The following is a 230926-nucleotide window of genomic DNA, read 5'->3' on the forward strand; positions in this document are numbered from 1 at the left end:
GGCACAGCAGAATATTGAATGCAATAGGGGGTAGGCCTTTTCTTACGAGTTCCTGAGTAGTGAAGTGCTCTGTTAAACTGCAAGAGTGCCACTTTCTGCATGCAGGTGTGCACACCTGATAGGGAGAAGGCTGGCATGCCCAGCCACAGGGGTGTGCAGGCACATCCTCATCAGTAAACAGCATCAACACTCACCAACTAACAGAGGAACTGACTGGTGAACGCTGAAAAAAGATCTTTTACAATTTTTTTTTAAATCTGGTTGATTGACATTTTGCAATCTGTTCATTGAGAAAGACCTATTTTTGATAGATTTACTCTTATTGAAAACACTTTCTGTGAAAAGTTTTGAAAACTGTTGAAGCATTTTGTGCTGTCAATCTTTTAAGTCAAAACTACATTTTTAAGATCGGTGGTTTTTCATTTCCAGAGTTAAGGTACCTGAGAAAGAAGAATCAAGAATGGAAAAACATGAACAACAAAATAAAACATTGTACTTCACCCAAATAAAAGTATTTCTAAAACTGTTAACTTGCAAAATATTATACTCGACTTTTCATTTGGACCTGAGTATTTTTTGAGCTCAGACATTTTTCCTGAGACAGAAATAATTTTCCTTTCTATTCTATCCAGAGGGACTAGTCAGAAGAAAAGACTGTTTTCCATTACTACTTTTGTCCCTAAGCGTTTTTGCTTTCCATATTTCTTTTATTTTTTTTCTACTTTCCTTCCTTCCCTTTCTTAAAATGCCCTATCTATTAAAAAGCAGAAGAAAATTGAGTCTGGAACCCAAGGTTCTTTGCTCTTGCTTTCCTCTTTTCCTCTGTTTATTCAGAAGGAGTAAGAAAAGAGCTATATTAAGCTGAAATTTTATTCTGCTGTCCTCTGTTGAACAAAAGATAGTCCACTAAAGCCACTAAATCACAGATAACACTTCTCTGGGCAACATTATTAGGAACTGACAGCTGGAGATAGATGAAGATCTCATCTTTTAAAGAAAAAAGTACTTTTAATTTCCTTTGTACATAAAATAGAGAGCACAGCATTGTGTATCTGAAGATAAAAAGAGACCCCAGTGTATGCTGGGTGCCATCCTTACGGCGATATAATGCTGGGTCTGTGTTCTGAGCTTACATTGAGCTTGAATTCAAATTCATTTAGAAACAACTATTCTTCAATTCATGGAGACAGTGAACTTCAAAAAAAGAAGGTGACATTTTACAGCCAGTTCCATTAGAAAAGAGCAGCTCAGAGAATGAATTGTTACCTTTTGGGAGGAACACCGGAAGACAGGACAGAAAGAGGAGGGAGAATGGATCTGTAAGGGAGAGAGATGGGTTTGCCCCTGATCCTCAAGGGATCAGCCATACTCCTGGGAGCCACTAAGCCTCCTTGAGGTTGATACCATAATGGATTTGATACTGAACACACACAATGGAGTTCGTATTGAACATCAAGGATCTCATCAACTACCTTGAAACATACATGCTAAAAAAGCTGTGGTCATTTTCTCCACCAACTGAGGCACATCATGCCAGGCTCCAAATATGCCAGGTGAATGGGCATGAATTTCTTCTACAGAGGCACTGGCAATACACAGTAAACCCTTATTTCTGGAGGACTTTTGTGATGTGGTGTTTTTTTTCTTTCTCGAGGGACCTGTGACTATGACACGTTATACTATTCATATTCGCAATGTATATGCATATTTGACATATCCTTTCTGCAGCACTACCACCTGCTGCTTTGGTTGCATTTAATTTTAACACACGTCCCAAGCAGCATGGAAATGGTGAAGGTGAAACTTGGTTTGCCTGTGTTAAGCAAGACAGTTACACATGCAGTTAAAGCACATGTTTAACAAGAAAATATGGTCAGTCTGATTCCAGTGGCATGAAAGACTGCTTTTGGCTGCTGGGGAGAGTACATGTTTTAAGAAAAACATCTGTATGGAGTTTTTGTTTCTAAGTCTAGAGACTATTTGTGTGTTGGCTGAGTCTCATTGCAAGTCCTTGTAAGAAATGAAGGCCTAACACTAAGCAATTGCCTTCCTTCGAGTAAAGGCTTCTAGTTAGCTAGTCTAAAATAAGAGTGGAAATTTTTTTGTGAACCTTACTCCACTGAAGGATGAAAGGTGGTTTTCCACTGAAAACACTGGCAATAAGCAGCCCTTCTAACCATAAAAGCTTTAAGGAAAATGCTTTTACCATCTTCATGTAAAAATAGTTATTCTGCTTTCCTAAGACTTCAAATCATGCCCTTCTCTGTTTCTTCATTTAATTTTTTTTTTTTCAAGTGGACATAGTAGCAAAGGATAATATTAGGCTTTCCCAGTTCATGCAGAAATAAGTACCTCTGGAAAATACAGAATATAAAATGAAACTTGCCCTGGCTTCAAGCTGGAAATGCAAACACAGCAAGTCAGAGCAAATGCAAGATCATCAAGAATTACAAGGGTGTGTGTAGTTAATTCACAAGGTGAAAACTACTGTTTTGAGTTTCACCTATACACAGGCAAGCACAGTGAAACACGAAGTGTCCACGTAAAACATCCAATGAACACTGACCTTTAAATCTCCCTAAGTTACTGTTTCTCTGTGAAGAAATGGATTTCTTCCTCTGCTTTTTGGGACTGGTCCCCAGCTGATGATGCAATAGATTTAAATTGCTTTTCGTAAGTTTCTGCATTCTATATTCTGGTCTAAAACTCCCATCACTCATGTCTTATTACACCACAACCTATCTTTTTTGGGGTACTGGACCCTTTTTCAAGACCTTGGAAGATCACTATGAGCAATATTGCTCGTTGCATTCTGATTCTGTAAGTTTTTAACGTCCAACTACCCATCCAGATGTATTTAGGAACTTTGAAATTCAACTGCTGAGCTATTCAGTAGTTTTGAAAGCTTTTTTTGCAACACAGTAGTTACAGCTTTTGCTAAGGCTCTCCTTCATCTGCTACAGCTGAATTGAGGTATTGAGCATTTTGGGTCATCCATGTGTCTGCACATTCAAAGTGCTGTAGGAAAACCACACTCAATAAGCAGGATCCACAGGGCAGATCTCACACAGAGGTCTGGGCAGCATATTGAGCTGCAGACAGCTGCCACTGGAACCATCCAGGCAGACACCCACGTATCTGTGGTGCTGTGCTGACCTCTCCCTGACCCTGGAGACAGGTGCCCCAGATTTCCTCCAATTCTATGTCCTACTGCTTTTCTTGTTATGGAAGAGCCCAAAGGCCAACCTTGCTACAGTTCCTTTGAGAGATAAACACCTTCTCCTTTTCTGTCAGAACAGGGATTTTGAACTGATTTTTCAGCCCACATAGACACCTAGCCAGACTTCCTTCTTTTACTTCTAATTTCAGCAACACTGATTAGAAGATCTGGCTTCTTCAGTTCTCTCTTCTACCTTTGTAATACTGAACACCTCTCACTAAAGCCTTGCGTTCACTCCCCTCAGACCTGTGTATCCCAGTTACCAAAGAGGATGCAAAAATGTCAATCAGTGTCTCAGACTGACAATTGTATTTAATTACCTCTGACCCCTCCACTCACAGATGTTTAGAATTATGATTCAGGAGCTGAACAAAGTTGTCTTCAGGAGCCTTAGAGATAACTAGAAGTGCTCTAACTGGTTTTCAAAAGGATAGTTCAAATAAGCAGCCAAACTAAGCAAGAATTCTGAACTAATTAAAGTTTGCCTCTCCTGCTACTGTTATGAACTATAATTCTCCACATTTCAGGAGTGCCTTCTACTTCAGGTTGCATGACAACTTAAGAGACTTAATTGGCTCTCAACACACCTTTCAAAAGTATTATTTCCAATTCAATGGGTAAGAAAAGCACAGCATAAAACATCAAGCCATTGTTCAAGTGCATAGCAATAAAGATGAATTGCTGAAATGGCTCTTCCCATTTTATGAAAAGTACAGCTTCTGTATTAGCTATTGTTGGTTCGGGGGTTTTTTTAATTCATAAATGAGTCAACATTAAAAAAATTATTACAATAAGTCAGCAATAAAAAACATGGTGGGTTTTTATTTTAGTGGACATTCAGTAGATATAGCCTTCTAAGATGGAAATTGAAGAGAAGGGCAAGTTGGAAAGTTTTCCAACTGCACATAATTTTTTCTCAGAGATGCTAAGATAAATCCATTACTTTCCAGAGAGGCCACTTCAGAGGCAGTTACAAATATGCCCTCAGAAACAACAAGATTTAGTGCCTAAGAAAAAGGGAAGGGTGGGGGGACCCCACAACCAGCAAACAATCAACTAAGACTGGGTCCTAAGTTAGGACCCCAGTTATTGCTCCATATAAATAATTATTTACAACTACATTCCAAACCTGCTGAAATAAGATGACCATTCCCAAAACGGTCTTTGCAGAATATCAAATTATTAAAAATACACAGGCTATTTCAGTGAGTGTTTTGTTCATCAAGAAAACTGGTAAGCTTAAGGGCTTCACGCAAGAGAAATATCTTTGCTTCTTCCCCTGGGGGAAAGGGCTGCTTCTCCTACACACACTGTTCTTAGAAAGCCATGTGTTTATTTCAGGAGCACTGCTGGTCCATATTGTGAGCCATCGTGCAAGCCTGGCAGCTGAGCACGCCTCTCCATATGCAAAGCAATGGCAGCTTCCCATGTCCTTCAATCAAAGCAGGGAAAAGGAAGATGTGCATCCTCTCAAAAAGGCAGTGAATTTGCAGAGTCCACACCAGTGGGGAATGTAAAGATACATTTCCAATGCTCTCACTGTAACATCAGCCGTGATGCTGCAAGAGTCCCAACTGAGAGAACACTGTCAGTGTAGCCAAAGCTCTGATGTCCTTCAAGTGATCAATATTGCAGTCAGTGGAACTGCACCTGAACTCGAATTTAAGAGTTGAAAAGGTGCTTAACAAGTTATGCAGTACTACTTACTCCTTATTTGTCATGTTTATATTTTATTTGCCTAATGACAAAACAAACCAATTTCCTCCTTGTCTAGGTCTAGCACAGTTTAATGCCTCTGTATTCTACTTTTTCACTGGTTTCCCTACAGCATTTATTATTACCTACTCTTGTATTGCTCCTTTTATTTGTCTCCTGGATGGTTTAATTTGTTCATACTTTGATTTAGAAGCAGAGATATCTATGACATTGAACAGGGAAACACACAAACACACAGCTCCAACTTTGTTCCAGATTTCATCCACCACTTTCTGATGGTTTTCACAACTCGATCAAGAAGAAAACATGCACAAAACATGCCTAAGATATTTCATGCGATGCTTTATGAATTCCTTTATAAGTCCCTAAAAATCAGTGTTAATTCTTCTTCCTGAGTGAAAGACTGGGCCTCACCATTGAGATACTAAAGAAAATTAAGTGCTGAGAGAAGATTTACATGAGGGCAAGGAGGCCGCCCTAAAAAAGTGTCCAAAAGGACATTCAGATTGCATTTGACACATCCTGCAGAGGGAAGTAAGGCCACACCTTTTCCAAAGACAGTTCCAAATAGATTTTATAGGTGTCACTGAGAGTTTTGAAACTAGAATCTACTGTTAATGTGTGCTCTACTGCTCCATCCCTCTGATGAGGAGTTTCACAAGTCTGTCGAAACACTTTATCAAAAGCATCATTTCATTTGAAAAACTGACTAGATGCTTCTTCTTTGAACTCTCTCGGCAGAAGGGTCCTGAACGTTAGCACAATGTCCTCTAACAGCAAGTGTTTAGCACACAAAGATAAATATAAAAAGAGAAGCATTTCAGAAGAACTGATTGCAACATAAAAAATTTCTGTGCACATGCACAAATATACATGTAGTAATACATGTAAGATGAGCTTTGCCACTATATAGTGGTTCAAGAAGATTCTGCTACAATATTTACTCACAGAGAAGCAGCACAGCTCTTTGCAAGAAAGGTTCTTCCAATTTAAACTGAGAGGTTCCAGTGCAGAGGTCCTGCCTGCATGAAGGTATCCATAAACTAATTACAGAAATTTAAACACAGCTAAACAAATGTTATTTGACCAATTATCAGCTGACAGTACATGCCTTTATACAGTCCCTGGAAATGAAACACAAGAGTATTATTAAGCCAAAACTGGAGTCACTGTTCTGAACAGCTCATATGCCTGCGGAGTCCCTTCCAAGCTAAAGAGCCTGAAGTCATGCAGGGGCTCCCTGAAGCAGCATTTATCTGGTCACACACATCTAGATGACAGCACTGTTGTTCTCATTAGGATGACAACTTCTGGTACTGACAAGTGACTCTTAAAATGTTATTCCTTGCTAAAGCAGTTTTGAATGTTAGAGATTGAAAAATGATGGGATATTCTCAATAGAAGAATCAGCTTTTTTTAATTGAAAATTAACATATACAGCCTGTGGTACTCTACGCAAATGGATGCAAACAAAGAGCTTCATATAATGCAGCGCCTTCTGGGCTGATCTCACAGTTACTTATATATACAACAGCTGAATTGTTCAGTGCAACTGCTCCCATGTCTGTTCCTGACACTGGATTAAAAATTAAGACAGTCCAGCCTGAGACTTTTTTCCCAGATGCACCAAATTAGGCTTGCTCAGTCACTCTGTCTTGAGACGGAGAGCCTCCCGCCGTTGCTTCTGAACCGTCCTGGAATCTTCCCACAGACTGGGTCCTCTGATGTTCTCCCAATTATCCAAGTTAGATTTTTCCAGCTTCTGCAGACAAACAGCAAAAATAACAGTGTCACTTTGACAGATCCATGATTTAAAGTATGTATGATTCCAAACTGAATTCTTTTTTCACAACAAACTCAGTATCACCACTGAGTTCATGAACTTTCATCTACCCTGCATGAGAAATTCAACAAGAAGGAAAAAAACCCAGGAGTTACCCATATAGCTGCATAAATGACTAAGATAGGCATTACTGCATGTGCTTGTCAGCAGGTAAGTAACATTTAAGGACAGGAAGCACTGCAGCATCTGAACATGACTGAAGACACCTTGTATTCACTTTTTCTCCTCTCACCTTGTTTTCCAGATCTGTTCTTCAACTGCAAGCCTGCCAAGCACTGAAGTAGTAGGAGTGACAAGCATTGCTATAGCTCAAACAGAAGTATTAGTAATTAGTGACCTGAAGTATCCTGTCAGCACAAATACAAAGCATGTTGGATTCATTATCTAGCACAAGGAGAGACAGCAACGGTGCAAACCCCTTCAATCCATATGGTTTTAACTTGAGAGAGGTATGCAATGCTTCCTGCTGACTAGTTTCCCATGGCACCCAGCCACCACAGATAGGCCTCTTACTAAGTCATACATGAGATATGTTAACTGACTGAACTGTCAGGTAGTGAAAAACTAGATTTAATTACCTTCTTGCCTACTCCCATCATCCCCCCTCAGACCTACCAATGACTGAAATATTTATCTAGACTTAGAGGCAACAAATATGAAGCACAGACACCCTTCTGACCTCACCTACCATGTGCTGCCATCAAAGAACACAAACATGTATTGCATCTTCACCGTCCTGTTGGCAGAGGCATATCTGTCCCTCCCCAGAACATAGACAAGTCTCACATGCCAGCTGTGGAACAGCACATTGGATATGATGGGGAGACTGAGGAGAGGGTCTGCACCACTGCCAGAATCAGGTCACACTGACTATTCTAGTAGTCCTAGATGCTACTGAACAGGGCAACACTGCGTACCAGTAATGAATGATACGTACTGCAGTGGGACTTAAACCTGATCTGTGATCAGGGCCTCATCTCAGCAAATGCTGTAAAAATACACCAGAAAATACTTAACCCTGCCCTGAGTCTGTGGCCTAATTTGTCTACTATCAATCATTCAAATAAATGACAAACACCCAGGCACTTGAATAATAGTTCCAGAAAAATTCAACAGCTGTAACAGAATAGACCTGCTGCTATTAGTTCATGTTATGTAAAAGTTTCCTGACTCTTCTACAATTGAGGAAATTGCAATGAGGTTTGTCAGATATCAAAAGAAATTAGACAACACTCTACAGAAGATATATCAGAACACATGCACAAACACAGACTTTCACAAGGTAGGAGCAACTGAATTTTTTGTACAGTAGAGTTGGCATAGGTCTTTCTGAAGAATTGTCTTTACTACTGTATACGTCTTACGCTTAGCTGGTACTTCATTTCAAACAGAAGGGATCTGAGCTGACATGGAAGGAGAGAGAAGGAGGAAAGGTACTCATCATCCCACACAACACAGACTATCCCCTCTGATAGCAAATTCAGAATTTAACATCTGATTCTAATGGAAGCTTCAAGGAAACTACACTGAAAATAACCTTGTGCTTTAACAGAAAGGATGCGTGCTGATTTAATTAAACACAAAGGTATCACACAGCTGTGAGGATCTCAGCTATTCCCAAAGTTGTTTGGCTCCCAAAGTCTGAACATGAATCAACTTTTAAAATAAGTACAACAAAACTTGTGGTATTTAAAGATAGGCTACATAAAGAAGTCTATCAAAAGAGACATGCGTACTGAAGATCTTCACCAGAAAGTTCATATTAATTTGCCCCTGAAACTTCACAAAGGCTTTACAGAGAGGAGGTTTGTCAAAAACAGGAAGTATTTCAAAACTGTAATACCCAAACAAACCAGTACCACAAAGTATCTTGGCAGTTTCCAATAGAAATCATAAAGGTACCTAGAAAACACACTGTGATACACTGACAAAATAAAACAACCAAGGGTTACATGCAGTGAATGGCACTGCCCAAGATGACAGATAAGATCTGTTGATCAATTAAAATTTAAAGAAATAAGGATTCTAATGCATACATAGGAAGACTGTATTTTTATTTTTTATTGTCATTATATTTATAGAGATCATTAACATTTTGTGTCACGTATAAACACCGTGTAGTATCTTACTGCAATTCAAGAAGAAAGCAAATTCCTTACTACCATGGCACAGTATCTGCAAGATTTAGTTTATGGGATAGCAATCAGTCATCAGAAGGCAGAATGATTAAGCATTTCAACTTTCTGAACTGATACAATGCATTTTGGAATAAGAGAGCACTCCTGTTGCATGTGGATAGGCATAAAAAGGAGTACCACCACTGAAAGGGGATGTGAAAATCTGTTCTGCAATGCTTTGCTATTGTATAGCTATTTTCACATATATCTGTCCTGGTTCTGGGTGGGGTAGAGTTAAATTTTTTAATAGCAGCCAGTATAGGGCCATGTTTTGGATTTGTGTTAAAAACAGTGTTGGTAACACAGGGATGTTTTCATTACTCTTGAGCAGCTTACACAGTGCCAAGGCCTTCTCTGCTTCCCACACCACCCCACCTGCCAGTGAGCTGAGGGTGCACAGGAGGGGACACGGCTGGGGCAGGTGACCCCAGCTGACCACAGGGATATCCCACACCATATGGCACCATGCTCAGCATGTTAAGCTGGGGGAAGAAGGAGGAACAGGGGGACATTCAGAGAGATGGAGTTTTCTTTCAAACCACCTTTACACGTGATGGCACCCTGCTCTCCTGGGAATGGCTGAACACGTGCTGCCCATGGAAGTGGTGAATGAATTCTGTGTTTTGCTTTGCTTACACCAGCACCTTATGCTTTAGCTATTAAACAGTTTTTATCTTAATCTGAGTTTCCTCACTTCTACCGTTCCAATTCTCTCCCCCAACCCATCACGGGGTGGCGAGCGAGCGGCTGTGTGGGGCTTGGCTGCTGGGCTTAAGCCAGGACAGCACCTCACGTACAATTGAGTAAAACCCTACCCTTGTTGCTTGATCACTGACATGAAAATTCTTACAACAGTATCACCCCAGAATAAATGGCTACATTAGATGTAGGCTAAAGACATGCACATAGCTACATTTAAAATTCATCTTAGTGATGAGAATAAGACCAGACTGACAGTCCTTCTCTTAATTAGGTGCAGCACAAGCTGCAAAGTTACACATCTCCTTCAGATTGCCTGAGCTGTACAGTGCGAATTCAGGTAAGCATCTAGTTCTGCTCTCAGATCAAGTTGAAGTCAATATCTTTCATTCCATCTGGCTAGGTCTTCTTAATTTCTTATTTTTTTCATTTTAGCCACTTGGACTCTGCCTACCTAACTTTATGAAGACATCACATCACATGTTAAACTACTTCCAGCTTTTACTAAACTGAAATTCATATGAACTGGAAGGCTAAAAACCAAAAGACTTCTTCTCCCAATTCAAATGTGATAAACAGTCAATCATTGGAGACTACAATGAAATGTAATTAGATCAGATCAGCAGTACTTTTCCTGCTTGTCTAAAATAGCCCAAAGGATATTGAAAATTAGCTGTTTAAAGTAAGATCAGTATAGTCCATTAAATCTACTGATTCACTCCCTAAATCAGCTAAACTGCCTCTTAAGAGTACAGGACTGACAGAAGCTGTAAATTCAAGGAAAAAATTGCAGTTATTCAGACAGGCACAGTGAAAAAGAAAAATATGTTCAACTGTTTGCCACACTTGACTTTTAAGACTTGTTAAACAGCTTGGCTGGTGCAAAGGTACCCAAAAGGACATAAAAAGACCTTCTTAAGGTCTAAAAGACTTCTTAATTGCTGGTTCAAATGCCTGGCTTAAGCAGAACTCATAAGCCTCTGTCAGCCTTAAAATAAAATAAAATTTTGAGAAGAGTTTGAATTCTACTCTTGCAGGATAGTCTTCATGCCACAATACACAAACTGAAGTCTGCAGAAATTAATTTAGAGCTATTAATGTTCAGGCTGAGTGAATTCAAGGTGGCCGCTTGCAAAAAATGTTTGGCTTTAGTCTCAGTTTCTCACATGTGAAAGGAGGGATAAGGGAATCCTGTTTACTTTACAGCTTGATGAAATAAATTCTGTGAGGAGCACCACAGAAAGAAATAGCTCTGATACAGAGAGAAAATTATTTCCCATCATTATAGTAAGCAAATCCATTTGCAGACAAAAGATGAGCCAGGGAAAAATATCCTCATGGCTGCAAGAGGCAATGAAAGAATTAAACCAATTGAACAGTCTGTTTTTTAAAGGTGTCAAAAAAGCTTGAAGAGACAAAAGGTACATTGAGGAGCTCTGTAATGACATATAGATGAGGAGGTACAGAATTACAGCTAACACTGAATCTGCTGTCTTGTGCATGACTGAAAATCCTAACTTCATCATCACACTGATACGGCTTTAGCGGGGTTTTTTTATAACTCTTTCCCAGAGCCATCTTTTTGACATCTCATTTTCTTAATATAAACTGGGTGTTACTTTGCTTAGGAATTAGGAATTTAATATCTGCAATTAGTGATTTAATAATCCGGGATTTAATAGTCCATGATTAGTCATTTAATCCTCAGCTTAAAAAAAAGTATTTTTTCCAATTAGAGACTGTTTAGTTTTTATGATATTAGTAAACAAACAAGTTATCAAGCAGCAAACTATGGCCAGAATAAGATTTTTTTGTTGTTCATTAAGGGAAGAATTGGTGTGGGTGAAGGGCAGACTGGCATGTAAGCATCCAGATAGCTGCTTCTCCTTTTGGCTTTGCTGAAGACTGGCAAAAACCAATAGAGGCTTTGTTGCTTACTTCAGTGGCATCCAATAGCATTCATCTATGGCACAATTAATTAACCTATGGTGAACTGGTTTAAGACAGTCTTTCCCCATGTGTTATTTTCCCTTTAATTATGCCAATTCAACTACATGGGGCTGTGCTCTGACCAGAAAAAAAAAATAGTTTAGTAAAATAAACTCATACTGCTTATGAACAAATCCTATCTAAGCATAGGACTATGCAAACACTTGAACTAGCATAGCTGAAGAAAACATTGGGTGGAGAGAGAAGAGAAACATCTTTGAGTGACTATGTGTAAAAGATGTATATTGAGGAACTATACCATCAGTTTGTCTGTGCAACCTTTTCCTGATCCAAAGCATGCAAACAGAACTTGCCTCCACCTCAGAGGTGTCCCAGAGTTTAATTACTGTTCACAGAGTACTCTCATAGTTTTGTGTGAAGGTGTTACAGTGATACAAAGTGCTTAGTAAACTAAACAATTATATCTCTGAGTTAAAACTACATGATTACACAGCCTTGAATTTTTAACATAACAGAAAACAACACAAGACAGACTTGCATCAGGAATTAGGCCTTGCCACAATTTCCTCCTAATTTATAAACAGTTTTCCTTCTTAAAATTCAGAATCTCTTAAAAACCACATTAAATCTGAGAGGATAATGCAGTGCTATTTATGCATTACACCTGTAGCTCACCCAAGATGGACTTCTCAGTCCAAAAGATTTATGATAAAGTCAAGAGAACGCATGCATGGGTCATTTACTTTCAGCGAATCTTCTTTTCTTAAGCAAAAACGAAGCTCAGAAAGGTCCAACATAAATAATAGCATGAGTGCAGCAGTACAGCTTCAAGATCAAACATCCCAAATTCAGCAAATTCCACTTTTAATTAAGCAATTAAGTACATTTAGGATAGTTTTCATTTCTCTCGTACAGAAGCTATGGTTATTCTGCCCCAGAAAGAGAGGTGCTGCTTACTAAGATTTATCCCTACATTTACAACCTGGGAGACCTAGCCAAGTCAACAGGACCACGGAATTTCCCAAATCTGACTGCTTGATCTTGCTAACTTTATATCATACTAAACTTCGTAAAGGGATGTCCTAGTTACTGCAGCACAAGTCTCTAAAATAGGAGCAGCCTGGGAGAGACTTTTGGGATGTTTGCAGCAACTTTTTCAGCTAAATAAAGGTGAACTTGACTGAAGGCAGTATGTGATCTTTAACAGTGCAGGAGACCAGTAAGAGTAAAAAACGACAGTTCTGCTGCTGCTAAGAAGAGCAGACAGATTTCTACAGCACGTCCCTATCTGGAGCCCAGAAAGCCCTCCTGACACCACAGAAATGGGTTCTTTCAAACAACTTCCTAAGACTATGAATGCTTGGAAGTGTGGAATATTTTTTCACTTTCTGTATATAAAATCTGGCACAGTCTGTCCTTCTAATAAAGATAAAAAGATACTCTAATAAAAAAAGGATGAGGTGTACCAGGATAAAAAAATATGAGACCCATGAGTCACACATGGTGTTTTTCCTTCTGAAGAGATATGAAAAACAAGGTTTCTTACGTGAGAGGAAAAAGCTGCAATCAATACCACAGCAAAGGGCTACAAGATTACCACAACAAGAAGTGATCAGTTACCACTATGAAACTAACAGAAGTGTGTGGGCATAAGAAAAGAAACAACTAGAGAAGGTTTACAACAACAGTGTCAAATTAAACTTAAATCCAGGCCGTTAAGTAACTACTTTAAAGTAACCACACTCCTTCAAATCAGCGGTCAACTTTACCAAACAGTCGACTCTTCCGAACTGGTGGGCACAATCTTCTGCCTCTCACATGCTCCCTGTCTATCCTGGTCTCAGTTAGCTCAGGTAACATTCACACAGTTAGTGTAGTTTAGGACTTCTGCTTCTCATCTACAATGCCCTCCTGATTTTCCACTCACTTCTCTTCCAGAACTTGCTTATCAATTCATATGCTGAAACAGAATGCTTTTCTCCGTGGGGAAACTATGATTTGGGCTAAATGTTAACATGACAATTTCAAATCTTTCAGCCATAAATAGTTTTTCAGTAACATCAATAGCTACGGTTTGATTTGTGCTGTTGGTCAATTTCTCATAGGGAAAAAAAAATCCTCCTGTTCCTTCTCTGTGGCTAACACCCCCTGTCTAATTGATGTGGACAGTAATAGGAGTGTTATTCCCCCACTATACTGCCAGTGACAGTAAAGCTGCTTCTCAGCAATACTGCTGAGACACACAATGAAGTCATAGGTTAAACTTGGGAACTTTTCTATTCAATTTTTAGAAGTTTGATTATTTAGCTAAGAAATGTGCAAATTCCATGGTCAGCTTCCACCAGAATCTTGCATCTCATTTTTCTGTTTGATCAGTAAGCCTGTTAGGACAAGCTGTGACCCATTCCCTGACAGTAACTTGCTAAAGCAGACTACATTTTTATAGTATAGTTTGAACATTAAATAATAACAATAATTTGAGAAGCAAAGAACATGCAAGAATTGTCTAATAATCTTTTAAAGTATTTCACATTTAGACTTGATTGTCCATGTGGACATCATCTAGAAGTACACTGACAATCACAAAATATTCCAGATAATGTTTTTGAAATTGGCCAAAATAGGAGAAAAAAATCTTAGAAAAACAAACAGGAGGATATTCTTGCAAAAAGTCACTTTGCTGGTTGCTGAGACAGGAACTTCCTTCAAAATTATCTGTTTTGCTGTATCATCTTCAGAAGCAGACAATGAGAGAAACATACACGGCCTCAGCTGTGTAGCTAAATTCCCACACACTACACTAAAGTTACTTCAGAGATATTTCATACCAAAGATCCAACAATTCCCCACTGAGAGCCCATTATTATGGCAGAAGTGCTTAACATTTCCACCTAGCCAGCTGCACAAGAAAGTGTTCCCTATACTGGCTGCCTGGCAGAAGCTAGCAGCATTCCTTAACACAATAAATTAAAGAATTCAGCCATTATGTGTGGATACAACTTTCCCTACCCAAACTTTTGGGGTTTTTTTGTGACTGAGACAACACACAGTGTTGGCCCTAGCATGGTAAGAGTCGGTCAATTCACGTGGCATTAAAAACCAAGGAAACAAGCATGGAATGCAAGCTGGTACTAAGGATTCTATTTTGGAGAGAGGAGAAAGGGTGATGAGATTATTTATAACAGTCCCAACCATGTTTGCTGTCTGACTGTTAATCACTCACCCTGTTTTCCATCTATGAGACATCGGTGTCTTCTTATTGGATAAGGAAAGTGCAAATGCAACATAACTGAAAGAAACAGCTCTCAGTTAAGGAAAATCCTGTGCTAAGAGATGACCAGGAAAGAATTTACAGGACTATTAAATAGAGATGCATTCCAGAAATAACACCAGATAAAAGTGATACCCTATGAACTTTACTCTGGAGGCTGTCCTTCTTCCTGCAAGAGGCTTTTCTACTAGGATTCTTCCTGTGCCATACCCATCACCAAATTCCACCTTCTTGTGTTTCTCTGCGAAAAACTATGAACATAGTTTATAGTTTGAACACATTGAACTATGGTACAGGAAACTACTAAGATGTCAAGAAGAAAAGGTCAAAGCTATAGGTGGCTATGGACTGTACATCCACTCAGAATAAAATGCCTAACACAAACTATTTGAACTAAAATCCTTTCCCATGGCAGTTTCTATTGATGATAAAATAACACAACTTTGTACTTCTCTACAAAACATTGTGTTGAAGACTCATAATGAAATAAAAACGTAAAAGACCATTTCACATGTGAAAAAACTGAAATGCAAGAAACTCAACTCGTCCCAGACAACCTGGAGGGCAGTCAGAATCTAATGGCTAGGTTGGACAATGCACTAAGAAAGAAGAGAGCATGGAAGGAACACAGTGATTAAAGGGGTAAGAAAAGTATCTCAACCTCTTTATTTATCTCAACCTATTTACTGTCATAACAGTCACTAAGGGGGGATATTTTCCCAACATCTTTGTCAGCTCTCAAACAGCTCAAGGCATTTAGCCACTAGTATCTTCACAGACACTGAAGCGTATCAATTCAGCACACTAATCTGTTAATTCTTAAACAGCAACAAAATCAGTAATCCTCTGGTACTGATAATGACAGCAACAAGATACTTGCAGATTTCAATGACTGGCATCGTCCTGATGTCCACATACTTGGATGCAATTACCATGTTACTACACTGTCACTCCCTGAAAAAAAGTTTCATCCACTCTGCTGGCACCACAATCCCTGAAGTTACGTCTAATGAGCATTAAGTGGCCTGAATCTTTTTCAGAAGAGCTTATTCAAATTCTTCTTTTAAGACAGTAAATATATAGGTTATATTCCCAAAATGCCTCTCCATACACCTACTCTTAATTTTTGAACTGTCCTCAATATACATTTTAATACTGCAATTACCAGACTTCTGCCGTAATTGTTAGGGCAAACAATTAAAAAACTTCTGTCCAGAGCTGATGTTGACTTTTTGTGATTTATCAAATTATAAGGAACAAAACCTGCTCAATATTCATACTCTTTAAGTCAAGAAAACAGCATTTTCTACTCTGACCATTTGCAGACCAGCATATTACATCAACTATGCCATCCTTGAAAGCAGTTGAAGGAAAACTTTACAAAGTTTTACAGTTGTGATATTCTGAAACACAAAGGACTAATTTTTCTTGCTGTTGTGTTCAAATGATGTTCCCATCTCCTAATAATGGATCTTACTTCTAATTTTACTATATTTTCTGCAATGAAAAAATGTTCAATAGCTATCACTTTCTTCCTATGAAAGTATTTATATGGAAGTAACATTCTTCTCAGTACCTTTAATATTATTTAAATCTTCAAGTTTCTTTTAAGGCATTTTTAGAGCCCTAAGCCGGTATAGTCAGCCTGTTCTGCAACCTAATCCATTCTTAAAGGCCTGTTCAAAATGCAGTTACCAAAAGAAGAATCAGAATTTCAATCCCAGCCTCATCAGTGCCATACTCAGAAGTAAAATCACCTGGTCGTCTACCATTGCTGTTTATATTCATACACTGAATTAGCTCTTTGTGCCACAAGATCACACTAGAAGATTTAGCTGAATTATTTATTCACTGACTCCTAAATCTTTTCCAGAATGCAGTCCACTCTGGCCTGCATCTTCAGTTTTTTAAATAAATAACTGGCTACTCTAAAAGGTACTTTTCACTTTTAATGGGCCCATCTTCCCAAGTAATATGAACAGCTCTCTGTCCCTGCCTTGCCATGCTTTTACTACTGCAATAGTTTCATATCACTTGCACATTAGTAATTTCACAATTTCTTCACGTCACTGAAAAAAATACACAACATTGCCTATATGTCCCAAATCTCACAGAACTCTTTCAATAGCATCACCTTCCTGCCCAGTGATGATTCCCAGAGAACCATCAATCCCAGACTGACATTTTCAGCAGCCACTGAAGTCTTCAAAGCCCATTCTTAGAACATGGCTATAAACTACCAGAGTCTAGAAGGTATTAAAAAACATCTCGTTTGATTATTAAGGGGTTTGGAAGCACATCTGATTCTAATACAAAGGACTTTTTTCCCTAAAAAAAAATACAGATATGTTTTTCGAATGTTGCTACTTTGCCAACATGGTTAATCATGATTTTACATCCTCGTTATTTTATTCTTGGTTTGCTGCAACACCATCCTGTTACTGATATCCTTGTCAGCTTACTTATCAGACAGCTCTGATGCCCTTAGCATCTTTTATCAGTCTTCTCTGCTTTATAAATTACTCATTTACTGTTTCCATAGCAACCCTTCATGTTTTTATTTATTGTGATATTTTTTCCTCTACTTTCAATTGCTATTGATTCCCACTGAATATCACATATTTGATTCAAACTCCAGTGATTTTTTCCATTGCAAAACGTTAGTCAATTCTTAAGAAAGCTTTTATTTGCTAGAAAAACCCTTAACAACAATTCTATATTTTGGGGTCTGATGTAACTGAGGCCAGCTTTTTTAGTGTTTATTAGACCATTAATTTTGCAGAAGTATAGAAACCAAGTGCTAGAATAAGGAATGTTATTTTTAGACTGCATTAAACACATGAAGAGGAATGTACTATGATTGTTAAACAACCACAAGAATGTTTTTCACTCATCGTAAGAATGAGTTTTTTTATCTTCTTTTTTTAAACAGTATTTTTGTCCTTTCAAATAAAATATTCTAGGCTTTTCTCACAGGTCAAACACTTGACATTTTTTACAGTGTGTTCTACAAGGCCCAGCTCAGCAGCAGAACTACATTCACATTATTAGTACCAGCATCACTAGTGGACAGAGCTGTGATTTATTAGGCTAAGGGGAGCAGCAGGGACTAATTGGTCATATGAGGACAAAAAAGTGTGTGAGAGGAATGCATGAACAATGGAGAGTGTAGGCAAAGGTAGCTTGCTCCTTTGGCATGTCCCAAGGCACAAGATAAATGCCATTATTAACAGATCTGAGATACAAGAAATGCAGTATGAATTATACATGTAAATTCTTCCTTCCTCAAAATAGTATCCTGACCAGAAACACTCCTGTATGAAATAAACTTTTTATAGTTTGAGAAGATATAATTTAGTAAATTAGAAGGTAAGAAAAAGTCTTTATGTTAATTTCTTCACAATAAATCAGGTCTGTGATTATAACTTTTTACATCACCACCACCACCACCACATCAGAGACAAAATGCAGACTTCAACATGTTTGAAATATTGGAAATGTCTTTATTTTTTGCAATATGTCCATATGGGCATATATGTGTGCTTATAGGAGAAATTATGACATTCTAGAAGAATTCAGTATATATTCAATATGTACATTTCTGTAAGGACAGTAAGATATTTTTAAAAGTCTTGGGGAGGACCAAAGGACATTTGCATGTATCAGGCAGCCACGCTTCAAAAGAGCTGGCATGGTATCCTCAGTAACAGCTGCAGATATAATGCCAATAATATTGTAAAATAAGGCTTCACATATTAAAACAGTAACTTTTTTTTAACTGCCCTTGATCTCTTATCACACCATATTTAGTAACAGCCACCAGTGTAATCCTTCAATGTGACCTATATATTGAATTAGAAGGTGTTCCTAAGAGCTGTATTTTGGACAAGTCAAAAAATAAAGGAAGGAGAAAAATGTCCACCCAAACTCCTCTAGTCTGGAACAGCTGGGGTCCACAGAAAACTACTCTCCTAAATGTCAGCTGTAACTTGGTGATTGGTTAGATTTTGTCCACCAGAATACAGAGGTAACAGTGACTTAAAATTGTCACACACTCAGTGTGGAGCCTGCAAAGTATGTGCATGACTGCTGGTAGTTTCATAAGTTTCACTGAAGCAAGAAATTAATATGTGCTTTCAAGCTGGTGCCCATAGTAAAGTATATATTGATATTAGAGTTCAAAACAACAATCTAAATCTACTTTCATTATGCAAATCCATTTGTTTTGTTGAACTGATCTGCCCTCTATAACACCCAAGCACTACTCTGGAAAAATTTCAGTCTGGGAACTCTCTACAGTTTAGATTAAGAAAACAGTAAGATGGCTTCTGCCATTTCTGTCCATCAGAAAAGAGCCTCATTACCCAAGTAGGCTTGTAATATATTATTATACCAGATGTATTTTATTACCATTGACTTATCCATAAAGATAATGCAGTTATGGCTATTTAAATAATGTCCTTCAACTATTTACTCATCTTCTGAAGAAAAAGTAAGGCTGTCTGAATACAGATTGGTTGATATTGAGGTTTGGTATTGAGTTTGAGATGTGGTTCTTTTCACTGCTTGTGGCTCTTTTTACTTTTTCTTCCACATAAATAAATCAGAGCAGCCTTACAGTATATTGAATGGAAACGGAGAGACAGCAATCCCAGAGGCAATCAGAACTTAATGGATTTGTAAGTTTTGAGTCTCCATTGGAACTTCCCATCTTTTTATTCCCTGCACCAGAAATCACAATTCTTTATAGCAGGGGAGAGCCCAAAACTATTTGCAATAATGTTAAAAACTAGCAGATATTTTGTGAAATTAGGCCTGTGAAAATACAAAAGGTAAGTTTTATTTTTATTTCAAACAAATCACGAAAGAGTAATAGAATAGTAAAGTTTTATTATCAAGACCATGTACTGCCATTTGGACACCTATGAGAGTACGAGAGCAATGGGTGCAATCGAGATTCTTCAAAGGCACGTGAGAGAAATGTGCTATGGGAAGAAAACAAATACCTGTGTTCATTATAAAGGCTGCAAAGACAGATGAAGTATTAGTTGGACATTTGATTCAATTAATTTTAAAACATTAGGAACAATCTTAAATAGCTTTATTCTTTGTTTCTGGTCACAGAGAGACTTTTTCCAGTTTTTCTAACACGGTTTTTTGTAGGCCTGAAAATCTATGAAACTCTGGGTATTAAGCTGGTCAAAACACATTTTAGAGCTCACTAGTATTTGAAGAAAATGCAATGCTGAGGGAAGAGTGAACTATTTCTCTATAAAATTTTCTGAAACCATGTGAAAGGAATGACAGTTGTTTCATAAATTTCAGAAGCAAGAAATAACATAAAACCACATCATGCACATTGTTCTGTAATTTTGTCTGAAGATCATCAAAATTCATGCAGTAGAAGTGTTGACTTACATTCACACACACTCCATCCAAGGCCAACATCAGCTCTACATTTATAAACTAGGTTTAACCACAGAAATACTGAATTTATTTGTACCACTGTACTTAATGCCTGGACATCAAAGTAAAGCTGTGTTTAGAAAGAAGCACTGTGTGTTCAAAAACCTTTCTTTACATAAAACCTTGTTTTTATTGGACATCAGTGAGTCAAAGGCAGATGGTTGATCTAATTTTAGTTAGGGACAGATACAACCCACCAGCAGCCAGGGTAATCAAGGGTAGCCAAGGTTATGGGCCCCAAGCAACAAATTTATTTTACCTCATATTCAGATTCCAGTGTCACAGTGTTCTGTTTTAACTTTTCTTTCAAAGCTGGATCAACCTGAAAGACAAACAAAAATACAGCAAAAATGTTTGCTTTTAAGACGATTTTTTAATAGAAATCTTAACTTCAAATAAACTAAATATTGGTATATGCAAACCCTTCTTTCCTCTAAATGAGTTTATGTGCCATTTGTTCAGATACCAGGATGATGAACACAGCACGAGAATCAGGCTGAAATGAAACAGGTCAACTGCCAAATTATTAAACTCCAAAGGAAAACACATTTTTAACTATAGCCCTGCACTTGCATTACCTTAGATACTTAAATCTGTCCCTGTTTAGTTTAAAAGTGTTAAACTAAACAAAACTTAAATAAAGGAAACGAGCAAAAAAGGATAAAATTGTGATCATGTAACATATTATACTCCTGAATGCTGAGTTCAGTGAATAGTTATACAATATATCCTGGTTTTCAAAGTCTAAGCATGAGTTGAATTTCCAATTTTCTGGTGAACACATAGCTCTTTCCTAGTTTTGATTCTGTACTGACAGTGCTGGTGTTTCCTGTCACCTTTCAGAGATGCTTATTGAATGAAAAAATCTAAGAACAGACATGTCAATGAACCACAGCAGACACATTTCACGTTTTAACTTCTGAGCCCGGAAGAAGTGATGTTCATCCCTCCCTCTGCTAAATAACATCTGTCTCCCACAGGTCTAAGAGTAGAAGCAAAGGGGGAAAAGATAATTAGCATTCTTCACGCTTAGAGAAAGCATTTTACCTTCTTCTCAAACAGCCACATATGCAGTATTCAGACATAGTTCTTAGGCAAACTAATTAAAATACCAAATAAATCCACCATGACAGAACAATCTCATTTTTAGAGCTTAAAACCAAAATAGATGTGTAAGGAGACTGGTCGTGTGTGTAGTTACACCCCTGGTACACTAGTCCAACTACAACTAATTCAGTGAAGAAAAGTTGTTATTCTTAATTTGCTGCTTCTTGATCTGAACAAAAAGGGCTCAGTTACCCTCATCACAAGCAACATCAAGCATCTAAAAGTAGTCTAGAAAACAAAAAGGGAGAATACACGTAACACAATTTGCCTGGTCAATGCGAAGATCCACCTTCGGATCCTCTCCTAACCCAAGTTCCTACTCATCAGAGGTACTTTAAACACACATCTATTATCTGTATTGACGGGAATTGCTCTGAAGAATTTCCCTAGGCCATAATGCTCCCCTTGATTACAGACACTGTCGGTTACTTAGCATGCAGCCTGTGAGACCTCAGTTCCTAAGTACGGATTCTCAGACAGGCAAGTCTAACACCATCTGTGCATGGCCAGAGGTTTGATTTCCCTATCTCATCAGTGATCTGGGCATAGAAACACACACATTTGCAATCTCCAGACTCATTACACTTGGGGACTAAGCCAAAATAATTAAAATGGTTAATGTTTGTACTGGATACAGCTCCCACCTTCTTGGTAATTAAAAAAAAAAAAATCGTAAAACAAGATAGTGTCTCTGCACTGGCCCTCTACATCAAATAAAAAAATGAAATGCTCCATCTCTGTCTTGGCATTCAAGGCCTCTGTAGAACTGCCCCTCATTAAAGATGGATTGCCTCTCTCCCGTGACCACGACCTCCAACAACAGCCATGCTTCATTAGAACAACGAACCCATCCATCACATGTGCAGAAATCCAAAGTCTTTGGGCAGCCAGACAGGCTTTGAAGCTCGCTTTCACAGAGAGATGAGTGATTGTGGACCTCACTGTATTCAGAACTAAATGCAAACACTATTTGTTATGCTTTGTGTTCTCACAATACACATATAGACAAGGGGAAATAGAAGCTCCTGTAAGTAAGCAGCAACAGTTTTATTTCATCCTACATTTTCCCTTCATTTAATAATAAGGCAGACAAAGTATCATGGTTGAAACTCCATTTTTACCTAATTAACCACAGCCAGAATTTAACTTACAACGACAGTTCAATATCCCCATTATCAAGTTTTATTTTACCAATTTTTAGTGTGTTTGTTTAATGTGTGGTGTTTGCATGGCCACATTTGTGTAAGGCAATGGCAAATAATCAGTTAAGCTACTCCTGCTTCTCCTTCCTTCCAGCCCTTTCTGTCCTGTCTTTCTCCTGTCTTCATTCTCCTCTGCCTGCACAAAGACAGCTAAAACTGAGACACAGCATTCCAGTTTGATGCTGTAGCTTTAGTATAAAGAAAAATGCAGAAATGAAGCAGCCTAGTTGAAATTTATTTTTAAAAAATACCCTGCAAATGTAAAATGAACAGAGTGCTGCTTCTTAGGAAGCAGGAATTTTATTCGGCAAATTAACTTACCCAAAAAGAGTAGTTAAACCCTGTTTTGAGGGCAAACTATATACACATTTTAAGGTGACTCTGCAAGACATGTTCTTGTGCTCCAAGTTCCACCAAAAAAAAAAGTAAAAAAGAGGAGCAAGTATGCATTTCCTCTTCTCTTTATCTTTTTTGTTCCCTACATACACACTTACTCACATAGACTAATTTAAACATACTTGAGCCTGCACAGCAATTCAGTCACCTGCACATTCTAATGCCTTGACTGCAACCCCTGCTTTTCAGCTACCAAATGAGATGGATGGGCTACAAATTTTTTTAGGAACCCGTATAGGAGTTGAGAAAAAGTGTATTATAAAGTTTTGTTTCCACTGTGTTCGTACGATGCTGCACTATCTTTGAAACACCACAAGAACAACAACAACAAAAAAGGAAAACAGAATGATGCTATTTTCATTCTGAAAAGGCAGATAAACATCAATATGAGCCACAATCACAGATCATAACCAGGGAACACTTCGTATGGGGGCAGAGCCAGCAAAGTGCCCATGCCAAAGCAGTAGCTCCATTGTATTACACATCTGCCACAAGATCCAAATACAAACATACATTTTGCTTCCATGATGACTACTATGCCAACACATATTGCCAAATGAGCTAGAAGCATTCAGCTATGTACTGGCAAATAAATCTTCAGCTAAATTATGGATACAAATCTGTATTAGTAGATATGATGATGGCAGCAGACAAAGCCCAAATGCCGTAACAGCCAGACAGTATCCTCTCCACCATTATTTAGGAGGCAGGAAGGAACAGAAAAGCTATTCCTTTACACTAGAGGACTCTTCTTGTTTGGCAAAATGTCAGCCGCTCCTTTAAGAACCATTTAAATTCAAACTTTTGTCTCTAAATGTAGAATTCAAAGATGTGTGCATGTATAATTACAGCATAACTTCACATTAAATTCTTACTGAAAGACTACTGAAATACTTGATGTAAGTATTTAGACAACCTTCATGAAATGCTGTCTGCAAGGCTTTGAAACCAATACTATAAATACAATTTTCAAAGGCTTTACTTCTTTTCTTTTTCTGGCGTAGGTTTTTTTTTTCCTTTTTAGCACTTGCAGCAAAAATGAATGAAACATTTTCAGTATTCTGCATTATACAGGCTTATCTCATATTACATCAACTGAAAGGGCAAGGGCCAGTGCAATATAAAAAAATCTCAGAAAAGGTTTAAGAATCCAGGTTTCAAATTAGAATTTTGTCCCATTTCACACTCCTTCAGACTTACCCTTACTTAACTTCAAAAGGTTCCCAAAGAAACAGACTTGAAAAAGATTCTTAGATGGCTAAAAGTAATAGAGGTTAAGCACAGAAACATTCTTAGAAATCTTAGTCGGCAGCTACTTGAGGCTGTAAGTAACTAAAAACCTTTTAAAAGGTGGCTGATGCTTCTCATTTTAAGGCTGACATTTTGGTTTTTCAATTAGAACCTGGACAGCATGTCTAGGTGTTAAAAATGGTGCACCTCGGGGTGCAGACAAGGGGCTTCATGACATAGCAAAGCAGGAATACCTGGTGCTTGCAGCCCCTGCCAGAACAGGGACTCCTGCAGTGCCCTGTGAAAAATGTACACTCAGTAAAGGGAAATTGTTGTTTGTGACACAAGTATTTCAGGTACAGTTACAAACTTAAAAGTGCGGCTACTAAAATAATTCTTCAGCTAACAATTTTGTATTGATACTCAGTGACCACAGCTCATTTTGGCTCAGAAGCAAATCCTATGGGCAGAGAGTGAATGAGAAATTTGTGAATGTCACTAACTTTAGCTCCAGCATAAGGAAAAGATAGCTCTTCCACAAGGGAGCCCAAAGAACACCATCACTACCCCCTTTGAAGTTTAGAGGCGTGGAACACTTCTCCATATGGGCACAGGCTAAGAGCACTACGATTGTTCACTCTGGAGAAGAGAAGGCTTTGGGGAAACCTGATTGTGGCCTTTCAGTAAGGGGGGCTTACAAAAAAAACACAGACAAACGTTTTAGCAGCCTGTGGCAACAGGACAAGGGCTGACAGTTTTAAACTAAAAGAGGGTAGATTTAGACTAGGTATAAGAAAAGCTCTTTATAATGAGGGGGGTGACACACTGGCCCAAGTTGCCCAGAAAGCTGGTGGACGCCCCCATCCCTGGGAACATTCAAGGTCAGGTTGGATGGGGCTCTGAGCAATCAGATCTACTTGAAGATCTCCCTCCGCCTTGCAGGACTGTTGGACTAAAAGACCTTTGAAAGTCCCTTCCAACCCAAACTGTTACATGATTCTATGAAACACAGGAATACAAAGCAGATTATCAGTGTCACTCCTGTTCAGCATTCAGAGAGGAGGAGCAAGCTGACATTCCAAATTTCAGGGTAACATCCCAACTGTCCACAGTACACATATGCCTGGATCCATAACTCAAATAGCCCATTTTCACAAGCAGTCTTTCTAGGCTATAAACATTACTATTTATTTGTCCATTTACTATTTGTGGCCATGGGGTTTAGAGAAAACCAAGACTTGAATGTATCACATCTTCTAAAATGATGGGTTCAGTTAGTACACAAGGAAACTGTCAGGAGACAGCCATGTCATGAGAAGAGGATTGTGCTTTTAACAGTCTCCTCTCACATAAGTCAGTGCAGTACATTGCATAGTTGTGTCCTGGCATGTACTGACCAAATACTTGTATGCCAAAGTCTTACAGAACTTTCCCTCTAGCAAGCATTTCCAAAAAACAGTAGAAGATATTTCTATTCTAAAACTAGTTTGTTATTTTTACTAAAACATGAGCTTCTGTTCCTACCCTATCCTCCACAAAATAATATCCCACTGAGAAAGATTTCAGCTTTGGAAATGGGAGAAGACGGTGGCCTGAATCTAATGAACATGAATTAAAATTCAGATTTTTATTTTTCCATTGCCCCTCCCAGCATAAATGGATGGGACACAATTTTCCTGCAGTATCCACAATACAGATAGTCCACAAAATTACTGTTTAAATAAAATTTTTTAATTTGTTCTCCCCACCCATTTTTTAAACTTAAGAGTAAACCAGAATCACTAATTCTAGCTCTTCCATAGCATATCTTCTTTGAAAACATTTATCATATGGAAAATCAGCAATCTTGAGTAGATCAGTCAAGTTTAATATTCCTTGAGAAGACTCCCATAAATTGCTACAAAAGTCTGTGTCATAAATATTCTAAGTTGTGGTTTATGAGCAGAGTGAGAAGCTGTAGACAGGAGAGGATAAATACCAGGACTCAGGAAATGCAGTGTAAACTACAGCCAAGCTGAGTGCTGTTCTACTTAAGAAATTAAAGGAACAAAGCTTGTAGAGATTGTAAGGTACAACAAGGGTTGTACTTATGCCAAGCTCTTTGGCATACAGTCTTAGGTAACAGAGAAGGGCAAGGCAAAACATACCATTTTTGTGCAACTTCATTCACAACAATCCTTCAACTATATTACTTAAATATTTAATACGCAAAAAACCACTTACGTAAGGCTACTTTCTTCCCTGTGAGGGTGGTGAGGCACTGGAACAGGTTGCCAGAGAAGTTGTGGGTGCCCCATCCCTGTAATTGCTTAAAGCCAGGTTGGATGGAGCTTAGAGCAACCTGGTCTAGCAGAAAGTGCCCCTGCCTGTGGCAGGGGTCTGGAACTAGGTGATCTTTAAGTCCCTTCCAATCCAAACGACTCCATGACTCTGTGATTCTATACTGCATAGGATAGGATCCAAGCATATAGACTGGATAGGAATACTTATGAACAGGGGGGAGACAGCTGAGACTAGATGTAAACCCTAGCTTTGTGTCCTTTGACTTTTTCCTATGATCTGCATAGAATACAGACAGTTAAAAAAAAAAAAAACATTTCATCCAGCCTCTGACAGAAATCGATGCAGACATTTCCAAAGGAGCAATATAAATCGTTGTTACAGCAGCAGTTCCCAGAGTTACAGTACACGGTGCACCAGTGATCTCTCAAAATCCAAACCTTGTACTTGCTTCCAAGTGCCTTGTACTTCCTTGACCAAAAAGAGAGACCTACAATCCCAAAAAAAGACCTACAATCCCAAACTCTGGACCATACTTTTTCATGTGATAATGTCATGGGAAATGCAATTAAGTCAAATGATGACCAAACTATCCCATAATACAACAAACACTTAAGCATATCTAGATTTCTCCCATATAAGGTCAATAAAACTAACGAGGATTCTAGAATTTTCCGTTCTGAGAAGAAAGTACTCATCATTTAATTAATTTTGGTATGCTTTCACATCCAGTTCGATTTTCAGTTGCACATTTATTTATATGATTTATACCAAATTAGTGCTGTAAACCTTGGCTCTGAATATGCTAGCATAAATTTAATTTCACAGTAAAATTCAGTACAAATATGTTCTTTTTGGCATAAAAAAAAGGTGTAAATTTGTGGTGCCAGTATATAGGAAAAAAACCCACCCTTTTTGCCTCTAAATAGAAAATACTTAACAGCTAGAAACAATCCAAAATACAACTTTGGATGGAACTCCAGCAGAGTTAATTTATTTTGGTCATATTTTTTGAAGATTCCTTTTTAATGGCTATGTACCTACTACGCGAGTTAGAGCTGGAAAACATGTAAATATAGTTTACAGGGGTTTCTTTTTTCCCTTACGGCTTCCTTAGTCATATCCTACCTTTGCACAGAATCAACCACTTTGTGGTAGCTCTGAAAAACATGAAGGTCACTTAAGTTTCTGTTCAAAGCAAGTAACTTCAAGAGAGAAATCGTGACTTGGCAGCTGAAGGCAGCATGCAAGCAGTGTGCGCTCATCTCATCTGAATCTCTTCGCTGCTGTGCTATCAGACAGAAGAGGGTTGGAGAGGGTGTCCTCGTTAGCTCTGTACATCAGCAGGAATACCTGTGTTCAGGTGCTCACGGACTGTTCAAGTAGGCTCATCTGTACACTGTTCCTGGCAGCAGCTCACTTGAACAATATTGTGGAACCAAAGGCACTGTACAGTATCTAAACCACTATTTTTCGCTTGGTGTGTCAGTTCAGAAACACAAAGGAATTAATTTAAAGGGAAAAGTCTATCTCATAGGAGACTAAACCTTCAATAAAAGCACTGAAGCTTCAATAAAATAACACCAAAAAGTGCTCAAAAAACCCCAGCTCCCAAAAAACTCCAAACAACCAACCTTCTCATGCAGGAACAGAGTCTGATCCTTCAAATGTAATATAGGAACATAATACAGTTTAAAAAATGCACGAGCACACTTACAGATTAGGAATGCTTTCCTTAATCAGCATTAAACATCTAAAAACATATATGCATTTCTTTTCTTCTCTTAGTGTGTAAGTTAATGCCTAAGCCCTATCTTGAGGCATGTGAAAATACACTTGCTACCCCCATACAAACAACTCCAGTTTCCAGAAACCAACAGCAAGAAAATATACATTAACATTTTTTCTCACTGAAAATAATCAAGAATATAAAATGAAACAAAAAAGTCTGCAGTTTTTAACCCTAAAAATGGTCTAAATTATGTTTTAAAAATTCATTTTGATTTATACAGTACATATCTGGTTTTTACAGAAATTTATTAAGTACTGAAACAAATTTTGGCTTTTTCATGTCTTTTTGAACAGAAACAATTTTTAGGATCCAGTGTGAACTTATCAAAATTGTTTTCAGTGCTCTGAAAATGCATTTCTACAAATAAATTACCACCAAATTCTAATAACTGTCATCTTAAAATTTGCACATGTTGAAGGAATTAACACTTCTCATTCTACAGTTCCCATTGCATTTAAGTAAAAATACTTTCCACACTGACATCTAGTGAAGTTTTACAGTAAGAAGAAAAATCATATTCTAATACTTTGTACTTACAAAAGGCTTTAATATTCCAAATTACTTATACTTTAAATTACTAGAATTTGCAATGCACTTGTACATCACACAGTACTTTCTTTTGAAGGTATTTTGCCACTATTTTTAATAAATAACATGTTTATCTGTCAAAGGGTCAGACATTCTGATGGGTATATTAGAGAAAGTTACAATGGTAAAATCTGGTGTAATTAACATATGAATAGCAAAGTTATTGTTTTCCTTATAAGGGCTTAACATCCAACGTCAACAAAACAATTTAACTAAAATCAGTGGGAATTATGAATACAGAATATTTTAATTCATTCATTTTAAATATTAGTAAGGCAAGTCACCTGTCTTCTCTAAGCAGTATCCAAAAAGCCTGTATTCGTACATTTGCTCTGTAATCAATGAAGAAAGGAAGGTTCCTCTGGGAATATACAATTAGCCTGCTGCCCTGAATCATCCCAGAGCTTAGCCTTGGTAGGCTGTACAGACAGCACACAGAGTCTTTGAGGGTTCAGAAATGGAGGCACTGTTAAGGAGAGCACGTGAATTCCTTGAGCTCAGAGCTGCCCATCTACTCACAACAGGCACAAGATACAACCTCAGATACCTTCTACCCTCCTTGAGCTGTGCTCCAGAGATGCAAGAATGATGCTCTACCAGCTACTACATTAATTTCAGAACTTACTAAGGTTCTAAAGGCAAAGTCTCATTTTTATGCCTCATCAAAAAAAAAGGCAGTTAATCACTGCCTGACATAACATACAGGAGGCTCAGTGCTGACTCTGGGGAAAATGCATCACCTACTGAATGACAAGCAAACCAATAAATGCTTTCTGCAGTGACAGATACTTGAAGAGAGACAGATAATTCATTCCCCCCCTCTCATTAGTTGGTTTCACTCTAGATATGAATTTGGGCTCTGCTTGCTCAGACTGCCATATAGCTGCAGTTTGCAACAGCACCATTTGGCTTCAAATGAGGCTTCAAGCCTCAAAACACAAAGGAAAACAAAGGGAAGGTCCATTTAGACAGAAATTGCACTTAAAATGGAAGCATGTCTGGGCAAAAGGTTTTCAACATTTTCTTTGTAAAAACGATAGTGATCTAGAAGTCCAAAAAATCCTTGGGACTGAGAGCCCAGCACTTCCGTTTGAGCTTCAATCTGCTGACATCACGGCTATTGGCTTTTCAAGATGAGTCTGGAAAGCTAGATGTTTTCTGGGGCTTGAGGGAGGTGTTGGGAAAAACAGCTGGATATTAAATTATATTTTGGCTTAAAGCTGCCTGAAGCTATGTTACACACTTGTAATCACTTCAATTGCAAGGCAAAAATACCAGTAATTAATTGCGGCAATGTGACAGGATTTAAATAAACCAAACAGAATTCTTGGTAGTATATAAAATGTAAATATCTGAAAGCTATCAACATTTTATGCACTGAAATTAGTTCCACTTGCAATGGCATCAGAATGAGTTTCTCCAGTTAATAACCTTCTCTTCATCTGAATCTAATCTTGACAACAGAACCACCATCGAGAAGTAAAAAATGGAAAAATTGCTTCTGTTTAAAACAAGGAACTCTTAATACAATACACAGTGCAAGTATTTCATCACAAAGAGGCTCAATAATCTGAAGTAATATCTTAACTCCAAGTCATCCTACAGTGCTGTAAGCTGTCTGTGGTACAATAAGCACTGTGTCTAGGTGGATCCAAGCACTGGAAACCCTTCAGAAGTATACACAGCGTCAGCCTCAGAATGTGGCAACAAAAATCTTACTGAATCCCAGAGTTCACTCTGGTTTTGCTTTTTACAGAAAAATGGTGGTTTATACACTAAACTGAAAGGATGTCTGAAAAAAGAAAACATACATCTCTGTCTGGTATCACAGCAAATTCAGTAAGCAGCTCTTCACAGACAATGTAGAGAAGTCATCTGAGCTCAAGTAAAATGGATTAGCTTTTGCTGAAATCAGTGCAAAAACATGAACCGAACACTAGCAGCTGAACCTCAAATAATCTTCAAGAATAACATGGATAAAGAGTTCATTTCCATACAATCCCTCTGGACTGAACTGAAACGAGAAAAAAAACATCTGAACATCTGGTACCACCACAATACTGGGTATGAAAACCTCTTGCTACCCTGTCATTTTTGTGCCACGTTGCAGGACTGAAATTACTACCTTGGATAGTTCTGAACCATGGTCAAAAAATGCAAAAGTTCCAAATTCCGCCTGCAAACAGAAATGAAGTCACTGAAAGGGTACCTGCTTAGCCATCATTAAGGAGCCAATCTGCCTGACTAAATAAACAATTCGAAACCACTCCACTAAGCAGGCCACGCCTGAAAGCAGTCGGCTTTAATTCAGTAAAATATGCTTCATGATATAAAGGTAATTGACTGACAAAGACTTTTTTTTTCTCACCTATAAGCAATCCTAAATGTATGCCTCTCACATTCTCTATAGCATCAAACAACATTTCAGTGTATTATTTTCTTAATTTTTGGAGGACCTAGGGCCAAGCTCAGTAATGAATTTAGTCTTTGAAAATCAACTATACGTACTTACTCAAGGAAATTAGACAGTTTATCATTAGACTTGAGACCCAGGCCAACCTGACCTGCTGAAGGAAAAGAAAAAGAAGAAAAAAAAAATCACCAACGTCAATTCCTTGCCATGCAGTGCTTGTGTAATTAGCTTACTGAAACCAATTAAACACATGAAGATGCAGTTATAAATAAATAAATGCTAAAATGCTAGATGAGAAGACTTGATTATTCTGCCAAGTTCAGCGACAGATGCTAAAATGATTCCACATTCCTTGGCTGAGAGGTTTAGAAAGGATACCCATCCCATCCAAAATACCCCACCAGACACCAACTGAAGATACGATTTTGTTCACACTCAAATCAAGCAGGATGTTTTTAATACAAACTCCTATGGAATCAGATTCTCCAGAATACAGGAATACCTCAGGCACAAACAACTAAATAAGAGTTCCTCTACCTTCAAGCCATCTCCTAGTTTGTCAACAAAGCTCCAGCAAAAGAGTATCTAGGGTGAGCTTCATCTCACCTAATTTTATTCATCTGAACTTTTGACTTGAAGCATGAAGTCTCTATTTAGGCTCTTCCTCCCATCAGCTGTAGATGGGCATTCCTTGAGAAAGTCCCACTTAACGATATATATCCAAAACCTCTAAATTGTCGGCACCTTGAAGTTATGTAGAGGTTTATCTCACCTGTTATTCATATTCATACACTAAGGAAGGTAATTGTCTCACTGCAGTGGGGTAATAATAAAATCTCAAGCTCAATCTCTCGACTTTTCAATCCGTCAAAAGAGGAAAACATATTTCTCAAGTATCTATTTTAAAATTGAATTAAACCTCTGTTGGGGCATTTCCTCTCAAACCTCTTCTATGGACTGCCTGGATAGCTATCTCAAACCAGGCATTTCATTTAAGACAATGGAAAAATGAGCAAGATGAAACCCTGACTTAGTGCACAGCACCACAAACGTACATTTAGATTTAACTGAGCAAATACTGAAATTTCACTTCCCTATCTTTAATAATACAGATAACCCATTTAGAGTCTTTTGACTATTAACAATGGTAATTTAAATTGACCTTAACATTTGTAGGGGGTGTTTGCACACCAGAAAGCCTAGAGGATGAGTCTAAATTCATCTAAATCCATTTGGAATAAAATAAAGCAGAAAGCCTGCAGAACACACAAGGTAATTGAGTGCATAGGACAATCTGGGCTGAAAGCCTTAAGTTCATTAATTGTCATTAGAACACTGTGGACTTTGCCAGTCCAGTCTAATCACAATGACTTGGCCTATCCACATTACTCCTTGAAATGGTGAAGTCCATCAAGTTTTGGTCAGACTGAGGATCTTGGGGAACACCAAGGTGTAATAGGATTTCAAACACCGACGCTTATCCACTAAGAACTGCAATAAGTGTATCTTGCAGTTTTCAGTCAATAGAAGAGTTTGTGGAAGAAAATTAAAAACACACCTTTTCATCATGCTACCTAGTTCCGTTTAATTCTTAGTATCTTTGATTGCCTTTCAAATAGAGCAAATACTTGTTTTTAACACAGAAGCAGGTACTCAAGATAAACAAGTCAGCTTGCAGTAAACCAGCTTCAGCTAGTAGCTCACGGTATGTGCAGTGAAGGAGACAATCTGCTGACATTCCACAAATCTAAGTAAAAAAACCCATCACACAATTTGTGTAATTTTAAACACTACAGACATATTCAGAGGTTTAAGTGATTCTGTGTTAAAATTTTCACCTCATATGAAACACATTATTTAAAGAAAAAAATGATGCCACATATAGAAACATGACATTATTCATAAGCCATACTAAAATTACACTAAACACTGAAGTTACATTTTATTCTGTAATGCTTCTTTTTCTGAAAACAAACAACAGAACAAGCTAAAGAAACAAACCAAACTTCTGCTGGGGCACAGAAATCCTGTCCAGACGGACTTCATAGGCAGGTAAAATAGAAGCAGTGACCAACAGGCAATTTCCACTGCACTGCTTCAGGACATGCCCATACGTGCAACTCCCATAGACATACCTGAGGCAGTATACCTAAGGACAGCAATATGACAGCTAAGGCCAGCCAGCAACAAGGCCCGGCCTTGTCCAGTCACTTGCCGATGTATTCCCTTTTTGGGTGGATGTCGAACCTCATTTAAGCACTGTGCTGCTGCTGCAGTTGCAACCATCTCGAGTCAACAGTGTGAAACTCTTTGCACATAAGTGTGAAACTTATGTGTGTGAACAGAGCAATGTTTCGACAGCAACACAAAAGCATTCTAACAGGCAGATACCACCTCTCAACTATCCACTTATAACAATGAGAAAATGCTGGACTGACTTCCTACACCTGGTCTGAGGCAAATGTCAGGTGTGCTCCTGCTTGACATAAAGGTCTCATGGAAAGTGGTCAATTCTCTGCTGCTATCTCTTCCTAGCTATTTCACCCTGACCCAAACACTTGAATTAGTGGATCTCACCTGAGGAAATTTTTTAATACTAATATGAATTTAAATAATTCCATTTATTTGAATTAATTAACTTTCCTATTTCCTATGTAAAGTAGAGCAGCATTAATTACCTATATTCTACAGACTAAGAGAGTGAGATAGGCAGAGAGGAGCTCTGTGGTACGGGAGGTAACTGAAGAAAGAACCTGAACAAGACGGATACAAAACTTCCAGTGAGATCAGTGGGTGTCACTTAAATCACGTGCTGCTGTGGGTCACCTGGCACCCACTCATGAGATTAAAGACACAATGTTAAAGAACAGCACTAGGGACCAACCAGCAATATTCTAAACCCATAATACCAAGTATAACCAACCACACAGTTAATGCATTTACATCACTGTCAAGCCCCAGTATGAGAACTGCTGTAGACCAGAAAAGTCAGAGTGCCATAAGTGACCATGTTACCCTTCTTTTCTCTTCCACTCCTCATTCTTTCGCTTTTCAAAGGACAGCAAGGTTTCCAGAATAATTTGCACACCACATGTGCTCTTTTTCCCAATTCAAGGTCCAGGATCACAAAATGAAAGCTGAGCTACTCACAGTTACATAATTTCCTGAATTAGGACCTTAAGACAAAGCAAATGTACAATAAATGAAGATTAACAATGGCAACACTAACACTCTACATGTGTCAATAAGCAATGCCTTATGGGTAACTACATGCCAGTCAGCTGGCCAAAAACACTAGCTAAGAAATTTTAAAGGCAATCTTCAGTCTGCATAAAGCAGGCTTTACACTCCTAGTGTGCTTACTGAGTATGCTTCCAACCACCACCACCACTCCTTTAATACTCTTTCTGGGTTTACAGTGTTATTGCTCATAGAGAATGGTGAAAGAACAGGTCAGGAACTTTCATTTTCATCTGGATTTTAACTCCTGGAATGCGATGCAACAGTCATACATATTTAAATGCACAACTGATTCGAGGGTAAAACTCACGGAGGAGAAATTGAAATTCTGTCATTTTGGCTCTTTACTGCCTCTACTTTCTACCTCATTAAGACAGAAAACATTAGTATTATTTCTTAGCATTCTACTTTTGGGGTATGCTCACTTTGCACAGGACAAAGGAAAAGTGAACAGGATCTTCATAGTTTGTAAAGAGAGAAGTATGTAACACTATCGTACATAACCCACAGCAGGAAATACCTGCAGACTTCAAATGCTAATTTATGTTTTGTTTCCTAACAAAATCGTATAGAGATTTCAGCTTTCTTAGAAGTGCTTCTGCTACACATTACCCTGGAGGAACTCACCCAGTCCTCACCCATCCCGAAAGTCTGAGAACCTGCCTTGCAATGATACTTCAATAAAGTCATTTTGGAGCTTAAAAACTCTCTTACTCTAAAAGGTTTGCTGATGGGGGGAAAGCATAAACTTTTCCACGTAGTTAATATGTCGCTTCCCTTCAATTCTCTACTTAGCCAACACTACAGACTACATCCCATGTTCCAAGATTCCTATATCCAAAACTAAATCTGAATCAGCAAGCCTCTACAACACCTGGAATGACAACAATGAGTACACAGCAAATAAAAATGATTGTTATATAGTTGAAAAAACCATTTTCTGTATATTTAAAAGAAATAGAATTTTCTTTAAAAAACTATAAATAAGCATCGCCAATTACATACAGGGGAAGACAAAGAAAGGGCCTAGTCTTCCATTTATGAATAAAGGCATCTGGAACAATGCCTATACAAACCTACTAATTTCTTTGTTAATTCCACCTTGTTTTCCCATAAGCATACCTGGTTTTCTGTAACCAATTTTGATCTGCATAAATTCTTCCCAGAAAGTGAACAATTACCTAACCTGATGATTTCTCCATTAATGGACATTTTGGCAAGAACAGATAATGGAGAAATCCTTGATTAGTTTCAGGAGAATTCTGACTAGCATAAACAGACATTACATCAGCCAGAGCCTCAGAGCAAGCTTCCTTTAAATGCAGGACATTCATTGTGCTGAGGGAATATGACTGATCTAGGTATCCTGAGAAGATCAAAGTGTAGCCAAAATGTTTTTTTGCTTTTGCAAGAGATGGGCACATCTGAGGCCCTGATACCCAGAGATGTTATTCTAAATGGATGAAATACCTGCTCTTTAGATACTAATAGCCCCTCTTCAGCTGCAGCTCTAGGCTCTGTCTCTCTCTGTCCTATGCAGTGGCTGAGCTGCAGTCCTAGATCCCAAGACACAGCCCAAATGAACAAGAGGACACAATCCTTTTGCAGCCCCTTCTCAGCCCCACTCCATCTACAGCTCTAGGCTCCCTCTCCCAACCCTAACGCTAGCCCCAGCCCAACGCATCGCAACCAAATCATACTCCCTCAAAGGTCCAAACCACCATTTTCTCTTGAATTTTAATTCCTTTATCAGGGAATGTTCTTCAAAACTCAGTTTGACATCAATAACATAGTCATTATTACTAATGCAGCTTTTTTCATTAAGCCACAAGAATCCAAAGCGGCAGCTAGCCCCTCAGTCACTGAAACACAGACTACATAGCTGCAGTTCTACTGTAGTGCTGCCTTTGAATACCACTGTCCACTGAGCAGTTAATGTGGTTTCCCTCTAAGCACAGTGTGAAATTAAGAGTGAAAAAGGAAAAGAACAGGTACTTTTGAATGCAAAGGATCATGGTTTGGCACCTGAAATGTATTAGAGGATTTACCACAAAAGGATTAAGTTCTGTCTTTTTAGCAGTTGAGTTGGCAAGAAAACAAATTCAGGAATCATGCTTACAAAAGGTGACATACTAGAGTTTGCACATCCTTAAAATATAATCAAAAAAGATAGGCACTCAGGTGTTATGAATCCTAGCCTGCTTTAAGATAGGTTAAATTTGTGCAACCTCCATTTTTTCAGCAGTAAAATGTAAAAAATAATCCTACCTTTTCTGACAGTAGGACTATGAAGCTTAATTCATTTAAATTCTGTGAAAGCCTTTTGAGCTCCTTGTATTGAAATTGTTATTTAATTAAATATTCTCATTATTCTGAAGGAGCAGCTGTAACAAAAAAAAAATCTTATTTCTTTTATTGCACATTGCATTTTGCATGTAACTGTCCAACCCCCCCCCAAAGAGCACTAGTCCATCTGTCCCTGTTCTGATAAGGATTTACGATAGTCAAACTATGTTATATGAGAAAAGCATCAGGGTTTTAACAGCACTTTTAAATTCCTTATATTAATTTTCTTTTCCTGAGTTTCATGTACATTTTAAACTAGATTTGTTTATCCATTAAAATACATTCTAGTCTCCTTGACTGTCTTATTTAGTGAATTAGAATGGCTTTCAACTTTATTTTTATGGACATAGAAACAGAAATGAATGGAACACATTGCTTTAATTTCCCCGTCTACAAACAAGCCCAAAGTTGGTGTTGCTAGTTCTGAGACAATACTGCACTGTTCTTCACTTAAATGTCATCTACTTCTGAATAAAATCACAAGGAAAAGAAAAAGAAAACATAAAAGAGATGCTGCAGACTTAAGTAATACTGGTTAGAGCATAACTCTGAAGTTCTCTTTCAGCTTTCCAGAGTTTAAGAACTCCACAGTGAAGTAGCTTCCACTCACAGCTCTCGTGTACTACTGACTAGTTCAGTGATGCTTCCCTTGATTATAAATGCTGGGACAAAGAGCCTCATAGATCTGAATTAGTATAACCATTAACACTGTTTTTCCCTGGGTTGCGGTCACAGTGCAGATCACGGGGGTCAAATGCAATACACTGAGTATGAATCTGACCAAAGAACTAACAGAAACACAGCAAGCAAATTCTTGCCCCTGTTGTGATCCCCATCTGGTTGGAGAAAAACTTAAAAGGCTCCAAGTGGTCCTAAAAGACTAGAAACGATAGAAGAAAGCTACCCAGAAGACAGCACTGGAGAAAAAAATTGTAAGATTACTCTCCCTGGTCCACAGGTTCTGTCATATACACTTCTGAGCAGGAGTGGCCACATGATGCATGGAAGGCCATAGCCAGGTGTGCAACACAGAGAACAATGAGGAATGATTAAAGTAATTTACATGGTCCACAAGTGTCTAAGACAAAACAAGGGGGTCTCCAAACTCAACAGCTCAGGATCTCAAAGATGTTACCACAGTAGAAAGCCACAACACCCAGAGTCCTGCACAGTATTTTTCTTGTATATAAAGTGGTCTTTAAAAAAGCTTTGTGCAATCTGCAAGTCAGCAGCTCTGAGACCAGAAAGTCTCTCTGCATTGCAATAGCAGAGCTGCATATTACCAAACTAGGGAAAGCAAGCCAACATTACTTTCTGCTGAACTGACACGCTCCCTTCAGATCATTTCATATGCAATTTGGAATAAGTGCTACACTTGGAGGTGTAAGTAGCACTAGCAAACATGTTATTTCCCTCGGACAGAAGGTTTCAGGTCATTTAAAGAAAAGCTTCTTACATACAGTATATTCTGACACAATGGGTAGAGACTAGCTCCTGTTTCTTTCACAAGGCTTAAAGAACAGGATGTAGCACAATGTCAAAGGTATCTGCTTGTCTCAGTCAATGCAAAGCTGAGCCCCACAAACCATCTAACATTATATACTCACTGCCAGATATTGTTTGAAAACCAAACCTTTTAAAATATCAGTTTTCTTAGTCTAAATTGGACACACTACCCTTGTAGTAATCTCCTTCTAGATGTGCTACACTTCTTTCTCAGGATTCAGAATTGCCACTTACAATCAACCAAAGGAACAAAATGTTTCTATTATTTATGTTGATTTTTTCACGGATGGTAAAAGGATTCATCATCATGTCAGCCCCTTTATTGTTACCTACTCTGCCTACTGCCTATGAGACTCAGCTGTAGCTCAGGGCCAAGCAGTGAAAGGCAAACCCCCTACACCAAGTTTGCTTGTCCTATCAATTCTTTAGAAAGCAGCATGTAGGCATAATGAAATGAAAAGCAAAGAAAACCATTTAAACTACCTTGCCATGTAGTTTGTGAACATCATATCTTATCTGAGCAAATTCACGGAGTCCAAAAGATCCTCCAATGAGATAGAGCTGAAAACAAAATGAAAACAGATGTGTTAGGGAAAAGAATGCTTTGCACACATACAATACTGTGCATACTGACCCAATTCATTTACCGAGGGACTCTACTATTTTTCCAACAGAAACACCAGGAGCTGAAGAAAATAATACACTGGAAGATAAGTATGGGTGCTTTCTTCCACTCTCTGGGCCTGGATTTCACACATTTCCTCCTTCACACAAAGGCAGCTGCTACATGACTCAGACTTTCTAGGGACTTCCTCTCCTCTCCTCTTACCCCTTCTTTTCCCTCCCCATGTGGTTTCCTGACATAATGACAGAAAAGAACCTTTACCTCACTGCCACAGGTTTTATTCTCATAAATTTTCAAACTCTATGGGGAAGTAACAATGCCACACTGACTTACTCTGATGTCTGTGGGTAACAGATCTAATCAAGCTTCTGAACAGACGGTGAGTGTAGCTATAGTTCAATAATATATTATCACCCAGGCTAAGAAATTATATCCAGCACACCTACCCTTTTATTACTCCGTAGTTATCCTGCAATTTCCTCTATGCCTGTGAAGCTCAAGAATTATAAATGGAGAAATGGGGGGGGCTTCATATCCACATAAGAAATCATTATATTATTCTTTCTTATAACAGACTGATATCACAAAACTGTGTATGTATTTTTACCATTAGAAATGGACAGACTATCCAAAGATCAAGTATTGTTTAAAAAAAAATACTTGAAAATTAGCTTAGAAATCTAGCTACTTTGTGTAAGTCAGGTCCCTTGCTACTGCTCTGACCTGACAGAGTGTCTGCTGTTCTCTGTTAATGCAGATGCACAGGACGCCAAAAAGCGTCACATCTAGAGACGCACATCTAAGGAAGGTGGAAGCATGAGGAAGCTCTAAGGACCTGAGTGAAGGTAAAAAAAAAAAACAACCCAAACAAAACCCACCACCACCACCCTCTTTCATCATGCAACTTTGCTTTTACAGCCCTTCATTACAGGCTGTTGCTGAACTGCTGTTTTCTACACACTGCTGCCTGATTTCTTACTACATATTAGGTTTGCAGCAATGGCCTGTGTCCAAGAATTGTTATAATTATGCTGCACAGGTAGTCAAAGTGTGTGTTCTTTCCAAAAAGTAGAAGTTCATGTCACTGTGGCCACAAAGAATTAGAAATTAGAAACAAAACCCCGCCTTCTACAGTTATTCATTCTCAAAGTTGCAGGACTGCATAATTTCCCACCAGGCAGGTAAAACTACTCACAACCATGTGAACACTCTCTCCACACACACTTAGATGGTGGTAAGGTACAGACTGGTACCCCAGAACTGATGTACTCTGTCCAAAGAAGAAGAAACCCTTCACTAATAGCCAGGAGTTAAAAGTTCCAGAGCCTCTTTCTGGCCCTTTCAATAAGCCTTAAAATCTAGCTGATAATTAGAAACAAATAGACACAAATTTTGCAATATGAACACCCAGTTGCAAGGCCACATACCACTGATTTCAGAAAGCCAATCAGAAAATCATCATATGGTACCAAGTCCAGCGACTAGAAATATGAATGACCAAAAACTGGATGGCCTCATACTTGTGCCATAACCATTTCAAGGGATTAATGCAGATATTGAATCATCAAAATACTCAGTAGAAAAAAAAAGAGGAAAGAAAAGTCTTCCTTGTATCAGTATTTTGGTAAGAAAAAATAACAGAAAGCAGAACATAAAGTGTTCAAAATGGTTAAAAAGAACCTGAACATTAGTCAAGATTTATTCAATCAAATCAGAAGATTTTTCAGATGAAGATATGGTAGCACATAATGCTGAAAATCTCAACGATCAGACTGTAATTGAATTTTAACATGGTTGATGCCTCAGCATTAATTTTCATTAGCTGATCTTCTTTAATTCCTAACAAGTATTATGTTAATTAACAGCCACTGTGTTACTAAACTTTAAGTCCTAATAAACACAAATCTGAGATGCTATAGACAAGTTTATGGATGTTACAAACCAGAGTTTATTGCCTTTTTTTCATATTAGTATGTTGTCAAAGAATATCTACGGCAGGGCAAAAGCAACTGCACTAGAAACAGTTCAGTTGTTAAACCAGGCAGAAAGCAGCAATTACTTGTGACATCAATTAAAAATTAATTTGCCCAACAATCAACTTGCATGGAGTATATCCTGTTATGAGATGCAATATGAACAACTGGAAGACTTTGGCTTACAAAGTCATGCTGCAAGCTGAAAAAGAAATAGTACATTCTTTAGCTTTAAAACTCTGTAATGTGCACTGCAACAAAGGAAAATCAAGTTGAAGGTTGTTGCATGAATTAAGTCACGTGCTACTAATTTTGTCTTATCACATCCTATCACATGTTTGACAGTAACCATCCAAGACACGGTGCACTTTACATTTGCAGCTACACACAGTAAAGAAGTTGATACACACACACCCCTCTCATTTCCTGGTTTGGAATTCAGGTTTGGGCCTGACACTGCAGTTTTACTCACAATACCTTGGTACTACCAAGGGGAAAAAACCCACTTGGTTTGTGATGTACTTTTGCTCTTCATACAGCAGGAACAGCATAACAAGCCTGGCAAACTGGCACATTTGGCTTAGCAAGCATTACCAGTACAGTTGCCTTTACATTTACAATACTGAAATGGCTGACTTATCTTACCATGAAACATCAGTTAAGCTCCATCAGAGACAAAGCACATTGATGCTGTAAGAAAGTACAAATGCTGCTGAAATATTACACAGTGTAATGCTGGAAGGTTAGGACTAAGATTAAATAATTTTGCGAAGTACAGAATACACACAAAGAATATAAATAATATGTTTACAAGTCCACTTTACCAATGTTCTAAAGAACAAAACATGATGTCTGAATTCATTTCAAAACCAGACCAGAATCAGTCATATTCAGCACTTATTTAATCAACCAACAGCATGTCAATATAGTCAGCTGACAGCCCTGAGCATGAATTGCATTCATCTACACAAGCCAGAGCAGCAATGGACAGCTATTCAGTCAATTACCTTTTTGAAAACTGTGTTCAAAAGCCAATAAAAGAAGGTATAAATGAATTTATGCAACTATAATACCATTAAAGGTAGCACAGGACTCCGTGACTGACAGTGCATTGAGTAGAAATACTAGTCTTGGCTTTAACTGTTTCCTTTGTCTTCTGCTGCATTATGAGGGAAGATGTTCTCACTACCTTAATTTCAGTTAGCTGTATTTACAGACAACAGTGAACCAGCAAGAGTCACCAGTCAAAATAATTAGCAGCAGGGTAAGACTCAAAATTTCCAGCACCATTATCGGCTTGTTGGCTTTGCACAGTCTGTATGTCTCACATACTTTTCTAGTTCCCAAAGCTGTAAAACAGAGATAATCTCTACACTCCTTGCAAAATGCTCTTCAGTTAAAAAAGCACTACAATGGACAAATTTGTCCAGTGTAACCCAAAAGCAACAGTGAAGTCCAGTATGTTCCATCCACTAGTCTAGGCATAAAGAGACAGTAGAAGTTATTCAGGATGCCAAATAAATATAAGTTAGGTTGGCAACATTCTAATGAAGTCAGGATCAAGTTCACTCTCCTGTTAACTGAAGGGGGAAAAGTAATGTCACATATACTAAAAATTAAATTTTTTTTTTCATTACAATTTTAGAATCATACAGATACTTAATGTACATGATAAAATATTAAGGCACTGGCATTTGAAGGATACTCAAGCTGGAAAGTTCATATATACCTGCATTCTTTTATTGTGAGAGAACTATTCATTTTATTTGCTTCACAATGCAGAGAAAAAAACATTATGTAGTGAACATCATCTATCTAGTTACTTGAATGCTCTCAGCAGATTGATGAAATGATAGTAACTTCTCATTTCTTCCTTTACACCAGAAGTTTAACTTAGGGAGGCAAAAATCATTAACCATACTAGTTAGCCAGCACTTAACACCAAAGCAAACAGCTTAACAGCACTGCTAGCACAACCCCCATTAAAGATCCCACATTGGATTATTCCTTTATATTTCAGTGAGTACACAAAAAAATCCCTACAATGTTGTAATGCAATTATGCATGCATGGAAGACTTGCATGTTCCAAAACAAAATGAAAGATAGGATGTGACATAAGAGCACCATCTGTCACATACACTCAGCAACCTCAATAAACATTTTATGTAAAAAAATGACATAAAATTCTCTTTAATAACATTATTTTTAAAATTCTATTTGTTCACATCTCCATTGGGAAGTATGTTATGCAATCAGTTATAGATGGCATCAGACTGATCCCTTGAACTGCATCTTAGGATGGGAAATACTTGTATTTGTCACCAACTAGAGTGGGTGGTCACTGAGTGCTCGTAACAGCAGAACTTGCAGCAGATCCCTTTTTTAGCTTCCCACATAATCTAAAGCGGCCAACTTCACTTCATTGGGTTAACAAAAGAATAAGAAACTGTTTCTCTGGCAGCACCAGCAATTTGCCATATTATAAGGCATCCCTGTTGTTAGAGAAAGCCATTCCTACTACAGTAGCAGTTGTGAAAGAGATTATTACAAAGCCACAAATCCCTAAATTAACCAAATCACAATGTTTAGTGCTGGCAACACAGATCATGTGGTGGTAGATGATGTTATGATACATATACAAAGAAGGAACATGGTAATTTTCTAACCTCTTCTTCAAGACTGCTGCTGCAGAACTCTCCAGCTATTCATCATGAGCTTCAAAACTAGAGCAGTAGTGAATTATTTTAGTTCAGTTTGCAGTGATCACAGCAAAGAGAGTTTTGGGGTTTCTTTTTTAAAAAACTGTCAGATGTGCAGTGCACGACTGGTGAAAGATGGCAATTTGGCAGTCCAGAAGACTGAAATCTCTTTTCTTTTCTCTAAATAAAAGTAGCAGGGCAAATTGCCAGTCCCAGAAAAGACCAAGCAAGTCATCTTAACCTGAAGCGCCCCCCTCTGCCAGCTCTAACTCTGAGAAGTTTATTTCCTACAGCCATTCCTGCACTTGGCTCTAACACTGAAACTGTGGAGAAGAGAGAAAAACAGCGCAAAGTCTTCTCAGAAACTTACTAAATCCTCTCTTCACCTTCAATGGAAGCAAAAGAGAGCCTACCTTTACTTCTTGTCTGCAAAAAATGGAAATAACTCAGTTTGCACCAGAGGTCTCCTTTGGGGGAAAACAGAAACCAAACCCATGCATCCATCAGGAGTTATTTCATTCAAAGGCACATCAAGGAAGCGAATGGTCTGACTTAATGAATATGCTAGAATCACACATTGTAGAAGGCTGAACTGCATTACATTCAAAAATGGATGACATATAGCAGTAGATGACCACATGGATACCATGCTGGCATTCAGGAAGAGCAGCTGGTATAAACTGGAGCCAATTGTAACTGACTGATAAGCAGAGTGTAGTTTGCACAGCATGTAGAACATGTGCAGAATATTAAACTTGGCCCAAGGTATCAGGTTAATTGGTTCAGTGTAAGAGCATGTTCAAAGCAATGATTTTAAAGATTGCAAATATGAATGGCTACAGGCCAGAGAACAAAAAAAAATCCTGTCCATAACCTTTCAATCTTACTATTCAATGTCTACGAGAAAACAAAACCTTTGTTTGTTAAAATGTCCAGTTCATGATATGTTTTAAACCAAAGAAAATGCATGTAACAGAAACCAATCTAAGAATAATACAGAAGAGATAGAAAACCATATGTTCCTCAATGTGAGCATGAGCAAAAAAGGGCATTTTCAGCCACAGCATTGTCATTTTGCATTACACACATTGCTTGGGCTGGTCAGACAGCAAGGGAATTTCACTCTGCAGCTGCAGCTCTTCAAAATCCAAGTCTGCTATGGTGGTTAAGCTGCAGTTTCTGAACACCACCTTCATTTTCTCCAAAAGCTTCTAAAAACCAAAATTGCAATTCCTTATTAAAATTATAATTTCCACTACTCACAGATTCAAATCTATCCAAGGTAAACTACAATGAGAAAGTGTTTACATCTTGTGGCAAGCTGGTGTCCTTCTGATATGTTTATTGCTCAAAACTGCAATAAACTGAAACCTGCATGAAAGAACATAAAAAGAAACCACAATAAGTGTTATTTCCCTCTTGCTAATCCTGAACAGGGAATGAAGATTAAATGTTCTGTAGAATAAACATGAATCTTATACTTTTACCATCACAATCCCTTGAAGAAGTTGGAGGCCTAGAGCAGGACTAAACACACAGAGTGAAAACAGGCAAGTTTGTACTTATCTTTCTCTTCTGAGGCTCCACAGAGAACCTCAGTTCCCCCAAGTGCCAGATTAGTCCATTCTAACAGCATTAAACAAAGCAAATACACTCTTTATGTGTTGAAATGAAACAGAGGGGAAATCTGAAATATTAAAGAGTGCCTATTTCTTTGTCTCGCGTATCTGGAAAACTGTTCTCGAAGATTAAGAACAAAAAATTTAAGGCATTGATTCGAAAGGAAAACTCAGAAGTTTTAAGACCTAACAGTCAACTGAAAGATGGAAGTCAGCTAATTCAGACTGCACAAACTGGAGTCCACAGAAGCCCATTCAGCCTGAACACTCTGGCTTCCACACCAGCACAAGCAGTTCCAGGGGTGGTTTTGTCTGGAACAGCTCCACACTGTGGATTCAAACACACACAGATGAACAGGAGATGCAGAGCAGAAGCACAGCAGGAGCCAAAGATGTATCTCATCATAGGCCTAGGGACCCAACATGTATAATACAGGCTACTGAAGCATAAAAACAGCACTCTGTTATTCACTGATTGGGAGCAACAACTTTTAAATTCTAAAAACAGTTTTGTATTTATTGCTCTTCTAGGCTGCAAATGTAATACTTGTGACTTTTACAGGCAATCACAATTTATCTACAAATATTAGAAGTCAGAATTATCTTCTCATGGGTGAAAGTTAACTTCTATTCATCTCTCAAAAATGTATTAACATCTAAATCAACTGTTCTGCATATGTCAAATTTTATTGTAAAGTTACATGAAGTAATAGATACTAATAAAAGTCCTGCAATTCAGTATTATGAATTGTTCAAGGCAATAATGTGAAAGACGTTAGCAATAACACTGACATATCTAAAAGTGAAAAATGCTGATTGCAGTAATCCTTCTTCAAACAGTATCAGAAGATAATATAATAACAGTTTCTACTCATAGACACTGATAGCAACAATAAGATCTCAGAATCGTGATTACTCCCAAGAAAAATTTTCCATATTTCCAGTGTTCATAGCCTTTTTTTACAGGCAGGTCCTCCAGAATCTGTGGGGAAAAGCGTGCCTTGTATTTAGCATACCCCAGGACTCCAAATTCAGCAGTTTTTTATGAAATGAACTAGAAATGTTGAATTTAAAGAAATCTATGAAAATTTAACCCATTAATCCTGTAAACTTTCACTTTAAGTAACTCACAGGATAACAAAATATCATTTTATATATCTGCAAAACATTTCTGGGCATCAGTCCTTGCTCCCAGGTGACCCTGACTTCACACCGGTGAACAAAACTAAGCCATGGACATGTAATTTCATGTCCTGATGTCTGGAAAAGTTGTTTTGGTTTTGTTTGTCAAAACAACTGGCTCATTAATGAGAGCCTGAGATGCCACTGACCTTCTCTAATGGTGCCTGGAAGCACTGACCACATTGCTGCAGCATTGTTAGGGCCTTGTTCTAATCTGACCTTTTTTCTTGTCCTGTATATGACACACATTCTTGGTGCCCCCTGATGAAATGTTTATCAAAGTAAACTTGCACTGTTCAAGGCAGCAGCGTAGATGGCATTGTAGTACAGCCTGTGGTAATGATCACTGGTGGAAATAGATTTTAGGAGCGTATTTATTAATAGAAAAATCTTGCACTACTCCAAGCTACTTGTACCTTCTCCTTTGGCAACACTAGGCATGCCATGTAAAACACCAAAGACAAGATCCAGGAGAAGCAAAGTACGTGTAAAAGCAGTCATTACAGGATGAGGGGGGAAAAAACCCACAAAACTCCAGAAAAATGAAAGGAAGTCAAAATCTAGAGCAGTAGATATGGAGAATGTTGCAATATAGTGTAAATCTGAAAACCTGCGTTACTAGATACACAGCGCAATATACTTACGTTAGGAGTGCAATAAAAATCATCAAACGAACCATAAACTCTATTTTCTTTCTGCTATAATGTCACTTCAGATACTCAGAACATAATTTTTCCCCTGTAACATACTGACAGAACTGGAACTGCATCTATACATCCATTTTGCAGCTTAAAGAGTTAGAAAAATCCTTGCCTTGAATCAGATGGAAACACAACCACAGAGGCGAGTCTTGGAAAGTGGTGTGAGCATATGAAACAATACGGGGGTTTTTTACATGTGTTCTACATTTGTTACTACTTTGCGATTTTGAAATCCAAACTTGTTTCCTTAATGATATAGAGCCATTATTTAAACCTGCCAGAAAAAAAACTTCCAGCAGCCTTCAAACATTCCAAGTGTACCAGAGAAGTGACCTTACATGTTCAGTGTCCCATAAGGAAGGTCTGATGCTGGATGCACCAGCTGCAAGACCAAGGAGCCTTGCTCTCTCAGGATCTTACAGAAACATCACTTCAGCAATATGACATTGACAGACACATCCCTTTTGGTCAGGTAGAGTTGGTTGTGGAATACAAAGCAGCAGAGACTGAAGCTCTCCTTTTATAATAGAGCCACATATGCTGAAGACTTGTACATTATGCTCCATGTGATAAGGAAAGAGTTCCCATAATCAAAATAGGAAACAGATGTCAATATAGGTGACAAAGACTTTTAAGTTACCACAGAGGTAACTTAAAGCCCTCTACTGCAACAGCAATTTTTAGATAAACCTGTAAGGTTGCTGGAGTTCATCCCAGCATCTCCACAGATGTTACCATCTTCAGAAACGCTTTGGGACTACTCACTTGATCACACTCAAGCTGTTGAGACAATCCATACCAGGTTACATCACTGTCTCCTGCATGCTTACACAGAGATACTGTATCTGCAAAGTTTACAAAGTTACAGGAATTTTCACAAATCAAGGTCTCCTGCAGGTTTAAGTGCTACCCCCTGCAGTTTCGTTGGTGCTCACAAAGAAACACTTTTAGCTACTGAGAAAGTATGACTGAAAACTGTGATTTACACATCTTACTGACTTACACACTTACTGCTGTCAGTGTGAGGTTCAAAGATCAACGAAGAAAATTCCTTCTCCACTGAAATATTTTAACAGCCCAAGACCAAATGAACAAATAAAAAACTATCAAGATAATTTACACTAAAAAGTAATAAATATTGTAAAGATATATTTGCAGGGGGTGGAGGGGGGTGTGTAATGAGACATTCATCTTTCTTTGAATTAGGATCTCTTTAACCTTGGAGCCTTAGCAATTTTGGCACAGGGATTTTTCATTCAAATATGCAATATAAAAAGGCAAAATATGAAAGCCATTTGATTTCTTTTTCTGCCAAAAAGCAAATATGGTACTGATGAAAAGTTCAGCAGTACTGAAGAATAGGCCCGCATCAGTCTAGTGAGAAAAAAATTATGTACAAAATGTAATAATCTAACAGAAACCTTTGGTTTCAGTATTATTAACAAATCCAGCAGAACTTAAAGGACTGCAAAGGCAGGCTCCTTCTCATTCTTTACCTAGATCCACTGTCATTTTTGTTGTAATTGATCTTTTAGCACAATCTGTTCAGCTTCAGAGATGCCTTCAGAGTTCCATAGACAGCTGGGTAACTGACAATTGCATGAATTTTCCTTTTTCTTACTCCGTGGGAAGCCTTTGGGCAGCAAGACAGAAACATTCTGAAGTATTCACAAGGGAGAATAATTTTAAGGCAGGGAGACATGAAACCCTGGAAAGAAATATAATAGAGTGTTTCTCTATATAATATTGTGTCTGGAGGAAAGAGCTCTGTCGTAACAGGAAGAGAATGCAATTATGCAGTATAAAGTCAAAGAAACCAGTCTTAAAAATTCCGGCTATGACCTATATGGAAAATCCTGCAGAAACACTGGGGATGGCCAAAAGGCCCGTGACGCTGAAGTCCTGGCTCCAGCACTGAAGCAGAACTGAGACAACCTATGCCACTGCTGCCAGATGATTGTTCAAGCTCGTCTTAAAAACCCTAGTTACATATCAGAGTGCTCTTTCCTAAAAAAGAGCAGTATTTTCCTAACACATGATCATTTATTTTGGGGGTACTTTCCCAAGTGATGAAGAGAAACCACCACACTCAGTGTATGACATACAGAGCTTTGCAGACTTTTCTAAAATAAACGAAGTCAATCCCTTCAAGCATTCCTTAAAGGTGGAAGGTTGGCTTTACCTTTTATGTTGCTTTCCTCTAGACTTTACAGTTCATCATCTCCAGAATGGCACCACAGAGCTGAAAAATTACTCCAGCTGAGGACTGAGTACACTGGAAGAGTCCTGTTTCATGTTTTACTCTACTTTTGACAAGTTCCTCAGTCTTGTAATGACATTCATGTTTTTTCACAATATTACAGCCCACATTATTGCTGCAGGAGCCACCTTGCCTCCAAAGATACCTTTTAATTCGACAAGCACGTGGTAACTACATTTTATAGTATCTTTTTAATCCTTTTGAGAACATAAATGATAAGAAGTGTATCTTTACCATACTTCTCTGAAATGCAATTCTCACAAGGAAGATAATGTAGAAAGTTTTATCAAAATCAGAATCTTGTGTATCAGTTGAATCTCCTCACTTACTACACCAGTTAATCTCATATATTTATTATTTAAAAGCAGTGGTGATTTTTTTTCCTCCACTAGGTCACCACCTCTAAGTATCTATTATTTAATCACATAATATTTTCCTCAGGCCTTCCACAGAGTTAAAATTAAACTGAAAAATACTAAACTGTCTGGTCTTCCCTGCTTTTGGAAGAAAAAGAGCAAGCCTCAAATAATTACATAAATAAAAGCACTGTGAGCTAAAACTATATTCAACCTTTAACATCTAAGCACAATGTTAATTAACTGAAGAATACTGTCAGAGCACACAAAAAAAATTACATGAAAAATCCAAAACCAAAATAAATTTGGTCTGAGCATGAAAGCAGCACAGTTCTGGACAGCCTCTCAGGTATACATGCACGCAGCAGGATATCTAAAGAGCTGTAACACTGTGCTTGATCACTTTAAGAAAGGTGTTATAGGCACAGTTTGTGTGCAACAGCAGGGAGTGGAGCTGCTGATGCAAATGATTCGTGTAGTTGTGGTATTATCACACTGTTTTGTTGGTTTGTTTGGTTTAACTGTTTCCATTTCTTAAGAATGCCTTCATCAATATTTCGAGAAAAGATACTTCAATGTATTCAATTGCATGAATAACTTCCATGAAAGTCCTTACTCTAGAACCGCTGTAATATCCCTTTAAAACAATGGCCTTAAACTTTTTTAACTAACAAGCGTCAATGTCCTTCTTTGGGTCACTCCATTTTTCCAAGGCATGCTTGAGGAAGATGACACTGATTTCTCTAGTAGCATTATAAAAGTGTTGGAATTATCCTTTGCCTTATTTATCCACTTTGAAATTTGCTTACTTTTTGCAAACCAATTGTATATGTGGATAATGAGACATGAATTGCACAAACAGAAACTATGCTGGCTTTGATGCTGCTTTTGTCTTCCTTCCTGAGTTTTTATCCATAAGTGCATCTGAGTTTTTTTATTTTTCCCCTAATGAACACAGGTATTTAGGACAGGGAAGTGCAATCTAATGTGCACTATCTACAGATGTAAAGTGTGTAAGAGAGTCTTATAATTTTCTTTTATTCTTTCGACATTATTGATCTTTCCTAACCTCGACTACTCTAAAAAGTTATGCCTCACTCACCACTTTGAGCACAGCTGCTACCTATAACCCATCAACTCATTTCACTCAAAAACCTTCCACTTATTTAGATGTACAAATTATCACCAACAGTGCCACTACAGTTTAAAACCCATCGAAAAGCTAAAGAAAGTAAGACAAGAAACACAAGTGGTGCTTTACAGAAAGAAAAAAACAAAACAAAACAAAACAAACCACCGGCAAAATGCATTTTCCTAAGCTGCCAGTTAGGAATATCGTTAGGTGTATACTTTATAACAGCATCCCTTGAGCTCCCAAGGCCTCCGGGCAGAGCAGGCACACGGCTCCCGCGGCCCCGCACAGCTCCTGCCGAGGTGGGACCGGAGAGCGCCCACCCGCGAACACGCCTCTGCCTCCGCCTGCCCGCAGAGCTCCGCCCGCCGCTGTGCGGGCCCGCGCTGCCCCCGCCGCGCCGCTCACCAGCAGGGGCACCCCGAAGGTCATCGTGCGGCCCCTCCACAGCCTCCGCAGCTTCTCCATCCCCTGCTCCCGCCCCGCGGGCCCGGCCCCGGCGCTTCCGGCGGGACGCGGCTCCGCCGCCACGGCGGCAACGCGCGCGGCCCCGCTGGTTCCGCTGCGGCCCGGGCGGCGCAGCCGGGCATTCGCCGCGGCTCAGGCCTCTTCCTTCACACGCTTCGCTCCGACGCTCACATCCCCCACCCTCACACCCTCACGCTTTCCTTCACAGCTCGTTGACGAACGCAGTTGAGAAGGCTTAGCCACGAGCCGTATCTTTCATTCTGTAGCCTGCTTTCCTAAGGAAAGAAGATTGCCATCCGTGATCATCTGTTTTTCTGCATTGTTATTCTTTGTCCCAATCAAAATGAACCAAAAAAACCTTTTCAAAACAAAGTTGGCTACAACAGTGCTAGTGGACAGCCTTATTCTGATATTTAGAGCCAATAGTCCTTAATACCTTCTATGAATTAAGTGTGCTGTGTCATCCATCCCAACACGTCTCAGCTACAGCCACATGCATGGTGGTGGAGTGCTGACCTGCTACAGACAAGAGCACCCATTCTTCAGGCATAGGCTGCGATGTTTTTATATATTACTGTAGCCAGAGGTTCTGCCCTGTTCTGGTAGCCTGTGGCAATGGCAGAGTGGAGATAGGAGAATGTCAGGTCCTCTTTTACATACTTCTGAGTCACTTGACAGCCCTTTCACCTTCCAAGTCATTGCTGATGGCAAGCAGGGCAGGGACAAAGTGGAACAAGGCACTGCTGCCTCAACTCAAAGAGTAATTTAAAAACATTTGAAAATGGAATACTGATGATCCCTTCCCTTGGTCTTCTCCATTAATCGAGGAAGTGGTGGGGGTACTTAATAAAGTTTTCTGAATATGTTAGTAAGATAGCACATATATACAAACTAAAATGAGAAGAAAATCAAACACATATAAGAAGAAGATAAGCTAATATTATTGCAATCCAGTGTCCACTAACTTGTTCTGAGAGCCTTACCTGTCTAGAGATGCATAAACAGAACTGAAGAATAAAAAAAATAACATAGCAGGAAATGACTGCTTCTTGAGTACCTCAGTAACTCAAAGGCAACATGGGTCTGAATTCCAGAGATAAAAGCTCTCAGCTGGGAGCAGTGAGAGCACGAGAACAGGTCTGATGGGGATGGGATGAGCTGGGCTGAGCCTGAGGGATGAACTCGTCAGAGTCCAGGCTCAGTGCTGGGAAAGCAGCTCACCCAGGGTCTCTGAAAGTACAACTGTCCCTCCTAAAGAGTTTGAGAAAAATAGGCCTCAAATCACAGACTTGTGAAGAGGAAAGCAACTGACCAAAAAGAAATCAGTAAGAATAATGTCATGAAATTCAGGAAGTTGCTACTATAGATAAAGTCATGCTGAGCAAAGAGGTTATTACTTACTCCCCTCCTCTCATGCTTCCCCTGGAAACAGTTTGGTTTGTACCTCTAATATTCCAGTGTTAGGTTAACCTCACCTCCAGCCTTACTGCCCCACCTGAATACTATTAGGTCACTGCTAGAGACATAACTCACAGCTGCTGATGCCCATGTGCAGAATTGGTGCCCTCTCATCCCAACTTTTATAAGAACACCAAAAGTCTTGGCTGTAAGAAGAAGGGTTAAGAGTTTGTTCCACTGCTATGGGGTGCTCTTGTTAAGATTCGTAAGGTATTCTTTTGTTTTCATTGATAACTGCTGCTGTTGATATCTAAAATTTTCCACGTGGTCTTATGCAGAGAAAGCAGCAAGAGAAAGCAAATGTGTAACTAAATACAAATATAATCTAATTATATAATAACAATAATTTTGTAATAATTGGAAGGATAATAAAAACGCCTAAAATAAACACACTGTGCCAGAGGTGAACAGTAAATTAGGATTTTAAAATGTCTTCATGTTTAATAATCTAAAATGCTATTAAATTACAGAGGTAAAGCCATCATCAGTATATATTTTATTTCCACAGTGTCGCTTTGTTCTTTTCATTATTGGTTGATCAGTAACCTTGAACAGAGAAGGGTGAGGAGAAACCGTTTTGAAGATTGGAATATATTATGGGTTTGATTTACAGCAGAGGTTTGATGCCTCCTTGATGTGACCCCTACTGTGATAAACAGATAGACAAACATAAAAGTGGGCAAACAAACATCTGGGGGTTTTATGACATTCACAGCTTGCCCCAAATGTTGTTCCAAATACTTCAAACATATATTTATGTCCCCAAGTAGGCTAAATGTGGTTTTCTTGTCCAGGTTACTACACAGCCAGTTAAGCATTTTTTACTTCGTGAAGTACTGTGAGAGGGTTTTCTGTGTGAAATGTGCCTGTGGAGCCCTAGTATGTGAAATGTGCCTCTGAAGCCCATCTCCTAGATGTATACATGGTGCTTTATGTGGAGGTCAAGTGCAGAGCAGAAACAAAAGGATGATGGCTGGCTGCCTTTTGTCACAACAACGGGAACTAGGTGTTTCTGACTGCAGTTTCCCTGGCCTGGACAAAAGCTCTGAGAAAGCCTCTTCTCACTTTCCCCCTGAGAAGGACCTTTAAAATTCACTGCACATAATGTGCTGCTGGCTGTTGGCAGAAACCCTGGGAACTTCAGACAAATGAAGCTTGCAATGCTGCAATGGTTTAGGCTGCAATGACCACGACTGCAGGGGAATACAGAGTGAAACAGTACATTATGTAACATGGTTTCTGGGCAGTGGCATGGAGATCAGGATGGAAATCTTATTACACATCCCTGGACAAGCCAGACTAATCAAGATTGGTATTGGACTGGTTACCAGAAGCTGCAGGATTACTCACGATGCAGCATTGGCTGTGGGCAGCCGAGGTTAAGAAGGAACATGACTTTAGTTCAGTACAGAACTTGCAGCGGTTTGTACAGAGGATGAAAATGAGAGGCATATTGTAAAGGTTTTGTTGCCTAAACACACATCACTTCAGGAGGCAGTGGAGTGAGGCCGTCCTATGAGTTACATTTCCATCTAGTAGATCTCTCCAGAGCCTCCTGCTTCACTCAGGACATGCACATACAACAAACCATTAAACGTTGTCTATGCAGACATGATGTACATCATAGCCGAGACCCTCTGCTCTGACAGCACACTCTCCTGTATACCTGAGCTAAAGAAACAGCTGGTTGGACTTAGCACATGTTTATGACCCAAAAAAGGGAAACAACCACCATCTTAAGGGCTTGTAGTTCTCTCTGGGTGCAGGCTGGAAGTCCTGACTTGGTAGTAGCTGTGGAGAACAGCATTTCTGAAATGGCAACTCCCTCTCAACACAGTGCCTGTTCCTTTTTCATACTCCTTTGTGTAGCCAAGAGAAGTTGCAAGGGAGAGAGGGGGCCTGGATTTCCCCTTTGATTCGTTCCTACACCTTCTGACTAGAATTCCTAGTGAGGTGATTGACTGGAAGAGTGTACTTGTCCTTTCCTCATCCTGTGCTTTCTCATCAGCTGTCAGAATTAGCACAAATACATCCAAGGACCAGATTATTGTCAAGAGCCAGCTTGGAGAGGCCAGTGAGCCAGCTGTGCCCATTTTTCATTCAACTGAAATAGCGCACACAGCGGAAGGCACCATGGTGGCCCATGCATTGGAAGGGTCATCTGTGCTTTCCAGATGTGGCCCTAAGTTTCCCCCTTCCACCTCCAGAAAGGGAGGAGAAAGGAACAGGTTGACATTCTTTGGGTTCACCATTTGTTTTTTACCTTCTTGGGTTGGCTCGAAAATAGGCCAGGGAAGGATGGCTCTGAAGCCATATTTTATGTCTGCGAGTGGAGGAAAATCTGCAGGAAATACTGACCTTCCAAACAGATTCACTCTCCTCTTTCTTGTGCTCAGGAAGGCCATTTTCCCAAATACAGCCAGCAAATTCCAGCTAGGAGAGAGATTTCCCCAGGGAATCTGGGGGAAAAAAGGAAACCAGGAACACTGCCTAGAATTAGGAGAACTGAGAGGGGTCTGTGCCAAAAAGCACCAATAGGGTCAAGAGTCATCTCTGCATCTACTTAGTAGCTGCCTCTAATCACCATGGCCCCATCCTCTTTTTGACCCCAAAGAAAAGCCACTGTGACAACATTCATTTTCTAGGTTCTTTGTTATTATTTTCAAGAGCAGGACAATCATTCAAGCTCTTAAATTTGAGTACTGAAAACCAGTGGTTGTAGAACAGGAGCACCTTTCATTTGTCCTTCACATGAGTTAGAAACCTGATAATTACAAAAGGGATGGATCTGAGTAGAGTTTGTTGCTGGTCTAAGAGATGAGAAGGTTGAGTTCTGGCTCTGGTTCCTTCACTGGGTGTGGGCAGGTGATTTGTCATAGGGGATGGGAAAACCCAGCCAAAACAGCGAAGAGGCTGCTGGGCTTAAATGGGTAGAGGGAGAGATAAAAAGATAAAACAGTTCCAGAGAAGGAAGATCACAGTATGTGCACTCTGCCCATACACATGCTCTCATGCCTGAGAGAGTCAGCAGTTCTCCATAGATCAAGGATCATGAAGGCCCTGGGAAGAGAATGCAGTTTAGTCGCCACGATCCTCAGTTCCATGTTGGAACTCACAGTCATTTTGCCAAGCAAATGTAGTGGCAGTCCTTGGAAAACCGGCTGAAGTATAAAGGGTCTTCCCTCCCCTGTGTTGTCTGTTGAAGAGAGAAACCAGTGTGTGCAAAAGGGTGTGAGAAATAAACAGAACAAGAGAGCAGGGATATTTGGGGAAAACTGGGCAGTTTAGACCCGGGTATGTCTACAGGTTCGCGATGTGCCTGAGGCTGAGGGGGCTGCAGAGGTGGAGGGGGACTCCTCATCCATTGTGTCCCCTTGTTCCTCCTTGTGGAGGCCAAGGCTGATGTGGCTCTGCAGGGCTGCTGGGGTCAGCCATTCCTTGGGGAGGCAGCTCTGGAGGAAGGGGATGCACGAGCTGAAGTAGGCCAGGCGGTTCACCCAGCGGGGGATCTCTTTCCCACATAATATCTGTGGAGTAAACCAAAAAGGAGCATGGTTAATAGCACCAAAACATGTGTAGAGGCAATGTCATCCCCATCTGCACGACCACCTCAACAGGGTGAATTCCCTGTTGCTCAGAACAGAAAGGAGCATCTCCTACAGTCAGAAACAGCTGTAATTGCCAATGTCCACACAACTGCCCAACCTGCACAGGGACCCCTGCCAGCCAGAGCCCTTGTCAGCATCATAACAGAGACCAGGAAAGACAGCTCATGGCCCTCAATGGCATTGGTGACTCTGTTCTCCAGGCAGGCCATGGGTAAAAGGATAGGCCTGCTGGGGCTTCTCAACCAAAATAATGACATTCCTTTCCCAAGTAGCTCAAAAAGTTTGGAAAAATATTTAGGCTGTTGCTGGCCAGACCTTGAGGAGCCCAGAAGCTGAGTATGGCTAGGTAGATGGAGATGCCTGAGAAGCTGTTCTTGCTGCTCCTTGGGCTGACAACAGTGGATCAGTCAAATTACAGTAGCTGGGGGTCCTTTTCCTATCCTACTATACCACCCTTTAATTTCTCCTCATATGGTATTTCCTAATATGGGAAAAAAACCAACAAAAAACTCCCAACCTAGGTTCTCAGTAGCCCTGTTCCATTACAGATGCTCCTGGCACTGATTTGGATTACTCTCTGCTAGCACAGAGAGTTTGTTTTCCAAGGTCATATCAAATTCAGTGCAATGAAACAACTTGCTGCATACTGCAGACCCTTTCTTCTGTAGCATTTTACCACTCAGACATACAGGTGCCAGATTTTAGTAGCTGTATCTGGCTGAGACCACATAAAGAATGCTTCCCTTTACATTTTACTATATCCCTTACCAGATGCAGAAGAGACACACATGGAACTGACCAGCAGGCATGCCTTAAGAGCCTGTCTTTAGTAAATATACTGCCTGTGTGTAGGGCCCTACACCAGTATACTAGAGCCTAAAGTCCATAGCAGGTTCAGTAGTCATAATACCTGAATTCTCCTTCCCTACCTGTGTTGTTTCCCATGGAGCAAGAGAGACAGAGAGGAAACTCCATCCCGCAGACCTTGCCCCACAATTTACATGAATTAGTAGTTCCAGGGTTGTCCATACTGTACCTTTTGCCAATATTAAATTCCTCTGCTCTTCCTCCCACCTTCTTTCTGACTAAAACTACACTTAATTTAATACTAAGTACTGCAAAAACTAAAATGGTGTTTGTCTGGAGTCCACTAAGATGATTTGGTGAGAAGTCTTTTATTGGCAAGGTAATAAGAGGATTTAGAGGGCTTAGAGGTTTCGAGAAGTTTTCAGGGAGAATGGAACATTTTCTAGAGGACGGGCTGTGCCATGTTACAGCTGTTACAGCTGACGAGCAGCTGGTCCTTCATGCATATGGCCTGGGCAGAATGCTCTAAGCCCCAGTCCAACAGTCACCTTGAGCATAAGGGAATTAGCTTGCTCCAGCACTGTGGAGTTTCCAATGAGGTGTGGAGAAGGCAGCAAACCTGTGACTGTGCTAATTTGACTATGGAACTCACTTTATTTTGACACGCATTGTTTAAAAATCAATGTGTGAAATTGGAGACAGAATCATTAGGTATCAGAGAATGAGCAGAGCCATTTAGCTGCTAAAATTACTTGCAAGCATAGACTGTTCTTCACCTAATACACTCCAAGGACTTTTATTTCAGTTCTTACCAATGCTGTATTCCACTTAACCTTAGACACAGCTATATGAATCTGTATTTTTGAAATTTTTAATCTGGGGACAATTACTTTGTTAACAACTTTTTATCTCCATCCAGATTCCCTGGTTTCCATTGCTAGAGCTGTTGTCTGAGTCTATAAGTGGATAACCTCTCCACATATGCTTAAGACTCATTCATAGAAAATTTGCTGATCCATTTGGATTTTCTCACCAGACATATCAGACAATTTTCCCAAGAATGCTGTTGAAGTTTAAAACTGTATTCCATGTGTTCTACTCAAACATTTTGACCTACACTACACTACTTTGACCTGAGACAAAGTCACAAATTGCACTACAATTTCCCTCAGATTTTGTAGCATTCCTCTTTCTTCCTCTTCAGGAATTTAGGCAACATATTGCCGGTACAGAAGATGACTCAGTTTAGGCTCCTTGTGACATATGCATGCATGTGAGTTTAGTTCTCAAGCAGTTTAAAGTTTTAATAAAGTCTTCCTCCCAGATATTAATAGAACAACTAAACCAGGGTATGATTCTTTGGAAAATTAGCTGAAACAACAGAACAGCATACAGTAAGATGGCCTGAAATGGAAATGTTTTTAAGAGTTGGGTCTATTTTCTAAGCAGATCCCCTAGCAACTGAAATAGCATTTCCCAATGTGGAAGCAATGCTGAGATGTTTGCCTTTTTTTTATAGGAGCTTCTTCACCCAGAATGAATCAATAAGGCAAGGAAGAGCCAGAAAAAGAATGAAGATGTGTGGGCATCAGGCCATCAAGCTACAAAGAGCAGTTTGTGAAGCTCAAGGATAATGATGAAGGTTTCCCTTACCTTAGTCTTGCTTGTCATGTCACCTCTTGTCCATATAGCCTCGTTACTATTCCACAGCAGAACACAACGTTCAATAGGAGCAAAAGAGCAATGGCAGGGAATGCTACCAACACTACAGTCTGCTTCCGTGTTTTTTACTCCTTGCCATAAAGCATATTGTGCTGGAGCATCCAGCAGTGCTTAGCTAATGGAGAAACATCAAATAAACCTGGCTGCCCTGGGATTAAGCCAATTGAGTTTAAATAAAACAGCACAAGCAAGATGAAGTGGGTGTTTTCCAACTGCATATGAAGTCACAGAAAAATCCATATACTGCAGCTCTTAAGAGAAATTCTCCACTGAAAACCACTCACTGCAACGATAAACTCACTGAATGATGTTACCACCCATTGCTTCCATCAGCAGAACCCTTTTTCAGATGGTTTTAGAGTTCAAGATTTCACATGGGGTTCTTTTGCTTCCTTACCAAACAAGTGGGGTTTTCTCTTTTGAAGGAGATGAATTTTTCTATGCTAGGTCATGTGCTAACTCTGACAGGAGATGTAAATAAATAATAAACTGTTACAGGTCAGAAATTGCAGCAAGCACAACTTCTGATTGCCTGAGACCAGTTCTCGCTTCAGGCACTTGGGCGAAGGCTGCACATACTTGCAGCTTCCACTGAGCGGCACCTGCTGACAGAAAGCCAAATCTCCCATAGCTGCAGCTTCCTCTGGGGACTCTGAGTAAGAACTCTGAATGACCCGGCCGGCACCTGCAGAGTCAAGTGGAAACAGCCGTTCAGCCATCCATGGCTAAAGCCAAATGGGCAGGAGAAATGGGACCTGACAGTTTGGGTGCTTTTTCTAGGCAACTGTCAAATCCACACCAGGATTTCAACTCATCAAGAAACAACTAATTTGGGATACAAAAATATCTTCCCAGCATCTTAAGCTGTATCATTTTGCACTAAACAGTCACTGGTTAGAATGTACAAACTGCCCTGCACCTTCTCCCCTCCCCTAAGTGTCCTAGGAGCTACATGTCCCTGCTGGGCAAAGCTTCAACACTTCCCTGTAAAGCTTTGTGGTGGGCAGGGGAGCAGCCAGGCAGCTGGGAAACATGGGCTGAAATGCCATCCAACAATTGAAGATGCTGAGTCTCCTGCTTTCTAGAAGACAATGTTATAGATGTGCTGCGTTTTAAGAAGGCTTTGGTTCTATGGGCATATGCCAGACATTATCTGAGATAGTCCAACAGGCTGAGCCCCTTTCAAAAAGAAGACAAGGGCTGATCACTTGTCAATCCTAAGAGAAGGCTCTCAAATGTAATAGGTTCTGTGTTGTGCTGGATGATGCAATTGGGGCAATTCAAGCCATGCACAGAAGTATAACTCAAGGCACTGAAGATATTTTTTTTAAGTGAGCCCTCCCAGAGGCACCAATCCATGAAAATCAAGATGAGCAGAGACAACATAACATTCCTCAAACAATACAAGCTAATTACTTCAATTCTTATCTTCAACTGAGGCTTGGAGAGTTCAGCACTGAACATCTGCTGAACCACCCACTGCCTCTTCCACTTAGCAGCCTTGCTAAAGATGAGGTGGCATCCACATGGGACATGTATGATTTGAGCTACTGTATAGTATTTCCCTCGGTGTTTCTTAGAGAATGCAGAGGGTTTTTATTGGCACCTGAGGAGTCTAACACACACCTCAGAGCAATTTAACAGCAAAGGCCATAGAGCTCAAGGGGAATCATTACAGTATTTGTATAAGATGGTTCCTACAAGGCCTACATAATACAGCATAGATTATGTTTATCAGAATTTCAGAATAAGGCCATTAGATACAAACCAGCACATCTGCCCAGGCAAGAGCAGCCAAAACACATCCATAGAAAGAGAAAATGGCAATTCAATCTATGTAGTTCTTTGACACATCCAGAATAAAACAGTGACCCAATGCAAAGGGACATCTTTTTTGCCACCTCACAAAAACTAACCTGGTAGCATAATTACCCAGTGCTGGCAGAGCTAAGGGAGTTTGAGTGCATCAAGGAACATCCCTATAGCTCTGCACCCCTGATCAGCTGCTGCACATAGTGTGTACACTGAAAATAACATTTCTGAAAGAGAATGGACGTCACCACCTTCACAACATACCTGAAGGTACAGTCTCACCTTGGTGGAGTTGGCATGCTGGGATCAATTGCTTGAAACAGATTTATAGTATACTTACTGTGTAAAAATTACAGTTTCTACTCTGGGGAATTTAACTAGCCTGTGGGGATCAACAGAATAGATGAAGTGCCACTGGGCTGTGAAGCTGCATGCAGCACACGTTCAGCAGAGCCAGGAATGGCCTGTGACTTACAGAGGAAAGGGTATAGCTGAGAAACTGTAGATGAGGATAAATGAGCTCAGTAATGAGGCTGTGTTCTGGGAGGTAGGAACCTGAGTCAAAGGCAGGCAGGTAGCAGCCAAGTCAAAGGAATTCTAAATGATTTTAAGCAACTGCCTGAAATGCCCCCATTCTCCTATGCAATCCTTTTTTGTTCTGCAAGGGGCAAGACACTGCAACTCCTATGGGTCTTCTCCAGGATTGTGGGTGTTGTAAAGTAGAGGTAGCACCTGCACTGTCTGTCTGAGACTAGCCAGGAGTGAGGGAAAAAGGAAAGCATTGAACGAAGGGACTAATACCCATGGTTTTGCTCCCCTTATGATGCTAGTTGGAAATGTGTCAGTCACCTCTGTGGATGTGTGGCAGAAGGGCAGAGTTGCCTTTCTGTAGCAGTCTGCATGCAGAGATGGTGGGGTAGGCAGCTCTGGGTCAAATGAGACAGATGGCTCATGGCACCTCAGCACTCACAGGACTATTCCAGCTTCGCTGGCCCAGCCACCAGTGCAAATGTAACACCTTGTTGAACCACATTCAGAGTTGAATTCTGAGTGGCATCACTGATTAGTATGTACCAACACTGGAACATGGCAATGCCCTCTGAGCATGAAGGTCTTTGTAAGGAGCACTTATAAGCACAGCCAACAGCTGCGGGATGATAGGGTAGGTAGCAAGTGGCCTCATAATGGATGACCATTTGGGGAAAATTGAGTATAATTAAGTCTGGGCTTGTTAATGGCATTTAAAATAAAGAATATCCCACCAAATGAATGAACAACTGCAATTTATTCCTATTATCATGATGGCATGAAGAGGAATTGCCTTCTCCTAGCAGATGCTGTTTCAAGACCAGTGGCTGAGAACAGCTGTTGCTTAACAAGGTTGTCCTTTCAAGTGTTATGGACATGCTGAGCATGACCAGGCCAACCCATATGCATAGAGGAGAAGACATTCAGAGTGTCTATTTTTCCTGCATAGCTAACTAGAAAAATCTTGTGTTTCAGTCTCAAGCCTTGTTTCCTAACATTAGTGAGGAGCAGATTGCTGCAGATGGAGATACAATGAGAAGGGAGAATACAAGAACTCGTAGGAATGGGGAAAGACCTTCTGTCTGGCAGCATTGGCACAACTCCTAAGCAAAAGGTTCCAGTCTCAAAGCCTATCAACATAGTCAAACAGTTCATTACACTCGTCACACTTTTCATTTAGCATCAGGCAGTGGTGAAAAGGACAGGGATATTTTTTGCCATCTTCATTTGTGGAAAGGAGGCACTGTTCCCAGGCATTTGCACACACACAGACTCAAAAGGCTCCATGAGGGTGTGACCAGGAATGAACTCCCCAGACAGTGTGAACTAACTTAGCTCCAAGATATTATGCTCATTTATAACAGATAAGGAAACGGGGGTTTCAGTTTGGTAAGACAGATGCAAAAAGCAGATAAAATAAAATAGATGGATAAACGCACCACATTTACACCAGCCCCAGAGAGCTCAAGTTATTTTTCTTTTGTTAAATTTCCTCTAAAAATATCTTCACTTATAATCTTTTTTTTTTTTTTTTTTGCTATATAGATCACATTATAGTTAAAACCTAAAATAGCTGCAGACAAAATCAGCCCTTTTTCAAAAAATTGAAATGATGTGCTAAAAACTTGCCATTTAGGGGGGGTTGATTTCTGTTTCAAATTACCTGCCAACTCATATTATTCTCCTGCACAAGTAGATATGGGGAAAGAAGATGGACTGAGAGCTGAAAGGTGCATATAAAAAATTATCCCAGTAATAATTTTTGTTGGACTATTCAGGATAGCAAGGCTAGAGAGGTTAACAGTGGGGAAAAAATTATATTTTTATAGAAGCCTTCATTCTAAGGAATTCCCAAAGACTTCATAAATTTCAACTTATATGCAACCTACACCTAAAAACGTCATTTTACCACTGCAGAGACACCATATCAGGAATGCAATACAGCAGTTTATTAACTACATGCAGTCAAAATTGTGCATGCATACAGGCAGAAACAAGAGGTAAAACTACATCCATCTGAAACCATGAGGATAAATTTATGGGTGCAGGGCATCTTAATAAATAAGCTTCTTTTAAACATATGTGGCAGCTAGAAACCAGAAAACAAACACAGCCTGTTCTCCATGGAGCTAACAACATTCAAAGGCTGCTGCACTAAGCCAGTCTTTCTATCAGCTTCACTGAGGACTGGCTCAGGCACCAGGAAATAAAGCTTTACTAATGTTCTTTCATGTCCTGTGCCTGTTCATTTGTTTGTTTCTTCATTTCCTTCTGTCTTTGAGGTCTGTTGGGAGCATCGTCTCCCCTGCCATTAACAGAATTGCACGTAGGTTTTCACTCAACAAAACACCTACCTCCTCTGCAACAGAGGCAACTGAAAAGCAGTTGTTGACTAAGGAAGACGTCAGCATTATTTGCCTACTTAGGATTTGCTAAGGATTGGTTTATAAAAACTTCTGCTGCTTTTGACTGTGACTCAAATGCCACCTGAAGCTCCTTTCTCTGGTGTTTAATCCTTTCTCCGTGATAGCTTTCAGGCTAAGGAGAGCTTCCTAGATTTTAATAACTTGATGATAAGAAGTCACATGCGCCTGGGGATGGACCTGAAAAGCTTTAGTCTTGAATTGTTCACTGATGATTAAAAAACTGCCCTCATTTGATCCTTGATTCAGAAAACCTGCCTTATTTCAGAAAATCTGCTGAAAATCAAGCTTCTCTGAAGAAAGCAGGGTTCTGAGGTTTGTTATATGCTGTCAGTTTTGCTGTGGCTGAAAAAGGATGGGTGAATATTCAGAGAGAAAATAGGTACTGACTACCATCTCCTGCCGCTTCAGCACAGCTCCACACCCTCCATAAGTAAAACACAATCCCCCTGTTCTAGCAAAACTCCAACCACATTGACAAAGGGCAACTGGGACAGCCATACCATCAGGAAAGAATACACCAGACAGAGCTGTACAGCCAATAACAAAGGTATCTTCTGGTGCACTGCAGTCACAAGAGATGCGGATTTCCTGCTATCACACTGACATGCAATGACAGTGCCTCTCTCTGCTATTGTCAATAGGACAGATCTCGACTAATAATACCAAGGAAAGGGTAAATAAGCCCTAGCACCCATTCTAGACCCAGTGATCCACCTGCAAGCAAACTTGATTGCACCAAGATCATCCCCTGCCTCTCAAGGAGATTCAGATGTGTGGCTTTACCAAGTATTTCCATCTGGCATGCAGGTTTAATAATATCCCTGTGGTGTCAACATCAATTGTGGGTATGCTAGATGCCTGCTACAGCCCTCGGTAACCATCAGGATCCACTGTGCAGACTCCATCTGTTAATCTTCAGGGCATTTCCTGTTGGACACCATCCTTTTAGGCTGATTTGAGAGAGTCCTGGTGACTTAAGGAGACTGGAAGCTATTTACATCCCAGGTTGAATATTGCAGTGCTGCAGCTCTAGGATTCTGGCTGAAAAGTATTTGATTGTGACAGGGTCCAGAATCCTTGCCTTCTAGGAGCCAGCCTCATCTAGGGTGCTAAAGAATTTTCCAAGGCTGACATCAGCCACGTCAAATGCTTAGAAGACTCTCTTCCCCTCCTTCGTCAACAAAGAATAGGCCCAGCTCACTTTGTTACCTCCAGTTATTTTTTCCAAGGCCACTTTAGTACAAGAACAAGATCACCAGTTCTCCAAAATAATTTTCTCTCCCTAGAAACTTCTGAAAATTCTATAACTTCAAAATGAGCTTCTAAAACACGGACAATAATTCTGATTTAGGCCTCTCTTTTGTCCTGCTGAAATGTGTTATCTCCCTGTTTATGTAAATAATTAAGGTAGGACAGTTCCCACAGGAGAGGCTGAGGGATTCCCTGCTTCCGAACATTTTGTGGGTAATATTCAGGAGAACTTTTCCCGAAATATGGGACAAAAGGTAAATAAATCCTTAGTCCAACTTGCTCTTCTGCACCTCAGCAAGCTTCTCTCTTTCAGTTACTTGTGAATGAGTATGTCTCATCAGCTGGAAGTTTTGTTTGAACCCACAAAATATCCTAGCAATAGTTTTATTAAAACTATCACATCCTTCTAAAAGGCTCTGCTTTTGAATACCTGGTTTACTCCAAAAATCCTAGTTCAACTCTAATAATTAGTTCAAATTTTAACCATCTGTCCAGATGGCATCTTTGAGCCCTGTTCCCTAGATCCAATCATTTGCATCAAGAAATGCTGAGCAATAAGGAAACAGATCTTTTAATATTTAAAGCAATAAAGGGGTGAAAAGGATCAGTAGGCACAAAAGAAAGCTGGATAATGAGATACCAATCAGTTTTCCTTCAGAGTTTTTAACTCCTGAAATCCAAATTACCTTTAAAAGCCTTCTGAAGAATGATCAAATGTGGACACGTTGGGTCTGATATTTTTTAATAGGTTTAATAGGTATACGAGAAAGATGAGATAATTTGGGAAGCAAATAGGGATTTTTGACTGTGCTTCATCACCCTTCAGTGATGTAATGAGATTCTGCTTTTGAAGACTCTGAAGGGATTCATACAAGACCATTCAGGTGTTTCTCAGGGTATACAGAGGGTTTTGATCTTTTCCAGTACTTAAGATAAATTACTCACACAAATCAAAAAGAAATCATTCCTCTTTCAAGAAGATGAAGGAAAGATGTGATACAAGATTAAAATCTTCTGCCACTGCTGTCCTGAGGTAAAGCTCCAACATGAACAATTTCTTAGGCAAATCAAACCACTGCCTCTCAATTAATTTCTTAATTATAACTTCATATGTTATCAAAAGGTCCCATAAGACCCACTGAGTTCATTGCTTTCCCACCACTAGTAAGGCTATTGGGGATTAAAAGGGGCCACCTTCCCTGATGCTCAGAAGCCACACTTCTTTGATAATCATGTGCTGTATGTCCTGTAGCAAGGTGCTGGAGGGTTTCCTTAAATGGGGATAGTTGCTTGACGATAATCACATTAATGAAAGGAGAAGGAATGGTTTCCTTGAGTCATTTCACTTATCTTCCAGTTATGGTGCTGATTCAGAGGTGTTTTTCTCCCTCCCCATGGTGGTTTGTCCTTTTCTGAGATGTGCTGTAGCAACTGTCATCACTCTGGTAAGACCACAGCTCCACAGCTTATTTAGAAAACTTCAGAAGCATAGAAAATTGCTGGTGAGAAGTCAAATGAGTTGTCTTCTGTTTGTGAATGGGATAAGCAGCAAAAGCTTTTCCAGAGTCTTTAAGATCCAGTGACACTTGTGATCCTTACACTTAACACTGAGGAATATCACCAGAATGGAGAAGAACCTCAAAACTGTAAACCATCCTCCCTCTGATCCTCTAGTTGCTGCTATCTCCTGTGAAGAAGCTGTCCTCAGGCACTGTACACTCACCATATGCCCACCCATCAGCAGGGCTCATATTCTCATATGCCCAAACCTGTCAGTCAACCTTTCACCTTTACGTGTATTTGGAAGTACAAGCTGTGCCAAGTATGCTTTTGCCTCACCCTGGATCTGCCTTTCACCACTCCAAATTCTATTGTAGGCTTGCAGGGAAATCATGAGCCATGCTCTTGCACTGACAAGAGCCTTCTGACAGCAACTTCACAGTTCCCTGTGTCTGCATGCTCCGACCCTTACGCCCAAAGAACAGTCAAGCAAGTGTGTAACTGCAAGTCTTTCCTGGCACCTCACAGCACATTTTCTTGTGGCCCACAAGTGTTTCTGCAAAGCAGTGGCAAGGATAGAACCTAAGACCTTCAGGTCCTCACAGGGGGACTTAGAGTACAGGAATTTCTTTGAGTTTGGCTTTTCCCTGCCTTTCTGTCTTCTTAAGAGCAATTTGTAACTTCTGTCCTTTTTCTAACTCACATCTCCATGTTTTAAAAGAATCAGGAAATTCAACAGTTCACCTCATGGAAAGAACTAATTATTTTAGCCTTTCTTTTTTTGTTTTAAAATGTTTTTCTAATGTTCAAAAGCCAATATTTTTTACCATCTGGCAGAGTTTAAATAGCCTTTTCATCAGCCAGGACAACTCATAAAGAACATAAATATTTTGCAATTACTTGAAGGGCCCTTTGAACGTACTGCTGTAAGTATACATTGGAGAGGATTGTAGGGGATTGTTAGGAACAAAGTAACTTAAAACAGATAATCAAACAGAAGGGCTTTTTCCAATCTTGACATAGTCTTAACGGAATTCCCCACACATGCATAACTTCCTCAGAATGAAACCCCACTGGAGTACTAAAACACAGAATGGTACATGAACTCAGAACAGGATGGGAAGTTTGGGATCTGATGATGATGACTTCAGTGATTTTTCTTTGCACAAACTGTAAGCATAAGTCCTCTAAAGGGATTGCCCATCCTATTGGACATACTTCAGAGAGTATGGTAGACATACTACTTGATTTTGGGGACTGTCAGCATAAGCAACATGAAAGGAGAAAGCTTTTTGTAGGCAAGTTGCTAATCCCAGTTGATGGAGCTCTTCGTTTTAATCCACAAACAATTTGCTTAAGAGGTTTATAAATACAGGTATCATGACACCATGTTGCAGGAATCAAGTGGCTGAGGCAACCTTGACTAGATTTTCACTGCTAGAATCAAGGTCCTCTCACATTTCCACACTGACATAGATGGTGAGGGTAAAGGGAGGCTGCAAAGAGGTATTAAGTGGTGTGTATACAGTGAGCTTAAATTGAAGCTGGGCAAATGCACAGGGAATGCATCAGATTTCTTTCTTATGATTATCCATCAGGAAATTCTGCCCTGCTTTACATCAGAACTTCCTTCAAAGCTAATTAAAGTGCTGTGCAGACACTTATGCTTTCTGGTAGTTCTTCACTTCTTGAATAACCCAAAGATCCTGGTGAAGAAGAATCCACAGGAAGAGACTCCTGATCATGCAGCATGTTCACTTACAGAGAAAGCTGTCATAAAATGGCATTGGAGAAGATGAAATCTGAACTGCTGCAGCTGAAATGGCAGCATTCTTTGTTTTCTTTCCAGAGAAGCTGGAAAGCTTTGTGAGTAGACCAATGCCTCTTTGTTCCAATAGCTGCTCATTACATGTCCATAGGGAACTGGCAAAGCAGGGAGAGAACTAAGTCTTGAGCAAGTCAAATATGCTGGACAGTCTGCAGTAGGAAGAAAGGAAATTCAGAGCTAAGTGGCAATGGGAGAGTAAGAAATAAAGCCCCTCGCAGCTTACAAGTGATGTGGGCAGGAAGTTCAGAAGACTCAGAAGAGATGCATGGATTCAGGGAGAGGCTCAATGCCACAACAGCAAACAACAAGGCTGCAATTGCACTGCAAAGTGAGTTTTTTCAGAGGCAGATAGTAGATCAAAGGCATGCCCAGTGGTTAAGTACAGCTTAGCTGCCTGTGCTGGACTTCCTATAGTCCAGGGATTTTTCAAGATGCATGGCCAAAAGGCAGAGTCACAGTCATAGGTCCAGACATGCCTCTAACCATCAGCAGTCAGCCTGCACGTAACTCTTAAAGACTAAGTTACCAGTTATCATGGTGGGACCCAAGGCATCATCATCTTAAATGGGAATTTGACAGAAAAATATTTCCTAAAGAGATGTAGATGGAAGATTTCTGAATGGATGTTCTATTTGTTGAGAAAACACAGGTAAAGGAAAAGAAAACAAAAATATCTGAAAAAAACCTCTGGTTTCAGCAGTCCTTGTGAGGATGAGGAACTTGTCCTACAAGTCCTGGCAATTGGATATGTGACTGTTGTCTCACAGCATGCTCCTGAGGAAGCTGATCCAGGAAGGAGAGCCAATCTTACACCTCTTTTCCCTTCCCTCTGCAGAATTGTAACCCCAGCCAGCAGCACACACGGCTACACTTAACCCTCAGTCTATATGACCACCCACAGCCCTGCCAAAGGGACAACTTCTGCATGGATACTAATTAGCAAGCCCACAGCCAGCTGAGGAAATTAGGGTGTCTGAACACAGCTGCCTAGCACAGGGCCTACAACCAAACCTCAAGGCCTGCCAGACAGGTCTGTGTAAACACACATTAACTCAGACATCACCACTCGGCTATAAAGCTCTGTCTCTGGTTTCGCATGCTGAAACAGAACAATACAAGCCAAAAACCAGGAACTAACACTGGCAGATGAGAGAGCTGTCATCAAAAGATTTCAGAGCCCTTTTAGAAGGAAGCAAATAAACCCAGTATGCAAGGAGGGGGGACACTTTGGCGCAGCACAGGGATGTGACCCACCTGGTATTACCTGGGAGGCTCAGAACAACCATCTCCTTAACTGTGCACAATGGTTTATGCCTGTGAGCAGAAAAGCCTAAAGGGCTTTTGGAAGCAGAGCTGGTCATCCCCTCTTTCATGCTAAAAAGCATCCTCCACCCCAAGCCCTCTCTGGGGTGAAAGGGCATTGTGATATCTATAAGCATCACCTTTCAGATGGGCTACAGCAACAGAAAGATCAAGAATTTACACAAAAAATCCTTGGCTCTTTTTTTTTGTGGCTGGAATTAAATCCCAGTTCCAGTGTTTCATTCTGTTGAGCAAAATTTCTACATCTTTTCTTTTAATTCTTTGGATAATTTTTCCAGTTTACTGTCTTTAACTGTCACAGAACATGAGTGTACATAAATAGGTGCTAAATATTTTTGTTGTTGTTGTTATTATTATTACTTCTTCACAGATGACGAGTCTGAAGAAAAGAGCAGTACAAACACCAAAGAGACTCATCTCATAATTGATTTTTAGGCACAAATATGTGGTGATCTGATATGCCCTATGTGGTGACACATATCTACACAGGCTTGTTGAGCCAATCATCATGTACCCAGCACGTTCTGTGCACTGTGAGGATGCATCTTGTAGTTCAACATGGAAGGGACTGGAGCTTGCTAATGGGGTGGTTTTTGGTTTGTTTAGTTTTAATGGGAACTACAGCAAGAAGAAGAGGAAAAAATCACTTAGGCTGTAAAGAAAGCATTCAGATGTTGAGAATAGAAACTTTCATTGCTTTCAGTTCAAGCAGGTTCTGCCTTAATAGATTTCAAGCAGTCTTCCTCCAAAAGGTCAGAAGTATCCCAAGATAAGCTATGCTACTTCTCACCCAGCTCCAAATTGCCAGACTATTTACAAGAATGGATGGGGATATCTATTGTAAGGCAGCCACACGTATTCCTCATGTTGCTGACTGAGGCATATTGAAATGCTGGGACTTTTGCTTAGTGTCTTACCACCAGCTATTTTTATAAGAATTTCAGCTCCCATTTTCTGTATCCCTGTGCTAGAGACCATCCAGGATATTCTGCTCCTGGGCCTGCTGTCCAGCTCCTCCGGGTTTGCATTTGTAATGCATTAGAGAGGGTTGATAAACACAGGCATATGTGAAGAGCAACAGCAACAAAAAATCCTGCTTGCCTATGAAGGGCTTATTTAAACTGACGTAAATCCCGAGTAAATTCTGCTCCTGGGAGCAGAAGTGTCAGAACCAGCTATTCAGGCTTCTGCTTTACTATCTAGACAGGTTACGGGGCAATGAATGAGCACTCTGAATCCACCAAGAAAGCTCTTGCAGGAAAACTTAACCCTAAATTCCACTCCTATAAAGATGCCCACTGAAGGCATATTGAAAACAAAATTTAAGATACAGTACTAGTTTTTTGTAAGATCTCTTACTTGACTTGTGTTAGGAAGGCTGGACAAGGAAGGAGCAGTGAGGGATACACTGATATGTAGCAGTAGAATCAAGGAAGAATGGCTTTGAGCTTATGGCTTGGAGACAAGACAGACATTTTACCTTTCAAAGTACATAGTAAGCAATGACTTTATTTCACTGCTGCAGGTAAAGGATTTTGTTCATCTTTTCTTAATAATCCCACAGCTTTCTCCTGGGTTTCCTTCTTAATTTTTAAAATTCCTATTTTCTGTTTTAGTAATTCGATTATTTGATTCCAAATTAGTAGTGTGGCTAACATTGATTTGCTCACTGTACTTCTTGGAACTTCATTCTCTGTTTGCACCAATTCAATTCCTTCCTGTTTGTTTTAATTTGTTAACATTTACAGAAAGGACTCTATATAATTAATAAGGATGGAACCAATAGAGAATTGGTGTTCCTAAGAGCCTAAGTAGGTCCCTTGTAAATCAATTACTGATTCTCAGATTCACTATGTATTTTCTTACAAAATCATGCAGTACTTTTTCCACTGACCTCACTTTGGGATCCGTGATGGGCTTGTTTGGGGATGAATGAACACTTGTGGCAAAAGAGGTTATTGGCATAGGACCCTTGCCCCATATGATGAAGAAAGGCAAGAGATGTGTGATTAATTAGGATGGGGATTCCAGAGGGAGAAATTAAAGTTTCACTGTTACAGCAGTCATACCCTATCATGACAAGTTATATTCTCTCCTTGAGTTTGCCATAAAGCAAGTATGGAAAGCACAGAAAGTTTTTATAGAAGGTTACCTCCATTTTGTGCTTTTCCCATCTTTTTCTGACACTGGGTCAAGATCTGGAAATCAGATTTACACAAATGCTGAATAGTCACACCTTAACTGAAACACACTTTAACCATCTCATCTGGGAGGTGAGGAGGAAGGCAACTTCCCCCAAAATAATCACATCTTTGGGAATCAAAAATCAGATACCCCAAATCAGCAGACAGATGGAATAGAATTTGTGTTTCTCTGTGCTTCAGTTGTCTCTGAATAGAAGTAACAGTTCTGTTGTAATTCACAGTGGTTTGAGAACATGAAAATGAATAAGCACTGAAGATGTCTATAAGAAAATCTTTTTTTTTTTTTTTAATAGGTTTTGGTTGGTGCAGATTGAGAACATGAAAATGAATAAGCACTGAAGATGTCTATAAGAAAATCTTTTTTTTTTTTTTTAATAGGTTTTGGTTGGTGCAGATTAAATAAAGAAAAAGAACACCCCCTCTCTGAATACTGCAAATTTTTGTTTCCAGAACACTGATATACCATTTTTATACCTTTGCAGATCATATAGTGTTACTTATGTTTGTTATAAAAATGATGCATATTTGCATGCTAACCAGGTCTGTCCTTTGAATTCCTGCTCAGTGCCTGTTCAGTGAACCAAATTACAAGCACTCCTAATTTCCCACACAGTTTAGACCAAACATGTGATAAACCTGCCACATCTCTACCTCCTGATCCCATCCCTTTCAACAGCAAAGGGCTTCCAGAAATATCAAGGGCAGAGATATTTGGCTATGGGTTCTGACCTGGCAGGGTGTGCTGACCCCAGTTCCCTTTCTGTGAGCATTACTACAGATCTGAAACAGTAAAAAATAAATGAATAAACCCCATTTGTGCCCACCTCAGCCAGAGCAGAAGAAAAGTGATTACAGTTCTTGTGCATCAAGTGGTACGCATTTCCTTTGTATTCCTTGCCCAGCTCTTCCATAATCTTATCCACATCCTCTTCTGTGAAGTCTGTGGTGCCCAAGGCAATAGATTCTCTAGTTAAAAACAAAACATACAACAGGAAAAACAGAAAGATACAGTGAAGAGTGTGATACATACTGAGAGAGAAGGAAATGATCAGACACTGGCAAGAAGGACAGGTTGAAATGTTATGGACATGCATATCTAAGGCTATCAGAGACTCTCACTAACAGAATGGCATAGTAATATCCACAGCTTTTCCACAAAGCAAGTTATCACACAGGCAACAGCCCTGAGATCTTCTTGCTCACCACCAGGGAAGTCTCAGCTCTGGGAGTTTACTCCCACTCTACCCATCATTCCACAAGAGAAATTTCTATTACAACAGAGAGGGTCGCCTGGGCCAGGAAGGAGCAGACTGAAAACTTTCTGCAGAAACCTATTGCTTCTCCTGATACTCACTCAGTAGCACTTGCTCTAAAATGACCCTCAACATAAACTGGCAGTCTGGGAAGGTCAAGCCCCCCTGCCATGGACATTTCCTTGACCCACAGTCCCACAGTCTGAGCATCTTGAACAACACAAGAATGCAGCATCCTCTCAGACTCCTCTAGCAGCCAGTCTGTCCCTTGTAACAGAGCAGCAATAAACACATGTGATGACTTCAGGTACTCTGTGCAGTATCCACAGATAGGGGGTACTCATAAAAAGAGAAGTTTTATTTCTTTCCCCTGTGCATTGACTCTGTGTATCAGGTGAAACTGGGAGCACAGAAGATGAATAGAATGGGAAAAGAGAACTGCACTCTTTGTAAGTGTGCTTTTTACACACTCTCTTATCCACCTCCAAAATCCCTGCAGGGCTGCCTTTGAATCAGGATCATGTGAAGGATGGCAGTGGGGAGAGTGAAAGGAGGACCCAGAGGACAGGACTTCCCTGCTCCCTCTACACCGATGGCTACCAGGGGCAGAGGGGGAGATGTAGAAAAGGGCCCTTACTTGAATTTAAAGGTCTCGCCAAGTTCTACCGCACTGCCAGGTGTGATCTCGAAAATCCCACTGAAAGGGTAGGGATGCCCTCCATAGGCAAACTCTGACAAGGAAAGAAACAGACTGTGAGTAATTGAATGAACGCCATGTCAGGAAAAATTCTATGGCAGCTGTCTACATGGCTCAACATCAGCACCAGGGGCTGGGCTATTGCCAAAATCTGTTCCAGCCAGACTCTGAAAGCTGTTTTCACTGCCTGGTTACCTATTGGACTGAGGATGCCCTCACAGCCTCCCTCCATGCTAAATGTACTGCTTTCCCACAGCACCAGGAAAACTCTCCGAGTCTGTCCCCATCCAGGTGGCTTCCTCTCAGTGGAAAGTTCTGCACTGAAGGCATCTGGATAAACTATGAGAGGCTGCCAGTTACTGAGCTGGAAAAAGTAATTTCTAGAGTAGGGAGAAATCAAATCTTCCAGAGGGATTTACAAGCAGTGAGTGGGAAGTGTTTGCAGAAAGCCAGGCTGATTGTACTCTGCTGCCTCAGCACACAGGTCAGGCCAGGGAGTCCCTGCATGTCATAGAGGCCACCTTGCATGGCCTGTGAAACACAGCCTGTGATCCACCCAGTGTCACACAGGCCATCTCACGGGGCCTGTGAAAGCCTCTGTGCTCAAGATGGAAATGGCACCACAGGGGTTCTGGCTACTGCATGGCACTGGCTAAAAATACCATGAGTGAGCAGACAAGTCATTCCCATTTAATGCTGAAAAAGGAAACAAAGTCTGTGATGCTAGTTCATCCCTCCCAACACTACAGATGTTTTCCAGATCCCTTGACTTTTGAAATGGGTGGCTCTAATCAGCTTCTACCCCTTTCAGACAATTTCAAAAGTCTTACACAACATTTTCCTTTCTTTGTAACTCTACTGTTTCAAATCAATAGTTTCCAATATCTAAAAACCCAGATTCCAAGATTTCTAGACCATATGCACGCATAAGGAATTACTGGAAAACAGATGTATCCTGACAGGGAATTAGCACAAACACATCTGCAGGCCTTAGGACAACCCTTGATCCACCTCTCTTCCCTCTCCCTCATTTCTCCCACTCTCTATCCCCTCCCTTCACTACAGAATGGCTTTCCAGCATTGCTCCTCCTATCTGCCATCCTGCTACACACCTGCACGACCTTTACAGGCTGCAGTTACATGCTGAATAGCAAGGACTACATGGTTCGTAACAGAACTGCATGAGTTCCTCCTATACTCCACAATGGCCTCCGAAAGAGAATTGGCTGAGTTTTTTGTTTTTCATTCCTCAAAACATTCCTTGCCAAAAGCTGTAAGTTTGGGGTGCTTTTCCATATCAGACTAGCCATACAGTTGTCCCCATGTTCTGCAGGCAGTAAAAGGGAAATACTTCATACCTCTGCCGTAGATCTCGATGCCAGAGTGGAAGACACCAATCCCCAAGGTGGAGGTGTATTCATTTATCCAGTACTACAGTAAGAGAGAAGCCACATTGGGAAGCATTAGTGGAAAAGAAACACATGATCTTGGTCTAGGGTTTATCCCCCATCTCCCAGCTCCTCTTAAGGATCAGAGTGATTTTGAAATTATCTTGAGACAAACAAATTGAGACTCTTACAGACCAACAGAAGTGGGTACTCTGTTTATTCAGCTGGATGGGATTAGTTCTCCGAAAAATGCTCATCTAACCTTTTCACCTAAGGCACTAACCTGTATTAAGATACAACTGGACCTGAACCTGCATAAACCCAGCTGCTACAGGATGTGTGATTATTTATCTATCTTCTCACCTAAATACCTGACACTGAGTCAGCTTTATCAATTCGCTTGCCTTATTTGATTTTCAAAATCTGGAGTAAGAGAATCCCCAGTTATTTTCCACACATCTTTTTACATCACCTCCCAACACCTACTTATTATTAGCTAGGTTTTAGGCAAAGACATCATAGATATGGAGGTTTGTTGCCCCAATAGGTCAGAGGAGCACCCCTAAGTAATTGACTATCTAACATCCATAAGTGCTTTATAGAAAAAAAAGGAACTCAGAGCTAGTCAACATTTTGCTGAGAAGTACCATATATAATCAAGCACTGAATTCAGAAGAGACAAGGGTCCGAGATGACCAAAATTTCATCCAAATCAAAGACAAATTTTCAAGAGATTTTAACTGACTCCATTGCCCTGGAGCCCAGCACTTCCCTGTGACATTTAGAGCAGAGAAGCACTGCAGTCCAGTGCATGCATGTGATGCTGCTCTGCCAAGCACTGCGCAGGGCCTGTTTCCACCACACCGTGAAGGACAGTGCAGACACCCAAACAAGTCCCAGCTAAGCTAATTCCAGAGCAGGAAGCTGTACAGCCATGCCAGGGCAATGATGCATTGAGGATTATTAGCCCTGCTCAGCATCAGTGTTTATTAGGTCAGCTGCAGAGCTGTGCTGCTACAGAAATGATGTTTTCAGGCACTGAGGAAACTGCCCATGCCTGGTATATTTACAGTTCACTTACAGCTGCTGCGGAGTGGAGATGCATCTTCTAGTAACTCAGAGCAACTAAATTCTGGTTTTAATCTGCCACTGCAAGGAAAATGAGTATTGTTCACTTGTTCTTGTACAAGGACATGACAGGTTCATTAAACTAAAATTCTCTTTTGAGTCTGGTAGCAGCTTCTTGTGGAACCAGGATAAGCTGCACCTTCCCTGTGTCTGGTGTCACTGAGCTGCCATGGTGTGAGTAAGAATCCCTCTGCTGTCAGGCAACCAGAGGTCTGGCATACTCCAGCTACTGTGCTTGCACTACTTGCTTATGTATTTATGATGACTGCAGCAGCTCTGTAAATCACCTGAAAATGTTTTCTGCAAAACCACTGCTACTGTGAAAAAACACAGTAGCTTTGATATGAAAGCCACAATCCCAAGCCTGACTTAATATATGGCTAATCTTGATATCTTAAACCATGTCCCCAAAAATGCTTGCCTCTGGCAGTACAGCAGTTCCATTTCCCTCCAGAAAAGCCTGTAATGCTTCTTGTTCTTTGTGAGTTTTTTTTAATCACAAATGATGTATTGTTGCAAGAGGGCAGCAAGCCACCTGACCCCAGCTGGACCTCTGCCCACTGCTCTCTGCAAACCTTGTGTAACCTCCATTTACTTCTTCACTTGAATTATGCAAACTCCTGTTTTTAGGGTCAGGTAGCTCTCGGCCTCTGCCAGTTGGGACAGCACATCAGCAGTGAACCCTGGGTTGAACACCTGGTATTTAGGTGCCCTTGCCTTCTGCTGCCCTTCCCCACAGTTCTCTGTTGCCTAGTTCTCTGCAGCAGGAATATCCCTACTCTGACTGGGAAAGAAGATAGGGGTGGCAGCCACACATGACACCACGGGACAAAAGCCTGTCTCCCCTCAGTTCAGTTCTTTAATCTCCCACACCTCATAGAATCGTGGAATCTTTAAGGTTGGAAAATACCTCTAAGATCATCAAATTCAGCCATCAACCTAGCACCGCCACCATGTTCACCACTAAACCATGTCCTCAAGTGCCATATCCACTCATTTTTTAAATACTTCTAGGGATAGTGAATCCACCACTTCCTTGTACAGTCTGTTCCAAAGCCCGACAACCCTTTCCGTGAGGATATTTTTCCTAATATCTATTCTGAACCTCCCCTGACAGAACTTGAGGTCATTTCCATCCTGTTACTTGTCCCCTGGGAGAAGAGATCAACCCTCACCTCACAACAGCTGCCTGTCAGGTGGTTGTAAAGAGCGATCAGGTCTCCCCTTAGCCTCATTTTTTCGAGGCTAAACACTCCCAGCTCCCTCAGCTGCTCCTCAGACTTGTGCTCCAGACCCCTTTACCAGCTCCATTGCCCCTCTCTGGACCCACTCCAGCACATACTTCTTGTAGTGAGGGGCCGAAAACTGGACACAAGATTTGAAGGGTTTCACCAGTGCTGAGTACAGGGGGACAATCACTGCCCTGGTCCTGCTGGCCACACTGTTCCTGATACAGGCCAGGATGCCACTGGCACACACTGGCTCATGTTCAGCTGCTGTTGACCAGCTCTCTCAGGTACCTTTCTGCCAGGCAGCTTTCCAGTCACTCATCTCCCAGCCTGTAGCACTGCATGGGGCTGTTGTGACCCAGGTGCAGGACATGGCATTTTACCTCACTGCACCTCACATGATTTGCCACAGCCCACTGATCCAGCCTGTCCAGATCCCTCTGGAGAGCCTTCCTCAAGCAGATCACCATTCCTGCCCAACTTGGTGTTGTCTGCAAACTGGCTGAAGGTACACTCATGGGTTAACTCCTCAGACAGTCTCAGGCAGTCTCAGCGAGCTTCAGAGAAACACTGGTTTCTCAAGTCCTACTGAAACAACTCCCACACGATATGGTAAGTAGGTTGTCTTCTTCCCCCAGGCTAAGCTATTGTCTCACGGCAACAATACAAGCAAAACATGCCCAGCTCACGACAGCTGCTTTGCTTAGAGAAGTAACTAATAGGAAGAGAAGGGAGACTTTTTAAATTAGAAATACTCTTGTCAGTTATCAAAATCAGGGCTATCTGGAGAGCCTCATCTGCATGAGGCTTTGCATTTCAAACAAGGAAGCTACACTGAAAGCCACTTGCAGCTATAGCTTTTTCTTCTTCCATGTAAAAGTTTATGTTGGATCCAAACAACAAATAAGAAAACAATCAGGGAAAAAAACCCTCTCCTTGATTGATTACTTGTTAGAGTGATGTTCTGAGACCTGATCACCTCATACATGCAGAGCACTCTCAGATCACAAGCCTGCCCTGTCCCCCAAGCACTCTTGTTTGCAGCACAGAATTTCAGCCCCTGCAACCCATCCTGTCCAACTCCAGGAGCAGAGAGCCAGGCTTCAGGACAGGTCTGAAAGCACAAGTGATGAGGAGGCTCCACCATAGATAAAGAAGAGAGGAGCAAAAGTGTTTCTATGGCTGATGCCAGGTGTTACAATATAATGACCCTCACATGGGCATTTCTGTATTTAACTGGTGTATTTTTTAGTATTAATTCCTTTAAAGGAGGCATGATGGACTGAAGTGCAACAACCTCAGCAATATCTGAGTTTGAACTGAACAGAAGCTATCCTGATTTAGTACTTTCTTTCAAATAATTGCAATCACACAAGGATGTATTGAAGCAGGGGTCTGATTTACATCTTGGTTCTATTGTTACAATACTGATATGTAATTGTATCATGTATATGGAAAGTGCAAGGCAGCTCTGAATCAGGCTGTACTGTCCTTATCTCACCCCTGTCTCCAGGGTGCTGTAGAATCTGCCTCCAGTGGTGACTGAACTCACAGTGAACGCCTCACAGCACTTTGGCACAACCCACAGCTCGTCTCAGGAGGAAGCCATGCTAAAGTGGAACATGTCAGTCACTTGCTGAGCTGGAAAGAGAATCCAAGCCAGATTTTTAAACCAGGTTTGTACACACATGCACGAGCTGGCCTTGTTTTCCAAGAGGTTTGCAGCTCCAAGCATAAGAACAGCAGCAACAGTCAGCAAATACTCATCTCTGGAGTAAATTGGTTATTGCTTAGATTAAAAACAAAAATCTGCAGCCTGTTCAGTCAGATGAAAAGAGCCAGGGAACTGAATACAGCAGTATCTTAAAGGGAGTTGTGATTCATGCTTGCATTGCATACTGCCTGGAAAATTGTGCCCTAAACCTTACACAGAGGGACTTGGAGTATTCTGTCTCATTTCCATCTTCAACAGAGACAGAGAAACAGCTCAGACAATAACTGAGGCAGGGAGAAAGGCTAACCAGGCTATAATCACTTCATAACAGCAGCAGATAGCCCAGAACCCAAAATTCAAACCCAGAAAGGAACCTGAGCAATTAGTTTGTAGTGTACAAGTTAATAGCTTTTAATGAAGGTCCCTGATGAAGTAGAATTTGAAAATTTTCAGGTTTTATTTAGGTTTTCTCTGATTTTCTGTTGGTTTGGTTCAGAGATCACAATAACTGGTGAGATAGTTTAGATTCTGGGAGATACTCTGAGTCAGTTTTTGTGTTATTCACTTCATTTATCCATCCCACAGAGGTAGAAGTAAAAGCCTTTCCAGAAAGGAAAGAAACTAAAAAGCTTCATTATATTGATATGGGTCTTTTAGGTCTAGAATGGAGAGGCAGATGATGTGATACCAGCAGATTATATCATCCTGGGAGTTTTCAGAGCAGGAGTTCCTAGGAACTCATACCAGAAACATGGGTTTCCAGATAGAAGAGGCCCATCCACGTTACCACAAACTTCTGCCATCAACTAATACTGTGCTATAACATTGAAGTTTCTGCCACTAACTCTCTCTTCCCTACTTCAGACCTACTTCATTATTTTCCACAGTGTGTCAACCAAAATCTTTCCTGCATCAATGTGCTAAGCAGTTTAACTAAACAGCTCCCCAGATGCTGGAGACAAGACCCCTCCTGTGAGTATCTCAGATATTCTGTGCACTTGATACTTTCTCTGAGCAGCCAACACACTAAGCAATATTCCATTTATCACACCCACATAAGACTAGATATTCCACTCCACAATATCTGTTCACTACTGAGCAAATGCTAAGCCTTCCTTCTTTATGATCTGTATGAACACATAGAAAAGAAATGCACCAGGATTTGTTAATTAAATCTGATTTCAATAAATAGCTGCAAACTCAGAGTACCCAGTGTCATAGATCCTTGCTGAAAGCTCTATTCTTCATCAGGCATCACACACAAGCAATGTCTGAGCCAGGATACCAGGCTAGAGAGAGAGAGCTCAGCTCTGACCTCATCTGCTTCTCTGATGTCCAGGTATGGCCACACACTACTGTGACCAAGACACCTTTACCGAGGAGGGGTGCAGATGATGAACCAGTAACTTGTCCATATCTCTTCTCAAAGAACCATCTGCTTGTAATTCAGAAGGATTACTTCCTTTTCCCTGTGAGTTCACTGGCAGATCTTACTTCTAGGAAAAAGGAAAAAACCAGTAAAGGATGATACTTAAATATTGCTAGGAAGCAAGAAGTGTATTAAGGGATTCATGTCAACACAGGTCCAATAAGAGACTGTCTGCCCTACCACCTGAGCTTGATTTTAATCCTTTCCTTTTTGAGGGCCAAGTCACACACTGTACTTGGCCCTTTACAGGGCCTCTTTATAGGATGGGGGATCTGGCTTGCTGAAGAGACCCTTGGCTCAACAAATCCAAGTGGAGAACACCCAGGGCAGTGCTTGGCCCCGGCAGTCAAGTTACCTAAGCAGCCTCATGAAGACAGGCAAAGGATTGTGTGCACTAACAAATACACTGGTCGGTCATATCTCAAACACCAAGAGAATCCTCTGCAATGTTAAATCTCAGCACAAAAGGCAGTCTTTTAAAGGCAAAATCAGATCGATGCAGGAGCCCAGCTAGGGGACATCAAAGTAATACCTCAGCATTATGTTCTGAGATGCATTGATCCAGAAATTTGAGAGCACAAAAGATAAAACTGGAGGGGAAAGCTAGAGAACAGCATTTCAGGAAACCAGCAAGTAAAATCCCATCTGTTTACAGCATATAGTCAGCAGCTTCAGAAGAGTTTGTTTCCCCCAGTACATCTTGCGAAATCAAGATCCAGAATCTTGGGCGCACAGAGGTGGAAGGAGAGGGCCCAAAACAGATCACAGATTATTCCCCAAGCAATGCTTGCAGGGGTGAAGGAAGCTTTACTTCAACTACAGACGTGCAGGACAGGGAGCTTCCTGCAGATCCAGGGCGCTTCAGTCATACTGCAGCAGTGCTCACTTATGTTCCACGGCCCCAGGCATACACACAGTCCTGCAATATGTCCCAGTCCTTCTGCTGTTCACCCCCTCTGCCCTGGAGCTTTAGTGATAAAAACTCACTGTCATGTGGGATGATGTCAAATTATACAGCATGGCTACTATTAGCAAGTTTTTCTTTAGCAATTGGGTGAGACCCAAGCTCATTTCAGTGTAACCCATGTCTCACACCATTCTCCAGGGGTCCAAGGTTTGTATATTCATCAAGTCTAAAATGCTATTTTCCTAATATACTGTGAATACAGATTAAGTGGGAAAGGGTTTAAATACACGTGGGCAGAACAGCAACTAAATAAAGCTTAACAGAGTATTGAGGAGTGATGACGCAGACCTGTCTTTGGTACTTCACACCTGGGAAAAGCTACCTGGGTGGGCCCTCACTCCAGCACACACAGAACATGGTTCTTCCCAGCTGGAGGATCATCCCGTGTCAGGTCCTCCTCACTGTTGGCAAAAGCTATCAGTCTGCACGTCATGGACATGGGTGTGAAAGCACATCAGGTCACTCCAAATCCAACCAGCCAAAAGCACCTGCTTTAGTCAGGTATGTTAACTTTCAACTAAAATTCCAGACAGTGTTAAAGAAACAAAATACTGCAGTAAGCAGGTCTGTGTTTACGAACAGGCACAGCCTCCAGTTGCAATAGGCAATAACTTTCAAGTCTCAAGAAAAACAGTTCCCAGGGTGTAGGCATTGGCCTGCTTGCAAATAACCCAACTGGCAGAACTGAATAAAGCTCAGGAACTACAGGTTTTCTTCCAGGAGAGCATTCAAGTACTGAGAAATCTGCAGCTTCAGTGCAGCCGGAGAGCTTGAGATATCTCTGATGAGGCAGGATACAGGTGTGACACAAGGACGCTCCAAGGACCCCACTTCATCTCAGACTGGGACAGGAGAACTGGCTGAAGAACAGACATCTGAGGAGCAGCCACAGAAAGAAGAAAATGGCAAGGCATCCTTTGGCATGCAATTGCTTCTGCTCTGCTGCATTTTGAATGAAAGGAGCTTCTGCTAAGAATACTTCTCCACCCTTCGGGTTAACAGACTCTAATAAAACAGGAATTTCCTGGGAAACGACAGCCTGATACTCGAAATTGATGCTGCTAAACATATTCCCTCATTCAAACCCACAGATACTAAGAGAAGAGACCCAAGGCAAGATGCTCCGTTTCAGCCTTGAGAGGAATGAGAGGCCAAGCCCTCTGTGGGACTGCAGCAGCCAACTCTTGCTAGCAGCTCTTCTATTTCAGCCAAGTTCTGCTCTGCAAAGGATCTTTTCTGCTCAGGTTGGGCTAAATACATTCCTTGGCTGTCTCCTCAGGAGAAATTTCTTCAGAGTTTACTGTGGCTTTCCAGACATTACTGTCATATGCATCTGAATTGCCTGATACATGAGCCAACAATAAAACCTTTACAATCATGAAGCATAAAGAGCTTATTTCAGAGGCTTCTAAAATGCTGTGTGTGGATTAAAAACTGACGCTGCTGCTGAGAGAGATTGGAAATCTACTTATGCTTCAATGTTGTGACGCAATGTGATTTTACTGGAAGAATACAAGGACAGAAGAAAATATTAATCATTCTGCGGAAAGGAAGCAGTGAGCATTTCAGAAGTTAACTTTTGGGTATATCCAGAATATTTTTAATTAAAAATTGCAAACAAGATTTAGCTGTGACAATGGGATACGTCCAGCGTTTCCACTTACAGCCTCATCCTGTAAATGGCAGGCACAGTTCTATCTCAGTCTACTGGTATTACTTGAAGTCTTCTACAATTTTCTGCTTTCTCCATTACAGTTCACACTTTCTACCCTGCTACAACGCTGGCAGGCATTGTCCTGAGCAGAGCTTCCTTCCTGCAGCTACATCTGTGAGGTGTTTATAAGTTCACTGCTGTGTATCTTTGGCCTCAAGGCATGCATACCTGAAGCTGCTATTCAGAAGGCAGCTGACCCGGTGTGCTCTCTGTTAAATACAGTTCTCTTGTTGAGGAGAGCGAACTCTCACCCAACTCATGTTTCAGTGCTTGAGTGGAACCTGCCTTACCAATGGAGACATAAGGCAACTTGCTGGCTAAAATAAACAACTATTTTCTGTCTCTGCAGAATGACCATTCCTGTCTCTTCTGTTCGTAGGTTCACACAAAGCCAGCCCACCAGCCCAAGGGTTTGTCACACCAGTCATGACACTGATGGCCCATCTTGGCTGTCTGTGTACAGAACATGGTATTTATAGCAGACTGTTTACAACATACAAGAAGCAATACGCCATTTTTCCAACCTCCACCTGTTTCCCTAAACTTCATTACTGACTGTGCCTGAAGGAGTCAGCTGAGTGGGCCAGGGTGGGACTGGGGACATCAAACAGAAGTCACTGCGAGGGAGTTGCTGGAGCATGTGCCAGTGCCAAGAGCCTGTCCCACACAGTGATCCTATAAGCAGCGCTGAATAAGGATTATCCATGCTGTTGCACACCACTTTACATGCTGTATCCCCCTTAGTTTGGACAACTTTTATGACAATCTTCATCTCAAGTATCTAAAGCCAGAAAAAAAGCACATCCATTTGCAGGATTACACTGAAATGTATTCACTCATGGAATGTGCCTGAGAAACTCACACGTGTGAGAAACTTAAGGAAGTGATAATACCTTTGTCTTAGATGCATTCACAATGACAAATTGAGAGGTATTCAAAAAGAACAGCGGCAAAATGATCAGGGAAGTGGCAAGACTGACATACAAGAATTAATTCAGAAGAGCTAATAGCTTCGCAAAGCAAAGACTGCAAATGACAAATTTGCAAACATTTGAAGGGCTGACATGAATTATGGGAGAATACTTCTTAAGAATGATATAAAAGATTCAAGTAGGAGCAACATACTCAGCTTAAAAAGAAGAGAGACTTTGACTAAGTGCTTAGAAGTTTCCTTGCAGCAAAAAAGAACAAGAAAACATTTGTATGACTGAAAGCCAGATATTGAGAAAGCCTTGGTGGGCCTGTGCAAGACAGAGTATTGAATGGTCTGAAATGTTTTCCTCTGCTAATGTCAAGGAGGCTGTAAACATTCTCAGCTGAGGGTATTTCAGATGCTACACACCTATCTGCATGGTGAGCCCTCAGCCCAGACTGTCAGTAAGTAGGCTTCCCATCAAATAGGATTCAGGCGAGTTGAAAAAAAAAAGCAAGGGAAATAAATACCCAACAGCTTGGTTCATCAGGAGCTATCTGAAGCACAGTGGAGATGCTTTGGCTCTGAAACTAGGTTGGCCTTGACACATCTGGTAGGGTCAGCAATATAGCCTTAGGGCTCTCTGTCTTTCATCTTGCAGAAAGGATGTAACTGAGAACTGTAATAACAAATAGGGCTGTTAAATGATTTTTCAGATGTGAAATAATGCTGTGGACCTGCTCAGAAAGGAAACATTAACCAAGAAACATTAGTATATCCTTTTGCTTGTTTGTAAGGATCCTTTGCTGTCTTCTGTGGACCTGTGGACCTCCAAAGAAGAGACTAGCCCCATCCTGATGTCCAGCATTACAGAGAGAAGACAGACATTCAGTGCATCCTTTGAAAACACACTGCAATTGATACATCAGTCCTACCTAGGCCAAAGCATCTGCTTTGTTCAGAGTAGTGCAGGTAATGTGCACCCTGAGTCCTCCACAGAGCAGCTGATTGACAAGCAGCTGTAGCATATCTCTGAAGTGCTGAAAAGCACAGTCCATCTCTCTGTTTTGGCAGATTATTAGCAGGGATTTGAACTTCAGTCTTTCACCTCCAAGATGAACACCCAAATCACCAGCCATAGCTTCTCCGTCAAAGTGATGCATGCACATGTAAACAGCAGAGGAGTGAGAGATTCTTGCCACCAAATAAACCACCAGCTGAGACTTTTCTACCTAAGGCTTGTCTAGATCCCTGCTCAGGTTCCTGAATTTCTCTTCCATGATAGCAAAATGCTAATATGACACTGATTCTTCCTTATTGACTTGCCCCCCTTGGGAAAATTCCTGCCTGGGCAAACACAAATACCTACTTTTTGGTTAACCCAGGCACACCAACAGTCCATGCCTGACCACCTGAGGTAGATTTCTTGTGGTCTCTACTTGGGTTTCTAGTGAAAACATCCAAAATACTAATCTCTTTCAAGCTACAGTATAGTTTGAAACACCCTTCACGGTGCTGTTTCCATTCATAAGTAGTTCAGGAATGAAGTATTACTCATCAGGATCCAATTCATAGCCATAGCCTTCAGAGCCTTTGAGGCAGAAAATGAATACCTATGACAAAAAAGTCTGTCTGCTCGTCCTGTTAACAAGGCTTCATGGCTTGGTGGAATGGAGTGCTCACTCTTTTTCCTGAATGGTGTTTTGTTTTCCATTATCCTCTGACAGTGACTCACACCTGTCAGGTAATCCAGACAAACATACTCAATCTTCATTTCATATCATAAGCCTGCCTTTTCTGGCTTTTCAGATCAGTCTGCCTTTTCTCCTAACCGTATCTAGTCAGTGGTAGAGGAAGGAAGGATCATCTCCAAAATATCCAGGCTATGACCAGCCTGAAGGGATGGGATGCAAGAGACTAACAAAGCCCCTCTTGTGACACATACGACCTTGAAAATTTTGGTCAGCTGCATGCAGGCCACTTACAACTTTCTTTTGTCAGTGATGACTACCAAGTGGAAGGAATACCCGTATTTGCATTGCAATCCAATTTATTAATGCTTTCACCAAGGGCAGCAGCCTCCTAGATACACAAGGCAGGGACATCTCTCTTTATACCAAGGAAGTATAAGAAACCGGTTAAAACAATTTCTGGCTTCTGCCAAGTTTCTACATAGATAACTACTTGGAAAAGACTGAGGTAACAACAAAGTAATTGCAACTACAGCCATCAGAAAGGGATAAGAAGTTCCTTTATGATATCACAGAAGGACCATGAGCACCACAGGCAATGGAATAAATACTTCTTCTTGTTGCATTCCATTAATGCAGAGCACAGTAACATATTGTTTTCAACCTATTGTGTAGAGACCCAAGGTAGACAGGAAACAACTTCAAAGAAATCTGTAGCCTGGCAGGGTTACATTTGTTAGACAAGAGCTGACATCTTCAGTGGAAAAAAAAAGTTAAAAATGAGAGGCACACAAACATTAAAGGAAATAAAATTATTGCCCCAAAAAAGGGAGAGAAAAAAAATCTTGGGTTCAAACAGGAGGTGGTAATCTTTGAACATCCACAGAAAAACAGATGAAGGATAGTTCCATAGCTAGGATGTCAAAACAAGGACTGGAGATATATTCCCTGTTCTGCTATGGGCATACCACAGATTTACTTGGGACCATGCCAAAACTGAAATTTCATCGGCATGATACTACATTCACATTCAAAACTGCGATTGTCCAAATTCTTCTTCAAATTCCCTTTTACCCTGAAGCGTAAACCATCATTATCAGCAATCTGAATGGAAGGCCTTCCTATTCCACTATAGTGTGAGTTCCATACTCAGATAAAGAGAATCCCCAATAGAGATGAAGATCCCATCTCTCCTTTCAAACACTGATTGTTTGCTGCTGGAAGTCCACAAAGTAGGACTCACCCTGGGGTTCCTAATGGCAGCATTAGCACCTCATAGCCAGGAGTTAAACCTACCCAGGGGTGAATCTGGATCCTTACAGAAAAGTAAAAAAAGAATGTGATATTCTCTAGATTTTCTCCCTGTCCAAAGGCTGTGTAAGGTCAAAATTACATGTTGTATAGGCATGTAAATTCTCACTCCCTGTCTCATTCCCATTCACTTGCCAAAACCAGTTGAGCCTGTCCTGTGAGCCAACAGCAGATCAGAAAAGAGCAGGGTAGGACCTGTTTGCACCTAAGGAATCTATACTCCATGCTGGCTTTGGTGGCACATATTCAAATACCTCATAGTGTCCATGAGAGAAACTGACTGTGTGCCACTAACATTAATTTGCTATTGAAAAAAAAAAAAAAAAAAAAAAAAATCGATATTTGTCTCCAAGCTTCTGAGAAGAGAATCTATTCTGCAGCATAGATGGGGGAAACCCTTTCTCAATGTGAGCTGAGATTTTTTCCTGGAGAGATTCCAGGGGCCTTGCCTGGCTGGCAGGGTGCCTAACCAGCTTAGCTTAGAAAAATACTGGGAAATACTGATTCCTGCAGCTAGCAACCTGTTCTTTTGCCCTACAGTGTTTGTCCTGTCTTGGCTAGAACTCTTCAAATACAGTGCCAATTTCATACAATGTCTCATCTCTCTGCACTTCATATAAGTAAATGGATATGTGTGCATTTTTGCCATAACTGTATACTCTCTCTCTGTTCTTCCAGCACAACTACTGAAGAATCGCATTGCAGTGATATCTCCAGATTAGAATTTAAGGGATAAAACAGAAAGCAAGGAACGTGAATATAGCAATGATAAAATGCTGCTGTGCCATGGAGATTCAAATACATCTTCCCTCAAAACCTGCTTTTGCTGGTCTGAAGAAGGAAAAAAAAAAACAAAACAGTAAAGCAAGGAATGTTTCATTGAGAAGAGCACTGTCTCAAGAAGGGGTAATAATCTAGCTCAATGCCAAACTGGGTTGTTGGAATAATTATCATCTACAAGGCACCAAACTGATATAGAAACACCAATCAGGGAAGTTCAGACAGAAAATCGTTTATAACCCATGACCCAAGGGCTTCTATGCTGAGTGACTGTAGCACTGTTTAAAAAGACCAAAGATACTAAACACAAATAACTTAGGAAATGAGTAAACATTTCTTATTGTTGGCATTTACCTATTGCATGCTGACAAAGTGTTTGAAGGATACTTTTGCTCCCCCCCATATGAAGATGCAAACAGAATGATTAATACGTGCAGCATGCCACTGTGTCTGGGAACAAATTAAAAAGCTGTGGGAGTGTCTTAACTCTGATGTAATGTGCTCTGCTTTGGTTTGGCTGGGGGCTACAGGAGGTTTTTTTTTGTTTGTTTGTTTTTTCCCAAGGATTCCCTCTGTCTTTATTTAATGAGCAACACTGGATGTGCAGCTCCAAAAGCATTTATATAGCCATCCCTTGCTGAAAGACAGAGATGGCTGTTAGGAGCAGTGCCTGGCAACGAATCATCAGCATTTAGTACCATGAAGATACTGTTTTGTGTGCAAACCACTTCAGATTAAAATGCAGGTGTTTGTCCCTTCAAAGGGACAGCCTCTGTGCTTGCTTCTCCCAAGGGTCACACACCACTGCACAGGGAGAGGCACAAACCTAACAATGCAGCTTCCTTAGAAAACACTACATTATCCTTTCTTTCTTCTCCTTACCCCCACCTCATAAACAGCACAGCATATGTTGGACTAGCATTCAGGCTGCCCTAAATATTTCCTTTCTTCTGGGCACAATAATAATTTTACACTTGTGTTAAAGCAAATCTTCTGTGCTACTCTGCTGTATGTTGTGTACATCTAGAAACAGATCTGAAATGACCCAAGAGATTCAGACAACTGCTTCCTTCATGTACTTGCATCATACAGTATCTCCACATCTGAAATGTACCCAATAAGATCAGGAATCGAAGGGGAAGAGGGAAGATAAGGAAATACTTCAATAAGACCAAAGAGGAGAATTTGCCTTATGTAACAAGCTTCCCTGGGAATATTTCTCCCTCCCTCTCCTCCTCACCACCCCCATTAGTATTTATTTCTATAAAAATCCATTAGATACTGCAACTATATCTTGGCTCCTATTTGCTTCAGTGAAAAGAGAAAGGATTGTATATTTGTACCATGGCATACAAACGGTGTTGTCTGCCAGATCCCTCAGAGAGCTGCCAAAAAATTCTCCTGCATGCAGAGCAGATATCTAATCTGAGCTGTGGCCAGGCTGATGTAGGAGAAAGAGGTAAGCACTGTGATGCTTCACCTAGCTCACAACATCCTCTAAGATCAAAGACATCTGCTCTCAGATTAAGCAGTCTCCCTAGACGAGCCCTTTTAAGAAGCTTCTAGATGCCCAGATATCTATTGAAGAAAAAGCCTTATTTGGCCTTAGGAGGTGGGCCATTGTCAGCTTTCTCAAAAGCAGATTGCAACTCATTTCTAGAAGTGAAGAAGCACACTCCAAGCACACCCCCATTTTGATTACTACCTAAAATAAGAGCACGTACTCTTAATAAGACACTATACACGACCCATATTCCATATTGACCCAGAAATTCTTCTCAGAGAACCAGAGACCTAAAAAAATCATCACACTCTTTCCAGAGTGATCCACAGTGCAGAACAAGGGCAAAACCCCATTCAGTTGGTCTCTGCTTTGATACAGACACGACTCACACAAGTGATTAAGGGTGTTGTTCAACAGATGTGGATTTCAGTTCCCTTGAGCGGCTTTTCTTTAAGTTCACTCATGCAAGCTAGGGAATACAAATAGTCATAAAGCCCTAAAATTAAGCTAATTATCCAGTAAACCAAGAGAAAAGAAAGATTTCTATTCCTATATAGCAGGGAAGTAATCTGGGCACTCTAGCAATGAAAGTCATGCAAGTGATGAATGGATAAGTCTGAGACTATTCAGTTCCCACTCCATATATCTGCCTTCTCCCGAGTTAGATGGATGCATGCAAGAGGTAAACAGATTCATCAAACAAATAAGATCAGCCGCCCAGCCTGATATATTTCCTCTTATGTGAAAGTTCCATTTGCTCTATAAAGTACGAGTTCAGTAGCATTTATATAATTCATTTTACTGTGCTTCCCTTTAACACCACAATAATCTTGTTTAACCTCTCTTACTGGAAGAAACCACAAAGGGATAAAATCCCCAAAATCATATAAAACTGGGCATCATGACCAAAGGACTGCTTGCATGAGTTCTCATCTCGGGAGGGGTTAGTGTCACCAGATGGAGTTCTTAAACCAAGCTCTGTTTGCATGCTTCCTATCAGATCTAGATGAGAAGTAGCTCGTAATCTCTTTGGAGCCAGAGCTCTTTCTCTGGTTCCTATTTACGAAGTGTCTTTGTGAAATATGGTGGAATTCCAGTTCATGGCTGAGGCTCACAGTTGGCATCCCGAATGAATCACTAACAGCAGGATAAGGCAAACACCAGCATATTGTAAGCTGGAGAGTATTACCTCCTACCACAAGAGAACATTGAGAAAACTTCACAAGCAAACAGGACATATTTGCTTGTGCATCACATGTGCAAACATAAATACAGGCTGAATGTGTCCAACAAAGCCTTAGAGAGCAGCAGTGTTTTAACCCTCTGCTTTCCATCAGGTGGCCAGCTAGCAATAAGCAAACATGCCCAAGACTGTGTACAAAGCCGGACGTGGACAGGCTGACAATCAGTCTCCTTTCACATATGCTATTTTAGTAATCAAGCCTAGAAGCAAGCCCAGTATTGCACCAAAGGTGCAGCACTGCAAATTGGTCCTTGGCAAAACTCCTTATAGGAACAGTTTTTTCCTAATCATCCTCTTCCAGAACACGGTGACTTCCACAAGCGTGCTGCTGAATCCCTAGGAATGCCTTTGCTTTCTGTGGCAATAATTAGCCTGCTCAGAAGACAGCCTTCTTCAGCAAGTAAACTACAGAAGATGCAAATTTTTAAACTCTCAGCTTACTTTATGCTCCAAAGTGCATTTGTACATGGTGAACAACGAGAGTAAACACACAGCTTGGTTTGCTACCCTACAGCAGAAATGTCCAGGTAACCAGGTATGAAAACAGCACTGGATAGAGAAAAAATAGCCACCAATGCATCTTTTTTCCTCTCTATTTGTAAAAAAAGACCACCTATGGTGACATGAGCTTCGTTTCTATTTTGTGTAATTGTGTATCCATGGTTTCTACCTCACTTGAACACTAATACCATGGGGTTTGTGCACCCATGTTTGCAAATACCTTCTTTGCTTTCCCTTCCAACTCAATCCTAGCAAGACACATGCTCCTTCTCTCTGTTTGATCAGATGGCACTACACAGCAGATGTGAGCAAGACCAGCCTGGTGCTGAATCTCTGTGCTGGTGCCAGTCCTAAAGAAAAACACTCATGAGAGAAAGAATGCCAATTAGGTTCAGCAGAGAGATGGGATGGAGAATAACGTGATTCATGTCACAAGTGAGCCTTTGGAAGATTGATAAAGTAAACAGGAATCAGTCTTGAGTTTTAAAGCCTTAAGAATAGCCAAGATTTTGGAAGCATTCAGATGCTCTGTTTCTTTGGCATGTGGAACTGCTTGGCATTGTGGCACTCAAATCTCAGTTCAAGTGCAGTCACAATAAAGATTTAGACATCATGAATGCACAAATTAGGGGTGGGAGGACCCCAGAGTGTCCAGCATAGAGCACTGCGGACAGAGAGCACTCTTACTGATCATTCCTCACTCAAATTGTCTCAGGACCCTGTGCTTTCCAAAGTAGACAAAAACATTTTCACTTTTAGCTTCTAGACAAACCTAAAAAAATAGAAGAATAGCCTCTCCAGTAACATTTATTTCTTCAATCCTTCCTCCAACATGTCAGAAGAGAAGTCTTTAGGGCCAAGTGATAGCAAAGCTGTAAAAGGAGAACTTAAACGTGACACCCACTGTTGCAGAAAAAATAAATTCAGTCTTTCCATCAGAGTTTTCTTGTTTCCACCAAAATAAAACTGGTGAGATTCCCATGCTGGAACCTCCCACTTTTATTTTTGTAGAAGGAATAGGAAGAGTGAGGAAATCAGAAGAGGACTTAGCTTTTCACCACTACATAGTACACCTGCAAACTCCCAGCAAGGGCTGTTAATACAGAAGGTTACATTTACTCAGGAAAATTGAATGGAAGAAAGAGCCAGAGAGGACTAGTCAAGAAGCAGATGTCAAGCTCAGAGAAGCCCCAGAGCTAAATTTGTGTGAAAGTGTTAGAAGGAAGTGTCATACAATGCTTGTGCTGCTCCATCTCCCAATTGTGGCCACAAGCAGGCATTGAGGGAAGAATAACGAAATTGGATTAGATGGATCCTTGGTCTGAACCAGTCTGTCCATTCTTATATTTGTGTGTTCTTTTCTGTGAATAAGAATGAAAACATGGAAAGGAAACCTTGGAAATATAAGGAAGGAATATGTTTCAAAGATGAGCTTTCACCTGTCTGAAAGACTGGGCAAGCTTATAAACCCCTGGAAGAGAATCTGCCTCACGCTTTGGTAGTCAGGATACAATTTAAGCAAAGGTTTTGAGATTATGCTGTAATTGCCCAATTAGCTCTTGCATGCAAAAGGGATTCTCTTCTATTTATCCATATCCAGCAGGGAAGAAATCCAAAGCTTTCTTCCCACTGTGGATTTGCTCTTCCAATTCATTAGGATTAATTTCTTCACCACCCACACAATTCTCTGAATAGCTTCCTCCCCTCCTGCCCCACTGCCACCTGTTAAAGTTATAAAGATGATTGGTGCTCCTTAAAAGCAGCACAGAACATCTTTATCCATCTATTTACTGGCAGATGCTTTCCCCCCCTGCTCCTTGGCTAGACTATTTCTTTCCAAAAGCCTGCAGTCTGTCAAGCTGTCCCCAGAGCACATATGTGCATGCAGTGTTTAACCACATCACCTCCTGTAACCCCAGTGTGTAATGTGTTCTCATCCCCCCAACATCCTAGGTAGCATTTTATTTTGTCAAGTACCGAGTAAAACAAGAATATTTTCAAATCAAATCAAATTAAATGATAACCTGTGTAAATGGGTCAGCATAAAGACTTCAGGCTTGTCTAGAGCAACTGTTCTTATTTCTAAAGCAGAGGATAAATTTTGGTGGATTAACATGTATGTAATCCTGTTGTCAAGTCATTGGGCAGAACGGGGACTGACTGTTTCTCCTTTACCTCCTCCTATCTCAGTCCAAAGCTTATACAGAGTCATGGGAAAAAAGGGGGGGCATTAATTGCTCATGCTCTGGGTCATTTACCTCTGTGTACTAAGGGACATCTTTTCAGAAAGCCTCTTGAACTGTATTACCAGAGATGCTCTGTAAATTCATCAGTTTGGGAAGAACTGCCTCTGATCCTGTTGGCATCACAGTACAACATGTAATCCTAGGAGTTTTCTTTCAAATTGGAAATCATGATAACAACAGAGGCCTGCACTTTCATTTTGAAAAGACTGAGTGCTGGAAGAGTGTTCTGACCCATAGTTCCCTTCGGTGCTGGAAGCTATCTGAACTCCATCAAAGGAGAGCACAGTTCAACTGGGAAGCCTCAATAAAACACTTTGCTTTGAAACATCTATCACAGTCCTTAAAAAGAAATCAGAGCATTTTCAGCATCCACAGCTGGAGAAGAGTAAGAACAGTCTCACAATCCTAACTCCACATCAAAAACCAAGAGACAGAACAACAAGTTACCGATCATAGAGTCACAGAATATCTCAAATTGGAAGGGGCCCATAAGAGTCATTAAGTCCAACTCCTTGTTTCTCCCAGGACTATCTAAAACTAAACTATAATGACTAAAAATGTTGTCCAGACACTCCTTGAACCATGTGAGACTGGTGCTGTGACTACTTCCCCAAGGAGCCTGTTCCAGTGACCAATCACATTCTCAGTGAAAAACTTTTTCCTAATGTCCAGTTTGAACTTCCCCTGACACAGCTTCATTCAATTCCTCATGTCCTGTCATCAGACAAGTCAGCCTCTCTGCAAGCCAGTGTCTCAGCTGCAGATTGGGAATAACAGCCTTTTCCTTCTCCAGGGAAATAATGGGAAGTACCCTAGAGAAGACTGAGAAAGGATCATGCCCTGGAGTGGAAAAGGCTAAGCAGATCCCTTGGGTATCCTGTTCCAGCACCTGCAACAGCAACACAGCATAGAGACACATTTGCTTTAAATTGTCAAGTACCATCAGCAGGGTCCAGAGCACAGAACTGTTCAGGGGGAGCTAATGTATCCTGTCACAAAGCACAGCACACAGCTCCCTCATGCTGCCTTGTTTTCTTACCCACTGCTTTTGCATTGTCCATCCCTTGAACAATATCCACCACGCTGCAACTTGCGTGTTTGCAATTTGCACACCGTCGTCTTGAGTTGCTTGGGCTTTCCTGACAGAACTAAATGAATAGCAAATTGAAATCTCTCTTTTCCTCCCCCTTACTTCACTCTCCCCTTGCTTTTGTACATGCTGAAGTAAAAAGCTTCCTCTGACTCAGATTTCAGCTGTCACAGATTTCATCAATTTTCTCCTAGGAAGTCTGGATGCTAATGACAAAAATAGCAGCTGTCTCTAAATACTTCATCTGCTGTCTGTGGTCAAAGGGCAGTAAAGGCCAGGAGCAGGTGTGGTGGGTGACTGTTTCAGAAAATCCCCACCCTCGCCAGGCAGGTTCTGGTGAGAAAGAAGTGGGACCACCACCCTCTGATTGATGGGAAGGCCAGGGATAGCTGTCAGGGCACGCAGGAGGGATGGGGCAAGAGGGCATGTGCTCACCTGGACACAGGTCAGGCAGTCAGCAGGATGCAGGGCTGCTGCCCCTCAGCCCACTGCCCAGAAACCCTGCTACTGCCTCCCATTCCTATGGGAATCATGCCCACCCAGGCAGCAACACTCCAGGTGCCAAAAAGCAGTCAGGCTTTTAAACACCCAAGTATCCCACAAATAGGGCATCTTACAGGTGAGATGACTCAAGACGAAGAGGTTGAAATGACTTGCTAGAAATGCAATTGAGATAGGAACTAGGACTAAAGTTTGGGTATTTCTCTTTCTCAACATCCAGTGCTTTACTCAAAATGAAGGTTTGGTTGTTCTCGGCCAGAGTCCAAGGACACACTTTGTTGGCAGCATGACACAATCTGTTTAGAACTTTTTGATCCCCACATGTTCAAAGCACTTGTACTTTCCACAAAACATTGTGGTATCATTGAACACAATGTTATGTTTGAACTGAAAGGAGGAAAAAACATCTCCATCTATTTTACATGTAAATAAGAGTTGGTCTTCTACATAGTATCTTGTAAAGAATGAAGGGTGAGTTTGACCCTTGCTGAGCTAATTATTGGTAATCTACCATCAGATCCACTATAATTTCTTTCACTTTGCATGAAGACATCCTGGGATAGAAGGAAGGGCAGAGTGGAACACAGAGGTACCTGAGGACCTAGTCATATCCTAGGGATCCTAAAGAGCACAATTTCAGTCATGTGTATCATCCTGCCTTAATGGATTCACTTACCTGCAACACCCAAGGCTTCCCACAGTAGGATTTTAAATGGTAGCAGGAAAGTGTAATATTGCCTAAACCAGAAATAAAATGCTGGTGCCATTCCATTTCCACTAGAATTGTCCCAGCTAGAAGTTAGGTTCTCATGTCTGAATACTTCCAATATAAGAAGTGCATTGAGACAAGTTCAGTGGTTTTCTTCTTCTTTCATGCCTACTCTTTGGTCTGTTTCTTCTCAGTCTTTCAGAATAGCGGGTATGAATTAGAACACAGGTAAGTCGTAGAGCTCCATACAACCTCAAGTGTGTCTCTGTTTCTAGAGCAATAGCAAGCGGCAGCATACCACACAGAGGCACAACAGCCACCCCACAGTCACAGAAAATTAGCTGTGCCACCCAGGATTTAATAGCCTGGCAGGTATCTTTTAGGGAGCTAAATATTGAGGTATTTTCCTAGTAGGTAGGTGTTCATAATGGGCAATATATCTGTAACTGCAGTAGCATTACAGTTCTCATCACATGCAATGGTACAGCACCAGTTCTGTTGCCAGATCCATGAAAGAAGCTTAACTTTCTCTTGTGTTTTCCCAGTTTGCACATGTATTGCCCCTGCTAGTACCAGGTCATCTGGTGTGGGCTCAGATGAGATAACTAGCACTTCTGGGTGCTTAAGTTCTTTGACAGAACAGCAGATTTACAATAATGAGTGGCAGAACACTAAAACCTTTGTGACTCGACTGATAAAACAGTTCTCTGTGCTTCATGGGCCGTTCAGATGCTTGACATGAGGGATATTGAGATGATTAATAATTAACTGGCTGGAGAGACTGAGAGCTCAAGGACAGATGTTTCCCATCTGCAATTTCCTGGAGCTGAGGCTGCACTTTCCAGGAGAGAGGGAGGAGAGCTGGTAGGGTGAGAAGGCGACAAGGTTGGTGTGCCCCTGGAAGTCAGCAGCCTTTTTAAGACACTTTGCTTTTATCTCCCAACACAGAAGAAGGTATTATCCTGCACTTCTCCAGGTGGCTTTCACTATCCCAGGCACTGGGGGACCAGAGCAGCAATGATCCCTGCCAATTCCTGGTGTCAGCTCACCTAAATGAGATGCATCATTAGAAGCTGCATTCATGTATTTAATAGGCTTGAACATCAGCTTTAATGAGACACCTCTGAGATCTCAGGAGAGGTAACAGACAGTTAGAAATATGCTTCAAAGTCCTGTGGGTATGAGAAGTAAAACCCAAGTTCAGAGGTACCAAGTACAGGATTTTTAAGTACCTGATGTGTTAGAGACTATTACATTGTTCTTTACACTAAGCTTTAAAATTTCCTCTGCATCAATTTCTTTGATCCATGAACGGCTTTAACTGCATTAAAATTAGTCAGAACAGCAGCTGCAATAGGCACTGAACTGCATATCTCAGAGTAATTACACATTACAAAGGGAATCCTTGAAGCATTTCAATAACATGCCATATAACAAACAGCACTTGAAAAGCCCACAGATGGACATGTGAGCCTCCTAGCATAACTTTACTGCAGAGATGGATTTGGATGGTAGGATGTCACTTGTACTTCAGCTTGCTTCCTGCATCCCTGCCTTTCTCTCAGGAGTAGAGGGCGTTTCAAAGAGTGTTGAAAAAGTTTTGGTTGATCCTGTGCAGTTGAAAACTGTGGAAAAGAGATGTGTAAGGAATCTCTTCCTCCCCATCCCCTCTTCCTTTTACCTCCCAATTCAGCTCTCTGGTGATATGTTCCTTCCTATGAGCTCTGCCTGAATGCAAGGGACAGAAGAGTACACGCTCAGCAGTCAGGGGGATGTATAACCAATCTAATTAACACGGTGCTGGGATGAACTCCTGTCGGTCCTCCCTTGTTCCCCAGGAGTGTCCTGCCTGTTTGCCAAGGCCTCTGGCTACCATGATGCAGAGCATCTCTTGCCAGCAGCACTCTGCCTGGGGGAGGAGTCAGAATTTGACCCAGACAATAAAAACAACTGAAATTTGTGTGGATCCATGTGGTTTGCATTTTTTCATCCTCCCAGAGGCTTTTGCTCAGCAGAAGTCACAGCTCTTGCCTGTGTTATGAGAAACATAAGGGGAAAAAAGGATTTCTAGTACTTCCTTTCTTCTGGTCCCAAGAACACCCAAGCTTGAACTGGATCCATTTAATTTGCCCCTGTTTCTTCTTGGCTTACACTGGAATTCATCTGTTCTGTTTCAATTCAGTACAACCTATTCCTCAATACCCTGTCCCCCAGCATTCCCACAGTAGCCAGCACACAAGGCACAGTGCTTCAGTAGCAGAAAATAGGTCTATTCCACATCCCAAAGAGCTGCCAAGAGAAGATAGCCAGCTGTCTTGGATAAAAAGCAACCAAAAAAATTAGAGTGAACAAAAGTACAGCAAATGGCACTGCAATCAAGAACAATGAATGTTAGAACTGAAGACAGATGGTGGGTGGATTTCAGCTTGGGGATTTCAGCCTGGGACATGCTCTGGCCTCCACAGATTTGGAAACTTTCAGCACTGCCTTCCCCTCTTTCTACAACGTCTCCATCACAGGGTTACTTTAAAGGTACGGTAGTCCTTGTATTCTTAGTGCTGGGACAGAGAAAAAAGCTCCACAAGTAACTGACTGTGCAGGCTAGGTAGACAGGTAAGGAAGAATGGGCAGAAGAGATCCTCTCAGCACAACAAAGCCTGACATCTGTCTAAAAATGCCCTGATTGAAAACAAACCAGTAGGAGGAGGGATGAGCAAGATTAACCTCTTATTTCCCATGAGGAGGAAGTGCTTTCTGCTTGTACCTAATAACCAGACACTTGTCCAGGAGGGAACAAACCAACTTTCTAACCACCTCAGCCTGCCAGAGGGAATTTGACTCTCCACCCACCTCAGAGAGAAGCAGCCTGGTCACCCTATCATAGTGTATCTGGAGTTCAGCTTTCTCATTCCTTTGTGGTGAAGCAGTTTTAGAATTGTATAAAGTAGAGAATAGATTCCTTTCACATAAAATACATGCTCAGTGTGCCATAGAACAAGTGTGAGTAGCACTATAGCTTGGCTCCAGCCTGGACAACCTGCTGGAACAGCTAGGATTCACTGGAAATACTCACTCTTCTGCTAAGTGAGAATTTCAAACAATACAGAAATATTTTCACACAAGAGATGGACCAAATCCAGAGTTTCCTGCTGTCTGCGTCTCTGGCAGACCTGTGTGAAGGGACAGTTGTGCTTGAGTGCCCCAGGGATTTTAACCTGGTCTCTGTCACCCCAGATGCATCAGCACACTAAATGGTAGAAGCCAAATGCAGAACTAGTACTGCTATTCCCCCAGCACGTAAGCAGCACTCTTCACAGTACCTCTGGGTATGTCATGCCATCTCAAATACCTTAAAACAGTCAAGACATCTCTACAAAGTTGATTGCTATAACAGAGGATCAATGAGGGAAAATACCTCAACCCTTCCTGAGAGAAATCCAGAGGTCAGACAAATACCCTAAAATGTCCTTTTATATTGATGCTTAGCTAGTAGAGCCTTTCGTTTTCTAGATGTGTGATTTGCTAAGAAAGCACCTGAGTCTTGCCTGAAAACACCCACAACTTAGACCTCTTCTTATGCAACTAGAGCAGATAGCTGAGGCTCTTGCCCCAGATGCTGCCCAAGAGCAGAGATTAATGACAGAGGTAATGACTTATCGGATCAATCCCATGGTTAACCTCTTGCTCCTCTCTTTCTGCCAGTTCTCACATTCACCAGGCTAGTCCAGAGCTGGGGGAGATGACAAATATAGGGCAATTATAAAATAATCAGCTCCAAGTAATCCCAAACAGAGCAAGACACACAGATGAGCCAAGAACAGATGTCTAGAAGAACACTGTGTTCCTAGGGAAAGCTAACCTATGGTAAAGCCTATAATTCACTCTGGAAGGCTACACTGGGCTCCTCATACACTCTAAACCCCGAGGCAGCAATCAGCATCTAGGAAGCTTATTTTCTTGCATCAGGATCCAGTGTAAGTCACTCACTAGAAGATACTGAAGAGAACAGCAAAGGGGTTGATTGTTCCTTGTGGGTTTAAGTATGACCATATGGAAAGCAGAGTAACAGATCTGTGGCTGAAGGTTCAGCAAACCATGTAATCAACAGAGCTTACAAGGGGCCAGGCCCTCCTTTCCCAGAGATGTGGATCTATCAGGAGTCACACAGCATTCGACTCATGTGTTGACACGCACAATGAAGGCACTAAACAGGCTGAAATACTTCCAGCATTTCTAGCATCAGACACTTGCTTCTGCAGATCAGCATTCCTACCTATGAGAGATCATTTATTTCTCCCAGATTTTATTCTTCCCTTATCATTGCTTTTCTAGACACCTTAAGATTATTTGTTTAAAAATTAAGTTACCAATTTTCCAGTCTTAGGATGCAGCCTCATATTTTGCTCTGAGATGAGAAGTCTCACAGATTCACATGCTGATAGATAAAGCTCTGAAGTGAGGAGATACCTACTTTCTCTGCTCTGGATCTTTCACACTCAAAACCAGCCAGTGGTTACCTAGAACAGTAGCAAATATTTTTTCTTTCCTAACAGTTTAAGTCCACTTGTTAGAGAAAGAATCATTAGACCTGTGAATTTTGGGTTTTTTCTTCCCTAGCAGAAATACAGATTTTTTGTATTGATTGGTCTCTGCCTCCCTTCCCAGCTTCAGCTACGTCATCTTGGCATAATGACAGGACCAAGAGAGACTGAAACAAACAGAGAATTACAATAAGGGCAACTCAGGTCACTAACATAGCTTTCAGCCCTAAGACACTCATTTAAATTCAGTTCATTGCACTAATGCACAACTATATACCTGCCGATCACTACACTTAGAAATGGATCTGACAGCTGTTCCAACTTAGTAGCTCACTAATGCTCAGCTCTCCCCTACAGAGGCTCCCACTGCATGTATAACTTAGTCCCTGTGGGCTGCCTGAATAGGAAGCTGGATGACCAGCTGAGCCATGACACCAGAGCAGTTCAACCTATACACTAGGGATGAGGTAAAAAAGCCAGGAGGATCTGCTTTGCTACTGCTAGCATAAATTTGTTAGGAGAATGACAGTCTCCAGTACTGTCAACACATCAGCTTTCATCAATAGTAAGAAGGGTTTGTTTGGTCTGGGGGGTTATTTGTTTGTTTTAAGGAATAGCCAAGTAAAATTAGGAACCTTGACAGCCTAATGAGCCAGAAGCTAAATCTTGCTGGCAGAAGTGTCATGTTCTAAAAGGAGTCTGCCTTTCTGTAAGGGGAAAGCCCAAAAAGCACCAGAGAAAAAATCACTGGAAACCAACTTCCATATGGTTTCAAGAAGAAACAATAATTTCTCTCAGAGCTGCTCAGAGCCAGGCCAGGGGATTGTGACTTTGCCTGTAGATGGGATTAGAGAACAACTTCCAGTAGCAGCAAAAGTAACTCTGGATCTTCCATATCTCTGGGTTAGAGCTGACCTTACTTGTAGCCCCTGGGCTTACACCTGAAATCCTGCACAGGAGACTCCTGACTCTGCAAGAGTTCAGGCTGCCTTGAAACGAGTGCTTTAGAGACACCAAGTCAGATTGTCACCTGCAGGAATCAACTCAAGAGCACGCATGTGGGAACTGTGGGCTAATGACAGGATCAGTGAGGCTTTGCTCCAGAAGCAGAGTTCACACATTTTTTTACACTGTGTTAGCTTTCCTAGGTTCTCCTCACTTATAAGGGTTTCTTACATTCGCTGCTGTAAAGCAGAGTATGTTGTGGGGCAGTTTTCCTAAGGCATGCAGGACTAACAGAAGTGGCAACTCCCGTGTTGCCCTGAATGAGTCAGTTCAAGTCAGTCCACTGGGCAACAGAGCACTGGTTCAGTGAGCTTGATGATGAGATAAATGCCATGGGCTGGAGAGAGCAATGCCCTGTGTACAGTCAAGAGACAGCTCTTGAAACATCTCATGCACCAGCATACAGTAGCCAGTGACAGGGCTGCAGTGCTGGAGAAGATCTGCAGTAACATGGACAGGTAGCTGGCTTGTCACCCTGACAACATCCAAACAGACTGTTCCCCTGATGGATAACACATCTCCAGGCAGTTGCTAAGACAACAAAAATCCACTTATTATGCATAAATGGGCACACTTCATTGCTGGACTTATTAACCCGGGCCATGCCACTTTCTCTTCTTAATTGATTTAAATCAGATGACATGTTTGGATTCCTTCTTCTTGAAGGAATGGACTCAGCTGCAGCTCAGTGTATTAATCTTTTCTTCCTCCAACTGATTTCCTCTCTCCAAAGATACAAGAGAGGAGGGAAGCCTAGCTGCATTTCATTGTCTTCTCACAGGCTTGAAGCAGGCACTGACCAGAACACAGTGCTCAGCATCACCAAACTGCTTTCCTTGTTCCTCTGCTCCTGCATTCAGGCAGGGCAAGGGAGTAATCCCACCCTATGACTACCCTGCCTGAGGTCAGCGTGCTGTCACTCAAATGAAATTGATGCAGTCTAGGAGGAAAAGAGAAGTAGAAACAAAGCCTAGTTTTCCTCACCTGCACACACTGCCAGGCTGCTCAGCCTGATTTATTTGAAACCTCTAATGTTCTGCCATAAAATTTGCCATAACAGCTTTTTAAAAAAAATTATTGACTTCTTATTTTCAAAGTCAAGAGCATTTGCACTGGGAATTGTTGCACCCAAGAAAACTGAAGCAGTCTGGACAGACTTCTCCTATCTTGGGCTCAGGACTCTGCTGTTATCCAGGGAGCAGCTTTTCCTGCCCTCCTCTCTCATTCTCAGCAGTGGTCTGTTTAGTCTCTCTGACCTTAACCAAGAGTCTTCCCAGAGACTTTTTGGGCCCATAATAGAAAGTATCATAGTATGACACAAGAGTGATTACAAACCCTGAACCTATATGCAGCATATGCATAGTTTAATAACCTGAACTCAGTCCTACCAAACAAAGAAACAAACCCAATCAAACCAAACAAAAAAGCAGAACAGGAGACCAACTCAAAGCTCTAGGAAGATGCATAAAACAAGCACCTGAGGGCTACCTGATTCCTCGCACTACCACTTTTGAGCAGCACTATGACTGACTCCTCCCAGAAACAAAGAGCGTTTAGCACTCCTGTGGGACGTGCTATAGCCCTGTGGGGAACCCATTTGCAGACACCAGGCCCCTGTTAGCTCACCATTCTGTTTTGCTATCCAGTACCCTGTGCTTGACATGGTTTGAAGACAGAAGAATGAATATGAATCTGGATAAATGAAGAGTCAGTGATAAAGTAAAATTCCAAGCATAAAGTCTTCCCCTTTTCCTTCAGGAATTTTAGGATTTATCTTTGAGCTTATCTCCACAACAAGCCTATGAAGAAGATTAAAACACCCCAGATTTTCCCTAGCCAGTTCTTATTCATGGAAGAGGGGATTCTTATGAGTTTTGTGACTGGTCACAGAACAAATAAGAATATGGTGCACCTACCACACCCTTCCAGGAACATGGCAAACTTTTGAGTGAACAGTGTGTTTTGGAGAACTGAAATGATTCAGATTTGGCTAATAATTTTGGACAGAAATGACTGGCAAACATTTGAAGGAAAATCAAAGAATTTCATTTTTATATATATATCTGTTAGGGGTTGCCAAGGAGTTGCCAGAATTTAAGTAAAATCTCCCAAAGGCAATATTTTGCTTTTTGCTCTCTGTTTGTTAAATACATTCAGTTTGGCCAACACATGAAGTAAGGAAAAAAAAAAAAGGAAAACCTAGTGACTGTCCATCACTTAATCTTTCAAGACCATGTGTTCTACTATTGACTTAGAGCAACTGTTCAGCTCATCACTGCAAGAAATTTCACAGCTATCAACTTACTTGACAAAAAATCCCTCTTGCTCTCCATGTGGCTTCCTGGAATACCAAATAGAGCCAGGTGATGCTTCTCCTCACACAGCAGCTCACAAACAACTAACAAGTAGCGCAGAGATGGGGCCACCACCTGCACTAGGATTTTTCACTCTTCTGACTAAGCGAGCTAAGAGCATCTGAGACCTTTACCTACAGTAAGCACAAACATGTTCACATTTTTCTAAGTAACTAGATTTTTTCTTTCCTCCAGATAATGACATGCTCCATGATCTAGTCAGTGCTTTAAAACAATCACTTCATAGAATGAAGTGCTTTGCTTGCAATCCTGTTCCTGCTTTTGTAATAGACTCAAAGGCTCCTTATATACTAAAGACAGAGGTACAAAGCATCTCTCTTCCTTCAGTCCATCCACAGTGACCTGAATATTATTTCCCTCTCATTCACTCCAGAGGGGATGACAAGTAATGTCAGTGGAATCAATGGAATAACTGTGGGACAAGGCTGAGTAAGAGGGCCCCTGTCTTGTTCAAATGGACCCTACATCACTGCTCCCTGGCTCCCTGCTGACCAGGGCTCTCATTCTCCTCTGCAACACATCTCAGGGGCTCATTTTCCCCAGCAGGAGGAGTAATCAAATATGCCAGTAGATCAAAACAACAGTTTTGTATGTTATCAGCTGCAAAGACAGTGGAAATTCAGGACAACAATAATAAAAATAAAAGAGGGAAAACAGTGATATGAATATCTTTGCCTTTAATATGATAGCGTGAATGTGTTATGCAATAAGCTGAAAATATAATGAGAGCCCCCAAACTTGAATCTCTGCCAAGCAAACTAATTTTAGTGAAATATGTTTAGCTTGTTAAAGATTTAAAACCAGGAAATAAATGCAGTTACTCTTCTGCCTGATTTAAGTAAGCAACATTTATTAATGTACAGTGACTGAGTAAACTATTCCAAAGTAAGCCATAAAGACTTAAAGTGATGAGGGAACAGGATAAAATCCTGACTAAAAAAAGTCAACCCTGTGATCTAAGTAAGATCTGTTCCATGATAAACAGCTTATTGAGGCAGACTGGAGGGAAGAGAACTGCAAGTTATGAAAGGGAATTTGATTTATCCCTCTGAAGGTGAAGTGGTAACTGACTGATCTGAGCAAACTCTGTCACAGACTTTATAGACATAGTTATTTCTTGCAGGTCTCCAGCCAACAATTGACTTAGGTTAAGTCCATGCAAGAGCTGGATTCAGACTGGGAAAGAGATTCATCCATGATCAACCCCCTGATCCATGTTGTTATTCTGTGTTCACACTTACACATTAAATCAGAGTTCAGTATTCTGCATATCTACTCTTTAAAATGTCCTAATTGAACAGCAAAGCCCACCTGCCCTGTCTGTTTTCCAAGTGTCCAGGTGTGTACAAGCTTCATACAAGCTCTTTGGCAAGAGATAGGACAGGATATAACCACCCTGTGTGCTGGGGGTGATGGAAGGTTGCTTTTGATGACAATATTCAGAACACTTGGAATACCCAGTGATTTTTGCCCCATTATTTCATGCTGAAGAAAACAAGCCTACAAATAGATCTACTTGCTTCAGTAATTTGTGCAAAACACCTCATTAAATAGCAGCACGTTTTTTGTCCTTAAGAAGCCTGCTACATATCCAATGGGTAAAAGGATAAATGGCTATAATCTTTGAATACACAAGACTACACAGAGTGGGTATTTCATAGTTGCACAAAGCCCATAATTGAACTTCTGCCCTAGGGATAAGTTTTCCTGCAGTGTAAGTGCTTCCAGTTGCCATACAGGGGTCACGGTTTTTGTCAGGAAAGCAGAGCTTTACATCCAGTTAATTGTTGTTCCCAGCTGTCTTTTCTTTGTTGTTGTTGGGTTTTTTCCATTGAGGCTAGTTTTCCAACAGTCATTCAAGCAAATGTGCTCATTTCCCAGTTCCCCCGCAATTCCCCACCACAGTGTAACAAAGTGCAGATTTTGCATGGCTACATTCCAGGCTTCGTGGTGTTAAAATCATAGCAGCAATGGAAAAGCGTGTAGCCTCAATAGTCATAATGTAGGACTTGAGCTACGGGTGACTCAGTGGTAGTCAAACAGATGCTATATGAAAATAGAATGGTTTCTGTGTACAGACTGGTTAACCCATGGAGTTAGTACTTACACATGAAGATTTTTGTGGTTTGCTAAGCAGCAAAAACTACTCAGTCTGAAGTAAACTGATGACCTCAGTTCAGTTCACTGTGTCTGGGTGTCCACCTCAGAACACAGTGACCATGAACAGCAAGCTCCTTCTGCCTTAATTACTTAAGGCTTCATCTTTGGTATCAATGAATCAATCAAACATAAAAAGGTAAAGACCATGTCCATCCAGTATTTGGATCTCTTCAGCTCAGTTGTGAAATATTCACTGGTTTGGTATGAATCAACAGTGGCTGAGAGAGGAAAGCTTAGGCCATAGTCTGCTGCAGAACAAACTAAAAAAATTGCAAGGAAGTCAGTGGATATTTTAAAAGGACAATGCAACTCCTTTATTTTCCTCAAAGGATTAATGATAAACTCTTGTGCATGCATTTGCAATGTGAGTCCCTTGTTATCAGGCACTAGTTACTACCTATTTGGGTTACCAGACCACCTGTTGGTTGAAGAACATCTTGGGAGAGTTCACACTTCAGGCTGCTAAGCAACTGACCATTAAACACTGAAGACCAAAGTCTTGAGAAGGATTTTACACTAACTTGCTCAGCTTTACCAATGATAGCTCTGGAAGAAGCAGCTTCAGCCCCCTGTACTTGTGCTTTTTGGACTGCTCACCAATGCAGATACAGTCCTACCTAAATAATTCTTACCACTCACTCTTCCCTCAGAAAACAACCCACTTGTTTTAGTTCACAAAAGGTCCCTTGATCCTTGTGATAAAAAGACGTTTGACTTTTACAGCAACCCACTCCTAATCTCTTCACTGTCTATTCTCTGGATTTCCCCAACAGGGAAACCCACACTATTCTGTGGGCTTCCTGGTAAAAGTTGTCACTGCCTGATGATAAAAAGCAAACGTATGCTGTAATCTTAAATGTCTGGAGCTGGATACTTAGAGTTCAGTCAGCACCTGGGCCTTACAAAGTTGTATTTTCCCCAGAAAGTAATTTGTGGAAGATCTCAAGACTACTTTTTAAAAATCATTAGTTGGTAATCAAAAAGCAAAGGTGAAATACATAATCATCAAAACAATCCTCATCTGAACATGCCTCTCCTAAGCTTCTGTCAGACCAGCAAGCAAATAGGTTGTTCCAAGCCTTCTTCTCTTTGGGAGTTTGTGCTAAGACTCGGACCTTCTGATCTGCTAGCACAGAAAACACCCACTCGCATTCCCCCTTGCAAGAGGAGGTCAAGGAAAACCACTTGCTACCCTGTAAACTTTCAGGAAATATTGCTGAGCAGCATGTGCCCATGCACCTTTCTGTGCTGAAACTTCACCAGACGATTTCTTATTCTTGTTGTTGCAATTAACCTTCAGAGAAAATTATTAACTACAATCTTACGCATACAAGGAATTGATCCAGATTATTAGCCTAGAAACTATGCCCTTACTGCAACTCTACAGCTATTTCTCCTCAAATGAAATCCTGACCCCCACCCCACAGCCTGGTAATGCTTGCTCACTCAAATTTAAAGGAGAATTATCTCTTACAAAGGCAGAGGTGACCACATTTTCTTCCTTAACTGGGGCACTGGAAATTAAAAAGTCCTCTCCTCACCCAGTGCTGCTCCTGAAAGATTCTGCAGAAAATCTGGGGCAATACCTGTAATCTGGCCCAATATGCTAAACATTAAAAAAAAACAACAAAAAAAGAGCAGGGTCAGCATCATCTTTGACATGATAGGATGACAGGCTTAGATGAGGAGTTTGGAACAGGGAAGACAGGGAGGGGGAGGGCATCAGCCCCTCTGAGGATCTGTGCTTGGCTCCTCTTTGTACAGTGCCTGCCCTCCAAGCATGAACTCCCACCCAGCCCCACTCCCCCTCAGCCAGTAGTGCTTCCTACTCACCATGTCATAAACATTCAGAATCACTGGTTCATTTGCCATTGTTGATTGCAGTAGAGGCTGGATTAAAACCTTTCAGTCCCTGCCAGATGTGTGTTGATGCCCCCAGGGTATGATTTTACCCTGAGCCAGATAGAAGAAAATGCCTCATCCTACAGTCGCTGAAGGAAGGAGCATCGAGGGAGGAGGGAAGGAGGGAATTCTCACGGTTGGGTCTGTGTGTGTTTAAAGTTGGTTGCAGGGAGGCAGGAAGGCCTAGGTTGGGTTTGCTGGTTGGATAGGGTTTATTTTAGCCCTCCACGCCGTGACAGATCCAAGGTTTCTTTCTAACTCTGTAGTGCACCTTGGAGTCTGTAGACTCATACACCACCGTAACCAGGCACCGTCCAAGCTCTAAAATCCCGATCCACAGAAGACAGACTCTGAGCCCCAAATACAAGCTCTCTTCTGGCACCGTGAGCAAGGTGGGTGACAGTAAGTGCGGGGGGATTTCTCGGCAGCACGGAGTGCCGCTACCGCAGCGGGCTGCCAGCAGTACGCAGGAACCCGGGTCACCAAGGCACGGAGCGGGGCTGGAGCGGGCGCCGAGCTCACTCCCTCCCGCCGGCGGAGCCCGGAGGCACCCCGGGATCTGTCCGTGGTGCTGAGGCCGGTCCGCCCGGAGCCGGGATCTGGGCGCGGAGCTGGGGTTGTTCCTCCCGGAGCCGAGATCTGTCCGCGGTGCTGGGGTCGGTCGGCTCGGAGCCGAGATCTGTCCGTGGTGCTGGGGCCGGTCCCGCTTAGGCACTCGGTTGAGGGTTCTCCGCCTCTGGCAGGACATGGTGAAGAGGCTGTGCCAAAGGGATTCCAGCGCGGGGCTCGGCGGTGGGAGGAAGAGGAGGAGGGGGCTGGCTGCCCCCGGGGCAGAGAGGGGATTCCGCAACCCCCATCCTGCCCACGACGTGCAGGCAGACCTGGCGTCAGCGCCGAAGTTAGAAGGCAGTTCCTCGCGGGAGATGATGCGGGATTACCTGGACTGGGGCTGGAGGGAGGAAGATGCCAAACAGGCGATGCTTCCAGCCAGGGTACGGGGCTGGACACCCCAGCTTTCTGTGCTCTGCTCTCCGCAGGGCCAGTCCTTATTTCGCGATCAGCTCGTCCCGAGCCGGGCAGCTCCTACTGACTGACAGCCGAGGGGACCTACCCCGTCCTCTGCTGGCTGGATGCATCGCTGCACGGCACACGGTGGGAGGGCGGGGAAGCGACCAAGAGACTGGGCAGGGCGAGTAGTTTCACTTCTGGCAGCAGCAGGGTCTGGAGTTTCTTCCGTCCTAGAGCTATTTAACACTCGTATTAGGAGCGTGCACCTCTGCAATGTCTTGCCAGCAAACACTCCCTTCTGACCTGGATGCAAGAATCAATTATAAAATGCACTGCGGTAAATTCATCTTCCTTTTGCTCCTCCTCTCTCTTTAAAGGGAGAGCAGAGTCTGTGATGGTGCTGGGAAAGAGTGCAGCTGAGAGGGGGAAAAGGGGGTTCCTGCTCCCGGAGATGTGCAATGGTGGGGAAATTAGCACTCTGACCTTAAACGTTGCTACACAACCGACTTCCAAAGCAGAAAAAAAAAAAAAAGCAGGGATGACCTCATCTGAGTTGGAGGCGTATCTGAGGCTGAGGCTCTCTGCCAGCTCACAGCCAACCAGATCTGAATGAAAATTGCAGCGAGGCCGTTACATCAGCAAAGCCCAGCATGCCTCAGCCCTGACTTCAGCCACATGCGAACCGTCCCGTCCGGAGAAGAGCTCACCTCCCTTTGTCAGGAGCGGAAGGACAAGACCACAGAGCTGCAGCCTTGTAAAAGACTTGTTAAACAGTGTGCAGGAGAATTTCTACTGAAGGCAGGCAGTAGGAAAAGGAAGTGAGTCCATGTCCTGCATAGCTAAGTGCCGGCCCAACAGTCAGACAGAATTTTCCTCCAGACAGTGCCAGAGGAGATGCAGAATTGCTTTGCCCTAATAGGCATTTTGAAAGTGCAAAGCCACAGCTCAGTCTTGGGCACAATGACATGCAATGTGGCAGGGACTCCAGCACTGTAATTTCATCTGGATTTTGGACATGGAATTTCATTCCATGAGTGGGCTGGATAATTCCACACACATGGTACAGGGACTTGACCAGCATCCTGACTTTCCCCCCTCCCTTGCTCTCCAGTCCACCAACTCAAACTGTGCCATGAACCATCTGTCTCAGCAGCCTGGGTCTGAAGGAGCAGTTTGTGCAGGTGGGTAAAGGTGCTTCCTTCTCCTTACCACCTCAGAGTCCAGATAGTCTTCAGAGGATAGACTGAGCCCCCACCGTCATTTTAAAGGCTATGGAGCAATGGAAAGCTTCCTCTGCAAGAAGCTAAGCAGCATCATTCATGCCCTAACTTGTGAGACAAACCGCCTACTGAAACCCAGAGGCTCCTGTTAAACTCTCACATATGCCCTGAGACTGTCACTTTTGGATGTGTCTTGCTCTAGAGATGGTGATGTTTTAAGGAGACTTGAAAGGAGAGGGAATAGCTGATATTAGACCAACTGATGTAACTGGAAAAGAAAAGCAGCATTACAAGGTGTTCCCACACTTGCCCACATGCTTATTTACTAAATTAACTCCAATGACTGCTGTGCTCAGAGTTCACTAAATTAAAGATTTAAATCAGATACACATTTCAGAGACAGAATCTATAAATACTTAAGATTTGGGAAAAGTTACAGGCAGCCACAAACTTTGATGTTTTGTCCTGTAAACATTTCAAAATTAATCACCTAGGGAAAAAAAAAAATAACATGACCAGAATTCCACTTCTAAACTTAAGATATAGAAGAGGGGGGAAGATTAAAACCGAAACATGTCTTTAAACTAATCATATTGCTTCAAGAGATCAAAGCCAGTCTAAATGTGCATTTGTTATTTAAAGGACTTTTGCTGTAGGAGAGACAGTAAATGTCGCTTGCACATTAAGACTTGGATTCCCTCCCTCTAACGTGAAACAACTGTGAGAGCTACATTACAAATGTCATTGCTTCAGGCTCCCTTTTCTGCCCCTTCACAGAAAGAAGTTGTTCCACGTGGTGAATTAGTCTCATCAGTATTTCAGTGATCCTTTGAAAATTCCTTTTTTTACCCCATTCTATTCTAGACAACTTATTCTAGCTCTGGATAGAAGGGATCAGTCTGAATTCAAAGGGCTCATTAATATGAGTTGTTTTACAGTCACACAAACTCTTCACAAGCCTTAGTTTGCTTTGGGCTGTATTGAAGTGTTTCATCAACAGCTCGGGCTGATACAAGTTGAGAAAGTGAACTGCTCTGTTTCAGGAGCATGAGTACAATCCCACAGATAGCCTCACTGCCTACAGGCACCAGAGCCTGTATCTTGCATTGTAAAAACATTACAACTTAAATTAATTGTAAATACAGAGGAAAGGGAGATTCTTCTTACTACTCGTTAGAGCAGCTGGAACTAGAGCTTTGGGTTGTATTTTGAATTCTTTTTTTAACCACTTATGCTGGTTTTAGGACAAAGCAGACACATTTTTCCACACATACACCTAAAGCTAGACAGCACCTTTATTCACATTTAAGCAGCCTGTTGCAAGCCCGAACTTTCTCAGATTCTCCAACTTCCTAGCACTCCCTTTAAAGGGTATTTATCTGTGGTCATCCCCACTTACTATTATGGTATAAGTATGTGTGCATGTTCAAGGATGGGTGTCTAGAGGAGACAATGTGGTCTTACACATGTTCTTTGATTAAGGAAGAGGTGAAAAGGGTTAAAAGGAAAATAGTGCTGCTATCCAACGTGGACTAAAAAAACAAGAATCAGGTACAACCTTAAGGAATTACCTGGTACATTAACCAAGGCAGTGAGTAGCTGAGAACTTCAGCCACCTCCTCCAGGTCCGAGTCACAAAAGTGGCATTGCTGGGCACTGCAAACAGAGCTGAGACATTCCACTGGGGCAAGAACAAAAGAACAGCTGTGCAACAGAGAAATAATGGCTGCATTAGAAGTGATGGTCTATCTGAGAGCTTGTCTACTTGTGTCGCTAGTCAGGAATTCTAGTTTAAATTAACACCTTTCCTTAATCTACTCTCATGTGCTTTCAAAGGCTCAGAAGCAACCCAGCAGACAATGGGGCTTTCAAGCATGTTTCACAGCAGGGCTGCCCAGTTTAAACTTCAAGACACTTAATGGTCTTCTCTCCACATCAGGTACACTACCCCTGGTTGTCCATTATATTTTCTGACAACTTGTCATTTTGAATTGTATAAAATGCTTCTATGCATGTCAAGTTGTCATTATTATCCCATTCTGAGTACATTAGTCAAGAGTATCCTTTATAAAGAAAGTATAAAAGGGCTTTTGAAACACTATTAGAGACAATATTTTTTCAGATCTTTGAGAATGGTGGAAGGTGTTCAAGAATGAAAAGGGAGTTGCAATACCTGTCCTCCATCTACAGCAATAAATCATCATCTGGACAGGTGCTGAAGCTTTGTGACCTTATTTTGGGAGTGTGAGAGGAGGTATTTTGATTAAGGAGTTTGAAGGAGTTTAATCTCAGTTCTAACCAAGGCACTTGCACATACCAAGGATCCGACTGATTCTGGTCAGACTTGAGTATGGGCTTATGGGAAAAAATGGGGAGGGAAAATCAACACAGAATGCCAGCAATGTGCTTTTGCGCTGTGTAAGGCAGCATGTGAAATATTTAACTTCTTACTGCACCACAAAGGGAAAGAACAACACTCGAATTTGATTACTTCAATCATTTAAAATATTTCATCCAAGACTGTGGGGATTTGTAGTTCAAAGCTAGATGTGCATTAGTAGAAGGGGGAGACAAAGTTAATATTTGCATTGAATTCCTCATTGAGTCAATCCTGATTTTGCATTTCATCTCCCTTCTCATTGCAGCTACACTTCCCAACGTTTTAATACAAAGCTCTTTGTCAGGAAGCAATGAAGGCTGACAGCTCCTAACATGGCTGACAGGGCAAGGTCTCTGCCCTACCCAGGTCTCTGTCCTACAGGCCATGAGCAAGGTGTGCAGGGCAGGCCTGCAGATGGCCACCACATTCAGCCACAAGTCCAGAGCATCAGGGAAGTTCATAAGAATAAGGCAGGCCTAAGGTCAAGCCAGGACATCAGCCCACATATTGGGCCCAGCAGAGCAGAGCTGGAGACCAGTATCCCGTGTATGTCACAGGGGCAGAGACTTATGGCCCCAGGCTGGGCTGAAATGGTGCTCCTGGGCCATGGAGAGGCCCCAGGGGAGCACAGGACTATCTCCTCTGTTTACATAAAGCACCACTGTCAACTGAGAGCCAAGCAATGTACACAGAGACTTTCAACCTGAAAACCGGGATGAAAATGCCAAACATTCCTGTTTGTTCTTATGCTAAGGATTAGGAAAGTAGTTGTTGTTATTATTGCTATTAAAAATTCACAGCATAAACTATCATGAGTCAAAAGCAGCCAATGGATGCAGTTAAAAGTACACGGTAATTTGTTTTGTATTTCTGGGAAGCAAAGCAGGCTTAGTTTCAGAGGGTTTTTCCACAGCAACATCTTCATACTATTTATTTGCATTATGCTATAATAATGCTTAGAAGCTGTGGCGGGGGGCAGGGACCCATGCACTGGACACTGTATGAACACAGAGGAGAAGAGTGCACCTACTCAATGAAAAGTGGTAATTAAAGAGATGTGACAGGTGAATGGCAAGAGAAAAGATACATCATTAACCCCATGTCACAGAGGTATGGGGAAGCAAAGTGACCAGACTTCAGCCAAACAGCATAATCTGCTGCATAGTCAGGACCAAAGAGAACTAAGCGAGGTGCAATGCCGCACTTGTAAAGAAGACAGGAATTGATATCATAAGCTGTGATCCAGAAACTCAGAGCCTGCTTAACCCTGACTGTGTCTAAGCTGCCTCCCTCTTGGACCAGGACAATATTTGTTCTTCTGCTGAGTGTGTCCAAAGCTACCCCAGCCAAGGCACTGTTGTCCTTCACTCCTGCTGCAGTCTGACAGACACCCGAGAAACAGCATGGTGGTATGTAATACCCCCAGATCACTTAATCTGCCTGATGTGCTCTGATGCATCCTACTGTGTTGAACACAGAATCTTGAAAAAAAGGCCAAGCTCCTTCAAAAACACCCTGTTGGGGTCATTGAATGCCTTTTGTATAATCACCTGTTAGTTAGATTAGAGGGAACTGGAAACCTAGTCTTATGTTCTCACAACACCTTACATCCTTCTTGCCCACCGCACAACAAAGGATTCAAGAGGCCTGGGCTCCATTCCCAAAGCAATTTACGCATTTAACACTGGGTGAGGACAACCCACAGAAAAGGAAACAGAAGCTCCAGCACTTGTTCCTAGGCATATTCCCCAGCTACTAAGCTACACTGTTCCAGCACTCTCAAGCTGTCTATTGATTAGTGCCCAAGGTCTCTTTCTCAGTCAAGCTATCATATTCTGCAGAAAAATTATTAAAGCTAGTGGTACAGGATGTTAATTAAAGAGATGCATATACGCATCGCAGCTTATTCACAGAATTTAGGTATTCCTTATTCTGTATCTAAACCTCCCTTTTCAGCCCTTTCATAGAACCTGAACCTTTATAAAGGAAATAAAGAAATCACAAAAAGTATTGAAAAGTGTTTCAAAATTGGTCCTAATATTTAACTTTTCCATTTCTTTTCTAAATGCTATGTTCAAAGAAGGGTAAAATGCAGCTTGCAACAGCTAGTCTTTACAACTTGTTAATAGTGGTTAGTAATTACAGGTGCTCCACTGTTCTCTGATTGTATGAATTCCCTTACAAATCACTGTGGTTGGTTGTTGGGGTTTTTTTCAGAATACTAGAATGTAATTCCCTTTCCTTATTTTACTTGCCACTCATGTTGGATGATTAGCCAGCAGATATAATAGAATGCTGCAGTTCTCTGGGGCTATTATAGCATCCCAACAATACAAGGAACCTTCTAGCTTCCAGAATAACACAAACACCCCACCCAACAGCAGGTGCATCCACAAATGCCTTTTGATCATTTCAGTACTACTATGACCACAATACTACTATGACCAGCTTTAGCCAGTTGATTTTTTTTTACTAGTTTTAACTCCTCACTTAGAAACCCCTGCTATTTTTAAAGAGTGAGCTATCAATCTATGCCTAAGCAAAGATGGTAGCTCTCTAACTCACCAGGAGTTCCTCATCTCTTGTTTGGTGAGATACAGAGACTGGGCAGCTCATTCCCTCAGAAAAGCAAGAAGGTATGGCTTTAGTGTTAGACTTTTAAGCTGATTCACTGGATCTCTGAATCTGGATAGCTTTTTACAGCTTTACAACACTTACTGATGGGTTTTGTTTAACCCAATAAATTCTGTACGATATGCTCTAACAGCCCCCTTTATGAAATCTGTATGAGCAAACAGGCTGTGTCTAACCATTAGACATATGCACACTTCTCAAATGACTCTTCCAGTCAAGCCAAAACCTACTGCAGTGCATTCTCAAACAAAAGTCATATATAAATGCATTGTTAAACAGTGCAGGAAAGTCTGCTGATAAGAAAATCTAGTAGGATTTGGAGATGAAACTCAGTAGTTTTTTCTTCTCATTACTCCCACCCTCAAATTATCATATAAGCCTTCTGTGGTACCCATTCTAGCTACCAAAGTTTTTGAGCACTGTAATAATGTAAGCTGAAATCCATACCAAAGAAAAGCAGGAATGGCATCCCATCCCATCCCACCTACACTCGTTCAGCTTAGTCTCTGGTCTTACTTGGCAATGGCAAATGAGCCTGCTGCACAAAGGCAGCCTGTGGCAGTGCACATTTTCCATTTTCTGCCTATTCTTGTTGGCATCATGAGAGTGGCCCCATGTTTAGTCACCATTTGCAGATTTTCACAAAGGACCTATCTGCTAATTTCTTACTAGTCTAAATGAAGGGAGATTCTGTTTAACTGTGCCAAAGCAAAAAGCTGTGTTTGTTTCTACAGAGCTACTGCAACACAAAGCTTCAGATTAAATACATTTGTTATTTAAGAAGACAGAAGCTAACACAGATGTCTTGGGAATGTATTGGTCAGAAATTAATTATTTTAATAGATTTTCCCCATCGTACATTTATCAGCAATTCTGTAACACAAGAGTCAGATCATCATTGGAACAGCAAAAAAATGTGAACCCAGCCACCCAAAAGGTGAGGAGAAAGAATTCTGTCTTGAAACAGTGATGAAGATGGTTCAACTGACAGGTAGGGCAGAGAGACCAGGAGAAGCACAAAGGCCTCTTTCAAAGTTGGTGGAGTTCATGGATGTAAGGACATGTTTCTCACCCTTCACTGACCTACTTCATCCTGCCAGATTTTGGGATGCTGTTCCCACCCTGCACCCTTGCTAATGTCTCTGTCTCTTCCTGCAGTTTCAGGACCATGGCTTTCCATGAAACACAGCCAAATGGCTATTCTGCAGTAGCCACTCTCCTAACCCAAGCACACCAATTTCCTTTCAGGAAAAAAGGAGGAATCAGAAAGAAGCAGTCCTGGCTCCCAAAGGCATACATGGACAGGGTAGGCATCAGTCTTGGTTCCCCTTTCCCAGAGCCATTTCTCTCCCCAACAATCTGCCCTGTGACCCACCCAAGGACAGAAGGCAATTCTACATGACTTCTTCAGGTGGCAGCGATGCTACTATCAGCATTCCAGCAGAACTACACTTGCTGCCTTCATTACCCTGCATATTCTTAAGACACGAATGCTATGAAATGCCACAAAGCACTAGTGGTATGTCACTAACCACTCCAACTTCACCACAGAGATGGCAACTCCTGACAGGACTGCTATCAATAGTCTCTGAATCATTTTGAGATGAATCACACTGTTAAGAAATTTAATAGTCATGCACCAGCTTTCTGCTTCCTTACCAAGCTCAAACCTTACAAATTATGAGTAATACTTGCATTGAACAAGGAACTAACATTTTGAAGACAAATAATCTCTAATTCTCCCTGTCTTTTCTGTCACTGGCTAATATCAGGGCAACAATTTTCAGACTGTTGATTAAAATCTTCTGATGAGATGGACTTAAATGAGCTGTATCTTTAAATGAAGGGGGGAAAAGATTGTTACAGGTATGTTTTCCAAGTAGTTTTTATCTTTCTAAATATTCGTGCCATACTCCCTGCTCCCCAAAGAATGAAGAGGCTAGGTGGCACTGCAGACTAATGGACTAGCTTATTATTATAGGAATTAATTAAGTGAATTTGGTGATCTTCTCAACAAGCTCCATAGCTAACACAGATTTCTTCAACCCTCAGTCACTGAAGAAATCTAAGGCAATGGGCCTAAGCACATGATTTTGTAAAGTCAGTGCTGAAACGAATAGCCAATGGGAGAAAACCCACTGCTCATCCTCATAACTTCACTTGACATCATGGAGTAAGTACATAAAAATACTGCTTCAGTCAATATCACTTCAGACATACATCAGAGTTTGCTTGTTCTGCCAGTTCCTCACATAAGTATCATGAACACTAAAGAACACACATTCTCGACTACAGCCATAACCTAACTGAGCAGAGACAGTGACATTTGCTTCTTTCTGGTTAAAAAATACATTAATAAAAATTAAATAAAGTTAAAAATAAAATAAAATAATAGAGCATTTTTCTTCCTATATTGCCTACCTTGCCTAAGCAGTATGCCAGTATCAGAGGACTATCTATATTCCTATTAAGAAAAAAATTATTTTATCAGTGAAGGTGTTATGCACGTATGGTCCTGCTGGCTCACAAAAATATACACAATGTTCTATTTCCACCAACAAAGCAAAAATCCCATAGCAGGCTTGATCCTCCCCTGTGATTTGCTCTGTCAGCATCACTTCCAACACCTTCTCTCTCAGTCTTGCATGCTCCATGCACACACACATCTGCATCTTCAGTTCTCTGCATTTTCAGACTTCCCCAGACCACATACCTCAGCCTTGTTCAAACCCCATCCTAGAATCTACTGCCTGTTGATCCCACCCCCTGACTCTGGTTACTTTATTCCACAAAGATATTTCATTTGCCTTTCTGCATCTTGAAAAAACACACAGTGTGTGCCTTGCCCTTACTGGCATCTTTGCACAGCAGTAATCACATTCCCCTTCTATAACAACAATAATTCTCATGTATAAAATAACAGCAAGGAAGAATCTCCACCTCTGATTTAGGGTGAAGATCTTAGTTCAAAGGACAGGCGTTTCCAGAATAAAAGCTCCTACAAGATTATTACTTAGAAAATGACTCCTTATGGAAAAGCAAAAAACAGTCTTAGTGGTATTCTAACAGAGGTAAGTACAAGACATAGCACTTCAGGACAATAATAGCTTGAGATAGAAAAAATCTTTCAGCTTCTCAGATTTGACACACCTACTTCTATAGTGTAATTTTTCTTCCCTGCTTTATGACTAGCATTTTGATTGTCAGGTGTTAAATCTAACATTATGACATGCCATACAATGACATGAGGATTGTACCTTTCAGTCTTCAGTAGACCTTGTCTAAAGAACCTGGGAATTTAAATTATGCCATCTGCTCTTTCATCTGCTCCAACAGGATAATGCTGTGGTCCTTAAAGCACATCACACCTGCTACCTTGAGTTCATATGCACTTTTGTTGCAGCGACACTGGAATATTTAGTAAAAACTTAGCATCATCACACTCAAAGAAATAAGCTAAAGCTCTAAAGATACCAGTTATTCCCAGACTGCACTCGTGCCCTTTATATGTCTAACTGGAGCAGAAAGGTGCTAACCTCCTCTTCAGCCCTCTCCCTTTTACCTACCAGAGGGCTGTGAATTCCCAGACCAGCATCTCTTCCTTTCTAACTCCTCATGTCACCCACCAGATGTGGGGAATGGCAGAAAAATGTGACAGTGCTGTGGCACGTAAAAGGCAATGAGCAAACCCCTCTTCTTGCACAGAATTTGCTGAGTAGGAGACAGGCTGACATAGTTTCCCCAGGGTCTGTAACAGAGCCCTGGGGTAAGAAGTGTGCAAGAAGAAATAGTCTCTGCATTTCACCCCTGTGCCATAATCAGCACCATTGTCCTTTCTCACCAAGAAGATGAGAAAATATCTTGTTTTCTAGTCTTATCCATTTTCCTCCCAGGTTCCTCTTGCCATAGAAGATATCTTTGAGTCCAAGAGGAAATACAGGCCAGAGAGCTCATGCTGACACGATGATTTCATCATCTCTTCTGCAAGGCCAGAGGGCAGCCTTCTGCTCCTGGAACCCTGGAACAGCCAGAAGAGGGAGATGATGTACAGAGAAGCTGATGGGAAAAGGGGAAGGAGAGGGGGAAAAAGGCAGAGGCAGCAGCTGAAAACTGACCCCTTTTGCACCCATCTTCTCAGAGTCTTGGCACATCTATGTCTCAGATTTTCAGAGGCAAGGACACACCAGACTCAGCTTCTTATCTGTTCCCAATCTCTGTTTTGATTTGCACTACAAACTCTGCTTAGTCCTTACTATCTATGATGAAGGGTAGGGAACTAACTGGGCTTCTGGCAGAATTTCTTTTTATTTTTAGAAGTGATTAAAAAAAGGGAGGAAAATAAATCAGTTGGGTTGCAAATCAATGGAGTTGAATGGGCAGTCCTCGTTGATCTAGAAACCAAATATGTCAAAGTAGCCATGGAAATACCAACTGCTTCTGGTACTCTTGAACAGCTATCAAACTCAGTTATAGCACTACAGCAACACCACCTGTATTCTTTGTGAAACAGACCCAAATGGTGTGTCCTATACATTTTCTGCTCACCATTAAATAAGAAAGATGAAAATACCTGGCAGGAAGCAGCAGCCCAGTACAAACCCTTTTTTGGCTTAGATGTACCAAAGCAGCAGATGAGAACTACACCACCTTAGCACTACCATCAGAGCACCATGGCTGGCAGACCCATCAGCCTGCTAGTGTCTGGGACACAACTCTAAGTGGGAACCAACAGAGACTGCAATTAATCTGTTTATACCAATGGGAAATTTTACTATCTGAGTGAAAAAGAAGAGCGAGTTCTCCCAGTGCCAAAGCAGCAGAACTAAGCTATGCAAGGCTCTGCTGTAACACAAGGGCATGCTTCTGACACTGAAAGAATGACATGCTTCCGACATTGAAAGAGTGACTAAGCCAAGGGTATGGCTTCAGCAGAAGGAAAACAAAGGAAAATGAAAACAATTTTAAAAGATACAATGTGAAGATATGCTGAAATGGGTGGGTAGAGGGTAATGAAGGAGAAACGTGTGATTAAGATTCATCAGGCCTCCCCTATCCTGTCCTGAAATTACCATCTGTATTGCTCTGGAAGCTCTTCTGGGATGGCAAAGACTGTACCAATTTCAGTACACAAGGATTCAGAGATTATAGGCCCAACACATCATCAGAGAATGAGGGAGAAGGCAATCAGACAATGAATGGGTTTAATACAACATAGAGACTGAAACTAATCAAACTGTAAAGTTACAGGTACAGATTTTGATCATCCCCAAACGAACCTGGATTATTGGAACAGAAAAGGAAAGTCTAATGAAACTGACAATATTGGCAAGGACATTTTTCCACAAAGGTGCTCAGGGTTTCATGAAATATATATGCAAATAGGTGTATATCCATACGTACATATAGAATCACATACACATAACAAACTTTTGACTAGAGTTCAGTGCACTGTTATTCTCACTTTGCAAGAATCCCTTTGCTCACTGCCCCGAGTCTCTCCCTGGAAAATGGAGAAGGGAATCTGCTTCTTTTGGTAAATCCCACTGAGACTGCATGGGGAAACAATGTTTCCTGGAAAAGGAAAACAAACAAGCAAGCCAAAGATCCCAAACAATGAGCCTTCTGGATGAAAAAGACAGCTTTTACTAAAAACACATAGCAGTAGAACAACTCTTGTCAATATGAAGAAAGGAACTCCTTGCAAAATGGCATTCCAGCAGGAGATCAACCTTTCTCCTTCCCCAGCTTAAAAGCACCCCAGCCTCATCAAGCATTAAGGCCTCAATGAATTAATCCTTAGAAATTCAAGAGTGGAACTCCCCCTTTTAGCTACCAAGTCACACACATCCACATCCAACTCCGAGAGACATCATGCTAATAATGCAGGGGTGTTGGCTGTGTTTTTTATTCTGGGCATACTCCAGAGGGGCTCTTGAAATCTCACTGTGCTGATGGAATTCAGCTTGGCCTCATTTGCAACTGTTACCAAGATCCCAAATGGATCAGATACAGGTCAGTGTTTTCCATTATACCGAAGTGCATTGCTTTTGAAATCTCTATGCTAATCATATCCCTTGTACCTGGTATGAAAAGAGAAATTCAGATGCTAGATTCTAAAAACTGTTGGTTTTAATGAAATTTCTTAAAATCTGCTTAGTGGCATCTCCTGTCCCTCCCACTCAACTAAACTTATCCAACCCAGAAATGTATCCTGACCCCAGCAGCTGAGGGACAATCAACAATATCCTTTGCACCAGTTCAGCTGTGTTTCCGCCAAGATACAGCTGTATCAAGTCAGAACACCTGAACTGTCCATCTATGAAACCCACTGCTAGCAGAAAGGAAACTCTCACATGAGGTCTTTTAGACATCCATAGGGTGTGTAACAGCAGAGAAATAATCCTACTTTCAATTCCAGCAGCATTTTCATCAGGGCTACATCCCCATCTCCCTTATACTTACTCCATCACCCATCACTGGTGAAAGATGAGCCTACCTCCCTGGGACTACAGTGCAAGAGCGAATCAATTTCTGTAGGAACTAAAGAATCACAACAGAATGTAATCTGAAGAGCTCCCTGTAAACTGCCTTGTGTTGTCTCATCCCAGCTCTAGAATCTGTGAAGGATGCAGCATCCAGAAGAAAGCAAGTAGGAAATAGTAGGAAACAGAAAGTAGAAATAGTTCAAAACCACCATCCAGCAGAGTGCCCAAGTTTACAGAAGTTGGCTCAGGACCACAACAGCAGAGAAGTGGCTGTCAGTGGCTGTAAGTAGAACAGGTAGGCAAAAGATGAGGATTTAGGAGAAAGAGACAGAATATAGAGCTACAGGAATCGAGATGCAGCTATCAGAGGCTTGTCTCACATGTGCACAATGGCATCTTCAACCACTCGGGACTGTTAGGAACAATCTTTGTACAAGTGCTTGCCACACCTTGAAGCTCTACTTTTCCTTGATGTATGTTCTACTGGAACAGTTACAGAGTCAAAATTCTTTGGTAATCTCATCTTTAGATGTAATCAACAAGGGTCATACCCTATCCAGTGTCTAACTTGGGCAGGTCAATCTATAAGGAAATGAATACCTTTGCTCTCATTCATACCAACCCCATCCTTCCATCACGCTGGCCCAAACCATACTTTGTTCTTTCCTGCAGACTCAGTAAAACACTAGCAATGCACAAGTCTTAAAGTTATGATGGTCCTTGTATCTGGAGTCTCCCAATCTCACTGAGTTACACTACTTTCTCAGGTGAGGGGAGAACAGGCATAGGCTCAGCAGAAAACATTCTGTTTTGGGTTTCTGCTGGATACAACATATTTCCTGGAGGGTGCTCCGCTATCAGTGCTGCAAGCACGATGCTGTTTTCAATCATCTTCCCATTTCCCCTTTGACCAGCTCACATTGACACAGACACTGCCTGGGAAGAACAGCACCCACTTTCGAGCAAAGTTTGCTGACTGCAGCTGTTGCTGGTCAGAAGTAGAGAAGGGGACACTTTGCTCCTCTCTGAAAAGCCAGCACCAAGATAGATTTATCTCCAGAGTAAACTCTCTGCACTGATAGAAATGAGAGGCTAAAAGAGACCAGATGAAAACTCTACAGGTAACCACTTGAGAGCCAGGTCTTCTAGGAAAGCTTTTGCCTCTCTCAGAGAAGCCCTGGAAGATCAGGAGAAATAAGCTTAGCATTAGTCCTTTGCTCAGCCTGAATGTCGGAAGTCTCTTCTGTTTGCTGGAAAAAGGCCAGGCCAGAGGTCTGAGCACTGGTGGGAGAAACCTGCTCCCACTCAGGCAAGAAGACAAAGTAAGCGAGAGGAGAGGACATGGCCACAAACATTTTGCCTTATGGCAACTCAGTTCTAACCCAGCTCCCATTGCACCTCCAAATTGCAGAGGTGACAGACATGTTCTGCTTACTGCTTACTAGAAGAGTGCCAAAGAGAAAGGATTCACTGATATACCCTCTTCCTTCTCCACTATCAAAGAAAATGCTATTTACCTAAATGAGGAGGAGGTATTCAGCTACATGAGACAGCTACAGGATGGGTATTCAAAGAACCAATACACCCAACTGAGCAATGCAGAATATGTATAAAACAGAAGCCGGTTTCCTGAATAAGCCATACCTGCCAAGCAAAATATCTTGTTCTAACACATGGTGCCTTTGACATTTGCCTTCAGTCAAGAGGAGACTTAAAATTCATAAGTGCCATAACCATATATAATTCATCAGCTGTCTCCATAGGACTGAAAAATAAATCAGATCAAAACCATAATCTGTTTTAAAGATGCTTATTAACATGTTGTTCAATATGCCAAATTCATTTTGCTTTGTGTAGTTAAAGGATTCCTTTTTTTAGGATTTTTCTTTGGTTTTGAAAGCACTTTGCCTTAAAATTAATTACACTTTAAAAGGGCTTTCCTTCTCAGAATTCATGTTGTTTGCTTTGCTTTTTAAAAACAATGTAGTTTTCCCAATATATTGAAACTATGGACAGAAGCCTCACTGAACTCAGAAGCAACATCAAACCCAAAAGACACAGGGAGTAGAAGAGATTTCAGTGCTGAGAAAACAAGAGCAATCTCACGGGTTTGGGAACCATGGCATGGGGGAAAGAGGAAGTGTCCTACCATGCTCAGAGAGTAAGGCAAGATGTAGGGAAAGAAGGAAGAGCTCATGTGCCAGTTGCACGTGGGTGATGAGGCGCAGCCCAATTCTGCAAAGTGCTGAGGGCTCCTCACGGTGATGAGAACTTGTGGTGCCAAGCCTTTGGTTGCTAAAGCCAAAATGCTCCTATAATATAATGCTTTTAAAAAGGAATTGCCAGTGATTCCTCACAGAAAAAAAAAAGAAAGAATACCACTATTCTCCCTACTACTGGGCCTCCTTACAGTTTTCAGCATATGCCCACTGGCTGATGCCCACTTAGCCTAGCTGAACTCACCATGCTGTTTATAGACAGTAGCAGATTCAGGATGTGGCCATGATTCCGGGGGGCAGGACAGAACAGGCCCTGGGCAGCAGCCTCTGTGTCACACAACCAGGACTGCATCACTGTGCAAATGCTGCTCCATAGAGGAGATCCCTGTCATTGCCTCTACTGATCCCCATGCAAATGGGCTTCCCACAAGGCTTTGATTCACAGGCTCTATGTGAGCAGCACTACTACACTTTCTACATGAGTTTGTAAAGACTGTAACTCCTTTTCATCCCTGAAAAGCTGGGCACAGTGATAGCTTGCCCTGAACACTGCAGAAAATTAATTCAGTACTTTTTCACTGCCACCATCATGGTTCCAGACAGCCCAGGCCCTGCTTCCTTCACCCTTCCAACCCCAGAGCACTGTAATGGCTCCAATTCCTTCTTCTCTGCTTCTAGATGCCTGGGTACCAAGATCCAGGGACGCCAGGTGTCATCAGCATTGGAGGCCATTCCATCATATGGGAGGAATAAGAGATCCCAGGAGTAGAAGCTAGCAGGGGCCAGAGTAAGGCTTTTAGCATCTCAGTGCAAGAGGCAGCAGCTGCAGTATTCTGGGATGCCCCAGCACTAAAAATAGTAGTGACTGTAGAAGAGCTGTTCTATTGACACATACCACCATACAGCTTGACACATGCTGAGCTGGCCATACCCGCTGCTGCTTACAGCAGTTGTGTTTATAGCTGCAACCTGGAAGGTATTTTAGGATTAAATCCAAAGTCTGCTACCAAACACAGACCCAGACACACATTCTCATACCTTACATGTCTAAATGTTGACTTTTGAATAGTTCTCAAACAAATGGATTTTGTAGGTAGTTCATTTATAATACAAATATGCAGAAGTCCGCATATTGAAGATGTACCTTTGCAGGGCATGCTTATAAACATAAAGCTGAGGGCATGAAAATGGAGATGAAGTAGTTCTCAGCCAGAAGTGACAGCCTTCAAATACTATCACTCCTGGTTTAACTTCCATTAAAAATGACAGGTTAAAATGGCTCTCACAACTGTGCTGCTGTGAGAAGAAACCACTGCCAGTGCAGGTATCTCCGAATAGACAGCAGTAGTCTAAAGAGGAACTCAGATTATCAAATTTGTGTAGCTCTACTCCACTTAATTAAAACACTTCTAGTAATTATTGAACCCCACTGGCTTTCCTCCTACCTCCAGATCCTCCTCCTCCTTGAAATTCAAATTTGAACTGCCCTGAAGCATGGAGAGTATTTCAACTCTGGATTGATTTCAAATTAGTAAGCAGATGATGCCAAGCAATGGAGTTTGGATTGACACTTCAATCGAAGTTCAAGAGAGTAAGACTGAGATTGGAAATATGTATTCACCTTTATTCACAGATAACTACGGACATTCAGCCTTTCAATCACATCAAGAATGAATCTGTCACATTAGACCTGGTAAATCTGCATCATTTAAATGTGTGGCTAAATAAAGGTTAGTTACCAAACATTGTCACTTTACTGGCAAATCGATTGTAAAATAACCTTTTTTTGTCCTATAACTGGGAACAGTGTGAGCTAAGGAAACTCTCAGCAGACAAAAAGAAAATGGATTGAAACATAATAGAAATATGTCCAAAAAACAGTCTGCAGAGTAAGGGTCCAACAAAAGACACTGACAACAGAAGGGATTAGATACAAGTATATTGGAAATCAAACCCTGGAACCCAAGTATTTAATTCCATAGTTGTCAAACTGACTTCCCCACACACACACACTTCCTCTAATTTGTGGAAAACCTGTGAGGCTAAAAGAAGGGCATTGCATTAAAGCCAGATTAAGAGAGGGAACCACAATATCCCTCTTTTTTCCTTCTTGAAGTAGTCCAGAATCAACAAGTAAGCAAGTAGGTCAGACCTAGTTTTGCAGCCCAAACCATATTTTACCATTTTGTTCTGAAAAACCAATAAATAGGGAAAGCCATTTTAAAACCATAAACTACGTTTTCTGCATTTGCATGCATCACATTGTTCAGCTTTGGTAGAAGGTTTAACATGAGCAGTATCTCACCTCATTAAATCCAGCTACCCTGCGAGCTCAAAATGCACTCTGTGCCACTGTTAGCAATGCTACTGCAGTTCTACCACTGTGCTGTTGAATTCAGGAGAGATTCCAGCCTCTGTTTCTGCCCATTAGGAAGACTGCCAGCTGCTTATTTGCCTCCGACCTTCCTGTTGCCATAACAGTTGATGCTTGAAAGAGGGAAAGATAAAGCCAAGGAAAGGAAAGGGCAGTTTGTGGATAAAAGAACCTTATCTGCCAATATCCTTAAGTGATCTTCAATTCTGAACAAGATACAAGAGTGGAAGAAGCTGGGAATGGAAAGCAGCTGTTAGAACACCACTAATTACATGGTTCTTCACAGAAATAAGGTAACTACCTCTAAAGGGTGTATGTATTACTCCCTCAACACTACAGGGTCACTATAGCTTTATTAAATTGTCCCAGAAAACAATGCACTACCTGTTAGGAGATCTTCCACTTGCTTCACTGCAGTATTACTATGTTGGGGTCTCTCCCCCGCCGTGTAGCCCTGGGAGAGGGGCCCTGAGGGCACAGACACGGGGCTTCCCTGCCCCTGCTCAGCCTCGTTCCCATTGGTTGGTTTGTGTTCCCTGCGCGGGCAGAAGGACCCTTGGTCCCGTGACTGGGACAGTTCCTCAGCAGAGCCCCGGCCATGCGGCTGGAGAAATAAACATCTCTGAAACATCTAGCAAGAATCTGTCTGTCCATATATATTTCCTTTCCACGGGACTCCTGGTTTGATATATGCGTGTTGCAGGATCCCCACTGCAACAAATGGTGGAGAATTGAGAGCAGAACGATCCCCGATCCCTAAGCGACTGATTTGTGTGAGTAAACCCTGGAAACTTTGGATTCCTCTTCTTGGTTTTGCTTTGCTATTCCGTATCTAAACTATGGAGGAACCGTGGGAAGACTCTTGGCTCTCAGAGCCGCATATGGACATTTATCTTAAACTTAAAACGATTCTTGAACAACGATTTGTAAATTTTAGCTTGATTCAAGCTCAGAAAGAACTGAAACACTTCCTGGCATGGTTGTTTAAGAACTTTTTCTATGTTTCATGGGATTTAATTCTTACCAAGGGCTTTTGGAAAACCGTTTGGACACAGTTAATATTTGAGTCAAAATATATGCCGATGGAAGAATATTTTCGTGAATATTATTTAGTTACCGAGACTGCTGAGCAATGTCAGCTGTGTCCTGGGGAAGGGAAGCCTGGCTCAGGGACTGTGCGGCCCAGGCCACGTGCACCGAGCGCTCTGCGAGCAGCAGCGAGGCAGTTCCCGCGCGCGGGCGGAGCCACGCGAGCCGCAGTGTCGGTGGTGGAGCGAGGCGCGGCGGGACCCGGCGGTGCCCGCCCGGCCGCCCGCAGCGCGTGGTGGAGCGAGCCCCGGGAACGCCCGACTGAGAGGGGAGGCGCGCGGGCAGCGGCTGGCGGCAGCGGCGGTGGAACGGAGCCGCGCCCGGCCGAGACGCGCGCTGGAGCAGGGCGCGGAGGGGTCGTCGCTCGGGGGCCCGGCCGAGACGTGGGTGCAGCACCCGGCATTGGCAGCGAAGCTGCGACCAGAGGAGGCGACGCGCGGAGAACTGAGCGGCGCGGCCCGGCCCGGCCCGCGCAGCCCCGAACGCGACCCCGGGAAGAGCGCGCAGGCACCAGCAGCCCCGACAATTCCAACACGGGAGCGACCGAAAGAGAGAGCAAAGACGCAGCGAGACAGAAAACAGCAGCCACTCGGAAAAAGGAAAAGATCATAGAAACTAAGATCTTAGGGATAGTAAAATGGTATAATGTTAAGCAAAATTATGGTTTTATAACAAGGTGTGACAACCAGCAAGACATATTCGTGCATAGAACTGCTATTAAAAAGAATAACCCTGAAAAATGCATCCCAAGCTTGGGAGATGGAGAGGTGGTGGAATTTAATATTGTACTAGGGAGAAAAGGGTTACAAGCATCGCAGGTCACTGGGCCTGATGGTGTTCCTGTAAAAGGCAGTATATATGCAAAAAATCGTAGTCATGTTAGACAATATCTCCATTGTAAGCCCCCCCTACAGTTTCCCTTTCCTAATCCCACCTTTCCCTTTTACCCTATGTCCTATTACCCCCAGTGTATTCCCAATCCGTTTTTTCATCCATGGTTTCCCTCACAAAACCATGCTTTTGCCAATTGTTTCCCCAAAAATCCCTTTCCAATGCCGAGTGGGGGATGAAAAGGGGGAGGGAAGAAGTTAAACCCTCTCCTGCCTCAGTTTCCCCACAAAGCATGCTCAGAGAATTCTGTCTCCCTTCTGTCAGCCCTAAGATGTTCCAGAGAATCTGTTTGGACATTTAAAGACTCAGGAGGGTGGCTTGTTTTGTTCTGAAACTGTTCTTGTTATGTTTATCCAGTTGTTTTCATTCTCCTTTTATTAAAATAAAACGGGTGAGGTGTTGGGGTCCCTCCCCTGCCATGGAGCCCTGGGAGAGGGGCCCTGAGGGCACAGACACGGGGCTTCCCTGCCCCTGCTCAGCCTCGTTCCCATGGGTTGGTTTGTGTTCCCTGCGCGGGCAGAAGGACCCTTGGTCCCGTGACTGGAACAGTTCCTCAGCAGAGCCCCGGCCATGCGGCTGGAGAAATAAACATCTCTGAAACAGCTATCAAGAATCTGTCTGTCCATATATATTTCCTTTCCACGGGACTCCTGGTTTGATATATGCGTGTTGCAGGATCCCCACTGCAACATGACTAGATCACTCCTTCCTGAATCTTTCTCAGCGCTATCATCTGTAAAGGACTGGCTCTGAACACTATACAGCTTCAGAGTTTGTGGGAGGCACAACCCAGTCCGTGACTCTTCACTGAGCTGAGCACTGACAGCTTCCCAGAAGAGTCCCTTAAAGAGAAACTCCTTCCAGAGGGAGTCATTTGGGTTGGCACTCTTCTGACCTGCAAAATACCAGCAAAAAGACTAGAGAGTTAGTACAGCTTTCCATTGGCATCTCAACCAAAAATCATACTATCTCTTAAGATCAGCTTCTGCTCTGGAGGACAGGAGCATAGAAAACACTGTATTGTTACAAAAAGGCACAGGAAGTGATCTGGAGAACTGCAAGCAGAAAGAATCTTACTTTCCTTTCTGGTAAATTTGAAAGGTGAAGGAATAGGAAAACCTTAAGTTCATGGAGAAGTGAACAAACAAGAATCTCTATCCACAGCTCACCTGCAGAAGAAGAGACTGCTGCTCTCTCTTTGGAATAATCTTTGCATTCAATGACACATCACCAGACACATCAGGACCCTGAAGCCTATCTCCATGTGTGGAAGTTTAGCTGACTTGCAGTTTGATAACAAAGGTAAGAATCTATCATAACCAACATCGTACATATTGAAACTAGCAGAAAACCTATGAATTATTTAGTATGTTCTCTGAAAGACTGTAGCAGTCTGCACTCCAAACATGAGCATACATCACTGTCCAAAACAAGGGCATTTCTGGGGTCACTCATGCACTCTAGAAAAGGGCCAAAGGCTTACATTGCTTTTGGTAGAGGGCTGCACATACAGAGCGGCAGGAGAGTGAGAGACGAGTCAGGAGAAACACCACAAGAACCAGAAGAGTAGGAGAAGAAAGCAAAAAACCTGACAGAACAAGCAGATGTGGAGAATAAATCAGGGAGTTTTGGAGTGAGATCTGGGTAACTCCTTGAAAGAGACAAGGAAAAAGCACAAATGCTACCTGCTGTACTAGATGAGAAAAGGACCTTGAATAGTTTTTTGAAATTAGAAGGTAACATCAAAGATTCCTAATTATATAATCACTTTCTCTAGTACTAACAACCCAAAGGGATTTGGGCTGTGTGCAGCAAAGCATGAGGCCTAGATTTTGAACTTTTAAGTGACTAGATACACAGTAAAAACATGCAGCCTTATTAAGAGCGGCAACTCTTCCAGAGAACTGGAAAACAAGCTTGTTTTTTACCTAATTTCAAAAGGTTCAGATAATAATCTGGGCAAGTTAGACCTTGCTCACTTTCTTAATAAATCAGCTGAATGGCTCCTAGAAAGCAGAATCCTGAAGTCATCCTGAAGGATTATGGTACAAAGAAAAAGTATCCTCTACTGTACATCTTTGTAAATCTTTTCTCAATAGAGCATTTAGCAGGAGAGAACTAGGGACCAACTCCTATTTTTGGGGGTCATCTAGTGAAGTTCCTCATGGTGGAGTAATGAATAATTTTTATTTGAGTTGCAAGAAGTAAAATTTGACCATTCTGAGCTATGATTGAGGACAGAAAAACAGGAATAAATGAAGAATTTTCCTCAGTGACAGAAGGTAAACAGCAGGATCCATCAACTTTTAACACTTGGAAGTATTTTGTTAAAATTTGAACTGGAGGAGACTAGCAATACAATAACAGTATTTTAAGTGATACCCTCATACAGATTTTATACAGAGAAGTGATACCTTTTACTTGACTTGCTTAAAATACAAAAATGTCTTAGAAGGTTTTCTAGTTAGTGACTTAATTTTCCCTTCTGCTAAGCCTCTAGTCTAGTAAAGAGTATCACCAATCTAGTTCAACCACTAGCTCTCCCTACTGAAAAATTTTTCAAATATCCAAGAGGCTTGATAAGGCTTTCTCACTAATTTCCAGAAAATGCAAAGAAGTTTTATACTGTTAATAGCAAAGGTTGTAACCAAGAACCATTTGGGAAGCCAAATATACTTCTTCCCGCAGCATTTCCCTGGTAGAAAAGCTAGTAGCCAAATTTTGTTTTCATTTCAGACAAAAATTTAATCCTCCATGGTCAGAAAAACAGAGTTTCATGAAAGGGATACTATGATAGAGTTTGTCTTGTCTTATGAAGCCACATTCTTGCCTAGAAGACATCAAAAGCTCTAGATCTTCATGGTGTGTTTTTATAGGTTGTGCTACTAATGGGCGAGAGAGAACCTATATATATTTCGTATCGATGACTCTTACATGACATCAGTATTCTAAGGCTGCTATTGTAGCAGGATTTGTGGCCAGACACAGATGCTATGGGACATAGTCAAATCTCTTTCCACTTGGGAGCAGATCTTCATTGTTACTGGGCAGTTGTTCCTTTCCCTGATCTCCTATAACTATCCAAGGCATCTTTTGCAATAGCTGACCAGAGGCAAAGTTATCTGTGTGAAGGTTCCTTCCATTCAGAGAGACGATAGGACTTGAACAGAAGCTCTGCAAACCAAAAAACAGCAGGGATTTGGATAAAGATCAGATTCTAGAAAACAGCTGGTGCCTGTGAACTATTGCTTAGAGAGCTATGGCATTGTCCACTTAGATCAGCTTTTCACAGCTTTTCTCCACTCTAAACAAACACTTGGTCCAGCAATTTGTATGACATTTGGACCCAGTTCCCTTGTTGGGAGTTATCTCTCCTGTGGAAATGTTCATTTCTATCATCCTGAAAGAAGCACAATCAATGCATCCTCTTCTAAAAGCAGGGAACTGCAGTTTAGGCAGTGAAATAAGGGAAAGGCAAGAACATCCCCTCTCTTTAACCCAGGTAACTCCACTGATGGGCAGATTTTCCTCCTGGCATGTGTAACTAGATATTTCTAGTGTGCCGCGTATTATGGGTTGTAAAGCTAAAGATGTGCTGGGTGAAATATTAAAGCTCTCTATTCTCTGCCCTCTTCCTGCTTTTTTAAGGTTATTTCAACAATTGACATGTATCCTCTTAGCCAAGGGATAACAGTACAGCCAGTTCCTGATTCTGGCATAGATCATCTTGCTGGAGAAGATCTCCATGCAGCCATGTGTGCAAGCAGCTGTGAACAAACGGCTACAAGCGCCAGCTCTTGAACAGTCTGTGTTGCTAAAGGCTGGGGATAAACACACAGGCCCCCAAATGATAAACTTAAACCATACTAACAACTGTTTCAGAAAGAGTTCTTTCATCAATAACAGCTATTAGCACATCCAAGTCTGACTCATCCCTTTCACCATCTGCACAATGTGTCATTTGCACTAATCTCACATTTTCTTTGCTCTACATTCTTCTTAGCATTCGTGCTTCCCAACTTGCAGGAACATTTTTCTGACCCTTCCCTATAAAACAAGAACCATCAATGTGTATTTACATAACAAGAACATTGCACTAATTTGATCCTGCCACCTTGGAAACCAGTGGGTCAAGAATTGCTAATGAATCACTAATGCTCAGTGACTGTACCTTCAACAAGCACTGATTGTACAGATGGGTCACTTCTGTTAACACATTATTATTGCATTCTTTTCACCCATACCTTGCTACACACTTAACGCTATGTTCAGATAGATCAAGTATATCAAGCACTCTCATGGAAAGTATGGGCGCTAAAGCAACTGTGCACTGCAAAGCGTTTACCAGGGCAGTTGTTAAATGACTGCCATTACTGCTGGTTTCACAAAGCAAGCACTCTACTTTCAGCACCTTAAGAGTTAATCCATATGGGAGATGTACAGAATACCTTTAAAAGGCATGTCAAGCAATTTGAATTTCTGAATCAAAATCTCAGGAGGACAACTTTGTGGCACACTTGGATTTCCCTCCCGCTAGTTCACCCCTGTCCCACGCCTTCCATTTTGGTGCTGTTAAAGTAGATCAGCATTTGACAAGTAACAGCCATTTGACAACTATCTGCCATCCTCCTTCCCCTCCCACCTCTCCCCACTGCCAGAGGAATCACAGCGGGAACACCAGCTTAACACTGGGGGTTTTTTCTCAACGGTAAATGTTGAACCTCTGCATCTTCTGTTGTTTAGCGCCGCATCAGAAATGGTTGTCCCTGTTAAAGGGCAGCCTACAATCTCACCTCTAAAATGTTAAATATCATGACTGTCAGAATCTATTTCAGTCAGTTGAAGCCTTTGAGAACAAATCCCTTTACTTTTAACTGCTTCAAAATCAAGGCTTTATGCAAAAAAAAATGCCTGCATTTTGGGCAAGTAGGACCTGCTTTGCAAAGAATCAGCACAGATGCTTCCAAGACATTGACAGAAGCACAAACCTTGTCCTTTGGCAGCAACTGTTGAATCCTCAGGGTTATCCAAACCTTCCTCTCTCTCCAGTCCATCTTCTGTAATTCGGGCCTTTCCCACCAGCCCACATCTCCATACTGCACCATTCACCTTGAACAACAGCATACACGTTCTGACACCAGCATCTGAAACAGCATTTAGAGACAGCAGTAGCAAAGTGCTTTCTCTGAAGCAGCATTTTGACTAAGCTTTCTTGTTTTTTAACCACAGCCACGGAAGTCCACGTGCTGGATTGTGTTTATTTTCTAGCTTCATAGCACAGCTTCAGAGCACATATTCTCATTCAGCTGATCAGTGCTCTTACATTCCCTGTTTAGGATTTTTAGAAGTATTTATGCGCTACAAACAAATTCAGTAGTGAAATGGGACATACCAGCAGTTAAAGGAAAGATTAATTAAGCTTGACAAGCAAGGAGAACTTGAATACAGAATGAAGAAGGCTTTCTCCTCCTCATCCCAGCATGTCTAAATGTCGATGGAAGAACATCTAACATCCTTTTTCAACCTCTGAGCAAAATGCAGTGGAGCCCATAAAACACTGTGTTGTGTAATTTCACTACAGATTCAAACACTCTCCTCTAATTAATATTAGAAGGAAATTATCAGTTTGATCAGATTCCTTGACCATATGCTTGACCTACACAGTGCTCCCCCAGTGTTTTATAGCTAACTGGCAAAAATGGGACCACTGCTAGGAAAAAAAATCAAGCAATTTAAGAAAAAGGGACTCCAGACTGACATTTCTTTGCAGAACTGTGATCTCCAAGTGCTGGCCTGGCAGACAAACTGGCTTTTTGTGGCACTCCTGCCATAATTCAGCCATGTGGCATGTGACAGCTCAGCTGGAAATTGGAAGGCCCACACAGATGCAGGGATTGGGATGAAGGGGCCTAGGAGTTTGGTTTCTGCAGTGTGTCCCACTCCTTGCTTCTGTGCCTTTTCTGGCTTTACTCCATACCCGATTTCTGCTCCCTTCCCATGCAACCCCAACATGGCAAAGCCAAGGATACATGCATACTTCCCATGTCTAAGAGCACTTTGCAGGCAAAAGCATTATCTTTGCTGTCAGTGTGTGACCAGCACACCTTTTTGAGCATCAGCTGACAATAGTCTGTGAAGGAACATAAGCAGAACTGCATAAAGCCTTCTCGACATTCATTAGAGCCCCTTTTGAAAAGTATTATTTACGCAATGAAAGAAGAAAAACATTCATATAATCATGGATTACTACTCACCTTTAATAATTAAATTTCTGAATCATATTCCCAAGCTTTGTATTAACTTGCTATATTTAAAAAGAAGGAAGTGAAAGAAGCCCTAAATATTACAATTATTTTATCCCCTTTCTTATTCTTTTTTATTATTTCATTTATAAGTTTACCAAAACATGCTGAGGAGCAATGACTGAAAAAGACCATTTGGGATAACTGTGAACCCATTATTTCATGTACTGCATCTGGACTCCCATACAGGCTATGTATTTAAGTGGGACAGCAAATATCTCACTAATTAAGCAAGTAATTCTTTCATAGTCTCTAGTTCCCCTGGGAATCTCTATACTAACAACTTAACACCAGATTGCTAGTATCTCAAATATTCTAAATTTTAAAAACATCCTTAAGGATCCAGGCCTTTTTGCATGAATGAATGTTAATAACCACAGAATCATCTAACCTAGACTACTTCCCATTTAACAACTTGATGTCTTTCAATTAATATCAGCCATCTGCCTTGAAAACTGTGAACTATAAATTTCAAGTGATTCAGGGAAACAGAGGTTCTAGTCTATTTGTGTTATTAGCATCCAGAGTAGCTCTGTGGTTCATCAAGTACTTACTATTAGTTAGGTTAGCTGAAGTAGGCAGCTGTGTCAAAGGTGAAAAAACAGCAGCTTATGCCTTACACTGCTATTTCTCCATTCCCAGAAAACAGAGTTCCAATCAGCCAGCCCCAGCTGCATTCCCTGGCTTCCCCCTCCCTGCTCCCCAGCCCTAGCAGTCCTACTGAACCGGCTTCAGCTGTCATTTCTTTTAGATCTCATTTCATTTTCTTTAGGAGCACACTTTCCTCACACATTCACTATGAACAAGGACAAACAGATTTTCTTCAGCCCTTTTTTTTATCCACTTTACCTTTCCAAAAAAACCCCCTTTTCCCAGAGATGTTAGCCACAGATCAACAGACAACCCTGCTCTCAAGCACAAGAACAGCTTTCTTTCTGAAATCTGCATGCCTTTACTGAACTTTCTTTCTCCCTTCTTTCCCTGGAAATAGTCTGTCCCAGCAGAATGACATGCTTAGCATAAACTGCACTTCTGCTGCACTTCCGCTGCACTTCCCTAAGTGGTGGATACAGTCATCTGGCAGGTTAACTCTAAGAGCTGTCTATGCTGCATATCCAACCCATAGCAGGAAATGGGATACAGGTCTAATGTCAACTGCCAAGCCCTAACAAATACAAACATCATTTTCCCAGCAGCACCATGATCAGGAACTTGGAAAGGGAAGACAGACATGCGGTAAAGACAAAAAAGGGCAGGCCTGAAGCTGTGAATTGTCACAACATCAACACAGGTCTTCAGAAGCATTCCCAAAGCTGGAATCCAGCTGTTACTGCTGTAGAATCCAAACAACCCTGCTTAAGATATTGATGCTTAGTAAGATACTTCATTATAGCATCCCTATCCATGGAGCAAACCTCTCAGGGCTTCTTTGGACTCAGTTCAGTGCTGACCAGAACCTCTTATTGCTCCAATTGTACAGCCTCCCTCCCTCACACACATGCTCATGCTCCTGTTCTGGTGATCTGTCCTCCTTGACAAACCAGACAGAACAAGGGCAGTCACAGAATTAAGTGCCAACATTCATGTTCCAAATGGAAGAGAAAATGAGTAAGTGATACCAAATCCAATAGCTAGCTCAAAGCAACTAAGGGAACCCAGTTGAATTAACAAGTATCAGTACTTGCTGACACAGAGCAAAAGCAGCAATTTTTCTGTAACAATTGCTTATGTGTCATGGCAAAAAAATGCAAGCCAGGCACAAATGCTAGGCTGCTGAGAGATGGTGAAAAGAGATGAGAAGAGAACTTTACCAAATGGAAACATGGCTGGAAGACCTGAACACAAACACGAGCATACAGCTTGGTGAACACTCTCAAATCATTCACACGCTGCTTTGAGTAATTATCCTGCATAAACATCACACTTACAATTCCTTACAAAGAGTTTCAGCCTAGAAAAGTTGGTTTGGGCAGCCAGGTAAGAAATACAGTCACTCTACAGCAAAGTTTGCCCGCGATCAGTTACAGCTGCAGCAGCAAGGACAAAAGCTGTCAAATATGACAAGGAAAGCTGTTTTGAGTCTGCTCAACACTGCTCTTCATTAACACCTGTGTACGTTCTCATCGCATGTGGCCCTGTCTTGAAGGAAGCTTTGAAAGGCCTGGAGTGGAGGTGGAAAGAGAACAGAGCTCCAGAGATGACATGTACCACACATTGCAACATGGATGTAGCCTGAGTCTGCCTCAAGTGTCATTAGGAAAACCCTGAGAACAAGGGTATAGTTAAGGCCCTCCTTCAGAATTCTGTGTGTAAGCCTTCCTTTGGGCCCCCAGCCTGTGGAACACTGTCCCATTAGTAAGTTATCTGTTCTTTCCTTCAACGTGGGTAGAGAAAAATAAGTTCCATAAGTAAAGCCCACATCAATAAATTAGGAGAGAGGACAGGGAAAAAGACTGGCTCATAAAGCTCACCTGACCTAATCCTTACCCTTGTATCAGCTTCTGTCAGCAAGAGAACAAATGAAGTTTACTTACCACTCAAACATAATCTACTTAGTACTATGCAACATGCTGATACATGTATTTTAAAAAACTCAATGCCATACGCTATCAAAATGCATCCATTAAACAGACAAAGAATCCGATAATCAAGAGATGCCAACGGCTACTGAAAAATCGTAACCATGGGGGGAAGTTGCCTCTGTACCAAACTCCATTCACTATTTTTGTTGATGATCCAGCAGAAGGCAAAACCAGTACTGCCAATGATAGTGGACTGGTAAATAATACAGCAGACAAGGCAGAGAGACAGTAATCTTGGTTGGTCAGTGCACAGCCAATGCAAACAGGAGGTGCAGTCATTCAACAAAATGCAAAGTCAGACACCTTCCCCCACACCACGAAGGTCACATTGCATATGGACAAGGATTTAGAAGCTGGAATATACAGGCACTTAACACTTGCTTCTGGTGTCACACTAGGACCAAATGGAATCATTCTTTTGACCTACAAACTGAGAGAAGTTACCCCTCATGGGGCAATGGTGTTTTTTTACAGATTCCTTAGGGCAAGAAGGGCAAAGCTGTATGCCACTCGTAACAGACTTGTAGAAGTTAGTTAAGAAAAGCAAGCTCTTGGGAGCTGGCTTAAATGTGCTTTGTACTTATCTGTATCTTAACAAAAAAAAAAAAAAAATCAAAGTTTGCAGATAAAGATGGTATTAAGAACTCCAAGCACGGGGCGCTGGCACTGTCAATAGTGGGACTCCCATGTGGTTGGAGTGTCTGGATTTTACAAAGCAATACAGAAACTGGAAAGGTACACAGAGCCAGAGAAACTACTAAAAGAGAGAAAGTACCCTACACAGAGAATCTGAAAGGGCTCAGTTGGCCTCATTTCCTAAAAATAATGTGAGAGGTAAGGCAATTACAACACATAAATCCCCTCAAAGGGAGGGACCATCAGTTATTAGAGGCCTCTTTAATCTGGCACTGAATAAGCTAACAAACCAGTTGTTGGAACCTAAAGGCAAATTGAAAGCAAGACACCTCTCCCTCCCACACACTCCTTTCCAGTTTGTGTTAATTAAAAAGCACCAGAAGTAGTGCATCTACCAATCTTCAGATCAAGTTTGGCTGCTCTTTCTCACTGTTACGCCCTAGCAAAATATGTATTATTAGCACATACAATTCTAAAGACTCTGAAACACGAATGCCTAGAATATACAGAAAGTCAAACTAGACAGATTTGTCTTTCAATTATGGACCTGAAAATCCATTCTTCAGCAGATAAGCAAGTTGACAATACATTTGAGGGAATAGATGAGAATCGGAGAGAAACATGGCTATTTAAGAGTTTCAGCTGCCCTCAGTATTAATGGCAAATGACTTCTTAAACAAAACAAACATAAATTACAGATAGGATGCTTTTTGTCTTCAGGATTTCAACTTACCTTTTTTAAAAAAAACCAGAGATTTAAGTTGTAACAAAAGGTAAACTCTCTCTGATCACTTGTATTTGCAAGCTGTCCTCACTAGATTTTTTTTTTAATTTGCTTCTTCTGCAGTGATAGAAAATGTATATACAGCATTTAGTGCGAAGATGAAACTCAAGGCTTCAGAAACCACATGGTGGAAAATACTTTGAAAAACATGGAAAGGTTAAGTGAGACAGTCCGGCTGCTGAGACAAAGTAGTATGAGCGACAGTTCACAGGAGAGCTTGGGGCTGAGGTATTTTCCACTTGGGTTGTGTCAATAAATGGGACAAGAGGTAGCTGGGGATTAGAAAAGGGATTGTTTGGTATCAGGCAGATACACAAAGGTGTTCCTCACTTATAGACTGGATGGTTTAAATCCTGAGTAAAAACCACTACCCAGACTTCTGAAAAAGCTACTGAGTGGCAGTTCAATAATTGTGAACACTATGCACCAGAAGGGCCTTTTCTTTTTTAATAAGCCATGTCAATTATCTGGGCATTGGATATAAACCTCCCCCTCCTTAATAAACTGCTTGCAATATAAATGGCAGTCATGTCTGAACAGTATCAAAGTCCCAAAGCTGAAAGGTTAAACAAACAAACAAACAAACAAATCCCAGAGGTTTTGCTTTCTCTTACTTCAGTGGGAAATGACTAAAACTAACCACTACCTTCCACAAATCCTCATTCTCCTAGCCTGTTCCACATACTCCTTCTCATCACAGAAACTCAACTCAGGCAAAGGCTAACAAGACAGGCCATTTTCTCACTGTCTGCATCTTTATTCTGAAGGCTGTGATACAACAGCATCAATTTCTAACCATCTATCTTAATAAACACATGTGCTCCACATGGACACCACAGCCAAATACTCAGAGCAGGTCACAAACAAGCTGGTTCACGCTGTATCTGCAAAGATCTATCTACACAGCAGCCCTTCTGCTATCAAGCACAACTGGTTTGCAGGCCAAGGCAAGTCACTGCACACATTAGCCCAGGCCAGTCAACATCAATATTGTTCCCAAAGTCCCCTAAGAACATGGAGCAAAATTCCTTCTTACTTCTTCCCCTTACACTAGAGAAGTCTATATAGGCCAAAGCAAGATTTCATGTGGTCTAAGTGCTCTGAAACTCTGTGGTGATTTAGGAGTGCCATGTTCAACAGCATACCACTTCTATCTCCAGCAGACAGTGCTGAGCAAACACAACTATTTCAAATACATCAGCAGTGTCCTACAGAACAATAGAGAATAAAGGTAAGTAAAGCACCAAGACACCAGTTTTTTGAAAACATATATTGCATATGTGATCTCTTTTTTGGCATCATACAGACCAGACCATACATTTTGCTTTTCTTTTACAAAAACAACAAAACACATTGATTTCTTGGAGACAAGAGAAACAGGTCTTACCCCACAGAGCCTCCTATAAGCTGGGGCATTGAAAACTATTCAAATCACAGTGAGGAGATGAGACCCTGCAGGTAAATTCAGTCACATGCTTTCCAGAGGAGGGTCTTTTCCCTCTGGTTTTACTTGCTAAGCTTTACCCCGGCTTAAAGCTGACAGCCTATCTCCTGAACATCACATAACTCTTCAAAAGCAACAGCCAGGACAATCCCAGCCTGCTCTCAGCTTCTCCCTTTCAATCATTGTTAGATTCTCCTGACTGCAGAGAGTAAGTGCAAAAAGTAACCCCCCAAAACAGACCTCTAACCTGAGAGATGCAGACTTCAACCCACTTAATGAATGGAGGAACTATTGCTTCACTACTAATTTAAAGACTCTTCTACAGCTTCAGCAAATGCCCAAATCTCTTGCCACCACTTATCCTTGTGATTCAGTTGTCTGCTTGTCTCTCTCCAGTATGCTAGCATTTTGTGGAAAGCTTTCTCTTACAACCCTGACCCAAAAATGAGCAATTATTTTGACAATCAAAATCTTCTTCTAGCAGCAGGCTATCTTCTATCTTTCCACAACTGGCAAAATACCTCACCAATACTGCATATTACTGTTAAATCAGCAGCTACACTGATGATTTTACCTGTGAAACCACAGATCAGATTTTACACACTTAAGGCATTTATTTAGCAACAACCAACAAAACTTCAATAGGAAAAGTAATATACCCTTTGCATTGTTTCTCTTTATTCATTGTTCAGACAGAATTCATTAGATTCAAAAAAAAATTCTGTGGAAACAAGGCAAAGCCTCTAGTAAATGTTTTTGATTTAAAACCACCCAAACTCCCACTCCCTTTAACCAAAAGTTACATCTTAAAATGTGGAATAGATGAGTGTGTTTGAAAGTTCACGGTGCAAAATAGAGGAGGATGGCAAAACCTCCTCAGATTTGTCAAAAAATACAGCTATCCCACTCTTTACATAAACACAGTCTTCTCTCTTCCCTTTCTTCTCTCTGCTTCTATCCACCCTGCAACAAAATCAATATATAAGAACATCATCAGCAGCTTTGGTGATAGGCAATGATCCTTTCTGGCATCAGTCTGTGACAAGATCGTTGATTCTCTTATCTTTAAATCACATCATAGCTGTGTAAAACACGCAGTGATATCCCAGACGTGACCTCTTCACATCCGCTGTCGATACCTCAGCAAGATCCAGACTGCTGTCACAGCAAGCGCCAGGCCTGGCACAAGAATGGCTGCTAGAGGAAGCCCACCTGATTCTCCATCTCCTCGATGACCCACAGGGCCATTCTGTGGCTGCAACTACAAGGAAAAAAAAATTATTTATGTCAGAGCCCATAACAAAAGAGCCCCCAGTTCTGTGCCTGGACCAGGTGGTTCTGTAAGAATGTTCAAAATTGTTTCCCCAGGTACCTGCAGACTTCACACATGGGAGGGTGAAAACAGCTTTGGATGGACTGAACTTCACTGCAGGGTGCCCAGTCATTACCACGCACCCTCATGTTTCTCTGCCACTTTCTAAACTAGGACTCAAGTGGAGCAGGACACACCTCATACAGCAGAAGCAGTGACACACACATACTATTTCCTGCTCTCTTTACCAGAAAAAAGGCATCAGTAATTCTCTCTGTTTTTCTTGCCTGCTTTATACACTGGGTCCAGAAGACTTACTCCTTTGCTAAGGGAGTAGAAAAGGGATCTCAACCCATCTCTCCCCACCAACATGCTTCGGGTAGATCAGTATTTCTTTTGTCCACTTCCATGCTAGGTGGGGATTAAGGATTCATCTCTTTTTTATATCTAAGATGGTGCCAGTATATTTAAACTATAGCAATCCATATTTCCTATTATTGTAAAATCATTTATGTTGGAAAAGACCTCTAAGGTAACCAAGTCCAACCATTAACCCAGTACTGCCAAGTTTATCATTAAACTAAGCACAACATCTGCACCATTTTTAAATGCCTTCAAGGATGGTGACTCAACCACTTCCCTCAGCAGCCTGTTACAGTGCTTGACCACCTTTTCAGTGAAGAAATTCCTAATACCCAATCTAAACTTCCCCTGGTGCAACTTGGGGATGTCTCCACTTGTCCTGCCACTTGTTGCATGGGAGAAGAGGCCAACCTCCACCTGGCTAAGCCTCCTTTCAGGCAGTTGAGAAGAGTGATAAGGTCTTCCCTGAGTCTCCTTTTCTCCAGGCTAAACAGCCCCAACTCCCTCAGCTGATCCTCATCAGACTTGAGCTCCAGATCCTTCACCTGCTTCATTACCCTTCTCTGGACACATTCCAGCACCTCAGTGTCTGTCTGGTAGCATTGGGCTGCACACACATTTCAACACTAACATGAGTGATGGCCTCTAAAACAAAAGGACATCTCTCTCCAGTAAGATTTTGGCCACTGAAATAAAACTGGACAACTTGAGATTCTGTCTTCACACACAAACCTTTACCCCAGAGAAATGAGATCAGTGAGCAAACACAACATACTCCAGCAAAACAAAGACCTGGGGACCTCTCCAAACTCACCTCTTCACTGATATGGTTGCAAAGTAATACAAAGACAATTACAGCCGAGGCAACGAGAGAAGGTCATAGGTCAAAGCAAATTTTTATATGCACATATCACACTGAGCACCTGGACACAATACTCTTCTTCCTCATGAAATAGCCACCAAGCATAGAAACCAGTCTAAACTGGGCCAGAAATAACCCTAAGAAACAGGTAAAACATACCCTGCGCTGAATTTTCAGAGACACGTAATAGCCTGCATTCCTGAACAGTTCCACAGCATCCTTGTGCCGCAGATCCTTCAAGTCTTTGCCATTGATCTAGCAAAAAAGGAAAAGGAAAACCAGATGCTGAAGGTAAAAACAAGCAAATTTTTAACAATGCAGGCTAACATAGGAAGGATAAGACATAAAAATCTTCATCTTTCACATAATTCTTCATTTGGGACATGGTACCATAATCAGGAAGATCCAAATTAATTAAATAAATCATTCACTCATCTTATAGATGTATTTTTATATGTTGAGATAGAACATGAGAAACTCCAAGCAAAAACACAGAGGTACTGAAAAAAACTACCTAGAAGCAAAATAAGAATATAAGACCACAGTTGTGTCAATAGCAGCTTCTGATGTTGTTGCTTTACTGGAAACAAATCAAAGGTGTGATTCTGACAGCTAATGAAAAAAAAAGAGCAGCTACAGCAAAATTATTATTTTAAGTCTCTTCCCTTGTTTCCTCTACTGGTGTACCTTTGAAACCTCTCTGAGAGAGTATTGTAAACACACATTCATAAACATACTGATGTAACAAAACCAACCAAAAAAAAAATTACTTACATACTTATGGGCATCCACTCGCAAGTGTTAGGATTTTTCTTAATTTAAAATAATATATGATGGCACAGGGTTTCATAACCTACTTGATTTCACTCACTACGTGATTGTATTCATCCTAATTTTTTATTTTCATCCCCATTACCCCTAATTGTATCCCCTAAGATCACATCCAGTGCCTCCTTTCTCTTCATATTTAGACACCCCAAACACAAGTACATAAATATTAAACTGTCAAGGAAAAAGAGAATAATATTCTCTGTTTAACTTAATATCACTTTCTGGATCAATAATAGGCTCCAATTAGTGCAAGGCAGTCTACAGAGGCTAAAAAGATTACATGTGGAACATATTAAGCAAGTGTAAAATAAAATTAGGGAGTATAAAAAGGTTGTGCATCATACAAGGACAGGCTACTTCTTCACCCATCACTTTGTGAAGCTTATTTCTTACATGATTGCCAGCTATCTGAAGAATCAGTGGGTGTGAACATCAGCCACCTGAAAACATTTTTCTGAAAGGAGAAGCAGTCTATGTTATTCTTGAGGAGCTGAAATGAAGAGAATTTTATGGCCTAAAGGTTTTATAGTCTAAAAATCCCCCTGTGCAAAAAGATCAGAAATCGTGGATTGCCAATCAAAAAATGTAAACTGAAGAGGTGGAAAACCTTTAATTACATGTGTGTAAATGATAATCCACTGTGAGCAAGAGAAGGTCTGATGGATTCTAAAACCTTAGGGAGGCAAGTCACAGAGGAAACACAAACACAGCACTACGAAGCACTTCTGTGGCAAATCAAGAAGGCAGAAGAGATAAGCCCATGTGTAGAGGCACTCAGCTCCCTAGTGCTCAAAGCTCTCCCCAGATCCCCAAGACAGCTCCTCCATGGAGTTTGCTTGGCATCACCTAACTCATTCACCACATCCTTCCTCTCTCCGTGCACTGTGATGGAAAACCTGCCTCTCATATCACATCACTGACCAAGAACACGGGGCAACAGAAGAAAGGGCTTACCGCTAAAATTTTATCTCCTTCTTGTAATCGGCCATCAAGGTAAGCTGCCCCATCCTTTTTGATCCGGCTGACATAGATGCTGCTGTCATTGGCAATATACTGCTGATCTGTCCCACCAACAATGTTGAAGCCCAACCCTAAGGTAAGCCAAAGAGAAAGCCAATGAGAAAAAGCTCAAAGCTTCAAACATTCTTGCTGTCTTGCTTGTTGGGGACTGCACCCTCCCACATTGTCTTGCTTTCTCCACCATACAAAAACTCACAGCACACAAATCTGCATCATCCTTGCCAAGCACCTTCGCACTGTCTAGGAAAGTCATTCTCATGAAACTGGTCTTGAAACACTAAATGAGAGACACTAAATGCCTGAGAATCCCAGATGCTTCATTACACAGAACACCTGTGAGCTGTTTTCAGGTGGGTGTTGGGAAGTACTGAGGGGCATGCCATCATTTCTGAGACACCGATTCAGCCCTCAGCAGGAATACACTTCTTCAGCACAGGATGAAAGAAAACAAAAGTATTCTGCATTTCACATGAGGTTATAGTAAATTACTACCTTTGAGCTACAAGAAATCACCTCTGACAAGCATTTTGAGAGATGGGAAACAGGATAAGGAAAGGCAAGGAGCATTAGACCCCATCTAATGAGGAAACAGGCAAGCAGAACTGTGCTACCAGCTTGAGGGCACCTAGAGCTCAGAAGGCTCCCCTTCCACATCTCAGGAGCTAGAACTGGTGTGCTTTGCCTCCAAGAATAAGATTAGGTTACATGAAGCTACTTCAAATCGTATACAATCACTTTGTTCTGTTCCAGGAATTCAAACATGACAGGAAATAAAAACAAAGTTCACAAATTTAAAGCAAAACAAAAAGGAATACACATACATTTAATAGAACTGATGTCCACATTTTTGCATTTTATATTATTCTTTAAAGGAAGCCTCAGTTACAGATATCAAGCTGGATCCAGCTTCTGGATTAAAGTTAAGCCTTCTTGTTTCATCAAAACCCAGAAGAACAAATTGAATTTGAAGTCTGGAAACCCAAAGATTACGAGAGCACATTCCCCATTGCACATGCAGCTAAGTTTCTCTCTAAATGAAAATGCATGACAAGGGACAGGAAAGATTCCCTAAGAGACTTGCAATGAAAAAAGAAAGAAAAGCCAAGGAAAAAGAAAAAAAAATCAAATACACAATCAAAGTAAATGGAAAAAAAACAACTTTTTTTTTTTTTTTCTGACATAAACCAGTCATCCAAAAGCTATTGTCAAGAACAGCTAAGGGCAAGTTCTGCCCACGTTCAGCCAGGCTGATTTATTTGTTTTCGCTTTCTTTCTTTCTTATCTTCTCTCAAAATTGGGACTGGAAACCTTGGAAAGGAGAGTTTCAAATGAAAGTAAAACCACCTTGTGCCTGCTGGGAAGCAGCATTTTAAATTAGTCACAGGAGATCAAAGCATTTACAAAATGAGTCATGCTATTTTAAGTGTGCATCTACAGCTGGGAAGTAAAGAAATATTAGCAGCAATTTTGCCACACCTTTTTTTTCCTTCCCTTCCTGGCAGCTTCAGACAAGTGAGGGAAAAAATGAAAGCAAGAGAAAATGGAAGAAATACTGACATTTCAACTAGAATAATATCTGTTCCAAGAAGGGCCAGTTGTGCACAGTAATACACCTTTCAACAGCATTATGAAAAGAAAAAAAAAAATTAAAAATCCACGCTCCTAAAAATTATTTGCCATAAAGCCAATAACCTAGGAAAAGGGGAAATCAATACTAGAGAAAGTATAAGGTTTAATCAACACTTATTAAAAAGCCAGAAAGAAGGAATCATGGTCTCAGTACACTTTGATTCTCTCTCTCATATATAAAACCCCTCAAATAGGTATATATATATGAAAAAAAGTTTACACTTTGCAACTTTTTACCCACAACTGGAAAAATAATCAAGAGTCACAGCTTTCATCAGCAGAGGCAGATCTTCGTGACAAAGAGGCAGCAGTTCATGCTAGACCAAGTTAAGTATTCACAGGGCTTTGTCATTCTGTCTTTCCTTTCCAGCACTCAGACTTCCACTCTGCCTAAAAATATCTTCCCTATCAATCCTTGAGCTCTTTGCTATTCTCTCCCTTCCAGTTCATGCAGCCACAGAGAGAGATGCAGCACAGCTGGAAGAAAAGGAGTAAGGGGAGGAAGAAAGCACACAGCACTAAATCTCTTGTCTACAAGGGACCAGAAGCAGAATGGCAGAGCTTTAAAAGCAGGCTCTGGGCTAAACTTCTGACCCTCCCTAAGGCTGCAGACCTCCCTATCCCTCACTTACTCTCCCTGGAACTAAAAAAGTCCCTCAAACAGGCCTTTAAAAAAAAAGTCATGACTGGCAGGATTAGGAAACGGAGATTGAATACAAGAAAATTTGAAAAAGAGACATACATACACTGTCCTGCCACTGGAAATACATTCACAACCTATGCAAACTTTTGCCAGAAATGTTTAGCATCAGACCTATTTTAAAAGTTGCAGTCGAAACTGCAATTCAAGAGATTACAGTATCCAATTGTACTTCACAGATAACAGTGTTTTGTTCCTACCACAGAAACGAATAATCGTTCACATGGCAAGTGCATCAAGGCCATAAGGAGCAGTAGGACCTTCAACTCAAGTAACACAGTTAGAAACCTAACTCTAAAGATGCACAGCCCATCTCAGTGACTACACAAATGCTGCTCATGGTAATCGAGACTGAAATCACAGTGGCCACATTCAAGACCATTTTTAACTCTGCCCTTTAACATTCCCTTACATCTTCCTTAAAGTTTTAGGTCCCCAGATGTACAGAAACAGCCTTCCCACCAGAACCGGCTCCATCTGGCACAGTTTTCACTGACAAGCACAGCTTCATTAGCTTAAGCTCATGGCTATGCTGGTAGGGCTACACAGCTTTCACATCAGAAGCCCAATCTGGAGAGCAGGGGGAGGCAAAGGACTGCTCCCTGGGCTCACATCCTCTGGTTTCTGATCATCAGCATGAGGGCCAGGACCAACTCCAGCCCTGCGGAGGACTTACCTCCACCCCAGAGAAAGGAAACACGCACACCAACAACGTGGGAGCTGGGGGTCTCTGGGGAGCCCACGGAGCCAAGGCTGGCCAGCAGCCGCACCCAGCAGTTGTGCAAAACAGAAGGGCTGCCACGTTTTCGTTCATGCTCATTTTAATTACAGAGAAAGCCTCACACACCAAAGTACAAGTCTAGCTCCAAAAGCCCCCTGGAGCCTGCCATTCTCTATAGCCAGGATTTTGCTTCAGAGCTGTGCCAACTTCCCTCACTTCTGAAAGTGTGATCTGAATAGCACCATAAATCCTGTAAAAATACAAGGTTTCCATGAGCGCACCTGCTGTTGTGACATGAAAAGCAAAGCCCAAAAAATGCCCCACGAACTGCCCCATTCTCTCTTCCTTCCAGCGTATGCTACTTTCTCTCACCATCCCAAAGCCTCTCAAGGGACGCCGCACAAGGAACGCCAAGCTGACAGTACAGGGCATGGCCACTTGGGCATACTATTTTCTAATGGCCCCTGACTCAGGGTATCCAGCGCGGCTGAGGGCTCAGCGGCTGCCGTCTCACTTGGAAGCAACAGGAGCTCCACCGGAGATGGCAACTTCCCGGGAAAACCAGAGGCGAAACCAGAGGCGAGTTGTCCGCAGGGACACCAGCCTCTACCGGAGCTCCCGCAGAGGACCGACCCTGACCCAGCCACCGCTCCCTCACGCAGGGCACGAGCTTTTCCCAGGGCAGCGTATCCGCCACGGCCCTTTCCAAGTGCACGCCGCGGCAGGGGAGACCGCTGGGCCCGGCAACTCTGGGCGCTGCGCTTCGATCCTCCCCGCCGGGACCCTCCCTCCGCCGCTTCGGTGCCCGCCGCGGCCGCCCCGCCGGCCGCCGCCACTCCGCGCTTCCGCTCCGGCCTCCCCGGGGGCTGCGCAGGCCTCGGCGCGGCTACCCCGGCCCGGGAGGCGCCGCGGACTCGGCGCGGAGAGGTCGCCCCTGCCTTACCTGAGGGTCTGCGGGTGAGGCTGATGATCTCCTCGGCGTAGCTGCCGCCGCCGCCCGCCACGCTGCCGTTCATGCTGCGGCCTGAAGGAGAACTCGGCTCCCGGGGCAGCCGCTCTCGCCTCCTCGGCCGCCGCTGGGCCGCGCCGCGGAGCGCTGGGAGTTGTAGTCAGCGCGGCGGGAAGCGGTGCCAGCGCGAGTCCCCCGCGGGACGGGGCTGCTCCCACCGGCGCCCTGGGGCCGCCCGCCACCGGCGCTCACCGCACAGGCGGGAGAGGAGCGGGCCCAGGGGAACCCGGCACGGCGTCCTCCTGCCCCCCGCACCTTGCCTGGCCCCTGCGCGGCATCTGTGCCTGGCCCTGCCTTGCTCCCCAGGCTGGAGCTGGTTTCCTTAGGAAGGTTAAGGAGTAGGCCATAGTTGTCTCGGGTAGGCATAGCGGAGAAGGAGGGAGATGCATGACTTTTTCCCAGCCGTTTTAACTGTCCTCACAGCAAACTGGAAAACAGATCAGACAGTGCTGGGCAGGACCAAAAGCCCAATGCGGGCAAGTAGCACAGAGAGAATCCATGCCAACGCCAGCTACCTTGCAATGCAATAAAGTGATCTAATTCAGAAACACAAATGGTGCACAGAATCACCGTGCCACTGCTGAGTCAAGAAATACTTCACTAGGTCCTGTAGAAGGTGTTTGGTTTGAGATTTGAGAAATTTGCTCAGAACTCTACAGAAGAGAGAATTACCTAGCAATAAAGGGCAAAGTAGAACTACTTGCTATCTAACAGAGGAGCCACTTAAACCTGGGACTCTGTACCTCAGGGTTTATTGAACCAATAGATTATCAGGAAATAGCAAAGAAAAATTTATCCTTATCTATTTCAGCACGTGGTACAAGTGTGTCAATACAGAGAATGACAACAGGGAGCAATGAAGAGGCCTGATTCAGTTTAACCACCTGACTACTTGGCACTATGAAGACAGCCACATCTACATGCTGCAGGAACTTCTCTGATGAAAATAAGGACCAGCTTATCTGGTCCTCAGTGTTACACTACCATTTTGTTTGTCTGGTACTGCAGTAAAGATAACAAATATTTCTGATTGCATTCCTTCCAGGATTATCTGCACTTTTGGATTCCTGAATTTAATAGGGAGAGATAATCTGGACACTGGATCTCTGCATGCTACAACATTAATGCTTAGTGCTAAACTGAGTGTTAGAACACCTGCCTCAGAGGTGGGAGACAGGCATTCAAGGTCCAATTACACTTGCAATGATGAGCAAAACCATGACTCGTGTGATAGACCTTTTTGTTGTTGCTCAGTAGTGTTTGCCCTAAGTTGAGGACTTTTCAGTGTCTCCATACTCTGCTAGTGAAGAAGTGCACAAAAGCTGGGAGGAAGCATGGCCAGGACAGGTGACCTAAACTGGACAAAGGGATATTCCATACCATAGAATATCATGTCCAGTATATCAGCTAGGTGAGTTACCTGTAAGGGGGTCAAACACATTCTGGGACGGGCTGGGTATCGGGCAGCATGTGGTGAGCAATTGTACTGTGCATCACTTGTTTCTCTTAGGTGCTGTTATTGTCATTCATTATTATCATTATTATAATATTTTAGTTTGTTCCAATTATTAAACTGTTTTTATCTCAACCCACAAGATTCACCTTTTCTTTTTGAATCTCTGTCCCACTGGGAGGGGTGGGAGGAGAGTGAGCAAGCACCTGCGAGGTACTTGGCAAACTCCTTCAAGATACACAGTGTTCCTCAGCAGCAGTTCAATGTATTTTAGAGATGACAGTCTTGGCTTAAAACAAAATCAATTTTATCTTGATCTAACTGCAATATTAAGTGTTTTTAAAAGTCTTCTTTAGCCAGAAAGAGATTTCAAACAAGAAACATGGATATATTGTTGTAATTTAGTCCTAGGCAGCTCCAGGCTTCACCTACCACAACTGGTCTGCCACGTATTAACAGCTACCTAACACTTAATACCCTTACTGCACTGGCACAGACCATCTCACAGAATCAGAGAATGGTTTGGTCTGGAAGGGACCTTTAAGATCATCTAGGTCGAACCCCCCTGCCATGGGCAGGGACACCTTCCACTAGTCCAGGCTGTGTCTTCTTATTTCCTCCAGCACAATTTCACATACTACACTGACCCACATCTCTTGGGAGATGGTGCAGCAACATCTGAAGCTGCCTCTTCATGTGCAAATGACTTACACATTAACCAAGTTCTAGCATCCATTTAAAGCATTTTAAAATGCAGTTAGAACCAGGAGGGGAGAAAAAAAAAAAGGGAAACCAGAAAGATTAGGACTGAACTTAGACTTACACCTTCATATCACCTTCAGAGTAGTGGGACATTTCTAACAAACCACCAGAAATACCAAGTTTTCCATTGCTGTGTTGAAATCAGAAACAACAATATTTTCAAGGAGAAAACCTCAGCAAGGGAGCTCACACATTTTATAAAACATAGACTAGGTTTGTTGGGATACATGTCTGTCTTGCTCGTATGGCCCAAGAAGAAATGGGAGAAAAGTGTACAGAAATACTCCTATCCAAAGCTCACGGAAAGCCTCCTCCCAATTAAGTCCTGTTTTTTCAGAACAATCTTTAAGCATAGAGAAAAATGGAAACTACAGCATTTTATTACTTTACCTTTCCCAGAAGTGCATTTGCAAGTAAACTTTCTAGCCTAAATTGTGCTTTCATTCACACCTCTGTCTCTTCAGTATGCAGGTCTGTAAATAAGAATTCCCTGACTCTGGTGTTTCTCTGTCTCAGCATAGATCTATACTTGGCAATGTATAGTATCTTATTGATCAACAATGGCAGGCCATCCAGGTGACAACCTGAAACTTCTGCCACTCTTTCTGTATTTAAAAAGCAAAATAAAAAAAGTCTTAGTAGATACTAGTTGTGCATAGATAGTTGGAAGGTGCTGCCTGAAGTGCTTTTCTTACTTTATATCTCCATCTTTCTGTTAATCCACATCTGTCTTGTCTGTCACCTATTCCTTGTTTGCAACACCTGAATTGCAGTTGTTATTTCTCAGAGGATAGCCCTCCCACTCCCCCAAACTCTCTGAAGAAGGTCTCTGGTTATGAGGAATAAATCTGGGGTGTCAGTCAAGAGGCAGTTATCTTGCCTTTTGACATAAACACAGGATTAAGTTTTCATCATCTAATCAAAACCATCCATGTTTTATTATGGCAATAAGCACGGCCTGCTAAAGAAACACTGTGTTATCTCGTTTCTGCAGACAAGCATAGATGACTATGTAAGGACCCATTTGCTCTAGACAAAAAGCTGTGAAAAACTGTGAATCACATGCTTTGTATTTCACATCCCATCATAATGTAATCAGCCCTTTTTGAATACAGGACACAAAAAAAATTACACATAAAAATACAGGAAAATGCATATTCTAAAAATATAAATTATGTATTTGGGAGGCAGCAAGAGTTGACCATCATAATTCGTAGAGTCACCAACATCTTTTTTCCCAAATGTTCCCAAGTGTTAGGGTACTTATCCCGCCTTTACAGAATGTTTGATGTGTGTGTGTACTTTGCTTTTAAATACAAGTAATTCTTTTGTTAGCAGACAAATGCATTATAGCCCTTTACCCTGAAACACCTTTAAAAAAAAGTTTTTGCTGTGATCTGGACTAGAGACTCCTCTTCATGCTGATCTGATAGAAATGTCTAGTTACTGCTGTAATATTAAAACTTATTGAATGGTATTTCCATGTTCCTCATATTTTTCACAGGTTAGACATATTTTATGTTGTGTTTTAAAAATGAAAACTACAATGCTTCTGTGTGGCACTCCATAGTGCTGCAAGGACACATTCAGCCATAGCTGAAGAAAGAATCACATAGTAAACCAAGAGAAACCCCCTGAGATAGTCAGATAAAGCATCTATCAAATATTGCAGGAATTCTAGGCGGGGTAGACTTGCAGAATAGTCCCAAATACTTTAGAAATTCAGTTAGCTTGGGGAACCCCACAGACAGCTCCTCTTAGCAACAATAAAATACACAGCACTTCTCAGCAGCAGTCAGAAGTCAAGACACTGGAAAATTTCCAGAAAATAAAAACAATTTGTTCTTGTGAAATGACAGATTTGGTGTCATTACACTGCTGGCATATATATTATGGTTCAGAAATGTAATGCTTACTAGTATGATCTGGATAATCCTTCTCTACTCTCTCACAAGAGGAAGACCCTGTTCCCCTATGATCTGCCTCCTTCCTGAAGGGCTGCTCCCTGTAAACAGCTGGAAGCGCTTGTGAAACAGACACCTGCATCTCACTGCAATACCTGTTCCTTGCCTGTTTGGGTGTCACAGATGTGAATTAAATCACAGAAACACAAAATGTTTTGCTTGGAAGGAACCCAGTGGAAACTGCAAGTGCAATTTTTTCTTTTTGGTTGTTAATGAATGACAGAAGATATTCACAAACATCTCTCTCACTGAATTGAAGAAAATATTAGGTAAATAAGGAAATTGAAGCAAAGAATTTATCTACAACTGTTTTAAGAAGTTTGCATTTCTAAACTGTTGGTATGAAGCATAAACACAATACCTGCGGTTTACATCAATTTAAGAGCTCCGGGTACAAAGAAAAGCATGCCTTACTGCCTGCATTTATTAACTTAAAAGAAAATAAACAGAGAAAATAAACATTTACTCTGCATTTAATGATATCACATGAGATTAGAGCTGTTCAGAATCTGTTGAATTATTTTAATGAGTTATCAGATGGCTCTGCTAAAGGGAGATTTCCTCAAGACATTCCAAAGCTACTGCTTTTGATCTTTGGTGGACTTTGACTCATTGACAGGCAAATTTTCTTTAGGAACTTCTGTTTTTTTCAGTCTTTGAAACAACTGCAATGTTCTATGGAATTGGGCTTTTACCTTCATAAGCCATCCCTCTATTTCCTGTTTATAACGGATGGTAAGGGCTACTCCAAGGATACATAAAGAAAAAAATCCAAACAGTGTTAGTCTTACTTTTGCTCTCTGAGAAGTCTTCCTGGCTGGAGGAGGTCCACTGTCAATGCTACCTCCAAATCCTTGCAATTCACAATATGGAGGAGCCCAGCCATACTTGCAGTGACAGTTCTTACGATTGTTACACACTCCTCTGTTATGACACTTTGTCATGTTACAGTCGTAGTTCAGCACTAATACATTCATACACGTCCTGTTGATACAAAGCATATCACTACCACATGGTGTGCCATCTTCCACAGCTCCCACATCTGCTCTTGGCATCCCTATGTGATAGTCAAGACCCCAACAGTTTTTATCTCGAACAGGAGTTTGGATTAGCGTTACATGGTTCTGCAAGAAAGGTAATTTGGCTATGTTTTCACACTGAATCCTACCACATAAGATATTCTCAGTACTGCATTTTGTAAAATGGATATTGTCACGAATACCACAATTCCCAAACCGGTCACCCTGAGTATTCACTGCTTTGAAGCAATCTAAAGGAGCAACCCTGGCTTGTTTGCCAAAGAGATGCCGGCACTGTTTACTGTGGGAAGAACATTTTCCTTGATAGCAATAAATACCATTTTTGCAAGGGGTTCCATCTTGTAGGTATACATCCAATGGGCACTGAGGGGAAATCCCATTGCAATACTCTGGCAGGTCACAGGTGCCAGTACTTGCTCTGCAGAGTGTTCCTGCTGGAAGGACCTTACAGTACTTGCAGCATTTTCCAGACGCACAGACCGAACCTGCAGTAAATGTGCAGTTTGCGTGGCAACAAGGATCCTTTCTGCAGTTTGCTTCTGAACCACAGTCACACTGCTCTCCGCTTTCTACTATCTTATTCCCACAGTATTCACGTGTCTTCGGGTAGAAAGTGCCAGGTGCTGGTGGTTGACGAAGGCACTCAGCACCACTTACAAGCCGGTCAAAGTACTGTTTGTAACTGCAGTCACTGAACGAATCAGTTTCAGCATTGTTTTCATACATAATGCATGTCTTGCGTTTGCATTTACAATCCGGTTTATCGTGGCCCATCCCAAGATTATGGCCCAGCTCATGGACAAATGTGACAAAAATTGCGGACAACTTTTTCTCAGTGAAGGAAATAACAGCCGATGACCAGTGCCTATCACACACTGTCCCTATATATGCCAGTCCCAGGCTGCCTCCAAACCACTGAAATGCAAATAAGTGAGCAACATCGTGGTACATCCGATGGTACAGGTTTGACTTTCTCCAGCTGTTAAAGTCACTAAGTGCCTTGGGAATAGAGTTAGTAATGTTTATAAAGTTGCTTTCAGTCCAGATCTCCAGTCCTATAAGAAACAGCCGGACAGAAAGCTGTTTGTACATAATGTCCCCAACATTGATGATTTGCATGACGTGCTTCAAGACTTCAGATTTGCTCCTGCCTGACTTCACAAACCGCACGTTGTCCACGACCACTACTATCTTCACATACCTGATGTGTGTCCACCAGTCGTTCAGCCTTTCGTTCTCCTCCTCTGCCTTGGGAGCCTTGAACCACGGCAGCACAGCCTTTTGTTGCTGCAGCACCTCTGGCGTCAGTCCGCAGCTGGGTCCCTCGGGGCTGTTGGCCTCCTCCATGCGGTAGAGAAAGTGCCGAAAGGCCGGGTCATTGGGGACGGGCTCGATCTGGTAGGTATCATCCTCTACCCAGAGCACGCCCTGGAGGCCCCTGCCGCAGGTGCTGAGGGCCACCAGGGAGCCGGGGCTCCCCAGCACCTCGCCCTGGTAGAAGCAGTTGTCCCGCACGAAGGGGTGCTCCTCTCGGCGGGCCCCGTCCCGGCCGTAGGTGACCAGGGTGAAGGGGCGGGAGACCAGGCCCCTCCTGGGCTGCAGGCGCAGCACCCGCGGCCGCCCCGCCACGTTCAGCCAGTAGGAAAGGGCCGGGGCGTCGTCGCCGGCCCGGGGGCTCAGCTGCCGCGGCACCGTCACCCACGCGGCGCGCGGCTCCGCGGGCCGGATCCCCCGGGCCCCGGGGCACCCCGCCACGCCCAGCAGCAGCAGCAGGAGCCCCGGCAGTGCCCCCATCGCGGCCGCCGGCACCGGCCGCCCCCGCCCGAGCGGGGATAGAACCTGGAAGGGGCCAGCCCGGGCGGAACCGCCCCGAGGCTTCAACTGCCGCCGTGCGGGCCGGGCCGGGCTGGGGCCGGCGGGGGAGCGGCGCCCGTTCCCCGGGAAACGGCACCTGCGGCCGCAGCGCATCGCACACAGCCCACCCTGCTCTTTGAGCCGGGACAGGGGCTCTCGTGAGGAGGAGCGAGTAAATTAGCCTCCCCCAAACACGTTCCCAGCTTTTAATAACCTTCAGTTCAAATTAATAGGTACTTCTCCTTCTGAGCAGACATAGCGAGGACAGCCCCCAGTTCAGCTTCACACTCCTTGTCACAGATGTTTGTGTTGAGCAAAGGGTTCATTTGGGTAGACCACAAGTGGGAAATACTGTTTTAAAATCTCAAAAGGTTGGCTTTTGCTTTTTTTTTTTCTGTTTTTATTACAGGATCATTTGTGAGTGGACATCAGAAACAGGCTATTTCAGTCCAAGAGAGTATCTGGAAAGGCTTAGAGTCTGCAATGAAAAAGTACAGAAATATTCCCTGTGGTGACCTTAGCATGTACCTTACTATAGCTACTACACCCCCCAAGAAATAAGGTAGAACCAGGGGGGAATTCACTTCCACTACATTCTATAATACAGAGGCAAACTAATAGTACCGAGTATAAAAGCCCCAAGCATAAAAGCCCCAAGCCTATCTACACCACAGCTGCTATGTACCTACCACAGCGCACTTTAATTACAGCACTTAATGCAGCAGCCATTTTCCCACATCATGTCCTTTCTAAAGACTTGTGATTGCATAGCAATGGAAAGAGAACACTTACAGGTACATCTACCACTTGGCTGCCATCCCTGTTTTGGGGTACAGCTTCATCAAAACACAACCGTAAGACAGTGAGTGATCTGGATTGTGGTAAGACAGGATGTCCTGTGCAACACAGCTATACACGCTGTTTTTTTGGCACATGGCACTGGGATTCAGCATAGCCACAGCTGTTACCTTTTGGGAACTTTTCACAACTTTCTTTTCAGCACTACAAGCACATTTGGGATGAAGTCCAACCTGCTATGGCCCTCATCTTTCTCAGCTGCAGGAGGTGTACCCTTCTACCATCCCATCTGGATCTCGGGAATCCTGCCTTTTGGCACCAGCTTCTGTGTGCTGACCATCACCCTGGCACAGGCAGCAACACTTAACATTTCAAACTACCTGAGACAGGCACTGCCCCTCAGGAGGCTGGGCAGTGAAAGAAGCAGCTGGCAGAATGCTCAGAGCCTCCTTCTGCTGCCTCACGCCCCAGGGTCCTGAGTGGGCTGGTACCTTACGCTGGGCACATGGCAGGCCTAACTAACAGCTGTGGAGGTTACCAACAATTGTCCAAAGGTGCTTCAGATTCTGTGGTTTGGTACCATGCTCATTCCTTGCAAGCATGGCCAGCATTAGCAGCATACACCTTGTAATACACTACCTCAGATTAAAGGAGTGAATACAGGATGCCTGCTTCTATTAGGATCCATATAGGAGGATCTTTTTAGATATCCATCCTAACTCATAACCTGTTATAGCCTTAGATTAATTTTCTTATTAGTTTTAAAATTACAGAAACTGTTTCTTGTGAAGTCTTTTTTGTGCAGATAGTTGTTGAATGATTGTCCACTACTTTTCAATTATCAGCTTTGCATTTCAGTACTGTGAACTACATCAGATTATGTCTTTTGAAATAAATATAACCCAGACCACAATAATGGAAAAATCCTGTTATATAATCTGTATGCAGTCTGTAGTGCTATTTTTAAATGCATGTTTCTGCTGTATGATCACTCCTTAAGTTATACAAAAGACCCTACTAAATCACTCTGCCAATCTGCAAGAGTTGTCTTACCACCCCAACCACCCCCCGACCTGAAGTTGCCTACTACTTTCTTTCTCTTTTAATATAAACATAAAAAATACTCAGGTTCCACAGCTGAACTCATGACAGATTCTTGGGAGGAAGTGTCAATGCAAGCTTGTGACACTGTGTTCAGCACCTAAGCAAGTCCTTCAGCATCGAGCTTACATGAAAAGGGATCACACTGTTGTGTTCAGGTTACCAGTGCCTTGCATTTCTGTATTTTGACCAAGTTAAGATCAAAGGGGAAGGAGGGAAAGATTCCCATTATATGACAATGAACAGGTTGGAAGGAAAAATGACTGACCTTACAGTGGAGCAGGAAAAAATATCATAATCTGAAGCTACTTCAACTGGCTTTCTCATGAGTGTTTTTCAATTTTCTTTCAACCTTGTAGCTCCCTAGAATTTCAAATGAAGGTACAACTTCTTGTGGAATTGAATCTTACCAGCAAGAGATTTTTCTTACTTGCCTTCCCTTCAGTCTTTAGGAACAGGTCACGAAACACCAGCAGCCTTGTGGACCATAGGTTGAAATTTACTGGCAGAAAGAAATGAAGCTTTCAGACTGCTGAGAGATCAATAATACATCATAACTCATCCCACTGGGAAAATTGGAAAATTTCTCCCCACTACCCATCCACCTATGATCCACATTTTAGGCTACAGGACACATATGAGACCATTTGTTTGTTCTGTGCATGATTGCATGACCAAAGCAACACTTTATCAAAAGTTCACCCTCCTCTCCAAGAAAAAAAAAAAACCTATCTTGAACACTGAATGCCTAGTTACCATTTGGTTTGCTATTGAAAAATTATTGAAAACAACCCTGAAGAACTGTATCACATCAGCTTTTGTTCAAAAACCATCTGTTGGTCAGTGAAGCCAGTCTATTTGCATAACACATCTTCACCCTTTTTCTCACAGGGGACCTCCATCTCTCAAAGTGAAGCTGATCTATTCCCTTTGCCTTGTCCCTTCTCTTGCCTACACCCTTCTTGCTCCAAGAACAGCTTGCTCTGGCAAACAAAACATACTGACTGACCAGAAGGCATCTTTCTTTGCTAGGAAAAGGTTACCAAAATATGAATTATGGGGGCAGAGTGGCAAAGAGCAGTGTGTGAGAGCAACATACAGCCTGGTCAGACCTTACTTAGTGAAAAGATGACAAAGACAGTATTTCTGCTGCACCTAAGACACCATTAGCTTTACACAGTAAACTGAGGCAGCTAGAGTGCCCCTCTTCCTACAGTCTGGCTGGATTTTTGCATGCACATGTACATATACACACATGTACATACAAATATGCATAGCTGTTCATGGTTATACAAACATTTACATGTACATTCAGGTTCTGAGGAGAACTATTTGAGTTCCAGGTAGTTTTCAGCTACCCCATGATTTAGGCGAAGAAAAGCCCTTTTGAAGTCTGAATGGTTATTATCTAAGAGCAAAAAGTAGAGATAGTTCTCCTGTACAACCAAATCTCACCTTTATACAGAAGAAAGTGATGCAGAAGCAAAATTGAGAAGTGCTTGCTTCTTTCCCTTTCACCTACAAGCTTTACAAATACTGAATGTCCTTTGGAAGGACTTTGGACTTTGCAGTCAGGCTCTAAACCAAGAGAGAAAAGGTTTAGACTCTCATGCACTGAAAAACGTTACTGACTACAAGATATCTGCTTAACATCTTAACAGTAATATTTGACATAATGCCACTTCAGTAAGTTAATGTCATAGCTCACTTAACTAATAAAATTATTTTAGAATATCTGGTCAGCAAGTAAGAGGATCATAAGGTATTTCAGTTCCTCATATGGCAAACCTTCAGCACTGGACAGCTACTAAGAAATCAACACACAGGTAACATCCCTTACTGCTTTAAAATGTAACTCACTCAGGGAAAGATCATTCCCCTGGAAAAGGCTTATCACATTCAAATGCTTGTTTCATGAATGGAAGCCATTTTCCATCCTCTCAATAGCTTAGATGCTGGTGCTTTAACTCAGATGGGACCAGACCAGGAATCCATCCTCTTTAACACCCTTTGACACCAGCCAACACCAAGTATTTCTGCAGAAGGCAAAAAGGCTGCTCAGAGATGTAGAGGTGAAGAGTCTGCCCCTTCAAGTTCCACCCTTATCTCTGATCAGCTCAAATTCTGAGCATGGAGTATAATGGTTCAGTCTAAATGTAACTCCAGTTTCATTTACTTGTCCCTCTATTCTTGTACTACAAGACAGAACAAGTTCTCTCCTTTCCTACTTGTTCCACTATTCAGTTTTATAAAGACTCAATATCTGTCTTTCCAGCGCCATAATAGGAAAACTCTGACTCATTTTATTGCCCTTCTTCCGACCCTTCTACTTTAGGGAAACTCCTTTTCAGACATTGAGTTGTACAACACACTTTATTTCATGTGAAGTCCAGTGACTCAGAATATTTTGGTCATACTATGTTCTAGCATCCATTGTTGGCCACAGCTCTATGTGTCTTCAGCAATAAGCAAGCTACCTTTCTTCTGCTAGTAGTGTTAAATATTTCCTTGGTGCATGAGTAGATAATTTTTCTCCATTAAAAAAACAAAACTAAACAAACAAAACAAAAAAAACCCCAACCAAACAAAAAACCCTCACCCCCCCCAAAACAACAACGACAACCCACCAAAAAACCCACCCACAAGCAACGCCCAACACCCTAGATCTTCATTAAGTGCAGTCTGTCATCTTTCTTGCTTAAGTTTTTCCAAATTACATACAGGTTCTGAGGTCCTTTAATGGCCATTTCCAAGGACTTTATTCTGACCACCAACAGCAAGGACTGCTGAGGTTCCTCACCATTCATGTCTCATTTCTGGAAATCCTGGCTTTCCATCATGGGGGTGGATGAGGCAATGGCTTTGGTGCTTCCTCCACTATTTGCTTTCAGAGGCATTTCTTTAATACAAGAAAGAACCAACACCCTTTTTTTCTAAGTATATTCACACCACATTGTCTTGTTTTGAGCATCCCAGAATAACTGCTTTCTATATTTTCACTTGATTTAATAGTTCCCACTAGCTTATTATCTACTTTCATAAGAATTTTGAGAAACGGCTGTTCAAACCTGATCCAGGGATGAAATAAACCTAATACAGACTCAAGTGAATTTCAGATGTATCTGCATCAACTGAGAACAGCTATTGGTGTATCTACATCTTTTACCATTACAGCTTTGGATTACAGGATAAATATTACATGGAACTTTCTATCAGTCTGTAATAAACAGCTCTGACTGGAGAGCTAAATTACTGAAAAAGTGTCTTGTAACCTGAGAATAAATTTGACTATCTAAGCAAACTTTAGTCTTTCTTACTATCTACATTTTGGTTGCTATGTACAAACCTTTTTCTTGCTTACTACAGTTTACTGTACGAACACGATTAACAGTTGTGGAAAGAAAACAAGCTGTTTCAAGGTTCACTCCGCTACTTCAATGAAAAAACACAACCAAAGTAACAGTAATTTCTTTTCAATAGATGATTTCTAATTTTTCTGAGAAAAAAAAAAAGATTTATGTAAGCAATATGCTTAAAAAAGTGTATAGCTGTCAGTGATGTTTCTCTTCCACGGTCCCACTTCCAGAAGTCTAAAAGGCACATGTCTAATGAAGGAGCAATGAAGTGCTAGGAGCACAGAGGAAGAGATGTAATTGATATATTTGAGTTACAGTGAAAAATTAGAAATATAAACAGCTTCACTGAGTGTGCAAGATCAAGAAATTTTAGCCTGTTTTATGTCATAAATCTCTCTCTGAAAACACAAGCTTCTATAATAAACTATTAGCTTAACCGCTAAGTAAAATCAGTGTCCAAGAACATCTAGAAACCAGATAGCATTCTGACATCTAGCTACATGGATTTGAGGGTCCATTTATCAAATCTTTTATCTTCATCCCAAGCACACTAAAGGCACAGAAATTTGTGGCAGGGAACCTAACTTTTCCTCCTCAAAATAGAACACGATATCTTCCAATGTCCAAGCAAAAAATAAATGCAGCCAGCACACATGACATATTTGCTACTAACAAAGTATACATTTAAGAAAGGCATTCCAGCGGTCAGGAGTTTTATTTGCCAGGAATTCCAATTCCTTTTTATATATAAAAGTTCCTTCTTTTTACATAGGAAGCCTAGACACAAAGGATGCAAGAGTTTGTAAAGATTTCAGGAGGCTGCTGAACATGTCCATGTAAAAACCATTCTCAGAAGCCAATATTCAAAATAAGATGAAGACTGAAAACACCTCCTTTGAGGCAGCTCACATCCTGACATTAACACCTGCATGAGAGGTTTCTACAGAAAAAGCTGTTACAGGGATCTCAGTCCCTGAACTGTCAGTCTCAGTGGAAGAGCTTAAATATAAAGAAAAGGGAGCAAGAATCTCCTGTTTTCCAGGTACTGACTAATCCAGACATGTAATAGCTTCTCCCTTCACTGGAGTCTCATTCGTTTTTCGGGTGGTCCTTTAGCACCAGCACTCTGAGTATTCTTTACAGTCTCTTTTTCCTCTGGCTTGACAGCTTCAGGGGCCGGTTCTGGCTCCTTCTTGATTTGATCCACTAAAGATGTAACAGCAAAAGAAAGTTAAACCTCTGATTTTCACTCCTGAAGTACTCTTCAGAGTATTTAGAAAATATTGCTAATGTCAAAAGGGCAACATTAATTTCAAAGGTGTAAGAATAAGCAGGGAGTAAATTCATACTTATATGGGTTAAAAGGTGGAATAGATTGAAGTGATACAGTTCATGCCTTTCCTGTTTGAAGGTTGCCTATGATCAACTCAAACTCTTCACTCTTATCCATTACTTTGCACAATTAGGCAATGCCAGAATTCCAAACCATCTCACAGTAGCAGCAGCAAGAGCTTACATGGCAACTGAAAGATACTGCATACAGGGCCTATTTTTAAAGTCTTGTGAGAATATTACAGTTTTACCTGGGATAGGCTTTTCTCCGGGCTTTTGCTGTGGGGGAAGAAAAGAAAAAAACCAACATATCAGTGGAACCAAAGTTGAAATTCTCAACCCTTCCTGCTATTCATTTAGGAAGAAAATGCAAGCAATGCACTCTTATACACAAGAGGTGAGGGTAGAATGGGTCACTCAATACACTTTAAACAAAATCCAGTTAACATTTTATAACATTCAGCTTTTCCTCTGACAACTGAAAAACACTAAAGCAAAAAATATGCAGTTAGCCAGTCTTTCCCGCATCTCAGCAGCACTTTTGTGGGATGCTGTAAACATAATTTCCTTTACTCCCAAGCAGAAGTCCTGGTGGAACAAATGGCTACCAAAAACAGAGGTAATCACAACAACTTCACAGAATGCCAAGAATTTCCACGCTAACTAATGAGTCTCCAGAACAATGGAGTAACTAAAACAAAATACTGTGATGGCTTGATTGAGTTCACAAAAGAGGAAACTGGAAGCAGCAGCAACATCTGATAGCTGAGAACAAACCCTCTGTGATCAGATAAGGAAGGTGTATAATAAAATTCACTCTCATCGTTTCGCCAAAGTCTTAATGACTCCTGCGATTACAAAGGGAGATCCTACACTCCAATATGAGCCTTCATGTCAAATTTATTATCAAATCTGTGTTACTATTGCAGGAATACATGAAATTCCCATTCAGTTTCAGCTGTTCAAATACTTATGACTGTCTTTTAAGTTCTAAGTTACAGCAAAAGTTGCGGCTTTTGAGTGTCATACCTGAACAAATCTGGGTGGAAACTTTTGTCTTAGGTCTAAAAGCAAAGCATCTACCCGTTGTCTTTGGAAAATAGAGCTTGGTTCTTCTTTCTTCTTGGCTTTTGGTTTAGTTTTCTCTGCAAGTCACAGATATATTAGAGAAAGATGTATTAAAATTTATTTTCTCTTAGCAGCTCTTTGTTGTATGACAAGTTGGTATTTTTCTCTCCTCTGAACTTCACCTGTATTTTCTCACTGATATTGGTTTTTTCTTTTTTTTGTGGAAGACAGATTAAGGATGATTCTTACCTCCTGACAAACTGGTTTGGCTTCTGAAAATGTGTTTTGGTCCCCAGTGGGTTGAAGAGTTGCCCATTTTGTTGACACACAGCTCACCATTTTCATCTCCCACCCATGCCTCGATGTTCATTCCCACCAGCACAGAAGGGCAAGATTCCTTTCATCTGGTAGAGAGCCCTAACTTACCCTTCGGACACTTCATCTCACCTCTCCACCATCACTGTGCATTGCATCAAGCTTTTCCCTACATTCCTTTCCTCTCCCTAAGTATGCAGGAGAAACTAGGAATCATACCTCGTTCTTCTTGATCTTTGAAGTGCCACCAGTAGCCCTTGGATGGGTGATAGCGACAGTAGGACATAGCTTCTTCAAAAGCAGACTGAATTCCATGCACTGCAGTGAGCTTTCAGAACAAGAATGTAAGGCAGTGTTCAGAATTTAAGGAGAAAATACAATATAAATTTTTGAAACTAGGTATTTTAAAATTAGTATTCGATATTCATTTTTGTTCTGGGAAGGGAACTTGGAACATCCAGTTTTGGACTGAGAATGTTATTTCTTTAACTGGTTCTCACAAGGCTCTTCTGAAGTGCTTTTCTAAACTGACAGAGAAAAACTTGCAAAAGCAGTAGTTTACGAGAACAGAAGGAATCAAACTTGAGCATCCAATTTAAAAAGAACTACCACATCAACTTAAAAAAATAAGCCTCATTTAAAAATAAATATTACATTAGCTTAACATTAATGTTCCAAAGCAAGCTTCACTGATTATGTATTTAATTACTATTTCATATGTATTTGTCAAATAATTTTTCTTTTGATTATTCAAACTTCATGCTGTTTTGCCAGCTGTGTAGCTTCAGTTACTCTGGTCCTTCATCCTTAAACAATGTATCCTAGTGTTTGGGCAATACTGCAGTCTCCAAGATCTTGCATTTTCATGTGGGACGCACATGATATTAACCAGTGGCATTTGGTTTAAGTTACTGCACCGTCACTACACAAGATCTTTCCTCAAAATAGTGAAGGAGAGATTTAAACAGCCTGGGGGACAACCAAAAGTAAAAGGAGATATAAACCAGTATACATCAAATGCACAGAACACTTACAACTCTGGAGTTAATGACAGACCCTAAGTCAGGTGCTTGATAAATCACTCCAGCTATAATATAGTAGTCAGCCAGTGGCATAACTGTGGGAAGGAAAAGAAGAAAAATGCAGGATCAATTTAAAGCTCTGGCTGCAGACTGTGTATTTGTTGCTGAATTTCAGTCATAGCAGGAGAAATTGCAATACTCCTCTTACCACAAAATTTTCTCTTCTTCATCTTTTCCTTCAAGGTGCTTTATTTGCACCTTAGGCACAGACTGATAAGGAGAGAAAAACCAAGGTCTGCTTTACAGATAGAAAAGCATGAGCTTTAAAGTCCTGTCCTACTGCACGCAAATGACTGGCCTCACAGAACTAGGCTTTTCAGAGCTACACTAGAGCTACTACCAGTCAAGTGAACTGCTCTGGAAGTAATTCCACTAGCCTTGGCTACCAGTAGAAACCCACAATAATGTAAGATCTCATTCTTCTGGACTCAGCTTTCTCTAACTTGTACAGTCCTCTCAGCTAGATTTCCCAGACCAAATGGAGTTAAGCACACACAGAGCATGCTTTTCTAAATTAGCAACGTTCTGCCAAGAAAAGACTACCTTCCAAAGGCATTTGCTAAATCAGATTTGGAACCTCTACTGACCAATCAAAAATTCTTGTTCATTAGAGCTGCAGTGCAGAGAACATGACAGTTGCCTCTGTAACTCTGCCAAACATTGTTCAATTGAGAAACCATAGCAATGCTCTAAGCTTCACATTCCTAAGGATCTTACCTGTGTACACGTGTGTTCCAGTTCCTCCATCTGTACTAACAATTCAACCAGTACTTGCATTTTATGAAGCTTGGACACCTGCCTAAATTAGCAGTCCCAGACAGCTGGGTGCATATTACAGCCAGTACCCACTTCTCCTCTAAAGAAAAAGGATGCTTAGCACTTCCTTGCAAATGGAGCAAGACGCAGAACAGCAGTTTTACTGTCTCACAGCTCTGTACCAGGGCCTACCTTCCTAGACAGGTAACTCTCCCGAATCAAAGATTCTTCTAATATCACTTCAAACAGGCAAAAAGTTGTCTTAAAGAATTTCAAACATAAATACATCTGTTTTAAAACCACACAGAAGTCATAAGACACGCCTGCATCAGTTGTGTTTGTGTTCTACACTAGCTATGAACTCATTAAATTTCAGTTTTATATCCCCATTCCTATGTCTCAAATACACTAATATTTGTACCCTGATAAAATAAAACACATGGTAACATCTGAGCTAGGGAACTATGCAACTCAATCAAGGTACCCAGCACAAACTTTACAGTCACAGTGGGAAAAATGTTACCAAACAAGTCTCAGTTAGGTTCCACCAAACATACATCTGCCTTACAGCATAAGTCTAAACACACATACTGTGGAAGCTCCAACTCCAGTCTTGATCTGAAAGGTGTCAAAACCAGAAATTAAGGGCTGCATGATTATTCCATACTCACTTTTAGAAGCTATGTTCAAAATCTCTAATAAAGAAATAATTCAAAAAACGTATTAAAGAATCAATCATGTATGTTTTCTCAATATGGAACTGCAATATAAAGGGACCATTATCTGATATAAGCAAATAAGATACATTACCAGACAAGACAAATTCCTGTACAAGACCAAAATGCATATGCAGAGCCTAAATCCCTAAAAAAAAGTTAAGAAATAACTAGCACTAACCCTGCCTTTCTTTCCTACAAAGCTTACTCTGAAATAACCTAAATTATTTTATATGAACATGCAGTAAACAGGTAAGACAGTCCAATAACTATTGAAACGTGGCTACATATTTGTTTAATCACACACACATAAACAAATTCAAGGTTAGAAAGGAATAATGAAGCCAATTGCATGCAGATGGGGAAAAAAAGCTAAGGTATTTGATTTAAAAACTGGAAAGGTGATCAGTGACACTCTAAGAAGGAGTGGTGCTGTTATCACAAGATTCCATCGCAACAAGAAATGGACACTCTTGCATAGCCTAACAGATAAATATGACACGGAATGAACGCTATTAGCAATTTCCTGCAGGAAAATGTAGCACAGGGCATCACTTTCTCATCTGCTGTTCCCAATTCCCCACAAGATGGCACTCCCTGCTGCTGGCACACTGCAGGGAGCTGCTGGAGACAGGATCTCCCCACCACAAGGCCTCATACCCTCCCAGTTAGACTGGAGATAAAGACAGAAAAAGGGAAACAGAAGTGCTTAGACACAAATTAGGAACTGCTAAAAACAACTGACTGATCAGGCTTCTCAACAGGGGGAAGAACTGAGTGATTATACCTTGTGTTGGAGATTGCCTTTGCTGCTTTCGGATAATGAACAGAATGGGCTCTTGAGCATGAAGAAGGATGTACTCCACTCCAACCATCTGGCTGAAAAAGAAGCAACCAGAGTAAGTTATCTTCCTTGAAGTAACATCTGCAGGATGTGAAGAGCGACCAAAGGGGCCGGCAGTAAAGCAACAAAGTTCTGATGCTTTGAAAGCTCTTCTTTATAATGTGCAGTAAATAAAGGCAAAGGATTTCCTGAGCTAACTATCAAACCCTAGGTGCATAGACAAAGGGAGTTATAACAACCTGACACAAGTAGAACATATTAGCAACAGATAAATAGCAAGAAAGGTAACAATCTATCATCATGTCATTTAAATACAGCAACAAAGAACTGGTGTATGATGTGATCATCTGTGTGTCTGATGTAAAAGTCTCTCTGCAACCACATCTGAGCACAAATTACTTTATCAATGAACTTCTAGCTCTGCTTCAAACTCCCTATCATATTGTAGAGTCTTTAAATAGTTCTCAAACAACTCATTTGTGCTCAGTGTAGCAGATGGGGAACTGAAAAGAAAGTTAACTTGCACATGCAATCTCATTACACAACCATATGTGATCAGTTTATCTACAACACTCACTACTCTTATTATCCATACTAAAAAGCCAGCTCTTCGGAAGAATTATGTACTAATTATGGCACATAGCCAGCAGTACATGGAAACACAAACTACTTATGAACTCAAAGTATCCCCTAACGTATCCCCTATTCACCGCAGAAAAAACATTTAACTACATTATGTTACTCAGGTTCTGTTGAGCTGGGAGGATGAGAGAAGACAGCTTTTCTATTTCAGAGAAATATCTAAAGGGTGATTTACTGGAATCTCAAAAGATACACAGAATCCTTCATGCTTAACGCTTCCTTGAGATGGCATACGAAGAAGTAGAAAACATCCAAATACCAAAAAACCTGGGCTTTTCCAAAGTGGTGGGACTAAAAAGCACCAAAGAGAACGAGGTTTCCAGCATGCTTCCATTTAATCGCCAAAGCCTCTGAATGGAGGGACAAGGGATACTGCACAGGAACCAGCTGCAAATTACAACTTACTTCAAATGGTCCAGGGTCATCCGCTGCATTTTGACAACTTCATTGTTACATGTTCGGTCATAGAATGGGTTACTTCGCTCTGAGAAATAGTCCAACACGCTCCCATTGTTTAATATTGGAATCCAGGAGCTGTCAACCCAGGAAATTCCCAACAGATTATCTGGGAAAATAAATCTACACTGAGTACCAACGCAGTCAAAAACACTACAAATACATAAGAGAGTAAATTGCCACCAGTTAATGATTATAGCAGAGAAAGGAGGTGGAACACAGAGTCAAACACACCAGTTAAAATTAAAGAAGTATTTCACAGAGTTCAAATAATAATTGATAACCTTTAACCTTCTGCAGTTCTCTTAGCAGTACACAAGAAAAAAAAAAAAAAAGACCCAAGAAACAACACCACAAAGATGCTATTTTTGGGCAGATGTTTCCCGGTAGTCTTGAACAAGAGATTCTATTCCAGACTATAAAATTAATCTGCCAAATTGCCTCCAGCAAATTACTTGTTCCATAACTCAGTGGATATTACAGAAATCTAACTACCGAACACTAACAATTATATTTAAAAAGTAAGCTTTTTAAATTAAACACACTTTATAACCTACAAGTCATTATAGGCCAGTTAAATTCTTATAGATTTAGGGAAATATGAATTAAAGTCCCTGCATTTTATTATCACACTGCAGCAAAATGATGTTCCTCAGGCACAGCGTCAACAACCAGTTCCATAGTCAACAAATTTGCTAACACTGGAGATCCAGGAGGAACCTTGAAAAACACCCTGAAATTCATCCATTTTAAATCGCAGGAGCAGCAAACAGAATTTCCAAGACACAAGAAAGCAGGAAGAGACATGCATTGTTTAGATTAAAAAAACCCATAAGTGATGAGAAGTCATTGAAGACTGAAGAACTGAAATTCCCTCCTCACGGGAACCACTCCCTAAAGTTCACGCATTATATACATACCCAGAACTCCCACTTATCATTCCACTGAGAATATTTTACTTCCGTGACGATTCAGCACGCTCAAGGATCACTGCATCAGTTTCAAAAATGTGAGCTCATATACTATTAGCAGCCCCTCTGAGGAAGTGTAATAAAGTAACACTACCTGCTTAGCAAACCAGGAAAAATGCAACAGAAATAGTTACACGTAAACCATTTCTCCTTGCTAATCTCAGAATTTCCAGCCTAACTGTTTCAGGCGGGGCAGGGAAAGGGAGGGAGAACTCTAGAGACATTCACGTTATCTCACATAGACTATCCTCTCTCCTCACTATAAGAAAAGGAAATTTCACAAACACTGCACTAAGATCCATTATTAAGCACCTAAGTCATGGTAGAGCTGTTTATTCCAAATGCCATTCAAACCCCTAAGAGCTCTCCTTTCAAAAGGATCTTAAAATCTTAAGGGTTTGCATTCTTCTCATAATAAACTCTCACTTTATATTTCAAATACAAACTTTCCTTGTTTGTATGATTAATAATACCTGCATTCTCAGAAGAATGTCAGACAAGCTTTAGAAAGATAATATAGCTATCATGCTGTATATAGACTGATAAATGTATCATAAAATGGAATATAAAGTTGGACTCTAAGACTCAATTATCCACAGCTGCTTAGTGCCAGTATTTATAATAGCCTTTATAACTAGCAAGATTGTTCTCTTAACTATTCTTGGAAAAAAGGGGAGGAAGAATAAAACAAACCATGAACCTGACATGCCTGTTACATTGAAGGGTGTACTGTTTATTTTGGGTATGAGAAAGCAAGGATGGTGTTCCTGCTCCCTGTTCCTTTCAAAAATAGGACATCTTGTGCAAAGCATTTCTTGTGGAATTTGCATCACAGATGCAAAAGTAAAGTGCTTGTGACAATACTGCCAATCTGTCATGATTTTCAAGACAATTTGGAAGACAAGCCAGCAAGCCATGGCAAAAAAAGGAGTAATTCACACGTGTTGAACCTGGCCTTGTCGTCCAGGTAGCCCAGCACTAGGCTTTGACAAACCAAACAGTAAAGTAGCCTAACAGGGTATTGGGTTTGGTAGAGGGGGTTACAGGAGTGGCTTCTGTGAGAAGCTGCTGGAAGCTTCCCCATGTCCTACAGAGCCAAGCACAGACCACAGTAAGGAGGCTGTGCCCCTGCAGCCCTTGGAGATCCACAATGGAGCAGAGATCCGCCTGCAGCTCCTGGAGGACCCCACACTGGAGCAGGTGGATGCCCAAAGGAGGCTGTGACCAGTGGGAAGCCATGCTGATGCAGGCTCCTGACAGGACTTCTGGTCCCTTGGACAGAGGAACCCAAGCTGGAGCACGTTTGCTGGCACGACTTGTGACCCTGCAGGGGACCCACGCTGGAGCGTTTTGTTCGCATTTCTCCCAATGCCAAGAGCAATACAAGCCATGCCAAGCAGCCCCATGAGTTGCCAGGCCCTGCAGAGCTGCCAGGTCATGTTCACCTGGGCAAAGCAGTGCCAAAGTTGGCCCAGAGGGTAGGCAGGTCAGAGGCCATGCTCTCTGTGACAATGGGCACTTGTCCATCCTGACCCAGCTCTGGGGGCTGCAAAGATCTCAGTCATTCTGGAAAAGTGAGGAATTGCCTATGTGACCAAGCTAACCATCCTGCGCAGAAGGTACCCAAAAATTGTGAGCAGGTTGGTTTAAGTGCAGAATACTAATCTGCATTATTAATTCTGCCAATTTCAGAGACCAAGATGGATTAAACAGAATTTCTTCATGACCTGTACTTTAGAACACACATTTCCAAAATTTGTGGAGAAAAAATATTCTAATACTCTTGGATTGGTGAAAACGCAGTTGTTTTAGTTTCAGTATATCTATTTTGAATTTAAATGACAGACCCACATTATGGTAGGCCCAAAGGGATACACAGTACAATTACAACAACAATTCATTTTTCAGAGGTGCAAAATTTTGGATTTTTCACTACTGGTTTTGATGTGTCATGCAGAGAAATCTGGGATGCCTTTTTATAGGTGGACCCATTGACCATCCAGCATTCTACCTTAATTTCCAACCCTTCTGTTCCCCAAATTTAGGGAATATTATTATCAGCTTCACCCTTATCTGAGTCCCATTCATTTTTAAAATATATAACCGAAGTGGCTAGGCTTAAATCTGTTTTACTGGAACATATCAGCTTTTGGAAACTATCATGTTGACTAATAACCCTAATTGGAGGAGTTATGCAGGCTATAATGAATACATTTTTACTGTGAAGAAGACGAGAATGGTACTAAAGAAGGTGAAAGCAGAGCAATAGGCAGGGGGGGCTGGAGTCTGAAAGGGCTCCCACCCTTTGGCCTGAATCAACGTGCTCTTTGTAGGCAGGAAGGGACAATTAGATGTAAACATTATTTCTGACAATGAGAAGAGGGGACTGGTGGAAAACATCCCAGCATCCCTAGCGGACTTCCTAGCTCCAGTACAACCAGAGAACGAAACAATAAACTTCTGATCAACAGCAGAGCCACACATTCAGTAATAACCAGATGCAAGGGCCTGCTTAGTAAAGTTATGATACTGATTGTTGGGGCAATGGGAAAAAGGGTTTTATGGCCATTCCTGTAACTCATGGAGTGTCCGAACTGGACATACTAAACCGACACATGAGCTTCTATATGCCAGAATGCCCCCTTCCATCGTTAGGATAAGACTTACCCTGCAAGCCAAAAGCTCAAGAAACTTCTTTTGAAAACTGTGTACAGCTATGCATCTCACAGAAAAAGCCATGGAAAGATCAGATCTGCTTACCAATGAACCAGACCTCAGAGAAACCTGAAAATGACATCCTGGAAGTAGTACTTATTGCTGCTTAGGGTTCAATAGGAATTTAATACCTGTAAAGAAGCCTTGTTCTTAGGAGTATAGGCTGGTACAGGATTTAAGAGCAATAAATCAGATACCTCAACTCTGTTGTGTGTATGGGCTTCTTGTACCAGGTGAAAAAACCTGTTTTGGGACAACAGCATTGGAGAAATTCATGGAGGACTGTCTCCTGTGGGAGGGATCCCACTGTGGAGCAGTGGAAGACTGTGAAGAGTCCTCCTGCTGAGGAGGACAGAGTGGCAGTGCCAACACATGTGAACTGATCACAACCCCATTCCCTGTCCACCTTTGCTGCTTGGGGGAGAGAAGGTAGAGAATTCTGGAGTGAAGTTAAGCCCAGGAAGAAGGGAATGGTGGAGAAGAGGTATTTTTAAGATTCGGTTTTATTTCTCATTATCCTCCTCTGATACAATTGGTTATAAATTCAATTAATTTCCCCAAGTTGAGTCTGTTTTGCCCGTGACAGCAACTGGTGAGTGATCTCATCTCTGTCCTGATCTCAACCCACAAGCCTTTCATTATATTCTCTCTCCCCTGTCCGGTTGAGGAAGGGGGTGATTGAGTGGCTTTAGTGGGCACCTGGCATCCAGCCAGGGTTAACCCACTGACAGTAGATGAAAAATAGAAGTATACCTCAAAATCTACTTAATATATTGAACTGTATTAGATAAACGACTTCGAGGGAGCTTAAAAGACCTGGAGTAAGACAGAAGGTTCTCGCATCAGCTAATAATTCAATACAGCACTCCTCCATTAATTGTTCACATAGTTCCTTCATGTAATCTCAAAAAAGGCAGTCAAAAAAACACACAGGATTACACATAATCATTAAGAATTTGAAGACAAAAAAAGCAGGAAACCTCTGTGGCATTATCAAAATTGACCCTTCGTGAAATTTCCTTAAATATCTGCTCTTGTTCATTCCCTGAGACTCCACCACACAGGCTTCTGATGTTAGTCTCTTCAGACACTCTCATGGAGAAAAATAACCTCCTTTCCTGTGGCCTCTGAGCCCCCACTTCCTCTCTCAAAGTCCCAATTCTTCACAGCAATTTAACTTCTACTTTGTTTACAACATAAGTCTTCTTTAATACTTTTTTCAAATATCACTTCTTCTTCAAAACATAATCTCCTTTTATTCATATCCCTTACTTCTCACCCAAATGTTTCTTGTTTTTTGTTACTTCAGCTTTCTTTTCCCGGCTTTCCTAACACCTGGTCTGCCTCACCACATCCACCTGAACTGCTCTTAAGATTACCAGCCTCACTCGCTGCGCTGGTCCTGTGCAAGTCCCACACACACGCCAGCGCTTCCCACTTTCCCCCACACTTCAGAGCTGGAACTCTCTCTTTTAGCTGTTTCCTTACGTCGCCATCTCACCGCAGGACCTCCCTATCCACCCTGAAAAGGCAGAGTCTACCAGAAGGAAGCTTGTTTTCCCCCCGGCCGTTCCAGCTTCCAAGGACCAGCACACCACCACACCGACCCCCTCCTGCGGCCGCCCCGCGGAGGACTCTGCGCCGCGGGCGGAGCTGAGCCCCGGCCGGCGGGCAGGGCCCCGGAGCCGCGGGGAGCGAGCCCCGAGAGCCGCCCCCGCCCCGGGCCTACCTCGGATGTCCACAGCCGCCATGGCCGCGCCGTGCACGTCCTGGGCGGGGCGGGGCGGCGCGCAGGAAGCCCAGGAAGCGGTCCTGGAGCGGGGAGGCGGAGCGGGGAGGCGGAACGGGCGGGACGGGGCCGGAGCGGTGCGGGGGGGGAACGCCCCTCGTCCCAACACGCAGTCGCTGATGAGGGAAACAAATGCGTGGAGGGTTTTGCTGCCCCAGCCTCTCGCCAGAAGCCAAGGTCATCTGCGCTTCACTCGCGTGCTGCATGACCAGAACGACGGCGCCAGTGGCGAAAATAAACGTGCTCATCCTGAGCTGTTGGCTCGAAAGGGGAAATTACGAGGGTTTTGCTGTCGTTTTCACTTGACCTTGGCCCGCTGGTATTTGGCGGTCATTTTCAAAGTGAAAGAGGTGTGGACTGCAGGTTGCTGCTCAGCATCACACCCATTCATCTTGAGCTGGCTGGGGCAGCCCTGATTTAGTTTGCCATGTGGGAATAATAGATATTTTGAGGTCACATCATCAAAACACTCTGTGGTTCCTGTCTTGAGCTATGGTCCCTGGCATTTCGGCTCTTAAGTGAAATCGTCGGTCATCAGTCATTTACAGAGCGAAGAACAACATTCAGTGGAAGAATATACGTACACTGAAGATTAAGAAGCTCCTTATTTAGATTAACAACTGCAGTCTGCCAGTCTGCCGTACGGAGTGTCCAATACCCTGTGTCATGCTAGCTGTACCTCCAGGCACTCACCGTGCCTGAGCCTTTCCTGCGGAGATCGGCCATTCCCTTGCTGGCAGTAGCAGAGTCTAAAAGAGCCTGGGGTTACCACCTTGCTGATGACACGAGGTCTTAATTGGTGATGGACTCTCTTCCCCTTCCATTAGAGACCTGTGTGAAAAAAGTATAGGAAGTACTTTACTGTGTATGAAGTACAGAAAAGGGATGTTATTGTATGAGAGCAATCAAAAAGAGCAAAAGAGAGCTGATGCTGCTTATTTGCTCTTTGTTCAGTCCTCTCATACCAATGCATTAGGAGACAGACTGTAATTGCAAAGCCACATACCCTTTTATTCATTTCTTCCCATGATTCCCATCTCATTCAATATGTTAATGTCACTATATCACTTGCGAATATTCTGGGCTTGTTTTCTGTGAAGAAGAGGTGCCTGCAGAACACTTGCTTTACATGTTTTGGGTGTTGAAAGATGTGAAGGTATCAAGCGAAGGTTACAGAAAGTGACAAGGTCAGGCAGAAAAATGCTGGTTTGGAAAACTGGACTCTAGTCTTGCCAGTGGTATAGTCATACATTAGATTAATGAAGTTTTTTCAACCTCTGATATACAGATGTGCTGAGCCCTTGATACAAATAAAGTAATGCTGGTCATGCTTTGTGTGTTTTGTAATTCTCTGCACACTGAGAAGTTAAGTTCTCTAAAATCTCTCACAGTTTAATTACTCAAAATAAGACTTTTGTAATCTCAGTGCCTTGCGACTGCATCTCTAAAAGGGAGGTGATAACAGGCCACTTGGCTCTGAGTGGTTCATGAAAATAAATTTAATAATATCTGCAAAAATATGAGGCTGGGATGGTAAGCGTTCTGAGAAAATTAATCTTCTCTTCAAAAGAATATTTGCTTAATGTGGAAAAAAAAAAGTAAAAAAGATTGAACAGTGGAAGAAAACAAAGTACTGAACAGAAGAGCACTGTCCAGCTGTAATATTGAATTCAGAAAAAAGCCATGAAAACTCAGTACTTGGTACCATTTAATAGCACAACTGCATTAAAAACTGAATCAACCTTAATTTTTCAATTTCATTATTCCTGAGTGCTTGTCTTTGTCACTGAGATAATATTTTGTGGAATGTGTGCTTTTCCATGGGATAATTCTCAGGTGTGCACACTGCAGATCCCCATTCATTAGTTAGCTGCTACTCGTTAGCAGTTTCTACCTTTGCCAAACACATCTCTCTAGTGTTACCTGCACCAGAATGTTTCCAAGTAGTGCTATGATAGGTTGCCATTCTAAACCAAATACCTCTATATCCCTGTCATGAACAATCCTCCTGGAGGGCAAAAATGCCACCAGACATTACAGCCATCCTTCTGGAGCATCTCTGATGCCCTGTTTCATTCTATTTTTGTGCAAACTATTTCTTTTCAGTAGCAAATGGAAACTCAACCTGTATTTTAATTATTCATGTTGTCCATCTTTCCTGCTGACTCTGCACCTCTCCTCAGCAAGGATGTCTTTGGATGAGCGAGAAGCTGAAAAGTAAAGATTCCTGGGTGGGAAATAATGGGGCTTGATTGCTTACAATGCATTTTCAATTACATGGTGAGACTAGCCAAAGCAGTGCTGGAAAGAATTGTTCATCTGGTAACATTTTCACCTTCTGCTGTAGCATAAAAGACTAGGGCTTTTTCACCTGGCTTCCTCTAAAGAGAGAGTCCTAATGAGCATTGCGGTTCTGTCCCTCTTAGCAGGAGGTGTGGATTACAGATGAAGAGATAATGAAATCTATCATGTAAAATGAGGAATTTATGCACACTGCTTTTGATATCAAAGAAAGGCACCTTAAGCAATAAATATTTAGACATATTCATTGAATTTGTGTGCTTTAAAAATGCATAAAATACTTGGATAAAGACTGACACTTTTTCATGCCCTGGTGTTTGGATGTCATTTAGCATCACTCTCCCCACAGTGGAATTATTTTTCTGTATTTCTATGGTCAGAGCTAATGAGGAATCTCATCCTACTATGCTCCCCTATATGTAACAGAAGAGACTGTCCCTAATTTACGTTTGTTAGCTCCAGTGGATGCAGGATTCGTAGCGGTGAGAGCTCCAAACCACATTATGGGTACAGCAAGGAGACTGCCAAAGAGTCCCTTTATAGTTTCAAATAAGCAGAGCTAAATTGAGAGGACTAGATCTAAAAAAGGATGGAAAACCACCTCTGTGCACATCTCCAACAGTCTGCAGAGACTGAACAAATAAGCTAGATATACGCCGTCAGGTGAAAAGTATTGTTTATGTATCCTTATCATTAAACTCTGGGCGGTTTCCAAAACATAATAGAGGCTCATGAACAAGGATATCATCACAGCACCTCAGATTCTGCCAACCTGCATTTGAACTCACAGATTAATAGTAAATATCTCCAAGTCCCATTCTGTGCTCTAGTAAATCTAGTTCTGCAATGAAGAACAAGGGAAATTTAAATTCTTATGCTAATGAAAAATTGCTGATCTTGAATTACATATGAAATGAGCAATTTGCTACTGGTTTATAATAAATAGGAATGGGAAAATATTATTTTAAATTCTTATCTTATGGTTTGAGGGAAAGACATATAAACAAACCAGAGGGAGAAACGTATGGGCAGTACAAAGAAAATGATGAAATCACAAAATTTGTAAGAGGGAAAAGAGAATGTTTGGTACCATGAGTTCATCCCCCATATTCTCTTTTAACATTTTTGCTGGTGACATTTTTCTTTCCACCCTGAAAACACTCATGTTGCTGGTATCTTCCGATGGCATTACACATGTAGTCATTTACAAAATAGCTTCCAGTGGGCCTCAAAAGCCATCAATGAATTGTGCTTTAGAAACCCATAGCACAGCCAAATTGCAAAATTCTGATTTTTAAATCCTTAATCAGGCACTTTTGCTGACTTCAAAGTCTGTTAATTTGTCCTTTCGCTCAGTGCATCTGCGTGTTCTTTTCCTTTTCCTGAGATGCTGTTTTCTGCACAGTTTTTATAAATACTGCTAATCACATGCATTGACTATAAAAAAAATAGCCAGGCTTGTAAGCTCTTATTTTTTTCCTGGAAAAATGCCACTGGGAAAATCTAACTGAAGTGACTGCAATGATGGCTGCAGCTGGTGCCCTGATCAAAACTGAGTCCCCCCTACCTTGTTACTCTCAGCTCTGGAGCTGCTCAGCAAAGAGCAGAGAAGCTGGGGGACACTACAAGTGATGTTCCTGGCATCCTCAGAGCATTTTAATACATCTCATAGTGCTTTATTAGAGTGTCCTGTTTGAAAGAATAGGAGGAAAAAAAAAGATGAAACCCTGCTAACAGCCTAAAAGCTTCCTGAAAACAATTAATCTCCCAGTAAACCCCAAAAGGCTATCTGTCAAGAAGTTAATAAAGATGAAATGTCAGGATGCCACATGGCTGCTAACAACTGCAGGCAGGAGGGGAAATGAGCTTCCAAGCAAAGAAGCACAAACTGTGTCATCTTGCATATGATCATGTATTAAAACCAGCAACTGCAGATGCTGACTTTTGTGTCTCTGCAGACATCTCTGACCTTCACATCTCTGCTGCTGCATTGGCTTTGTCAATGCAAAAGCCCATGACAAAGAAGGATGCAGCAAGTATCCCTCCTAAAGGTGTTGGATCACCCAGAGGGGACTGGTGGGAGAAGCAGAAACTGCCCCATGTCCCTATAGCTGCACAGGTCACATACAGGCCAATGTCCAGCAAGAGGCAGATGAAGTTGTCAGGCAACCCTGGAGCACAGCCTCCATTCCATACAGCTCTACTTGTCTGCATTTTTTTGCTGGATTGGGAGTCAACCAATGTTTTATTTCCCCCCAGTTTCCAAAGGGCAGATCAGAGCCCTGGAGTAGGGCCCTGGCCCACTCACTGCCAACAAGCAAACAGTTGCTGCTGACAACGAAGGCTTGCCCAGGACAGGGAAGGGGAGAAAAGCAAAGCAATCTTCTCCCCATACACCCTTTTTATTGCACATGTCTAATAATCTAATATTCCCAATCTCTGGACTGCACCACAGCCTTAGCGTCTGGCAGGTACCTCTCAGTAAGCTTTGAATGCCATCATTTTACTGAGCATTGTAACCCCCAATATGACCAAATTGCAAAGTCCTTGATTTTTATGCCTTTAAGTCAGGCACTTGGCTGATCTGAAAGAGGGCTTTAATAACAGAGTCTCTCTAGTCTGATGAAGAAATCAAGATTTGTTTACCTGATTTACTGTATTTTCTATTAAAAAACAGAGTGCTTCAGTTTGGCATTAAGCCCTGTGCTTCCCAGTGGGAGGATGCAAAACAGGGACAGGCTGACCAGATCAGGAAGTGAAATGAAACACTTAATTTCTATGTTTCAAGATTGGAGAGAGCTACAAAATCCAGCAAGCAGCCATGGTGGCAGAACATTAATGAAACTGTCGAGCAATATCTCTGCTTCAACAACTGCAGGCAGGGCCTCATAATGCTAAAAGGGGTCTATTTCACTTCAGTGAAGAATTTTCATTTCTGCTCTGTCCATTGAGTCACAAATGTTTTTTCTCTGCACCTTCCATCTATCTAAAACAGGTATCCTCACCTACCATGAAATCTTACTGTGCACACTTCATCACTTTTCTCAAGTACCCGGTGGGCCAGGCAGGTCCTTAATTGGAGCCCTTTTTCCCTGCTCTCCCTTTGCGTTATTTTTTACTGGCATTGGTTGCCTGGTAACTCTAACACCTTTGCTTCCTTCACACGAATTTCACATGTCCCTGCCCAGTAGGTACTGAAAACACCACATTATTTCCATCCTGGCTGCAATGCTCTTCTTCATTTGTGCCTCCAGACTACACAGAGTTGAAGGCAGGCAAGTGGCCCAAGAGTTCACCCCAGGAAATGGCTGCATAGCCAGGGCTGCTCATCCCTGGGTCCAGAGTGAGCTGGAATTTAACACCAATGTCTGACCTGAGCTAAGGTGGGGAAACTGGCCTATTTGCTGGGCCTGTGAAAAATGATCTATAACAAAGTGTTCCTTCCCTGCTGGGTAATACTGCATATATCAAAGGTTATATCAAAGGTAATTGGACACTGTTTTGGAGAGAGGAAAGGTCCAGTTTGGTTGAGGTGGCATGAGTTTATGGGGGCCTTTCATCTCAACGGCTACGTGGGATTTTCACTGCTTAGTCTGATCAAGGTATTTTCAGAGAGGGGATTTCCTTGGTCACTGCAAATGTGGCTGAGAAGGTATGTTTCTCTTCCTTTCCCTTCAGAAGTGGCTGCAGAAAGTGTCATTATAGGCTTCACTTTGTTGCCCTATTGCCTCTAAGCTGCAAGGTCCCCTATGGGGTAGGAAATTACTAGTGAATTGGTGCTCAGCATGGGCTCTGGGATCTGCAATTTATAGAGAAATCCCACTCTCAGGAGCATCTATCCCTTCTTCTGCAGGACTAACAAAATTCCTATCACAGGCTACCTTAAAAAATTACAGGTTTCCCTACCCAAATACAGGTTATTGTATGCTTTGCTTCAGTAGGGTCCCAAAGAAGCAAGGTAGATCCCTCGGGTATCAGAACAGTATCAGCTCATCATGCTGGTGCTGCACTGTCCATCATCAGAGACTGAGATCAGAGCTGCTATGCCACTTCACAGAAACTTCCAGAGGCTGTACTTGTGACCCCGAGCTCAGGATGTACAAAGATGGGACAAAGCAGCTTAGCAGGAGGGCACTGTCCAGTACATTTTTGCACATGAGAGAACCCTCCATCTGGGATATTCTCTCAACCACATCAGCCAAGAGTGGACCAGTTATAAATATTTTACACCAGGCTTTGATAGAAAAGAGTAGGCTAAATTAATTAAGCTCACATCACAGAGATTCAGCATTTGCTCCAAACAAGTGATGAACCCGCACTGATACCAGAGCCTCATCTGTATAATGGAAAGAGCCACAGCATCTCTTTGCTTTGCAGATCATACTGAAGCCAGTAGGTATGTGGCAACTTACAGAACATGCTGGGATATTTGCACAGCCAGCAAAGAACTAGTTATGTTTTTCTATCAGTGCAATAGAGAGTGGGGCAAAGACACTTACAGATTAAAAACCAAATGATCTTATTTGATCACTTCCCCCAGTCTCTTCTCCCCAGTGTTTTAAACATCCCATTTGTTGAGCGGGAAAAAATTAGAACAGCAAGGCAGGAGATACATGAATATAACTGATCTACTGGAGTGAAGCCAAACTAGCAAAGCCAGGCATGTGTTTCTATAGTACCTAGCACAGTGGGGCTCCACTGGGACTCAGAAGCTATCGAGATGCAGTGATAAGTAATGATAATAGGAACATCAGGAGATGAATACAGACAAGCTACATGTCCTACAAATCTGTCAAAAATTAACATTTACCATCAGCATACATCACATGACTAACCTTCACAGCTTGATTCAGTGCCATGAAGTGTAGACTGTGGTTTGAGGGGAAAAAAAGTGAGGCAGGGCAATGATCACCCTTCATCAGTAGCGCTGTTTTTCCAGGATGGGTTCCCCAGTACGGGACAAATCAGCAGCAAAGTGTTTCATTCACATATAGAGTGCTGCATCTGTAAAAAATTGCATCTGTGAGAAATTGCATTTCTGTCCAGCAGGAAATGTCCTTACATAATCAGCTGGGGCTCTGTACTGAAAAAGGACAGCTTGAGCCTTACTGAGCTATGCAGTCTTATGCAGCTGTACTGCCCCAAAACAATCCTTGTTTAGAGTCTGACACTTTACCAAGTCTCTCAATCATGTTAATTTTTTTTTTTTTTTTTTATTCCTAGTCATAACAAGATTTGGATTTAAAGAAGGGTCGGTTAAATGAGTTTTCTTGCCTCTGTAATCCACTATCAGGCCTGTGGTGAAATCAATATCTCTCAGATTTTAGCTCCAGGATTACTGAAGTATCTTTTCCATCCATATCATCCGTCTATTCAACTCACTGTTGTTGTTCCTTCCTAAAAAGGAAAGGTGCATGGAGAGGAACATTATATGGCTAATGACTTACTAGCCTTTGAGATGAAACCTTGGACTCTATTCTAGCCAGAATAATTGATCGTTTCAAACTGATTCTCAGGTGAGTATCAAGAATACAGAAGCAGTAGCCTGACTTTTTGTATTGCTCATGGGTTTTCGACTTTCTCATCCATACTGGCTTTTATGGCAGATCAAATGTCTCCTTTGTCTTTGAACATTTATAAAAGTGGACATGGGAAGCTGCATTCATCCCATATTTCTCTTTCTATGTGAATTTCATTTCTTAAATGCATATGTTTATCTGTTTCATAGTCCTCTTTAATCAGATTTATTCAGCACAATTTACAAAATCTCCAAAGCCTCCCAGCACAGAATAAGCAATCTTGCTAATAAGGTCAAGCATTGCTTATTCTTCTAACTGCTCTGCATTTTTTAGTACTGGTATTTCTAAGCCTAGAACTGTGATGAAAACAGTCAAATAATTGTACAACTTCATGAAGGAAGGAAAGAAACAGCCCAATGAGAGATTTATCTAGGCTGATCCTCATAAGCAAACCATACTTACTTGAAAACCAATGCATTAAGAATTAAATGAAGTGTGGATACTGCAGTCATTGGGTAGTTAGTTGACAGGACATGCAATCAGAGAAGCAAATAGAGGCATGGTCAATGAATAATTTAAAAAATCTTTATTAATACAGATTTTTTCATTTTGGAGGAAAATAGTCCATTTTGTTTCTATTCAGTCTCCTCAACACCAGGAAATCTTTATTTCCTGAGCTGCCAGGACACTCCTGCTCAGGGCTAAGAAATTATTGTGACAGGTGTGCACAGACAAGTAGGTCCATAAGGACTGCTCATCTGACTCTCCTCAGGGCAGTATTGTTAATGTAAGCTGTGCATGACAGCTTATAGGGAAAGAAATACCTTTCAAACAGTCTATCAATGCAATAACAGTGTGCTGTGGGAACCACTAAATAAATTTTCTGCAGTGAAATCCTCAGTGAGCTTCGATTAAATAGGGATAGTACATGTCCACATTTGAAACCTTACTTACATTGACAATGTCAGGTGGACCCACTAAATGAGTTCAAAAGTCTTTCATACATCAAGGTCCATTAGAATTTCTCTTCTCTTTGCAGGATGAAGCAATGATGTTTCCTCATTCAAAGTTAATTTAAGCTCTCAGTATACACACAGCTATACTGATACCACACAATGCTGGCCACCTTCCATCACTGCAGTGTCCTGAGAGATGAGGCCTAGCCTGGAAAGCTGTCTGGGTGGGGAACAGAACCATTTTTGCAACAAAATTAGAAAGATGAGAACCTCACATGTGAACTGCAGGGCTGGTGCTACGGAGATCACACACAGATGGTAAGTCTGTGACCACACTGCCTGGGGCTTTGTGCTCACCAGACCTCACAAATTTGTTTGTAGCAAATCTGGGAATGCATGTCCTCAGGAAAACCCAACATGCTGCATGATGAATGTTGGAGATACAGCAAGAAGTGTTCCTCTTTCATAGTTTTTCTTCCTTTTTCTTGTAAGGCTTCTTGTAAGAAAATCACCCATCTATGTGGTAAATGAGCTTAATGATCTCCATGCAGCTTTTACTCAAATGGTTTCACTTGAGCACTTCTTTAGATACGAGAATCCCTGTGCTCAGAAATGGATCTGTCTCTAGGATGAAGTGAGCCATCTGCTTAGCTGTGCACTGCAGCACCCTCAGCATATTAGGAGAGAGAGAGAAAAGCAAGCAGAGTAACTACATCCCACTAAAAAAGCAAGTACAAATGCATTTACACTGAAATTTGACCCAGGCCCTGCAGTTTACCCTTCAAACAGCACAGGCATGTTAAAGGTCAGGACCATAAAACACCTTCATCTCACCTCTCTTCCAAAGATAGCACAGCTAACTGAGCTGCAGGGCCTGCCAGTCTGCCGACAGAGTGGCTAAGTGCTCTCTTAGGGGACAGTACCATTTACTGTATCATCAGCCACACTTCCTGAAATAGCCTGTTTCTCCTCAGAGGCCACTCTGATCACCATCAACAACTTGCAGGGACTTTTGAGACCAGACAGGAAAACAGCACAAACCCTCCCTTTGACATCAGCCCAGTTAGGTCTGTCTAGCACAGCCAGAGCCTTCCCAGAGGCCAGGGTTTGGTACCCCTCAGGCATGACAAAGTTAGTAGGCATTGAACCTTTACCTTAGCGAAGATTGTCCCATGACATAAGACAATGAAAATGGATGGAATATGCAAGATAATTCATGTAAGCCCTGGTTTTCAAAGACATTGCCCAACCAGGAACTTTCCAAACAACTCTGCTTGTTGCACACTGCCAGACCAGATATTAAAAAGGCAGACACTTCTCTAGCAGGTCTGCTTGCTTTGTAAAATTACTGCTCATAATTTTCTCTTGCAGTTCAGCTGAAGTTGGGAATATCTCACACAAAGCAAGCAATTAGAAGCACAAGAATTTCCATTTGCTCCCATGTGTCATTTTTAATCTCAGAAGCAAAGACTAAGCCACAAAACTGAGAGAGAGATAGTTTTTCAAGCTTAGAGGTAGTTAGATGCACTTTTGATGTGTGCCTATATGATACCATGGAAGAAATTTAGCTGTACGAGTTACAGCTGTATGTGTGGGTTGAACCCAAGGGTGCTGGTGTGAGCTCTTTAGGTAATGGGCAAGTAATGATAAATATGCACTTACCCTGGAGTGCAGTTGCAATCACTGCTTGATCCTGAAGGTGTAAGCATGGTGTAAAGACTAGGCAACAGTCCTAATGTGGACACACAAACTGAGCAGGCTTTACTGCTGGTGACCATTGGATGGCGTTTCTCTTCAGAGTACCAGCAATTCAAAGTTCATGGGGAGTCAGTGCATTTCAGGATTCTTTTTGTATTGTTCAGAAATTCAGTTTCCAGTTACACTCACATACTGTCTCATTAGAGTTAAACCCAAGTGACTTATTCTGCACTCCTGTACAGATCTGAGCACCAAGTGTCACCTGGTCACTCTTGGAGTTAAAGTGATCTTTACTAACACTGAACTCCTTGCCATTTACCTGGGCAGAAGGAGGATGCCAGACACGAGCAGACCTGCAATAACTGCTTCTATGCAGTCTCTTATTCCCCACTAATGCTGAACAATATGCAGTCTTTCAGCATTACGGGAATGAGTGCCTTCACCTTCATGGAGGGTTGGAATAGGCACCCTGCCAGTCTGGTGGAACATCTGATGCGCAGTAACTCAAGCCCATAATGCTGTGGTATAGCATTAGGCAGTTCTGTAGGTCTCCCTGGGGCAGTAGCAACTGACAGTGGAGCGAGGGTCTGCTTCCTTAGGGTCTCAGAAAAAGCATTGTTCTCAAGTCAGATCTAGGTCACTGCTAACTCAAAAACCTCACACCATTCTCCTTTGCCTGGCATAGATGTGCCTTCAGAATTAGGACAGCTTTGGATGCTGGAAGATAAGATAGAAGAAAAATGAGGGCTGGAAGATATAGGAGAGCCTATTTTGTGGTTCCCAATATCCGTCTGATAAGCAAGATGTGGGTGTGATTTTTTCCAGATCTGCTCTTTTCATGCACAACAGAGGAATCAACTTTGCTGCTCTTTAGTCCAGCCTGAGTAAAGTGCAAGAGCTACCCAGAACAATGGCATTCGCTTGAGAGATTATAGCTGCCAACAGCTGATTTTAAAAGGTTAAAAGTGTTTTTCAAACTTTTTTTGGCAGCATTCCCTTCCAGTGCGACTGTTCTGCAAATCAGAGTACTCATTTTTAATTAAAGTGCAAAAAGAAACACTGGGAATGCTGCTAAATTGTTTTGATGTGACCTGTCCTGAGTTCATCGGTAAGCCTCTTAGTTAGCAATTTGTTACCGCACATATGAAAAAGAAAGAAAGAATCCAGAATGCTAAAACCAGAATTTGGAAGAGTTGTTTTAATTCTGAACAGCTGCTCTGTTTAACCATCCACCTCTTAGTATTGTCAGCAGGCATTTTTTGTGACAAAGATGCTGCTCATATATGCACACAAGCAATGGCTTGTCACAGAGACTCTCTTATTTGCCTGCAAACATTTCTGTGGGCTATTCTTCCTTGATTGTGTATTATTCCTGGGAGATTTACTGTAGTCCTGATTAACCATTCTCAACTAGGCAGTCAGCAGGCATCAAACAGCCTGCAGGATCAACTGACCCATCACAGAATGCAGACTGTGGAAGAAGACATGCACAATACTCTCCAAGTGTGTTGCATTTGATGGACACTTGTAAACAAAGGATCTCGTGTTCTAAAAAAGGAATTTTTGACTGCAACAAATGAGATGGAGAGATCAAAGAAATTTGTACCAAGGTTGCACCTTCTGTTAAATGTGATTTTATTTCCCTTTCCTCTCTTCCTTGGATATAACTACATAAGGCAATCTCCCCAACAAAGGATTTCAGAGGCTTCTCTGATTTTGTTCTCCTGGCCTTTCAAAAGTTCTTTCTCTTCTTTTCCCTGTATATGGACATAAATGGCTATGCTGCAGAGCTTTACATACAGTTTGGAAATAAATAATGGATGATTGACTAAGCTGGTGACAGACTGTAGCAGCAGCAGCTGTGTATGCTGGAAGCTTGCTGCTGTTTGGGAATTCTGCAGCTGAATGGAGGCAATGAGGGATCTCTTCTCCTGTTCACAAGGGATTGACACTGTTTTCATCACAACTGGAAATAGGTGAGGCTTTGGCATGAAGGATTTGATGAAACAACTCTCACATGGTCAACAGTCCCATCAACATGAATGAATGCACAAGACCTGGACTGAGGCCTTACATGCTATACTGCTTTCCAAATTGGTATCTGGTTTTCAATATAGATAGACTTGCTTCCTCATAGCGGCCTTTAGAGTTCCAATTTATAAAAAGCTCACCTAACAGCAAAAATGCTACAGTGGATTCACTTCCATCTAGAAGAATCATAGAATGGTTTGGGTTGGAAGGAACTTTAAAGATCATCTTGTTCAAACCTACCTGCCATGGGCAGGGACACCTTTTGCTAGCCCAAGTTGCTCAAAGTCCCATCCAGTCTGGCCTTGAACACTCCTAGGGATGTGTTCTCTAGAAGCTTCTCTGGGCAACCTGTTCTAGTGCCTCACCCCCCTCATCATAGACACATCACCGTCATCATAGACAAATGTCTTCTTTATGTCCAATAAATCTACCCTCTTTCAGTTTAAAGCCATTCCCCCTTGTCATAACTACCTGCCCTTGTTAAAAGCCCCTCTCCAACTCTCCTGTAGCTCCCTTTACGTACTGAAAGGCTGCAATAAGGTCACCCCAAGCCTTCTTTTCTCCAAGCTGAACAACCCCAACTCTCTCAGCCTATCTTCATAGGAAAGATTCTCCAGACCTTCAGTGCCCCACTAGAGCCCAACTGCCCAGCCTCCTCAATTGTCTCAGGAGCCTTTCTAGTTTCCTTACAGCACTATCCTGAAATGCAGGGAATCTGTTCCATATGCCTGTAAATTAATCATCTTATGTGCAGGCAGAAACAATTGCACCTGGAGGAAAGCTAGGACAGCTCACAGATATGTGAGATCCACTATTTTTCTCAATATTTACCATTTCCCCTAAGAACATACCTTCCAACCATGAACAGGACTCCACAAAGACAATTTTCTTCAGGTAACCTGTGAACAGGAAATTATGGTTTAGTGAGTCACAGATCCTAAAATATCCTATGAAGCATGTGACCTCTGCATAATACTACTATTAATAATAATTAAACAATGCAAGTGTATGCTTTTGGAACATGCTAAGGAAAGCTCAGTGTGGAGGAGGAGAGACAGGCACACTCAGGCAGTTTTAGACACTCACAGCACCTGGGGGCATCCAGACAGACAGGCACACCCCACCTATTACAGAATGGGATAGATAAGCATGTTCTGCTTCTATGGACAGAAAACCCCTCACCGTTGGACAAAAGACAGGCATGACAGCTAATACTGACCAATATCATGACCTCCTCTCAGGGCACACAGGTAATGACTGCAAACTGGCTTAATTTTATCTGAATGTAGCTATGCTTTATTTCACAGTTCAGTACATCAATAAAATATATAAACTTTTTCTGATTCTTTCAGATTCCTGTCATGTTTACAAGCTGGATATCAGTAGAGGTATTGACCACTGGCAAGCCTGTATGAGAAGACTAGTGGGCCCAAGGCAGCTGAAATCTTGACCTGAACATCACATCATATGTTAAATGAAATGTGAGGTGTCTCTCAAGCACAAATCTTGTCTGACTCGGAAAGTTGACAGCTTCTCATGTTTTCCTCCAAGCACCACATTCCTCTTGAAAAACAAACAAACAAACAAACAAACCAACAGTCCCTTATGCTGTGGTCAATGTGGTGACCCTGTGACTGGTGTGATGTTTCCTAAATATTTTAGTAAAGCCAACACTACTTAACTCCTCTCCAGGAAGAAGGATCTGGTGGACTAAATTGACCTTTGCCAGTCATCCTGCACATCTTATGGCAGCTTTGAATTCTCTGGCTGAGAGATCCAGCTCTCAGCTGAGGGATACTGCTTGCTGTCAACAAAGAGTCTAAGTTGGCCAATAAGCAGCAATCATTCAGACATTTCTGTTATGGTCTGCTTTGGGACTTACATGGTTGTGGCATTCATCTTCATAGGCACCAGCAATGTCAGGAAGAGAGTTTGGATATTTCTGGAAGAACTACAAGGGAGAAAACTTATTTAGGTGCTTAGGCAACTTTTGGGACTAAGCTACAGTTTGGTATATTCAGGATAGTTCATAATGCAAGGATCACCCAGTTTTGTCACTATCTTGTGACCATTTCTGACCACATCTGCACCCATAATACCAGTGGCCACTGCCAAACTCTTCTGTAAAAAACTTACACTTTTCATAGCTTGTTTCAGAGAAGAAATCTCAAAGATTCCTTAAGCAGGGGGGGTGGGAGACGAGAAAAAGTCACTTATGTCTCAGTGCCCCCTATGCCATGTAAGTCCATGGGCTCAAGCAAACTCTGAAAAACGGAAGCAACTATTCCCAGTGTCATTTTGCTACATCACCCTCCAAGAAAACAGTCCCTTCTTCGATTGCTTCTGCAGCTGCTCAGATCTGAGCAATTAATCCTCTGTGGCAATCTCCTTTCTTCTGGCAAAGTCAGCGTTCCAGCACAAGAGATATACGTTGTCCTTGTGAAGTCTCCCAAGCAGCAATCAATAATGGTACAATGAAACCTCTGAAATTACTTAAACCTACTTTGTGCAATATGACTAGCAGACAGATTAAAAAAACATCCCAACAGGAATTTTCCTTCCTTAATATTTAGGTTCCACACATCAGTTCCACTCTAGCTACTGTGACTAATATCCACCACCGCCACACCCGCCCCCCAGGATTTCCTGATTTTAGATCACATATACTTTGAGCAAGACTTGTAAGTAATTTATCTCACTCTTGGTTTGAGGTACCTGAAAACGCTGAGCATCCATTTTCATAAAGTAAGATTTCTTGAGGATGTATCTAGTAGGGCACCTGGAAATGAAAGCACTTGAAATCATGTAATCACTGCTGAATATCTTAGCTATAATTTCTCTTGTGAAAGCATTTTCAAAATTGTACTTCTATCACACCAAGTATGATGCTATTTGCTTCTCCTTGTGGCTCAGGCTTTTGGATTCAAGCGAGTAGATGTGTGTCTGTCCCACACTGTGACCACAACCTCAATAGGGTCCAGAAACAGCAGCAGGGACTGACACTACCAATGCATAAAGCCCAATTATCCAGGCACCAGTCCCAGACATGCATTAATACCTTTACATGGAGCTATGCCACATGGCTATCCAAGTTTGCCCTGCACTGCAACACCCCATGCCACCACAGCAGGCTGTCCATATGCAAAGAGAAACTCAAGTCTCCATTTTAAAATGTCCTCATGGTTGCAGAGAGAAGCTTGAACACATTGCACCAGTTGCAGCCTTACCATGTAAGAGTTGCATGGGTAATGAAAAGATGCATCCCAATATATTATTGAGAAAAAAAATCTCACTGTGTTTTTTTCATCCATCCTCTAGTTTTTAAGCATGAGGCAAGACCTACAAAATATCTCGGCACAACAATGCATCCAAAATACATTCAGCTGTTCTAATATTCAATGTGGACATGGTGTTAGGCCTAACAAAACAATGCCTGGTGCTGTGCACAGTTTTTCTGCTGTTTTTCTGCAGGAGGAGAGTCACTCCCCACTGATACCCCCCAAACCAGGACATGTTCCAGGCATCAGTGAGCATCGACCCATTTTTCAGCCTCTCATGGGAAAGTCTGTTTCAGGAAAATCAAAGCCCCTGACCGGCTGGTACCAGCACAGTTACTGGGCCTTGGCTTCTGCTGCCCTGATGCAGAGGACACAGGAGACTTCACGGTCTGGCACTTGTTCGCCCAGTGATATGGAGTACACACACCAGAACACTTCGAGGGACCATGAACAGGTGTTAATGCTGGATAGCCACTGGTGGGATCTGGGAGAGGGGATGGAGCCGGGAAACTAGGGTGAAGAGGGTAATGGAGGAGGTGGGATCCCAACCCACAGAAAGGGAGGTGAGACCTTCAGGTACGGGAGGCCAAGGCACAGGAGAGCAGAAGGGACCCGGCTGTGGGGCCTGGAGGGAGCCCAGTGAGGGAGAGCAGGACGGTGGGCGGGGGGTCTATAGGGTCGGCCAGTCCGGAGAGCTGAGGGTCCGGGCATAGGCTCGCCCCTTGCCGGGCCAGCGCGGAGAGCGGGGAGCGGAGTCGGCCCATCCCCACGCCCGCGGCTCGCCCCCGCCGCCCCGCGCTGCGCCGGGCGGGGGTCGCAGCAGAGCGGGGGGCGGCGGTGCCCGCGGCGGGCGGCGGGGGCGGGCGGAGGCGGGCGCCCCGCGGGCGGCGGGGCGAGGGAGGAGGAGCGGCGGCCGCCGGAGGATGGGAGCGAGCGGTGGAGCCGCGGAGCGGCGCGGGGGCAAGGCCGGGAGCGCGGCGGCGGGCGCCGCGGCATCGCCCGCGTAGGGCGGCGCGGGAGCCGGGCGGCGCCGCGGCCATGGAGAGGGCGAGCCCGGCGGCGGGCAAGCTGAACGCCGGCGGCCGCGGGGCGGGCGATGGGCACGGCCCCGCCAGCGGTGCCCAGCCGCGGGCGGCGGCAGCGGGCAGCGCTGAGCCGGGCGAGCTCATCGGACGGGCGCTGGATTTCAAGAGCGAAGGGGCGCAGTGCTACAAGGACAAGAAATTCCGGGAGGCCATCGGCAAGTACCACCGCGCCCTGCTGGAGCTGAAGGCGCTGCTGCTGCTGCTGAGCCAGGAGCCGGCCGGGCAGCGCCCTCCCGCCGCCGCCGCCGCCGCGGCGGGGCTGAGCGAGGAGCAGCGGCAGGCGGTGGAGGCTATCGAGGTCGACTGCTACAACAGCCTGGCAGGTCAGCGGGGCCGCGGGCGGGGGGCGGAGGGTCCCCACCTGCGCCGCGCACACCTCCCTCCCCCTCCGCAGAGCAGCGCTGCCGCCCTGCTCCGCTCGCCGCATCCCCTTCCCCTCCGCTGGCTTCCATTTTCGCGTTCGCGCTCCCGCTGGGCACAGCGATGCTGCCCCGGGCAGCACTGGGGACGGGGCGCACGGCCCTCAGCCCTTCCCCCGGGCGGCTCCATCCGCCCCCGATGAGTCCGTGCCCTCCTCCCCCGGGAGACAGGTGGCAGGGCGGCGATGCGTGCGTGGGGCGCTCCGGCTGACAAAAATCGTGACTCGTGAAATGGCCAAGATTGCCTGCTGCGGTGTACCCTCAGCCCGAGACGTCTTTCAGTCCCTTAGCCACAGCTTCGGCTCTGGAGCCTGTAATTAACGGTATTACAGAGAGACGGACTCCTACCATGTTTGATATAAGGAAGGGGACAGGTTTGGGCGCAGCTGCAGTAGCTCCAAATAGTTGTACCAGATATAAAAAGGATTTTTTGGCTTCGTAACACTTAAAGTTGAAAGCAAATACAGTCCTGGCTTTTTGCTAGCTGCCAGTCACCACTGTGGTCAGTAGACATTTGATCATGCCTCCCTTTGCTCCCTGCCATCTGTTTAGAAGTGCTGCAGGAAGATGGAGAGGAGTGGTGTGGGGTTTAACTACTTTGTAGTCTGATTCTGAAGTCCTTACAGAAACAACTCCTGTTGACTTCAAGAAGCTTTATCCAAACAACTGCAGAATCAGAGGTTATTTTTGGTCCCCAGCAGCACACGTTTTTTTTCATTCCAAGCCTGAAAGCATCTCTACAGTAAAAACTTGTGCCTAGGTACGTACAGGGAAGAGACCATTCATAACTTGGACAAGGTGCACAAAATAACATTTAAAAAGCTCTGTTGTTTTCCAGAAGGATGAATGGTCGCTCATCACGCTTTATATTCTTGGGGGTAAAAAATGGCACAAATCAGGACATTAGCTTTTGGCTTTCTAGACAGAGTTGGTCAGCTTTGTTTCCTGTTCTCTAGTCCTAAAAAGGGTGCAGTATAAAGTGAATGGTTTGAAACACCAAGCCAGCATCCTCTCTTGTCATAATGCATGCCAATCTCTTATAATCAACATGCCTTTTGGGATGTCATGGGGAGCACAATTTAGCTCCTTTTCATCATGTTTCCAAATACTCTTCCTTCAAAAGCCTATTGAAATCTCATAGATGGAGAAGCAAGTAAGATTTCAGAGCGATATCATAATTGCACAGGTGTAATTTCGTCTCTTTACAAATTTCTGTTCACAGGTTTATTAAAATCCATTGTATTTGGCAAGGATCGTTTAGATTGGCAGCGTTATACAAAGAGCCCACAGTACTCTGAACAATACAGCTTGGTGAGTTCATGGGCTTGGAAAAGGGCTCACAGACAGCATCTCTGCTAGATACATATGAGCCGTGGTAGGTAGAAGGTAAATGAAGTGGGAGAGAGGAATGGAATTTGCTTCTGAGGCACTTTCTGCCAGTACACAAGTTCCACTTGCTAGAAATGTCTTGACTCCTGCTGATGGAGTTGTCCTGTGTCATTGTCCATCTCATTTATTTACAGTTTCCGGTTTGTGCAAGGAATTTTTGTCACTGTTGGTTGTATTTGATCTTGTCAGCAGTAGCAATTGGTATGAGAAACATCCTCTGTCTTTAACCTAGATATGAACAGATTTTTTCCTAAATTTAACCAGTATGAACACAGGAGGAGGTGAGTATAATTAACCCTGGACTTACAAGCAGTGCTTTTCCTGGGATAACCTCATAGTGGGTCAAGCTGTCATTTTGCACAGGCGGTTGTCACATGTTTTCAGTAGATGGCATGCACAGAGCAGAAAACAGCATTTGTCTCAGAAATGAATAGCTTCGTGTGTGTCTGCTGAGCTATCTGAAAGCAATTTTAAAGAAATGCCCTGCATACTGGAGAGGGGAGTGTGCAGTTAAACTGGAATCGCAGTGTTTGTACTCCTAGCCCAGTCACAGAGCTCCCATTCTAGCAGGAGAATCAGTGAATTCATGTCGGAAGAGAAAGGAAGAGGGGACAGGGAGTTTCCCCAGAAATGTAACAATAACTAGTATACCTTTCTAATAGCAGCTTCAAGACGTGCAGCAGTGGGACTTCATTTTCTAAGTGTGATGCAGCAGAAGACACCAGTTTCTTTACACAGTGGGCTCTAGCAGAGGTACCAGCACGTACTGTTACAGCTGAAGGCAGTGTTACTTGACATGGGGAGGATATGAGATGCAGGGAGTTTTGCTTCTGAGCACTACTGGCTGCCTAGAGCTGTTTCTAAAATAAATAAATCTGTATAGTGCAGAAAGCATAACAGCAGTAAATGTTAACTCTGGAGAAGACAGTTTTTCACTTAGCTCTGAAGTAGAGCCGGTAGCATTACCAGCTGTCATCTGTGTCCTTATTATCAAGTTCTTTTAGCACCTCCGCTTACTCTCTAAGCCTGGCATTTGAGAAGCCCACCTTGCTTTTGCACTGTCATTTTTCATGTGGCCACCACACATCCACCTGTCAGAGATGCTTTGCATCACAGCTACAGATGCACTCACACACTGACTTGTTTAGATGCAGCATGAGAGTCAGAGGAGAGCATCAGCTACAGGTAAATATGCACATAGGTGAGGAATACACCCAAAGGGGATTTTGTGCGATCTCATGGGTAAAGGCTGGGGTTGTTTGTTTGGTTTTTTTTAAATCTGACCGATTACATGAGTAGGCACGTGTGGGCAAATACTAAACTGTTGTCAATGCCTGTCATTGCCTGCAGAAGGTAAATTTAGGCACAGATGTGCACACAGATTCTTGTTTAGATCCAATTGTTTTGTAGAGCACCTGCTGTGAGGTGTGATGTGGGGGGGCCAGCTCTCATATTTATTCAAAGCTCCCCAATATTTGGTGTGTTTTCCAAGGTCTGCTGTTGTGGAGCTGTGTGGCACACCCACAACCTCAACCATTTAGCCCATTTCAAAGGATCCCAGACCTGCTGGGTTTTAAATTCTTGTGATTTAAAAAAAATTATTATTTTAAATCAGCCTAAGAATGTCAGAACTTGCCATTGGCAGAGCTGCTCATGTTTTTTTCACTAAGCTGCTAGCTGGGCTTCATTTTAAGCTCCAAGAGTTTTGCCTTAAAGGGACTGCCCTTCACATCTGTGCTGCTGCGTTCTTGCATGGGTCTGCCAATACCCCACCATTTTACCACAAGTCATTCTGATGAATGTCACCAGAGGCAAGAGCAGCAGCATGGCCAAGGCTCCCAGAAATCACTAGGGTAGGCAAAGACAAAAGCCTACCAGCAGCATAGAGACTTGCAGAATGAATGCAGGGTTGTAAGGCAAACAGTCCTTTCTTTCTTTATGACTCATTGACGGTCTCTGACCTTGAGGAAGTCACTTGACCTCTTCTTGCCTCTCTCAGCCCTGTCGAAAAATAAAGAACAAGAACCACGATCTCATCCTGATGGTGCTTTCAGTTGAGTTTTCTCCAAGTTAGTGGTTTATGTTCTTTTAAAAAACAGATGGATGTACAAAGAATGCTTGCGGAAAAGCAAACTGGCCAAATACACTTCAGGTCTTGATCTCGCTTCCACTCGTACAGCATCTTTGATCTAGAAGAAGCTCAAATGCTTTATCTACTGCATGCAGATGGGGGTCATTTACCAACTACAAATGCAACCATTAAACTCAATGATTATTTTATTCCACCATTACTGCCTAAAAGTTTACAGGATTAAAAGCACTATGTAAGCTCTGCAGAGAGAAACAAGTCCTAGTCATTCCAAAGCAGTGAACTACTAAGGGTAAGCACAGTTTTAAGCTTTTCTGGTGAGGGAATGTTGCAGAGTGATAACCAAACCTTTGTTGATTTTCCTAAGCATGCAGAAATTCTAGTGCTAATTCTGGCAGGAGAAACAGAACCAGAGAGAGATCTGGGGATGACAACTGGCACTGGGGGATCTGGTTGCTAATCCTCCCTCTCTATGCTAACCAGCTGTATTATCTTCACCAATCTTTCCTCAACTTCAGTTTATCCATCTGCACTTATGACCTCCTGGGACTACTGTAAAACTGTTAGTTACATGAATGTAAAATAAATGTAGCATGTTTATATTCCCATTCAGGTACCCATAGTTTACTATAGGAGTCTTGCCAGAAGGGCACAAATACCTCCACAGAGTATTAAAAATTTAGCTCTCCAAGATACATCTCAGTCTGGAAAATGACATTTGGCTTCCTACACTGGCAGAAATGTGCACTGGTACCATTCCAATGACTGTGTGAAGATCATAGTGATGGTCCCACAGAACATGACACTTCCAGCAGCATAGGAACCTTCTAGCACCCTCAGGCTGGGGTGTAGGTACTACTTCCAATTATTGCCAGTTGCATGGACTTCCATGAGTAGTTCCATGGAGAAATCCAAATAAAACCACTTATCCAAGTGAACACTAATCCAAGTAAAAATGTAACTAAACACGAGAAAAGCTGGTAAAACTTTCCGCTGACCACCCACTAGGACACGTCACAAAGAGTCTCTGCTAAAAGCCCATCCCAGTATATAGCCATTAGCAAGTACAGATTCTACCAGGACACATGGTGCCGTGGGTGTTAAAGCAGTCTTGGATTGTTGCTTGATGTGATTTTTTTTTTAATGTGCTGCATCAACAAAAACACCGTCTGTAAGGATGCCATGCAGTGGGAAAGAGGAGCAGCAGCAAACAGAGCAGCAGGATGTGGTCTGCATTTTCACTGAGTGACAGGGAGCGTTTCCTGGCACTCTTGTTTTAGATACATCTGACCAGCCCGGAGTGCTTGGAAACTCTTTGATTTACAGGACTGATGCATTTACTGCTCCAGGGAGGTGCAACTGCAGAAGAGAATAAACACCAATGACTGTGTGTGGTTTTTTAGTGATAGGCCCAAACTCTGACACGTATTTAAGAAAGATATGGAATTTAAAGCCACTGTCATGAATTGCTCTTTAGAAATACTCAGTATTTACCTATTCCCTTTTATTTAGCATAACAAAAATCTCCCCTGTTCAAGGAGTTGCTTGTGCATTGAAAGGGTGGGATGGAAATACCTCCAGATGCCAGGGGGGCGGGAGGGAGGGAAGAGAAAGGATAGCAAGCTGCCACCAACCTTGGTTTAAGTGATACATTTCTGAGAGCGTCTCTTGCTGAGGCAGGAGATGTGTTTTCCTCCATATATATCACTGTTCATCCTAAGCCTTTTCAAAACTTGAGGCTCTGTGGGTTGGGTTTTGGTTTTTTCTGCAAGCACTTCTACCATATGTTTAATTCCCTTTGCAAGAGGAGAAGCCTATTCCAGCTGACCTTGTCAGCATTTGCCTGAAACAGAGAATTGAGAAGGTACAGATCCCCTGGCCAGACTGTCCCGAGGAGCTGCAGTTTTGGTGACCTGAGATCCCTCAAAGTTTAGCTACAGCTTACTATGAGAGATGAAGCAGGAGATACCAAAAATCACAAAGCTTCTCCAAGAACAGAGTGATTAATGTGTTTAACTGAAGAGTACTGCTTGTTTTCCACCTTGAGAACACTGCTGTTTTCTCAGAGTTCTGTAGTAGCACATCCTTCCAGCTTTGCTCCATCCTCTGCTGAAATGTTGTCTGAAGAGTTTCCTCCAGCAGAAGTTACGCAATGAGTCACAGCCTCTTGCACCTCCACAGGTTTCCATCAGTGCTGTGCTGAAGATGGTTCAGCTGGTTCAGTAAAACCTAGTGTTAAAATCAAAGCTGGGTCCCAGTCAATTGGTAAATACACCCATGAGCTCCACAGTTACCACCTTATCTGGGAGCTGGGCCACTTTTGAATGGTTCAGCACGTGGAGCATCCTTCTCTTCTTGTTGCTCACTTGGGCTCAGGCCCAGAAATTTCTAACCCAGCTCCAGACCTCTTTCTCCAGCCTTTCTCTTAGAACTGCTTATCAGTTCAGCAGTACATCCCAAGTTCCTTGTCAGTGTCCTCTAGCATTGCAACAGATGCTCCAAGAATGGAGGACCATCAGGAGTTCTTACATTAGGAGTTCAGGAATGTAAAGGAGCTGCTGTGAGGAAAGGAACAGTAAAAGTAAACTGTGTAAATAAAAGGAGAGGTCTAAATTGCCTGCTTCTTGATGTTGTGCCGTGTCACAGGAAGTAACATAAAAAGGACTATGAAATAGAGGAAACAAAATGAAGAAAGGGAGAAAATAGTTAATAAACTTCTGAGAAGAATTACTGGCCATTTATTGTCTTCTTTGTTCTCTCACTTCATGGATGAGAAACTGATACAGAAGGAAGACAACTGTTTATTAATTCTGTTTTCAGCTTACTCAGATGACCATACCAGTGACTAATACTGAGGGTTAAAAATGCTTTGAAAAAGAGTCAAAATTAACTATCATTAAGTAGAAAGGTGTTACTAATGGCTGCTCAGGAATATCTCTCCTTTTGTTCATTTCTGCACTGCATCTTGGATGGGAAACAGTAGGCTCAGGACATTGATGGATGAATGCAGGTAAATCTTCTTGTGGTAGCTGGAAATGCTACTATTATGTTCTCTTTAATACATTGTAGAGTCAGTGCAGTTTCTGGAAGCTTTGCTGGAATTGCTGAAGGTAACTTCACCTGGGGCATGCTTGCTTGAGTGAAGCTGAGAGGTGGTAGTAGTGATTTTATACACCTCCCTAGGCAGCTGCAAATGGCAACCATTGAATGTGGGGCTGGAGCAGAACAATCAGTCTCAGTATAGCCATGTGGAGTTTAGGACACTGCTAGAAACAGCACTAAGACAGTTCATGAAAATGGTTTAGTCACAGTCATGGTTTTTCTCTGATAACCTATGGCAAAAGTGACAGCTGGGAGCAATGGTCTTTAGCTGTCATAGTTTGACATGTCAGAACACATCTATTACTATGCATAGGCAGTAGCTGATGTCATGATATTTACTTCAAAATCCGCTCCATTTTCCCCACTTTCCAAAATTCTTGACATGCCATTGCCCCGAGGCTCGTAGTCTGGATAGCACCATCTGCTTCTCCTTGTCTTTGTCCTGTGTACCCAGTTCTCCCATCATATGTCTCAGCACAGAAGTCGGGGCTGCTTGCACAGTCCATGGCTCTACCCTTTCAATTCCTTTACTTGCTGTCCCAGTTGCAATACAGCTATGTCAGACTTTTTGACCTCCCACACAAAGCGTCATCACCTCCCAGATGCCCCCCATCTCTGTTCTGCCAGTGAGGTCCTCTCATCCCCTCAAGTGGGTGATGTGACACTTACAGGAAGCCAGTCAGTTGATGCTGGTTGCCTGTTGTTGTGTGATCTCTCTGCAACAGACTGTATGTGTGCAAGCATGAGACTCTATTCCCTATCTTTACAAGCTGTGTCACTCACCTTGATAAAATTACCAACTCTTCCAATCAGGGCCATGAATTCTGACATTCTTGTCCTGTGTGGCCATGACCACAACTCTGCCCATCACTGTAGTACATACTTAACTTGAAAGCCTTAGGCAGTGTAAGTCACCATCACTGAATAGTTCTGCAATAGCCTCTCAACAGAAGTCTGGGGGAAAAAAGCAATCTTACGCTGTTTGCATCCCTAGTAGTTGTGGGTATTTGCCAGAAAAACTGTAATTGCCTGACAAGTCCTGTGTCTCAGGGTCACGACTGTGGAGACATCTCAGTCCTTTTCACTCACATGTACCATCAACAAGGCAGGAACTGCAACCCTGTACATTTCCCTGGGTGCAGAGAACAACCATCCTTACATTTCTGCATAAGCCTTTCAGGACCCAGGACACTGATTGTTGCTTGCAAGGCTACAGCATTTTTCCTTCTCCAGCACATCCATGTTTGACAGGTCAAATCTCTATCCTACTAAAGCAACTACTTTTGTAGCCACTGCTCAGTATTCTCTTTCTTTCTTTAGTAGGAACACTGCTCACTGCATTTACTTGCTGCCAGTTTATGGGGCTGTCACGTAGATTGTTCTGCATCGATGGCAATAGCAACTCCTTTCATATCAGAGTGGCAGACAGCAAAACTCTGATAATCTAGCTGTCGATCCAGTTGCCTGGGAGCTGCTGGAAAGAAACAGCTGGGTCAGTCAGCAAACAGCCACCAAACTGGTGTTCCTCAAATTTTGATTCCAAAGCTCCTTTGATGCCCTGATTACAACTGTCAGTTTCCACGCCCCTGGCATTGTTCTGGCCTGGCCACATCAGAGACATCTGACAAAAAGCTCATTTCCTACACGATGAAACTCAAATGACTTACCTTGAGTATAAGTCACCTTATTCTTGCTATAAGTCACCTTATGCTGTAAAGCAAGGGGGTTCAGGGCCCACTTGGTAGAACTCAACCAGGCAATGGTGAAAATTTGCTGTCCATCTGATGTGTCTGTAAGGTTTAGCCTAACATGTAAAGACTAATTTCAGATCAGCCCAGTTGGATGCTGCTTATCTTCAGCCTTTTCCAAAAGACCCCACTCTAGACAGCAAAGCTGATTACTGCTGCCTGAAGCAGAAGGAGAGGAGAATACAAAACAAGTACTGGGGTATCCTTGCCCCGCACATTCCCCAGTGTACGGGAGACAAACTTTATTCCAGGAAGTAAATTAAAAGCAGAGGAAGTGTCTGGGACTTGAAAATTTACATCAGACCTTTAGTGCTTCCTTTGTCTACTCCGGGACTGATGTAACTAACAAACATCTACCCCCCCATGTGCTGTGTTATCCCTGCAGTCACCATATAATGCAGAAATGTACCATGATATCAAAGGCATCTTTATGATATAAAGGACAATCTAAGAATCTTTCAACCAGCTGTAGGGAAGAAGCTGTGAAAATTCAGATTCCTCTGCTCCACTCTTGCTCCCAGAGAGGAAGAGGGCAGAAAGATTTTATTTCATCCACACTTTCAGAGAATAAATCCAAGCAATGGCCAAAGCCTCTCCCAGACAGGAGCTGCCCAGGGAGGTCACCACCCCACCCAGTTGATCGTGAAGAAGCAGAACTGCAAGATCAGCTGAAAGAATGAGAGAAGAAGTCTCTTAGGGTACTCTGGAAAATCATTTTAAGTCAGCCCTAGCTGTTGTTCTGCATAGGCACCTTTTTTGTTGTCTAGTGATTCAAAAAGGATCAAATCAGAATCTCTGTACCATGCCTGAAGCAATGATTCTCTCATCAAACAATGTGGTGGAAAGTTAAGCCTCAACTCCTTTAGTCACCATATATTTTTAATACTAGCATAATTCAAATCCTAGATTACTGTCCTCTTAAATGCTTTGCAATGATTAATTGTGTATGACACAGTAGTGTGTTCATGTTGCAAGGAAACCAGAGCAACATAAGATCCTCACCTATACTGGAAGTACAAAGCAAATGGATTCATTTTCCTTTTTACACTTCCTAACTACTGTGATGGAGCTCAAACTGAGACAGCTGAGGAGCTTTGCTCATGGGGTGGGGTGGTAAATTAAATTAATAGATTAATACAAAATAATTTTTAAACCACAGGTCTGATTAACTTGGAGTACAGTGCCAGAAGGTATCATGGAGTTAAAGAACCTAATAAGGTTAGAAAAGAAGGCTTAGACATATAGCTAATCAGAACGTTCACTGCCCTATTAAATAGAATAAAAATTGGAAAGCAAATATTACATTTTCATGCTTGAACACCACTGCTAACTGGTTTGAATTTTTGAATAAACTTCTCTAAGATTTTAATTTCCCTGTCCATGGCCATGTCACATAAGTGACTCAGTCATTCTTTGGTCAGCTGTGTATTCACATCCTTTTCCTCTTCGTTTTTTTCCAGCTCATGAGCTGACAAATTCTAGCAAAAATTCTTAGTAGTCCTATAGAGCACGGTCTTAAATTTTGTATCACCAAATTCTATTCCAAATAAATTTACTTCTGTGTACCAGGTCATATAGTTCTTTATATATCACATCGTCATCCTCATGTCATCCCTTTTGACAGTATCTTTGAACTTTACAGTCAGTAGGCCGCTCTGACTTTTGCATAGGGCTATTAATAAAGCACTAAACAAGCTCCATTCTGAAATTAATTAATGAGATATTCTACTAGTGATCTCTTTTCAGACCAATATCCTTGTCAGCAGAACCTATTTCATCACATAATTGTACACTGTATCTTCCCATTCCTCAGCTTAATCAAAAAGGCACAGTCAAGACAGAGAATTGTACTGATTTAGTACAATGATTTTGGTGTTCCTGGTGCCTGAATATGGCCTCTCTGTTGGGGTGGAAGTTAGCCCCAGTCAGAGATACACTCCTACCTCTTCCACTGCCAGCAATTCATTGCACAGGTGTGGTTTATAAAAGCTTTGGTAGTGATCTGAGATTTTTACCTGAAGAACTTTGCCACAGCTTATATTAAAGAGCAGACATCTTATTAGGGGACTGGTTTATGCTTCTGCATAGTTCAAACCCTGACTTTTTCAAGCAAATAATATTCTGAATCATCCCTCTGGTCTTTAGTTTATTCATTTTCAGCCTGATTTCCAAAGGAAATGAGTCATAAGTACATATGTTTTCTGCTGTCTGCCTGTCAGTCCCCTCTCAGTAACTTTCAAACCTGTTGGCCAGCTTGATTTGATAGGAAGACAGATGTATCAATGATACTAAATTATTGTGGTATAAATGGAGGGCAGGGAAGAAGCAGGGCCATCACCGGAGGCCCAGCTGCATGACAGGGTGACACCTAAACTGCCCTTACGTGGTCTGTCAAAGCTCAGGCAGGTGACAGCCTGGCACAGGCAGGGTTAGTTCGCTGTTGCTGACAAACCACTCTTCTCTGTAAGTTTATATAATGCATTTTAAGGAAAATAAGGTTGAGAACTTTATTTTACACCTCTCTTCAGTTAGTTAGAAAACAGCTGACTTGGGCATCCTCTGCCTCATTGATTGTCAGTTGTTCTCCTCTCCATCCCTCCCACAAAAGCCATAAAGGTTTCTCTCTGTTTCAAAACATCATCAAAATGGAAAGGCTTTGGGCTACACTGGACCTGGATAGAACATATGAGTGAGTAGTTAATTTAATGAAGGAAATATTCCTCCTAGTTTGACATCTCCATCTTGCCACATAAATCTTTTCAGCTAGGGTTCAAGGAAAATGTAAAAGCATTTCAGTCCCTATCAATTTTACATGGTAATCCTGCTTTCCACCCCTCAGCAGACTCTGCAATGGTCAGCTCTTTCACGTGCCCTGGGAGGTGAACTGTGAGCCACCACAGGGCACAACACACAGATGTTATCCAGCCACGTCATCACAGCTTGTTTGTGGTACAGGATAAAGTGCTAGCTTTCATCTCAAACTCAGCATGCTGCAGTAAGCCAGGCCTGAGGCCATCATGGCCTGCACAATTGTTGGTGACTTCATTGGAAAGCCTTCAAGCTGCATTTCACAGTACTGCTGTCAATTGTTTGAACCACCATAAGCAAAGGATGCTTTTCAGCAGAGAAGGGAGCCTGAAATCCCCCATGTCCTCCAGAGTGCTTCCCTATTTACAGAAGTCCCTCTTTGTCTCATATGGGTTTTGAAAAAATACCATCATTCCATTAAGACCTTAATTTCAGTGTTTAATACATTCCACTAAGAATTATAAATATTTGATAGCACTTGTTGGAGTTGACTGTTGCTGAACACCAGATATTTACTAGATGGTTGTCTGGTGTTGCTGATCTCTGATAAAATTCCGTGTACTGTTTCCTTTTGAAAACAAGTCAAAAGACAGGATCCTTTCAGTGGGTGTCAATAGCAACAAGGGGCCAGAGGAGGAAAGGCTGCAATGTAGAGAAGGTGCAAGAGTGAGAGAGAGAGTAAAGCAACACAAGGTGAGCAAAAGCAAACAGCAAAGAAGAGGCAGTGGAATAAAATAGCAACTGGAACAGATCTGAAGGCCAAACATGTCTAGTTAACTGGACTAGACTGGATTAGATGAGCACTGATTCTAAAAGATACAGACAGGTCAAAGATTACTAGATAGTCACAGAGAAGGAAACCTCCAGGGTGTTTAACCTGGCAGATCAACAATAACAGCCTTGGCAAAAACAAACAGAAGGAACTTCCATCTCGTCTAATGTGGCTGCAGTAGGAGCTAGTATTTATAGAATCAAAATGATGTAGTAGTTAAAACCTGACTGAAGCTCTTGCTCTACCAGTGCATTGATAGGACTTTGCTCCTTCCTCTCCTGGCTGAGAAAAACAAAGCCATGTAGATTAGAAGATCCAGTATGAAGATCATCTCCATGTGAAGCTCTTTATTATGGTAAAATAAAAATTTGCCGGTACACAGCTGGAGGCAGATTTTGGCTACAGACAATTCTTTTTTGCTTGACATCTAGATTTTAACTACTGCTTTAATATTACCACAGCCAAGAATTTTCAGTAAGCCTCTGGTTTTGCTTTGAAGGACTGGTAAATACAGGAAGTGGTAGGTCAAAATACTCTTACAAAACAGAAGCTATGGGGATCATATGAAAAGTTGGCTGAAATTCCTTGCTTCTCAAGGCCTTGGCCCTGTGAAGGGAAACTGCAGTATTACATCACTGGATTTGTGCCAGAAAAGAAGCACAAATCACCACAAACTTACCTTAAAGTAGCTTAAGAATCATCTTACAGAAATAATGAACACTTCTAAATAACTGGGATCTTCAAAACTACAGAAGTCTGAGATAGGGGAACATAAACACATAGCAAAGGCTTGCAGTCATGCCAGCTGTTCTTAAATGCTTACCTGTTCCCATGTCTGGCTAGGATGTTGCTCTAACATCCTCCAGCAGGACCTGCTGATAGGAATTAGCACTAAATGGCAGCTGTCAAGGACAACCCAGGATTGTTCATGTTCTGAGTGCTACAGGACAATCAAGAATGGGACTGAAGAGCTGTCAAGAGTCTTCTGTCCATACCCATGAGTGGTAAAAGTGTACAGATAAGACACATCCCAGGTAACATTTGCTTAAGCTGTTCTTAAGTATTTGAAAAGCTAGGAACCTTCACATCTTTCCCAAGCAGTCTCTTTCAAAGTTTCACTCTTCACTGCTATAAAGTTCTTCCTAGCTGAAATGTAAGCCCTCTTCTTACTTTCTGAGTACAAGGAGAACAGATGATTTCCTGGTTATACCCTTCTTTCCATTTGAGTTGCTTTTTTTCTTTTTATGTAGATGAATAGGGTTAGCCTCTCTTCCCTCACTGTCTTGGTGAGGCCCTGTCCTCTCTGGACCACTTGTTATTGTCAAGGTCCTCCTGTGGATTTTCAGCAGAATTGCTTCCCAACTACCTGTTCCCCTGCTGTACCTAAACAGTGGGGTTTTTTCCTGCATATCTGTAGGACCTTTAACTTGCCCCTGTCGAATTGCATCCTGTTTTTATCAGAACACCACCACCAATTTGTGGGGATCCTTTGGAATTCTATCCCTACCTTCCAACAGATTCCAGCTTCTCACATCTAGGAGTTATCTGCGAATTGACAAGACAGTCTGCAGTCTGTCATTTAGGTCTATATTGACAATACCAAATACCATGGGGCCTAGGACAGATCAGTGCAAACTCTACTTAATGTTGCCTTTCATTTTGTTAACAGAATTAAGTCTATTCATTTAGACTGTGCTCCTTCAACTTGCTTAAAAAAATGTCACTAAAATTTGTGATTTGACTAGCGTAAAAGCCAAGATATCTACTGTTTTTCCTTTATCTTCAAGATTGATCACCCTATCACAGACTGAAGTTAAACTGATCTGTTCTGACAGCTCATATTAGTCCTAGGGTGGGCTGCCAGCCACAAAAAGCCTGACACACAGGCTCAGCAGCTCCTTTGAGACCTACTAAATACATTTTAATGTGTACCATGGTGGAAGCATCAGCATGCTTCAGTCACTACTACTGCCTCTCTCTCTCCTAGAAGAGCTAATTGGAATGATGAAGTCAGAATCTTTATTTTGGAAGAGGTATGGAGGACTAAGGAGCAGCAGGGAACTGAAAGAGACCATGCTATGTATTGGAAGGAAAGCACGGCCAGGATGGCAGGAGGGGGAGGAACAGTTGGTATCTGTTCACAAACTGAGTCAGGCTGAGGAGAAGGGGAAGGCTGTTTGGAAGAGGTGGCTCACTTTGGGCTCTACAAACATTTGTGGATCCACACTTCATTTAGCATTAATCCCTCCCTACGGAGAGAGGCAACCTGTCATACAGTTTGGATTTTAATCTTCCACACATTTCCCTGCAAGCAGAAACATACGGGCATGTTTAGGTCTTTTTTGGTACCTGGAGAGGAATAAATGAGAGCCACTGGCTGGAAAGTTGTACTGTCATTGTGATATTCCCTATTCATCCCATTAAGGTTGTCTGGGAACTAGGAGTCAGCTGATGAGATTATTGCCAGACATTATCAAGCTGTCTATAATTAGCTTTTTATTGGTGAGAAGCCAGAAAATCCTCTTTGTTTGCAAGCTTGGACTATAGAGAAAGAAGAGAAATATTTAATGGAAGATTGTTTGGAAACTGTAGATCCTAATTAGTGTCTCAGTCTAGTAGGGAAACTGCATGCAGCATATCTCTGAAAAAAAAAAAAAGATACTTTAAGCATCCTCTTTTGAGGAATGCTGGTTTGCATTCTTGAAAGGCACAGAACACATGGAGCTCTGTGGAGGTATGGATGCTTTTCTCGGTTCCTCTAGTACAGGATTCTTACATTCACACATTATATGGCTCCTTTTAGTGCAAATCTATTGAAAATTTAACACAAGTTAAAACACAGCTTAAAACTTGGGCTGTGCCTTCTACATGTAACCTGTGCAGTTTGCAAATTTGGGATCAATAAATCCAGAGAAATTTGGATAAGCATTCCAGTAGCCAGTTCTTTTTATGCTGTATATTAAAATACAGTATTTAAGTCCAAGGTGACTTTAAATCTAAAATAACCCTCTACATTTTCAACATCACCTTATGAGTCACATGTTACCTGATTTATTTTAGAAGTTAATTATATTCAAATTACTAACACATGATTGACATTTTCAGTCTCATATAGTAATGGTATCCCTTTTAATTCTTCCAGTGGACATTGTAAACTCCATGTGCTTTTTGTCAACACCATCTACACAGTCTGCAGCAAACAGAGATTAATTATGCATCCATTAGTGGCATGGTTAGAAGGTTGCTGTCTATTCCAAGACACATATTTTTTTCTTTTCACACCCCCCATCCCTCCCGGTGCCTCCTGTTTGACTTGGGTTTTGTTATTGTTGTTGTGATATTCCAATAATTTCTCTTCCCAGATGCTTAAACCAGAACTTGTCACTAGCGTGTTTTCTCTTTTCTGAGGGAGAGCATCACCATGAAGGATACTAAGCCTTCTGAAATACAGGACTCTCTTAGTCTGCCCTGTTATTTTGAGTCTTAAAGAGATGTGAGAACAAAGTCTATTCAATGACATATGAAGGTCTTAATCGAATGTCCGAATAAAACCCTGAAGCAGTTATATTAAAGTATCAATCATGTTTCCTAAAGTAGAACCCCTGAGCAAGAATAGGAACCATCTTCCTGCAATTAAACAGATTTTAAGTGAACTGCTGGCTGCTATTCTTAGGGTGAGATCATATCTGAAAGCAAAGTATTTTGCAGAGTTTAATTGTGGTTATATCTGGGAATGACACTGTCAGTTTGGGAAATGCAGGTTGAGCTTGTAGTGGTTAGAGTACCTAGCACTTGTTAAAGAGGAACAATCCACAGAAGTTGTTAAACTCTAGTGGTGGAGTCAAGAATAAATACCACAAAGAGGGAAGATGCACTTCAGGTTTAAGCAGTAATTAGTTTAGCTACTTCTCTCTGCATTGCAACTAAACAAATCAATACAGGCTGGTTTTTCCCTTCTAAGAGTTGAAAATAAAGGTCATTTGGATTCAGACCTTTTTGCACAGGTATATAAGAGGGGTTCAACCACATGATTTACCATTAACTCCTGTATAGAACACCTACTCCAGTCTCCAGGGAGTATTTGCAAGGGCAACCTTTCAGCACTGCAGCTTAGTGTTCCTTGGTGATATCCCAGCATAGAAAAAGGTGATTCAGAGCCAGGATGTGACTGTGGTTAAGTGATCTGCTAGACATGCTGCTGCCATACACAGCTAGGGAGGCTGGTTTCTTCTGCCTGGATTTTGCTGCTATAAATGCTCCTCTTGGTCTCCAGGCTGGCTGCAATGTGTACTATGTCCTTAGCACATTGTCCCAAACTCTTAACTTCCCATCTCCACCCAGACTTCACCTCCACAATAGACCTCAGCTCTCAGTCATATACCCCTTCCACCAGATACCCCTTTCTGTGCCTCTACCCCCCAGCTTTCTGTCATAACAGAAGCAACACCTCTTAGCTTGGTTTCCACTTTCTGCTCTTTATTCCTGTGACCAGGATTTCTGTGGTCTCAAAAAGAGGATTTCTGTGATCTCAAAAGTTTTCAAATCACAACTTTTTTCTAGATCAGATTATGTCCAGGGTCAACTGAATATTCAAAGGATTTGGGTACCAGATTCTAAAGTATATCGCTACAGAGTACTATATGCACTACCATACTGGGTTTTATTTTCAGAAGGTTATCAGTTGGCCAGCTAAAGATTACCTTGGGGACAACAGAAGGCACTTGCTTGACACAAAGGATATCTGCCAGATTTCCATTTGCAAAGCCAAACGATGAGGGCATGAGATGCATCCAAAGAGGCAGTCACTAGAGATCTTTAACAAAGGAAAAATAAGCTATGTTCGCCTAGCCTGTTTTTCAAAAATACCTGAACAGTCTTGTCCGACATTTCCAAAAGAAGACATCAAGGGCAGATACTGCACATAGAATATTTTAGCCCATAAACTTACGAGACCAGCAAAGATATAAGCAGTTGACTCTCTTACAGTGAAATGCACAAGAAAATCTTAAAATTAGGCAGTGCAACCAGCTTACCTGAGTGATAGCAAACAAGACAGGAGCTTGTGAAACATGAGTTTGCCGCCCAAGATTTTCCTGTAAGGCAAAGGCATTTTCGTCTCAGAGTGCTGAGCCCAAGGAACATGCCACAGGGTAGGGATGCTTGCACAGCCCTAATGCTGCTTGCACAGAAATTTGGCCCATTCTCTTGAGTGTTCTGTAACATGGATAGGCCTTGAGCCTTGCCTACAATGGGAATTTAGTCACTGGTATAAAAAGTGTCTGGACGATTGTTCTGGAATGAAGATTTGCCCTTTGGTGAAACTTGCCAGCTAAGCAAGGCTCTTGATACTGTTGTTCAAAATCTCCATGTTAAAACCTGGACATGCTACTCCCAGACTTAGTTCTTAGCCAAAATTAGAAGCCAAAAATTAGGGCCAAACTGAGTTTTTTGCATAACCTGCAGGGGTATTCTCACAGAAGAGGTTTCTGTGGTAAATGCTGACTGACAGCACTTTCAGTTGAACTTCATTTTGAGGATTCAGAGAACAGCTATAAAAGTAAGGAAAGCTGAAAAATAAGGTGGTTTTTTAGTAAGAGATTCCAGATGCCACTTTATACAAGCTAATAAAGAGGAGATGAAGGACTTGATCAGAGTCTCAGAGTACCTACGCAACAAGGATGTACAGGCTTTGCAGGGTAACGTGTGGCTAGTAAATTGAAGCTAAACAAAAAATCAGTATAGAAATGTAGTGATGTTTCCTAAACAATTTAAGTTATTAGCCTTTGGAATAAAAAAGCTGTCATGGATCCCTTCTCACTGGTACCTGTCAAGCCTTGGTAGCTTCCTGAAGGATACTCTGAAATTCAAAATTATTTCAGGGTGGAATAAAGTAGAATCCAAACCCGTCAACTTCCAGGATTTTAGTTACAACTTCCCATCCCAGCTAACCACAGCTGCTGGTAAAGGTTAAACGTGTAGATGTATTTTGGCTCTACAGGTGCTTTAATCTTTGTTTTGCTCAACCTTGTGCTGAACAGGGCTATACAAATTAGCTCACTTATCTACTGGAACCAGATCCGTACTGCACCTCTCAAATGGAGCTGGCTGGCGTAGATTTGAATGCACAAATTAAAATGTACAAATCTAGACTTAACATTCCTCTTGTGAAGAAAAACAGCCAAATCTCCTATTCCCTTGCTTAAACATCAGCAGTCAGTTGGGAAGCATGATAGACAGGGCCCCTCCTCTGGAGCTAATAGCATTAACCTTCTCCCTGTTCCCATGGCACATTTCACCCAGTAATTTCAAGATGGATTTTATTTTATTTTATTTTATTTTATTTTATTTTATTTTATTTTATTTTTCAACAGATGGGGACTCTTCATCACTATGAGACATACATGGGCTTAGAAGTTAAGAATTACTTATTGCTTAAGCTGACACAATAAATCAGCTGCCAAATTGAGAACGATAACCAAATATGATGGATAACCATTGCATGCTGCTGGAAGCAGGGCAAGCAACATTTCTCAGTGGGGGAGATGTAATCACCAGATGCTGTATTACAGTGACAACGAGACCTGCAGGGAATGGGCAACTATAGTTTGCATCTGCAAGTAAAGGGCACCCTTCTAATCATCAGAGAGTCACTAGAGCTCGTGCTGTGCAGGATCAAGCCCATCCAGTTTCAAGAAGGCAGGAGGATGATCTAGGGATAAACCCCTAGATTTGGTCTTTCTGGGTGAGCTCTGTTCCTCAGAGGGATTCACTGGGAGCCTATTATGAACATAGAAGGAGGGTGATAAGGTGTTTGATGTGGTAAACACACACTGCCAGCCAGAGTTGCACATCTGTTTAGGAAAACACGTTTTCAAAACAATTCTGCCCATACAACAATTCTCTCCTCAAAACAATTGTCCCCTTCAAAACAATCCTCTTACCTTACTGAATTAGGTAAGAAGTACAAAGATTCCATGTCTCTTCCATTTCTGAAAGCTGAATTACTTACAGCCTCAATATTTTCATTGGATCACAGTCGATTTAGATAATTTCAGGCCACCAAGAACTGGAAGCACGCATGTCTAAATATTTATAAGGGAGATACTCCCTCCAGGTTCATTTCCAACAGCCGCTTCCAACACTGGGTCTCCAAATGGCCAACTCTTCCAGCAGAACTGCTTCCTGCACATCCATCTGCTCAGTTTGTTCAGATAAACACACATCTCTCCTGCTGGCCATGTGGTGCTGACTCCTCCCCGCCACGTGCATGCACGGTTAGCAGGGATGCCCTGCAGAAGCTTTACTGTGAGTATGAGTCATAGAAAGAACCCAGCTGGATATCTGGAAACTCATTTGGGTTTAATGAATTAGCAGGATGTGGGAGAGTTTTTCTTTTCTTTTAAACCAATACGTGAAGCAAGTCCCGTATGGAATTACTGAGTTAATATACATGAACAGACTGCCTGTCATTTTTCCAGAGTAATTTCTGTGACTTTCACTGGAAATACCAAGTAGCAAATGAACAGAGAGACTGAAATCCACCCCCTAGTTGCTCTGAAAGGCAGTTCCACAGAACGTGAAAGGCTGGCTCAGATTGGCAGCGTGCAGAAAGCTACTGCCACTGCTGTACATGCTACTGGTCAGCAGATAAACAAAGCAATCCTGTTTCCAGGGCAGTGAAGCCAGCAGTAAATTTACACAGCCATCTTTTCAATAGCTTTTAAAAATAAAGAAAAACAAGGCACAGTCGTTTCAAGCTCCATTAGAAACAGAGTGAGAAAAATCAATGTGTGACAAATAGGAAAGGACTAACTCTGGATAAGGAAATGCCATTAAGGTTTTAGAAACATATGTGTTTTTTAACTGGGAGTCAAATAGCAAATTATCAGAATCTTTCAAAATACCTATGCACATTAATGGCAGGAGCTGTTAGAATATATTGACCTTCCATTATTAAAGCAAATGGGACAAAGCTCTAATTAGTAATGGTTGTGTCACTTAAACAATGTACAAGCAGTGGGACTAGTTCTGCAGTCCTTGTTCAATACATTTCTAGCATCAGTGCTCTGATGGTAAAAGCCTGTTTGTGATTGTTCCCAGTAAGCTATTTAAGCTTTGAAGGTGTACTTGGGTTAGAAATATATTCTGTCCACATTAAGTGATCATGAATTTGAACTAATTTAGATTGGAAGGAATCTCTGGAGGTCACCTAGCCAATCTCCTTCTCATGAAGTAAAGTGTGATACAGAGAGGGTTGTAGGGCTTACTCTAGGGGTGTGGGGAAAGGGGATGAAGAACTGCATCATATTCCCGATCCAGCACCATATCCTCTCAGCTGCAGTTACCATGCAAAAAATGAAGTCTGGCTGTTCATTGGTGACACCTGACCTGTGATGACTTGGGTTTCCAGGAGTACTGAGTCTCCTCCTTGCCAGAGACACACTGAGTAACACCACCTGCTATGGGAAATTTCTCTCCATGCCCTGGCACTAGATGCTGCCAGCCTCTGAACTGATCCTTGTAGTGGCATTCTGCCTTCCTTCCCCAAATTGTGTCATTCCCAAAGTTGCCTTGGATTGCAGCACTAGATGGGCTTGTGTTGCAGCCCAACTTATTTCCTCAGAGACTGTGACTGCACCATGTCCTATTCTTGTTGGTGTTCTCCAAGCCATTCCTAATGCCCAGGTCACCTGTATGAAGTTTAGCCCACTGGAGTAAGCATGACAGAAAGCCATGAGCATGGCTGTAAAGCATGGCTTGGGGATCTTCCCCTTTCCCCTTTATTTCACTCCTAGTTGTGGGAAACTCATAATGGGAATTTTCTTCAGCTCCCAGACATTTATGTAACAATTGTCCTTCAGCGCACAGAACCCTCAACATGTTATTTACTGTTTGCCTTTTCCTTTAGGAAGTTGGCAGAACTCACCTCTGGGAATGAAATTGTATTGCAGTGCTTTTCAGGAAGCAGGCAGCATAGCACATTTGTTCCCTGTACTACAGCTCCAGGTGTCTCTGGTTTGCTGACAGCACATTCCAACAGGGCAGAGCCCCTTGTTGTTTCCTATAGCAAAACTCCATACAGGATCTCCTGGATAAAAGGCAATTACATATTCTTTTTAAACCTAAGAGCCTTGGATTAAGCCAAATACCAAATCTGATCCAATTTATCCCCCTTTTTCCTTGTTGGATAACTGTTAGTCTGCCTTTTAGTACTTTTCAGAGCTCCAGCCCTCAGTCCAAGAAGCGATTTCATTACAAATGAAGCCAGCCACTGCCAGTAGACTGTGTGGCATTCCAGAGTTGTGGAGGGGTGTTTATGTTCTCCCTCTCCCCCAGTGTTTTGTGGGCCTGTGTGTCTCCCCAGAGTAAAGACAATCCCTTTGCTTTGCAATGCCAAAAATAGAAGCATTAGTATTTAAATTGCGAACAATTGGGTTTGGCAAACAATCCATATGACTGCACCCTTTCTGAATCACGAGGCTGAGTCATTTCCCTCACCTAAGCTGCTCTCTTCTCCCGTGCAGATTGCAGGGAGCAGGGGGAAATCCAGCACTAATGTTCTCCTGTCTGTCTGTCTACTGTCATCCCCATGCCCTGCAGCCTGCCTGCTCCAGGCTGAGCTGGTGAATTATGAGCGGGTCAAGGAGTACTGCCTCAAAGTGCTGCAGAAGGAAGGCGAGAACTTCAAGGCGCTCTATCGATCAGGAGTGGCATTTTATCACCTGGGTGACTTCAACAAGGCCCTCTACTACCTGAAAGAGGCAAGATCCCGCCAGCCGACAGGTATGGGGAAGGGGGGCAGGGATGTGGCTTGGCACTGAGTGCTTTTGTATTTTTTTCCATGACTTTTTTTTTTTTTTATTTCTGTCCCTGACTTGATTGTCTTGATTTCCACAGGAATGAGCATGACTCACTGTGTGTCCTTTGCTGGACTCCCCTTCAAGCACTTGTGGGTACTGCAGCAAGGTTGCAGTGCCCAAAGATTAACCACTGCCAAGGCTGCAGCATGACCTGGAAGATGACAGTATTGCTGGAGTGCTGTCAGTGTGGAGGGGATTCTGCCTCTCTTTCCCTCCCTAACTTATTTTTGAAGAGGAAAGCAGGATGGGGAAGGAGTGTACTCCAAACATTACATTTTCTGACTCTCTGAGAAAAAGCTTTTTCCCCTTAGCAATGCCAGGAAACTATTTGTCATCCTCAATAGCCTTCCACCATCTCAGTAAAGGGTTAGTATTCTGCTTTGATCAAGGAGACAGACATTTACCCACAAAGCATTCATCAGGATGCTTCAACTTTTGCTGTGAAATCAGCCAATTGCTTGTTAAGTATCTGTCAATCCATCTGTCAAAACCATACAGTTCATTTGGGGACAGCAATGAAATTATACATCCAAACAACTTAGCCTTGCCAGAGCAACCATCTTCATGCTAAACTGCCCAGCCTCAGAAGGCAGGTGAAAGAGCTGTGGAGGTGGTGAAAGAGATGAAAGGTGAAAGGCCAGAGATCAGGGTGAGGCAGAGATGGTGCTTTTATTTTTCAGAAATAATAGGGAGATAAAACAACACTGTGGTGTTAAACAGAAAGGAATTTTGTAGAACTCAAAATTAAAGGATCTCAAGAAAGTAAAATGGAAGCCACGTGCAAAGAAAATCTGCTACAGAGCAGCTCTTCAGATGAATCTGAGAGGAAAGAGTGAGAACTGGGTGTAAAACAGGAGCAAGCCTGGGTCCTGGCGGAGCATGGTGGAGCTGATGTTCATTGAACTAGAGGAGGGAAGGGAGGCTGTTGGAGCTGACTGTGCTTGATGTCCTACAGGCATTGGCCCTGCAGGGCTCCTGCAGTGTCTGTGTCCTGGAGGACCATCAGGGAGGATGTGCTTGGGAGTGTGCTGGGATCTCCTTCCTCTTCCACTTCCCCTAAGGGTGCTTGATCCCATCTGCTCTGCTTGGCCATGGGCTCCAGGCAGTCTGACAGCACAGCTGTGCACCCCACACTCCCAGAGCAAATGTGTTTAAAAGCTCAGTGTAGCCTATTTTAGTTTACACTGTGCCCTTCTGCTTTCAGCCCTTGCCAGAACTAGGAAATGGAGAAGCATATGCAAGAGAAAAATAGTCAGTGGAAAATAAGTTATCCTAACCTTGAAGTTTTGACTAGGCTCAGATGTGAAAAATTTCTTTTAGCTGAACCACTTAGCTTCCATTTTTAAAATATGTGTTTCTGTGCTCCCTTACCACCCCCCTCCTTGTGATACTATTTATTTGGTATTCCTCATTGCTTCTTGAAATAAATACTAATTTATTCAACAGCAACAACTTCAAATACCACTTGCTACAAAAACATACCAGAAAGTGTCCCTAAAGGCCCTTAATGTATACAAAATCCAGTTCTGGCCTTCAGCTTTGCATCAGAGACTCTTTCCTGTTATTTGTAGACCATTCAAGGCTGTTGTTCCACTGTTTTATTTATGATTATGGAAAACTTGAAGGGCATTCAGGGGGAAAGAATATGTACAGTAAGAAAGGATGTCACTGTTAAAATGCAGAAATAGGAATCAAGTAACACTATCAAGAATTATTATGTGACCTGGAATAAGTCAGTGTCTCGACTTTCAATGTCTCCATCTGCAAAGTGTGATTGTTTTCTTTTATCTGAGGTTTCACCAGGCTCACTGGTTATTATTGCAGTCATGTTCTGTGTGTTCTTTTTTTTTCTAATAAGGAATGGTTTTGGCACAAATCACTGGCAGTTATTCTCTTTGGTGGGAGAAATTTTGAATGGTAAAGAGGAATTAGTTAGCAAAGTGGTTTAGTGTTCTAAAGGGGTGGCAGCACAGCAGATCCCTTATGGCTATTCACTATCTGCCCAGGGTGAAGGAAGGTTGGATTTGGCCTGATTTCCTGTGCCACCTCCAAAAAAAAATCACAAAAGCAGATGGAAATAACACAAGATAGTTGTATAACCCTCTTACTGAGGGAGAAGGCAGCTGCTGTTAAGTCGTGTAAAGCATGCATGGAGCCCTCCATGGCTCTGTGTCCAGAGGTTGGTGCAGCAATGGGCAGCCAAACAGACACCTTGCTGCAAAGTCTTGTTCAGCCCTCTCCTACTGGGGCTGCATTGTCAGGGCAGGGACCGACTGGGATTGAGACCAGACCATCAGCTGGCAATGGCCTGGTAATGTCAAGCAGTGGTCCCTGGTGTCCCTGTGCTGGGAACCCACGTTCAGACATCCTGTGGGCTGCCCAGACCAGATGGTTTTTGTGCTGTGTGGGGCAGGCTCATGGCTGCACTCAGGCACTGCCTTCCTGCACCCCTGTGACTCAGAAGTCCTGGGAACAAAACCCAGGCCACGATGTCTAAACAGCAGATAAGCAACTGGGCTCTGAAGCTACAGGGGAAGCAGAAATGATCTTCAATATGGCATTAGGCCACTCCGCACAGGGACACAGGCACAGTCCTAAGAGCCAGGAAACATGTTCCCATTGCAGCTCTACTGGTACCTCTTTGCATGGGTCTGACCCGTCATCTGTGTTGTTCTTACTTTTTATTTCCACATCAGCCGAAGGGGATAATTTCTTCTCCACTGAGAGATGAGAGTCTTCTCATTAGCATTTACACACAGCTTTGAAATATTTCTGAAGGCAGAGCTAGTATGGTGCAATACCATTAGGTAGAAAAAACTTGACAGGGCTCTACTCCTGTAAACAGAGAGCTGCTCTCATTATTTTTCCTTGGTAAAATAATGGTCCTCACAAAGACAGCAAAACGTGCCAAAGCCAGCCTAAGAGATTTATAAGTAGCTTGCAATGGGAGTGTCTCCCACCCTCTATCAGGTTACATACATATTATTTTGCCCCTGGCTTCCTAGGCATGTGGAAATCTCCCAGGTGAGTGAAGCTGTGCCATTAGCAGTCACTACCTTACCCAAAAGCCAAAGGGGGCTGGCAGCCTTTCCTTTCCCAATTATGAGCCCACCTCTGCCCCCTCAGTGAGGTGTTGAGTCCCTGCGGGCTCAGGCAGGTGGATTTCCTGACATGCCCATGCAGTTATCCCTTCTTACCTGCACCAGGCAGGCACTGTAAGCATGCACCTCAGTGGCAGGGATGAGCACAGCCCATCAGAGCCTAGGCGGGCACAGAGCAGAGGTCACAGTGAAGGCAGAACAGCAAGACTCTGCTCAGGCTGAGTGCCCTGCCTTTATACTGCTGGGAGTGAGTCAGCCACCTGCACCAATTTTATTTTAAGCCTAAAATTCAGGGCTACCCCCTCAACTGAATTTCTTCATTACAGGAGGCTGCACAACTTAAATAATTCTGGTTTTTAAAAAGCTGTTTTAAAATTTGCTGGGCTGGTAAGAAATGTGAATGCATAAATAGCCGAGGATGCTGGTGCATCTTGCTTGACAGAAGCAACAGCAGAACTTCTTAACTCATGAAAAATGTCCCAAACAGGTCAAGTAGCTTAGTCATCAAATCCCACCCTCTGGAGTGCCTACGATGATGCAACTGAACCTGCAGAACACTCAGCAGGGAGACCCACCTCACCAGAGATAACTTGAGAAGTCACAACAGCATGGCCACAGCCCACAGATGCCACATGGCATGTTTGTGGATAGCTCTGGGTAGCAGGAAACTGATCCGTCTCGCACTGATTCAGCATTGGCAGACGGCACAACAGAGACATCCTCATCTTTAAAGGAAGCTTTGCACCCTCAACTGCTTTGGGGGGTGCAATACTCAACACTCACTAGTGCTGGACATGTTGCTAGTAATTTGTTCATCACTTTGAAAGCTGAAGCACTTCTCATTTCCCTAGCTGGTGTGGAACACATTGCAGTTTGGATGAGGAGGAGGCGAGACTGCCCTCTGATTGGATTGCATTGCATTTCTGATTGGTTTCTGAGGATCTAATAACTTCAGTGGACCAAGCTTATTACTGTATCCCGCAGCCGTAGGGAGGAGAGGAGAGAGATCCAGCAGGCAGGAATTGTGCAGCAAGATTGATTTATTTAATTATTTTACAAACTCTTTTATAGACTTTTTTCTTCATAGTCTAATTGGTCAAAGGATCAGCCACCCCCTGGGGTGATCGGCTAGAATTCTAAAACATTCATTGTAAAAATATTTTTCTACTGTACTATAAACATAGTTCTACAAGGTCGCAGGTGTTCATAGTTTATAGAACTCTGCTAATATCTTCGTGAGAGAGAAAAGTATCTCACAGGCTTAGAAAGAAGCAGGAAAATTTCTTGCTAACAGCATTTTTGTATCCACACAAGCTGGCCCTGGCTGGCTGTTAGAGCAAGGCTCTGAGCAAAGAACCATTTTTCAATCAATACAGAAGTGAAAGTGCTATGTTTTTACTTGCTTGCTTCTGGTACTACATGGCTTTTGCAACTTTCTGGGTGCCATGTGTGTGTGAAGCTACCCTCATGATAGAAATCAACATGATTTAAAAGAGGATTGACCATGACTGCACAATCATTAGCTCTGTCTGGAGACACATACTCATTTAGATCAACCTGTGATTCAGGGTGAACAGGTTCCCTTAGGGCCGAGGCCAGGAGATGAAGCATAGTGTGTGTGGTGGGTTGATGCTCTGAAATTCTGGAAGGAAAAAGAAGGCTCAGTTTACCACCTGCACAATGCTGGAATATCACAGAGGTCTACTAGGATGGATCAGTGGTTCTGTGCCCCTAGGAACTTCATTAGACAGGACAGACAAGGCAGTATGCAGCATATAGCATATGACAAAACTGCAGATAGTGTGTCATGGTGGAAGGACATCCAAGCAGAAACTTTAAGGGAAGAAGGGGTACAAAGACAGTGTGAAGGATGCTCTTCCCAATTCTACTCATCATCGAAAAGCGTGAAAAGAGTGGAATAGACAGTAAATAGAGTAGGAGAGTGAAAAGGCAGAGCATAACTGTACACAAAATGCCTGTAGGGGTTTGCATGCAGGCACTGCAGGAAGAGAAGCCAGTGGAGGTGTCGTTCCACAAGTACAGGCAAGGATGACCTGGATAGTTTCAGCTGTGTGAGTTCAACTGTGCTGACCAAGAGTAATCAGAGACAAAGTAAAAACTAGCTGAGGCAAGACTGAGCAACAGGGATGGTGAGTGCAACTCAGACCAGGCTCTCCAAAACCAGAGATTCCTGGTTTGGTTTGGAGCCCCTTCCAAATGATGCTGTTCCAGAACACAGCACTGGAACCGTGCTGCTCCTCTGTGATGTACTAGGGATGGAGGTGCATTCTCTCTGTCTGCCACAGGGAGTTGTGTAACCACCATACCTGTGTGTGTGTTCTTTCCCTGCAGATACCAATGTCATACGATACATCCAGCTGACAGAGATGAAGCTCAGCAGGTGTTCCCAGAGAGAGAAGGAAACCTTGTGAAAATGAAGCCACTTCAGCTGAAGTGCCCAAGGGGGAACATTTCCTTCCCAGAAGCTCATTTGATGGATTTTCCCGTTTGCTCTGCCTCATCCTCATCTCCTCATCCATCCACTCACCCTTGCTCTTCATTGAATACCAGTTTTGAAATGAAAGACACTTGGACGCTGGATATGGCTGCTTGCCAACTATGGTAATACCCCTTCCCCGTGGCAAAAGAGCACAACAACTACAGCCAGCCTTGTTCCCAGACAGTGTCACACACCTGGAGTAGGCAATGCTGGAGGACCTGTCTGGTCCTGAACTGACTGCCTATTACCTATTAGGGAAGCAACCCCCAGAACAACGACTTCCTGACCAGGCAAGCTGGAGATAGAGGGTTTCTGCTCTGAGTGATCACTGGAGCTTGAAGAGCTAAGAAACCAAGAGAGCCGCTGGTCATTCCACAAGGGACAGCAAATGCCTTTTTACCATCAGTTTCCTCTGCCTGCTTCTCCAGTGTGTGTTATTGGTCTCTAGTGAGAGCTCACATGCTCCCAGTCTAATGTCAATGAAAACTGTTTCTAAACATCCTCTTGATGAAAGCACAGAGCACCCTATGTACCCCCTGCAGAGCTGTCCCAGTGCCAGAGGAGAAGGCTGTGGGCTACCACAGAGCGCTGAACGGACTGTGAAAGCATGGTGTACAGTGTGAGGGAAAAACTGTGAAATAATTCATTAAAGGCAAATAAAAATTATTCATAGGCAACAAGTCCAGGCATTGCTTTTCAAAGGAGCCTCTTGGGTTCCCTGTGTCCAGACAGACAACATTATCTAGTAGGGGGGCAGCATGGAGTGGGGACAAGGGATGTCTCTTTGCTTACCTTGGCTCTGCCAATGCCTTGCTGTGTGATCTTGGGCAAGTCACTTAGCCTCTCGGTGCCTCGGTTTCCCTATCTGTACACTAGGGATAATAATACTTCCCTACCTCGCAGGGGTGTTGTGAGGATGTATTAGTTAATGTTTGTAAGTAACAGTACAGTGATGTTCAGTGCTAAGTATTATTAGTACATTGGATTGAGGTCTTGATTCTCCCACCTTGTGTTGGTGCTTCCTGTGTCCTGTTTTTTTCTTTTGTAGGAGAGTGTGGTGCTGACAACAGGGCAGGACCAACAGCTTTGGAGCCTATTTTGGCAGCCCAGAGGGCCTGTTTAGACCTTCTCCAGCAGTGTGACCTTTTCTAAGAGCTCTGTCTCCTTGGCTCAAAGGTCCTTTCTGAAACTGCCAGTAATGGGATCAGTAAGTGCCACAAACACATTCTCAGTGCGACTTGCCCCAGCAGCGGCCCACAGGGACATGTTCCCAGATGCAGGATATATATGTATAGTCTCATCCCATGGTGGTCAGTGTCAAGTGAGTGTAGCCAGAGTTACTTCACTTGGCCGTCAGCTGAAACACAGAAACTGAAACAGCTGAACAGACAAAAGTTTGGCCAAGTGCTGTGTGCTTTGGTCCCAGCAGACATGGTATCTATAGACAGTTGGCTATGGCATCCCACATTCCAGCTGTGGTATCTAGCCACATTTTTCTCCAGCCAAAATTTAAGAGAGTTGTTAGAGAAACATCAAGAGAAAAGGCAAATTGAATATAAGCCAACAGTGTGCCCTGGCAGCCAGGAGGGCCAGCCATGTCCTGGGGGGCATTGGGCACAGCATCGTCAGCCAGGCAAGGGAGGGGATCGTCCCACTCTGCTCTGCACTGGGATAACCTCACCTCGAGTGCTGGGGGCAGTTTTGGGTGCCACAATAAAAAAAAAGATAAAAAGCTCTAAGAAAGTGTCCAAAGGACAGCTACAAAGATGGTGAAGGGCCTTGAGGGGAAGCTCTGTAAGGAGTAGTTGAGGTCACTTTGTCTGTTCAGCCTGGAGTAGAGGAGACTGCGGGGAGACCTCACTGTAGTCTTCAACATCCTCACGAGAGGAAGGAGAGAGGCAGGCACTGATCTCTTTTCTCTGGTGACCAGTGACAGAACCCAAGGCAACAGCATGAAGCTGTGCCAGGAGAGGTTTAAGTTGGATATTAGGAAAAGGTTCTTCACCCAGAGAGGGTGGTTGAACACTGGAACAGGCTCAACTGGAACAGGGAAGTGGTCACAGCACCATCCTGACAGAGTTTAAGAAGTGTTTGGACAATGTTCTCAGGTACCTGCTGTGTCTCTTGGGGTGTCCCTGTGCAGGGCCAGGAGTTGGACTTGATGATCTTTGTGGGTGCCTTCCAGCTCAGGATATTTATGATTCTGTGATTTTATGAAATCTCTGTAATTGTCTCTGAAAAAACTTCAGTCATATTCTTTAGTACAGGAACACATCCAGCTCACATTGGGGCTGGGGAAGAGACCATCTAAAAGTCGCATATAAGTCTCTGAAATAAGGCAGACCTACCTCAATTGTGTAAAACTTAGATCAGCTGGGATGGCACCAGAATGTTCCTCAGGTGGGTGGTAGAGAGCAGCTGCTTCCCAAAATTGGGAACACAGTGTGCGGCTGCTGTAAAGGAAAGAGCTGCTGGAGGCAGCATAGTCACCTTCTTCAGATGGCCCTTGGTTCACACATCTGGGTCAGAAATAGGAAGCACCCCTGCCCATCACTGCAGATATCTAAGTGATAAATGGAACTACAGCTGCTAGGAAGACGATTTAAAGACAGGGAGGACAAATGAGGGAAATTCTGTAAGTGGCTGTTAACCAGACCAGAAAATAAGGTTCGGCAGAGATGTGCTTGGGTGCATGTCAGGTGTACCTAGTACTGCATAAAAGACAGAGTTAATAAGGTTCTGGTTCTCAGGCGCATGCAGTCCTTTATATCCTAAATATATCACAGCACAAAAAATTCAAATAGAGGTGACTCTCCCCTTCTTCATATTGCTCATGACAGTTCATCCCACAGCCACATGTGTCTGTTCACTAGGAATGAAATGAAGATTCATCCTGCAGGCAATGCACGAGAAGAGGACACCACCCATGCAAACAGTCTCTGCCCCAGGAAAGCTCAGGCCAGCAGAGACAGGCTTGTTACTCATGACCTTAATGTAAGAGAAAGGGCATTCTCCAGCCACTGGAGATGTAGGGCCATGACTGTCATTTTGTCTGGGAACAATTTTAGCCCTCACAATGGCTTCACTAACGTACTGTCACTGCATCAGTGCCATGTATATATTAATACAAAAAGGGCACAGCAGACTCCAGTCTCCTCAGTTTTCAGCATCTTTCCCTCCAGGAGCACTGCAGAAGGTGGGGGAGAGGGAAGGTTTTGAATGTGCATAAGAAAAAGATCTCAGAGAGCCTTCGGGTGCTACACAACAACCTATTTTCTTCAGAAAACTGTTGTCCTTACATACACTAACAGCCAGGGCACCTGTAAGCAGTGACACACACCAGAGGCTGGAAGAAGGAAGCCACCAAAGAGAAAACAGAGTTGAGGACTGTTTCGTGCAGTGACACTGAGTTTGAGAGAATTATGGACAAAAGTCCAGGTTAGGGGCCCTCCACATGCAAGGAAAGACACAGCAGCAATGCCACAAGGCCACCAGAATTTCTGTGGACTGCGCTCTCCAAGTAATAGGCAGTTCTGCTATGCAGTCTAATTGGAAGGATGTGCAGACACATCACCTCTACTGTGTGTGTGTCAGGGGCATACGAAAGAGCCTTTGAAACATTCTAAAATGCTTTGTCTTCTGCAAAAAGAAAGAAGGCATATTTGACATCCAGCACATCAAGGAGCTCTTCAGCTCTAGAGAAGCAAGGCCCTAAAAGACTACAGGCAAGTTTATCTCATGATCACTGTTGAATTTAACATCTAAGGGAGAAACTTGTAGTTTTGTCCAAGAACTGTCTTAACAGGAAGTGGAAGAGTGGAAGACTGAAATAAAAATCAGGTGGAGAGGGGAGAATCTAGTATCAAGCCCCCAATAAAGAGGTCTACATATACAACAAGGCCTTCAGAATCCATAGCAAAATAGAGTATACACCTTTTCCAGTGAGTGGTCCTTAGCAGCCAAGATGTGGAGGTGTGGGGAGAGGCCACCCAATTCCACCCAAGTTACATGGACCTTGTTGTAGGGAGTTGGAGACACACTATTGGAGGTAGCCATGTCCACTACAAGTCAATGGTATGTTTCTGCAGAAGAGTCAAGTAGCAATGTTAAGATACACATCCTGGAACCCCAAAAAAGCAAACAAAGCTTTAGCTCAACCAGGTGATGTATCTGTATGTCAACAACCAGTACACAGGGGAATGAATACAGGCCCCTGCCTGTACCCAGCAGGGCTAAAATGTCCTCAGTGCAATGAGAAGTGAGCCCATTCATCCATCACATGGTAAAACAGCAGGAACAAAATGGCAGGTGCCAGACAGAGCAGTAGGACAGCAAGCAGGAACTGAGGATGAAAGAGGAGAGGGATGAGATGATCATGGGATGCAAAATATGAGCCAAACCCAGGTTCATAGGCAGAATGATAATTGAACTAGAAAAAAAACTGACCAAAGGCTTAGACACACTATTTGCAGTTCATAACAACACCCAGTTTTGGCAGGATACACAGCAGGGAAAAAAGGCAGCAAGATTAGATGTGATTTTTCCAGTTGGAGGGGGCAAAAGAGGGGCAGGCTTCCTTCCTGCAGCACAATCATTTTTAAAAGTGCAAGGAGAGGACAAACAGATGCTCGCTGTGGAATTTTTCCAAATATGTGTTAACAGTTGCTGTTGGCAAAAGTGGCTTGAACAGGGTGGAGAAGTCTTTGTTTAAATTAGGGAGAAGGTATGACTAGTTTCCGGGAACTGATGGGAAGGCAAAGGTCTGGATATTCTTGCTTGCTAGTGAAATCCAGGAGCCTCTAAGATGAAAAGGAGGGTCTTGAATGCAGAGCAACCCCTTTAGCTGAGCATCTCCATTTAGCTGAGCATCTCCATTCCCCAGCATTCCTCTGCAAGCCTCATCTGTGTAAATGTTGTCCCCAAAATACAGCCAGCCCAGGAGTGGCTGTATTCTCATGCTTCACATAACATCTCCAGAGGGCTTGTCTGCACTGTTTTCTTTATGCTCAGTCCCTTGATGATACCCTTTTGATTTGCTTTTTCTTAGGAGCAGGAGAAGGGAAGGGGGAGGGTATGCGCTGGGTGAAGGTGAAATCAAACCAAATTCACACAGGACCTGCTGACTATCCCTCTTCTCTGGTTGTTTATTCACCTTTCCTCCTGCACCCTGAAGGACACCGATGTTCTTCCCAAGTTTCTATGGTGAAACTTCTTATCTTCACAGTAGTTTAGAGGCTTGAGCAGGAGTTACTTAAACAAGGAGGAACAGTGGTGGGCTAATGTGCCCCCCAGGTGGGATGCTTGGGAGGGTGCAGTAAATGAACAGTTTCCTTAATACTATATTTGCATAATTATAATTGCATAATTATATTTGCATAACCAATTACTAAGATCACTGCAGCTGGTAAGAGGTGGGTTCCAGAGATTGTTCTTTAGGAGTTCCTTGGTTACTAAGGTGCCACAGGGTGTACCATCCCCCCAACAACAGCCTCAATGCTGCCTCAAGTGAGGGTGATGAAAAGACAAGGCACTGTCCTGGCCCCTCCCACAACTGCAACTGAAGGAAGGTAAATTCATGGATATATAAGAACATGAGAGGAAACCTCTGGCAATATGTAACTTTTGAGGCAGTTAGCAGCTTGTGAGATGGAAGGGCATGTAAGTGGTCCCACAGATGTAGGGAGGGGAAAACCTTCCCTCTCCTTTGCTTCCCATAGACAGATGCTGCCTCTTGTCACAGCACGGGTCAGCTCAAACTCTGTTCAACCCAGAGAACTGTGCCTACAGCAATTCTTTCCAGTAGCAGTTACGGTCTGGAATCAGGAAATAAATAGACTGTGTAGTACCCAGGAAAGTACCTTCTTACTGTACCTTCATGCTCACTCCTTATCCTTTGGAAAGCACCTGTTGTTACATGACAGACAAGGGGGCACATATGGCATCATTCAGCCATGGCCATGGTGAATGAAGCTGCTCTCCAAGAGAAGCTTCACAGGCCCTACCACAGCCTCCTTTCTTCCTTTATTACCAGCCAAGTCTTATACACAGCAGCAGCTCTGCAAAACCAACTTCCACAGCTTTTCCTTCCAGAGGGCTCCCCTTCACCGCATTTTGCCTGCAGGGAACATGAGCCTGTGCCAGCTGGTAGCTACCTCTGGCAACTCCCCATCACTGGTTAGGAAATAATTTGTAATGCAGCCAGGTGGAACTGTAAGGGCATCATGAAATAAAAAGAGGAATTTGGCTAGGGCTTTGGGGCCAACACAGATTCTCATACAAGTAGTGCCACCAGATCTTCAGTGATTCCATGTGCCCAGGTGCAGAATGCCCAGGACCACTGTATATCCATACAAAGGGCACTCAGAGAGCTCCCTGTCGTGCTCCACAGCCTACAGGGGAGATGGCAAATGAGCTCAGAGGAAGGGTGAATCACGCATGTACTCTCTGCGTTGGACTATTTTCTCCTCAGAGCTGAGCTAACAGAAGCAAATGAGCATGTGTTCTCTTGTCTATTGTCAGAGCTTCAAATCAAAACTGTGATTAATCTGAAACTGTACATTTTTGGTATTAGACCCCAGCTTACCTCAGTACTGTAAAGATTTGGTGTTAACTTTGTGTTATGTTGACATCTAAAATCCAAAATATGAGCACTGAAGATGACAGAACAGCTTTCTATAAAGAATTCTGCCAAGAAAAAAATCACTTCAAAACAAAAGGAAAAATACCTGGTTACTAATAACAGAACTGATATTTAATATTAAATCATCTCGACCAGTGATTTTTTTCCCAGCATTTAGGGAGGCACTCCTCAGTCTATGCATATGTGAATGTGCGTGTGGGTGGGCACACAAGGCGATCATGGGGTGCAGCCCTAGGGGCAGAAGTGTACAAGACAGAGCTGGACCTGACCACATCCTGCTTCCCAGTCCATGCCACAGTAGGACCTGCTCCACCTCAGCCAGTCCTGACACGTTCTTCCCAACTACTTTACTCTCTTGAAATGAGAGCCGGGCAAATGCTTGGTTGTCAATTACTGCTGTTACCAGTTCCCAGTTCTGCAGACTTTTCTCTGGCCATGAATCTGCTGTGAACATAACAGCTTACACATGCTCCCCATGGAGAGAGAGGAAGGAGAAGGTATTCCAAGGGAAGCAAGAGCTTCATTGAATGTGAAAGCCAGCCTAAGTGAAAACTCTCATGACAAATCAATAAAAGCACGTGCAATTCGGAGTCTGGGATTCTGTTTGAGCAAGAAAGCAGAATGAGAGTATCTCAAAGGACAGTTTAGGTGGGAAAAGGAACAAAGGAGAAAGAGACATAGATATCCTTACCTGAAAGTCTGGAGGACCTGGCAGGAGCTCTTACTCCAGGGCAGAGGAGGAGTTTTTGGAATGGGAGACACAAGGGGTGAAATGCAAGAGGAAATAGAAAAATGGAATGTAGAAGAAAAATTTAAAGATAGAGCTGATAGCAAGTCTTCCCATCCCAGTAGGACTTGGGCGTCTGGGTAACCAGACCCTACAATAGCTCTGACTCTGGAGACAAAGGGAGGAAGATTGAGGCCAGTATCATCCTGAGGACACAAGAAGGAGACCTCAGGAGTGGCTGTCTGCTGGATCTTTAAATGCTGATCCCTTTCTTTTGCCTTTGTATTGCTTTCAGTATCATGAGCCAAGAGACAGCCCAAATGCCTTATCCTGATGTATTTCTTAACACATGACAGCAGCATCACGGCTGGGGGGACAGGGAAAACAGGGTCATCATTTTAGGACCTATATTAGCTGGAAGTGGTAAGCCACCTTCAATATGTTTTTTAGGGACAGAGTTATTCTGAGCCCTGAAACAAAGCAAATGACAGTTTTTTTCCAAGGCTGGTATTTTCTTGATAACTTCAAATTCCAGCCCTTACGCCAAAGTTGTCCATAAAAGCAGGCTGCTCTCCCAGTTTGGTGCGGGGACCTTTTGCTGTCAGTGCTTCTACTTAAGCAGTGGTCCAAACTCAGATGTAGTTGCACCTGGTTCCTCCTGCAGCAGCATCTTTAACTCATGTTGTAAATAGAAACTGTTGTTGAGCATGTGATACTAAAATTAAAATGTGTTTTAATGGCCACTAGAGAAAAGTACATATTCAGATTATCCAGGATAAAACAGATTGACTGTTTCTCTGATTTTGCTTAGAAAAGATAGCTGGAGAATTTACAGTTGGGAACAAAGGATTTTCACTTTCTTAACCAACAATGGATGGTTGGCAGCCAATCTGGCTGCCAGTGTTATTCTCATTTTGTGATGGCAGCCCCAAGAAAGCTTAGCATGGCCTGGAACAGCCTCAGGGGAAAGTCATGTGCAGGATGGACTGTCTTTTTTGGCTCCCTGAAAACAGCAGGTGATAGAGCTACAGCCTCTGCAGGCTTCCTCCACTTCACACAGCAGCAGTACTGGGTTGCAGCAGAACTTTTGGCCGCAGATAAACCCCCAGCTGTTTCATATTACCTCCTACAAACTTCTGGTTAGAGAAATGGCCATATACAAATGCCATATTCCTCACTCAGAGGTGGTCTCCCGCATTTTGCTGGGGCTGAATTAGATCCAAACTAACAGCTTGCTGAATTCAGTAGGTTGTCTTTGAGGCTCAGCTGCCTCTTGGCAGGCTCTGAGCATTGACTCAGGGAGAGCATATGAGCCCAAGGACACAAGCCAAGATGCCAGCCCTTTCATGGGGTCCTTTTGGATGGCCTCGAGGTATGGGGGCTGAGCCTGGCTGCTCACAAAAAGCCAGGTCTTGGCATCAGCTGAGCAGAACAGAAGTGTGACCCTTTCCTGGTCCAAAGGCCAGGCCCTCACATCAGCTCCCCAAGCTGCAGAGGGGGTGTCACAGAGCCAGGGCTGATGGCTGACTGGCTTATCCCCACTGCTAACAACCCTCACGGGTTTTGACTATTCCAGTCTTTGGTGCTGGGACTGCACTGTCACCCTGAGGTAGAGGTAGGTCTTGGTTTCTAAAAGCCCTTTAAAACCTCAGGAGTAAGGACTCTAAACATCAGCAAATAAACGGTAAAAATCCATTAGGTGTTTTTGGAGCTCAGAAGGGCTCAGTTTATCACTTCTTAATGTTTGTGGCAGACAAGCCTGCCTGCTGTTGTGCCACACAGGCCTCGGCTTCCATATAAACACAGAAAAATAGTTACTTAGTCAGTGGCCCAGCAAAATGGGAGGGGCTGAGCAAGAGAAAAGCTTGCCTTGAGCATCACCAAACCAACATGTCACAGCAACCCAAACTCAAGTTATCACCTCAACCTGGCAAGCTCAAGGTGCAGTTCAACACCAGCACCAGGCTGTCAGTCTGGGAGATTTGATTGAAGTCTGGAAAATTATTTCCACATGAGAGAAGATGAAAAGCTGTACACAGGAAGAGGGTCTGAATCTGCATTTTACAGGTAACTAGCATAGCTTGACTCTCAGATCAGTGGTTGGGAATACAACACTCTCAGTTAGGAAAATCCTGTAACTTACAGCATAGACAGTGTGCTGGTTTTAGCTGGGGTAGAGTTAATTTTCTTCATAGTGGCTGGTATGGGGACATGTTTTGGATTTGTGCTGAACACAGGGGTTGATGGTATAGAGATGGTTTTGTTATTGCTGAGCAGGGCTTGCACAGAGCCAAGGCCTTTTCTGCTTTTTGTACAGCCATGCTGGTGAGGAAGCCGGGAGGGGTCACAGCCAGGACCGGTGACCCCAACTGACCAAAGGGACATTCCAGACCATATGGCATCATGCTCAGTATACAAAGTTGGGGGAAGAAGGGGGGACATTACAAGTGATGGTGTTTGTCTTCCCAAGTCACTGTTGTGTGTGATGGGGCTCTGCTCTCCTGGAGATGGCTGAACACCTGTCTGCCCATGGGAAGTGCTGAGTTAATTCCCTGTTTTGCTCTGCTTGTGTGAACAGCTTCTGCTTTCCCTGTTAAACTGTCTTTATCTCAACCCACGAGTTTTCTACCTTTTACCCTTCCAATTCTCTCCCCGATCCACTGGTGGGGGAGTGAGCGAGCGGCTGCCTGGGGCTTGGCTGCTGGCTGGGGTTAAACCACGACACACAGTCAAAATTCAAATCAACAGAAAAAGGAAGAACCCCACAGTATCATCAATACTGGTTCCCATTATAAAATGAGTTCCACTTCTCAAGCAATGAATCTTCTAAGACATATGCTGTCTTTGAGAGACATCCCTCTTATTTCCAGTGTCCTGGGACAGCCACATCCCACTCCACCTGTTATTAGTCTACAGACTGATGTGGAGCTCTAGGAATCCCAGATGTTTACATCTTTGTGATATCAGATGGACTCAACTAATGAAAGATGGCTGTCTAAGAAAAGATTAGATCTCTCCTTTTCACTCTTCAGCAGTATAAACACAAAGTCCCTGCAGGGACTTCACAGCTCTGTTCATGAGAAGCAAGCCAAACCAAGCTGTGTCATCTCATACGATATATCTGAAGAAGTACCAGCTCTGAAAATAGAACCTGAAAAGATCCTCAAGAGAGCCCAATTACCTTAAGGCCATTAGGTCAGATCAAGTTAAACTGCTCCTGAGAGATGTTTATCTAACCTGTTCTCAAAAGCCTCCTATGAGAGAATATCCCTGCCTTCATAGATGAAAAGTTCAGAGACTTCTTACTACAGCTTTAATTGTCTCCTTTGGAGTGATTTAAACCAATTACTTCTTGTTTCAGCTACAGTAGATATGATCAAAAAGTTAGTCTCTCTTTGCAGTAAGTTATTATGTTGGTGAAAGGCTCTTCTCTAGGACTGATCTTTCAGCTTCCATCAACACTTCTTCAACCCAGCAAGTTTTCTGTCTCCTTGCTTGTTCTCCTCATTCTCCTCTGCATTTCTTCCAGGTGGTTTGCATCTTTATTGGAGGGCAGTGCTGAAAGCAGGACAGTTCTCTAGCTATGGCCGTCTAGCACAAGACAGAGTAGAAACATTATTTCAAAAGTCCTATATATGATAGGCCTACTTACATATTTGCTGCACTAGCAAGACATTATTTACTCATGTTCAGGTCTCACCCCAGACTGCTTTGAATCATTCCAGTTTTTCTTCTATGTTGTCATCATGTCCTTTTGTATTTCTGCAGCCAACATTCCTTACTGAATTGCATCCCATGTGGCTGAGAAACAGTCGGATTCCACAAAATCAGACATCACAATTCCTTTTCCATAGAAAGAACAGATCTGCATGTCTGCTTTTAAAGGATGCATGTGGCCAAATTTTAAGAAGAAGCAAAAGTAAGGTTCAGCATAAAGTACCAGTTTTCAGGTGGAGAAAAATCAATATACTTGTTCCACTTCTGTAGCATTGTTAACAAGTTCTACTGCACAAGCTCAGCAGTACTTTAGCAGCTATGAAAAACACTTAGAGCTGAGAGTCACAGGCTGTTGGGAGCATCACTCACAGTGTCTTTCATCATGCGAAGCAACTCCTTGCTCCTTTAAATTATGTTGCAGAGTCAGGCACACTCAGATCATCCAAAATAAGCAGGATTAATAATGCCTGAGCAAGATAGGAACACTGAAGAACAAATGGCACAAAAATCAAGTGTTGTTCACCACACCTTGCAAGCTCCTTCCCCAGCTTACCCCAGTCAGACAAAAGATTCATGTTTCTTTCAAAACTTTCTAAGCAAAGGTCACAGGCAGTACAGCCCATAGATTTGAATTACCATATCTCCTGTCTTGGTTTTTTAGCAGCTCATGTGCCTGACCATGAACAGAAAACCAGGTGATGCTCAGCAGAAATGAAAATTGAGGATGAAAGATAGAGAAAAGAAAAAAAAGGAAGAAAATGCTAGTTGAAGTTTGGCCAGATTTCAGTGAAGATTATGGCTTGGCTTCTCTTCATAGATTTTTTTATTCTTTACTCACAGGTAGTGAGTAGCTCAGTGACATCCAGAAAGACATTTTGATTGTTTGCCTTGCTGTTTGCTCTTTCCTAGCAAGACAAAGCGTGAGCAACCAAGGACTTGGCTTGGTAGGTCATGGGTTGGAATGCACACATTCCAGTGTTTCTATCTTTAATCAACACATAAGAAACAAATATCAGTATCTCCCCAAGGCATTGAAGGAAATAATGCTAATTAAAGTAGCTGAGGATCTGACAGATTGGGTACAGCGCTGAAAAGTGGCTTGGAGGGGAAGACAAGTTGTGTAGAGCAGTAAGGCTGGACTTCTCTCCTAGTTCTGCACTCTCTCTTTCACTTAGCCCACGTCAGAGATTTGTGCTGAGCCCCATTTCTCACTTCGTTGAACAAGCCCCATCTTCTGTTGCAGAGTATGGAAGAACTCAACAAATAACGTTTCCGGCTGTAGTGGGTTTGAAGGGACTCTATGAACATGAAGTATTACTGCTGCTGTTGTTAGGATTAAGAACAGAGTCTGCTGCTGAATAATTCATTTGATATGAAGAACAGCCAGCAAGTTGTTGAACAAAAGTGATGTACAATGAGACATAATTACAGAGTGGCTGAGGAGAGCAGGATGCAGATGGAGCTCTCAGGTTGGCTGGCGGTGAGATCAGACCATGAACAAGCACGGATGCATGTCGGGTTGTGTACTTCCTTTTCCGAATTATTGTATCGCTTTGCCTTTAGCCTTCGGGACACTCAAGGACTACCTCATTTGGAGGGCCCATCTCTGGTGGAGAAAGAGGATTCAGTATCCCCAGTTTTTTTAGTACTTACCATTACTGATAAAGCTCTAGAAGCAGTAAGTACTGCTGACTGGGAGGCACATCAATACCGGTTTTCTTGACAGGAAGAAGGGGCAGAGCTGCTAATTCCCCACAGATG

At 42.2% G+C, this 230926-nt stretch overlaps 6 protein-coding genes across 9 annotated transcripts; 1 reads left to right on the top strand and 5 right to left on the bottom strand.

Moving 5' to 3' along the window:
• Positions 1 to 5169: 5169 nt before the first annotated feature.
• Positions 5170 to 51503, bottom strand: LOC116444896 (cytochrome c oxidase assembly protein COX16 homolog, mitochondrial). Of its 2 annotated transcripts, none has more exons than XM_032110618.1 (4): positions 51399 to 51503; positions 38926 to 39003; positions 20602 to 20664; positions 5170 to 6698 (listed from the first exon to the last, which is right to left on the bottom strand). In XM_032110618.1, exons 1-4 carry the CDS (start codon positions 51456 to 51458, stop codon positions 6582 to 6584), a joined length of 318 nt encoding a protein of 105 aa, XP_031966509.1. In that variant the 5' UTR covers positions 51459 to 51503; the 3' UTR covers positions 5170 to 6581. The 2 variants fall into 2 exon arrangements, with proteins under 2 accessions (XP_031966509.1, XP_031966510.1); XM_032110619.1 differs by lacking the exon at positions 51399 to 51503 and adding an exon at positions 41686 to 41749.
• A 1828-nt stretch (positions 51504 to 53331) lies between these two features.
• Positions 53332 to 148431, bottom strand: LOC116444894 (deubiquitinase DESI2-like). 3 transcript variants are annotated; one of them, XM_032110614.1, is made up of 6 exons: positions 148346 to 148431; positions 133205 to 133360; positions 75234 to 75306; positions 73816 to 73909; positions 72750 to 72891; positions 55550 to 56443 (listed from the first exon to the last, which is right to left on the bottom strand). In XM_032110614.1, exons 2-6 carry the CDS (start codon positions 133319 to 133321, stop codon positions 56201 to 56203), a joined length of 669 nt encoding a protein of 222 aa, XP_031966505.1. In that variant the 5' UTR covers positions 133322 to 133360; positions 148346 to 148431; the 3' UTR covers positions 55550 to 56200. The 3 variants fall into 3 exon arrangements, with proteins under 3 accessions (XP_031966506.1, XP_031966507.1, XP_031966505.1); XM_032110615.1 differs by lacking the exons at positions 133205 to 133360; positions 148346 to 148431 and adding an exon at positions 107848 to 109397 and having other exon boundaries at positions 53332 to 56443; XM_032110616.1 differs by lacking the exons at positions 133205 to 133360; positions 148346 to 148431 and adding an exon at positions 76345 to 77820 and having other exon boundaries at positions 53332 to 56443.
• Positions 139776 to 148513, bottom strand: SYNJ2BP (synaptojanin 2 binding protein). Its single transcript, XM_032110617.1, has 4 exons — positions 148346 to 148513; positions 144287 to 144423; positions 142661 to 142756; positions 139776 to 141225 (listed from the first exon to the last, which is right to left on the bottom strand). Exons 1-4 carry the CDS (start codon positions 148416 to 148418, stop codon positions 141085 to 141087), a joined length of 447 nt encoding a protein of 148 aa, XP_031966508.1. The 5' UTR covers positions 148419 to 148513; the 3' UTR covers positions 139776 to 141084.
• A 4469-nt stretch (positions 148514 to 152982) lies between these two features.
• Positions 152983 to 159972, bottom strand: LOC116445493 (disintegrin and metalloproteinase domain-containing protein 20-like). Its single transcript, XM_032112115.1, has one exon. It carries the CDS (start codon positions 155596 to 155598, stop codon positions 153169 to 153171), a length of 2430 nt encoding a protein of 809 aa, XP_031968006.1. The 5' UTR covers positions 155599 to 159972; the 3' UTR covers positions 152983 to 153168.
• A 1052-nt stretch (positions 159973 to 161024) lies between these two features.
• On the bottom strand, positions 161025 to 173468 carry MED6 (mediator complex subunit 6). Its single transcript, XM_032112116.1, has 8 exons — positions 173366 to 173468; positions 167900 to 168059; positions 166796 to 166887; positions 164489 to 164571; positions 163674 to 163782; positions 163101 to 163216; positions 162323 to 162350; positions 161025 to 161945 (listed from the first exon to the last, which is right to left on the bottom strand). The coding sequence occupies exons 1-8, from the start codon at positions 173385 to 173387 to the stop codon at positions 161818 to 161820; spliced, it is 738 nt and encodes a 245-aa protein (XP_031968007.1). The 5' UTR covers positions 173388 to 173468; the 3' UTR covers positions 161025 to 161817.
• Positions 173469 to 190243: 16775 nt separating this feature from the next.
• On the top strand, positions 190244 to 219086 carry TTC9 (tetratricopeptide repeat domain 9). The gene is made up of 3 exons (XM_032113067.1): positions 190244 to 190616; positions 212221 to 212403; positions 217934 to 219086. Exons 1-3 carry the CDS (start codon positions 190247 to 190249, stop codon positions 218011 to 218013), a joined length of 633 nt encoding a protein of 210 aa, XP_031968958.1. The 5' UTR covers positions 190244 to 190246; the 3' UTR covers positions 218014 to 219086.
• Positions 219087 to 230926: the final 11840 nt, after the last annotated feature.

This window comes from Corvus moneduloides, chromosome 6 (genome assembly GCF_009650955.1).
Source record: "Corvus moneduloides isolate bCorMon1 chromosome 6, bCorMon1.pri, whole genome shotgun sequence".
Taxonomy (NCBI): Eukaryota; Metazoa; Chordata; class Aves; order Passeriformes; family Corvidae; genus Corvus; species Corvus moneduloides.

Bases quoted from the DNA above. Each gene is read 5' to 3' on its own strand.
- TTC9 (XM_032113067.1), top strand. From the start codon at position 190,247: ATGGAGAGGGCGAGCCCGGCGGCGGGCAAGCTGAACGCCGGCGGCCGC. The intron at 190,617-212,220 runs GTCAGCGGGGCC...CATGCCCTGCAG, and splicing joins CTGCTACAACAGCCTGGCAG to CCTGCCTGCTCCAGGCTGAG. The intron at 212,404-217,933 runs GTATGGGGAAGG...CTTTCCCTGCAG, and splicing joins AAGATCCCGCCAGCCGACAG to ATACCAATGTCATACGATAC.
- LOC116444896 (XM_032110618.1), bottom strand. From the start codon at position 51,458: ATGGAGAAGCTGCGGAGGCTGTGGAGGGGCCGCACGATGACCTTCGGG. The intron at 39,004-51,398 runs GTGAGCGGCGCG...TTTTGTTTTCAG, and splicing joins CCTTCGGGGTGCCCCTGCTG to CTCTATCTCATTGGAGGATC. The intron at 6,699-20,601 runs GTAAAATAAATT...GTTTGTCTGCAG, and splicing joins CACTGGAATCTGAATATGAG to AAGCTGGAAAAATCTAACTT.
- LOC116445493 (XM_032112115.1), bottom strand. From the start codon at position 155,598: ATGCGCTGCGGCCGCAGGTGCCGTTTCCCGGGGAACGGGCGCCGCTCC.
- SYNJ2BP (XM_032110617.1), bottom strand. From the start codon at position 148,418: ATGAACGGCAGCGTGGCGGGCGGCGGCGGCAGCTACGCCGAGGAGATC. The intron at 144,424-148,345 runs GTAAGGCAGGGG...GGCTTACCTTAG, and splicing joins CCTCACCCGCAGACCCTCAG to GGTTGGGCTTCAACATTGTT. The intron at 141,226-142,660 runs GTATGTTTTACC...TTTTCCTTGTAG, and splicing joins CTCTGAAAATTCAGCGCAGG to TTGCAGCCACAGAATGGCCC.
- MED6 (XM_032112116.1), bottom strand. From the start codon at position 173,387: ATGGCGGCTGTGGACATCCGAG. The intron at 166,888-167,899 runs GTAAGTTGTAAT...CTTCTTTTTCAG, and splicing joins ATGACCCTGGACCATTTGAA to CCAGATGGTTGGAGTGGAGT. The intron at 163,783-164,488 runs GTAAGTGTTCTG...TTGTTCTGAAAG, and splicing joins CTGTCATTAACTCCAGAGTT to CTCACTGCAGTGCATGGAAT.
- LOC116444894 (XM_032110614.1), bottom strand. From the start codon at position 133,321: ATGGTGCAGTATGGAGATGTGGGCTGGTGGGAAAGGCCCGAATTACAG. The intron at 73,910-75,233 runs GTATGAAGTATT...TTTCCTTGTCAG, and splicing joins CATCGAGATCTACGGCAGAG to AGTTTGCCTATGGAGGGCAT. The intron at 56,444-72,749 runs GTGGGCACAAAT...TTTACTCCACAG, and splicing joins TTTCTTCTGCTCTGGCTGAG to ATATTATGTGGGAAAGAGAT.